Raw genomic sequence first — 288,358 nt, 5'->3', positions numbered from 1 at the left:
TTCAATCCTGCAAGAGCTTACAGAAAGATAAGATTATTATCGGTATTTTAAATATGAGGATCTGAAGGAGGGAGGTATCTTGCTTCAGATCATATATTCATCAACTTTAGACCAAGGTTATTTGACTTCAACCTATATGTACTTTATGTATATGTATATGTACCATATGTACTTTATGTACATACCTATATGTACTTTATGTATTATGTATATGTACCAAGTATATGTACCAAGATTATACTATGTATCGTAACCAAGTCAATTGCAGGCTATCTTGACTATTATTCTGCAACCTCAAATATACAGAAGAGAAATTGTGCTGAACCACATAGCAGATTGTAAATAAGAGGGACTATCTACCTAAGGAGAACCTCCTATTAATTTTTGGATTGTTTTTTCTAACTACACTGGGATGTAGCTTACCAGTCTTTTCACTCTATTTCATGTGCTCTGGGGAAAAACTAATATGAAAAATGAAGAGTTTATTTATATCTGGAAATAATGGCAATAGACGTGATTACATAAGTCAATCAGAAAGCTCATTTATTTAAGCCAAATAACTTCTTTTCTGATTTGTTTTAAACTTCTTCCTGGTTTCTGGTACCTGTTCTGCTAACTGTATGTCACCGGAATAGCACTTAGGTGGCTTGTGGTAAGGAAATTCTTCCATGTAAGTGTTACATTCTAAGTTAATTATCCACTAATGTCTGAATAACCTTCATTTGTGAAATTATATTTAAAAAATATCTCGTGACTCTATTATTTTTCTTCTCCCTGGAATTTTCTTTCAACTAGTATGATAACTTTTTCTTCCAAGTAAAGCCTGATATATTAAAGTTAAATGTCTTTAAAGGCAATTTAACTCACCTTCCATATGTCATTGGGAAACATGTAACCACTAAGGGAAGGGAAAAATGATCAATTTCACTGATCTATCACAGAAATACATTGAAAGTTTTACTTTAACAATTACAAAACTTTGCTAAAAAAAGAATTATGGAACAACAAGAGTCCTTTTCATCTGTAGATCCTTTTCATGAAAAATCTCAAGAGAAAACTCATAAGTGCTGTTTCTATATTCATCTGAAGGGGAGGAAGAGGACAAACAATTGAAGGTGATTTAGCAAGATTTCAAGTAGTAGCAGTGGAATTAAATGTTGAAAGCAGAAGGGCTATAATGTCAGGGCACTTGTAAAGAAATATGAGTCTAACTATGTCTTCATTAAACTTCTGACTTAAGCGTTTTAAAGGTTGAGTGAAATATTTTACTGTTGTGTCTATCAGAAATCATGACTTAAATTATTGAACAATTTGGCTGTAGTCTAAGTAGTCTGTAGATTGTATTTCCACAATTCTACTTATCGTACACATTTTAAATGACAGTGCCACATCTTGTGACTAACCCTAAAAGCCAAACATCAAATTAAACAAGCTTTGTTCCTTGTTAGCAGAGCTTATAAATTGGATTCCAAAGCAAAACACTAGCTATAAGAAATTATGCAAAAAATTTTGCAAAGGCAGTCCTTTTAGAAATTTAGGGATCAATGAGGACCATGAAAAACCATGCCCAGCTCTTTCTTGCTCCTCTTTCCTATATTCCCTCTCTTAGAGTTGTACCTCTACTCATCTACTCACCAAAGATCTGGAAGTCATCTTAGACTCCTTTGTCTTTTAGTATCTATAATTGATAATTTATTCACCTTCAGCAGATTTAATCTCCCTAACAACTCTCAAAAATAATTTTATTAATTTATTTAGAGCTTAAGTGAGATATAATTCACATACATTGTATTCCATCTTTGCAAAATATACAGCTCATGTATACTCACGTATACAAAGTATACATAGTTTTAATATAGTCACAAATTTGTGGTATCATCCTAACAATAAATTTTAAGTCATTTTCGTTACCCTCAAAAGAAATCCTACACCCGTTTAGCTATCACTCCCCATCTCCTCTACCCTCAGTCATTAGCAATGACTAATTTATTGTTTCTCTAGATTTGTATATTTGAACATTTCTTATAAACAAAGTTGAATAATATAAAATGTGGTTTTTTAGTGACTGACTTCTTTCATTTAGAATTATGTCTCCAGGTTCTTTTATAGTATTAGTACTTCATTCCTATTTATGACTGAGTTAATATTCCGTTGTTGAATATACCACATCTTATTTATCCACTTATCAGTTAATGAACATGTGGGTGTTTTCACTTTTGACTGTTATGAGAAATGCTGTTATAAATATCTGTGGGCAATTTTTTGTGTATATATATGTTTTCATTTCTCTTGGATACATACCTAGGAATTTTATATTTGACATTTGGGGAACTGCCAGATTATTTTCCAAAGTGTCTCACCATTTTACTTTTCCACCAGAAACATAAGAGGATTCTAATTTTTCCACATCATCCTTGACATTTTTCATTGTCTTTTTGACTGTAGCCACCCTATTTGTGAAGTGTTATATCATTGTGCTTTCGATTTGCATTTCCCTTGGTGATGAGCATCTTTTTATGTGCTTATTGCCCATTTTCTCTAAAGATATGTCTATTCAGATCTTTGTTCATTTTTAACTGAGCCATTTGTTTTCTATTATTAAATTGGAAGTGTTCTTTAAATATGTTAGATAAAAGTCCCTTATCAGATAGATTATTTTCAAATGTGTCCCCCATTTTGATAGCTTATCATTTTATTCCCTTGATGTTATGTTTTGAAGCATAAAAGTGTTTAATGTAAAAAAAAACCTCTAATTTTGATGAAGCAAATTTCTATTGCTAAGCTTTTCAAGATGCTGTTTTAGTTCATGTTCATGTCACCATCTCTCTTCTTAATATCGTTGCAATAATCTTCTTTCTTTCTTTTCTTTTTTTTGAAAGAGAGTGAAGGGGGAGAGGAGCAGAGCAGAGGGAAAGAGAGAGAGAACCTTAAGATGGAGCCCATCATGAGGCTCAATCTCACAACCCTGAGATCATGACCTAAGCTAAAATCAAGAGTCAGTCACTTAACTGACTGAGCCACCCAGGCACCTCCATTGCAATAATTTTAAAACTAATTTCCTATTTTTTTTTTTTTGTCTCAGCTTCTTCTGGTACATTCTTTATCCTGTTACTGTGTTGATCCTTCCAAAATTCAGGTTGATAATTATCCTTATTTCTAGAGTAGTGTACCTTAAGGAAAAGTACATTTTTCTGGTGCAGAAAATAAAGTCCCCATATGAAATTATTTCTGGAGGCCTCTCCAGCATTTCTTTTTGCTGTGCTGCACCTCCAAGTGTCATTCTATACATCCCTTATCTTTCTAAACTCTGTAGACGTGACCCATCTCACTATGACCTCTGCCCATCCTACCAACATAGTAATGCACATATGCTGATACTTTCTATGTCAGAAGACATAGGCTGGTTCTTTGTGGGCTATCTCTGAATCACAGAAAAATTATACAGCAGCATTTGAGACACATCATTAAATTTTTAATGAATTTCATACAATTAAATAGAAAAGCATGAATTTCCATCTTCTCTTAAAAAACTAGAAAAACTTGTGAAAGAAAGAAAAGAAAGAAAGAAAAAAGAAAGGAAGAAAACAAACTAAGTCAGCATTTATGATTTCTATATGTTCTGTATGTTTAATAGTAATAAAAATAATCATATATATTTATAAGCTAAAGTTTATGAAAATACAGGTGGTGGGGATATGAAGAATTACTACTGGTTTGTAGTGGCTTGATGATATATGATAAAAATGAAAGTCTAGGAAGCATATTCCAGGCAAAGAGCACAATTTAGAAGTGGTCATTGCTAGTGTGAGCAACCATCCTGATTTGCCAAGGACTGGAGAATTTCTAATCACCTAAAAGAAGAGTTTCAAAGAATGAAGGGAAATGTGATAACCAGGCTTGGGTTATATGGGACCCAGCGCAACTTCTGGTTCTTGATATCTTCTGGTGAGTGGCAAAGCCAATACCAGGAAACCATTGCTTCTAGAATATTTAAAACACTATGGTTAAATCATAATTAAAATAAAAGTTTCATATTGACAAATAAATATTTTATTTTGAATTTGAATTTATGGAATTTTAAAATAGAGTTTTTCTTTCTGTACTTCAGCTTTATACACTCACTCACACAGACACACACAAACACACAATTACATATTGGCCCCAATTTTAGTAATATGCAGTCATGTAGAGTTATATTTGATGTGTTAGAAACTTCTAATGTTTTAAAATATGATGAATTGTATTTATTTGCAAAGAAGATATTGATATTTTATGCTGCATATTATGGGTCACCAGACTTATTGGACCAAGAATTAAATGTCCTGTTTTATTCTGACATTGTGTTTACTACAGATTTGCTATTTGAGCAGGCATATTTCATTATTGGGAACTTTATTTTGACTAAATAGCATAGCTTTACAATTTCTTTTAAATGAAACAAAATTTATATTCTTCATAATTTGACATAAATTCTGTAAATTATTGTAATAGCTATTTTTTAAAAGATGTAATCACTTTTCAAGGAATAAATTTTCATGTAGAGATAGAATTTCAAATTGAATAACTGGCTTTTTTTTCCCCCCAAACCTCAGCTTTGGTATGTTTTTTCCCCATAATCTCATTTTTACAAAAATTACAGCTGACATAGTGACACCCACATTAAAAAAATTGTAATGCGTAGCCACACTGCAAACATTAAGTCATCTTCAGCCAACTTCTTTGTGTACTGTTCACTGTGTTTTTACACCCTCATTCATCTAAAGACCAACATAAAATTTTCATCCTTTTTAGTATTCAGTCACAGAATAAGAGTTTCAGATTCCATCCATAACTATTGTGATCACACAGTTGAGACCACCCAGTTATCTCTTTGAGAAAGTACTGTTTATAAAAAGATGTGGAATATTAATGAGGCTGTGTCTCATGACCAGTTATTTGACTTTTCCATTATATACATATATATATATTTATATTTATATTTATATTTATATTTATATAAATATATATAAGCATGGTGGCTTAAATAACTCACAATAACTATACAAATAAACCAGATTTGCCCTTGTGATGAAGTCTCTTATTGGTAGAAAATTAAGTAAAAGGAGAGATGCATTTGCCTCTGCACTGTGGAAATGATAAGTTCGTGTATTTCTTTTTTTTTTAATTTTTTTTTCCATTTTATTTATTTTTTCAGCGTAACAGTATTCATTCTTTTTGCACAACACCCAGTGCTCCATGCAAAAAATGCCCTCCCCATTACCCACCACCTGTTCCCCCAACCTCCCACCCCTGACCCTTCAAAACCCTCAGGTTGCCCCAACCTCCCACCCCTGACCCTTCAAAACCCTCAGGTTGTTTTTCAGAGTTTGTGTATTTCTATTACCAACTGGTGCACAGAGAAATTCACTCTTGCCAGAAACTTTAGATATTTACCCATCTATGTATTTTCTTTTTCTTTTTTTTTTTAAGATTTTTGTTTATTTATTTGACAGACACGGATCACAAATAGGCAGAGAGGCATGTGGGGGGCGTGGGAAGCAGGCTCCCTGTTGAGCAGAGAGCCTGATGTGGGCGCGATCCCAGGACCCTGAGATCATGACCTCATGACTTGTGAGCTGAAGGCAGAGTCTTAACCCACTGAGCCACCCAGGTGCCCCTTTCTATCTATGTATTTTCAGTGAAACTTTTGTGAGATGTATCACAGCAAATTACAAGTTCAGTCACAAGTAATCTGTACCTAGATGTCATTAAAATACTGGATTTTGTTAAGTTTAATTTTCTTTTAACTGTACAAATAGAAATAATTCTAAATTGTCACTAATACATTTTCTTATTTAATCCCCCACATTTGTATATTTACCTGAATGAGAAAAAGGAATGAAATTATGCTAAAATTGTGTAGAAATGTGCACAATGGCCAACTAATCTCACCTACACTGAAGCCGTATAAATGACCTGTACTTTGTTCACTTTTATAGATAATAAAAAGGTGTCCAGATATAACAAAAGGAATGCCCAAGTTAGAGCTAAAACACATATTTCTGACTAGGCACTTTGTATTTGTTTTTATCTTGGCTGAATGTCACAACTTTCAGACATGGCAAGGGCCATCAAGAACAGTGGAGGGTCTGGTATTTTATCCTTTTTGAAAGCTGTTAAATTAACCTGTGACATTTTCATAGATGGTGACAGAAGACATGAGTGTGCTGAGCCTAGGCCAAAGGACTTCATTACTCAAGGAGCAGCAGAGTGCATAAACTTCCTGTTGCAGTGGGTCCCTTTGCACCCTTCCCAAGTCCCGCAGAAATCGTGTGGAAACAGGAGCAGGTAGATGCTACATCCACAGTGGGTGTGTTTCACAGCCAAAGAATGATGAGCTTAGAAACGCAATTCTATTAAAAGAACAACTGCAATTCTGTCCAATCATTATCCCAAAGAAAGACATTATTTTTATCACCCTGGTCAGGAACGAAATCTGCCCTCCTCCCCAGAGGGTGACCTACTTTGTATTTTCCCAGGCTGCTATGTAAATGATCTGGAGAAACTGGTTCCAAACAGAAGCTGATACTGAACTTGCAGAAATGCCCTGGGACACTGTCCTTCAACAGGACCCCAATGCAGCATGGTCTTCAAGGAAGCGGCAGGCTCTGGATGGGCTTAGATCCTAATGTTAGGACCTGGGTAAAATATACCTATCATATAACTGTAGTCTCATGATAGTGGTCAACTTGCTAGCTAAATAGTCACAGAAAGAGTAAATTTTTATTGCTTTTCTTCTGTGACAGATTGTGCCTTTAGAAAATCCATGAGTTTATCCTGTGCCAGGATCCTAACAGCCTGTCTAACCTTGGCAACAAAAGGGAAGTTGGCTTTTCCTGGCACATAAGAGTGAACATGTTCTTTAGTCTTTTTATCACTGCTTATATGCAAGTCTGTGCTGCCTGAAGTAGGATTGGGCAGGTCAGTTTGTCATAGAATGTCATTTGTCAGAATGCATTATCTACAATCAGCTAAATTAGTTTCTTAGGTCTGCTTGTGAGTGATCCTAGGTAGAAAACCAGGATACAGTTATGAGGGTGCCATGACATTAACTCTTCCTTTTAAATATGAAATCAAAACATTTTAATTGCTTCAGGTACATAGCCCGGAAGAGAAGGAAGAGAGGATAGGATAGTGCTCCAAATGATGGTCACATGACACAGCTTCAGTGATCCTCTCTTCTCTGCCCACTATTTCCTGGGAAATAAGAGATTTTTTCTGAAGATTCTAGTTAGGATGGTAAGATTTTTAAATTCATTTGCTACACAATGATAACTTTCTCACGAGGAAAGCTTCTTCTTTGTAAGAGCATATAACAGTGAGATCATTAAATGACACAGGCCTTAACACTTAAATCTGTTTTCCACATTTATTTATTCAAGAATTTATCATGAAAACTAATGCTATACCGGGGGAGAGAGTAATAAACACAATCCACAAGTTCTCTGAACTCATGAAATTTATCTTTTTGGGAAAAGTAGACCTACCCAGAAAGACAAGTATAAATGAAATAAGCAAGATAACTTCTTGGATTGGTAAATATAGTGAAAATACAGAGTATTGTATGGAAAAAAAGAGTTAGGGCCATTTCAATGATGTGATGAAGGAAGTTATTTTTTAGATATTTACACAAAAACTTGAATATAGGTATAAGCATATAATTTGAGAATTATGCATAGTTATTATAAAAAAGGCTTAAGAGGAGAAGATGTTAGTCATTGCAGAGGGCCAGAAAGCAAGTCGTATGGCCTCCATAGGATGAAAGTCAGGGGTTCACAAAATGAGCACTTTCTCTTCATTTTATCTCCAGATTATAGTAAAAATGGCTGATCTTATTGTACAAAAGGCTAAAAATGCATTGTTATTATAACTACTGAGGGAGACAAGGATCCCTGTCTAGGAGTTGGCTTGGTATTGACAGCTAGAACTTGGTGTTGCTGTGAGTTGGCCTGGTACTCATAGCTAGGTTTTGGTGTCTACCTGCTGAACGCAGTTTCATACACTATCAACATAAGACTAGGTGTCTCTGTAACCATTAGTATCAAGACATACTCATAAGACCTTTCCATTGTCATGTGTGAATATAGAGAAGAGAACCAAACATCCCTCATTCCCAGCTACTTTGAGTGACTGCTGCTTCTTTTCAATTAATAGCTTTAGTTTTTCCTCCTTCTAGATAAGATTTATTAAGATATCAAATTGCAGATTTTCCCTGCTTCCCAATACCAGGTAATCTAGAGCAAAGATCCAATTCCATACACTTTTTCCAGCAACATCCAACAAAGCCAAAATCTAGTGAACTCTTTTCAACTCCTCTTACTGAATTGTCCCAAAACTCCTGATGCAATTCACACACTTGCAATTACACTAAAGGCATCATTTAGTCCAAGACAGAGCCCCAAGTTTACCTAAAGAATAAACCTATCACTTTCAAAGACTGACAACCAGAGCCAACTGAACACACAGGTGAACAGGTGAGCCAGGAATGAAGTCAGCCCCAGACCTTAGCATATCCATGTTCCCAACCTGCAGCTGTCAAGTTTTTTGTTTGTTTGTTTGTTTTTTGTTGTTGTTGTTTTTTGTTTGTTTGTTTGTTTTTTCCCTTTGTGGTATGGGATTTGGGGGCCTAGGAAGATGCTCTCATCTGGGGTCTGGAGGTTGGTGTGGGGGGATCCAAGTGTCATTGTAAAGCACGTGCTGCCCATAATAGAGATGAATCCGCCTTATGAATGTTTTCATCTATTGGTCTTCCACTGGGTAAGGAACTTTAAGATCCATTCTGCAGATGAAGAAATGGAGACTCTGGTAGAACAAAGGCCTAAGGTTACACAACTGGTGAGAATTTCATTACATTGCCCCTCTGTAGGACTTCCAGCTAGGGTGAGATTTGAGCTGAATGGAGAGGAGTGGTACTTTCTGACTGGCAGTACTTAAGTGCAAAGAAACTCTAGTGTAAGCCTTTTCTCTGATATATGCAATGAGTAATAAACTCAACTACAAGTTGAGTTTCAACTACAGGTTTGAAAATACATGTTTATTCCCAGTGGTCTTTGGCTGGAGGGCATTTATACTACTGCACCCATTTCTTACATCTAATATAAACACCGAAGTATCACAGAGATTTTATTTTCTGGAATGCCTCCCTAGTAAGACATATTTTACATGATTTTTGCAACTTGAATTTAAAGATATAGGAGAAAGAATCATTTAAAGACCACCAGCTGTTTATTATACTGACTGTTACTATTATGAAGAATTTAACTTATTCCATATAGTGTAAATGCATTATCAAATATCTGAAAAAAAGGTTATTGAGGAAAATTAAAGATAATTTTTCCCTGAGAATAAGCACCATTTCCAAGAACCCCAATTTAGAAATAATTACCAATTAGCATACAAGAACATATGGAAATTGCCTCAAAATTATAGGGAATTGGCAGTTCGTGGTTATTATATAGGGTGCTTGGTAGAATATACTCATGTAAAATGAGTTGAATTAGAAGTTTGAAATTAAAGAATACTTGAAATGTATTATTAATTTGAAAAAGAGACCAAAAATTACTTCAAGATTTAATGTTTGGGAAAAAATTGACTTAAAAAATTTTTCAATATTACTCTTTACTATGGAGAAAGATTGAACACCAGAAAAAGCCTTATTTGGGAAAGAAAAATCTATTCAATGCCATTGTATCCAAAATACACAGATTATAAGAAATGGTGTGACTACTCACATTAGATCTATTTCTCAAGGAAAGAAAGAGTTCCATCCTCAGATGACGCAAAAATAAGGATGTAATATTAAAAGCACAAAGATTATTTTCAGTAATTTCATAAAATAGCCCCAGTTGAGGGTTAAGACAAGGTACCTGGAATTGTCAACATTTTTGTCATATTCAATGGGAATTAGAGTACACAAAATAACTTCCAGCTGGCAGAATGTGATATCTATCTCTGACTTAGATACTGTGAATCAAGAAATTTTATAATTTGGACCAAAATATCGTGACAGAAAATTTTATTTTATGAGTAAGTGTTTGGTTGAAAATATATGTCTGTTTCTTTTTTTAGAAATATCCAATTCTGAAAGTCCTAAGTAATGAATTAGGAAGCAGCTCAGAGTCATTAATTCTCATTCTTGCATGAAGGTCCCAATAAAACAGTTGTCTCCTGTGATATAATTTTTCTTCCCAAAAACTGAATAGAAGAGAAAATGCATGGAAAAAGAAATGTCTGTCTAAAGATGAAGCTCAAACTTGGGAATCTGTCCCAAATGACCCAGGCAGATATATCACACTCTATTTTTTTAATTATTAACCATAATCCATAAGCCCATATAAAATTTGTTACTTTCTTTTTTTATTATTATATTATGTTGGTCACCATACAGTACATCATTAAAATCTGTCAGTCTTTAAACCCAACTAGTTCTCCTAACTATGAGACTTCTCAGATAACTTCTTGTCAATACCTTTCATTCCTTCAAAGTGATTTGTCTGCAGTTCTTGGTCATATGGCCCATTTGTGAAAATAAATAAATAAATGAATAAATAACATATCTGGAAGCATATCTGATTGGGTATATACATAGAGAAGCAGATTCAGTTTAGCAGACTCTTGTGGTAATCAAACAAAAAAAAAGAATACATTAAAGTGTGCATGAAGGTACCTGTGTATGGACCATTGTGTGTGTATATGTATGTCTCAACTATGAGCTGGTAGTGGGCTATTCAGGCAGGACTTCTAGTATAAACTGGAGATTTTAGTGCTTTCTTCAGAAAATGGATCAGCTTTAAAAATTTGGCATTATCGGTTGTTATCATTATTGGTCAACAACATGACTATGGAACTTTAATTCCATATCAGAAATGCAATCAAGATTTTTTTTTAAGTACACATTCAATACAAAATTTTGAAAATTCCCAAGTTTTGAAACTTTTTCTGATAGTAGGAAATTGGTTACTTTAGGTATCTAGCACCAAAAGAGTACAAAAAGTAATAAAGCATGATAATTTTTTATCAATCAATAAATTTTATAAAACATCTATTATGTGCTAGATAGTACTTTATATTAAGGGCACAATGCTATGTAGTGGACAATAATCAAATAAATATGCACAATAACATATATCATAAAAACATGCACTGAAATAAAAATGGTGAGAACAGAAGTGTATATCCAGTAGGGTGTGTATATGTGTTTGGTGAGAGACAGACACAGAAACAGTGAAAGAGAGCTATACTGCAGAAGGGATATAGGAATGCATCAGTCCAATGAGGAGGAATGGAAGAAATAACACCAAACCTATATCACTATATTATTTATGAAGACTAAAACTGCATAGCCGCAGACAACAGTACATATTTTTCCAAGAAAATATACGTACACATATAATGTGAATCAATATATCATTAGTTTCGCTTTCTTTCTCTCTTTCTCTCTCTCTTTCTTTCTTTCACAGAGAGAGACACAGCGAGAGGAGAGAGAACAGAAAGCAGGAACAGTGGAAGAGGGAGAAGAGGGAGAAGCAGGCTTCCCACAGAACAGGAAGCTCACATCGGGCTTGTGGGTCCCGATCCCAGGATGCTGGGATCACAACTGGAGCCAGAGGCAGATGCTTAACAACTGAACCACCCAGGCACCCCATAACATTAGTTTCTTATGTGGCTTTCAAATATCTCCACCTCCTGAGATTCTATATTCTTGTGCAACCCACTCCCCTTGTTCCGGCGAAATCCAGTGCTTGTAAAAAATGCAATATGGCACAAGTGATAAGATGTCACTTCTGTGATTAGATTTAAAAAGGCTGACATTTCCTTCCTGTTGACACTCTTTCCCTATTCTGTCAGCTTGCACACTGTGATAAAGCCAGCTTCTAAATTTAAGGACTCCCTCCCTTCCACCCCAAAGAAACTGAAGGTAGCCTCCAGTCAACAGCTTATGAGGAACTAAGGCCCTTAATCCAATAATCCTTGAGGAACTGAATTCTGCCACCAAAAATGTAAGTAAACTTAGATGCAGATCCCTCCCCAGTCAAGATTTCAGATGAGACTGGAGGCCTTGGGCTGAAAGCTTGATGATGAACTATGAAGCAAAGAAGCCAACTAAGCTGTGCTTGGATTTGTGACCCACAGAAACTCTGAGATAGTAAATGTAGATTGTTTGAAACCACTAAGATTTAGGATAATGTGCTATGTAGTGAGAGTTAACTAATATAAATAATATAATATAACTATCTATATATATGTATATACACGTATACACTCACACATATACCCACACACTCTATCTACTATATACACTAATATAAATCAAACATGCACACATATATATGTGTGTATAGACACAGGTGTGTGTGTGTGTGTGTGTGTGTGTGTGTGTATCTAAAGATATGCTGCAGGATGAGCTAAATGGGACTGCACATATGGAATAAGATATAAGGGGAGGGAATCAAGACCAACACACAACCATGAAGTGAAATGCTTGATTAACTTAATGTGTTTCCACCTTCCACAAATACAAATTCTGAAAGGGTAATTCACTGAGGAGACAGTGGGTACTGTGGATTTATTAGCCTGCTAGGATTGCTGAAACAAAATATCATAGACTTAGTGACTTGAATGATAGAAATTTATTTCCTCACAATTTTAGAGTCTAGAATTTAAGATCAAAGTGCCCTCAAGATTGGTGAGGCCTTTCTTCCTGGCTTGTACACAGCCACCTTTTCACTCGTCCTCCTACGGTCTTGCCTATGGGCTCTTACAGGAGGAGCTTTCTGGTGTCTCTTTCTTTTCTTATACTAGAACCTGCTGGATGAGGGTCCCACCCTTATGACTTCACTTAACCTCAAATTCCTCCTTAAAAGCCCTGTCTCCAAAACTGTCACATCATGAATTAGATGTTCATCATGTGATCTTTAGAGGGACACAGTTCAGTCCATAACAGTAGGTCATTTTGTTTTTCCTTTTTTGAAAATATCCAGTATTACAGAACTTTCATAATCAGTACTCCTCAGGTAACTAAGATCTGTGGGTTCATAAATATATAATGAATGAAATATTCAGAAAGCATGTCAAATGTAGCAAACAGCATTTGCAGCAACTAAAATATATATATATATATATGTATATATATATATATATATATATATATAATTTCATGTTTTTTTCTGGCTCTTGAATTAAGCCAGGCCTTTCATATTTAGCCATTACTCTCACCAACTTTCAAATATTTTAGTGTGTGCTTTTGCATTTTAGACCAAGTCTCTACCTCTATAGTCACTTTATTGATGTTTCTTTTTCTTTTTTTAAAAATTTTTAATTAAAAAAATTTCCTTTCTCTTACTAAAAGTGGAAATGATCTGAAAAACGGTTGCTAGTACTTATTTTCCAATGACACATCAGCTTAAATTCTAAAATGTTAAGACTTTTTTTTTAACGTAATAGGCCTTTTATTCTTTAATTATGAAATAATATTTCTATTTTAGGGGACTTTGAACATTCCAGAAAGGGTAAAATTTTTATTTATAATTCTTTATAAATGCATGTGGAACATGTAGGTCTATGAAGTCAACCTGTGAGTACTAAATTAAACCAATCTGCCCAACAGAGATTGTGAGAAATAGTCTTAGGGGCTCCACCCTGAGGACTATAATGATTAGATGGCATTTTCAAGTTTTCTCACAGAGTCATTGAATTCATTTTCCTACTTCCTTCTTTGTGTGAGAAAGTGGCCATCCTGTTTTCTGTGCTGCAAAATGTCCAGCAACCTCTATGTGTATTTTATGCAGTTGGTAATATCTTCAATGCTTTTAAGATTTTATTTATTTATTTGACAGAGAGAGAGGGAAAGAGAGAACACAACAAAGGCGTGGGAGAGGGAGAAGCAGGTGGCCCTCTGATCAGGGAACCGGATGCGAGTCTCAATCCTAGGACTACCTGAGCCAAAGGCAGACACTTAACCAACTGAGCCACCCAGGCACTCCTTCTTTAATACTTAATAATGTTTTCTCCTATAAGTTATCATAATCGGGCATCTAAGAAAGATTCCCAAGCCTCATATGTCAGTATAAATATGTTCTGAAAAATAAAAGTCAATGGTACTGTTCCCTATGTTAGCAACTATATTCACTTCTACTTCTCTTTATAGACGGAGTAATTCTTAATACAACAGACCTAACATCTTAAGAGACAGCAGCGATTTTAGATCTGAAAAAAAAAAATACTTCTTTTTTAAATAAGAAAACTCTAAAATGGAATTAAGTAGTCTCTCAAAAATAGGGCAATGCATGTATGATGTTATCTTAAGGAAAATAAGATCCTGTGTTGGAGCCCAGGCTGTAATGTGCATCACCAGGATATTCAGTGAGGAGGAATATGGACTGAGTACTTCTAGAATATACAACTGAAGGTCATATGCAGAAAGAAACTGTTAGAGAGACATTATCATAAAAAGGAATGCACTTGATAATCATTGTCTTGTTTAAGCAATAATCTATGAACTGACTATAAGGAAAATATATGAAAATTAACTCAAAATGTATTATAATCTAACACAAGCAGTACTATTTAGAATTTATACTGAAAAATATCACCAATAGGTGGTGCTGCTGTGATTGAATTGGATTAAACTTCATGCAAATCTGATCCTAGATTCTACTATTTTTAGTTTCCTCTATACCTCCATCTCGTCTACTTAGCAACTGTTCAATAGTGAACTGGTTATAAAATGTCACTGAGGATAGAATGTTTTTAAGTATTTGGGAGGCATTTTCTATCACCATCATTTAAAAAGATGAGAAATAGGTCAGAGATCATAGCTATAAAAAATAGACTGCTCAAGGTGGTACTTATCTGAAGAATGAATATACAAGTGCTCGACTCAAATGGAAGTTATGAATTTTGCATAAAGCCCTTCATCAAGGTTGAATTACATAATGTCTCATTTAATGGCATATCTATGTGACATTCCTTGTCAACCATTATTTTCCGTTGTCAGACCAAACATTTGATTTGTAAGATATAAAGCTAATTTCACTGACAGTAAAACAAGCATGTTTACAATTTGCAATTAAACATGAATGATAAAACTAGTGAATGCATAATGTATAAGTATAAAAAAACTATGACTTTGAACATATAATATTTATAATAAAACACCAAAGCTATTCAAGTTATTTTGATTTTATTTTTAAAATATTTAATTATAAACAGATTTGAAAATGAATTAAGAGTTGATATCAGAATAATTGTGATACAATTTGAGACATGCAGTGATTTGTCAGAATAGAGATCGCTTCTCAAAATTAAATGTTAGTAACAAAACTTTAATTTGACATTTATATGACAGTTTAAAAGTACATACATTTAAAACTATGTTAGCCCTTTAAAACATATCTACTAAAACAAATCAAGGTGAATATTCAAAAATAATTGTTTAAATTATTTCTTTTCTTTTCTTCTTGGAATAGATTCATAAACAGAAATTAAAATTTCTTTAACCAGTGAAAATGGGATCTTGAAAGTATAAATCATAAGTTTTCTTGGGGGGCCTGGTTGACTCAGTGGGTTAAAGCCTCTGCCTTCAGCTCAGGTCATGATCCCAGGATCCTGAGATCCGACCCGCATCTGGCTCTCTGCTCAGCAGGAAGCCTGCTTCTCTTCCTTTCTCTCTCTGCCTGCCTCTCTGCTTACTTGTGATCTCTTGTCTGTCAAATAAATAAATAAAAAATCTTTAAAAAAAATCATAAGTTTTCTCGGCAGGATTTTTACTCCTAGATTTTTCAAATTTGCCCATTCTCTCACTTTCTCTTAATCATATTTTAGAAACTCTATTTTACAACATCATAGAGTATTGCATATTTATACTGCTAAAATAAAACTTGTTTAAATGAAAGCATGATTTCTATAACACATCACCTGAATTATGTAAAATATTAGAGTTATTAATTGTTACTAGTGCTCCCTATTTTTATGTTGATGTCTAACCCTCAGTACCTCAGCATGTGATGTGATTTAGAGATAAGTAAGATCTTCACAGACCTAATCAAGTTAAAATGAGGTCATTAGGATAGGCTCCAATTCCATACCACTGGTGTTTTAATAAAAAGGGGTAATTCAGAGACAAGCACACATACAGGGAAATCTGATGTGAAAAAACTAAACAAACTAGCCGTCTAGCAACCGAGGAGAGACATCCGACATAGACTCTTCCCTCACAGATGTCAGAAGGGACCAACCCTACCTACTCCTTGACCTTGGACTTCTACCCTCTAAAACTGTGAGACAATACATGTTTGTTGCTTAAGTCACTCAGTTTGTGGTAAGTTGTTGCATCCCTAGCAAACGAATACATTAAATTATTAAATTATTACCATCTATTTGTGAAAATGTTGAAACTATATCTCGTGATTCACACAAGTTTACATTAGGGAAAATGTTGTTTCAAAAAGTGAAAATTTTGATCCCACTATACATTGCAATATATAATTTCCTTCTCTTGCATGCTTCTACTTTTTCTAGTTTCATTCCACTGAAGAATAAATACATGGAAAATTCCTTATATGCTAAAAATATTAAATAGATGATGTTTTTCTAAGTAAATATTCTTGATCCTTAAACTTACAGATAAATAGTGTTTCTTCTAGGAAATGTCATAAACAATTTGCAATAGGCCACTTATAAATATATAGGGTCAATTGAAATTCATACTGAACATCAGATAACCTTTACTGCTGATATAGGTTTATCATTATTGACAATTTTATTGAAAAGGAAAACAAATACTGAGGGCAACTACTGAGATATGTGAACCTTCTTTTATTCCAGTTTAAAAAAAAAAAACAAAAAACAAGACAGGCATCTATACTTCTGTACTTTTGCTGTTCTTTCAAGATCAATATGTCAACCTAGAGAAAACCCCATTTCTTCCAAGTTTCTCCAGAATGTATAATTCCTGTCAGAACTTTTCATGTATTGGTTTTTATAATAAATCTGAAAGAAAACAAATATATTAATTGCCACCAGGTTATTTATTTATTTATTAGTTGCTCTCCTTTGGACAAGGAAGGCCTCAAGTATGTGATGAGGCAGTGAATGGAGAGAAGTTAAGGGCTTATGAAGGAAAAGACAAAAGTGATCATAAACCAGAATAACACTTCTTCTTCAGTGTTTTCCTACTTTCAATTCTATCTTATCCATAATTTTCTTATATTTTTCTATACAAAAGATGATATCCAAAGCTACTCTATACACTATTTAATTTTATAAGACTCTGCCCTGAACTAGTTTAGAGCAATTTTTTCCTCCTGTTAATGCACTTCAACAATAAAAATAACCGTAATCACCACCACACTGTGGACACACACATATGTGCACAGAAACACATGCCCTATGTCATTGGAGCAGAGGCACTTCGCCTTGCCTTAGAGATGGTTGGTAGACAACCCTCAAGTAATCTAAACACATGTAAGGTATGTGTTTCAAGTAATTATTTATGATGATAGCAGAAGTGGTAAGATATATTAAGTGAGTTGTCATGAAAATATAGGGCACATGCAGACATCATCTTCTTTGTTTAATTTTATAGATCAGTTGAAAGATCCTTATTAAGGAAAATAATAAGGTTGGTAGATAAAAGTAACCTATGGCATCTTCAGGATTAAGCATGAATCAGGACTGAATAAAGTTCTCAGCTGTGGTGATAAACTTCTTAGAGACTTTTAATTCTCACTCCAGAGAGCTGATTAGAAGTCTGGAACTTGGATTCCCTAACGCAAAATCAATGTGAAAAATACTTAGGCATATACTTCAAAGGTTAGGAAAGATTACGAAAAATTATTGTGTGTGTGTGTGTGACAGGTATACTTCTGTTGAAAGACCATGTAGATCATACCTTTCTTTAATTCTTGCTCTGATACTTTTTATTTTTAAAATTATATGGTTGAGATAGTATAAGAACTATTTTATTGCATTCACTTAATGATGGCGTTATCATTTAAAACATGCAAAATATTTGCAAAACCAAAACCATTTGCTATTTATTGTTTAGTACGCAAGGTGTCAGATGGGACATTGAAAATGCTGTTTAAGAACCAAACAAAACAATAAAAACGTAAACAACAAAGCCCCTTCCTCAAAGACAAACTATACACACATACATACACACACACACACACACACACATATGTGTATGTATATGTATATATGAATGGATAGGATGAGACTTGGAGTGAAAAAATCCAAATTAAACATGAAATAGAAATGTCGGAAGCAAGAGTTTTAATGATATTGCCAATGGTGGTTTCAGGGCAAGGTTGTTTCTGAATTAGGATGTCAATATTTCTGGAACTCCCTAACCAGAGCAGAAAGGAACAACCAAGTATCATGCTAATTTACACAATCATGTCAATAACAGCTTAAACAATTTCCAAATTGCTGCTTCATGCAGCTTCACAAGCTTCCCTTAACTTCACTTCCATGCCAAGTCTTCCAGTTTCCTACCACATTACTCCCAGACCCACTAAACTTAACTTCTTTTCCCCAAATGTGGTAGTTTTGCTGCCTCTGTTACTTTAAAAATGTTATTTCTTTTAGGTAATACCTTTCACCTAGCTAAATGAAGAACTGAGTCAAATATCTAGAGTCTTTGTCAAAACAAAACAGCAAAAAAGCAAGAAAGCAAACACAGAAAACAACTATTCCAAATTTTGTGTTCTCATGTCATTTTGAACTTTGACCATGTTGTCAAAGTTGATCTCCAAGTCAGTTTCTTTAGAAACAGTGTCAGAGAGCATTTATTAAGGGAGCACATTTTATTTATTCCTTTATAAAGATTTTATTTATTTATTTGACAGAGATCACAAGTAGGCAGAGTCAGGCAGAGAGGGCGGGGGGAAGCAGGCTTTCCGCCAAGCAGAGAGCCTAATGTGGGGTTTGATCCCAGAACCCTGAGATCATGACCTGAGCGGAAGGCAGAGGCTCAACCCACTGAGCCACCCAGGCATCCCAAGGGAACACATTTTAGAGAAAACTGTAAGAGCATTTGTGAAGCAAGATAGGACAGGGAAGGAAGGTAGGCAAAGAGGTATTTTTAGGGGTACTCTAAACTTTTATGATCCCAGAGGTAGCTCTGGCTTATGAATTGCTCCTTGATCTCTATATTCCCTGAGTCATGGGTTATAACTTTATATCTCATATCAGTAAGTCACTAGCCATGACTGGCAAAATCATCAATCAAAATCAATCAAAAATCCCAGACATCTTTTTTTTTTTTTTTAAGATTTTATTTATTTATTTGACAGAGAGAGATCACAAGTAGATAGAGAGGCAGGCAGAGAGAGAGAGAGGGAAGCAGGCTCCCCGCTGAGCAGAGAGCCCGATGCGGGACTCGATCCCAGGACCCTGAGATCATGACCTGAGCCGAAGGCAGCGGCTTAACCCACTGAGCCACCCAGGCGCCCCTCCCAGACATCTTTTGATTGAGCTGTCCCCATTGGTTAAAGAGCAATTCTCCAGAAAATGTGTAAATGGGAATCTTTTAGCAGCAATTTTCATATGTGGGATGATGATGACAGCAGAGATGAGGATAAACAAAGATAATCAGGGTATATTTTCTGTGTGCATATAATAGTTTTTGTAAGTGTATTGCATATAGAAGACAAGGTAAAGTAAAGAATCAAAGGTGGAAACTGGTCTATGTTAAGCTATAGGGGCAGTGATTTTTCTTTTCTTTTCCTTTCTTTCTTTCTTCCCTCGAAATGTGTTGGGTTACAAGAGACTTCAGAGTATAAAATGAAGATTTCTTATCTAGCCTCTTATCTAGCCATAATAAGTTTTGAAATATTTTCTAGACATGCAGCTATTAAGTGAGGAGTGAGGTAAAAAATTCTTGAATTTAAGGGGCAGGCCAAATGCAGAGCTATGAGTTCGGAAATCTTTGGCATACGGATGCCATATTAAACTATGGAAACAGAATCTATTACCTGGGAAAAAGTTCATTAGCAAATTAGATCAATGCTAATTCCTGAGGCCCCACAGTTTTTGGAGCTCATGTATAGGAAGGGGTGGGGCGGGGGGGGAAGAGACTGACAAGTGCATACCAAAGACCCAGAAAATAATTTTGTTGAGTACAGTGTTGTTGAAGCCAAAACATTTTTCAAAAAAGTTATGAGATGATGCTGAGAGACTGAGTGAACCGGAGACAGAGAAGTATTTGTTGCATTTGTCAAACGGTTGCTGTTGGAAACCTTGTAAAGAACAAATAATCCAATTAAAAATTGGGCAGAAGACATTTTGAACAAATATTTCTCCAAAGAAGACATACAATGGGCCAACAGACACAAGTTTAATGAAACATTAATATCTAATCGTGCAAGTTCACTTTCCTCTTTATAAAAATTCCATCATCTATTTTCATCTACTTATTTTTATTATGAAATTTCCACATTTTCTTTAAAATATACCAAAACAAACCCTACAATGAAATAACAAAATATGAATCTTCTAAGATAGAAGGTGGCTGGTTACAAAATAAGTAAAACTGCCCTACATATATATATAAGAAGATGTTTAAACACAGCCATAGTTATACATATAGAAGTTAAAATAGTAAATTAGGAGAAAGGCTGATGTAACGTGTTATCGCTGAATGTATACATCAGTGCAAAATTTCTGTAGAGATTTTTTTTGAATTACCATTTAAACTATTAAGTGCTCAAATTTTGATTACATATATATAATATATAATAAATATAGTTATATAACTATATAACGATATATCTATAGATACATCTATATATATCTTGCTGACAGCCCAAAGGTGCCTATTGAAATATTGTTTGTGACAATAAAGTCCAAGAGACTCATAAGAAATGACTAAATATATTATACATTCATATTTATAATGGAATACTAGCTTTGCATACCCATGTAGATTGATCTTCAAGATGTATTAGTAAGTAGAATTGCTGCCTACCACTTAATGCCCTGGGGCAAACACCCTTAGTTGCCTATGCTACTGCCTATACTATTACCCATTCTTCCTTACTATAGACCTCCAATATTAATGATGTTTTAAGCAACATGGCTGTTTCAGGTAAAAGATTGTTTTACATATACAGTATGGAACTTAGTGAGAATGGATGCTTGCAGATACACTCCATGGGGGTGGGGAGGTCATAAGTACATAAAATGAAACAAATGCTTCTCTAGTCATTCCAGCCCATGAAGGATGAGAACAGAAAACAAACAGGTGACAGAAACTTCCATTGCCTCTAAAAGCTTATGCAGAACATAGTAAAAGTCAAACATATTCACATCCCATCGGCCACAGTAAGTTGAGAATAAACCCCAAGTCTACCAGAAAGAGAGAGAGAAAGTAGCAAAGAATCAATCAAGATAGCAACTGAGGAGAAGGAATGAATAGTGACAAACAAATGATATATTCTACTAAATATCAATAAGATAATGACTAAAATTAATTAAAACATATAAAATAAATTAAAATCCATGACTTAATAATGCCAATGAAAATTAAACTAATCAGAGTGCCTGGGTGTCTCATTCAGTTAAGCATCAGTCTTCAGCTCAGGTCATGATCCCAGGGTCCTAGAACTGAGTCCTGCATCTCATTAGGCTCCCTGCTCAGTGTGGAGTCTGCTTCTTCCTCTCCCTCTGCCACTCTCCCTGCTCATTCTCTCTCTCAAATAAATAAAATCTTAAAAAAAAAGAAATAATAAAAATTAAAATTAAACTGACTTGTCACCATTAAAGGGTACAAATTCACCAAATTATTATTCTAAATTGATAAATAAGGAAAAATGGGGAAATCAAACATTTGTTTGCCTCTTCTACACTGTCTATGCATCAAGCATAGCCAAATACTTGATGAAAGAAAATTTTATACTTTTATATCTATGAACTTATAAATTAAGGGAAAAATGCTAAAATTAGAATATGGCCTTTTTAAACCCCGAGAGAAATAATGGATGTAAATGATGACCACAGTAGACACTAAGATCACACAAAAAGACAATTGGACATTATGTGCCTTCTGATGTCAGTACCATATATCACTCAGAAGTATTATATCCTTTCTCAAAATAAATCCAGCTGAATCAGATCAAGCTTTTAGATACAATTGCTTACTATTTTGCAGAAAGATAATAAGATCAGGGGAACATGTTAGGTGACATTATGGCAAAAGAATCTGTGAAACCCATAATATACTAAACTATACAGGACAAATAATCTAGTTCCATTAATAGGTAGATTGCAAGGAAAGCCAAAAGAAAGTTAATTATCTGTACATTAAGAGATTTTAGAGATACATCAACAAAATTCAATGTACTGATGTGTCCAATGTACCCATTCATCCTGATTCAAACAAAGCAACATTTTTAAAAAAAGTATTTATAGGAGAATTAAAAAAATTGGATTGCCAACTGCTTATTTGGTGATATCAAACAATTCTTATTATAGTGAAAGTTTAATAATGTCATTTTCATTATATTTTTAAAATTAACGTACAGGTTACAAACATGTGTCTTGCAATATTTGTGGGTTAAATGATACAATGTCTGAGAATTTGCTTTAAACAAATTTGGTGAGGGTAGACATGAAAGAGAGTTGGTTTTGAATTGATGATTGATAAGTAATGAGTATATTTAAGTTCATTTATAAGCTCTCTGTTTATGCATATATTTAATTTTTATTTAATTAATTAAATTATTAATTATTGATTAATTAATATATTTAATTTTTTTACAATAAAAAGTTTCCAAAATAAGTGTTCATGAGACATGTATAAACAGGAAAAGTAGGATGCAGTAAGTGACAACAAATCTATAATGAGATGGGGCACCTGGGTGGCTCAGTGGGTTAAGCCTCTGCCTTCAGCATAGGTCATGATCTCAGGGTCCTGGGATCGAGCCCCACATAGGGTTCTCTGCTCGGCGGGGATCCTGCTTCCCCTCTCTCTCTGCCTATTTGTGATCTCTCTCTCTCTCTCTGTCAAATAAGTAAATAAAAATCTTTAAAAAAAGTCTATAACGAGAGAGAGAAAAGTAAGTAATGAAAAATAGACACATTCAGTTTTATATTTATTATTGTCATTTGAAATAATTAATGTTACAACTATTTATATATTGAAAATAGTACAACTTCAAATGGTAATAAAGTTTTGGAATTTAAACTGAAGAGGTTCAATATGACACTTTATTCTTTTATGCAAAAAAACTGATTAAGAACCACTTCATGCACATTATTTTGTATTTTACTAATTTCGTCCTAAGGAAACCTACCTATTCTTCCTGAAGGGTATAAATTAGATATTCCTGTTATGGGACACTGGAGTCACTCTCAACTCCAAATATAGAACTAAAGAAAAGGATAATGCTACCACTGGTGCAGTATCCTTACTTGGCTTACCCCCAAATATATTTTATACTAAAATTTATTATAACATCCTTGATTCTGGAAAGGACTTAGAATGACACATAAAGTTGCAATAAACATCAGTGTTTTCTAAAAATTGTTTCATGTGTTTTGGTACTGAGATCAAGATCTATTAGGATCTAACAGTCTACCTCCTACACCATTTCCTCACCAAAGTTAATAAGTGAAGGCAATCAGTCTTCCAGTGTCTAGAAGAGATTGAGAAAAGTAACAACATTTAACCTCAGCTATACAAAATAAGCCAGCAGTATTTGGAATGCAAGCCATTCTACTTTGCTGTGAAACAGGAAATCTGAAGTCCAAGTTTTATTGCATCATACACATTCAAGGCCAGTAGTTATTAGCATGTCTGAAGTGGTGAAAATGTAATGCAATTTGCCAGAACAGAAAAGGACCTGCAGAAGCTGTAGAAAAGAATATTAAAAATAAAACCGTGATTCCTTCTTTCATTAGTGAACAGGATTAGTTACTTCAAAAAGGGAAAGTAAAAGGATGACTAAAACTGGATTTCTCATATACCTCTCTATGACACTGTCATGATCAGCCAGGTGCATTCACTGACTTAGGACATTTGTCTCCATTTGGTGACACCTAGTTTTTAGAAGTTCATAAGAGTACATAAGAAATTTTCAATAACAAATAAAACCTGATAGAAATTTTCTAGAAATGATTAGCAAATAAGTAAGTAAGTAAATAAATGAATAAATAATAGTAAGCTAAAATATCAAGTTATTGTACTTTAGCAGATGGGATGAACTCAGTGATATTCTCATTTTGAACAGAAACTATATTTTTGCAAGTTTATGTCTTTCCTTAACTTGAGTGAGGTTCTAGATACTATATTAAAAACAGTTTGAGGGGCACCTGGGTGGCTCAGTGGTTTAAAGCCTCTGCCTCCAGCTCAGGTCATGATCCCAGGGTTCTGGGATCTAGTCCCGCAATGGGCTCTCTGCTCGGCAGGGAGCCTGCTTCCCCCTCGCTCTCTCTCTGCCTGCCTCTCTGCCTACTTGTGATCTCTGTCTGTCAAATAAATAAATAAAATCTTAAAAAAAACCAGTTTGATTAATAAATTATTTTAAGGAGATATACAAACACATACTAACAGTGATAATAACAATTATAGAACTTGTATTCAGAATTTCATATATCATAGAAATGTATTTAGCTAAGACAACCTCAGCCAAACAGGTAGAAATTCTTGAAGTTTCATAAATTTGGTTAAGAGTGTTGCCAAATTCAACTGAATTCACAGTTCTAACTTGCCCAGATATTTTCTTTCCATTTTTTTCATGTTGGAAATTTATTAATATAGTCACAGTACTACCACAAATGGAGAGATTAAATATGTGGTTCTTGTTTAGCTTTGAATTCCATCTCTAGTTTCAGTATTCTGACAACCGATTTATTTGGAAAAAAAACTATAAAATTAGTAGATTATGCCTTATATTTATTGTCCTGATAAATCATCAATGTCTCATATATTTAACTTGTTGAAATGATACTCTTTGCAAGTTATTAACATACCAAATGATACTCCTTGAGAATGACAATGTATTGATTGTATTTATAACATATATGAGAAAACCATGTAGGCCCAATAGAGGAAAGTAAAAAAATCATAAATAAAACCTATCCATTTAAACTAGTCTAGCCCTCAAAAGAAACGCTATTTACCATGACTATCTACCTCTTCCCCCATGAAGACACCAAATTGACAACAATCTGTGGACTTCTGTTAAGAACTCTAGTGAACAAGTGAGAAGCTATGGCACACAGACCATTATTAAACAAAAAAGGGAGTCCTGTGAAAAGTTAGGAATATTATCTGCATTTGGCACATCATTTCTGCCCCTTTCCTTATGTAGCGTAGCAGAGCAACTCAGTCTGAAACTCTCTATACTGGTGATATTCCTTTAGGATGGAAACAAAAGAGTTGACTATGTATCTAGTGCTCCAACTTGTCCCAGGGCTGCTCTGGGGAGTGGTTTCTTTCCAATCTGACACAGAGCACTGACAGAATCCGTGGCGGAGTTTGAAAACTGCTGGAAACAGGTGAGTACTAACACACATTCAAGCTGTGGTTTTGCAGACAGAAATGGGGAGAAGGTTGAGGTGTTGGGGACCAGAAAAGTTTTGAGAGGTCCAAGAAGTCCAACCAGGCAAAGACTTTCCCTGCATGAAGTCAGGACCTAGAGACTTTGTCTTGCAGATAAGGAAATAGAAGATTTCATAGAGTCCGTAATTTGTGCTGGATCACATATTTTTTTCAAATACCCAACTCCCAGCAAAAAAATTATAAGGTATTCATTTTTTTTTTTTTTTTTTTTTTACTTTAAATTTTTTTTTTTTCCCCCTTTTATTAATTTTTTCAGCGTAACAGTATTCATTCTTTTTGCACAACACCCAGTGCTCCATGCAAAACGTGCCCTCCCCATCACCCACCACCTGTTCCCCCAACCTCCCACCCCTGACCCTTCAAAACCCTCAGGTTGTTTTTCAGAGTCCATAGTCTCTTATGGTTCGCCTCCCCTCCCCAATGTCCATAGCCCGCTCCCCCTCTCCCAATCCCACCTCCCCCCAGCAACCCCCAGTTTGTTTTGTGAGATTAAGAGTCATTTATGGTTTGTCTCCCTCCCAATCCCATCTTGTTTCATTTATTCTTCTCCTATCCCCCTCCCCCCCCATGTTGCTTCTCCATGTCCTCATATCAGGGAGATCATATGATAGTTGTCTTTCTCCGATTGACTTATTTCACTAAGCATGATACACTCTAGTTCCATCCACGTCGTCGCAAATGGCAAGATTTCATTTCTTTTGATGGCTGCATAGTATTCCATTGTGTATATATACCACATCTTCTTGATCCATTCATCTGTTGATGGACATCTAGGTTCTTTCCATAGTCTGGCTATTGTAGACATTGCTGCTATAAACATTCGGGTACACGTGCCCCTTCGGATCACTATGTTTGTAAGGTATTCAAAGAAACAGGGAAACATCATCTAATCAAAGAACCAAAATAAAACTCCAGAAACCAACCCTAAAGAAAAACAGATCTATGAGCTTCCTGTAAAAGAACTGAAGATAACTATCATAAAAATGCCCAATGAGCTAAAAGAGAAAACAGATACACAATAAGAGAGATCAATGAAACAATACATGAATAAAATGAGAATATCAGCAAAGAGATAAAAACTGCAAAAACAGAAATCAGACATAAGAAAGAAGAAAATGCTGCTATTTGTGACAACATGGATGAACCATGAAAGCATTATGCTAAGTGAAACAAGTCAGACAGAGAAAGAAAAGTACTGTATGATCTTATTTTATGTGGAATCTAAAAAAACTCAAACTCATAGAAACAGAGTAGATTGGTTGTTGCCAAGGGCTAGAGGATGGGGGTTGCAGAGCTGTTGGCTAAAGGATATAAACTTTTGGTTATAAGATAAATAAAGGAGAGCTAAGGCACTATAGCAACTATACTGGATTATATACTTGAAGTTTGCTAAGAGAGTAGATCTTAAATGTTCACACTATACACACAAAAAAGCATTATATGAAGTGAGGGATATGTTAACAAACCTTATGATAACAATTATACACATACACACACACACACACACATATATACTTTAAACTTAAATTTGTATACTTTAAACTTACATAATGTTATTTGTCAATTGTTTAGTGGGTATAAAATTTCAGATTTGTAAGGGGAAAAATTCTGGAGATATGTTTCACAGCATTGTGAATATACATAGACTTTATTTTTAAAGTAGTTAGGATTGGGGTGCCTGGGTGGTTCAATGGATAAGTGTCTGCCTTTGGCTCAAGTCATGATCCCAGGGTCCCGGGATCAAGCTCTGCATTGGGCTCCTTCCTCAGGAGAAAGCCTGCTTCTCCATCTCCCTCTGCTGCTCCCCCTGCTTGTGCGCTCTCTCTCTCTCTCTGAAATAAATAAATAATATCTTTCCCCCCCAAAAAAGTAGTTAGGATTGGCAACAGTGTTCATTTTTAAATATGTTCATTTTTTAAATCCAACAATTCATTTACATAGTGTGAACTCATTGAAAAATATAACTGTAGTTTATCATAAAACTACCTGCATTCAAATACTCATTCTTTGCCTGAGTCATGAGATTCAGCACACATTACTGATTCTATGAAATCTTCTATTTCCTTATCTACAAATCTGTCATGATTATAGCACCCTCCTCCCAGGTTGGTTGTGTGACCTCCCTTTGTTCCTGTGTGACAAATAGAATTACTGTCAGAAACATTCAGCACTCAACTAATGTTATTGGGCCTAAGGAGATTAGTTATTCTATTGCTCTAGTGTTATAATATCATTATGAGAAGGGGAAAAGATTAGAACTTCCATTTTTAAATGGCTCCTTATTTAAAAAATTATCAAGAAGGAACTTTAAAGAGTTCATTATTTAAAAAAATGAGAAAAGCATAAATCACTGTACAAACATTATAATAGTAACTGTTACAGTGAAAAGACTTTAGAAGCACTAATTTTGAACTTAAAATATCATAGACCTTCCATTGCCACAAGTATCTAAACATTTTGCATTTTTATTAGTGTTGAATAGTAATATATACTTCTCAGAAGAAACAATTAATGTGCTCCATCTCCCACTAAGAAGAGCAAACACTTTGATTACTCAACTTCACGTGTTAGAAAAATAAAGCAGTGGAAATATTTTCTCCTACTGAGTCATACTTTGGCAATTAAGGCATATTTTTTCTTTAAAAGAAAAATGTAGCTTAGCATGGTCAGAGGAGTATTATATTTGTAAAGCAATAGAAATAATCTGTTCTGCAAATATAAGCAAAATTTATTAATTTTTACACATAATACTTGCTTTTGGAATACTGAAAAAATATAAAAACAAAATAAATTATTGAATGGGAAATCAGTTATATAACTAAAACCACTTTTTTTTTTGTTTATGGATTTGCTAACTGATTTGATCAACACAAAAAGCCCACGACTAAATGCTTTTACTTAATGTATCAAAATAATTTTTATAGTATAAAATACATTTTGAGAAAGATATTTTAAGCACTGAAAATAAAATTAAGTTTTTCAGATAAAAATAATTACTATATTTTAAGCATTGTGTTTTCCTTTTGCATGTCATTTGAATAACCAAATTTGAAAAATATTATCAAAAGCTTTCACAGGAACAGAAACCACAAGAGTCAATACTGAGCTAACAGACATCTAAATTGAGGATAGATTTAAAAAAGTGTAACCATGTTAAATTCTTCAACAATGAAAGTAATACTTAAAATTTAAAGGAAAATATAAAATCTAAAAGTAATTCTAGAATGTGAAATCAATTATATAACTAAAACCTCTATTTTTAGTTCAGGGTTGCTAAATCCTTTGATCAAAATGTGCTGGTGATAGTTACAAACATGTAATGTGCTAGTCATCAGAGCTACAATAAATTTCAAAATCACAAGACCACAACTCTGAAGAACATATGATAAGAACTAGAGTTAGCCAATGGAGCAACATCAAATGCACTCCGAATGCGACTATAGGAAGGCATAGTGTAGTTTAGCGCTACCTTCTCCATGGACCATGGATGAGTGCAAAGGTTAAAAATCCACTAGTGGGTACGAAAACACCTTTGACTTAAACATCTTGTGCGCCATAAAGGGTGATATGTCTTAGAACAACTCTATAGACATAGCTTCTAGTGTTCCACAATTGATGGACCCTTTTACCGGAGGCACCACCCTCAGAAAAATGCAAAACAAGGAGCTTCAGGCAGTTTATAGTTCTCCCAGTGCAAGTATAATTTTTAGCATAAGCAACCATGCAGAGTAACATAATTGACACATATCTTTTTCTATTTCCAGGATTTAGAAAGTTAACCAAAGGACAAATGTCCATGCAGAGCAAAGGTTTTGTTAAGCCTATACTCTCACTTATTAGGACCAAGGATGGTTTCTCAGATCTTGACTGAGAGCTCTTCCAATACAAAGGATGCTAAGTAACATTAGAAGCAAAAACACAAACTAAGATGTTCTAATTAGCTGTAAGAATATTCAAAAGAAGATAAAAAGCTGAAAAAAGTTTCAGATATAAATTAATTATGTGTTCATACTATCTATAGGAAATTATAATATTCGTTTTTTTATTCAAAACTAAGAACTACATTTTTACCATTAAACAGAAAATCCACGTGCAAGCTTTATTAAGCAGTTTATTTTTTTTGTACATTTTTCTAAAATATTTAATTATAAAAGAATTACGCTTAGCCCTTAAAAATGCAGAGGTTAGAGACATCAACCCCCCCGAGCAGTGGAAAATACATATATAATATCTGACTCCCCCAAAATTTGACTACTAATAACCTACTGTTGCGTTTCCACTTACCAGTAACATAAACAAATTAATACATATTCTGTATGTTTAAAGTTTTTTATATTGTATTTTTATAATAAAGTATGCTGGAGTAAAGAAAATGCTATTAAGAAAGTCATAAGGAAGAGATAATACACTTAAAATCTTGTATCATATTTATCAAAAACAGTTGCAGTTCCAACTCATGTTGTTCATAGGTCAACTGTATTGACAAAGACCACAGAATTTAAGATCCACACAATTATGGGTAATCGGTTGTTCTAAGTAATCAGTGTATTCTCAATAACTTATTATTGAGCCAACAAGCACAAACAACAGAGTTTCTTCTTAGTATGAAGGATATTTTTGTTAATAATGATAAAAATAATTAAAATCTTATTTCTAGGTTTCAAAATTCACATTATATAACTAGAAGTTAGGGAATAAAAATAAAATATTTTTTATAGTACCATAAATAGTATATTAATAGAGAAATTTTTAAAATGCCATGAGACTAATTCAAAGGAAAGATTACTCATATTTGCATCATTCAAGAAAGATTTCACTGAAGAGCTGGCATTTGAGATTGGCAATGGGAAACATGTTACTAAGTAGTGAGGTCTATTTTCCCCCAAAGAAGAAAGGAGAGTAACTTTAGAAAGATATAAAAACATTTAACATGTTCACAAAAATGTTGTTAGTTATTTGTTGGAAGGTAGAGAGTAAGAACACTAGAACTAAGAGCTGAGGGACACCTGGGTGGCTCAGTGGGTTAAAGTCTCTGCCTTCAGCTCAGGTCATGATCCCAGAGTCCTGGGATGGAGCCCTGCATTGGGCTCTCTGCTTAGTGGGGAGCCTGCTTCCTCCTCTTCTCTCTCTCTCTCTCTTTGCCTGCCTCTCTGCCTACTTGTGATGTCTGTCTGTCAAATTAGTAACTAAAATCTTAAAAAAAAAGAAAAGAAAAGAAAAGAAAAGAAAAGAAAAGAAAAGAAATACGAGTTGAAAATAAACTACACTAAACTAAAAAATCAGGGAGTGGGGCAGTGGTAGTAAGGAAAAATAAACAATTTTAAAGAGATACCAAATACGTGTGAGATGTATTCTCTACAAGAATCCTATGCAGAGGATTTTGCAATCTGTCCTAAAAATAAGGAACCTGAGACCCAAAAACTTTAAGTCACTTTTTCAAAATCAATTATTATCGAATATCAGCACTAAATTTAAACCTAAGCCTGTTTGACTTCAAGATGGAAGCCCTTCCCACTAACCCATTCAAGCAGATTGAGAGAGTATCCTTGTGTGTCATGCCAATTGCTCAGATTTTTTGTGTAAGACTAATGGAGTCACTTAAATTGTTTAAAAATTCTTGAAAGTATGATCATGTGAAAAACAAAAACAAAACAAAACAAAAGTTCCTGGAAGGGAATAATGTAATTCTCAGGATTTACTAAAATGTCCTCACAAAGCTACTTTAAAACATGCTTTTACTAGTTTATAGGTATTTCCCTTGTTGGATTATGGTAATTCTCAAGAAATCTATCTATCTATTCATATTTATGCCCAAAACTCCCCCCACCTCCCCCTGGGGAAGCGATAGTTCATTGATCTTTGGCAGCTCAAGTTAACAAAGTGTGAAATGTATAAAAATATAAACTTTCCACTCTGTGTTTCTTTTTTGATCTAGTTTAACAGATTTTTTTTTTCCTTGTGTGTGGCATGGGCCGCCAGCATTTCACACGTGTTTTAACACTGCGAATTGAAATGAGTGAGATTGCAAAGAAAATCAGGGCAATTTATTTAATCATTCTCTGGGCATACATGGTAATTTAGAGAGTGTGGAGTGTCTCGGGTGCAACACTTAGAGTGTCCTAAATCAATCAGACTAGCTAAATCTTTCTCCATGAGTTGTTTTTAAATCCCCGTCAGGAAACAGTTTCAGGGTGTAGTGTGTTTGAAGCATACTGTGAAAGGTAAAGTTCCTTTGACAGAAATTTCTTCTCTCTTCTCTCTCTAGTGGTTGATCAATTTGCAGTGGCTTATCATTGTTAACATCATGAACAGGAAATAAGATGAGTAATATCCTATTTTAAGACTGCAGGAGTCAGAGAGTATCACTGACATCAGAGAAATGTTATTCCTTTCAAAAGAGCAAACATTGTGTTGCCTTGTACAAGGACCCAAATTTCCCATTCAGATGGATAATGGGTTGGCCCAGACATTTATATTTAAAAATGAGGAAGCCATTGGCCATTTTAATTTACTTTTAGATATTGACCCTATTGTGTTCTAGGGACAAATAGCTCCAAAAAGATCATAAGGATGGATACAGGACATAAACTTGTGCCATAAATGAAAACTTCTTTTTATCTTTCCAAGATTTTATCTGAAATAATTGGTAAGCAAGTGAAATGACTTCAGTTCGACTAAATTGACCTTTTCTATGTGCCATTTGCAGTGTTTGTATATATGGCAAACTGTAGCAGCACTAGAAATTTGAATAAAAAAAAATCTACTTTGGAAAGGACCTGCATTCAGGATAATCAAAAACTTCTGAAATGAGTCATGTTCATTTTCAGGCTATTTGCTGCTGCACCTGTTCAGACACTGTTCCAACTGGCTTGCGGTTTAACCACTCCCTCAACACTCTTGATTAAGAACACAGCTTCATCAAATAGGGAAACTCTCACACCTGTATTTGAGTTTAGATTTTCTCCTTTCAGAAAATGATCTTAAATTTTTGTACAGAAAATTTTGCACTCAGATATTTCTCTACATCTTTCTCAGAGGCAATTCTACCCTAGGTGATGATATATGTTACCCACTCACTTCTCCATACAATGAAAAGGCATACATTGTTTTCACCAGGCATTTAGCCTCCTGTACTTGTCCAAAAACGTGGGAGACTAATCATGAATAGGGGATCTTTATGAACATAAGCTTTACTGTCAGAAAAATCTGGAAATCAAAGTCCAGCTATGTCACTTACTGGCTATGAGGCCTTATGCTGCTTGAGTTTGTTAAACTTTACTTTACTTGTCTGTAAAATGGGTAAAATCATTCATCGTTCACATGGCTTCATGGATTTAAGTGAGATTATGTAAACATTCTAACAGGATTCCTGAGGTAGAGGAATCTTAATAAATTGAGGTACAAAGTGTTCTTTAGTTTTAAACCCAGGGAGATTTAATCCTACCATACCCAGTTCGATATTGATCTATAGAAAGCATCTCTTTCTCTTTCCATGTTGGGATTTTCTTCAACAGCAAAAATGTCTTCTCTCTTTCTCTCTCTCTCCATAGGTCCTGGCAGATTATAACAAGTTTTCTAAAACTTTTTCATGAATGGCAATTTTATATGTATGCTATATAATATGCAATGTTTTGGGAAGTCACATAATCACATAAAGTGAGAAATTAAAATTCTTGTGTTTCTGACTGTAACCATCAAAGCATGAAGAAAATGGTTTAAATAACCACATAGTAATGTAGAAATGAATGAATGAATATTTATTATTATTATAACCAATCAAGTACCTGAGTGTTTTTCACTCCAGGTTGTAAAACTCTATGACTACAACTTATATCCACATGAATAGGATCATTCTATAGACACTTAGCTAACAGGACTTTTCTATTTCTGTTTAAAGATTATTTTTATCTGTGAAATCCAATTTACCACAATATCATCCCATTCTGATCCATTAAACCATCCATATAGTTTCACACACATACATTTCCCATTACAATATATCTTTCCAAAAAAATAAGATATAAATATTTAGAGTATTTGGAGGGAAAATGTAAACTTTCGTAACTATATTTGTATATTAATTTTATAAGTTGAAAGGCCATGTTGTATTTTATACCAAATCTCCAAACATCCTAATTTGACTTGATACCATAACATCACAGGTTGGAATAGATCAGTGCCATTGGATTCATAATATCTATGCAAGTCTACACGTTATATGGTTAGCCCATAAGCAGTGACAGACATAAGGGAATCCCATTTCATACACAATTGCCTTGAAGTAACTCAGTGTTTCTCATGACAACTCTACTTCCAGATTTATTTCCATATTATGGAATATGAGGTCTCAATTCACAATAGAAACTCATCCCTTAAAACAACAACAGCAATAGCAAAAACCAACAGCAACAAGAGTCATTCATTTTTAAGACTTTGTTTTTAGTTCTTCAGGGTCTGTGCTACATTGAAGGTGGGAGATAAGAATTTAGAGCTAGCCAGGAACATCATGTGGTTATTTGGGGGGATACTTAGCATATACATATTTGACTTTTGAAAAAATCATTTTGTGTGTGTCACATAATTTCTCTTGTAAGAAAACTGATAGAACACTTCATTTTCCTGACCATAACAGTGAATTAAAACATACACAGATGCAATGCTTGGCTTTTTAGATATTTCTGTATATTGTTTTTTAAAGATCATTTCAGGTGGAAAACATATTTCATAATAATAGAAAACAGCTTAGCAAATTTTTTATAATTTTCTCATACATACATATTTATGCCAAAAAAATAAGATCTTATTTCTATAAATGTGAATTTATCCCTTTCGACCGGCTTTTCATGGTGGAGTTTTCATTTTACAGTTTATTTAATTTTGAATTTTTGCCATAACGATGGCAAGAATAGGCCCATTCTTGGAGTTGAAGCACCACATTTGTTTCATCTACTTGTATGTGAAGCCAGCTACATCATGATTTTTCTTTCAAAATAACAACTTTCTTTTTAACATGAACTCATCAGAATTCTTTTCTTTTTTCTTAGGATAGCACTTTTAAGATTCATAAAATAAATGTGAGTGCTGTTTTCATTGCAAAAGCAGAAAAAAGGGAGAGAAAGAGAATATACTGCAAGACCCTTGGAAATCATCTGAGTTGAATAATAATTTAAGAATATCACTCATATTTATGTCCTTTACTTAATGCTAAGTTTCTTGAAGGCAGTAGCTAGGGCACATTGTCAAGGACATAGGGCACACCATGAAATGTTGGCTGAGTTAAATGAGAGACTAGGTTCCTGAAAAGTTACTAGATTTTCATAAGATACCACAGTAAAAGGGAGAGACAGGGGAGGAGACATTTTTTATGATTCTCAGTGTTTTGCTTTTCCCACCATGCCACTTCCTCAATGAGATTTTGTTCAACATGGAGTTTTGAAAGAAGAAATAACACTATTTTTGTATACAGTAATGTTATCCGTGCCTTCAAGATTCATGATAGGTTAACAAAAAGGAACTCTGACCTGAAATAATGATAATTTATTCAATTATCACTATATAACAGCAAAACTTAGCAGCCAAGAGCTTTATATTATCTGTTGAAAGGAAAGGTAGCATGGGCACTCAAGAAGACATACATTAATAGTGCGCTCTCCTGAATCTCATTAATCAAAAACCTGACCGTTCAGCAATTTATTTTCTTTGGGTTTTTATCCTAGTGACTTTCCATCTCAGATTAGTGCAGAGTAACTAGATGACAAGGACAGATTTACAACTGTAAATGTTAAGCTAATTATTTACCATTGATTCCCTGTTCAATCTCTTTTCTGTTCATTGGGATGACCTACAATAGGCAGGGCGAACAACAGGGTAGCAAGCTTCCACTATGGCTAATATTTTAATAAGCTAATTTACAAAAGCCACCAAACTGAGAGAACGAGACATTCCTGGAGACTTCTCTCAAGGTGAACAGCTGAGTCAAAGTAAATGCATTGATACCCAGTTTAAACTGGCATTTGAGGGCCATTCCGATATGGACCTACAGGTTTACTGAGGATATTTGTAAATTTCCATGCCAAGTTCAATGTTTTTATTTACAACTTGTCATCATTTTATGATACACACCTCCACTCCAATAACCCCTTCAAACAAATCCACCGAGCTTCCCCAAGGTAGAATTTGTCGAATCATGCATTTCTCTGTCTTTAATTAATTCTTACTTCTTTTGCCTGAAGCTTTCCTCACTATACTAGTATTAACATGTGTAGAAGGTTTTTGTAATTAGGACAAACAGGATTGCAGCTGGAACAAAGTATTCTCAGCTGGACTCTATGCTTCATTATATAGGATGTCATAACTGTTATTTGGTTACCTCACTCCTATAATCTTGATAGAGTAAAGCGCTCCAGTTTTCTCATTTTATTTTTGTCAGAAGATATCATGAACAATAAAAGCTTTCCTTAAAGTCCTGAAACAACAAAATCTATTTCACTAATTAAAACTAACATATTTGCCCCTTAGGATCGTGACATTTTATCACCCACACACCATACCAAACAACTACCATTTCATAATTTAAAAAAAAAAATGTCTAGAGCAGGGACTGGCAAATTATGGCCATAAGCCAAATCCAACTTAGTGCTGGTTTTTATAAATAAAGTTTCACTGAAACATAGCAAAATCCATTCATTTATATATTTTCTCTGGCTACTTTTGCCCTATGATGGCATTGCTGAGTAGTCGTGATGGAGCCATTATGATATCCAAAGTCTAAAATATCTACTATATAGTCCTTTAGAGAAAAGATTTGCTGACCCCTGGTCTGGACTGGTCCACTGCAATTTTACTTTATGTGTAATCCACATACGCGATTGTGTTATAGACGTCACATGCCAAAGCCCTATGAAAACAACTTGCCCTAATTAAAACAAAACAAAACAAAACAAAACATAGCAGTATATTGTTATGAGGAAATTATGATTGAGTGTTTGTAAGAAACTTTATCAGTTGAGACGAAGCAGTGGTGTTCAGGATTTACTACACGTACATAACTGATAGCAAGTACACACAACAGTTGCGCTTCCCCTTCTGACAAGTTCAAAAATCAGTGAACACAGCACCTCTTCTATGTTTCTAAGGTATGGACGGAGCTTAGTGGACTGCCTTACCTAAGTTCTTCTTGTCTTTAACATTGTTAGAGGCAGAAAGATAGGATTCTAAGGAAGAAAGTGACCACTATAACCAGGAGAGACTGTGGACTCCGAGAAACAAACTGAGGGTTTGAGAGGGGAGGTGGATGGGGGATGGGTTGGCCCCATGATGGGTATTAAGGAGAGCTCCTATTTCATGGAGCACTGGATGTTATGTGTAAACAGTGAATCTTGGAACACTACATCAGAAACTAATAACGTACTGTATGTGACTAACATAACACAATTAAAAAAAAAAGAAAAAAATACAGTAGGTTCCTGCTAAGAACAAACAAGCAAACAAAAACAAACAAGACAATCTGAGGGGTTTGGGGGGTGGGGTGAGCCTGGTGGTGGGTATCATGGAGGGCATGTATTGCATGGAGCACTGGGTGTGGTGCATAAACAATGAATTTTGGAACACAGAAAAAAATTAAATAATAATAAAAAAAAACAGTTGGAGTGAAGACTAAAGTCATTGGGTCTCCTTAAAGCATTCATACTTTGGGTAGCTGGGTGATGGACTTTGGAGAGGGTATGTGCTATGGTGAAAAAAATAAATAATTAAAAAACAATAATTAAAAAAAAAAGAGTTCACACTTTAGCCACACCTCCTTTCTGTTAACGTGAACAAGAGTGCTAGGTTTCTGGAATATTTCTATGATCCGATCCTCAGGTTGTAACTAGAAAGGTAACCAAAATTAATTCATGATTTATTGATTTATTTATTTGCACTTTCATTCCTTTAGTTAAAACATTTATTGAACTATTAGGTACCAGTTACTATACTAGCCATTGAGGAGAATATAGAGGTAAATAAGTTTTCTATTCTGAAGTGGCTTTAATTCTCTGGGTTAGCAAGATGTTTGGTAGGGGATGGAAAGGTGGATGAAAACCAGAGGAGCATAAAAGCAACTGAAAAAAGGAACTTGTTCTCACTCCAAGATATATATATATATTTTTTAAAGATTTTTTAAATTTATTTATTTGACAGACAGAGATCACAGGTAGGCAGAGAGGCAGCCAGAGAGAGAGGAAGGGAAGCAGGCTCCCTGCTGAGCAGAGAGCCTGAAGTGGGGCTGGATCCCAGGACCCTGGGATCATGACCTGAGCCGAAGGCGGAGGCTTTAACCCACTGAGCCACCCAGGTGCCCCTCACTCCAAGATATATTAAAGATCTCTGCAGGATTTCAACTTAGGTGCTTTTCACAAAAAAATATTAGTTTGGGGAGAGTTGAAGAAGATATCAGATATTGCATGTGTGTGTGTGTGTGTGTGTGTGTACACACAATATTTATATTCCTGATATGATATTCATAATTATACACAAACATTCATAAACAAATAGAATTACTAGATTATGTATCTTGACATTAATCTTAATAATCAGTAAGCTTTTATTAGTTTCTATGATGTGATTTACTAAACTGTTCCACATTATCACTCAGATACTCAAGAAATTTTTCTCTGCCATCTCAAAATTGTGACTTCTAGGTTTTGGTCAACAGCAATGTAGAGGAGACAGTGGAGGATCAGACAGTAGATTGATAAGATCCACCTTGACTTAGACACCAATTTTGTCCACACTCCATTGGCCAAAACTCAGAAACACAGCCCCACATGGTACAAGTAGATTTGAAAATACAGTCTCTGGCTAGTTAGTCCTTTTCAGCAATGACTTTCCACTATGGGACAGGTCCATTTGATACAGTAATTTCCATACCACAGTGTTTAAAAAGTTGGTTATGTTATGTAGCTAAAGAATAATCCCAACGTCTGGCAGAACCAATTTTGTTTTCCTATAGTTATTAGAAACTCTTTTAGATTGGCTATAACCATTTACCTAATACCATAATTGTTTACAAATATATTTCATATTCCTTAATGGAATGTATACTCGTGAAGATAGTAACTCTATGGTATTTTAGAATTTTCTTTAGGGTTCTACCCTATTTACTGTTGTTTGAAGTTATAGGATGACTATCTTCTTAATTTCAACTGCTATTTCAATGGAAAATGATGGATATTTAAGTTTATTGGGCTCCTTCTATGACATAACTCCTCCACACACTTATATTTATAGGAGCTGGAGACTGGTGCATATTATTACATCAGCTAACTTTTGTAAGCCTAATAACAACAATTCTGGGAAGTCACTTTTGAAGGCCATGACCATGACATTATACTATGGTAAAATGATCAAGAATGTCTTGCAAAATACAGAGATTGCATCATCAAGCGGCCTTGATCTACATGAGATCATAGTTTACTTCCACTGTTTTTGATATTCAGAAGCATTTTGTTTTTCTGGCCATTTAATCTTGACAGGACTTTTATCAATGAATTGATTTTTTTTCATAAAATATTTTCAAGCAAAGTATCCATAGGCAAATCTATTCTAGACCATTATAGCATTGATATCGGGATTTCAAAAAGGGCATATAGTGCTAGAAACATGAGTGTTAGTTCTAACAGGATTTAATTGCTCTGAGAACAAGAATGTATAATAACGTTACATTGGTAAATTAAGAAAGGAAGCAATTATGAGTCATCTATTACTTATTTATAGAGGAAAATAATGAAATGTCAGTGATATGGAAATTGTTTTCTTCCCTGATAGAGCAATGGTAAGTCAATATAAACAGAATCGTTAACATGATGTATTTTACAAAATATAGAACTGTGTAAGACAGAACTACTTTGGCATCAAATTAAACATTAAGGATATTCAACTTTGTCTTTAAAGAGATCAAACTAGAATGAGACCTAAGGCATCACATAAATGAAATTCTATCTGAAACAGAACACCTGAATTTTGGAGATGCAAGTCACCAGTTCTGAGCAAAAACTCAAGATAAAAATTGTCATTTAGTTAAACACAGGTTAGCAATTTGAGTCAATTTTCTTTTTCAGCCAAATATCAACTTTTGGAATTGAGAACTGTGAATTTCACTAAAGTAGATTTTTAGTACATATCTGTCTCCATCTTTTCTAACCAAGACTGTCATAATAATCTCCTAACAGACACTGTTGCCCTCTATAATCCATTATCCAAACACACAGCAGATTGTTTTTCCCCTGGCAGACTCAGACAGAGTTTAGGTTATAAAGTGTTCATGAGAGATCAGTTCCGCTGAAAAGGAGCAGGAGAATGCAGGATTGCACTAGGAAGAGTTTGAGCTGAGATATAGGACCACAAACACCTAACATGATCAGAAGTTTTTTCTCTGGCTCTCTCTCTTTTTATTTAAATTCAATTACCCAGGGCAATATTACACACTGAGAGTCTCCTTTGGTGACTGAAATGTCTGGGCCTTTCTACCCTGGGCTATGGACTGCCCTGGGAAGGGTATAACCTCAAATGAGGCAGTTCTCTGTTCCTGAGGGCAGACCCTGAAGGAGCTGACTAGCGGAGGCTGTTTGCTTACTAATCCCCACAGCTGGGACACTTACCTGAGGCTGATCTGGGCAGTTCATCCTAGGGCTGCCAGAAAACAGCAGGCAAAATAAAGTTTTTGAAATACAAATGTTTTTATATCTTTGTTAGCCCATAACTCTTCAATGGTTTCTACTGCAGTAAGTACAAATGTATTATGAACTACAAGATGGAGTTAATGTCTTTTCAATTTCATTTCATTTCTTTCTTCCCTTTGCTCAGTGATTAATTAATATATAGTCTTAAAAATATTTAGTCTTTGAGTTCTTCAAAGAAAAATCCACTTTTCCCAGCTTAATGACTTGTTGTTCCCTATGCATATAATGATCCTTAACCTGACTTCACATGTGTAATTTCTAGCCTCTAGGTCTTGGATTAATGGTCTATACATAGACAGGACTTCTTGAACTACCCTGTACAGGAGCTGTTCTTTTGACTGTACCTGTTTGTTTTTTGTCTCCACAGCAGGCAACATGTTCTGTCAGAGTGGGTGATTATGTGGCTACTGTTGAATGCTATAAGACAATAAAATTAGAAGTTAATGACAGAATAACTCTAAAGGCCATGGTCTGGTAATAAAATAACACATTACAAAAGCACAGTTTTATTAAAAACTGTAAATATTTAGAACTGAATGATAGAAATATTGTTAAAATCTATGGATCATGGTTAATATAACATGTAAGTTAGCATGAAAGAATATGAATATTAAAGAAAATAAAATAGATACCTAAGAACTCCCTTCAAAAATTTCAAACATACTTGGTTTTAAGAGTTATATTTAACAAACCTTCAAGGAATAGTTAATGTGCTTTTAATCAAGTTGTACAGAAATCTTTTTAAAAATTAACTCGCCTCTGGGCACCTGGGTGGCTCAGTGGATTCTCAAAGGCTTCTGCCTTTGGCTCAGGTCATGATCCCAGGGTCCTGGGATTGAGCCCCGCATCTGCATGGGCTCTCTGCTCAGCAGGGAGCCTGCTTCCCTTCCTTTCTCTCTGCCTGCCTCTCTGCTTACTATGGTCTTTGTCTGTCAAATAAATAAATAAAATCTTTAAAAAAATAAAAATAAAAATTATCTCACCTATCAATTAATTTAGTAAAGCTCTTATAGGCATGTTTCCAAAACCACATCCAGACAAAACAAACAAATAAACACAAATAAGTACAGGCCTGTTTCACTGAAAAATGTAGATGTCAAAATTCAAAGCTAATTATTAAATAACCAACTCTAATAGTGCATTTGATAAATACTTTCTGGTTAAAGATGCTTAATTCCAGGATTCTCGAAATATGCAACAGGAAAAAATACGTATTACTGTATTTGGTAACCTTAACAGATTGAGAAAATCCATATTATTTTATAAGTTGTTTCAGAAAAATACAACAACACAAATAGGTCAGCTACCCCTTTGTGATAAAAATGCTCAGCAGAAGAATAGAGACTTCTTAAATATATAAAAGTTGAGTTTATCTACCAAATTTTATAGCAAATACTATACTTAATAAGGATACTTTTTACATTCCCTTTAGCATTAGGACTAAGAAAACAGTGTCCAATATTACTTGTTTTGCTACATTATAATCAAGGTCCTAGCTAATCTTATTCATAAAGAAACAAAATAGAAATTTAATTTATTTAAACAAGATAGAATAATTTCCCTAGAAAATCCAATAGAATCAATGACCTATTAGATGTAATTAAAGTTTTAGTAAGATTAAAATGAACTGTTTAGTGAGATAAAGTGAAAAGTTCACATGCCCGAGTATCATTTCTCTATAGCAGTAATAATAAAGTGGGAAATACCAATGAGAGTATGGTGAGTTATATAACAGAAACTAAAAATATAAAATATCTAGGAATTATGTTACTCATAATTGGCACTCCATGGAAAAAAAAACACTCTAACAAAGAGCACATATACTAAAAAAAAAGAGAAGGTAAATTATCTAAATCTGGGTTTCTCCACCTCAGCATTATTGACATTTTGGAGCAGATAATTCTTTGTCATAGAGGACAGTCCTTTGCATTGTGAGAGCTTTTTCATCCTTGCCTGGATATCAGTGGCATCTCCCCAGTTATAACAAACAAAATATTAGATGACTAACATGCCCAGATATTACCAAATGTCCCCCAGGGGACAAAATTGCCACCAACTTAAATAACTTAATAATATAAAATATGCTTTATGTACACAAAATAACTTATGATTTCAATGTTCATCACAATAGCAATTTTATTTTTAAGGCTCTTTATAAACTTACTCTTATATACATAGAAATATAAGATAATGAGTAACAAAGTCAACTTTGTAAAATAAAAAGAATAAAGAGGGAGACTTTCCCAGAGAGACAAAAATCAAACTTTCATATCTCAACATCACAATCATGATATTAATATGTAATAAACCATATTTACTTAAAAAGAGAGATATAGACCATTGAAAAAATTAGAAAGCAGGCAGAGTCAGAGTGGAAATTTATACTATTAGGTGGGCAGTAGCACTATATATTAAGGAAATTTCAGGAAGTTTAGTATATTGTTGTAGAAAACTGGATTAGCATACAAAGGAGAGTAATATTAGATTCCTTTCTAAGAGTACACATAAAAATGGATTCTAGTTAGATTAAAAACTTAATACATAATTAGGCATGCACAATACCTTTTGTCCTGGAGTAGGAAATAGATTCTTACATGAAATTTTAAAAACATAAAAACAAAGCAAAAAATGACTAACAGATTATATCAAAATTTTATCATCTGTTCATGGAGCCAGAGCATAGTGAAAATTAAAAGATGTATAACAGAATATGAAAGTACAATTTAGATGTCGAGAAATGACAAGAGATTCACATCTAGAATAGGATGAGAACTCCTGCAGATCAACAAAGGAAAGACAAAAGTAGAAAACATTTGTAATGAAATAAAAACTCAGTTTGCAGAAGAAACTACCAGAACTAATGAATATATGAAAAATATTCATAATTGTTACTAAGCAGAGTAAGGAAAATTAGAGTAACAATAAGATATGGCTTTGCCTATTGGACTGGCAATAATCAAAAAGCTAGAAAATGCCAAGTGTTAGTGGGAATGTGAGTCTCACTATTGGTAAGATTGTAGGGATTGGCAGTCATTCTAGAAAGCTCCATATGGGGACATGTGCAAGGTTATTCATTGCAACAGTGTTCTTAGCCAGGGAAAGGAGTTGGAAACAAATTGACTGTCCATCATCTGGAGTGTGGATAGATAAAATGTGGCAGATGACACCACAGAGTGTTATAAAGTTAGAAGTTATGACTTAGATGTATACACAGGATAATGGATAGATTGCAGACATGTAGTGCTTAGTGAAAAATAGAAAAAAGCCTGAGGAAAAAAAATAATTAGAGATAACACAATAACATTTAATTCTTAAGCAGAAAGTTGCATCCCATAATTTAAATACTTTAAATGTCTTCCTGATAGGAAGCTTTGTTCTGTGACTTTTGTAAATGTCATGTAGTTATGTCCGCTGGCCATAATCCTCCTTCGGAGTCAATCTGCAAGTTAGTTGCCTACTTGTCTGATTTTCAAATTATAGTTTCATGACTAGGATAAACTGGGGCATACATTATTCACCTTCAAATTGTGTACTGTCTTTTCTTCTTTCATATATTTCTACTTCCTTGCTCTGTAGTACCATAAAAAGTGTGATGAACAGAAAATACAATATGGCAGTCACATGCCCCAGAAAGCCTTGCACAACTAAGAATACACCACCTTCCCAAAATACACATACTTTTTCTTACCATTTCCTTACAAAATATTTTTTTAAATGTAAAAAACAAAGGAATCTCTGCCTAGGTTCTTAATCTCATGGGATATGAGAAGAAATAGTACTGACTTACTGGGGAAAAAAAAAAAAAAGGATGAGAAAGAAAAATGGCTATCTTTTTCCCACATCAGCCTAATACAAATGACTCAAGTCAGGGTAGAAATGGGGGTGGAAAAATAAGACATCTTCCTATATTTTCAAGTAATCTGTTTTGCATAATGTTTGAGATACAATGTTAACGTCCATTAAAGCCAGAATATGTTTTCCTATAATCCATCTACATTTGTCATCTACACAGTATCCTTAACATTTCAAATGTTCTCTCCTTCCGACTATCTCTCTCCTTGTGAGTGAAAGAATGTTATATTAGATATATATTTAAATTTGAATTATGTATAATGTATTATAATAAATAGCATAAATATATTATAAAGTATATACAATATTAATTAACAATAAATATGCTTTAATTATATGAAAGTTATTTAGAAGTTTAAATTACACATATATAATAACTCCCAAGTTAGCCAGTTTCTGCATTAGAACTTCAAACATAAAGCCTGTTAAGCCCCTCTTTCTGTTTCATGGCATGTTGTTATTTTCAGTTCCTTACCATACCTGTTCAAAGGTTTTTGGACTCATGATTCCAAAAGCTAACATCACTCTCAGGTTTGTTTTAACCAATAATATAAGTGATGTGAGGATTGTGTATTATTCCACATAATTAGAGAAAAGAAAGTAGCCAGGAATAAAGGTCTTTAAGATTCTAGAGCTCTCTTTTAATTTGTCATTAATCTAAATCTGGGTGAGTAAACAAGGTCAAGATGAATCCATCCAACTTCACTACCAGGTCAGTTTCTGTTTCTTCATCAATACTTACTGACAGTTCTATCGCTAAACAAAATCACTCAGTTAGGGCTAGGTATTGTTCTATGAACTGAAAACAGAAGAAAAAAGAACAAAGTCTCTGTTCTCATGGATCTTTTATTTTAATAAACTAGTCAACAGAATAATAGAGTAATTTCATAAATCTTAAAAGGTTACAAAGAAAAGAGAATCAGAGTGATATGATAGCAAATTGGTGCCAGGCTTGGATGTGTCTGAATAGCTAAGAAGAGACACTTGGGGCCAAATTTTGAGGAAAGACTTTGTAAGAATATAATATTCAAGCAGAAATAAGAGGAAGAAGTAACTTGTCACAAGACCAGGGGACTGAAGACTTGATCTCGTAAATTCCAATGTGCTTTCTATTAGAGAGCATTGTCTCCAAAAAGATAATGTGGGCTATTTCAGTTTTGTTGTTTATTTTTTTTAATTTTATTTATTTATTTGTCAGAGAGAGAGAGAGCGAGAGTGAGCACAGGCAGACAGAGTGGCAGGCAGAGACAGAGAGAGAAGCAGGCTCCCCGCCAAGCACGAAGCCTGATGTGGTACTCGATCCCAGGACGCTGGGATCATGACCTGAGCTTAAGGCAGCCGCTTAACCAACTGAGCCACCCAGGAGTCCCTACTTCTGTTTTTAAAAGAGCCCGCAAATTAAGTATTTAACTTAATGTAGTTTGAACTGATTGATTTTGTTCTTTTGTATTCTCCCTTGAACAAGATAGAGAGAAAGTTGCTGGAACATTGGCATTGGATTACCATATTCATTATTACAGTTATTAAACTTTTAATCAATACTAGAGGATACAAACTTTCTAAGGAAAATAAAGGGAACACTCTAATTTGTACATTTGAAAGACATATCAAATCATATATGTTGGGCATTATGTAGATGAGAAAACATTTCCTTATCCTTCCTGTATGTACATATGTATATAGGTGTGTGTGTATTTATACTGAATTTCTCAGTTTTTTGGGGGGAGGGGGTGGGGAGGTGATCGATATGATGACAAAGCAGTCAGAAATGTCCTGATATGTTGGCCTGTTTGGGGAAATGTGTTTTTAGATACTCGAAGGGCAATACTAGAAATCAAATTCATTTTTTCACTATGATCATGCTAACCCTAGGTGAACTGCACAGAAAAGCACAATGCATCTTACCCTGTGAATTTTTTCCTCAAAGGACAATGAAAAAAAGATTACTTACTCTTTTAGAAATCATCAGTCTCCTACTTCACTTTTCCCCAATTCCTTATTAATGGGCAATCCAGGCACCTGCCAATGTGTGAGCGGTGGCTTTTTAAAGGGGAAATTTCTAAATATTTAGGAAATGGTGTTTGGATGAGTTGACAAGGGTTGCAAAATTCAAAGTGCAAAAATATGCTGGAAAAGCATGTTAGGAATCTAAATGTAGAACATTTAAATGAAGACAGCAGTGTATAATAATTAGGCTCAAAGCAAAATATGTGAAAGCAGAGAACAATCATATGTTAACTTAATCTGATGCTCAGAGAATTATCTCAGGTTTACTTGAAAATTTGCAACTGTTCATAAGTGTTTTAGATTGCTTTCATGCTTAGTTCATCAGTTTGAAAAAAGTTATGCACATATTGTAGAATTCTTGTGCATATGTTACCAGCTCTTCTTTTGCTGTTTATATCACCACTAATTAACATTTTTAATTAAGACAAAAAACACTGTTAGCATAATACATAAAAAATTGGAGCAGGTGCTTAGGGTAATAATTTGTATAAATAGCTATTGCCCTACACTAGCATCTAAATTATGATCATTAACTAGCTTTTTAGTGGATCAAAGTGAAATTCTGCCTTTTATTTAATTTAAGGAGAAAGCAGGAAAAAAAGAACACACTACAAAAATAAATGCAGACACTACAAAATTCTATTATCCTCATTATAATACTAGTTCATGTTGCATTTAAAACTTGGCCTCTTAAAGCCCGTCTGGTCTTCTGCCACTCTATCCCCTCTGATCTTCCTGTTCTCCCCAACTATTCTTGAAGGCATAGCTCTGAAAAGAAATTTTCTTCCTGATTTTCTCTGCTTTCCAAATTTCTTTTCCCATCAGAAGCAGGATGGGTTTTTATAGCACTTGGTACTATATTCCATTAAAATAGGAACTCAATGAATTAAAATTAGTTAATATATATACCCATTTTTTCTTAGTAAAAAAGCAAACTACTAGAAGATGCACATCACCAGCATATTGTTAAATTAAGTTAATTTAACTCGTCGACATGAATTAAATTAAATTAGTTATTGAAAGAGAGCTACTTAACAGTAAAGGCACCATCTGTGATATGCTGATTTATGAGGCTTCAAACTTACCTAAAGCTCAATAGCCTTATTTCTCATTCCTCTTGCAAAGCCTTTTCCCTTACCTATGTTCAGAATCAATGACATCATTGGCTCTGCAGATACTCATAAAGAAACTACAGATCTATGTATAATCTTTTTCCTCTCTCACTTCTGATAGTCAATGGTCAGAACCCTAACTTATTTCCCCAAACTTGTTTCCCAGTATATCATTCTCCAGTATACACAGAATTTTGCATTGCTTCTATGTCAAAGTATTATGTATTATTGCCCTTGGAAGTTTGATCAGATACAATGAATTAAAAAAGTAATCTTGTTCATACTAGGTTCTCCAATGATCTAGAGTCAATAGGATATATAGAGATGTGTAAGAGGAGACTCATTACAGGAATTGACCCATATGGTTATGGAGGCCAAGAAGTCCTACAATCTGCTGTCTGCAAGATGCAAGTGCTGAAAGTTCTTGCTGTGATTCAACCCAAATCTGAAAGTCTGAGAACTATGGGAGCTTATGGTTTCATTCCCAGTCCCTGTGGAAGACCTGACAAGTGGGTGAAGGAAGGCAGAGAGTCAGCTGTTCTAAGTCTCAGAGTTTGAAGGCAGGATCTCCTATGCTTGTTGGTAGGAGAAGATGGACATCCCAACCCAAGGAGATAGAGAATTTCCTATTTTTCTGCCTTTCTTTTCTGTTTGTATCTTCATGCACTAAACGCTAATCTTTTCCAGAAACACCCTCATAGACATACCTCAAAATATTGTCTTACTAGCTACCTGGGCCTTCTTCAGTCTATTCAAGTTGACGCATAAAATTAACCATCACTGTCATTAAAACTTAGGTAGCATTTACTTACATCATATATTATCCTCAGTGTTTTAGAAATATTAACTCATTCAATACCTTGTGAGGTAGTTATTAACATTTTCTCCATATTATACACGAGAAAACTGAGGTATACAAATTTTGCTCAAACTTACTCAGGAATTAAATGGCAGAGTCAGGTTTCGAGTTCAGAAGTTTGGCTCCAAATCCATACACAGAACCACCAAGATGGACAGGTCCTTCTTCTGAGTTCCTGCGTAGGAATTGCATGATACCACTGTAGTATGCATCTTATTGTAAAGTCATACTAAAAATTCAACTACAATGTGTCATTACTCAATACACTTGACTTACACAAGTATGAGGCAGTGCTATATATAAACTTGTGCACAGAGGATATATTTTGTGTTTATCAAAATGAGGTATTTATATGGCACAGTATCTTTTATGATGTCAAATAAGTGATGCAATTCTTCACAATAAATCCAAAGATAGGGTTAGATATAAAACTACTATAAACTTATATGAAAGTATTTGCCTAACCATAAAAAGAGGAAGTAGTAAAATGTCAATCAAACAGTAAGGTGGGTAATTCAACTTATGTACACTCCAAATTGTGATATATACATTAATGATTCATAATGTTCAGCTGTAATAATTTAAGACATTTTCAAGTTAACATTATATAGAACAATTTCGAGGATTTTTTCTATATTCATTCCATAGACCTTTCTAAGTTTACAATCTTCACATCTGCTTGAAATAACTGATACATACACTTCTAGAAGTTGAAAAGATATTTTAACCCTTTAAACACTTTTTGGGCTATAATAATAGTACTTCTTAATGTAAAATCATTACTTTATATGATTTTAGGCTATTAATTCTAAGACTGAAAAGGAACCAACTCTGTAAGTCTTAAAATTTTTTCATAGTATTTACTACTCTTTCAAGTTATAGTGTTTGTTTACTTGTGCATTTCCCTATTGTCTGTCCTATAAATAAAATGTAAGATTCACAAGGCAAGCATTTCCTCTGACTTACTCATTGAATAACCAGAATCTGAAATAGTTTTTGACCCATAGCAGGCATTCAAGGAACATTTGTACAATTCCATGTGCTTCAGTTTCTAAATCCAGGACAAGTGAACTTGACTCATAATCCCCTATAGATTGAATATTTGTGTTCCCCTCAAATTCATATATTGAAATTCGAATCCCGGGGTGATGGTATTAGAAGGTGGGGCTTTGGGGAGATGATTAAGTCATGAGGGTAGAGCCCTGAAAATGGATTTAATGCCTTTATAAAAACCAGAGAGGAAGACAAATCATAAGAGACTCTTAATCTCAGGAAACAAACTGAGGGTTGCTGGGATGGAGGGGGATGGGAGGGATGGGGTGGCTGGGTGATGGATATTGGGGAGGGTATGTGCTGTGATGAGTACTGTGAATTGTGTAAGATTGATGAATCACAGACCTGTACCCCTAAAACACATAATACATTATATATTAATTTTTTTTAAAAAAGGAGACTCCAATGAGCTCATTTACCCCTTCGAACATGCGAACAAGGATACAGGGAAAAAAATGATTATCTCTGAACTAGCAAGCAGGCCTTCATTAGACATCAGATCTGCTGGTGAATTATCAATCTCCAGAACTGAGAGAAATTGATGTTTGTTGTTTAAATTAGCCAGTGTATGTTATTTTTGTTATAGCAGTCCTAATGGACTAAGACAGGGTCTATGGAGGTCCATGAAAATTCATGTAGATGATCAAGACATGTAAGAAGTTCTATATATAAAATTTCATACTCCATTTTCTTTTTATGTGAATATGTGATTTTTTCTCAAAATAGTACATGACAATAGAGATTTAGAAATTCTGCTGTGATATTTATTTCACTACCAAATCTACTTACACTTTTTTGGTTACCAATTTGAAAAAGGAAAAAAAAAACAGAAAAAATAGTTTTGAATTTAATCAAATGTGAAATGAACAAAGATGGTGGTTAAAAAATAAATGAACTCCTTAAGAACGTATCTATGAATAAGCTACTGCATCTTCTGATATGTTTTAGTGAACGCATTTCATGACTAAATGCAATGATTAAGCTTTGGTTGGTTATACAATATATTTCCTATAATTGCATATGTTTTCGATGATAAACTTTATAACCAATGTTTAACTTATGCACACTACATGTTACAATTTGCTTAGTATATGTTTCTCTAAAATGATATACCCGAATTATGACCATTGATTGTCCCATCCAAATACACAAATGGCATTATACCAATAGAAATTCAAATAAAAATTGTTAGTCACAATAACACTCTAATAAACCAACTATTAATTTTTTCCCATACTCTATTACATATTTCACTATTCCTATATGGATTTGTGTCTGTACACATGAGTTTATGGCTTTGTGTGGAAGCTATCATAGTAAACGTATTTTTGTATGTTGCATTGTCTTCATAGATACCATTTAAGTAAACACATCAAATGTATTTAATTGGCATGATATACCTTTCTTTAATTGATATAATATGTATTGGTCAGCAATAAGCTGCTTCCAAATGTTTACTATTGAGGATAAAGTTGTAATGGATATCTTCAGGTATTATTCTTTTCCTCTAATCTGAATGATTTCCTTGGGATAGCTTACTAATAGTCAAAATATATAAATTTTTTAAGACCCTACAAGTATGTGAAATCACTTTCCAAAAAGGTTATACTTTTTTTTGTTTGTTTGTTTTATATTGCCTTCATTGTTAGTATTAATATCAGGCATTGATTGCACTACTTCATGGGGAAAAACAGTAATGAGAAAATACCCGTCTCTGGAGAAGGACATATTTATAAATCAAGGGTAGTTCTTGAAAATGTAGCCTATTAGCAAACACTGAGATCCCAAGAAGAGGGGGCAATGTCCATTACAATCTCAATATATAGGATAAGAGATTGACTTTATAAACATATTGAGATGGTAAACATCAATAAACACAGAAATTAATAAAATTGCAAGATGAAGAAACAAAGCAGGGAGAGAATCACTATTCAGAAATGAATGCATACAGGAAAGCATTACAAAAGAAGGTGACAGAGGGACAGCAGAGGGACATTCAACAGTCTGTCATTTCCTTGGGTATATTTACGATGTTTTACTTTTGGTTGAGGTGCATGTAATTGCCTACTTAAACCATTTTATTTTAAAAGTTGAAGTTTTATTTTTATTTTTATTTTATTAAAAAGTTGAAGATATTTGGGGCACCTGGGTGGCTCAGTGGGTTAATGCCTCTGCCTTCGGCTCTGCTCCGCAGGGAGCCTGCTTCCTCCTCTCTCTCTGCCTGCCTCTCTGCCTAGTTGTGATTTCTCTCTGTCAAATAAATAAAATATTTTTTTAAAAAGTGAAAAAAAATAAAAAGTTGAAGATATTTAATATGCTCTCGGGCAGAGGTCTCAGGCTCCTGGGAGGATGTAGAAATTTTGTACAACACGTCTTGCAGAATCCGAACAGCTGAGCTGGAGCCGGAAGAAGGAAAGAGCAACATCAGGGTCCTCTACAAAATGTGTAATTTTTTTTTAAAGATCCATTTTAATAAATGAATGAGTATCTTATTGTCTTTCTTGCAATTATCTTATAATTAGTCTTAATGTCTTACATGAAATTGAAGACACCATTTTCCTGTTCATGTGAATGGCAAACTATTAATGCAACTTAGATCTTCCCTAAGATATTTTCATCCACCAGATAAAATATTTGTTTCCAGCAAAATCTGCGTGTGTACATGAGAAAAAGGAGAAGGAGATAGAGGAGGGAGATAGAGAGACGAAAGGAATCAATCTTTATAAAAAATGGGCAAAGTCTATAAGATTTCTTGAGGCAGGTATTCACTATTCCCCCAAACTCTATTTACAACTGCTATAAAATAATAATCCCCTTTTCTTGTTCACTTTTATGGGCCTGTCCACAAACCTTAGAAATATTGTGTTTGGATGAAAAGGTAGAAATCTCAAAAAGAGTAAAAATAAAGATTTGAGCTTTTTAACTTTAGCAGAGGAACCTGCCCACATAGGCTGAGCTTTGCATTTAACCTCCCAAACAAGATTCCTTATCAAATATTTGTGACTTTTGAACAAAATTAGATGAAATCTGGTCAGCCATACACATACAAATAAAATAAGAATTTCAAAAAGTGCTCTACAATGTATTTTTTATCATACTTCTAGCTTATTTGTCAATTAAATTAGACAAAATTTTTCAGGTCATTTTGAGACTTGGTCCAGTTTGTGACTTATGGTAACTGAGCTTTTCTAATGTATAGTCTTCCTGTTAAAAAAGAATCTTTGAGGAGAGCATTCATTGAGAATTAAAAACAGGTAATGAATAGAAAGTAACAGATAATACATTGTTTTTGTTTACTTTTTCTTAATCCCCTCACATTCAGTTAACCCACATGAAAGTATGAGCTTTTAAAATTAATGGAAACTTTTCTTTCATAGCTTATTGTTTGAGCAAGAATAAAGAAGGGATTTACTTGAATTTGTCACAGTATAGAGACTTTTTGCAAACTATCATTTCACTCTATTTGATATCTACTCGTGACATTAAAACAATTTGTTGACTTAAATATGTGCTATGAGAATCACTCTGCTACCTGGAAACAAGAAATGCATATGTATATACTTACTCTAGCAGGGGCAGATTCCAAAAAATTGCATCTGTGAATTGCAGCCAAGTTCATGAGCATGATCCCTTAGTTTGGTATCAGATGTAGATATTTTAAAGATCGTGCTAGCTATAAAAACTATGAATTAGCTTACGTGGAAAAAAAAGTATTCAATAGTATTTCTTTTTTTTTTTTTAAGATTTTATTTATTTGACAGAGAGATCACAAGTAGGAAGAGAGGCAGACAGAGAGAGAGGGGGAAGCAGGCTCCCTGCTGAACTGAGAGCCCGATGCGGGGCTTGATCCCAGGACTCTGAGATCATGACCTGAGCTGAAGGCAGAGGCTTAACCCACTGAGCCACCCATGTGCCCCTCAATAGTATTTCAGAAAGAAGTGTTCAACATTCTGATCTTTGAAGTTAGACATAACCAAGGGGTTCCTGGCTCTGCTCTTGTTAGACATTTGATTTTAATCCTGCTGAGCATCTTCAGTTTTATCCTCTCTAGAATGAAGAAAGGAACTTTTTTATAATATTGCAAAGAGTCATAAATACATTGTAAATAGATAATGTGGTATGGAGTCCATGGTAGTTGCTAAATAAATCATGGTGATAAAGTGATTTAGAATATACAGATTATTTCTTGGTTTACCATGTTTAGAGGATTAGATTATACATAATAATATAATATGATATAATATATAAGAGTATATTTATATTATATGTAATTTTGTACAATAACTTGATTGAGAGATCTGTGCTTGATTTCCCTACTATTTATTTGTGAACACATTTAATAAATCATTTGTGTATTGGCTTATTCTTCATATTCTATATAATATCCTCTCTTCTCTGCCTTATACTAAGTCATTGACTAGTATCATTGATAAGGATCCTAGAATACTGTGTGCTTTTTTTATTGTTAATTTTTACACTTAATTGCAAAAAAGGCTTGGTTTTATATAATTCCCCCCAAAAGCTCTGGGAAGGCATAAACTGTATGTGTGTGTATGTGCATATGTGTGTGGGTATGTGTGTGTGATTCCTGCAGATTAGCAGAGTGTCTGATCCAGTGAAGGAACTTAATAAAAGACATTTTCTGAACTGAGACCTGTTATGCTATTCAACCACATTTGTAATGATAGCACCCAAAGTTTTCAATCCTACTACAAATGAAACTGAATCAGAAAATTACTTTTGCTTTATGGATAAAATATTTTATATTAACAGGTTGAGTGCTGCTGAAATATAAATGTTTACCTCTTCTCAAACTGTTGAAAGAGATAAGAATGAATAATAATAGTATGGTACTACCAGAAGGAAAGAAAAAAAAAATGAGCTATAAAATAAATACTCAAAAAAGTTTCTTTGATTTTCAATGACTTTTCCCTTTACACTAAAGCATTAAAATAAGTAAGTTACAGTTTAAGAGGAAGATTAATATGGTATTTAAAAGAGACCTATGACATGTATACCTTAATTTATACAACATTGTATGTGAAGTATATCTACGTGGAGCTGGGAGGAAAAAGAAACCCATAACAAATTGCATATGACCCAAGAAAATATTTCAGTTTGTTATATAAATAAATATTGTAATAAATATAAATAAATATTGTTTTATATATTGTGAAATACTCTTGTGACTTCTTCCTTTGGTATTTGAAAAATAATATTCCTCTGTAAATTCTTGGTATTACAAAGAAATAAAAGAAGACCCCATCCCATACATACCCACCCAACGAGGTGGAAACGTTTCAGAAAATTTGAGAAAATGCCATGCTTGTTTGTTTATATACTTAAAAGCTGTCATCAGATGAATATCAACTAGACAGTTGGTTTTGCTGCATATCATAAATCTGTCATGGCCAACTTTATCATTTGCTGTCTGACACTTTCCAGTACTAATCATCTCTGTGAAGAATAAGAAGTTGGAGTGGAAAACTCTTTGTAAACCCTCTCTGTAGTACATTTGTCAGTTTCATGTTTTTAAGCCCTTGCCGCTACTGTGGCGACGTTTCTAATTCATTCTCATTTGAGAGTCCTCATTTTATCTACTTTTCAGAGTGCAGTGTTATCTGATGTTGTTTCATGCTGAGATGAAACACTGACTGTATCAGTAGGGATAACTGCTGAGAAGAAAGAAGAAAAGAATCGCATATATCTAACAGTCCAGAATTTTCACTGGGGCTGTGCTGAGCTAGAGGATTTACTTATCTCCCAAAAGGATTGTTTCATAATATATAGGTTCTTATAAACTTTTAGACGTGCAAAGGAAGTAAGAACTCAAATGCAAGTTACACATATGGGTGAAGTCTTCAAAGTGATCTCTTTTTGTCACTTTCTTTTTATTTCCCAGAAGAAAACAGTTTTGCATATGCAACAAGATTGTCCTTGGGAACTTTGATCTAAAGGATAGAATTTAAGAGTTTAATCTCTGCAAATAGGCAAAACTTTAACTTTGTTTATGTGATCACTTAGCAAGTGTGCTCACTAAAGTACAGTTGGGAGTAAATATTTCAAAAAACCATGACACAATTAAAATGGTTGAGGAAATTATGTGATCTGCCATTTTAAAAAAGTTAACTACTTTATTTATTTAGCATTTTTTCCCCCTAGGTTAGAGTCATGATCTCATGCCTAGAATATATTCTAGTGCAGTTTTTAAATATAAAAACCTTGAAGAATCTAAACAATCTGCTCATATCTTGAAAATCTTTTTAAAAATCATATGATAAAACCCTTAGCAAATTTTAGCTTTAACCCTAATTTGGATGATAGGCAACTTTTTCAAACATGACATATCACTCCAGTTACATTAGATAATATTTATAAAGCTTTTTATGTCAATCTTGGAACATAATGTAATATAGGTGTTAGTGAAAAATAGAAGTCAGGGGGCGCCTGGGTGGCTCAGTGGGTTAAAGCCTCTGCCTTCGGCTCAGGTCATGATCTCAGGATCCTGGGATCAAGCCCCGCATCGGGTTCTCTGCTTGGCGGGGAGCCTGCTTCCCCCTCTCTCTCTGCCTGCCTCTCTGCCTACTTGTGATCTCTGTCTGTCAAATAAATAAATAAAATCTTTAAAAAAAAAAATAGAAGTCAGGGTAGCAGTAGTGAAGTAGTCGTAATAGTAATATCTTTAATAATTTCCCTTTTGAAAAGCTAATTTAAAAAATACTACTAATATTTGACATCAGTGATTATCAGAGTCACTAATGGATAGATTAGATTCGTAGTTACCAGTCCATAATTCATATTTGTATGCAAATTATGTTATAATTACAGTCCATTGCTTATTAAGACAAAGCTATTTATGTGTTAGGTTAATGTTTAATTGATAAGTTTAAGATTATAGCAAAATGCAAAATAAGTGCAATGTAATGGTATGCTTCATCTTAATTACATTCATATTCGTAAAGATTTTCTCCTCTTTTTCCTCTCCTAAACAAGAAAGAAAATATTTCATAAAATCCTTCATAATAAGAAGCACCATATGGCTCGTTATTTAATCAATTAGAGGAAATTGAGAAGAACAGATTGTTCTTTTGTAATGCAGTAAATCTTCACTTTACCTTCCATTACAGTGAAATTCTGACCTCAGAATTTTAGGTTTGATACCAGGCCTTTGATCCTGGACACAATTTGTTAACCCTAAACAATAGATTTGCTGTACTTATGTTTGATCATTTAGATCATCAAAAAATACTCTTGACTGTCAAAATAATAACTGAATTCTCAATATTAGATATATCCATGAAGAATGTCAAAAAATAAGGATGATATAGTTCGAGGTCACATTTAAAATTAACTTCATCAGGGCACCTGGGTGGCTCAGTGGGTTAAGACTCTGCTTTCAGCTCAGGTCATGATCTCAGGGTCCTGGGATCGAGCCCCCATCGGGCTCTCTGCTCATCAGGGAGCCTGATTCTGCCTCTCTCTCTCTGCCTACTTGTGATCTCTCTCTCTGTGTCAAATAAATAAATAAAATCTTTAAAAAAAAATTAATTTCATCTTGGAAGACTAAAACATCAAGAATAAGAAAAAGTGAAAGATTCTACACTGAAACATTGTAGCACATAGAAAACTAAATTTTCATATAAACATGAATTATAATAAAGCACAATAAATAGGATAGTATAAGGATCTCTTAGTATAAGTGAAGAAATTGTCAACTGATAAAGCATCTAATGAATGGGAAAAGCACAAGTAGAGTTAGTATATGAGACACACTTGTTTTCCTATTCTTAGTTATGCAAATGTAATTACCTACAGACATCATATAGATGCCTTAAGAGAATTAGGTGGACTGGTAGCATTTGATGGCAGCCTCAGTGCCCAGGATAATAAAGAATGTTGGAATGTGGCGAACTGGACATCAAGCTCCCCATCCAAAAGGCACAGACACTACCACTTTTTTACTTTTTGTGTTAATTTCTTAAATAGACTTTTTTTTTTTCTTAAATAGACTTTTTTAAAACAGCAGAGATACACAATGAAATTGAGTAGAAGGTACATAAATTTCACATATATCCTCTGCCAGGACTCAGGCACAGTCTTGCCCACTATCAACATCCTACACCAGGGCAATACATTTGTTAGGACTGATGAACCTCCATTGACACACGATTACCAAGAATTCACAATTCGCTTTAGGGCTCATTCTTTGTGTAAATATACTTGTTCATAATTGTAATGAAATTGAGTAGAAGGTACATAAATTTCACATATATCCTCTGCCAGGACTCAGGCACAGTCTTGCCCACTATCAACATCCTACACCAGGGCAATACATTTGTTAGGACTGATGAACCTCCATTGACACACGATTACCAAGAATTCACAATTCGCTTTAGGGCTCATTCTTTGTGTAAATATACTTGTTCAAAATTGTAATGACATGGATCCATTATTATAGTATCATACAAAATGTTTTCACAGCCTTAAAAATCTTCTGCTCTCCGTCTTCATCCCTTCCTTCTACTTAACCGTGGGAACCACTGACCTTTTTATTGCCTCCATAGTTTTGCCTTTTCGAGAATGCCAGTCATACAGTTGGAATCATACACTATGTAGACTTTCAGATTAGCTTCTTTCACTTAGTAAAACACATTAATGTTTCCTTCATGTCTTATTATGTCTTGATAACTCATTTCTTTGTAGCACGAAATAACATTTCATAATATGGATACCACAGTTATATTTATTCATTCACCTTCTTAAGGGCATCTTGGTGCTTCCTCTTTTTGGAAATTATAAATAAAGCTGCTATAAGCATCTGTGTGCAGGGTTTTTTGTTGTTGTTGTTGTTGTTTGTTTTTTAAAGACTTTATTTATTTTTATTTGACAGACAGAGATCACAAGTAGGCAGAGAGGCAGGCACAGAGAAAGGGAAGCAGGCCCCCTGCCTAGCAGAGAGCCCAGTGTGGGCTCCATTCCCATGACCCCGGCATAATGACCTGAGCCGAAGGCAGAGGCTTTAACCTACTGAGCCACCCAGGCGCCCCATGTGTGCAGGTTTTTGTGTAGAAAAAGTTTTCAACTTCTTTGTGTAAATATCAAGGAGCACATTCGCTTGATTGTATGATAAAGTATGTTTACTTTTCTTCAGAAACTGCTAAACTGTTTTCCAGAGTGGTGTGTATCATTTTGCATTTCCACTGGTAATAAATGAATGAGAATTCCTGTTGCCACATCCTCACTACCATTTGGTTTTGTCAGTGTTTTGGATTTTGGTCACTCTAATTGTTATAGTGACAACTCATTACTGTTTTAATTTACAATTTCCTAATGGCATACTATGTTGAAAATCATTTCACATGGTTATCTGTCATCTATATATCTTCTCTGATGAAGTGTCTATTTAGGCCTTTTGCCCATTTTTAAATTGGGTTATTCATTTTTTTAACTGTTGAGTTTTAAGTGATCATTCAACACCTCAGATAACAGCTCTTTATCAGATACATCTTTTGCATTATTTCCTCCCAATATGTGGCTTGTCTTCTAATTCTCTTGATATTTTCTTTTGCAAAACAGAAACTTTTAATTTTAAAGAAGTTTAGCTTATCAATTTTCCTTTCTTAAATGATACTTTTGGTTTCATATCTAAATAATCCTAGCCATACCTAAGGTCATTTAGATTTTCTCCTATATTTTCTCCTAGGAGATTTATATTTGTGTTCCACATTAGGTCTCTGATCTATTTTTGAGTTAATTATTGTGAAAGGTGTACAGTCTGTGTATAGATCTTTCCTTCCTTCCTTCTTCCCTTCCTTCCTTTTCTTATTACACATGGATGTCCAGTTGTTCCAGCATGATTTGTTTAAAAGACTATCCTTGCTCTATTGCATTTTCTTTGTTCCCTCATCAAAGATGAGCTCTTTATGTGGATCTATTTCTATGCTATATATTCTGTTCTTCTTTTTTTATATATATTTATATATATTTTATATATATTCTGTTCTGTTCTTTTGAACTATTTGTCTTTTTTTTCTCTTTGTTTTTTGTTTTTTGGGTTTCTTTCTTTTTTTTTTTTTGTTTTTCTTTGCAAATGCCACTCTCTTGATTATTGTAGATTTATGGTTAAGTCTTAAAGTTATGCAGTATCAGTCCTCCAATTTTGTCTTTCTCTTTCAATAATTATTGACATATCTGGGTCTTTGCTAAATCTATCCATTTTTAAATATTAGCAAAAATATTTTTTAATATCGTGCATGCCAACACTCTATAGAGCAAATTCAACATCTTTATAACCTCTTTTTACCCCACAGATTGCAAGTGTGTGAAGCCTACCCCAACATATCAATATAGTATTTTGACATGATTTCTAGATAATTTCTGTTTCATATTTATAGCAGGACAGTAAGTGGGAAATTCAGATTACCTTCAAAATTACTATTTAGAAAGTATAAAACAGAACTGATCACTCAATAGTTAGCTGTCCTAGCAGATCTGTCACCAAATGAAAAGAGCCTATTATTTACTCAAAACAGAAGCAGGGACTGTGGTCATCTAGAGTTAAGGTGAATCAGTTACCACGGAAACTATATCCAAGGAGATATCAAGAGGGACTCTTGCTTGCTTAGTATTGGAATCACTGCTGAAACCATACAGGAGTTACCATGGAAAGGTGGTTTGACAGAAGATGTCCTTCTTTATTATTTTAATGTGGCCTTCTTGTGTCATTTTCTAGATGGAAGCAATATCTCCTTGATTTGACTATACCTCTCCCTGCTTTAAGCCCCTGAAAAAAAATTCTGCACTTGCCATCTAGAATGCTTCCCCTGGTCCTATCCTCTCCCACCCCCCGAGATCAACATTAATTCCTTAAGTAAGCCTTTTGTTGATCTCCAAGATTATATTACATTTTTTATCTCATACTCTCAAAATATCTTTGACTTCTACTGAATACGCTTATCATAGTTTTAAAAGAATAGTTAATTTTGTATTTGTGTGTTTAATTCTATGTTATCTACCAAAATATTAGCTCCATAATAGCAAAAGCCATGACTGAATTACCCTCCAGTGTACCTTGTGTCTAACATGGTCTTTACAAATAGGCCTTTTTATGGCCTTTTTATGGGTAGAATGAATAGATAAATATGAATATATTGTTGGCCTTTGTAAATGTATTACTCTGAAAAGATAGTAAGAAACATTATTTCATTTAAACGTAATGGAAATGAAAACTGAGAACATCTGAGAGTGGACTCAAAAAATTATCACTGACTCTAACAAGAGCAAAAGCAGTTCTTCAGTTTCTAATTGTACTAGCATAACTTGAAAATAGTTGCCAAGCACAAATAAACCAACAAGAAATGGAAGCTATCTTGTTCACCCTGTGTGGAGTTAAGGGTTACTTCATTTTTTTTTTTTTTTGGTACAGCTTTTACTATGTTAACATTAATTTAAGAAGGACTTATTGAATGCTTTCTTTATTTCTTGGAATTAGTCATTCCCTTTAAGTGGGCAAGTCCAGAATCGTGACACGATTTTCTTTACAATATTAAAAGCCCTAGATTATTATGTTGAGATTTTATTTTCTTGAAACTTCTAATAATAAAACAAAATTGCAATTTCACAGCTGTGATGGTTCCTTGGTTTCCATAGAAGATGTTTTTATAAAGCAAGGGTTGAGAATCCATCCATATTCAAATGTTCCCCTTGCATGATGGCTCAATTATTATTGTTGGTACTAATCATCTCAGTACTTGGCAAGACTCATTCATACTGCAGGAAAGCAAACTTTCCCAGAAATCAAAACACCAAATGTTCTGAACAAAATAATTGGAGGATAAGGGTCCCCTTAGAATCTGAAATTTTCACTTGACAGAACCTTGACAAATGTGAGTGGGTGTTTAATCAAAAGGATATTTGTCATAGAGCATAGCTCACAATTTTCAACACAGCAAAGGAAATATTTGGTTCCTATGGTGCAAGTGGAGCTTAAATCCAGACAGACCATTCCAAGTCTCTGATCCAGACTGATTTTTAATTCGGAAGTCAATGGCTTGAAGATTCAATTTCTGGGATTTGCACAGATATGAGAGCAGTGGCTTACTTTCCTACCAAAGGCAGTGATGGTAGAACTGTGCATGAACACACACAGGTCTAGGAACTGAGCTGAATGCCTGAATTAAAGACAGACGCAGGATTCTTGTCTGTATATTTATAAAATGGAACTGATATTTTCAGAGTCATAATGTTTGTGTTTACATGCATTCACCCTTTGAAAATCATTACCAAAAAAGGGTGAGGGGTGTGATTTTATACTTCATTTTTTGTTGATTTTGTTAAGTTTCTCAAATTTAATGATTTTAGATCAACTGGCTTATCTTGCAAAATGTCAATTATTAAATGTGAGGTAGACTATACCTTGAGGAATGTTTAAAGTTACTTATATCTTCCAATAAAATCTATCTGGCATCTAGAGTGATTCTTTTGGTGTAACCTGTTTTTTTCCTCATATATGTTTATGCATTAGAGAAAGCAAAGGTATTTAAAAGTATAAAGTATAAAAGTATAAAGTCAAGAAAACCCCATTTTTTTTAAAAAACAGGTATGAATATATATGCATTTATATGTGGAAAACACAAGAGTTTATAATTTATATCCAGATTATATATCCAAATCCTTCCCTCTTTTCTTTCTTTCTCCTTCCTCCCTCCCTTCTTTCCTTCCTCTCTCCTTCCCTCCCCCTCCCTTCCTTTCTTTCTTCCTCCCTCCCTCTCCCACCCTTCCTTCCTTCCTTTCTTCCTTCCTTCCTTCCATCTATCATCTATCTACTCAAATTATTTTGTGAAAAACAAAGCAGTTTATAATTGCTGATCCCTTATTAAGTATTGGGCATAATTTTAAAGCCTTATTTAAAATAATCCTTACAAACATATTTTAATAATACTATTTGACAACTGAACATATATTAAAGCACATAGTAGCCAAGTATTATGCACAGCAAGTTAATGAAAGATCCTGCATTCTAATCTAGAATGTCTGACTTCTGAATCCATTTTCTCTTTAGATTTATTTATCTATTTGACAGAGAGAGAGAGAGAGAGAGGCAAAGAGAAGGACCAGGGGAGGAAGGGCAAAGAAAGAAGGAGAAGCAGGCCCCCAACTGAACAAAGAGCCCAATGTGGGGCTTGATTCCGGAACTCTGGGATTATGACCTGAGTCAAAGGAAGATGCTTCACTGAGTCACCCAGGTACCCTGAAACCATCTTCTTAATTGTTATATATCAGAGGTCAAAAATTTATCTCATATATGCATTTTTCCTTAAATAACATTATCTTTATTTAACTTTGATTCCCATGAGCATGCTATTACTTTTTATTGGTGGATCCATCAAACTGAGGATCCCAAATAGATCCTCTAAGATTTTTATGATTTTTCATTTTCCCGATTTTTCATTTTGCTTTTGTGCAATTGGTCCATTCCAGGTCAGTCGGTTTGTTTATTGTCATACACAGAACCAGGTTAATCGGGATGCCTGGGTGGCTCCGTCTATTAAGCGACTGCTTTTACCTCAGTTCATGATCCCAGGGTTCTTGGATGGAGTCCCGCCTGGAGCCCTGCAGGGAACTCCACATGGAACCCTGGCATCAGACTCTCTGCTCAGCAAAAAGCCTGCTTCTCCTTTTCCCTCTCCCCTGCTTGTGTTCTCTCTCTCTCTGTCAAGTAAATAAATAAAATCTTATAAAAAAAATAGAATCAGGTTAATCACTTTAATCATGTTACCACATAATTCTTGCAATGATAACTTTTTCACCTAATGAATCCACTCCAATTCAACCTCTGTTTGGTTATAATCTAAGGCTGAACTTCTTTCCTAATAGTTGTCCAAAACTTTAAAACTGAGCAACTTCACTTTCTTTCGGGACCATAGATGTCATTTGCCCTAGAGACAGGGATTTATCACATTATACTTCCTGAATTCTGAATATTACTTTCTGTCCACAGCTATATGCATGCCTGAACATGTATATCACTGTGCCAGAAGATGTATTTCTGTCCCTTGATTTGTTTGCATGTTGATATCTATATGATTTTTGCATTATAGCTGGAGAATATGATTCTTACATTATGTTGAAATTTAAGATTTATAAATTTCTGAGTAGCATATTGTGTGAATTTTAATTTATCAGACATTTCTTTTTCAAGCCCACTCTTTAAAAAATGATAAGAAAATATCTCACAATAAGACTAAATATAATTCTGGTATTCTGATACTCTTGTTCTCAAGCAGAACACTATGTGCCAGTTATCAGTACCAGGAGAAGACTTCAACAGCATGGAGAATAGCAACAATCATCACAATGCCAGGCACCAGAACAAATCAGAAGCTAACATGTATCTTGAGTTTCTAAAGAAAATATAGCACAGTCAGGCACTGGATAGAACAATGCCTTTACCTGTGTAGAGAAGAGAGAGTAAGAGCAGCTCCAATAGTGTGCACTGAGAACAACTGAGGCACACAATTAAGCAAGAAGGAACATTAATTGAGTATAGAACAGAGAAAGATATTCCCACACAGGCTGATAAGCCTGGCAAGGGCTATATGGGCTCTTTATTTCTTCCCATAAAGAAGTGTTTCGGGCCTAAGACTCATTCTTATGTAGCCAGGCAGGGGTCAAATGAGCATGGCATGCCTTGCCCAACACATATGTATAGATAGGTAAATTAACCCGAGTGGAAAGATAAGTGATTTGTTTTCATTAAGTATGGACAGGCTACAGATGTTATACTTAGAGGGATTCCTTCATATCTACTGTACCCTGTTAAGGATTCCTGCCATGTTTAACATAGAGTCTTCTTTCAAATAAAAAAAGAAGAGGGGCGCCTGGGTGGCTCAGTGGGTTAAGCCTCTGCCTTTGGCCCAGGTCATGGTCTCAGGGTCCTGGAATCGAGCCCCCCATTGGGCTCTCTGCTCAGCGGGGAGCCTGCTTCCCTCTCTCTCTCTCTCTCTGCCTGCCTCTCTCCCCACTTGTGATCTCTCTCTCTCTGTCAAATAAATAAATAAAATTTAAAAAAAGGAAGAAAAAAAAAAGCACTGGATTTTGGTAGCACGTTGCAGATTTTTTTTTTTTTTGAGTTCATGCCTTTAAGATAATTTATATAATTATAATCTATTATATCAACTAATAATATAGTTATGTGTAAATGACAATCTAACTTCAATTTTATTTTAGCAACAGTCCATGTTTTCTCTCTTTGGTATATCAGCTTTCCTTCTGTAATTGAATATCTGTTTTCTAACTACATTGTGAGATCTTTGAGACTATAAACAAATATCCTCTACTTTGACATACCTCATCAAAACAGCTTGTCAACATTATATTCTATTTCTTTTTTTTTTAGATTTTATTCATTTGTCAGAGTCAGAGCGAGAGAGAGATTGAGAGCTCAAGCAGGGGGAGTAGGAGCCAGAGGGAGAACCCGGCTTCCTACTGAGCAAGAAGCCCAAAGGGGGACTCAATCCCAGAACCCTGGGATCATGACCTGAGCCAAAGACAGACACCCAACTGACAAGCCACCCAGTCATCCTGCATTATATTCTATTTCTCTATAACTGTTATATGGATGTGTCCACCACAACTGGTGTTCTTTGTCATAAAGGAAACATTAAAAAACTTTTGCCTATAAAGTTTATTACATTCTTAGTGAATATTTTAGTCCAATTTATTTAAACATATATATACATATATATAATTATAGTCAACATATGTGTTTATTTTATATGTGCATATATATCTATATCTATATTTAATAACCACACAAAAGGACTATTAATTAGTAAAAGTTTTACTAATTCAAGTCTTTATTTTTTTCCATGATATTGACCTTTTAAAATGAAGGTTTTAATTTGAGAAGTTTTAAAAAGATCAGCCAAATAGTTATAGTCTTTTTCAAGACTATGTTTTAACCCATTTTCACTTATGCATTCTATTTATGTATATCTTAATTAGTCAAGGAATGAGGTGCCAAAAAAAGTGCAGCATTTTAAGATTTTAAGAAAACAAAATAGTATGTCTGACTAGGAAATCTGTTTTTCATCAGAGATTGTCTGCTCACCAGGTAAATTCCTTACTATCTATCTATCATGGACTTCAATTTTCCAACAGAATAGCCTGATTCATCACTGTTATGCCAATGACACCCTGCTCTATCTGTCGTTGCCTAGCGATTCCCCTGGGGAAATTCTAATATTTCAGGCTCATGTGGAAGATATTAAGTTTGATATCACAAAATTTCTTTCACCTAGAAAATACTAGAATGGGGGATATGCATTGACTTTGACTATTCATACAGGAATTTTAGACACTTTAAAAGAATCACAAAAAGTTGAATGTCAAAATTTCATTTAATCCATGATAAATGAGACCCAAAAAGAAAATGTGATATAGCTTTGACCACCAAACCAATTATTTAAGAGATTTAAATCTACATTTTCTAACTTTAAAGCAGTGTATGAACCCTCTATTAAACATTTTATATATGGTTGGCCCTTAAACAAGATGAGTTTGAACTGTGTGGGACTACTTATACACAGATATTTTTCAATAGAGTACAGTATTATAAGTGTGTTTTCTCTTCCTTATGACTTTCTTACTTTCTCAATATTTTTTCTCTGGCTTACTTTATTGTAAGAACACAGCAGATAATAGATATAACATACAAAATATCTGTTAATTGACAGTTTAGGTTATTTATAAGGTTTCTAGTCAACATCAGGCTACTAGTAGTTAGATTTTTGGGGAGTCAAAAGTTATACCTGGATTTTTGACTGTGCAGGTAGATTGACACCCTAACCCGAGGGGTTCAAGGGTCAAATGCAGACCTGGCAAGCCAGGCCACACAAGGCAAATTATAGTCCCAGTGTTATAATGACAAAGAAACCCCATTATGTGTTGCTCATACCCATTTCTCTTGCCCTTCACATTTTACTCACACTACCACTTCAGCTCCTTCCAGATCTCTTCATCCTTTTTAATCTTCCTCCTTCTCCCAGTATTTGTTCTAATTACTAATAAAGCACAAATGCATTAAATTATTGTATCATTTTTTGCCAAACAAAGTTTTACTCAAAGAGGGACCAATTCAGTTTCTACCATTGTCTCTGGGCTTATTTTCACTCCACATTATACACTTTTTAAACTACTCAAAACCTTAAGTCATTAACTATTATTGTCTACTGCTATATACTCTCTGGCTTCTGCTTCTCTGGTTTCAAAAACTGGCCTCTTGAGCTTTTGGACTTTAACATGATGAGCAATCCTGACATCTGATCTTTGGAGATGCCACTTATGATAGAGTAGAGTTCTGGTGAAGAAAGAGATGTGAACAATCAGAGTTATACTATTTACAGTTTCATTTATTTTGGGGGGCAAAGATCTCAATGGTTTCAGAGAGTGTACAAAAATTATCTACAGGAAGTAGATACAGCAGGGAAAATTCAGGAATTCTCCTGCCCTCACAAAATTTATATTCTTAGTTAGGGATGTAGATAAACAAATGAAAATTTGAATGGATATACAATGCAAAGTTAAGTACCAAAAATACTATGAAGAAAAAGCAGGGAAAGGAAATTTAGAATAATGTTGATTGACAAGATGTTTTAGATATTCAGGGAAGTTTTGCTAAAGAATGAGTTTGGGCAAAGACCTGAATAAAAAGACCTTTCAAATGACTATGAATGGTGATTGGAGTGAGAATAGCAATGTAAAGATCCCGGTGAGGGAATAGCTACTTTATTTGTGAAAAAACAAAACAAACAAACAAAAAAAAACAAAAGCCAAAGCGATGGGATATGCAGCATCCTGGTACATATGGACAGGCTACTGATGCTTTACAATAAAGGCAATTCACATTACTATAATGTTCAGCAAGCAAATCATATTAGACACTTCATCAGTGCCAGGGTGAGGGGAGCTAATCCCCCACACAGTTGAAAATTCACTTATAACTTCAAGTATCCCAAAACCTTTTAATTAGCCTACTAATCAGTAGTGCAGAAGCCTACTGATAACATAAATAACAAATTAACACATATTTTATATGTATTATATGCTATATTTTTTATTTTATTTTTTCAGTGTTCCAAGATTCATTGTTTGTACTATATTCTTACAATAAAGTAAGCTAGAGAAAAGAAAATGTTATTAAAATTTCATAAGGAAGAGAAAATACTTTTACAGTACTGTATTGTATTTATTTTTTAAAAAAATCTGCCTGGGGGTGCCTGGGTGGCTCAGTGGGTTAAGCCTCTGCCTTCGGCTCAGGTCATGGTCCCAGGGTCCTGGGATTGAGCCCCGCATCGGGCTCTCTGCTCGGCAGGGAGCCTGCTTCCTCCTCTCTCTCTGCCTGCTTCTCTGCCTGCTTGTGATCTCTGTCAAAATAAGTAAATAAAATCTTTAACAACACCAAAAAAAATTCTGCCTGTAATTGGGCCTGCACAATTCAAAGCCGTGTTGTTCAAGGGTTAATTTTTCTGTAATTCCATTTATATGAAGTCAAAAACAGTCAAAGTTAATCTATGGTGTTAGAATAATTACTGTAGGAAGAAAGAGCAAACTTGATAACCCCTTTTGAAGAATTTATAGTATTTCATTTTTTGGTCATGGTATATTCTCTTTATAAAATTTTGTGTGTTGTACACTCATAATGCCCTCTTCTGTAACAATTGTACTACAATAGACATATTTTAACAATCGCAATGCCAGTGGAAGAACATAAGTAAACACTGGGGAAAGCAAATGAAAATATCAGCATTAGAGAAGCCCATCAGTCTAGAACCTAGAGAGGAAAGACTAGAGCATATTATGGTAGTTTAAGAGAGTGTCATTAGCAGGTAGTTAGTATAGTTCTTTTCGAAAACCAACACTACCCAGGTTCTAACTAAGAAGAGAATTCAATAGAGTTTGAGAGACAGAACAGGGAATTGAAATAAATTTTATAAATAACAGAGTGTTCTAAAATTGTGGTGTTCATATTGTTCTGTGTAGTATACTATAAAGTTATTATTCAATAAAAAACAAAGTACACTTGAAGCAAGTGAATGACTGTTTCATTAGGAGTTTTATGAACACAATTATTCATGAACTAACATGTCACTACACTACTTAAGTTCTCTAGCTTATTTTCTCTGTACCCTTTGATAAGGTCTCATTCTTTATGATGGCTTCTTCCTCTCTTTCCTTCCTGTTTCATCTTTGAGTGACCCATGTATCTTGAACATGCCTTGGATTCTCTTATCATCACAACTTGTCCATACTGCTATGTTTTATTTCATTTTTATAGGTATTTGCTCAAATCATTAACTGGCTAACTCCTGCTTATCATTTACATATCTCTTTCTCAGTTGCATATTCTCTGAACACCAAATACTGACTTTAGTTACTTGTTTGAACCCTTAACATGAGGCGCTAGCATAGCATCCATAACTTTGTATTATTTATTGGCTTCTCACCAATTGCCATTCCTGACTAAACTGTGTCTGGAGGTGGAGAGCTGCTGTGTCTTGCCCATTGCTATATACATGGCATCAAGTACTTGATTCATTTTTTTTTTCCTGAATGTATGAATGACTATAATGAGAGGAAGGAAAGGGGAAAAACAATAGAAAAGGAGGATGACATGTGGAAAGACAAAGAACTGGGCTAGGAATCAGGTCTTTATACTTTTGGTCCAGGGTTTTTTCTTTAAGAGTTACCCACTCAAATGGATCTTAGGGACAAGCAAGAAATAAAAATTACCAAAATGATTCCAAAGGGAGTTTGAGGACTCAGATGAACATGAACATGGCACTCTGTAATGGCAAAGTGTTTACTCAGTTCCAGCTTACTTTTGTCTTCTGAGAATGCAGGACTCTGATAACTCTGATTTTTTTTTAAAGATAATACATAGATCTGCATTTTGAAATAGTGGCTAGTAATTTGATCATCTTTACAATTTATCTGTAAATGCTGTGCTTATCAACAGTGTATGATATCTCCACCTTGGATTTCCAAACTCTGTTCTTTGCTGATCTCCTAGTGTAGTCTATTCTAGCTAGGCATTTCATTTTTAGAATGAGGATTCCCTCTTCAATTTTTCTTAAAGCACTTTTTAAACTTCTGATGTTTTATTTGAAGCATTCTCAAGTGTCACAAGAAAGTCGATAGTGGTCAGTCTCCTCAATATGACAGAAAATGTGTTCTTGATCTGACCTGATATTTAAGAAAAGTGATCTCATAAATTTGAAGGTTTGGGGTTTTCTTTAGTTCTTATTTTTTCCAGTTTTGAAGATGATGATATATGCTGTCATGTCTTCTAATGATTCACTCTATGTTTAGTTATTGTTTAGCTATATCAATTGGAAAAAAATTCTGAGTTGGATCTGAGTTCACAATTTTTAAATTTTTATTTTATTTTTCAGCATTCCAAGATTCATTGTTTATGCACCACACCCAGTGCACCATGCAGTACATGCCCTCCTTAATACCCACCACCAGGCTCACCCATCTCCCACCCCCCCCTTCCAAAATCCTCAGTTTGTTTCTCAGACTCCACAGTCTCCCATGGTTCATCTCCTCTGATTTCCCCCAATTCACTTTTCCTTTTGTTTTCCTAATGTCTTCCATGTTATTCCTTAAGCTCCACAAGTAGGTAAAACTATATGGTATTTGACTTTCTCTCCTTGACTTATTTCACTCAGCATAATCTCTTCTAGTCCTATCCATATTGATACAAAAGTTGAGTATTCATCCTTTCTGATGGAGGCATAATTGTATACATAAACTATATCTTCTTCATCCATTCTTCTGTTGAAGGACAACATGGTTATTTCCACAGTTTGATGGTTGTGGCCATTGGTGCTATGAACATAGGGGTACATATGTCCCTTCTTTTCACTACCTCTGTATCTTTGGGGTAAATACCCAGTAGTGCAATTGCAGGGTCATGGGACAACTCTATTTTTAATTTCTTAAGGAATCTCCACACTGTCTTCCAAAGTGTCTGTACCAACTTACATTCCTACCAACAGTGTAAGAGTGTTCCCCTTTCTCCATATCCTCTACAACACTTGTTTCTTGTCTTGTTAATTTTGGCCATTCTAACTTGTGTAAGGTGGTATCTTAGTGTGTTTTTGATTTGAATTTCCCTGATGGCTAATCATTTTTTGATGTAATTATCTGTTTTTTGGGGCACTGAGTTTGAGGAGTTCTTGGCTATCAGCCCTTTGTCTATAGTGTCATTTGCTAATATCTTCTCCCATTCTATGGGTTGTCTCTTTGTTTTGTTGACTGTTTCCTCTACTGTGCAGGAACTTTTTATCTTGATGAAGTCCCAAAACTTCATTTTTGCTTTTGTTTCTTTGCCTTTGGAGACATGTCTTGAGAGAAGTTGCTGTGGTCGATGTAGAAGAGGTTACTTTCTAGAATTTTGATAGATTCCTGCCTCACATTGAGGTCCTTTATCCATTTCGAGTTTATCTTTGTTCATGGTTTAAGAGAATAGTCAAGTTGCATTCTTTTATACATAGCTGTCCAGTTTTCCCAGCACCATTTATTGAAGAGACTGTCTTTTTTCCACTGGATATTTTTTTCCTGCTTTGTTGGAAATTAGACTGTAGGGTTGTGCGTCCGTATCTGGGCTCTCTACTCTGTTCCACTCATCTATGCGTCTGTTTTTGTGTCAATACCATGCTGTCTTGGTGATCACAGCTTTGTAGTAAAGCTTGAAATCAGGCAACGTGATGCCCCCAGCCTTGTTTTACCTTTTCAACATTTCCTTAGTGATTTGCGGTCTTTTCTGGTTGCAAAAGAATTTTAGGATTGTTTGTTCCAGCACTTTGAAAAATGCCGATGGAATTTTGATCAGTGTGACATCGAAGGTATAGATTGCTCTGGGCACTATAGACATTTTAAGAATGTTTATTCTTCTAATCTATGGGCACGGAATGCCTTTCCATCTTTTTGTGTCTTCTTCAATTTCTGTCACAAGCGTTCTGGAGTTCCTTGAGTACAGATCCTTTACCAATTTGGTTAGATTTATTCCAAGGTATATTATGGTTCTTGGTGATATAGTAAATGGATTCGATTCTTTAATTTCTCCTTTTATATTTTCATTGTTAGTGTACAATAAAACAACTGATTTCTGTGCACTGATTTTGTATCCTGTCACATTACTGAATTGCTGTATAAGTTCTAGTAGTTTGGGGGTGGAATCTTTTGGGTTTTCCATATAAAGTATCTTGCAATCTGTGAAGAGAGAGAGTTTGACTTCTTCTTTGCCAATTTGAATACATTTTATTTCTTTTTGTTGTCTGATTGCTGTTGCTAGGACTTCTAGTACTACGTTGAACAACAGTAGTGAGAGTCCACATCTTTGTCATGTTCATGATCTCAAAGGGAAGGCTGTCAGCTTTTTCCCACTGAGAATGATATTCACTGTGGGTTTTTCATAGATAGATTTTATGAAGTTGAGGACTATTCCCTCTATCCTTACACTTTGAAGAGTTTTAATCAGGAATCGATTCTGTATTTTGCCAAATGCTTTTTCTGCATCAGTTGAGAGGACCATGTGGTTCTTCTCTCTCCTCTTATTGATTTGTTCTATCACATTGATTGATTTGTGAATGTTGAACCATTCTTGCATCCAAAGGATAAATTCCACGTAGTCATGGAGGATAATCTTTTTTTTTTTTTTTTTTTTTTTTATTATTTTTTTTTCCCTTTTTATTTATTTATTTTTTTTTCAGTGTAACAGTATTCATTCTTTTTGCACAACACCCAGTGCTCCATGCAAAACGTGCCCTCCCCATCACCCACCACCTGTTCCCCCAACCTCCCACCCCTGACCCTTCAAAACCCTCAGGTTGTTTTTCAGAGTCCATAGTCTCTTATGGTTCGCCTCCCCTCCCCAATGTCCATAGCCCGCACCCCCTCTCCCAATCCCACCTCCCCCCAGCAACCCCCAGTTTGTTTTGTGAGATTAAGAGTCATTTATGGTTTGTCTCCCTCCCAATCCCATCTTGTTTCATTTATTCTTCTCCTATCCCCCTACCCCCCCCATGTTGCTTCTCCATGTCCTCATATCAGGGAGATCATATGATAGTTGTCTTTCTCCGATTGACTTATTTCACTAAGCATGATACGCTCTAGTTCCATCCACGTCGTCGCAAATGGCAAGATTTCATTTCTTTTGATGGCTGCATAGTATTCCATTGTGTATATATACCACATCTTCTTGATCCATTCATCTGTTGCCAGACTATGGAGGATAATCTTTTTAATGTACTGTTAGATCCTATTAGCTAGGATCTTTTTGAGAATCTTGGCATTCATATTCATCATGGATATTGGTCTGAAATTCTCCTTTTTGGTGGGGTCTCTGTCCAGGGTAATGCTGGCTCAGGGGAAAGGCTTTGGGACCAGGGTAATGCTGGCTTCATAGAAAGAGTCTGGAAGTTTTCCTTTGGTTTTTATTTTTTGAAACAGCTTCAGGAGAATAGTTATTTTCTTCTTTGAATGTTTGGTAGAATTCTCCAGGGAATCTGTCAGGTCCTGGGCTCTGGTTTTTTTGGGAGGTTTTTGATAACTGCTTCAATCTTGTTACTAGATACTGGTCTATTCAGATGGTCAATTTCTTCCTGTTTCAATCTTGGAAGTTTATAGGTTTCCAGGTATGCATCCATTTCTTCTACTTTGCTTAAGTTATTGGCATATAACTGTTGATAATAATTTCCGAAGCTTGTTTCTATTTCCTTGGTGTTAGTTGTGATCTCTCCCTTTTCATTCATAATTTTATTAATTTGGTTCATCTGTCTTTTCTTTTGGATTAGTTTGGCCAGTGGTTTATCAATCTTACTGATTCTTTCAAAGAACCAGCTTCCAGTTTTGTTGATGTGTTCTACTGTTACTCTAGTTTCAAACTCATTGATCTCTGCTCTAATCTTAACTATTTCCTTTCTTGTGTATGGGGTTGGCTTAATTTGTTGTTGATTTTCCAGTTCTTTAAGGTGTAAAGAGAGTTGGTGTAAAATTCGGGGCTTTTCAGTTTATTTGAGTGAGGCTTGGATGGCTGTTTTTTTCCCCTTAGGACTGCCTTTGCCATATCCTATAGGTTTTAGACTGATGGGTCTTCATTCTCATTTGTTTCCATGAATTGTTTAAGTTCTTCTTTGATTTTTCTGGTTGATCTAAACATTTTTGAGCAGGATGGTCTTCAGCTTCCAAGTGCTTGAATTTCTTGCAAATTTTTTTCTTGTGGTTGAGTTCCAGTTTCAAAACATTGTGGTCTGAGAATATGCAGGGAATGATTTCAATCTTCTGGTATCAGTTGATCCCTGATTTGTGACCCTGTATGTGGTCTATTCTGGAGAAAGTTCCATGTAAGCTCAAGAAGAATGACTATTCTGTTGTTTTAGGGTGGAATGTTCTGTATATATCTATGAGGTCATCTGGTCTAATGTGTCATTAAAGCTCTTGTTTCTTTATTGATTTTCTGCTTAGATGATATAACTGAAAGTGGAGTGTAAGATCTCCTCCACTTAATGCATTCATATCAGTACAACTCTTTATTTTGATTAACAGTTGGCTTATGTAGTTGGCTGCTCCCATACTGGGGACATAAATATTTACAATTGTTATATCTTGGTGGATAGACCCTTAAGCTGATGTAGTGTCTTTCTGTATCTTTGACTACAGTCTTTACCTTAAAATCTAATTTATCTGATATAAGAATTGTTACCCCAGCTTTCTTTTGAGGCCCATTGGCATGAAAGATGGTTCTCCATCCCTTTACTTTCAGTTTGGATGTGTCTGTATGTTCCAAATGTGTCTCTTGTAGACAGCATATGGATGGGTGCTGTCATTTTATCCAGTCTGCAACCCAGTGCCATTTTATGGGAGCATTTAGGCTGTTCACATGGAGCATGATTATTGAAATATAAGTCTTAATTGATATCATGTTGCATGGGAAGTCCTTGTTTCTATAGATTGTCTCTGTAAATTTCTGTTCTATGTCACTCTTAGGTTCATTCTTCTTTTACAGAACCCCCCTTAATATTTCTTGTAGTGCTGGCTTGGTGGTCATATACTCTTTTAAACCTTGCCAGTCTTGGAAGCTCTTTATCTCTCCATCCATTTTGAATGTCAGGCTTGCTGGATAAAGTATTCTTGGCTTCATGCACTTCTCATTTAGTGCCCTGAATATGTCTTGCCAGCCCTTTCTGGCTTGCCAGGTTCTGTGGACATGTCTGATGTTATTCTGGTGGTCCTTCCTCTGTATATAAGGAATCTCTTACCCCTAGCTGCCCTTAAGACCTCCTGTTTGAAATTATGATTCATAAATTTCTCAATTAAGTGTCTGGAGGTCTTTCTAGACTCATTGATCTTGGGGGGGGGGGTATCCTTTTTTCCTCTAGAACATGAACATTTGTTCCATTTCCCAGATTAGGGAAATTTTCCTCCAGAATTTGTTCAACTATATCTTCTAGTCTTCTCTCTTACTCCCCCCTCACCCCAAGGATCCCAATAATTCTGACATTGGAACATTTTATGACATCATTTATTTCCCTAATTCTGTTTTCATGGCTTCTAAGCTGTTTGTTCCAGGCCTCCTCCTGATCCTTTTTCTTTATCATGTTGTCCTCTAGATCACTAATTTGATCTTCTACCTCAGTTAATCTAGCTGTTGGAGTATTTAGATTAGACTAATAGTACTCTTTAGTAACTGCCCTATCAGCCTCACTTCTACCCTTAAAGATTCTGTGTTGCAACTAATGGTCTTTTCCATCCTAGCCATTGCCTGGATAAGTGTTACTCTGAGTTCCCTTTCTGGCATACTGTTTATGTTCATATTCAATAGTTCTGTGACAGAGGGCACAGTCTCTGAATTTTTCTTCTGAAGGGTGTTCCTTCTCCTAGTCATTTTGCTGAAAGTTAGTTGAGGGGACGTATAGTTGAATATATCAACCATGATCCAGACAAAGTTCACCTTGGAAAGTTTTAAAGCAATCAGAACTCACCACCAAAAAGGAAAAAGAGAGAGAGAGAGAGAGAATAAATAAATAAAGAAAACCCAGCCAAAATTATCCCCAAAAAAGATTTATAAGGTACATAAACCAAAAATGAACAAAAAGACGGACAAAGGTAAAAACAAAACAAAACAAAAAACCAAGCCAAAATGAACCCCAAGGATAAGATTTATGTAGTACAAAAACAAAAACAAATATACAGAAACACTGAAAGAAGAATAAGATGGAAGGGTTTATAAACCCTCAATGTGGGTGATGAAGGTTATTGTGGTTCTTCCTGAGTGTATCTTGTTATCTTTGTTAAAGGACTCAACTCTCCAGAGATATGGAGAAATTAAAACTAGTTTATATATGGGGGTAGTATTGAATAGGGAAAAAGGATTACCTTAATGCTTATATCTACATGTGTATTAAAAAAATAAAGAAACACAGGTATTTGTATGAAAAAAGCTCAAGTTAAAAATTATGGAATATATCATACTAAACCTCTAGTTATAATGGTGAGTAGGTTAAAAAAATTAAAAGAACAAGAATCATGACAATGAATTAAAGAAAGGAAGAAAGAAAGGAAGAAAGAAAGAAAGAAAGAAAGAAAGGTTTTATCTATGGAATATACAGGTTTAGGGCAATATCAGGAGCTTAATATATTGTTTTCCTCTGGTGTTGGGGTTTTACAGTTTTATGGGGACCCTGTGGTGGTTGTGCACCTGTTCTTTCAGCTTGTCTTCTACAGGAGAGGCCTGCCACATTGTTTTTGAGTCAATCTTGCTTTGGCTGAGTTGCCCTACCCCCTATAAAGGGGCTTGGCTCTGTGGAAACTGGCTTTTCAGGCTTTTGTTCTCTGGAGGTTTTTGTTCTCTGGTGACTTTGGCCACTTTTTTTGGAGGGTTAGTGGAAAGTAAATTGTCTGCACCCAGACTTCTGCCTTAGACAGAAACCTCAATCTGCTACCCTCTGGGTGGTCCAGAAAACACAGCCTGAGCCATGGTTCAAGCAGCAGAAGGCTTCAGGCTCAGAGACCAAGGACTGGAGTCCTTGCTAGGCTCTCTCTGGCATGAGTGGTCACCAATGGTAGGAGCTTAGACCAGTGCCTGTGATGGTCCAATTCTACCAGTTGCCCCTTAAGATCTTTTGCTCTTTTTGAGTGCTTTTAACCAGACTCCAAGTTAATACTGGTCCCCAATCACAGGGCACTTTCATATTGGGGTATTACTTTTCAATGTGTTCCTTCTGGTGGCTCCCCCCCCCTTCTGTTTTCCTCTGATATCAGTCTGAACATTACCCTCTGCCTTACCTCACCACTGATGATCTTCTGCCCCCATAGAGATCCAGAAGTTTATAATTTTACATCTCAGGCTGATTTCTTGGGTGTTCTGAGTGTTCCAGTAGCTATTTAGTTCACTTCAAGGAACTGGTTGAAACACGGTCTCCTACATCTCTGTCATCTTCTGCTACATCCTTAAGGTGTTTCTGCACAATTATTTTGTTTATCTTTCAATATTTTTTTGACTCAGTTTTGAATGAAGACATCTACAAATATAATGACAGAACTTCAGTGCAAACTTAACTTTAAATGTAATCTTTTGATTTTTACTTATTGGTCTATAGGTAGATATCTTACTTGTAAGTTAGAATTACAGTTAAAACTTGTTTATAATAATGGATTGTCTACAAAAAAGTATCAACTTGGTTTATTCTAACTCTGGTTTTATTATTCTAAGCATTTAACAGAATATTAGCAGTTATAATTAAGCTAACAAAAGTTCTATTAAAAATATTAAGTTCATCTGGATGTCTTCTTTGCAGAAATGTCTGTTCATGTCCTCTGCCCATTTCTTGATTGGATTGTTTGTTCTTTGGGTGTTGAGTTTGCTAAGTTCCTTATAGATTTTGGATACTAGCCCTTTATCTGATATGTCGTTTGCAAATATCTTCTCCCATTCTGTCAGCTGTCTTTTGGTTTTGTTAACTGTTTCCTTTGCTGTGCAAAAGCTTTTGATCTTGATGAAATCCCAATAGTTCATTTTCGCCCTTGCTTCCCTTGCCTTTGCCGTTGTTCCTAGGAAGATGTTGCTGCGGCTGAGGTCGAAGAGGTTGCTGCCTGCATTCTCCTCAAGGATTTTGATGGATTCCTTTCTCACATTGAGGTCCTTCATCCATTTGGAGTCTATTTTCGTGTGTGGTGTAAGGAAGTGGTCCAATTTCATTTTTCTGCATGTGGCTGTCCAATTTTCCCAGCACCATTTATTGAAGAGGCTGTCTTTTTTCCATTGGACATTCTTTCCTGCTTTGTCAAAGATGAGTTGACCATAGAGTTGAGGGTCGATTTCTGGGCTCTCTATTCTGTTCCACTGGTCTATGTGTCTGTTTTTGTGCCAGTACCATGCTGTCTTGATGATGACAGCTTTGTAATAGAGCTTGAAGTCCGGAATTGTGATGCCACCAACTTTGACTTTGTTCTTCAATATTCCTTTGGCTATTCGAGGTCTTTTCTGGTTCCATATAAATTTTAGGATTATTTGTTCCATTTCTTTGAAAAAAATGGATGGTATTTTGATAGGGATTGCATTAAATGTGTAGATTGCTTTAGGTAGCATAGACATTTTCACAATATTTATTCTTCCAATCCAGGAGCATGGAACATTTTTCCATTTTTTTGTGTCTTCCTCAATTTCTTTCATGAGTACTTTATAATTTTCTGTGTATAGATTCTTCGTCTCTTTGGTTAGGTTTATTCCTAGGTATCTTATAGTTTTGGGTACAATTGTAAATGGGATTGACTCCTTAATTTCTCTTTCTTCAGTCTTGTTGTTGGTGTACAGAAATGCAACTGATTTCTGTGCATTGATTTTATATCCTGACACTTTACTGAATTCCTGTACAAGTTCTAGCAGTTTTGGAGTGGAGTCTTTTGGGTTTTCCACATATAGTATCATATCATCTGCGAAGAGTGATAGTTTGACTTCTAGATGGCCAACAGACACATGAAAAAGTGCTCCACGTCACTCGGCATCAGGGAAATACAAATCAAAACCACAATGAGATATCACCTCACACCAGTCAGAATGGCTAAAATTAACAAGTCAGGAAATGACAGATGCTGGCGAGGATGTGGAGAAAGGGGAACCCTCCTCCACTGTTGGTGGGAATGCAAGCTGGTGCAACCACTCTGGAAAACAGCATGGAGGTTCCTCAAAATGTTGAAAATAGAACTACCCTATGACCCAGCAATTGCACTACTGGGTATTTACCCTAAAGATACAAACATAGTGATCCGAAGGGGCACGTGTACCCGAATGTTTATAGCAGCAATGTCTACAATAGCCAGACTATGGAAAGAACCTAGATGTCCATCAACAGATGAATGGATCAAGAAGATGTGGTATATATACACAATGGAATACTATGCAGCCATCAAAAGAAATGAAATCTTGCCATTTGCGACGACGTGGATGGAACTAGAGCGTATCATGCTTAGTGAAATAAGTCAATCGGAGAAAGACAACTATCATATGATCTCCCTGATATGAGGACATGGAGAAGCAACATGGGGGGGTAGGGGGATAGGAGAAGAATAAATGAAACAAGATGGGATTGGGAGGGAGACAAACCATAAATGACTCTTAATCTCACAAAACAAACTGGGGGTTGCTGGGGGGAGGTGGGATTGGGAGAGGGGGAGGGGGCTATGGACATTGGGGAGGGGAGGCGAACCATAAGAGACTATGGACTCTGAAAAACAACCTGAGGGTTTTGAAGGGTCAGGGGTGGGAGGTTGGGGGAACAGGTGGTGGGTGATGGGGAGGGCACGTTTTGCATGGAGCACTGGGTGTTGTGCAAAAAGAATGAATACTGTTACGCTGAAAAAAAAATAAATAAATAGAAAACATAAACTAAAAAAAAAAAAAAAAAAAAAAAAAAAAATATTAAGTTCATAACCTTGAAATGTTACATCAGTTTGAAAGCTGAGAATAAAGGTGTATTTCCAGGTGGAGTAACAGACATTAGAAAAGGAACTTTTTCCAAAACAGACCCATAAATATAAAGAACAAATTGATGGTTGCCAGAAGGGAGGGAAAAGAAGTGATGGGTAAAATAGGTGAATGGGAGTGGGACATAGAGTTTTCCAGTTATGGGATGAATGAATTACAGGATGAATGGTACAACACAAGAAATATAGTCAATGGTATTGCAATAGTGTTGTACGGTCACTGATGGTAGCTACCCTGTGGTAAACATAGCATTGCATATAGAGTTGTTGAATCACAATGTCATACACCTGACACTAATATAGCATTGTGTGCCAACTATGCTTCAATATAAAGAAAATGAAAAAAATATAAAAAGTGAATTTCAAGTCAAAGAAAAAGAAACTTTTTCAGACTCAGATAAGAAATAGATTGTATTTTAAGGCATTGTATTATTTGACATTTCCCAGAATTTTTTATAATCCTAATTTATCTTTGTTAATTTATACCGAGATTGGCTTGTAAATTACATAATGTATAACTTTTTTTTTTCACAATTTCTATCTTTATTTTTAGTCCCTGTAGATTTGTTTCTGTGAAGCTTCATAGGCAAAACTGGACATGGTAGGTAGAGTCTTTGGCATGAGGATCTCTCACATATTAGCCTTAGCAATCCTTATTAAACTTATATTTGCAATTCAGTCTCACTGCATTCAATTATCTACAGTAATCTAATAAAAAGACACAGATAAGCTAAAAATTATTGATTTTCATTTCCTTTCCATTAGAGTAGGTAAATGATTAGGTACTGTCTCTTGATAGAAAGTCAATAGCTACTATTTTATAGAATATTTTTTCTTTTCTGAAATAGTTTTGCAATTAATTAACCCATATTTGTATTGATCACTTGCATTTTTAATTTACTGTCCTAAGCTGAAACTTGAAAGACATCTGAGAAACAAGTAGCTTAATGGGGACAAGAGCCAGATATGCAAATAAGTGACTTGAATCTTTTGAAGTGACCTACAGATTGTGCTAGAAAGACTGTTACTATGGTTACATTCAGAGAGATGTTCAAGGTTAAAAAGAAAAACAAAAAATAGGTTAGCTATTTGTCTTTTCTGTTACTATTAACTATGTTAGTTATTTGTGGTTTTGCTATGATTGCGGGAAAAAAAATACTCAAGAAAGGAATATTTGTCTCCTTAGAAGAGGAGTAAGAGAAGAGAATTAATATCTCTGTATGAAGACTTGAGAGTGTATTATTTGTGGGAGGATGTTGCCCTACTTCACAGATACAGCAATGATCCAGCTAACTCAACAACAGACCTTCCAACTACTGCAATCTTAAGATATCTACTTTGTATATCAGAGTTTGCTTTATACCAAAAAAATCAACACAATTTAGCAGTCCAAAAACAATCTAGTTAATTTTTTATTGTTGCATAACAGATTACCAGAAATTTAGCAACTTAAAACAACACAATATTATAATATTATTATTTCCTGTGTCAGGAGTCTAGCATGTTCTGTCTCTCCTCCAGGCTTCATTAGGCTGAATAGAGGTGTTGGCTTGCTGTGTGCCCAGCTTTAAGCTTGACTTAGGAAAGATCCACTTTCAAGATCCCTCAGGTTGTTGCCAGAGTTCATTTTCTTGTGATTGTAGAACTGAGGTCCCCTTGTCTTCGTAGATACTGGCTGCTTACTGCTCTCTTTGTAGAAGTTGCTCTCATGTCTTTGTCATGCAGCTTCTTCAGACTCAGCCATGAAGAAGTTCCCCTAAATTGTAATCCTCTCATGCTTTCAATCTTCTAGAATGCTCTTCTGAAAGTAGTCAGAGAAAACTTTTAAAGGTTCATGTGTTTGGGTCACATGATAATCTCTCTGTCTGAAGGTCAACTGTGCCAAATAATATAACCTAATTATAGAAGGAAAATCCATTAAATTCACAATCTCAGAGATAATGAAGTATGTGTATATCACACAGGTGAGAAATCCCGCCCACTATAACTATAAATCTCATGAACCTGATGTGCTAGGCTCAGTGAAGTGGTTTTTCTGCTGTGGGATATTATTGGCTGGTCTCAGTGGGGTCATTTATAGCTATAATCAGCTGGATATTAGCCTTCGGCTGGGTGTTTTATGATGGTCTTATATGGAAGAGTAATATGGAGAGGCCAAAAGGAACCTCTCTCCACCTTATCTCCCACCCTCCAGCAGGGTAGTCTAGTATTTCTTACTTTGACCTGTGTCCAGATTTCCAAAAGAGGGTGCACAAAGACTCTTGAAGCTCAGGCTATGAATTCATACATGATCCTTTTTACCACACTTTGTCCAAAGTAAGTCACAAGTCCTGCGCAGATTAAAGGGTGGGGGAAATAGACTCCACATCATTAGGAGATGGGAAGAATATGTGATCATTTCTGTCTATCACATTTATTTCTTGATAAGATTATTTAGGACCAGGAAGAAAAAAAAATTGTTAAGGGGGAATATGTCATCACAAATATATAATTGACTAACATTTATATCATTTATTTTAAGAATTTAAACTTATTTAGTGAAGATTTCTGGATTGGAGGAACTGGGAAAAAAATTAAAATTTAGAAGAGTGAGACAAACACAACTACAAAAAAGAGTTTTTATGGCTATCTTAATATAGAGGATAGGTAAGAGGAGGACTGGAAGTAAAAAGAGGTGACATTTTTAGCTGAAACTAAATTTACTTTTTTCCATTTTTACTTTGCTTTGACCAGAATTTGGTACATTAAAAGGTGAAATAAAAATCTTTGACTCTTCTTTCACATTTTATTACCTGGGATCTATTCATACACAATATAAATGAAAGCCACTAAACATCCATCCTCTATAAACACTGTTTTATCTTTTATAATTTTTTTTCTGCTTATCATAGAAGTTTGAAAGAAATTTGCAAAAATTAAGTAGTCTTTTTCATCTGTTCAGGATTTGTTACGTGTCAACTTTCTTCCTGTTTTGCACAATAACATAGGAAGATAATGGATAAATGAATTGAGACATCTATTTATTCTTAGGACTCTTATAGTCTATCTTAGACAATGATATTCAATTTACAGCATGATCTAAAAAGGGAGAAACCAGGGGTTCCTGGGTGGCTCAGTTGACTAAGCATTTGCCTTCTGCTTAGGTCATGATCCCAAGGTCTGGGATCAAGTCCCACTTTGGGCTAAGCAGGGAACCTGCTTCTCCCTCTACCCCTCTGCTTGTGCTCTCTCTCTCTCTCAAATAAATAAATAAAATCTTTTAAAAAATAAAAAGGAGGAAACTGAACATCTACTCTTTGTAATTGATGTTGATCTGTTTACACTATGAAAAAATATACATATAAGTTGGTTGTTTTAAAGAAAACAATGGTAGACTACTCTTCCAGTGACAACAGATTTCTCTGGAAGATAGGTCAGGAGAGTTGGTTTCAATGCTTAGAACTCATCAGGTCTATTAATATTGAAGGTTTGAGAGAAATCAACTTTCCAAATTCCGTGGTTTTGGTGGGTCCAAGATTCAAATTTGTATCCCCTTCAAGGATGCCTATCAAGTAGATCATCTGCCTCCACAGAAATCTCTTAAATTCATTCTACTAACTGTACTGGTATGGTATCTAGGAGAGTAGATGGTGTCTGCTTTGTTCAAATATGCAGATGTTCAGAAAATTTATAAACTCAGAATTTTTATAAATATCCATCATTTGACATACCTCAAGGTGTAAGATATTGAAATTCTAGGTAGTTTTTTTTACCCCTCTGAAAAAAAAATTTAGCATAAAGAAGAATCAAGAGGTCATAGAATTCTGTTACTGAATGGATAAAATTTTCTGAGAATCTTTCTATACTCCTGTTACATAAACCATATAATTTGATATCTCATATCTCCTGAAAATATCCAGCATAATGAATGCCCGTTAGGAGGAGATGAGGTTTGAGAATCTAAAGATATGTATTCTCACTCTGATTTTATTCATTCACCTGAAAATTTGGGAGAATCTAACAAATAGTTTGAATTGTTCTAGAGATTGATGATAGAGCAGTAACCAAATGTCTTTCTTCTCAATGTGTTTATGTTTTATTTGAGAAAGGAGAAAAATAAATAATATATTACATCAAATAGTGATAAAGAAGGATATAATATGAATTTGTCAGAATTCTTTCACATATCAGTACTTACTTGTTCCTTGCACATGGATCCAAAAGCTTTCTACTCTGAGCATATAGGACTGAGGTGTTTTCTGGCAGCCTAAGTACACTGAATCTACAAATGGGAAAGATAAAAAGCTGAAGATATAATGGCCCAAGAGCAATTCTTTTCAATGGAAATGGTGGCTAAATACCCAACCTTCATCTCCTCTCAGGTGGGACACTTTTACTATTTATTATGTGAAGTTTCCTGAGTTCCAATGTTTCCTACAGTATTAGCCTCCTCATTAGTACATCTTGTGCTGACTGTCATCTCTCCTCTGTTTTGCTCCCAAGTGCTCAATCATGTTCTTCTTGAACTTACATCCACATCTTTGTCTCAGGGTCTTCTCTGAAGGAATCTAATATAAGGCAGAGATTAAGGGTAAATAAATGATGGTGATACCTACACAGAGTGGCCACAGAAGACTTCTTTTATGAGGTGGTATTTGTTCAGATACTTGAATTAAGAGGACAGTCATATGAGCAAGGGCAAAAGAAGCATTCAGACAATGGAACACCAGTGCAAAATCCCCAGTGAGCTGAAGAAAGAGCAAAGCTGTGGTTAAATGGGTGAGCAAAGAGAATATAGGTAGGAGAAGACGCCTTTGTTTGTTCAGGCCACTATAACAAAACTATCATGGACTGGGTGGCTTATAAACAACACAAATTTATTTCTTACAGTTCTGGAGTCCAGGAATTCCAAGAGAATGGCACTGGCAGTTAAGGTTCACTTCCTGGTTCACAGATAACCATCTTCACACTGTATCCTTACTTAGCAGAAGAAATAGAGGTCTCTAAAGTCTCTTTAATAAGGGCAGTAATCCCAATCATAAGGCCTTAACACTCATGACTTACTGACTTCCCAAAGGTGCCATTTTCTATTATCATCTCTGTGTGGTTAGGATTTCAAAATATGGATCTTGGTGGGATATGAACATTTAGGCCATGGCAGAACATGTTAAAAGAGCATTAAAAACAAACAAACAAACAAAAACAACTTAGACATTTGAAGAACTTTGGAGTTTCCTGTGAGTGACATAGGAAATAGCTGGACAATTTTAAGCAGAGAAGTTAGATGATTTGATTTATATTACAAAGAAAATTCACTCAGGCTGCTTAGTGGGGATTAGGATGTGAATACAAGTTTGAAACAGAGAGAAGTAAGGGTCAATGTTGATAAGGTTAATGTCTGATAAAGGTAACAGATAATGCTGGCTTGGACCAGTGTGGGTAGTGCTGGGGTGGAGAGTAGGAATCACATTCTCAGGAATCTCAGAATAAGAGTTGATAGGGTATGATGATGGATTTCACCTGAGGTATGAGAGAAAGTCAAAATCCAGGGCTTTTGTGTTGAGCAACTAGAATTGAGGTTTCTTTTATTGAAAAAAGGAAAATTATAAGAACACAGTTTGTCAGGAAGGATCAAAATCTGGTTTTAGAGAATAAGTTGTCAATGCCTATCAGACATCCAAGGCTTTGTCACCAATTCACTGCACAATGACAGACAAGATGTGCAACCAGAGAAAATCTTTACTAGCTTGGGTGACATAGGAGGAATCCAGCCCCCCCACCCCACCCAAAAGACCTCTGTATGGTTTTCCAGGTCTGACCATGGGCAACTACAAAGGTTTTCTGTGGCGAGTGTCATGGGGTAAAACTGCCCTCTCCACATCAGGCCAGATACAGAGATGGTGCACTTTTATCTCTAGGGAGTTGCAGTCAAGGAATCAGACTCCTCTGTCTGGTCATGCACTTCACAGAGGAATGATTTTAGCTCATGACTTCACTCAGGTTTTTATTCAAGACTGCTTTCTTTCCCTCCTCAAGGCACCTTTACCAATACCTCCTTATGGGGCAATGAAAACACTGACTCCTAGTTCTACCCCATAAAAGATCTGTAAAACTGGGGGAGTTTTAGTTAGGAGTTCCCTCCTCAGGAAGACAACCACAGGTCCGTGAGAATCCACTTGACCATCAACAAGTGTGGCGCTGTCCCACTAGGAGAAAAGAAACAGGGTAGTTGATGCTTACTTCTGTTTTAGCCTCTTGTTTATAGTATTGTAGGAAGTGATTAAAGGCTTGACTGTGACTTTCCTTTTTGCTTGATTTCACGCAGCTACTCTGACACCTGCTAGCTCAGCTCTCTCCAGCTCAGCTGAGCACCTGACAAATGTTACTGGAGAAGCTCAAGTATATTTATCCATTCCAACAGCATCTCCAGAATTTCCATGAACAGCATTGATATGCATGCCAGTCCTCCAGGGTGAACAAGGAAGAAGGGTGGTTATGAAGCAAATCTTGAAATTGTATTGATGTAGAAAGGACAGTGTTCTTAACATATATTTATGCTTTATGTTACAAATCAATAAAAATCATAAATTATCCTCAAGATTCCTTTTCATATTTTTATGAACTCTTCACCACTACTTCTCTACTACACCTCAGTTGTACCAATAAATCATACATCAATTTAGCAAATATTCATTAAAAACTTATCTGATGCCAGGAATACAGTGGTTAGTAATAGGCAGACTTTCTGTGAGGGGTTGTACTGGCCTGGTGAGGTGGCCATTAAACAAATAATAACAAAAATCAATATATAACACATAATTTTAAAGGACAGTATGGAGTGTAATGGAAGGGTGTTACAAAAAAGATGAAATTTAGATTTACAGGGAGGTGTGGGAACCACATGTGAGGAAGTGACATAATTTAACCTGAGACCTAGAGAGATAGTGGGAGAGGTCAGCTAAGCAAAAGGATGAGGACTATTTCAGCTTTGGGTGCACAGAACTGGGGCAAGGTGGAGTTCAGAGAGAGATACGGTTAAAAAAAATAATTTGAAAAAGCTTGAAAAGCTGAAATGGTATCTGTGTCCATAATTATTATTGATCATTACAATAATGATACTTAATTGTCAAGAAAATTTGTCTATGGCCAAAAGGTAAGTGGCAGAGAAGCTCAGAATGCAACCTCATGACTATAACAAGTCACTCAACATCCTATTTCAGAATACACTTGTTCACCACAAGGAGCCAGGAAAAAAACAAAACAAACAACAAACAAACAAACAAAAATAGCAAAGATGCCAAGATCTGGAAAAAGCAGGGAATATGGGGTAAGAGGCTGATGCTAATGCCAGAAAGAAGGCCATTCCAGGAATAAACACACCTGTAGTTGCTGGTATGGTTCTGGGTATCAATTCCGGGAGTAAAGGCCTTAACAATAGAAGCCATGTACCTTGGGTCTGTGGTTGTGCCCTATAAAACCATCCTGTGAGATCGGGAGGGGGTCGCTCTCTTTGGAGGCAGCCCTGGCCGGTCAGTCTAACTTCTAATGTTTGGCATAGAATAAGGCTTTGCATAACTTTCACTTTGTCTCAGTCTCGTTCCTTTGATAACGGACCCCAACATTCTGGAGGCTCATCCGCGATTAAAGGACGAGAACTGAATCAGCGTCAGAATTTCTGGGAAAAGCCCCCAGAGGTAAGATCTCGAGATTTTATCCTGCAGGATCTGGTCTGTCTGGTTGCGGAACTCCAGGGTATAGCCCACCAGGGAGAAGCTGGATGCAGCATTGCTCCCCAGGGCTGGAGTGGATGCGGGAAGGCCCCATCCCTCCACTGGGAGATTGCCAGGGGGTTCGAGTCCCCCAGGCATTCAGGGGACATGCCAAGGGATTCAAGTCCCCCTAGGCGGTCAGGGGACCTGTCAGGGGGTTCAAGTCCCCCTAGGCAGTCAGGAGACCAAAAAAAAAAAAAAAAAAAAAAAAAAATCCCCACCAGTGGCAGGTTATGTTTCTGAGTTGGGATTATATCTTGCACACCCTTAGACTTGATATCTGGTTGAGGAAGGGCTGCTGGGTCTTGTCTGCAGTTGTCTTTGTCTTGTCTTTTCTTGTCTGTTGTGTTGTTTGTTGTGTTTGAAGAAATGGGGCAAGCAGAGAGTAAGGGACCTATGGCAGCCCTAAGTCTTGTTCTCCAGCATTTCAAGGATTTTCAATGTAAAACCACCCAGTTGGATGACAAGGTTTACCCAGGAAACCTGTCTAAAACTGGGAATCCTGTCTCTGCCTTCTGGCAGCACTCCCCCTTCTGTTTCTGCACCCACTTGGGTGTGGCTTGCATAACTGGCCTCTAGACTGTCCTCAGTGCTTCTTGCACCATGGCTCCTTCCCTCTTCACTGTCAAGGAGCAAGAAGAGCAGCCCCTGGACCTAACACCCCCCACTCCAGATCCTCCCGCCCGTGTCTCAGGTAAACATTAAAAGTGGAGCGGGTCCAGGTGAAACATAAATCAGTATGTGAACTAAGTTAAGTTTGTTGGTTTAATTAAGATAGACATGTCTTTAAAGTTACAGCAGTAAATGTGAAACTTCAATCAAAGTTCACTGAAGGTCAAATAAGCTCATGCTATTTGTTAAAATCTGTTAACAAAGAAATAACTGAACTGATGGTTAATTGTCTCAAAGTTTTAATGGGTAATTGTTAAAGTAACTTTCAAAGTCTTTGGTAACCTGAAACTTTAAAGTTTTGGTTGGATGACAAATGGAATTAAATTTGTTGGACATCTAGGTCTTAACCAAATGGGATAAAGTGCTAAAGCATTGAGTACTTGATGTAGGTTTATGCTTTTGTCTTCTTACTACAATTCTGTTGTAACTGTTCACAATTGGTTAATACTTAACCATCACTAGAAACTGAAATGTTTCTAAGAATAGAAAATTCTGCTAATTGTAACTAAGACTGATGGAAGTAAGGCAAATAACCCTATATGCAAAAAAGTAGGAAATACTTAAGAAAGGTAAGGAATGGGAATACATTTTGTTAAAGAAAAGGTAATTTTGTCCTAAATGAGATGGTTGTTTGAAAGGAAATGGCTTGAGACAAAACCTGGATACAAAAGAAAGTTGTAAAATGTTTGTGAAGGGAAATTTTCAGAAAAAAAAAAAATATATATATATATATATAGTTAAAGTTTTGACATTACATGAGGTGGGAAGGAGACAGGAAAAAAAGGACAATGGAAAAGAAAAGGCAGGTAGGAGATGGTCAATGGGGGGGGGGGGGAGGGAAGCCTAAACACAGAGAAAGCAGGTGGGAATGCTTAAATTCAGATCAGTGTGCTTACTGCAAGGAAAAAGGACATTGGGCCGGAGAGTGCCCTAAGAAGAAAACGGCAATTCTGGCCACCAAAGACTGAAGGGGCCGTGGTTCAGAGCCCCTCCCTGAACCTCAGGTTAAAATAGAGGTGGAAGGAAAATCAATTGATTTTTTTTGGTGGATATGGGAGCCCAATTTTCATCATTACTAAAGCCTATGGGAAAACTATCTGGAGAGGAAGTCAGGGTACAAGGGGCAAATGGCACAGAAAGACAAAAAATGGACAACAGAAAGGACTTTAAATTTGGCCTCGGGAGTAGTCAAACATTGATTCTTGGTCTTCCCTAATGCCCCATATAACCTGAAGAAATCTCCTCCACAAACTACGGGCTGGCACTCAGTTCTCGGAAGGAGACATGACTGTGACTTTGGGACAACCCACTGTGCAGATGCTTGTGGCAGCAGTAGATGAACATCTCCTTTACAAGCCAGTCTCAAAACCAGAGGAGATGAGGGAGGGAAGCCTTCTCCAAACCCTACAAGTCGAATTTCCCAAAGTCTGGGTAGAAGGGAGGCCTCCTGGCCTGGCCAAGGGATGGCCTCCAGTAGTGGTACAGTTAAAAGCAACAACTATGGCCATTGGAGTCTGGCAGTACTCCCTCCCCTGGGAAGCAAAGGAAGGGATCAGAAAACATATTAACTGCCTCTGAGGATATAGGATCCTAGCTCCTTGCAAGTCTCCATGGAACACACCTTTGCTGCCCATCAAAAAGGCTGAAACTGGGGAGTACCAACCTGTTCAGGACTTGCGGGAAGTTAACAAATGGGTTGAAGATATCCACCCGATGGTGCCCAACCCCTATACCCTACTCTCCCTCCTAGGCCCCAAAAGAACTGTGTATACTGTCTTAGATCTCAAGGATACATTTTTATGCATACCTTTGGCAAGGAAGGCTCAACCTCTCTTTGCTTTTGAGTGGTCTGACCTACAGGAAGTGTTCCAGGGCCAGCTCGCCTGGACAAGACTTCCCCAAGGATTCAAAAATTCACCCACCATCTTCGATGAAACCCTACACAAGGATTTGCATGAGTACAGAATCACCAACCCAGGAGTCACTCTGTTACAGTATGTTAATGACTTGCTAATAGCCACTGAGGACTATGAGTCAGGCTTGCTGGAGGTGGGGGGGTGGGGACGAAAACTCTCTTACAGACTCTGCAGGAAAAAAGGTATCAGGTTTTTAGCAAAGAAAGCACAGCTTTTCAGAGCCATGCCACTTACTTAGGCTTTGATCTCCACGAGGGAGTGTGTTTACTCTCTGAGTCCAGGAAACACGCCCCAACAAGTGAGGGAGTTTCTTGGGACAGTGGGCTACTGCAGACTGTGGATACCACGGTCGTGGAGATTGCCCAACCCCTCTACGAACTGATTAAGGGAGGACTCACTATGGTAGAGTGGGCAGCTGAGGCAGAAGGAGCATTTCAAAAATTACAAACAGCCTTACTGAGTGCCCCAGCACTGGCCATCCCAGATGTTACCAAGCCCTTCCACTTGTATGTAGATGAAAAGGCAGGGATGGCCAAAGGGGTTCTGACTCAGACTCTGGGGCCTTAGCAAAAGCCAGTAGCCTATCTTAGCAAAACAAAACAAAAAACAAAACAAAACAAAACAAAAAACTAGATCCAGCTGCGGCTGGGTTCCCCCCTTGCCTCCACATAATTGCTGCCATGGCCCTCATGGTGAAGGATGCAGTAAATTAACTTTAGGTCAAAATCTCATCCTGACCACTACTCATGCTATCAAAGGCCTCCTCCGGACCCCGCCAGACAGGTGGATGACAAATGCCTGAGTGACAGGGTATGAAGCCCTCCTCCTCAATGAACCGAAAGTGATTTTCAGGCCCCCAGGGGTGCTAAATCCACCACGTTGCTGCCAGAAAAGCTAGCTGACCACCCACATGACTGCAGGAAGTTCCTAACCCAGATCACAGGAATAAGGCCTGACCTCAGAGACACTCCCCTCCCGGATGCGGAGATGACTCTGTTCACAGATGGGAGTAGCTACAAGATCGATGGAAAGAGGTATGTGGGGGCTGCGGTGGTTCCTCCTGAACAGGAGCTGTGGAAGGCGGCCCTGCCACATGGAACCTCGGTGCAAAAAGCAGAGCTGATTGCACTCACCAAGGCACTGTAGATGGCCAAGCGTAAAACCGCCAACATCTATATGGACAGCAGGTATGCCTTTGCTACTCTCCATATATGTGGGGATGTTTATAAAGAAAAGGGCCTATTTACAGCAGAAGGAAAAGAAATTAAAACCAGAAAAGAAATATTGGCTCTCCTCCAAGCTATTTGGGACCCAAAAGAGATGGCCGTTATGCATTGCCCAGGACACCAAAAGGGGACTAATCTGGTTTCAAAAGGAAACCAATTAGCAGATTGAACAGCAAAACAAGCAGCCAGGGAAACGGCTCAAGAACTTGTTACACTCCTGTCTCCAGCCCTACTAGAAAAACCAGATTATTCAGAGGAAGGTTTAAAACATTTACAAAAATGGACTAAATTAGACTATAAAGGGGTTTGGGCTAAGACTAGAGCAGGAGAGTTAATTCTTCCTCCAAGACTAAAAAAAAAAAAAAAAAAAATTAGTAAGCCCAATACATCAGGGCACTCATGTAGGGACATACAAGCTTAAGGAGCTCATGGGTAAACAGTTCCAGGTTTCTAAATTAGGGCGTATGGCTCAGGATATGGTTGATAGATGTACTCAATGTCAGGCGGTAAATGCAGGAGGAACTAGGATGGGAAGAGAAAAAAAAGAGAAAGAGGAAGGGAACGAGGAATTTATTGGGAAGTAGATTTTACAGAGATGGAAACAGGGAAAGTACGGACACAAGTATATGTTAGTTTTTGTGGATATATTTTCAGGCTGGGTAGAGGCTTTTTCCGCCAAACATGAAACGGTAGGAATGATAGCCAAAAAGCTAGTAGAGGAAATAATTCCTAGGTTTGGGTTGCCTCTCTCAATTGGGTTAGACAACGGCCCTGCATTTGTTAATTCAGTCTCATAGGCATTGGCCAAGGCCATGGGCACTAATTGGAAACTACGCTGTGCCTACTGGCCCCAGAGCTCTGGACAAATAGAAACAATGAACCGGACTCTTAAAGAGACCTTGACAAAGTTAATTCTGGAAACTGGCGGTGGGTGGGTGGATCTCCTTCCCTTCGCCCTCCTTAGGGCGCAATGTACACCCTACTTAAACAAGGTAAATAATGTTCAGGAGACCCCCCCTCCACTCTGCTCATGGCTACAAGAGGTTGCCCTAACAGAAATGACTAATCAGTCTGTACTCCAGTCACTGCAGGCGCTACAGTCTGTCTTTAAAAGAACCCATGCAGGGATCCGAGCTGCCTACACTGATACAGAGATGGAAATAAGACCGCATCCTTACCAACCCGGAGACTTCGTTTGGATACATCGCCACTGAATGAAAAACTTGGAGCCTCGCTGAAAGGGACCATTCACTGTCATCCTAACCATCCCCATGGCAGTAAAAGTAGAAGGTATCAGGGCCTGGATTCACGCATGTCATGTCAAACGAGCTGAAAACAAGAACACCCCCCAGAAATGGGGGCCACTGCCGGAGGACTCCACTAACTGTGGACTAAAACTAAGACCCAAAAGGGTTTCATAACTTGGTCACTTTTAACCCTGTTCCTATTCAGCAGCAGCCAGGGGACACCTCATTGGCCTAAAACAGCCCAATAGAAAATCAGAAAAACAGCGGATGGAACAACACTCAAGGTTAATGACACCTCAGGTCAGCCTGTTTTCACCCTCAAGAACTGGCTGAAGAGTCAAAGAATTGACTAATCTCCAAAGAAAAGGGGGGAATGTTAGGGCCAATTTAATGTTAAAACCTGTTTAACTATTAGGGTCTGCTTAGCCAGAGCAACTCCATATTGCCTAGGTAGCCATATTGTTGTTTACATCACGGACTTCATTCCAGGAATAAACGCCCCTGTAGTTCCTGGTATGGTTCCGGGTATCGATTCTGGGAGTAAACGCCTTAACAATAGAAGCCAGGTACCTTGGGTCTGTGGCTGCACCCTATAAAACCAGCCTATGAGATCAGGAGGGGGTCACTCTCTTTGGAGGAGGCCCTGGTCAGTCAGTCTAACTTCTAATGCTTGGCATAGAACAAGGCTTTGCATGACTTTCAATTTGTCTCAGTCTTGTTCCTTTGATAATGGACCCCAACAATGAGCACTAGCTCTGTGTCAGAAAAGGTGATGAAGTTTCCACATTGCCCACCACAGGAGGATTTTGAATTAGTCCCCCAAGATTCCCTGCCCTAACCCTGAGATCATCAAATCTACCCTTGACTATGTTATGTTATGTGGGAAGGGAAATTTTTCAGATGTAATTAAGGGTACTTTAACATTTGACTTTGTGTTAATCACAAGGGAGATTGTCTGGATGAGTCTGAACTAATCACGTGCAACCTTTCAAGTATAGAGATTTCTCTGACTACCTGCAAAGTATGAAATTAAAGAGGTTTGAAATATGGTGGAAATTTGAATTGAGGAGACCTTATGCTAATTACTTTGTCTGTTGGAAGGCCTGAAGGAAGATCTAGGGCAAGGAACTGCAGGTGGCCTCCAGGAAATAGGGCAGTTCCCCATCAGAAATGGGTTCTCAGTCCTACAACTGCAAGGGAGTGAATTCTGATAAAAAATGAGTTGAAAGTAGATTCCTTTTCAGAATCTCAAATGAGCATGTAGTTGGCCCATAAGTTGAATGTTAGACCCGGAGTAGAGAACCCACCTGAGGCTGCCCAGACATAGTGATATAGTGTCAGAAATATGAATATTCTGAGACCACTGTGCTGTGAGGATTCTTGGGTCATTTCAAGAGGCCACATGTAGGTGCTCTAGGTGACAGTCTCAGCTGAGGTCCCAAGTGACAGCCAGAATCATCACCAGGCATGTGAGTGAAGACATCTAATGGTTCCAATGTCTGACACAGAGTGACATGGAGTCATTAAATCTTCGCAGCAGAGAATTAAGATATTGTGCATCAGAATCAAGCCATCCCTGATGTTTTCCCCTTGATGGATTCCAGACTCATGGAAGCCATGAGCAAAATAACATGGTCATTTTTAAGCAGGTTTTGGGGTAATTTGGTGTGTAGCTAAAGGCTAAATTCTGCCAACAAATGGGTATTAAGTAACTTAAAGGACCTCTTCTAGAATGGATAAAGAACTTAATTAAATTTGAATTGTTGGGGGGCACCTGGGTGGCTCAGTGGGTTAAAAGCCTCTGCCTTGGGTTCAGGTCATGATCCCAGGGTCCTGGGATCGAGCCCCACATCGGGCTCTCTGCTCCGCGGGGAGCCTGCTTCCTCCTCTCTCTCTGCCTGCCTCTCTGCCTAGTTGTGATTTCTCTCTGTAAAAAAAAAAAAAAAAAAAATATATATATATATATATATATATATATATAAATGTTTAAAAAAATTTGAATTGTTGGGAATGCACAGATAGGAAAGATTCATAATTATGCCATGGGACTTCTCTGGTGGAAACCCTACATTTATATTCCCTCAGCTCTGCCTCTGTGAGGCTAGAGAGTGAAAGTGAGACACTTTCCTGGAACTATTCCACAAGATGCAAAAGCCTTTCCCCTACTGTGATCTCCTTTGTGGTCTCTCATTACATGTTACTCACAAAGACCTACAAGTCCTAAGGCAGAACCTTGATCATATATGGACCATTTAAGGCCAGGGCATCAGGAAACTGTGTTGTTTTAGCTGCCCTTTCTCTATATTACAGGAAGAGAAAGTACTAGTAAGAGTAGATGTTAAGTGAGCCACAACATATATAACACCTGCCATAATATTTCCATTTATCCATTTCTTCATGGGAACTAAGTGCTAGAGGAAGAGGAAATGTTCTTGTTAATTTCTATCTGTTCAACATCTAGTAGAGTGTCTGACACAAAGGCAGCACTTGATAAATATGTATAAATAAGAAGAGGGATTATTCTTCTCTTGAACAATAGTTTCCTGCCCGGTTTGGTGAAGCTCACTGAAACAACTTTAGTTAGCCATGCTGATGTAAAGAGCATGAGTACAATGACAGTATCTATGGCTGAAATACATATGTCTACATATGTCAGTGTCTGACATACAGAATGGACATATTTCATCCTTCCAACCCCCACTTCAATTATCTTCCATTGGCTCTGCCTTCTGGAGTTAATGCCCTTTTAATTAAACTCTTCTGGATTGACTCTCCTTCCTTACTGCTATGTGTTTTATGCTATTTCCCGCCTGGAACAAAAATATGCTTGGGTCATTAGAAAAGAACTGAATTCTTTTGGGGCATCTCTGAAAATCACCTTCCCACTGCCCACCCACCTGGCTATGAACTCTATTTCCTTTGTCCATGGCATTTTTCAAAGAGGCAGGAAAATGTGAGCAGCAAAGGCACTAAACACAAGAAGGCAAGTAGAAATGGAGATATGAAAATCCAAGCAGAAAATGGGAAAATATGTTTCATGGCTAAAGAGAAATGAAGTTATTAAAATTGAAAGACAAAATAAGAAACAGAATAAAAGCCGAAGTGACTTGAAGAAGGAACCCAGAGTAGGAGATTAAGGATGCAGAAACTCTCGTGGCAAAATTTAGGAACAGTCAAATGGACCAAACTTGGGGGATGGATCATTTAACTAGAGGAGTAGAAGCTGTCTGAATCACTTGAGTCTTAGGTTTGCAGAGATAAAAACAAATGTTTGCATCCTAATATCCTAATATTCTGCTACCCAGCCTCTCTTCCTAGTGGCCTAGGAGAATGACATGGCCCCAGCCACAGGGAGAAAGAAAAAGAATGCAGAGGCCAATGACCAGTCAGTCTTTTAAAATAGGAATGAGAAAAGGATTGGAGAGAATCTTCTAGTAGTTCTCTTAGACATAGCATTCATTATGTCCTTGACTGTTGAGAGAGAATAAAGTGTTTTAAAATATTTAATTCCTCGAGATCTAAATTAAATATGTCACAGATGATTTCAGGAGGAACTCTATGTAATTCCTGTTTTAAAATTTAAAAATTCAATTATACTTGTAAAAAATTAATTCATATGCATACATATGTATACAAAAAGGCTTCATTTTGTAGACAATGCCACTAACCCCAAATGCAATTTTAAATATAAAATTATAAAGTAAATCTTATTCTTTTACTCATAGCTACTGTAGAGGGACTTTAGTGCATTGAAATATGTTCCTTCAAAAATAAATTTCTGAGAAAAATACTTTGAAAAAATTTTATAATCCTGTATATAGGGGCAGCATGCAACAATTAATATAAAATTTTATTTAACCATAATGTTATAGCAAATGTGGTTCTTTAATATTATATATTAATAAAAGAAAATATGTATTGTTTCTTTAAAAACATATGTATTTATATTTCCAACATTGTTCAACACAATGGAAAACAATTGTTCTAAGCAATCTTGTTTTGTGCTTGACTAAAGAACATTTGCAATTAAGTGCCTCCCTACTGAGGCTTAGAATACTCCTTAGCATAGTGTCAGAAGTTGTATATCTTTTCTATTACTGTTGTATTTTGTTATTATTCATCAGTCAGTGGAATTTATGTAGGGACTAGTCACCCAAATCTATGCTCCTACTGAAACATAAGTCACTGATCACACTCCATTGTGTGGAAGTAAAATTATCAGAAGTAAATTTGAGTCAAAAGTAAATTTGAGCAAACTTGCTGTAACTTATCTACTAGAGTCCTGAAAATTCTAGAGAATAAATGCATAAAATTGGACAAAGGTATGTTTCAATTAGGAAATAGGAAATTATCAGTAAAGTTTGAGTTCAGAAATAAAAACAAAGCTAAAATGGCATGTATTGAAACAAATAGACCCAGAGTTGAGCATTTGGCTTTATAAATTGGCAATAGGCTGATAATGTTTGGAATTGTGGATTATCATAATCTGAGTTATCCTTTTAGAAATAACTTGGAAATTCATGTGTATGGTAAATTGAAGAACACTAGAATAGAGAAGTTAATTGGAGAATATGGCAAAGTTTACTCAGAGTCATGAAAAGTTGAACTTCTTTGGGGGAGGGAAGGCAAAAGGAGAGAGAATCTCTAATTAGACTCTGATCTCAGCACAGAACTCACCAGGACTTAATCACAAGACCCTGAGATCAACACCCTTAAGATCACAACTTGAGCCAAAATCAAGAGTCAGATTCTTAACTGAATGAGCCACCCAGGCACCCCAGAGAGCTGAACTTCTGATAGCACTAGGAACAGAATGTTTCATCTCAGAGTAGGAAGACAAAAATGGAATTGGGGAGTTGGAGTGTAGGTGTATGGATAAGGGTATGGCTTTTTCATTCAGAAACAGAATAAATAAAACCATTTCTCCATCTTCTTCAACTATTAAAATTTTCCTGTACCATGAAAACCAAATAAAATAGTGATTATTCTCTTACCTAGTAAACAACTCTATGGCATCTCCTAACTTTGTATGATTGACATATTAGTAAAGCTTATCAAAATATTTTACTGTTGATTACTATGAATGAATGCTGACTGATTAAATGAGATAATGAAGTGATGTATCAAAGGAGCACAATTTGTTTCCTCATATGTATCAGTAAATTGTTTAATATTATTTACATAGCCTTAATATTTTATTTAGCTTTATTAAGTATTAATTAATATTTAAATTAATACCATTTAATTTATAGTTGCTCCAACTTATAGAGATTTAAAGAGATTCTGGATCATTGCTGGATATGATACAAGTCAACAAAAGGTCTCAGAAACCCTGAAAAACTTCTGTCATCTGTAGTAAGATCAGTCATTTTTTAACAATGTTCATAGAGACTTTGCTATAACTAGGCTAGCTCTTACTATTACTTGGGAATACAATGAAATGGAAACTAAACCTCATAGAATGGGACCAGTTAAAGTCTACATTCTGCTCATTAAAATGGGAGTAGCCATATTATCTCTAGTCTCTCTGACCAAAGGTAGAGAATTCAGCCCACTGGAAAGCCAAGGAACAAACCTCATGTAAGATGAATTTATTCTCAGTGATCATACTCAAATTAAATGTAGCTGTGTAACCGTCCCACCTTTAAGTGTTTTGAAAGTCACATTACTTTAAGAGTTAAAGTTATATCCAATAATAAAGACCAGTTCAGTATAAATATAACTTCTGTAAAAATAAAATGTTCATGAATATCAATAGGTAGTGGGTAATAAACCCCTAAATCTATCTATAGAAACATGAAGGTAAACATTAAAAAAAAAAAAAAAAAGCTTCCAGTAGATTATAACATACTCCATAAATACCTTTCACTTTATGGATGTGTGCTCATTCTATTATTAGATGGGTTAATTAGACTCTAGAATACATTATTTAAAGACAAACAAACAAAAAAAACAAAGCAACAACAACAACAAAAAACTTGTGGCATATTGCATAGTTTGTGCCCTGTAATGAGAAAAGCATTAAATGGTAGTGTCAAGTTGGCTCCAGGTACAGACCAGAGCCTTCTGGAGTATTGTCTACAATACAAAGTTTAATAGACTAAGCATACTTCTCTCAAAACAGTTAGCAAGCTTGGGGCGCCTGGGTGGCTCAGTGGGTTAAGCCTCTGCCTTCGGCTCAGGTCATGATCTCAGGGTCCTGGGATCGAGTCCCGCATCGGGCTCTCTGCTCAGCGGACAGCCTGCTTCCCTTCCTCTCTCTCTGCCTCCCTCTCTTGTGATTTCTCTCTGTCAAATAAAACAACAACAACAACAACAACAACAAAAACAGTTAGCAAACCAAATGTATGACCTGAAATTCATTGTGAGAAATCTCACGCTAGCTTTAAATCATAGAACCATAAATCCCAGGACATGGCTGTTAGCCCAGGAATGACTTCAAGATTGGAAAAATATTTTACCTGGGATTTTGTAACTAGACTTAAAGAAAAATCTGGTGATTCACTTCTGGTGGTGATGCTATGAAATTTTTGTTTCCCGAGTACTGGTTTCCACATTTCTTCCATGCAGAGGAAGTTAAAATGAAGCAGAGGAATAAAAGCTAGCACAGAAAACTTCTCAAAAATAACTGATGTTAGAAAAATGTCAGCCCACATTCAGGTCCTTCCTTTAGTTTGCCATGTTATCCAGTCATAGGACTGTTGTTTCTCTACTCATCTCTGATAAACCAAGATTCTTCCAATAAACTTCCTGTTTGGCCACAGCTTGCACAGGTTAGATTCCTTCATTTTCAAGCCATAGATCCATAGATTCTCCTTCATTTAATTAATTACAAAACTATTTTTATATTCAACAATATTTAATATGTACCAATTACATAGAGGACCCTATGACATACTGTGGATACAGACTTGAAAAAAAAATACTCTTAATACCTTCATAGAATGTACATCCCAGAGAAGAATAAGATGCTAAATAATGAGCTAATTATTATATCATGATGTTGATGGGTGCTGTGAAAGAAAAAAAAACAGTGGTTTCTGAGAATGCATGTGAACCACTTTTGGAGAACCTTGAGCTAGTGATTTTTAAACAGAGTTTGACTTTATTCAATGGAACAGTGAAACTCTTTAGGCCAATTTGGTTTATTATATTTTAGAATACTGACTGTGAATAGGTTAAGAGGAAGTCTCTACTCTTCAATATCACTTACTTTGAAATTTGGGAAAAGTCAGTCTAGCTTCATTAGATACATTTCTCAGTCTGGAAAGTAAGGAAAATCCAATCTTCCATCTGCTGATAAAATCTGATTACAGTTTCCAGTGTGCTATTAAAGTCAATAGAGATATTTAGAGTAAAATAATTAATAATTTTTATGACATTATGAGTCATTTTAGAGAAAGGATGGGTGTTTTCTTCATAATATCTCCAAAGTGATGCACATGGTTTGCATTTAACTTGTTTGAGGAGAGGCCGTGTTCAAGATTTTGTAGGAATGAATGAAAGCCTGATATTAAATAAGAATATGCTGGGTTTATTATCCTAGTTTAAAGTTTTCTTCTAACCTACTTTTAACTTTTTTTTAAACTTTTTAACTTTTTTTTTTTTAACTTTTAACCTACTGATCTATCCAGGTGTCCCAATTTTAGTACCATTTTAAAAATTTTATTTTCGTGAGTTGTTTTTCATGGTTGATCTCACGATTACAATTATTAGTTTATTAAATTCACTTTATATTAATGCTAACTTGATTCCAGTATAATATATAAATTTTGCTCCAATATAACTCTAATGCTCCATCATTATACTATTATTAGCATATATATTGCAGGGGCGCCTGGGTGGCTCAGTGGGTTAAAGCCTCTGCCTCTGGCTCAGGTAATGGTATCAGGGTCCTGGGATCAAGCCCCGCATCTGGCTCTCTGCTCAGCGGGGAGCCTGCTTCTCCCTCTGCTTGACTCTCTGCCTACTTGTGAGTTCTCATTCTCTGTCAAATAAATAAATAAAATCTTTAAAAAAATAAATAAAAATAATGTTTTCTTCTAAGACATACAAGCAAGAACTTTATGTATTGTTCAATAATTTCTTCTTACATATTCTATTGTTTACAAAGATGAAGTAAAATAATTTAGCAATGATAGCTCAAAGTCATTATTATTTGCATTGCAGGATCTCAGACCACCACCAACTAGTACTGTATAATACCTTTCTCATTATAGTGAAGTCTTGTTAATTTTATCTCTTTATCCATACTTTCTCTCCCTCATCCCTTTTTTCCCTTGATTTTCTTCTTTCCTCCCTCATACTCTTTTTTCCTTTCATTTTTCGTCCTTCTTTAAACAAATAATATTGAGTGCCTACTGTTTCTAAGAACAAAGTTCTAATTATTTTACAAACTGAGCCCAAAGAGTTAGGGATTTTGGTCCATTAGAGGAGATAGATATTAATAAATTAATTGCAAACATAGACATTTAATTGTTTATGCGTTTAAAATTCAGGACCATGGTGATATGGACTGAATGTATCTCTCAACACAAAATTCATATGTTGAAGCTCTAACCTCCAGTGTAATGGTATTTGGAGGGGGAGACTTTGGGAGGTAATTAAAATTAGATGAAGTGATGTGTGTGGGGCCCCTATGATAGCATTAGTATTCTTACACTAAAAAGGGGAAAGAGAGAACAGAGCTCATTCTATTTTCCCAATGTGAGGACACAGTGAAAAGTCTGACATAAGAATCCAGGAAGAAGTCTCTCAATTAGGAACCAAATTGGTCAGTCCTTGTACTTGAACTTTCTAGAATTCAAAACTATAATAAAGAAATGTCTGTTTTTAAGCAACCTAGTCTATGGTGTGATGTTGTAGCACCCCAAGCTGACTAATTCGTATGATATTAAAAAGAAAATTTATTTCTTTATAATTAGACTATTATCTGATTTGCAAGGTTCTTTATGTATGGTAGCAGAAATTATAGTGCTGCCAATCCAAAATTGCTGGTCAGTCCTGGCTCTTTCAATTCATAATTGTCTTTTTTAAATTTTTTTAACCTTTTCTTTTCTCTCTTCTCTCTTTTTCCAGAGAAAATTCCGTATCATCCTGCCTCATTTGGAAATAGGTCTATTTCATGGGAAACAATCCATGTGGAAGCCTGGAAAATGTGCAAACTTTGTCTTCTTCATTCTCATGTTGAAATATCTATAGTCCTATCATCTTCCCTGGTCCATAGGATACCTTTGCACTGCTCTTAAAATTTTAGGCACCCTCTGTACCTTTCTTAGAAGAGGGACCCTAAAGTATTTCTTTACATTCAACTGCCTGGAACAGCATATATTTAAGAGGTCAAAGTAGAAAGAGAATAGCAAGCCATTTCACTTCCTCAGTTCTTACATCTGCTCTGAGCCATTTCTCTTTTACTCAGATCATCCCATTCAAAGAATTCCATGATATTGCCTTACCCCAAAGGTGAAAATAAAAATGTGATTGTGTTTCTTCTGTTTTTTGATTTTTAAACTTAAAGGTTATTCTTTCATCATTATTGTACTCCTAATTGCTCATTCTACAATTTTTGGCCCTGAAAAGAGCCAATGTATATGCCTTCATCAGTAATCCACACAAATGATTTCACAGTCCCACCATCCCCAATCCACTCTAAAATATATTTAGAGTAGAATACTGATCTTATATCAATTGTCATTCTTTCTAATATTATTGCTTCTCTTGTTTGAGGGTTTTTTTAAAATCCAGGTATTTAATGCTTATTATTAAAAAGCCAAACTTTGAAATGGAAGTCCTTTTGTTGTTCAAAATGTACAGCACTCGCAATTCAAATCGTGCAACATTCAACATTTGTTTTTTACTGTGAGTGTTAAGCCACTAATATAAAACTAAAAGAAATAATTTGGATAGAGAAAGATAAAAAACCATATAATTTCACTTAAATCTGGAATCTAAAAAAAAAAGAAACTAACCAACAAAAGAGCAGGAAACACACTCATCAGGACAGAACAAACTGGGTTGAACAAACTTGGTTGTCAGGGAAGAGGAAGATGGAGGGATGGCAAAACGGGTGAAAGGGAGTGGAAGTACTGGCTTCCAGTTATGGAATGGATCAATCATGGTGATGAACGGTATAGCACAGAGAATACAGTCAGTGGTATTGTAATAGAATTATACGGTGACAGATGAAGTTTATTTTTTTTTAAAGATTTATTTATTTGACAGAGAGAGATCACGAGTAAGCAGAGAGGCAGGCAGAGAGAGAGGAGGAAGCAGGCTCCCCGCTCAGCAGAGAGCCCGATGTGGGGCTTGATCCCAGGACCCTGAGATCATGACCTGAGCTGAAGGCAGAGGCTTAACCCACTGAGCCACCCAGGTGCCCCCAGATGAAGTTTATTCTTTGAGCATAGTGTAATGTATAAAACTCTCCAATCACTCTGTTGTACACCTGAAATCAATGTAACATTGTGTGTCATCAGCTAGCTATACTTTAAAAAACAAACAAAAACAAACAAAACTAAAACTAAAAAAATGACTTTCTTTTTTAAGTTATTCACCCTTTTAACACTAAGAACATAGCATATAGAAAGGTTTCTGCTGATGGAAAGATGAGGTTGAGATGAAATGGTAAGGGGACAAGGTACAAAGTTAATTCAGGAAATGCCTGCCACAATTTTTTCTGATAATGCTGTGAAAAGGTAACTATAATGGACTGGGCAATTGCATCCCTTCAGGACAGTAAATGAGTTGTCTCTTACCTGACTCTCTGAAAGAGTAGTATTTATGGCTAAACCTGAAATGAGGAGTAGAAATTAACTATAATAACCAGAGAGGTAAAGTTTTGGGAAGGCAAAATATTAGACAATACCAGATCAGATATGGTAAGAATGAAAGATTTTTATTTTCAAGGAACCAGAAAAAAGTATGGTAAGAAACCAGAAAATGAGAAGTTAGCATCTACAGATGAGACCCCTGAGTTTGGAGTCAGATAAAATGCTAAATGATTTAGATTTAATCCTAAAGACAATAGATTTAATCCTAAAGACAGTGGGAATCCAGGGAATATTTTCTGACAGATACAAATTATATGGTTTGTATTATAAAATCATGTGACCATAACTATGAAACTGTACCCCCAGAATCATGATAGGATGGGTTATTTTCTTTATGTGTATGTGCCATTAAGGTGACATGCTTTAATTTCATGATCTTATCTACCTTCAGACCAATGACTTTAGAATGCTGGTGAGATAGAGCAAGTCCCTATGTCAGCTGATCACTTTAAAATTAACAATATTGGGGACACATCTTTTGAGACAATATTTTATTATGCAGGTGTGATGGAAAAATGGAGCCATCCTTTGAATATTTTGTATGTGGGTACTCCTTCCTGAGGTTCCCAATCTTTACATAATGCATACTTTGGCTACTTCCACTTGTGGTTTTATCTCCCATATGCTGCATTTGCTAAAAGAGAACATTTTCATTTAATTGTACATATGTATGTATGTATGTATGTGTGTGCTTGTGTACAGGTACGTCTTTTTTTAGAAAGGTTTACAGAAGCTTAGAAGGGAAAAAACTTGGAATGGTATCTTAGACAGCCATAAAAGATAAAATGCTGTTATGTCATCTTTTCTGACTGGCCTTACAGGGGAAAAAAAAAAGATTCAAGCCTGGATAATCTAAAAGAGGTAGAAAACTGATACAGTGTCTTATGAAATAGAATATATACTTTCTGCAGCATAGAAATGTAGGCATTTTTTATTTTTTCATGAGATGAATTTCAGAGAAATTCTACTGTCTAGCTGAATTAATTTTTATGATCATAAAACAGACTAACATATTTAAAGGGATTACTGCCCATTGGCATTAATAAATTATAAACTAAAATTAAGTGTCCATTGGGGAGACATTTAGAACTTGGATGCTAAACTTTAACTTATGGTATGGAAAAAGTCAAATGATACATTAATTAAATTAATATCTGGCCCTACACTAGCAAGAAGGAGTAGAGAAGAAATTAAAGATATTAATATAAATGTTAGAGTTGAAACTCAGCATGAAAAGATGTGATTCTGCCAAATTAAAAAGAATTACCTGATTAAGGTAGAGACAATAGCATAACAAAATACATAATCAAGGTTTAACTTCAGGGGCTAAAATTCTTTAATTTTAATTTTGTTTTATTTCTTTCATATAATATAAACTTTAAACAATTCAACAATAAAACTAATATTTGAAAAAAATAATTTAGGAGGATGAGATGAAGTGTTTATTTTATTTTATTTTAAGTTTTTGAAGATTTACTTATTATCTTAGAAAGACAAAAAGTATGTGTGAATGCAGGGGAAGGGCAGAAGGAGGAAATCTTCAAGCTGACTCCCTGCTGAGCAAGGAGCCAGACAGGACACAGGGGTTTTGATCTCAAGACACGTGGGATGATGACCTGAGCCAAAACCAAGGATCAGACACTCATCTGATTGAGTCGCCCTAGTGTCCAGAAGTGTTTATTTTAAAGCTTTGGTAAATTATATGTACATTTAAGTAAAAGTTAGTTTTATTAATCATACAAACTTATCTGAATTTTTTCCACTTCGTGAAAAGACTAGTCTAACATATACATAGTGTGTCCTCTGATTGTCTGCCCTGATCTTGGCTATACTCCAGATAACACTAAACTATATTTATATTTATTTTTTAAGTGCAAAGCAAGGATATGAAATTAACTTTTTATAGTAAAGTGAAATTAACATGTAATGCAACGGGATGATTTCCCAAAGAAAAACTCAGACAATCTTTCATTGTGCTCAGAGATGGCTTTTTAAAAATAAGAATCTCTTTCCCAAACAATTCTTCCACTCCACATTAATGTGCCAAAGGTTTAAGAAGTCTACTGGCACCATTTAAAAACTTGATTAATTCTCAAAATGGATATTATTATAAGCTAAGGTATACATTTTATAATGAAATAATCAAAACCATAGTTCAGCACAGTTTTCTTCATTCCAAAATATTGTTAATTCTTTAAACTAGTTAAAAGGACATGATAAAACTCAAAACAGCAAAAGAAGAAAATAAAGAGTTCTGAATATTTGGATGTGGGCATTAGGACTCATTCTTCTTTACATTAAATGATTGCAAAATATCTTTCTGAGTATCCTTTTTTTTTTTAAAGATTTTATTTATTTGACAGACAGAAATCACAAGTAGGCAGAGAGGCAGGCACAGAGAGAGGGGGAAGCAGGCTCCCTGCCGAGCAGAAAGCCCGATGCAGGGACCGAAGGCAGAGGCTTTAACCCACTGAACCACCCAGGCGCCCCTCTTTCTGAGTATTTTTATAGTCTATTTTCAATATATCTGTATTACTTTTAATATTAAAAAACTTATTTTATTCAATTTAATTAAGCAATTCTTATTTTTATTATTTTAATAATGTGTATAAATTAATTTAAGCTGGCTGAAAAGCACAGTATAGTGGGATTTGCTTTCAAATAGACTTCCTCAATAAACATTTTTAATGACATTGAATTTTTTTAGAATAACAAATAAAACATAAGACTAATTAAAGGCATTAATCTGATCTAATATGATCTAAATATGATAGTATTTATATCTGTGTCAACTTAACCTTCCATATTATGGAATAATTCCCAAATGATAGATTATATTTGGAAATTTGTAACTAAACTGTTTTTCCTTTGTGTGTGTATAAACATGTATTTTAAGTGTTATTATTATTTTATAGAATTTTGTATGTTTTATATTGGCTATATTTATGGAGACCTTTGAGTTTTGAAAATAAAAATGTTTGTAAAATTATGTCAGGTATTTACTGTGTTCTTATAACCACACAGGAAATTTAAACACCTTTGAAATTATTCAAAACTTTGACTTTTAAGGAACTCACAAATATAAAATAACTGATTTCTCTTCAACTCCACATCTAGTATACATTTACAAATGCAGTAAAGAACTGGTTGTTTATTGTCATATAGATTCAATTTTAGTACATTTTAGGAAAAGATAAATAGGATATTTTAAGAATGTTTCTATATTGCAATATTCTTCAACATAAAATATATTAAAGGAAAGTAGAATCATTGTGATAAATATAGGTATTTTGTCCAAATATTGCAATGTGAAAAATATGTAAAATAGTTATACTTAAATTGACAATATTAGCATTTAATAGAAAGGAACATTATAAAGTACATCATATTTTCTTTTAATTTATACTTTCTGTATATAGAATAATATCAGTGATATGTGAGTATGTTATTTTTTGTTACAAAACAAATTTTCACAAAATTTAGTGGCTTAAAACAAGAAATAATTGAATCTTATATATAAAGTATGTAATATATAAATTATATCTTATATATAATAATAAATATCTCAGTTTTTGTTTGTTTGTATGTTTGTTTTTTAGATTATTTATTTATTTATTTGACAGACAGAGATCATAAGTAGGCAGAGAGGCAGGCAGAGAGAGAGAGAAGGAAGCAGGCTGAGCAGAGAGCCCATTGCGGGGTTCGATCCCAGGACTCTGGGATCATGACCCAAGCCGAAGGCAGAGGCTTTAACCAACTGAGCCACCCAGGTGCCCCAAATATCTCATAGTTTTGAGAGTTAGTAACCCAGCATGGTTTATCTGGATCCTCTGGTTCTGTATCTCTCACAAGTTTACTGCCAAATCTTTGACAAATGCTATAGAAGTCTTCAGGTTCCCATTGGAGAAAATTCCCTTCCAAGCTCATTCATATGGTTGTTGGCATGATTCATTCACTTCCTCCTGGACTTTTGAATTATAAGACAAAGTTGTTGGCTGGTTTGTATGTTGAAGCAGCCCTAAATTTTCTCCATAAGTCTTTCCATAACATGATAACTGGCTTCATCAAATCGATCAAGTGACAGAAAGTAAGAGAAGGACAATGAGATGACATCTTGGGGTGCCTGGGTGGCTCAGTCAGTTAAGCATCTGCCTTCAACTCAGGTCATAATCCCAGGGTCCTGAGATTGAGCCCCACATTAGGCTCCCTGATCAGCAGAGGGCCTGCTTCTCCTCTCCCTCTGCTCCTTCCCCCCAATCATGCTGTCTCTCTCTCTCTCTCTCTCTCTGTGTCAAAAAAATAAATAAAAGCTTAAAAAAAAAAGATGACATCTCACTGGTGGGAGACAGATAAAATGGCAAAGTAGTAGGAGAACTCTAGGCTTGGCTTATTCCTTGAATACAGTTTGATAAATATCAAATCATTCTGAACACCCAAGAAATCAATCTGAGGCCTGATGAAACAAACTGCACAAGTAGAGGGAGAGAAGAGACCACATCATGGAAAGTAAGAGGTTTGGAGACATGATTTGGGTGAGTAAAAAGGATCATGCAGTAAAAACGTGCTGCAGAAGGGAGGGAGTCCTGATCATGAAGAGAGGGGAGTAGGGGAGACAAAAAGGGGTGCACAGGGGATTGCACAAGAAAAACACTTCCCCAAAGCCATTGACTTCATGAGGTTTTACAACTTCCAGAGCTCAAAGACTAGAGTTTTAGAGGTTTGTGCTGTTGCCAGTGTGGAGCTGGAGAGCTCTGCAGTATTCGTATGGAGAATGAGGGCAGATAGCCCAGAGCACATGGTTCTATCTGAGGGTCTGCTGGATACATGGGGAAAGATGGTTCAGCATTCTTGGAGCACATCTGCATTAGGGTGCATTGTTTCTCTGGGGATGCAGTAGTCATTGGGTAGGGTGCCTGTTTAGCTCGGTCAATAGAGCATATGACTCTTGATCACAGGGTGATGAGTTCAGCCTCCACATTGAACATCGGGCCTACTTAAAAAAAAAAAAAAAGAGAGAGAGAGAGAGAACGATTTTCTGCATGCCATTATACTCTCCTGCCCCTTAATGTATGGGCACAGGCACCTGCTGAAAGGGGTTAAGCTAAACATGGGTTTTTTGCTATGCTCTTCTTCAAACTCCAAGCTCTTGTGTTGGTGCAACTGCCTTTCTGGGACAAACCTGCACCAGGCCCAACATAGTGAGACACCCTTCCCCCAAGAGGACCAATGTAGGTCAATGCCATCCCAGAGAAATGAATACGTAATACAGAAGATAAAATTATGGAAAATAATGAAGCTCAAAATAAGAGGGAAAGAAAAGTATTGGATCACAAATATAGACTTAGAGAACTCAGAGACTCTGTAAAGCATAATAACATTTGCATCATAGGAGTATCAGAAAAAGAAGAAAGGGAAAAAAAATGCAGATTTATTTGAGGAAATTGTAGCTGAAAACTTCCTCAATTTGTAGAAAGAAACAGATATCCATATCAAGGAGACACAGAGAACTTCCATCAATCCAACAAAAGCAGGCCAATACCAAGACAGATCATACTAAAATTTGCAAGCTATAGACATAAGAAAAAACATTCCTAAGAGCAGCAAGAAAAAATAAATCCCTAATTTACAAGGGAAGGCAAGTAAGGTTAGCAGCAGACCTCTCTACAGAAATTGACAGGCCACAAAAAGTGACATGATATATTTAATGTGCTGAATAGGAAAAATATGCAGTCAAGAATACTCTATCCAACAAGGCTGTAATTCAGAATAGAAAGAGAAATAGAGTTTCCCACACAAACAAAACTAAAGGAGTTTATGACCACAAAGCCATCCCTGCAAGAAATATTAAAGAGTACTGAGTGGGAAAGTAAGAACCAAAGCAACAAAGACTAGAAAGGAATGGAGAAAATCTCCAGAAACAACAACTTAACAAGTGATACAGTGACAATAAATTCATACCCACAAATAATCACTCTGAATATATATAGTCTAAATACTCCTATCAAAAGACATAAGGTCAGAATGGGTAAAAAAAAAAAAAAAGCACCCATCTGTATGCTGTCCACAAGATACTCATTTTAGATCTAAAAACACCTGCAGATTGAAAACGAGGAGATAGAGAACAATCTATCATCCTAAGAGACTTCAAAAGAAAGCCAGAGTAACCAAACTTAAGACAAACTAGACTGTAAGCCAAAGGCTATAACAAGAGGTGAAGAAGGGCCCTATATAGTAATAAAGGAGTCTATCCAATAAGAAGTTCTAAAGTGACTGCCTGTAACTTGGAAATATCCAAATACATAAAACAATTAATAACAAATGTAAAGGAACTCATTGATAACAATGTAATAATCATAGCAGAATTTAATATCCCACTCACCGCAATGGACAGATCATTTAAGTAGAAAATCAACAAGCAAACAGTGGCTTTGAATGAAACACTGCCCCAGATGAACTTAACAGATATAATAAGAGCAATTCATCCTAAAGTGACAGAATACATATTCTTTTTTAGTGCACATGGGACATTTCCCAGAATAGATCATATATGGGTCACAATCAGGCCTCAACGAGTGCAAAAAGACTGAGATCATAACATGCATATTTTCTGACCAGAATACTATGAAAATTGTAGTCAACCAGAAGAAAAAAATGAAAAGACCATAAATACATGGAAGTTAAAGAACATCCTACTGAAGAATGATAGGCTTAACCAGAAATTAAAGAAGAAATAAAATCAAAACACATGGAAACAAATTAAAATAAAAACACAACTATCTAAAACCTTTAGTTGCAACAAAAGCAGTCATAAGTGGAAAGTAATACAGGCCTACCTTAAGAAGCAAGAAAAACTTCAAATTCACAACCTAATCTTACATCTAAAGGAGCTAGAAAAAGAGCAACACATGAAGTCTAAAGCCAGCAGAAGAAGGGAAATAATAAAGACTAGAGCAGAAATAAACGATATAGGACAGAAACACACACACACACACACACACAAACAAACACAGTAGAACAGATCAATAAAATTAGGAGTCGGTTCTTTGAAAGAATTAATAAAATGGACAGACTTATCAAAAGAAAGAGAAAGTACCCAAATAAGTAAAATCATGAATTAGAGAGGAAAGATCACAACCAACACCACAAAAATACAATTATAAGAGAATATTATGAAAAATTTTATGCCAAAGAATTAGGCAATATGGAAGAAATGGACAAATTCCTAGAAACATATAAACTAGTAAAACTAAAACTGGAAGAAAGAGAAAATTTGAACAGACCCATAACCAGCAAGGAAATTTAATCAATAATTGAAAATATTCCAACAAACAAAAGTCCAGGGCCAGATGGCATCCCAGGTGAATTCTACCAAACATTTATAGAAGAGTTAATACCTATTCTTCTCAAACTGTTCAAAAAAATAGAACAAGAAAGAAAACTGCCAAACTCATTCTATGAGGCCAGCACTACCTTGAATCCAAAACCAGAAAAAGACCCCAACGACAACAACAACAACAACAAAATCTCAGGCCAATAGGCCAATATCCCCAATGAAAATGGATATAAACTTCTCAACAAAATACTAGCCAATCAAATCCAATAATGCCTTAAAATAATCAATCACCATGATCAAGTAAGAGTTATTCCTGGGCTCCAAGGGTGCTTCAATATTTGCAAATCAATCAACATGATACACTACATGAATAAAAGAAAATATAAGAACTATATGATCCTCTCAATAGATGCAGGAAAAAGCATTTGTGATGAATAGAATCAATTCTTGATAAAAACACTCAGCAACGTAGGGATAGAGGGAACATACTTAACCTCATAAAGACCATATATGAAAGGCCCATCATAAAGGCCATAAATGAAAGAAAAACTGAAAATTTTTCTTCTATGGTCAGAAAAAAAACCAGTGATATCTACTCTCACTGTTATTTTACATAGTACTGGAAGTTTTAGCCTCAGCAATCAGACAACAAAAAAGAACTAAAAAACATCCAAATTGACAAAGAAGTCAAACTCTCACTATCCGCAGACAACATGATACTCTATGTAGAAAACCTGAATGATACCACCAAAAAATTGCTAGAACTAATTCAAGAATTCAGTAAAGTCACAGGACACAAAATCAACATACAGAAATCTGTTGCATTTCTGTACACTAATAATGAAGCAACAGAAAGAGAAACCAAGGAATTGATCCCATTTAAAATTGAACCCCAAACCATAAAATACCTAGGAATAAATTTTAAAAATAAATAAATAAAAGAGGTGAAAGATCTGTTCTCTGAAAGCTATAGAACACTTATGAAAGAAATTGAAGATAACACAAAGAAATGGAAAAAGCATTCTATGCTCATGAATTAGAAGAACAAATATCCTTAAAATGTTTATACTACCCCATCCAGTCTATTCATTCAATGCAATCCCTATCAAAATACTACGAATATTTTTCACAGAGCCAGGACAAATAATCCTAAAATTTGTATGGAATGACAAAAGGCCCCCAAAAGCCAAAGCAATCTTGAAAAAGAAAAATAAAGCTGACGTATCAGCCAGAATTCAAGTTATATTTTAGAACTATATTCATCAAGACAGTATAGTATTGGCTCAAAAACAGACACTTAGATCAGTGGAACAGAATAGAAAACACAGAAATGAACTCACAACTATATGGTCAACTAATCATGGACAATGTAGGAAAGAATACCCAGTGGAAAAAAGGCAGTCTCTTCAACAAATTGTGTTGGGGAAAACTGGACAGCAATGTGAAAAAGAATGAAACTGGACCACTTTCTTATACCATACTTAAAATAAATGCAAAATGTTTGAAAGACCCGAATGAGACAGGAAACCATTAACATCCTAGAGAAGAATACAGGCAACAACCTCTTTGACGTTGGCCAAATCAAACTAAAAAATGAACTATTGGGACTTCATCAAGATAGAAAGTTTCTACACAGCAAAAGAAACAATCAACAAAACTAAAAGGCAGCCTATTGAATGGGAGATGATATTTGCAAATGACATATCTAATAAAAGGTTATTATCCACAATCTATAAAGAATTTATTAAACTCAAGGCCCCAAAACCAAATAATCCAGTTAAGAAATTGGCAGAAGACATAAATAAACATTTTTCCAAAGATGACATTCAGATGGTTAACAGATACATGAAAAGATTCTCAACATTACCCATTAAGGAAATACAAATCAAAACCACAATTAGATATCACTTTACACCTGTCTGACTAGCTAAAGTAAATGACATAGATTGCAACAAGTGTTGACGAGGATGCAGAGAAAGGAAAACCATCTTATACTTTTGGTGGGAATGCATACTGGTACAGTCACTCTGGAAAGCAGTATAGAGTTTCCTCAGAAAGCTAAAAATAGTACTACCTTACAATCAGTAATTATACTAGAAGGTATTTACCCAAGACATATAAGAATACTAATTCAAAATATGTATACATCCTGATGTTTATAGCAGCACTATTTACAGTTGCCAAATTATGGAAACAGCCCAAGTGTTCATCAACTGATGAATAGATAAAGAAGATGTGGCATATTTAAACAATGGAATTATTCAGCCATAAAAAATGAAATTTTGCTATTTGCAACAACATGGATGGAGCTAGAGAATATTATGCTAAACAAAATAAGACAGAGAAAGACAAATACCATATGATTTCATTCATATGTGGAATTTAAACAATGACAACAAAAGAGCAAAAGGAAAAAGAAACAGAGAAAACAAGAAACACACTCTTAACTATAGAGAACAAACTAAGGGTTGATGGAGGGATAAGGGTGGGGGATGGGCTAGATGGGTGAGGAGTATGAAGGAGGGCACTTAATGTGATGAGCACTGAGTGTTTTATGTCAGTGATGAATCACTAAGTTCTACTCCTGAAACCAAAATTACACTATATTTTAACTAAGTAGAATTTAAATAAAAACTTGAAATAAAAAAAAAGATGATATCACACCTTAGTCATAGTTTCATTGTAAAAAGCAAATTATTGGGTTTGGCTGACAATCAAAGAGAAGAAATTTTACAAAGTTCCTGATACCAAGAAGCAGGAATCTTTGAGAGCTACCCTCAAAATATGCCATCCACATATGTGTAAATAATAATCTTGCTCCAAAAATGTTCAAATTTCTGTGAGAAATCTTGATCTCCATGAGACATCTGGGAAACTCTCACAGTAGCAAATACCAGCTTCATTCTTTGGCCAAACAACTGTCACATACCATCCTTCAGCAAAGAATATGTTGATTTGTCTATTAAATGAAACTCAGGATTGCAACCTGAAAAAATAAAAGAATGCTACAATGGTAGTTTTTTCTAAACTGATCTTATTCAATATTATGGAGTGCTATAGATCAAGTTCTGTCCTGTTAATTAAACACAAATTACATTTCTCAGCTGCATTTTACTTTGCTTCCTTTTATCTGGCTTGTACACATAGTGCAGCTGAAAAGGAGAAAATAAAATATATCACTGTTAATTATCCACATTCAAAGAAAACACAATAATGAAAATCCATATTTCTCATATAAAGAAGCTATCTTAAAAATCCAATGCATTTAATAGTACCTTGAACACTAATGCATACAGGCAAGCCAGGTAAAAAATAAGAATGACAATTTAAAGAAGATCCTTTTATACTTGCCCAACTACTGTTCGATGAATTCCTAGAAAATGCAGAAAGATATGGAACATTATTCTTCCTATGCTGAGTGATTCATTAATGTTCAACTACCTTGGATGATAATGGAACTATCCAAGCACATTATTGGAAAAAAGTAGCCCTGGAGAGTTGAACAAATGTAATTCAGAGGATAATGTGTCCCAGGAGGGAGTGTATGACCTACTCACTATATTAACTTTGTATTGTCTTTGCTTCTATGATTGGTTAAGAAAACCTATAAAAATGGTTATTAATATTTTAGAAAAGTGTTGGAAAAGCTATTGCTCTGCATTTATAAAATAAATGAAGCAAACTACTAAAGAATACATTCAAGGATCATTCTACACTGGGATATTTACACACTATACATTCTTTAGATTTGGAGTATAATCACACTTGAATAAAAATATTATTTAAAAGAAGATAACTACTATTTAAGGACATTTTTCTACTTTAGTTGTGATAGTAAATCAAATAAAGAAGTAAATTATTATTGAGTGTTTTCTATATTCCAAGTATATTTGGGTGGCACAAAGAAAACTTTCTACAAAGAGGTTAGAATTGCATCAACACAGATTTGTACATTATTTTAACATATATAAATCAATTTCACCTAAGAAAAGGATGGTTATCTTCTTCATACTCATTTTAAGTAATAAATCTAAGACTATGCAATTCATAACATGACATAACTGAAAAAAAATTGAGTTCATCATTTTATTCCTTTAAGCAAATTTTTACTAAAGCATACTCTCTATCTCATTTGAGTATAAGATAATGTTTCTCTACATGTCACCTATGGATTACTTTATTGGAATCCCCTGGATAATGTGTTAAACATGCATGTTCTGATCACAAAATTTATCATTCTGTATCAAATCCTCCAAGAGACTCCCAGAAAAATATCCATTTTAATCAAGTCTCTATGTGATTATTATACACAGTAAAACATGGGAACTACTTTCCCTAGTTGTGCTGATCCATACACTTTAGCTGGAGAGGAACTTTCATTTGTGAAACTAATAGTGAAGGCTTGAAGGAGATGGAAGATAAATAATAGAAAACATGAAAATAGCGAATTGTGCTTAAATGCACTGGATTTTGTTTATTAATGACAATTATTGAAAATTTACTCTGTGTCACACCATGTACCAAGCATGTTACATGTGGTATCTAACTTAAATCTTTAACACATTCCTCCTATGAAAGAGGAAATTTGAATTTCCACTTCACAAATGAAGAATCTGAGACCAGGAAAATGTATTGAGCTAAGATCACAGTTATTATAGGAGAGAATAAAAACAAGTCAGTCTAATTAAATTCTCAACTTCTGTGCTACCTTGGAGAGAATGTGGTCTGCAGTGGTTAAAGAAAGCTTCTTTGGTCCTCCTCTCTCTCTCTCTGCCTGCCTCTCTGCCTACTTGTGATCTCTCTCTGTCAAATAAATAAAATCTTTAAAAAAAAAAAAAAAAAAGAAAGCTTCTTTGGGAAATGCAACTCATTTCAGAATTGGTATACAGAGAATAGGGACTTATAATGATCTCTGAGTAATGACTAGAGTTTAAATAAGCATGATAAAAAAGAGAGAGCATTCCTGTTTGGACCCAATGATTTAAGTAATTCTTAAAGTTGGATAGAACTAAAATGTATGTGACACCAAATAGTGAAGTATAAAGTAGTAGGCAGAGTTCCCTCCTTGAAGAGAGTGATTATTTCTTGTATAGTTCAAAAGTGAAAATTCACGCCTCTAACAATGTGAGGAAGGGAACATTTTATTAATCTGGCAGGATTGGAGTAGATTCTTCCTTCTGCACATAATTATTGTCATATCTGAAACATTTGAAGCAGCTATTGTTATATTTGAAGACTTTGTCCACTCTTTTGTGAAACTCTCTTCACTTTGGGATTGAGAGATCTTGTTCATTCTGATTTTCTTTCATTGAACTATAGTTTATCAATCTATTTGTTTCATTTCTTCTTCTGGGTGGTTATTCAAATGTAGGTTTTTTTCAGCATATGGACTCTAATGGTTTTAATGAAAATTTCTGTCAGGGGTTTCTTAAACTAGTGTACACAATATTGAATCCTTATGAGGCTTAACAGTAACACTTTGATGCCAATTCGATCTTGATCATTATTTCTTTTTTTGTTTTTGGCTGGCGGTGTCTCAGTTGTATTTAAATTTTAGCAAAGCTCTATATGGATCTTCCTAACTCCTCAATAAAAAGTCAATTCCTCTTCTAATAGATTGATTTAAGAATGAGTATGTGAAGCAATCCTAACAATTAAACATGAGGAAGCTCTCTCGAGGAGAAGAGTGGTTCTTAAGAAAATTTTCTTCCCGATAAAAGAGACGCACCCAGAAAAATCACCATTGTTCTTTTGCTGGGTCTTTTGTTGGGTCTGGATGCTATTCTGGGAACCAATGCATCCATTTTGTATCCAAGAAGAAGACTAGTCCAAGTGCAAATTGACACGCCAAGGATGGCAAGGAAGAAAGACAAAAGGGATTAATGTCCATAGTGATATTTTGAGTGACTATATCACCAAACTTGGAACTTAATGTTAAGTACAATTTTTTTTTTTAAAGATTTTATTTATTTATTTGACAGAGAGAGATCACAAGTAGGCAGAGAGGCAGGCAGAGAGAGTGAGAGGGAAACAGGCTCCCTGCCGAGCAGAGAGCCCGATGCGGGACTCGATCCCAGGACCCTGAGATCATGACCTGAGCCGAAGGCAGCGGCTTAAACCACTGAGCCACCCAGGCGCCCCAAGTACAATTTTTTTAATTTAAATTATTTTAATTTGGTCTTTTCTCTTGTAGTCAAAGGCATCCTCACCAATTCTAGTGGAAAAAGAGATTGATACAGCCTTGAAATTGTGAGATTTAATGCATGTTTCTGAAAATACAGTTTATAGGCTTCATGAAATATTAAAAATATGAATAATAATCAATTCTTAAAATGTATTAATTGGCACACTGAAAACTTGCAAATATTCAGCTTCACCCTTATACCTCACTAATACAATCATTTCTTTGTGATCAAAGTCTTAATTTCTAAATGAAATCTGATTATTTCACTGCTTAAATCTCCATCCCAATATCCTAAGGCATTTGCCTTTAGGAGAGAAAATATGTCATATTGCCTACAATTTTAATGTCTTCTATTTCCTTATAACAAGTTTATTAAATTACTCTAATCCTTCAAAAAATCAATAGAAAATGAATGCAAAGCTTCTTGAATGATGAACTTGTCATGAATAAGGAAATAAGAAAATAGAGTAGAAAGGTGACCTGTCTGTATCACATCAGCTTTTCAGCTTCTGCGGATGGAGCAGTATTCCATTGAGAAGTGTCCAGGAATACCAAATGATGGTCACAATAGGAGGCCCCCGTCAAAACTGGGAGGGTGAAGAGAAGCAGAAGATACTGAATAGCAACTGAGAAGAAGAAAGGTCGGGGCGCCTGGGTGGCTCAGTGGATTAAGACGCTGCCTTCGGCTCAGGTCATGATATCAGGGTCCTGGGATCGGGCCCCGCATCAGGCTCTCTGCTCCGCGGGGAGCCTGCTTCCTCCTCTTCTGCCTACCTCTCTGCCTACTTGTGATCTCTCTCTCTGTCAAATAAATAAATAAAATCTTTAAAAAAAAAAAGAAAAAAGAAAGGTCAAGAAGCAGCATATTTCAACTTCGGCATAAAGAAAGGCAGTGCTGGAATGGCAGGGAAAAGGACAAGAAAAGCAAACACAGGGGTGCCTGGGTGGCTCAGTGGATTAAGCCTCTGCCTTCTGCTCAGGTCATGATCTCAGGGTCCTGGGATCAAGCCCCACCTTGGGCTCTGCTCAGCGGGGAGCCTGCTTTCTCCTCTGTCTCTGCCTGCCTCTCTGTCTACTTGTGATCTCTGTCTGTCAAGTAAATAAATCTTAAAAAAAAAAAAAGCAAACATATTATCTCTTGAAATTCATATGATGAGCTGATTTAAATCTCATTTCCTCATAAACATTCCTCAGAACAGTAACTGAGTGAATAAAGAGAAAAAGGGAAAAACTATCTTTGATCTGCCTAAGGCTCCCCGTCTCCACTTTTTTCAAGATTTGGTGCTTTCATTGTATTACAGTGGGAAGGAGAAAATCCTTTCATTAAGGGACAGCATCTTCAATGTGTTACCGTGGAGAGGAAAAACAAAGAAAAGGGAAAAGTGTGGTAATTTATGGGCAATTCCTGTGGTCCTCTTTCTGCTGGTTGACACCATCTGAATGATGCTGTCCAGATGCTAATGCTCTGACTGTGGAAGTTGTTAGAACACTGGTGATTTACGGGATGCTTGTTTTCTCTCCACTTCTCCACTGGAGATTGTGTAGATTCTCCTTGTCTGTAAAAGATATCTCCAGATTCTTACAACTGGAGCCCTTGGCCCTGCAGACATTCCTCTTAGATAGAAAGGGAGGTGCCTGGGGAGCAGCCCCTATCTTGTGAGAGAAGTCCCACTCCTCTAATGCTTTCTGCCCATCATTTTGTTCAGAAAGTATGACACTGGGCACCTTTGTGTTCTTAAGTTCATAGTATAAATTTTATTCAGAGAAACAGAAAAAAAAATCCCTCAAGAATTTTTAAAAACTGTTTTATTTAGCAAAAACAAAACAAAACAAAAGAAACAGTATTAATATTTTCCAGTTAGAGTTCATGTACTGTCATCTGTGAAAATAAAATTTCATGGGTTTATTAAATTCTTTCTCTATTTTTATTGTTGCTTTTCTGGTAGAGAATGTAATATAAAGAGAGGTAAAACATAAAAGTATACTTTTAAGTATTTTGAAGTTTATTCCATAGAAAAAATACCTGAAACACTGGCTATGAACAAAACTATTCATACCAAAAGTTGTTTCTTTGGACAAGACTTAAGACTAGGAGCTTAAGCTGTACACTGCATTCAAAAATGAATGAAAATTGGCCCACAATTCTACTGAGGAAGGGAATAAGGAGTTTTGTGTTATTGAATTCATCCAAAATGAAGAGGGTTAGGAAAATACAGGTAACCTTATAATAAAATCCTATCCATTGGGTAAGATGGGTAATTCTTGCATTTGTCCTTTTTGTAAAATGTGTGTGTGTGTGTGTGTGTGTGTGTGTACACACAAATTCTCCTCTATCTCCACGGTTCCTATGTATCTCAATCCTTTTTATGCCTGGCTTTAAGTCTCAACACCTTTTCAGTTTCTCTTAAAAAATCCATTAAATGAAACACTACCAAGTAATGCCTGTTTTCTGTAGTTTTTCTATCTGGGAAACAGAGATGGGGTGTTTCTACTACAAATCTTACAATCAACAAATAAAAGGAATTTACCCAGTTTTATTTTCCATAGTCAAACATTTCTTGATTCCTCTTATCTTCTCTTTTCCTCTTTTAATTTTTATCCAGAATTTTCCATTAGCACTTCATATTTTTGAATTCTTCATGTACATTTTTTCATGCAAAATGATTCTGCTTTCTCCTGGCTCTTGCATACATGAATAATTAACAAATAATCTTTCAATTAATACTGCTCCCTACCTTGGAAGGCCATCTATGTGTTTGTATGGGAGGTCTTTTATAAATTCTTCCTCTGCAGTCATGACCTTATGTTTGAGTCATAAGGAGTGAAGAGACACAAGTTTGTTGGGGGAGATACAATATTGGCTAAAACCTAAATGTCACTTTGAATAATAAACATAGTATATCAGTGGCATAAATATTATGGTTCCTACATAATATATAACACAGAACATTGATCAAAACCTTTTCTCATAGTCCATCTTCAGGAGATGCTAAGGAGTTAGTTCACTCATGGTTCCCACTGGTAGGATTAACAAGAAGTTTATTTTAGCATCAGATCTCTCCACAGGGAGCCTGAGAAAAAGAAGATAAAATAACACCATTCATGTTGTAGACAAAGGACCTGTCCTTGAAACATGGGAGAATAATTCTGTGAACTCCACTGACAATCCAGGAGCACATGGGAAGGGGGCAGCAGATCTTTCGAACAAGGGGTTACCTATTACAAACACTATCCTGATCGAATCCCTGGGGGGGGGGAATTTTTTGAAAAGTCATGGGCTATTCAATCATATATAGATAGCATATATATGCTTTGAGAATTGGGGAACTAGAAAGAACTCCCAGAGATCCATCACTCTTCATGTCCTACCTATAGTTTCTGCCTCTCTGTTACATAAGCTTTCAAACTTTGTGTACATTCTTAGAAAAAGCTAGTTTTATGATTTAAATATTTTCCATGCTTTCTAAGTAATCTTGTTATGATGCATATGCAACTCAAACAATATGTTTAATGGTGTATTTATCTATTTTCTATAAAATAAAGTATCTTTTTAGAAAAAAATCTTTTTGCAATCTACAAAGATTTCATTGTCTTTTAGTCTCAATGTTTTTTTTTAATGTTTTCTGGCATGTATTCTTTATTTTTATGGATTTAATATAATTAGATTTTTGAAAGCAAAATAATCCCATAAATGACAAGAATGCAAACCCTAAAAGCTATTTTGTAACACAGCAAAACTAGACTATAAAGATAAAAATATTAAGAATTTCTGAAACAAATTATGGAGCTGAAATTCTATTTGATCAGATATAAATAGAGTTTAATATAAAAACATGATTCTTTCTCCTCAGGCTATATTAACAGTTCTGAATTAAAAATACGAATAAATTTTATTAAGGGGATATCTTGCATGTTAGTCATAGTTCTACCTGTTCTTACTTTTCGTTTACTCTAATTACTTTGAACCTATAAATAATGAAAATTGCCAGTGAATGAAACTTGCCATTGTATACATGAATTGTATAGCGATGCAGGCTGAATGAAACATCCAGCTCTTTTATCTAATGTTATTCTAAATTTAGACAAATTACTTAAACTGCTGAAGCCACTGTCTCTTATGCATATAATGGGGATATATCAACTTGCATGTTTGAGAAAAGGATTAAGTGAGAATTTATTTAGTAGAGTACTTGGCATTCAATAGTTGCTCAATGCATATTAATTCCCACTCTTACTCTACAAGGAGATGGAACATTCCATTTTCAGGATAGACCCATATTAGATGCTGAAACTAATTATATTAATAGCTAACCATTGAATAAGTGCTTACCATGTACTAATGCTTAACATTTCACATGTATTATTCCATTTATATATCAGAATAATACTGTAATGTAAGAAATATTATTATTCCCACTTAACAGATAATGAGTCTGGGGCTTAGAGAAGTACCTTGCTAATGAGAACACTGCTGCTATGATAAATTGAGATTCAAGTCAACGAGTCTGACGTCAGAGCTCCTACTTATATACTTACGTTATTGGATTTAACTCTGTAGTAAGTATGCCTATGTGTGTGTAAATGTCTTTATTTCCTTTTATTTGAGGAAGATTTTGAGCGAATTTTCTTTAACAAGAAACTATAAATTATATGATTATCAGTGAGCATTTACAGACTGTCTGCTCCCCATGTTTCTCAAAATCATATTTATCTACTATTTAAGAATACTTTTCAGAATTAAGAATATTAAGAATGCTAAGTAAACATTAATCTTCATAATTAGTGTTTTGGACCCAAATTTCCTGGTTTAGATGTTGGATTTTAATAACATAGATATAGTTAGATATAAAGATATATAATTTTAGAAAAAATTTAACTTTTTATTTTGGAATAATTTTAGATTTAACAAAAAGTTCGGGAGAGTAGATACAGTTCCACATACCCTTCAACAAGTTTCCCCTAATGTCAACATTTTACATGATCATCATGCTTTTTTCAAAACTAAGAAAACAACATTAGTTCATTAACATTAATTAAGCTATAAACTCTGTTCAAATTTGACCAGTTTTTCCATCAATGTCCTTTTCCTGTTCCTGGATTCAAATCAGGATACCACAGTGCATTTCATTTTTACATCTCCTTGTTCTCCTCCAATCTGTAACAGTTTAACAGTCTTTCCACATGTTTTTGTGACCATGAGAATTTTGAAGAACACTATTTACTTTGAAGAATGCCCCTCAATTTCTCATAATTCAATTGACATTATAGGTTCAAAGGGCAAAAAATCGGAAGTAAAGTGCTTATTTACCACATTGCAACAGGGGTGTATGATATTAACATGACTTATCACTGGTGATGTGAACCTGAGTACTCTGTTATAGTAGTGTCTTTTGGTTTTTCACTTTAAAGTTCCTATGTTTTCCCTTTGTATGTATATTCTTTGGCAGCAAGTACATAGGTAGAACTCATACTCAAGAAGGAAATTTAATTCCACCTCCCAGAAGGCAGGAAATACCTATTATTTAGAAATAGTCTGGGGGCGCTGGGTACCTCAGTGGATTAAGCCTCTGCCTTCTGCTCAGGTCATGATCACAGGCTCTTGGGATCTAGCCCTGAATCCGGCTCTCTGCTCAGCAGGGAGCCTGCTTCCTCCTCTCTTTCTCTCTGCCTGCCTCTCTGCCTACTTGTGATCTCTGTCTGTCAAATAAATAAATAAAATATTTTTTAAAAAAAGAGAAAAAGAAAAAAAAAAGAAATAGTTTGTAAAGAAAATTTGTTCTGGGATGCCTAGGTGGCTCAGTCAGTTAAGCTGATGCTCTTGGCTCAGGTTATGATCTCAGGGTCCTGGAATCGAGTCCCACATTGGGCACCTTGCTCGGTGGGGAGCCTCCTTCTCTCTCTGACTCTGCCTGCTGTTCTGACTGTTTGTATGATTTTTCTCTCTTTCTCTCTCTGACAAATAAATAAATAAAATCTTTGAAAAATATAAAAAAAGAAAATTCTCCCTTCTCCTTATTCATTCATTAATTCATTCTGGCATTTATTTAAATCAATATGGGCTCATGTATATTTGTTTTATGCTTCAAATTAGAATCTAATGTTGCATTATTTATTTTGCAACTTTAATTTTCCAGCTTTGAGCACCAGGAGCTTTTCAAATAGATAACTTTTTTTTAAAAAAAAAGGTCTTTTCTCCAATTTATAGGTATCTACACATATCTACAAAATTTTTCCCTGATAACTAGCCTATACAGATTATCTAACTTCTCTTACCAATTCTGTTTTTTATTCCATAATTAACAACTTATAAACCATTTTATTTACTAATTATCTTGATGTACAAACTTCACTTTGTTAAATACCACCTTGCTCAGTGATACACTGAACAACAAATCTTGAGAGAATTATCCCTGTTGGATAATGATAATGTTGGATGCTGTGGAAACTGAGGGGAAAAATATGTATTATCTGCCTTCAAAGAACATACAGTCCATTTAAAAAAAGAAAAATAAGCTCTATTGTACCAGTTATATAAGACCTCAGTAATCGAAGAGCTAAGATTATGGGATTGAGGAAAAGGGCAGCAAGGCAAGGCTTTATAAGGATTAAAATGTGATTTACCCAATAAATACAATGTGTTAAGGTTAAGAATAAAGTGTGAGCAGAAGATTAAGAGGTCATGTCAAGAGCCTGATAGTTTTAAGATCAAATGTCCAGAATACTATGATATAACTTCATAGGATCTGAGTCTAATAATGGGGTTCAAGAGGAGCTCTGGAAGTGACTTTTTTATAAGACCTGGATGATTAACAAGAAAAAACACTTTAGGACTTGTATGTAGTCTTGGAAAGAACTCTCAGAGTAGGAAATCAGAAAGATGATTTTACATAATGTAGTATTTTCTTACATTCTCTTAACTATAAAATATCTGTGGGTAGGAGTTTCTATGCAATATTAGCTAATACAAAATTGATTTACAGTAATAATTTTCTTGGCATTTTTATATGTATGCATGTACAGGTTTATGCGTGCACGTGTATATGTATTTGTGGATCTGCCTTTATGCTTTCCTTGTCTGATTTCTTTCTACCTGGCCATACACATATTGTCTTATTATTCATTCATTTATTCTTCCAAAAAAAAAAATCTCCAAGTACTTTGTAATAAACAAGATACTAAAATCATCCCCAAAGACTCTCTATCTTAAATAACCTCACTCCTTTGAGTATAGCTGGAAACTGTGAATGTGATGAAGTATAACTCCTACAGTTATGTTACATTCTATGGCAATAGGGATTTTGTGGATGGAGTTAACAATACAAATCAGTTGACTTTGAGTTAATTAAAAAGAAGATTATTCACGTAGGGTTGAATTGATCACACAGGCCCTTTACATCAGCATCTAAAGGTCAGATAAAAGGAAATTCAGAGATTTAAAGTACAAGAAACATTTGATGCATTATTGCTGATTTAAAGATGGAGGGAACAAATGGATAAGGATGTAGTCCCCTTTAGGTGCTGTGAATGATCCTAACAGTTAGTAAGACATAGGAACCTTAGTACTGTAACCATAAGAAACTGCATTCTTCCAAAAAATAAACTTTCAATTTAATTTTTCCCTAGACTTTCCAAATGACAACTCAACCTGGTCAACACCTTGATTCTAGCCATATGATACCCTGGGCAGAGAACCCATCTAATCCATGCTGAACTTCTGACCTGCTGACTGTGATCTAATGAATGAATGTAGTTTCAAGCTATCATGTTTATGGAAATGCAGCAATAGAAAACCAATACACACTTATGTGAGAGAAAGAAGAGATAAAAGTTCTGTGTGGCACTGTGAGCACAAGGAACATGTGGCTTGTTTCCTGGATCTCAGGAATTATGCACAGTATGAGAAAGTAAACAACTGTGGCATGAAGTTTTCTGACCAATTAACTTGACAAAAGAGAGACATGTAATGTCAAAACTGCAAGAAATGAAGGATTACACAAATAAGAACTACGAATATGTCTGTCTCTACTCAGAACCAATCTGTGTAGACAGCCCCATAGAGAAGTCAGTGCCCTCATCACCTCTGCCCATCTGGACTTTGGCACTAGGATTTTGAAATTGTGGCACAACACAGCTACAGATGATAACAGGAAGGACTGAGATCAAGCATTCTTGCAGAAAAACAAAAGGGAAGCAGGGGTAGTGGGTTAACTTACATACTTGAATATTGGTATCATGGTTTATCCCTCTGCTACACATAAATATAGCATTTGGGAAACTAAAATTCAGAATAGACCAAGGACTGTGAATTTGCTGCATATAAGAATGGCATCACTTTTACTTGTGTGCAGAACTTGAAGGATAAAACAAAGAGGACGTTGATTCCACAGTGGAAAGGATAGAGTACATTCATTGCTATGTAGCTGTGACAGTGCACCTGTTAGCAGGTAGGAATGCAAAGGTACGAAACGAGATAACAATCTTGTTTCCTCCAAAAGCATCTTGTTATGAACTGAGATACAAGTATATAGTTATGAATTCACTCTACTGGGAGAGTAGCATAGAAAGACTTGCCTGTTTGCCCTAGGAAATCTTAAAGAATGAAGGATTCTCACCCCTTCATTTTAAACAGATTGTATTTCCTATGAAAATTAATTAAGCAATTTAATATTTCCTCGTTTCTGATATTGTGCCACAAATAGATACATCTACTTACCTTTATTGTGATGTTATCCCTTAGCTACAATATGATTTCCAAATCTCTTTTGCTATAATACTCCATTGGAAGTTCAAGCATGCTATCCTTTAGCATTAATGCTATACCTAAATGTCACTGTCTTCTCAGTCTTGTCGAATCTAGGCCTTCTAAATGAAATACTCAAAGACTTGCAGTCTTTAAAGAAGAAGTGGCTTCTTCTTTAAAGGTTAGCTATGGACTTATCCTCTTGACCTAATAATAGCTCAAAAGACTTTAGTAGTTAGGTAAAACAAATCAGTATTGAAGGAAATCAATATGTGAAAATTAATAAAGGAAAACCCTACTAAAATGGAATGGAGAGGTCAGTAGGAGAAGCTTTCATACCCTACCACTTATTAGTTGGAAATTCAAGAGGAAGAGAAAGACCATACTTTCTCTCGGGCTTACTACTTTACTATCCCACCAGTAGGAAGGAAGTTTCCTTTGTCTCCTGGCAACAGCCCAAACAAGGAGATACTGTCAAAGGCAATCATTGAGAAGGCACTATACATTGAATTCCTAGTTTACTCTAAGGACCTTATTGTTTATTACAGTCCCTCTGAACTTCCCACTTTCCTCTATAAAAGGGCAACCTCCCTTTTTTTTCTGTAGACTTCTTGTATTGTGATTCTCTGCTATTCTGGAATAAATCCATTCTTTGCCAGTAAAACACCTGGGAGTTTTTATTTTTATGGTTAACAAATATTAAAAAAGAAAAAAAAATCCAGAAAATTATTGCTATTTCGCCTACCTTAAAAAAAATCAATTGTTCCTCAAAAGCTCCATTCCCAACTTTTTTCCAAAATAATTTGTCAAAGGATGTCAAAAATGTGAAAATTACCCATGATTTATTCTCTCTTCTTCTTTTTTTTATTTTCCACATCAGTGAATTTATTTATTTCTTATTTTTTATAAAAATATAATGTATTTTTATCCCCAGGGGTACAGGTCTGTGAATCACCAGGTTTACACAGTTCACGGCACTCACCATAGCACATACCCTCCCCAATGTCCATAACCCCCCTCCCCCTCTCCCAACCCCACCTCCTCCCAGCAACCCCTAGTTTGTTTTCTGTGATTAAGAGTCAATTATGGTTTGTCTCCCTCCCAATCCCATCTTGTTTCATTTATTCTTCTCCTATCCCCCTAACCCCCCATGTTGCATCTCCATGTCCTCATATCAGGGAGATCATATGATAGTTGTCTTTCTCCAATTGACTTATTTCACTAAGCATGATACCCTCTAGTTCCATCCACATCATCACAAATGGCAAGATTTCATTTCTTTTGATGGCTGCATAGTATTCCGTTGTGTATATATACCACATCTTCGTTATCCATTCATCTGTTGATGGACATCTAGGTTCTTTCCATAGTTTGGCTATTGTAGACATTGCTGCTATAAACATTCGGGTGCATGTGCCCCTTCGGATCACTACGTTTGTATCTTTAGGGTAAATACCTAGTAGTGCAATTACTGGGTCATAGGGTAGTTCTATTTTCAACATTTTGAGGAACCTCCATGCTGTTTACCAGAGTGGTTGCACCAGCTTGCATTCCCACCAGCAGTGTAGGAGGGTTCCCCTTTCTCCGCATCCTCGCCAGCATCTGTCATTTCCTGACTTGTTAATTTTAGCCATTCTGACTGGTGTGAGGTGATATCTCATTGTGGTTTTGATTTGTATTTCCCTGATGCCGTGTGATGTGGAGCACTTTTTCATGTGTCTATTGGCCATCTGGATGTCTTCTTTGCAGAAATGTCTGTTCATGTCCTCTGCCCATTTCTTGATTGGATTGTTTGTTCTTTGGGTGTTGAGTTTCCTAAGTTCCTTATAGATTTTGGACACTAGCCCTTTATCTGATATGTCGTTTGCAAATATCTTCTCCCATTCTGTCAGTTGTCTTTTGGTTTTGTTAACTGTTTCCTTTGCTGTGCAAAAGCTTTTGATCTTGATGAAATCCCAATAGTTCATTTTTTCCCTTGCTTCCCTTGCCTTTGGTGATGTTCTAGGAAGATGTTGCTGTGGCTGAGGTCGAAGAGGTTGCTGCCTGTGTTCTCCTCAAGGATTTTGATGGATTCCTTTCTCACATTGAGGTCCTTCATCCATTTTGAGTCTATTTTCGTGTGTGGTGTAAGGAAGTGGTTCAATTTCATTTTTCTGCATGTGGCTGTCCAATTTTCCCAGCACCATTTATTGAAGAGGCTGTCTTTTCCATTGGAGATTCTTTCCTGCTTTGTCAAAGATTAGTTGACCATAGAGTTGAGGGTCTATTTCTGGGCTCTCTATTCTGTTCCATTGATCTATGTGTCTGTTTTTGTGCCAGTACCATGCTGTGTTGATGATGACAGCTTTGTAATAGAGCTTGAAGTCCAGAATTGTGATGCCACCAACTTTGGCTTTCTTTTTCAATATTCCTTTGGCTATTCGAGGTCTTTTCTGGTTCCATATAAATTTTAGGATTATTTGTTCCATTTCTTTGAGAAAAAATGGATGGTATTTTGATAGGGATTGCATTAAATGTGTAGATTGCTTTAGGTAGCATAGACATTTTCACAATATTTATTCTTCCAATCTAGGAGCATGGAACATTTTTCCATTTCTTTGTTTCTTCCTCAATTTCTTTCATGAGTACTTTATAGTTTTCTGCGTATAGAGTCTTAGTCTCTTTGGTTAGGTTTATTCCTAGGTATCTTATAGTTTTGGGTGCAATTGTAAATGGGATTGACTCCTTAATTTCTCTTTCTTCTGTCTTGTTATTGGTGTACAGAAATGCAACTGATTTCTGTGCATTGATTTTATATCCTGACACTTTATTGAATTCCTGTACAAGTTCTAGCAGTTTAGGAGTGGAGTCTTTTGGGTTTTCCACATATCATATCATCTGCGAAGAGTGATAGTTTGACTTCTTCTTTGCCGATTTGGATGCCTTTCATTTCTTTTTGTTGTCTGATTGCTGAAGCTAGGACTTCTAATACTATGTTGAATAACAATGGTGATAATGGACATCCCTGCCATGTTCCTGATCTTAATGGAAAAGCTTTCAGTTTTTCTCCATTGAGAATGATATTTGTGTTGAGTTTTTCATAGATGGCTTTGATAATATTGAGGTATGTGCCTCTATCCCTACACTTTGAAGAGTTTTGATCAAGAAGGGATGCTGTACTTTGTCAAATACTTTTCCAACATCTATTGAGAGTATCATATGGTTCTTGTTCTTTCTTTTATTAATGTGTTGTATGACATTGATTGATTTGCGGATGTTGAACCAACCTTGCAGCCCTGGAATAAATCCCATTTGGTCATGGTGAATAATCTTTTTAATGTACTGTTGAATCCTATTGGCTAGTATTTTGGTGAGAATTTTTGCATCTGTGTTCATCAAAGATATTGGTCCTTAGTTCTCTTTTTTGGTGGGATCCTTGTCTGGTTTTGGGATCAAGGTGATGCTGGCCTCATAAAATGAGTTTGGACATTTTCCTTCCATTTCTATTTTTTTGGAACAGTTTCAGGAGAATAGGAATTAGTTCTTTAAATGTTTGCTAGAATTCCCCTGGGAAGCCGTTTGGTCCTGGGCTTTTGTTTGTTTGGAGATTTTTGATGACTGTTTCAATCTCCTTACTGGTTATGGGCCTGTTCAGGTTTTCTATTTCTTCCTGGTTCAGTTGTGGTAGTTTATATGTCTCTAGGAATGCATCCATTTCTTCCAGATTGTCCAATTTGTTGGCGTAGAGTTGCTCATAGTATGTTTTTATAATTGTCTGTATTTCTTTGGTGTTAGTTGTGATCTCTCCTCTTTCATTCATGATTTTAGTGATTTGGGTCCTTTCTCTTTTCTTTTTGGTAAGTCTGGCCAGGGGTTTATCAATCTTATTGATTCTTTCAAAGAACCAGCTCCTAATTTCATTGATTTTTTTTCTATTCTTTTTTTTTTTTTTTTTTTTTTTTTTGGTTTCTATTTCATTGATTTCTGCTCTGATCTTTATGATTTCTCTTCTCCTGCTGGGTTTTAGGGTTTCTTTCTTGTTCTTTCTCCAGATCCTTTAGGTGTAGGGTTAGGTTGTGTACTTGAGACCTTTCTTGTTTCTTGAGAAAGGCTTGTACTGCTATATATTTTCCTCTCAGGAATGCCTTTGCTGTGTCCCACAGATTTTTAACCATTTTGTTTTCATTATCTATTTGTTTCCATGAATTTTTTCAATTCTTCTTTAATTTCCTGGTTGACTCATTCATTCTTTAGAAGGATGCTGTTTAGTCTCCATGTATTTGGGTTCTTTCCAGCTAAACTCTTGTGATTGAGTTCTAGCTTCAGAGCATTGTGGTCTGAAAATATGCAGGGAGTGATCCTAATCTTTTGATACCAGTTGAGACCTGATTTGTGACCCAGGATGTGATCTATTCTGGAGAATGTTCCATGTGCACTTGAGAAGAATGTGTATTCTGTTGCTTTGGGATGAAATGTTCTGAATATATCTGTGATGCCCATCTGGTCCAGTGTGTCATTTAAGGCCTTTATTTCCTTGTTGATCTTTTGCTTGGATTATCAGTCCATTTCTGTGAGGGGAGTATTAAAGTCCCCTACTATTATTGTATTATTGTTGATGTGTTTCTTTGATTTTGTTATTAATTGGTTGATATAGTTGGCTGCTCCCACATTAGGGGCATAGATGTTTAAAATTGTTAGATCTGATTGTTGGACAGACCCTTTGAGTATGATATAGTGTCCTTCCTCATCTCTTATTATAGCCTTTGGCTTAAAATCTAATTGATCTGATATAAGGATTGCCACCCCAGCTTTCTTCTGATGCCCATCCAGGATGGTAAATTGTTTTCCACCCCCTCACTTTAAATCTGGAGGTGTCTTCGCGTCTAAAATGAGTTTCTTGTAGGCAACATACTGATGGGTTTTGTTTTTTTATCCATTCTAATACCCTGTGTCTTTTGATTGGGGCATTTAGCCCATTAACATTCAGGGTAACTATTGAGATATATGAATTTAGTGTCATTCTATTGCCTGTAAGGTGACTGTTACTGTATATTGTCTCTGTACCTTTCTGATCTACTACTTTTAGGCTCTCTCTTTGCCTAGAGGACCCCTTTCAATATATCCTGTAGAGCTGGTTTGGTGTTTGCAAATTCTTTTAGTTTTTGTTTGTCCTGGAAGCTTTTTATCTCTCCTTCTATTTTCAATGATAGCCTAGCTGGATATAGTATTCTTGGCTGCATGTTTTTCTCGTTTAGTGCTCTGAATATATCATGCCAGCTCTTTCTGGCCTGCCGGGTCTCTGTGGATAAGTCTGTTGCCAATCTAATATTTTTACCATTGTATGTTACAGACTTCTTTTCCTGGGCTGCTTTCAGGATTTTCTCTTTGTCACTAAGACTTTTAAATTTTACCATTAGGTGACGGGGTGTCTACCTATTCTTGCTGATGTTGAGGGGGGGTTCTCTGCACCTCCTGGATTTTGATGCTTGTTCCCTTTGCCTTGTTAGGGAAATTCTCTCCAATATTTCTCTCCAATAGACCTTCTGCTCCCCTCTCTCTTTCTTCTTCTTCTGGAAATCCAATTATTCTAATGTTTCATCTTATGGTGTCACTTATCTCTCGAATTCTCCCCTCGTGGTAGTAGATGCTTGTCCCTCTTTTGCTCAGCTTCTTTATTCTCTGTCATTTGGTCCTCTATATCACTAATTCTTTCTTCTGCCTCATTTATCCTAGCAGTGAGAGCCTCCATTTTTGATTGCACCTCATTAATAGCTTTTTTGATTTCAACTTGGTTAATTTTTAGTTCTTTAATTTCTCCAGAAAGGGCTTTTATATATCCAGAGAGAGTTTCTTTAATATCTTCCATGCCTTTTTCGAACCCGGCTAGAACCTTCAGAATCATCCTTCTGAGCTCTAGATCTGACATATTACCAATGTCTGTGTTGATTAGGTCCCTAGCCTTCAGTACTGCCTCTTATTCTTTTGTTTGTTGTGATTTTTTCTGCCTTGTCATTTTGTCCAGATAAGAGGATATGAAGGATCAAATAAAATACTAAAATGGTGGCAAGGATCCCAGAAAAATGTGCTTTAACCAAATCAGAAGAGACCCCAAATTGTGGGGGAGAGAAAGGGAATAAAAAGAGGTTCAGAAAAAAAAAGAAAAAAAAGAAAAAACTAAAACAAATCAAGAAAAAATATATATTTTATATAAACTAGTCAAAAAACGTTAAAAAAGAAAAGGGTAAAATTTTAAAAAATTTAGCAGAAGAGAGAAGAAAGAAAAAAATTGAAAAAAAATTGAATTAACTGCAGGACTAAAGAATCATGGGGAGAAAGCCATGAGTTCTGTGCTTTGCTTTCACCTCCTCTGGAATTCCACTGCTGTCCTAGGTATTGAAGCTGCTTTCCTTGATAGAAGAACTTCGTCCTGGCTGGATATTTTGTTGATCTTCTGGGGGAGGGGCCTGTTGTAGTGACTCTCAAGTGTCTTTGCCCGAGGCGGGATTGCACCGCCCTTACCGGGGGCCGGACTAAGTAGTCGGCTCGGGTTCGCTTTGGGGAGCTTCTGTTCCCTGAATGCTTTCCATAGAGTTCTGGAGGATGGGAATGAAAATGGCGGCCTCCCAGTCTCTGGCCTGGAGGAGCCAAGAGCCCGGGGCCCCACTCCTCAGTGCGCCCCCAGAGAACAGCACCCGATCACTCCCGTATCCCTGGCCTCCAGCCATGCTCCGAGCTCACCCAGCCTGCGACCAGTTCAAGGTAACCCCGAGCTGAGAGTTCAGTCCTCGGCTCTGTCTCTGTAGCCAGCTTCACCGTTCCAATACCTGCGAACTCTGTGACACTCCAACACCCCCGATCCTTCTGTGACCCTGCGGGACCTGGGGCCACGCTGACCCTGCGTGGGCTTCACCCCTGTTTAGCCTCTGGATCAATTTCCCTCAGTGGAATAGACTTTTAAAAGTCCTGATTTTGTGCTCCATTGCTCCGCCGCTTGCCAGGAGCCGGCCCCTCCCCCCACGGTCTATCTTCCTGTCGTTTTGGATTCACTTCTCCGCCAGTCCTACCTTTCCGAAAGTGGTTGATTTTCTGTTTCTAGAATTGCTGTTCTTCTTCTCTTCAATCTCCTGTTGGATTTGTAGGTGTTTGCAATGTTTAGATAAGCTATCGAGCTGATCTCCTGCTATCTGATGTAGTCTCAGCCTGCTACTTCGCCGTCTTGACTCCTCTTATTCTCTCTTCTAAACTAAGTAATTCAAAGCTTTATACTCTTTAAGTTCATACATATAATTTTCCATGTTAATTAAATGGATGAGTTTAAAGTGATAATAACTTGACACTTGTCACGAAGCCCATTAGCATCCATCCTTACAGTGTATTATTTTCTTAGTCTCCTTTGAACTAAGATTGTATAACCACCAACAAAATATTTCTATGTATCACCCAAACTAAATCACATACATAATAGCATAGTTTCTGATATTTCATTCAACTCTCATTCTTGCTTTTGAGTTTGGAAACCTGGGAGGTCTTGGATCCTTTCTCATTTGATAAACTTCCCAATCTTTAGGAAGACTACATTATTTGGAGACTTGATTGAGATGACCATATGGAGGGTAAACTAAGGCTAGTAGAAATCAACTTGACCACATTTTCATCTGCTATAACCTACTTGATAGGAAGCAAAATGTCATACACAGAGCCCCAACATTTGAAGATTTATCTAAACAGCAACTAAAAGCATCATTCCTACATTTACAAATTGCCTTAATGTCTGGAAATGTTCAGTAAGTAACATTCATTCATGCAAAATCAAACTTGTAATTCAAACCAAACTTGTAACTCAAGTGCATTTTTGGAAAACAGCAAAGCAGCTTTTAATTTACTTGCATATTCTTACATAATTCTTTTTATTGTTTTCTGTGACTATGATAAATTTGCAATAGTCTCTAATCATGATACTCAACATAAGATCAGAGTGTCAGCACTACTGGTATCAACTGGATTTGATTAAAATGCAGAATTTCAAGTATCAGTCAAAATCTGTTGAATAAGAATCTTCCTTTAAAAAGAAAAAAAAATATTTATTTATTTTTTTGTTTGTTTAGAGAGCATGTGTGAGTGAGGGAAGGGTTGGAGGGAGAGGGAAACAGAAAACCTCAATCAGATTCCATGCTAAGCCCAGAGCCCATTGCAGGGCTCAATCTCAGGATCCTAAGATCATGACCTGAGCTGAAATCAAAAGTCCAGCACTTAGCCAACTGAGCCACCCAGGTTCCCCAAGAGTTTTCATTTTTAACAAGATGTCCACATGATTTGTGAGCATGTTGAAATTGAAAACAACAACAATGACAACAACAAACCACTTTTTTGTAAGATACTCTTGGTATATCAATGTAAATCATAGATTCCAGGTCTTAAAATCAACTTTCAATTTGTCAGATGGTGTGGTTTTGGTTATCAATGTTTATTCCTTAGATAAATATCACTAGGTAATTATCATATGGAAGCATTTTTTTTGAGGTCCTGTGAATTTAGCAGTGATACAGAAAAAGTCATTTGCTCTTATGAACTTATATTCTATAGTAGAGGAGAGTTACTAAACACACAAAATCAGATATTTAGAATGTTAAAGAGTGACAAAAATATGCAGTAAAATAATTCATAGAAAAGGGAGGAGGGAGATGGTATGGCCAATATGAGATACCTATGTCGTAGGAAATTCTTACTATAAGGATAACATTTTAATACATTCCTGTAGAAATTGAAGCAGCAAGCTAAGTGCATATTTAGAAAAGAAGAAATAAACAAATTATGTGATGAGATGTTTCTATGTTAATTCTGTAGTGCATTGTTAGTTCCACTGCCAAGGTTATAAAAAATATAACTATTAGGGGAAATTGCTATTCTTTGAGTGACTATTAGTTGCAGCTAATGTGTTAACTCATTTTATATATTATCTTATTTAGTTCCCATGATAACTGTATGGGATAAACATTATTATTAGCTTGAGGAAATGGGAGTCTCAGAAAATTTGAATAACCTGCAAATTTCAAACATTTTGAAATAGATGAGTTTAAGATTTAAGTGCCAAATCAGTTTGCCTCAAAAGACCATACTATTTTATCTACTGTCCTAGTAAGTTGAAAAGTAGCACTATCAAACTGAGTCAAGAAAAGTTACTATTGACTTCAATTATTTCCAAAGCATATGGAGGAATGTGAATAAACAGCCTAAGTGTAATACTGACTATATCATTACTTAGAACAAATTTTTATTAAGTAATCTCTGTGCCCAACAAGGGGCTCAAACTCAAGACTCCAAGATCAAGAATCTCATGCTCTACCCACTGAGCCAGCCAGGTGCCCTGACCATATTATCATTTTTAATAAGCAATTTTAGCTTTGGGGTGAAAGAAGGATCAGCAGTGGGATTATCTTTTTTAATAAAACCTTCTTTTGCTCCACCAACCCCAGTATTTCATAACCAAAAAGCCCCATCAACAATTCTGTTACATGATAATATCTAACGATCATTGGGGTAAACTTTTAAAGGACCTGACCATTATTATCCAAAAGCAATTGGACTTTAGGGGAAATTAATTTATGCAAGATTAGTTGGAATTCTAACTCACATTCTTTTCTTTTAAGGACAATACAGCTGCCAATAAATAAGCTAAAAATTACCTTTGTAAACTCTTTATCAATTCTGACCCAGATAGTGTGCAATTTCCTTTGCAGCATGTTTCCAGATAGTCCATGCTGATTGGACAGTATCAATCTTACAAATTGCATTCACCACCTATTATTTGAAAGGTTATGTGATATAACCAACGGATAAGTAGAACGAGTCTGCACATTGGAAATAGAATATTCCAAACTCTATTTGGTAAAGTTTAAATGTATGAGGTATATATTTGTTCTATTCAATTTCCTCAAGTGTTTACCTATCTTAATTTTAAAATTCTGTATGACTCAACTTAGATTTTGTGGGCCCTTCTGTCACTTGGATTGTATTTGAACTTTTAACTCAAAGTTCCTGAAGAAATCTGCTTTAATGTAAATTTACCTTGTGACTGACAGCTTGACAAAAAAATATCAGAATTGTGAAAATTTGAGGATATTGTCACAAGACTATCTTTGAAACTAGACAAACAATAGTGATATTATAAAGAAGGTCACTTACTGTGATTTTTGGAATTAAAACTTATCCAAGAGTATACAGTTCCACCATGTATAGTGAAAGCAATTTATTGCTGCTTTTCAGTATTGGAAAAGAAAAAGTTCATGCTGTCATTGATTGACCTTTAAAAAGAAAAATGTAGCTGGCTTATGGGTAATAAGAAAGCAATATTTTTTTTGTTACCTTTACTAGTAGACTTTCTTCATTTAGGTCTGTTGCATAGTTTTTCCACACATTTATTATAATCTGATGGATAAACAAATTACTACCAAGTCATTACCATAATGGATATGCAAATTCCTTTTTGTAGTATTTTTAAACTGTAAATCTTGAAAAAAATTAAATATTAGAAAAAACTTGTTTTTCTTTTAATGTAAGTCATTATAATTTCTTCATTTGATAAATGCCATGGCACAGAAAAAAGTAATAATTTTTATTATTTGTTCTTATAAGAAAATAAAACCTCATTTTAAAAGGGTAATAACACTTTTAAACCTTATCTTTAAGGTTTAAGGATAATAATAAGGATAATATCTTTAAGATAAGGATAATAACCCTTTGTTGAATATCTTTGTGGTTGTAATTGTCAATTTCTCCACCTTGGAAGAAAACATGATTATGTAGCATAAAAACAGTGACTGATATAAAAGTTTACATGATAAATGATCACAGTCATGGTCACTTTTTTCAATTGAATAAGGAATGATTGTCTTGGAACTATGACATTTTCTTATTCAAAATTATGTTCATATATCTTACCTCTTTTATCTTCATTTTCAGATATTCACAGCTTTTTGTTGTACCTTATATTTTATGGAATACTAAATATGAAAAAAAGAAAAAAAGACTTGGTCCTGTCATGCTATCTCACATTATTATTGAAATCAAGATTTAGTTTTATTTATATCTGGTTATATAAGATTAACATAATTATTATGTCCATATTCTTTAAATTACCTATTTTCACAAAAAGGATGTCAAATATACTAATTTCTTGAATACCAATTTTACTTGCGAAATTTAGTTTTTCTCCTGGATCTTCTGTTTCAATTTGATTTTCTAAATTTAGGGTGTGTGAGTGTTAATAAGCTCTTACCATTAAGAAGATGGCATTTTAGGGGCACCTGGGTGGCTCGGTCCATTAAACATCTGCCTATGGCTCAGGTCATGATCTCAGGATTGTGAGATCAAGCCCCATGTGGGCTCCCTGCTTAGCAGGTGTTGGGGGTCTACGTCTCCCTCTGCTCTGCCCCTACCCCATCCCCACTTGAGCTCTCTCTCTCTCTCTCTCAAATAAATAACTAAGAAAAATCTTAAAAGAAAAGAAAAGAAAAAATATGATGACATTTTAAAATATAAGTGTAGTTGGTTACGTGGCTGGCTCAGTTGGTTAAGCCTTGGACTCTTGATTTCAACTCAAGTCATGATCTCAGAGTTGTAAGACTGAGTCAGGTTGTGGGCTCTGTGTTGGGCATAGAGGCTGCTTAAGATTCTTTCTTTCCCTTTCCCTCTCCCTCTCCTTCCCCCATCTATAAAAAGTAAATAAATAAAAATAAAAATAAATAAGCCTAGTAAAAATGCAAACCTAGATTCTGACACATTTACATTAGCTATTATTAGATAGATGTTTTGACTTTTTAAATTCATTACAATTCATTTCATTTTTAAAATTAGATTTAGTGGTGTTATCTTCCAAACTTTAATCTATGCAAACTGGTGCAAAATCTAATTGTAGACCCTTTATCAAAAGTTCTTCTTGCTTTAATTTTAACTGAGTTAAACTTGAGTTAATTCTCTTGAAATCATTGCATTTTCTTTCTTTCAAGACAGAAGGTAAGCATCTTCTTACAAGGCATCAGGGATTTTATATTTTATAGTAGATAAGATTTATATTTTAATTTTTTTAAGTTTTTCAAAATTCTTGTTATTGCCAGCAATAGATCTAGCTTCTACTATAGCCAGCATTCAATGAACTGATATTCCAAAACCCAAAGACCTCAAAAGATCATTTCAGTCAAGGTAGACTTCTATGCTAGGAAATAATTCCTGCTCAGTTTATTCATACTTCATTATAGAGATGAAGGCCTAATTGTACAGAGCATCTCAAAACCAAATTAAAAAAAGAAAACACCTAACGGTTCATCTTTTGTTTGCCTATGTGATTATGCATGATGTTTTCTGCTTGTTACCTCAGGCAAGAAGTCATTTAGGCATCCTTTTCTCCATATTTTTTCTTCCATTTCCCTTCTATCTTGTTAAAAGAAGAGTGGTAGTAATGAGCTCATATGGGCATATTCAATTTGTTGTCCAATCTTTCTATAGGCTATCTATGGGACATAAATAATAGGAGTCTATTTGGGTGCTAAGGAATCTGGAATTTGAAAATTTAGGCAGATTTTCAAAGATATATGTTGTCTACATATTCTACTGGAACTAAATTGAAGCACATCTTTATCAGAGAATGGGAAATCATAATATTTTTAGTAACATAAAAATTCCAATAATTCTCTGACTTATCACAATAAAAAACATATTTCTCATTTTATACATCATGCAGTAGGCATAGGATGAACATGCACTTAGGGTGCCATTCCAAGTTTTTCCCATCTTGTGTCACCACCTTCCAAAATATGTTGGTCTCCTCCCCATTCAGTCAACAGATGGAGAAAGAGAGCCATAATTCTGGAAAGAACGTGCTTGTAAGACAACTATGGAAATGATGCCTATTAGATTCACTCATACATTCTATTGATCATTGACAAAAATGTATTCACATGGCCACACCTAGAAAGTTAGAGATGTGATATATTTTGGTCACACACTCAGTTGAGTAGTAAGGACTGTTCCTGTTGGATACTGGCAATTTCTGTTATAGTTTTATGCATGTATTTTCTATTTTTCATATATATTTATATATTTGAATATGGTCTTCTATCTGATCTTTCAGTTTCAACTAGATCTCATGTGACTTGCCAAAAAAACACGTTTAAAGACTTTAATTTACTTTGCTTTCCACTAAGCCATCAGTATTATTTGGAAATTTTACATATTAGTAACTTAATTTTAACTATAAAATTTAATACTTTAATACTTCTGGGGTGCTGGGTGGCTTAGTCATTATATATCTGCCTTCAGTTTAGGTCATGATCCCATCGTCCTGCTCAGTGGGAAGACTGCTTCTCCCTCTGCCTGCTGATCCCCTGCTGTGTTCCCTCTCTCACCATCTCTCTCTCTCTCATAAATAAATAAAATCTTAAAAACAAATAAAATAAAATTTAACATTTTAATCTAGAAAACTCTTTAGGATATGCTGAGGTTTTTCTCCTTCCATTATTCCCTTTATTTCCTATGAGATGAGTTATAAAAGAAAAAGAAGGGGCACTTAGGTGGCTCAGTCAGTTAAGCATCTGCCTTCAGCTCAGGTCATGATCCCAAGATGCTGGAATGGAGCCATCTGTCCAGCTCCCTACTCAATGGGGAGTCTGCTTCTCCCTCTCCCTCTGTCCCTCCACCACCCTCACCCCCTACTGTGTTCCCTCTTTCTCAAATAAATAAATAAAATCTTTTAAAAAAAAAAGAAGCAGCAGAATAAGGTCTGTTTCAACTTAAAAAATTCTTAATGAAAAATGGTACAAATGGGGTACAGTATTCTACATGGGTTTTATAGTTTCTTAGAAGACATAAAGAACTATTTTTGCCTTAAACACTAATTTTAATTAATAATCTTATTAGCCATATTTGGACACAAATTCTGGTCTTTAGTGATGGGCCTGCATCAGTTGTAAAAATAAAAAAATAAAACAAAACTTTATGACTATGTAATTATTCAATAACCATAATAATCCCTTGCAATTTTTAAGGTTCTGTGCATTCACAAGTGTTTAATATCATCTTTTATGTCCTCATAAAATTAATGGTGTAACAAGGCAAAGAAACTTGTTGTAGAAAAATAACTTGATTACTTGTTTCAACATACTGAGTATTGTTTACCAGATAAAATAGGTTACTCAGAACTTGAGTAACAGAAGATACTCAACAAATATTTAATGAAGTAAATTAAGCTTTGCATCTCTCATTTTTGATGTGTCAAGCATTCTTGAAATAGTCATTGCAATGTACCCCCAAAAAATCTCTTTTTAAAATAATACTATAGCAGTGTAAATTGCTCTGTTATTTTTGTTAAATGTACAAGATTATTAATAGCAAAATAACTTTCTTTTGCTTTAATACTTAATATCTAATATTAAATCATTAGTGATTTAGTCAAGGTCCCATAATTTGCCATCAAAGTGTGGCTAAAACATGACCATGTGCTTCTTCATCCAATAGACTTTCCAAAACTATTCAAAGTCATCTGACATTCTCTTTCATGAAACACTCCCTTATTGATCCTCATATGGCTCTGAAAACAGAAATTAAAATGGACAGAATTAGAAAAGGTGGTCTGTAAAATGGAACTCTCAAGTGTATTGTGTATTGAACTTATAGGAAAAATAAAAGCATTATCTTATTCTGTTATTCTATTAAAAAAAACTCATCAAAATTACCTCATTTATTTTCAGAAGACCTCTCTTATTCTTGTTTGTTCACTTAGAAACAGCTGCAATTTACAGAGTGGGGACAAAACAAGTCAGAATTGAAGTATGAGAGAGTTTTACATCATGGAAAGGTTGTCCCTAGAGATTAAATAACCAGATTATTTTGACTCAATTTCTTCTGAAGAAGCCATATCTAGATGAAACAGAACAATAAAAATAATGAGCATTAAGTGATTTTTTTTAACCTGGTCAGTCAATCCATTCTATAAAGCCTTTCATTCATAAAATCTTAATTTTTTGGTGTTGGTGTTATTTGCAGGAGCACCCCCACATAAAGTATTTGGGAGTACCCATCACAAAGTCTTGTGAGAATCATCTCTGAAATTATACACACACACACACACATACATATATGTGTGTGTGTATATATATATATATTTTTTTTTTCTGACAGACTTTCTACTTTGTAGATAGACATTTATAGGTCCTGAAGCTTAAACAGGGTCTAGATATATTTACTTTATTGTGGCACATGAACTGCATTAACTTTTATGGCTGGGGTTCACATTTTTAGTGATGACTATGTTGCAAAGGATTGCTGAATGCATGTCAACCTTTATCTTAAGCTGTCTTCCAAACTTTGTAGAAAGTGTTGAAAAATTCTAATTGAATATCATTTTAGTTCTGTTATCTCCGAAACAGACCATGATACTAGGATTCACATACATGTGGTTTTTTTTTTTATATTTATTTATTTATTTGAGAGAGAGAGAGAGCATTTAAGGAAGGTGGAGGGGCAAAAGGAGAGGGAGAGAGAAATCTCAAGCAGACTCCCCGCTGAGTGTGGAGCCCCATGTGGGGCTTGGCCCATGACCCTAAGATAATGCATTACCTGGGCTGAAATCAAGAGTTGGATGCTTCACTGAGCCATCCCAGGTGCCCCTCATGTAAATTCTTAATGAAAGGATTCCAAGAAGTCAAATCATTTCAATTAAGTCCAAGCATCAGCCCTATTGTGGTTTAGCAGGGAGTTTTGAGCCCTTGTTATACTTCTTAATTTGTTCCATTTGGGAGAGAAATATGTGTTAATGGTATTCTCCAGACACATCCTTCTGCTTTTTAGATCTCTTTCTGGGGAGTTGGCTCTGGTAGCATAAGGATAATCATTAAAAGAAAAACATGGGCATTTGGGGACCTAAAGATGAAAGCTCAGAGGCAGTAAATGTATCCAACAATGACCTATCCCCTGTAAAAACAAATGGTGGGGATTTAAAAAAAAAGTTTTTAGTGTTTAGAAGGAAGAGTTAATGCAACAGTGTGCTTATTGATTGTTGCTTGAAAACAGGAACTAAATTTTAATTGTTTTTACCCCCCAGTGCCTGGCACAGTGCATGATATATAGTAAAATGCTTCAGTAAGCAAATGTGAAGTAATTGAAAACATGCACACACACACAGACACAAAAGTCATGTGAAACCCATAGTTAATGAAATTTTTCAATTTGCTTAATTTATATACTTACAAACTTTGATCAAAATATTATATTTGATCTGGGCAGTATAGATATTTTAACAATTTTTAACAATGTTAAATTTTAACAATGTTTATTCTTCTAATCCATGAACATGGAATGCCATCCCAATCAAAATTCCACTGGCATTTTTGAAGTGCTACAATAATCCTAAAATTTGTTTGGAACCAGAAAAACCCTAAATTGCTAAGGAAATGTTGAAAAAAGAAAAACAAAGCTGGGGGCATCACGTTGCCTGATTTCAAGCTTTACTACAAAGCTGTGATCACCAAGACAGCATGGTACTGTCACAAAAACAGACACATAGACCAGTGGAACAGAGTAGAGAGTCCAGCTATGGACCTGAAACTTTATGGTCAAATAATCTTTGATAAAGCAGGAAAAAAAAATATACACTGGAAAAAAGACAGTCTCTTCAATACATGGTGCTGGGAATGCTGGGAATATTGGACAGCTATGTATAGAAGAATGAAACTTGACCACTCTCTTATACCATACACACAGATAAACTCAGAATGGATAAAAGACCTCAATGTGAAGCAGAAATCTATCAGAATCCTAGAAGATAATATAGGCAGTGACCTCTTCAACATTGGCCACAGCAACTTCTTCTTTTTTTTTTTTTTTAGATTTTTATTTATTTATTTGACAGACAGAGATCATAGGTAGTCACAGAGGCAGGCAGAGAGAGAGGAGGAAGCAGGATCCCTGCTGAGCAGAGAGCCCGATGTGGGGCTCGATCCCAGGACCCTGGGATCATAACCTGAGCCAAAGGCCGAGGCTTTAACCCACTGAGCCACCCAGGTGCCCCAGCCACAGCAACTTCTTTCAAGACATGTCTCCAAAGGCAAAGGAAACAAAACCAAAAATGAACTTTTGGGACTTCATCATTTTCTTCTGCACAGCAAAGGAAACATTCAATAAAACAAAGAGGCAACCCATGGACTAGGAGAAGATATTTGCAATTGACACTACAGACAAAGGGCTGATAGCCAAGATCTATAAAGAACTCCTCAAACTCAACACTCAAAAACCAGATAATCATATTAAAAAATGAGCAGAAGACATACAAATGGCTAACAGACACATGAAAAAAATGTTCATCATCATTAATCGTCAGGGAAATTCAAATAAAAAATACATTGAGATATCACCTTACACCAGTTAGAATGGCCAAAATTAACAAGACAAGAAACAACAAATGTTGGGGAAGATGTGGAAAAAGGGAAACACTCTTACACTATTGGTGGGAATGCAAATTGGTGCAGCCACTTTGGAAAACAGTGTGGAGATTCCTTAAAAAATTAAAAATAGAGCTATCCTAGGACTCTGCAATTGCACTACTGGGTATTTACCTCAAAGATACAGATGCATTGAAGAAAGGGCCATCTGTACCCCAATGTTCATAGCAGCAATGGCCACAGTCACCAAACTGTGGAAAAAGCCAAGATGCCCTTCAACAAACAAATGGATAAAGAAGATATGGTTCATATATGCAATAAATATTACAACTCCATCAGGGAGGATGAATACTCAACTTTAGTATCAACATGGGTAGGTCTGGAGGAGATTATGTTGCGTGAAATAAGTCAAGCCGAGAAAGTAAAATATCATATGGTTTCACTTACCTGTGGTGCATAAGGAATAACATGGAGGACATTAGGAGAAGAACAGGAAAAGTGAATTGGGGAAAATTGGAAGGGGAGATGAACCATGAGAGACTGTGGACTCTGAAAAACAAACTGAGGGTTTTGGAAGGGAGGGGGTGAGGGGATGGATGAGCCTGCTTGTGGGTAATAAGGAGGGCACATATTGCATGGAGGACTGGGTGTGATGCATAAACAGTGAATCTTGGAATGCTGAAAAATAAAATAAAATTAAAAACTATTATATTTGTACCAAACCTTCTACCAAAAATATCTCACAAAGGATTTTCACATTTAGTCAAATAAAAGAAAACACAATGAGTTTTCATTTCCTACTACATGTCCATGTATCTTTTGCACTTGATCTTCTTGTTGATTTCAAAGATTTGCTTAGTAGTGCTAAAGGCAGAGGAGTTAGAAATTTATTAAAATAATATTCTATATTTTAAGTTGTTAATTCAATACCCAAAATGGAAATAAAAGAAAGACAGAAGGATCTGTGTGAGTATTCTACATTGATTTTAAATGCATCTAAACACTAGGTTTTTGTAATTATCTTTACTGTCTTATACTTAAGTGGATTTTCCTGGAAAAGAAAACTAACTTTTTTTTAAAATTTATATGCACCAAATGCTTTAAATTCAGACTCTCTTTTCCTTCTTTATTTTTTCAGTATCAATTCTCTTCATCTTTCTTCTCTTCTTCTCATTCAAAAGAATATATATATATACACACACATACACACACATATCTATATATAATTGAGTTATAAGTAGGCAAATATTTCTCCTTTTTACAGCAATTACATGAGGAAAAATATACATACTAATGCTGTGAGCTTAAATGTTGATTTTTTTTCTGGTTTTGTTTGCGATTTAGCCTCTAGAATATAATTTAAAATTCATGAAGTGATTAGAAATGTTCTGACTTATATTTGCCTTCATTGCATGACTAATGATGGATAATGGAGACATTTGCCTTTTGACAAGATATCTTTAAAGCTGTGTAATATATAGTTTAATCCTATTGCATGATATCTATTAATTGTTTTATTTCCTTAACATGACATAGAAATGGGAAGAGAATTTCTGCTAAAAAATTACCTATAGAATCACATTTGCAGAGCATTGGATGTTATATAAGACTGAAGAGTCATAGACCTGTACCTCTGAAACCAATAATACATCATATGTCAATTAACTGAATTAAAATAATTTTTAAAAATGACATTAATAAGAGCTCATAATGTCAAAATGAAAACCTTCAGTATTTCTCTGGGCATTTTTAGGAGTTATAAACTTAAAATAATTATACTAATAAGAAACTTGAGAAAAAACAAATTTCTGGGTTGGAGAATTCTTGTCATTGATAAAATTCCTTTTGCATTTGAAATAGAATCTTATATAAATTATTTCTTAGTGCCAGTGATTACCTTTATGTACTACTTATATTATATAATAATTTTATACAATGAAATGGGCTCCATTATAGTATTTGGAGTTACTGATCCCTGTAATTTTTCAAGATGAAGCTAGAATCTCACCTGTCAGAAATCCTAGACATTTCAATAGATAGAAATAATAAACTAAATTATAAATATTTAATATGAAAATACAATCAGTTCATGTTACTTCCTGCCTTAAAGGAAGTTCTTCCTCTTTGCTTTCCAAATAGAATATAAAACAGCTTAAATTATCTTGGAACTCTATCTACAATTAGAATTACTGATTTCTTTAGCTTTTTTTTTTAATTTTTTTAAATTTTTTTATTAACATAAAATGTGTTATTAGCCCCAGGGGTATGGGTATGTGAATCACCTTTCTCTTCTCCTGCTGGGTTTAGTCTTTGTCATTCTTTCTCTAGCTCCTTTAGCTGTAGGATTAGGTTGTGTATTTGAGACCTTTCTTGTTTTTTGAGAAAGGCTTGTATTGCTGTATATTTTACTCTCAGGACTGCCTTTGCTGTGTCACCACAGATTTTGAAAAGTTGTGTTTTCATTATCATTTGTTTCCATGAATTTTTTTCAATTCTTCTTTGATTTCCTGGTTGACCCATTCATTCTTTAGAAGGATGCTCTTTAGTCTCCATGTATTTGGATTTTTTCCCACTTTCCTCTTGCAGTTGAGTTCTAGCTTCAGAGCTTTATGGTCTGAAAATATGCAAGGAATGATACCAATCTTTTGATATCAGTTGAGACCTGATTTAGGACCCAGGTTGTGATCTATTCCAGAGAACGTTCCATGTGCACTAGAAAAGAATGTGTATTCTGTTGCTTTGGGATGGAATGTTCTGAATATATCTGTGGTGTCCATCTGGTCCAGTGTGTCATTTAAGGCCTTTATTTCCTTGTTGATCTTTTGCTTGGATGATCTGTCCATTTCAGTGAGGGGAGTGTTAAAGTCCCCTACTATTATTGTATTATTGTTGATGTGTTTCTTTGATTTTGTTATTAATTGGTTTATATAATTTTTATATAAAAAACCATGACTTTCATGTTAGGGGCATATATATTTAAATTGTTAGATCTTCTTGTTGGACAGACATTTTGAGTATGATATAGTGTCCTTCCTCATCTCTTACTATAGAGTTTGGCTTAAAATCTAATTGTCTGATATAAGGAATGCCACCCCAGCTTTCTTTTGATATCCATTAGCATGGTAAATTGTTTTCCACCCCCTCACTTTAAATATGGAGGTGTCTTTGGGTCTAAAATGAGATTCCTGTAGATAGCATATGGTTTTGCTTTTTATCTATTCTGATACCCTGTGTCTTTTGATTGAGGCATTTAGTCCATTTGCATTCAGGATAACTATTGAGAGATATGAATTTAGTGCCATTGTATTTCCTGTAAGGTGACCATTACTGTATATTGTCTCTTTCTTTTCTGGTCTACTACTTTCAGGCTCTCTCTTTGCTTAGAGGACCCCTTTCAATATTTCCTGTACAGCTGGTTTGGTGTTTACAAATTCTTTTAGTCTTTGTTTGTCCTGGAAGCTTTTTATCTCTCCTTCTATTTTCAATGATAACCTAGCTGGATATAGTATTCTTGGCTGCATGTTTGTCTTGTTTAGTGCTCTGAATATATCAGGCCAGTTCTTTCTGGCCTGCCAGGTCTCTGTGGATAAGCATGGTGCCAACTTAATATTTTTACCATCATGTGTTACAGACTTCTTGTCCCGGGCTGCTTTCAGTATTTTCTCTTTGTCACTATGCCTTGCAAATTTTATTATTAGATGCTGGGGTGTGGACCTATTCCTATTGATTTTGAGGGGGTTTCTCTGCACCTCTTAGATTTTGATGCTTATTCCCTTTGCCATATTAGGGAAACTCTACAATAATTCTCTCCAATATACCTTCTGCTCCCCTCTCTCTTTCTTCTTCTTCTGGAATCCCAATTATTCTAATGTTGTTTCATCTTATGGTATCACTTATCTCTCAAAGTCTCCCATTGTGGTCCAGTAGTTGTTTGTCTCTCTTTTGCTCAGCTTCTTTATTTTCTGTCATTTGGTCTTCTATATCACTGATTCTCTCTTCTGCCTCATTTATCTTAGTCGGAAGAGCCTCCATTTTTGATTGCCCCTCATTAATAGCTTTTTAAATTTCAAGTTGGTTAGATTTTAGTTCTTTTATTTCTCCAGACAGCATTTCTCTAATATCTTCCATGCCTTTTTCAAGCCCAACTAGCACCTTGAGCATCATCATTCTGAACTCTAGATCTGACATATTACTAATGTCTGTATTGATTAGGTCCCTAGCCCTTGGTACTGTCCCTTGTTCTTTTTTTTTCTGTGGTGAGTTTTCTGCCTTGTCATTTTTTCCAGATAAGAATATATGAAGGAGTGAATAAAATACTAAAAGGGTGGCAAAGACCCCAGGAAAATGAGACCCCAAATTTGGGGGGAAGAAAGGGGGTTAAAAATAAGTTCAGAAAAAAAAAATTAAAAAGGAAAAATATAAAAATAAAAAATACAAAAATATAAAAAAGAAAATATATATTAGACTGGTGACTAGAACAGAGTCACCCACTTAATTTGGGGAGTATTTTGGTCTCTTAGAAGAAACTACCCCCCAAAATTTTAAAGAATGAATACACACACACACACACGCACACACACACACAATAAGGGTAAACACGATGAAGTGATGGAATATGACTCTAAAGATGAAATTTTTCTTTTAATTTCTAACAAATGAGTTGATAAGATAAGTTGGTTGAGAGAATAAAGAAAAAGAAAGTGGAGAGAATTTGCTCAGGCTGGAGACTAGAACAATGCCCCGTGCTAAACTTAGGGTATATTTTGATCTATTAGATGAAGTTGTATCCCAAATTTTTTTAGAAGAAAAAACCCTATGCGTATACAAAAAATAAAGTTAGATACAATGAAGGATAAAATATGACTGTAATTATGAAGGTTCAAAAAAGATTTTTTTTAATGAAAGGCATTATTAAGATAAACTAGTTAAAAAACATTAAAAGAGGAAAGAGTGGAAGTTAAAAAAATTTTGGCATAAGAAAAAAATAAAATAAAAAAAAATAATTAACTTTGCAAGACTAAAGAATTATGGGGAGAAAGCCATGAATTCCATGCTTTGCTTTCTCCTCCTCTGGAATTCCGCTGTTCTCCTTGGTAACTGAACTTGATCTTGGCTGGATTTCTTGCTGATGTTCTGGGGAGGGGCCTATTGTAGTGATTCTCAATTGTCTGCCTGAGGCACAGTTGCACCACCCTTTCCAGGGGCTGTGCATTACTTAGCCCTTGGCTAAGGTGGCCCCACTCGGGTTCACTTTCAGGAGGTTTTGTTCCCTGAATGCTTTCTGTAGAGCTCTGGAGGATGGGAACCAAAATGGTGGCTTCCCAATCTCCAGCCCAGAGGAGCCAAGAGAACGGGGCCCCAGTCCTCAGTGCACGCTCGGAGAAAAGTGCTCAATCACTCCGGTCTCCCTAACTACTGGCTGCGCTCTGAGCTCACCCAGCCTGTGACCAAGTATGTCTGCCCTGCCTGGAGTCTCCAAACCTAGCAGTTCCCTGTACTCTTCAAGGGTGTCTCCCCAGATCTTGTGGGGTCTCTGGTCACAGAGCAGTGGTCTGACTGTGCCACAGATCACAGTTTAAGTTAAGTCCAAATTGAGAGCTCACTCCTCAGCTCCATCTCTGTAGGCTTCCCTGCTCTAATACCTGTGAGCTCTGTGACACTCAGACACCCCAGATCCTTCTTCACCCTGCAGGACATGAGCCCATGCTGTCCCAGCGTGAGCTTAACCCTGGCTAGCTTCTAGAGTGATGTCCCTCAGTGGAGCAGACTTTAAAAAGTCCTGATTTTGTGCTCCATTTCTCTACCACTTGCTGGGAGCTTGCCCTTCTCCCTGTGGTCTATCTTCCTGTCCTTTGAATTCACTTCTTCTCAGGCCCTACTGTTCAGAAAATGGTTGATTTTCTGTTTCTAGCATTGCTGCTCTTCTTCTCTTTGATCTCCTGTTGGAATTGTAGGTGTTTGGAATGGTTGGATAAACTATCTAGCTGATCTCCTGCTACATGATGTCATCTCAGTCTGCTACTTCTCTGCCACTCTGCTACTTCTCTACTTCTTGACTCCTCCTGATTTCTTTAGCTTTTTGAGGCAAAGAATCTGTACTCAGAAAACTACAAAGTACTAATGAAAGAAATTGAGGAAGATAGAAAGAAATGGAAAAATGTTCCATGCCCATGGATTGGAAGACTAAATATTGTGAAAATGTCTATGCTACCTAACACAATATACACGTTTAATGAAATCCCTATCAGAATCCCATCCATTTTTTTCAAAGAAATGGAACAAATAATCCTAAAATTTATATGGAACCAGAGGGAAAAAAAAAAAAAAACAAACCTCAAATAGCCAGAGGAATATTGAAAAAGAAAGTCAAAGTTGGTGGCATCACAATTCCAGACTTCAAGCTTTATTACAAAGCTGTCATCATCAAGACAGTATGGTACTGGCACAAAAACAGACACATAGATCAATGGAACAGAATAGAAAGGCCAGAAATCGACCCTCAACTCTACAGTCAGCTAATCTTCAATAAAGCAGGAAAGAATGTCCAATGTAAAAAAGACAGCCTCTTCAACAAATGGTGTTGGGAAAATTGGACAGCCACATGCAGAAAAATGAAACTGGACCATTTCCTTACACCACACATGACAATAGATTCAAAATGGATGAAGGACCTCAATGTGAGAACGGGATCCATCAAAATCCTTGAGAAGAACACAGGCAGCAACCTCCACAACCTCAGTCACAGTGACTTCTTTCTAGGAACATCACCAAAGGCAAGGATGAACTATTGGGACTTCACCAAGATCAAAAGCTTTTGCACAGTGAAGGAAACAGTCACCAAAACCAAAAGACAACTGACAGAATGGGAGAAGATATTTGCAAACGACATATCAATAAAGGGCTAGTATCCAAAATCTATAAAGAACTTGGCAAACTCAACACCCAAAGAACAAACAATGCAATCAAGAAATGGGCAGAGGACATGAACAGACATTTCTGCAAAGAAGACATCCAGATGGCCAACAGATACATGAAAAAAATGCTCCACATCACTTGGCATCAGGGAAATACAAATCAAAATCACAATGAGATACCACCTCACACCAGTCAGAATGACTAAAATTAACAAGTCAGGAAATGACAGATGCTGGCGAGGATGCAGAGAAAGGGGAACCCTCCTACACTGCTGATGGGAATGCAAGCTGGTGCAACGACTCTGAAAAAAAGCATGGAGGTTCCTCAAAAAGTTGAAAATAGAGCTACCCTATGACCCAGCAATCACACTACTGGGTATTTAACCTAAAGATACAAATGTAGTGATCTGAAGGGGCACATGCACCCAAATGTTTATAGCAGCAATGTCCACAATAGCCAAACTATGAAAAGAACCTAGATGTCCATCAACTGATTTCTTTAGCTTTTTATCACTCATTACGTCAAATTCCTGGCTTCAACTCTTTCAAATTTTAACTCACCAAATATGTCATAATCCTTCCTCTAGCCCTTGTAAAAATTGTTCAATTATCGTTAACTATCCTTTTCTTCTCTTCACCTTATTTCCATCTACAAATTCCCTGCGTTTCATGTCCCTTCAGATAATTGTCCTACAGGAAATTTTGTTTGTTTGTTTGTTTGGGGGTGTTTTTTTTTTCCATTTTATTTTATTTTCTTTCTTTTCAGTGTTCCAGCATTCAGAGGGTCAATGTCGCTTTTGCCTCGTCCCATAGCATCAAGCACTAGGACCAATGGTAACACATCAACCACTAAAATTTCTCATTACCTGATCTGCATTGCCCCAGTAGACTATAAAAATCAGGAGCTAAACAATTGTACCTCATTCATTTTTGTATCCTCAACAACAGGCAGAGTGTTAGGCACTCAACATTTCACAAATTAGAATACACACAGATACTCTCATACAGTTCTTGAGGATTAAGTGGTATCTATATATCCCAGTACCTGGAAAAAGAGTAAGTTCAATTAATATTTACTTACTTAATGGAAAGTTAAAATGTGAAGTAGGAGGTAACAATTGTACTTTCACTGGACCAATAGACACTCATTTGTTGATTTATATTTAAATGTTGGAAAGTTGACCTGCAAAATATAATTTGCTAAATAACTGGAGAAGAGAAAACTACAAATTCTTTATGTCATTCTTCCTTCAAACATTTATTTTCTTTACTAAAAGGGTAGAGAAGCACTTATGTCAAACTTTGTTTTACTGCAATTATAAGATAATGTATTTTATGCAGCTCTACGTGAATTTGAAGATCTTTACGTTGGACAGGAAATGAACTCTAAGAATGAAGGATGGCATATGTAATTAAAAAAAAAAACTGACTTGCCAATTTTTTTTTTTTCAAAACAAAGCAAACATTTTCACTAAATATATGTAGCTATAAAATATGGATTTAATTCAGGTCCATACTTTCCCATTCCCCTCAAAAAAAATAATAAACAAGACAAGGACTAGGGTGAACTCATTTATTCAGAAAGTTATCCTATGTACTTTACAATAGTATGTTTTATTGGCAAGCATAAGGAATGTCTTTTAGGAGCATTCAATTGAAAGATGAAAGGCTGGAACTTTTCCCAACAGATTCCATCTATTAGCCTTGCAGAGTTGTGTGCCACACTTCTGGGTTAAAATTTCACCAGGGTCCAGAGCTCTAGAAGTCTTGGGGAAGGTCCAGGGATACATGTTGAAAACTAACAGATATTCTGTTACCTGTTAGTTTTCTGGTGCCAAAGTGCATCATATTTTTTGTCATGGCTGAGTTGAAATCAGAGATTAGCCAGAGAGATATGATGCTGGTACCCAAAATACCTGCTACAGTAATTTTCTATAGGACACACATGACTCTGTGTGCTTGGCATATATCATAGAATAAATAATGCAAACAAAAATCTTGGCCCTTGAGAAACTTCTATTCTGATAAGATTAGATTCAAGTTGAGCTAGGTGGAGACTTGGGTAATTGCATCCCTTTATCTATTTGATTGAGATTTCAAATAGAGAATAATTTGCAATATTTCACAATGAAACTTTCACTAAAAAATATTTACCTCTGTTATGACAGTGTTTTCTTTCTGGGAAAAACAGGAAATTATACTAATAGTTAGTGATAAGAAATAGTAATGCTAAGATAGTATGATTAAATTTATAAATATCTTCTTTATCAGAACATAACATGTGTATGCTGATATATATATTTATTGAAAACAGTAAAAAAAAAATTCCATATATAAGATTGATAGCTTCTTTTCTGAACTGAAAGTTAGTCTATTTTTAAATTTTTTATTTTATTTTTATTTTTATTTATTTATTTATTTGACAGCGAGAGAGAGACCACAAGTAGGCCGAGAGGCAGGCAGAGAGAGAGAGGGAAGCAGGCTCCCTGCCGAGCAGAGAGCCTGATGTGGGACTCGATCCCAGGACCCTGAGATCATGACCTGAGCTGAAGGCAGCAGCTTAACCCACTGAGCCACCCAGGCACCCTAGTCTATTTTTTAAAATAATTTCCTTTGAAGGCACATTTTATTTTTACTATTTCATAAGAAATTCTACAATTGGTAGCATAAACAAAATAATATTACCTTTGCCATCTTAATTTTCTCCCATTTTCCATAGATTTTAAATTCTATTTAAAAAAGACCATATTACAGTATTCTTCATGATTAAGAAAAAAAAAGTGATAGTTTGCATGCCCAAGACAATTATTATAAAATCTACCATGAAAATAGAAAGAACATTTTTATAATTAATTAAAATAAATGTAATGTGTATATTTAAATCCTGATGTAATTGCTTCAATAATCTATAGTTTACCTTGTATCTAGTGTTCTTCCAAGATACCCCAAGAGATTTTTGAGCAGCTTGATAATTTGCTCATGCCAGTGTCTAGATAGTTTCATAATATTAAAAAACATTTTGGTTTAGATCCTGTCCACCTGGAGCCATTCAAAGTAATTACAAAATTATGATCAAAAGAGAAGTATTATTTGAAAAGAGTGTGTGAGACCTTAAAATATTGGTAACATTCAGTGCTACCTTGGGAAAAGCAATTCTACCTTGGGTTGTGCAGAAAGAGATCATTATTTATAATATTTGGAATGATTACACTGTTTCTTGTGGCAGACAGCATTTTAAGTGAAGGCCACTGTTAGGGTCCGTGATCAAAGGAACGAGACTGACACAAAGTGAAAATCAAGCAAAGCTTTATTTCGCACCATGCATTAGAAACCAAACAGACCAGTAGGTGCCCGGGCCCCATGCATTAGAAACCAAACTGACCGACAGGTGCCCGGGCCCCATGCATTAGAAACCAAACTGACTGGCAGGTGCCTGAGCCTTGCTGGGGGCCACCGCCTCCCTGGCCTGGGGTCCTTCCTGGAGGCTCCCTGCCCCACCCTCACTGTACCACAGGCTGCTCCTGGCGAGGCTGCTTCCTGGACAAGGCCACCAACGAGGCTCCCAGCACTGCCAAGCATTGAAAATCAAATCAACCAGTCAGGGCCGTCTCTTACAAAGAGGCGACGATGACCAGGACACCGACCCCGATTACTTCCCTTACCCAACGACTCCCGCTACCCAACGACTCCCACTTCCTGATGATGACACTCCGGCAGCATTGCTCCCTGGTGAGGCCGCTGCCCGGCTGGCAAGGCCGCTGCCCGGTGACGCTCATGACGCTCGGGCAGTGCTGCTCCCAGCGAGGCCACTCCCGATGACGAGGTTGCACCACTGGCTCCTGAGGGGCTGGTCCCGGTGGCGGTACTGCTCGAGGTGGCGAGGCCGCTCGCCGTGGCGCTGCTGCTGCTGGTGCTGCTGCTGCTGCTTGTGCTGCTGTGAGGGGCAGCAGCATTGCTGCTGCTGGTGCTGCTGCTGCTGGGGGCAGGAGGTTGCTTGTGGCGGTGCTGCTGCTGCTGCTGGTGCTGCTGTGGGGGGTGTCGGTGCTGCTGCTGCTGGTGCTGCTACTCGAGGTGGCGAGGCTGATGAGGCTGTTCCCAATGGCTCCCCTACCAGCTACTCTGACTCTTTCTGTTATCTCTCTCTGCAGCCTCACAGACCAGCTTTTATAGAGGTGGTTGAGCTCCGCCCACACACAGGTGGCCAATGGGATTGCAATACACAGAGAAAACTGCACAGTCATGCTAGGTCTGCCACACACAGGAAAAAAACTGCTAGGTAACACAGAGGTGGCCAATTGAATTTCAATTTACCCTAGTAGATATATGTGCTTCCCACTGATTGGATGTCTTCACCTGGCCTGACCCGCCCTTGTATCTAGGCTTTGCAAGTAAGTTCCTCTGGGAGGGGTGGGGTCAATCTAAGTTCACTACATAAACACAGAATGACTCCCTCTGGCCAACCAGGCCCTTACAGCCACAACAATAATTTCCATATCACATGTTATTCAAGGTGGTGGCTGTGTTTTACTATGGTGGATAGAGAATAATCCTCCACCCTTTGAATCAGAATCATCTATCACTCCCTTGCAGCCAATTGGATGTGGTAGAAGAGACATTGCATGACTTCGGAAGCTAGGTCACAAAGGGGAATGGACCTTCTGCCTCCCCTGACTGGACACAGATTTGGAGCCCTGAGCCACAGTAGAAGAGACCCTACTATTCTGAGTCTGCCATGGTATGGGGGAAACCCGAAATTAGTCCATGAGGAGCAACTGCGTGGAGAGGCTTTCAGACTATGTGAAGATAAAGACAATGGGAGAGAGAGAAAGAGAAGTGTATGAGGGAGGCAGATTGAGAAAGAGAAAAAGGAAGAATTTACAGATGCTCCAGCCCCCTACTGTTTCAGCTCTGGCCACTACCTGAAGGCAATTACAGGACAGATTTAGCTAGAAACACCCATGGAGGCCTTTCTGAATTCCTAACCCACAGAAACTGTGAGTGTGAGGGCCTGTATGAGGGTCTTGTTAGCCAGAGGAACATACTTGCAAACCCTGGATATAGGGGTGGGCCAGGCCGGATGGAAACATCCAATCAGTGGGGTTCACATATATTTACTGTGGTGTGTTGAAATCTCATTGGCCACCTGTGTGTGGGGTGTGCTCAACCACCTCTCTAAAGGTTAGTCTGTGAAACTGGGGCAGGGGCAGTAGTAGGAGGAAGAGTAGGAGCTGTTGGGATAGCCATTGGGGTAGTTGTTGAGTGATAGTCATTGGGAGTGGTGCCGCCATGTGCGGCATCATTGGGGTTGGCAATCAGCCTCATCTGGGGAGCAGTGTTGTCAGGGTCGTAGTCATTAGCGTAGTCGTCGGGGAGTGGCCTCGTCCTGGGAGCAGCCTCACCAGTATCAGCGTCATGGGGAAAAGAGTCTGCGTCATTGTCGCCTCTTCGTCATCGGGAGTGGCCTCGTCTGGGTTGTCGTCATTGCCTCTTCGTAAGAGATGGCCCCTACCAGTCGGTTTGATTTTCGTGCTTGGTGTGAAAGTCAATTATCCTTGCTTTAGGGAGATAATCAAAATACTTCTTAAACAAAATACTTCTTAAAGAGAATCATCAAAATACTTCCTAAACATAGCTTTTGTATCTTTAAAAATTATCATTTCCATCAAGCCTTTACCGCTGTTGTAGAGAACACCAAATGCTTATGCTTAATATATGTTTGTTGGTATTTAATTTGCTAACTTTCTTTTATTTGAGGAATCTATATGTTTTTTTTTTTTTTTTTTTTTTTGAGGAATCTATATGTTTATACCTAAACTTTCCTCACATACTTTAATTCAGAAAAACAGCTTATGCAAAACTATGTGTGTGAAATAATTAAAAGATTCACTGTTCACATATCTTGAAAATAAGCCAGGGAATTTCTGAGATATGACTCAACTGACCTGGCACCTTTTCTCTCTTTTTTTTTTTAAAGATTTTATTTATTTATTTGACAGAGAGAAATCACAACAAGGCAGAGAGGCAGGCAGAGAGAGAGAGAGAGGGAAGCAGGCTCCCCGCTGAGCAGAGAGCCCGATGTGGGACTCGATCCCAGGACCCTGAGATCATGACCTGAGCCGAAGGCAGCGGCTTAACCCACTGAGCCACCCAGGTGCCCCTTCTCTTTTTTTAATCAAAATTATTCCCAAAACCTAATTGCTTGCAGTTCAGTCTGTCATTTTTCAGTTTCAAGAAATCTACAAGCTAGGGGTGCCTGGGTGGCTCAGTGGGTTAAAGCCTCTGTCTTCAGCTCCGGTCATGATCTTGGGGTTCTGGGATTAAGCACCACATGGGGCTTTTTGCTCAGCAGGGAGCCTGCTTCCTCCTCTCTCTCTCTTTCTTCCTACCTCTCTGCCTACTTGTGATCTCTGTCTGTCAAATAACTAAATAAAATCTAAAAAAAAAAAAAAAGAAATCTACAAGCTGTACATTAGCTTTATTATTTATTCTTTACTGTGTACAAACCACTTCAAAACTCAAAAATTTAAAACAACAACCTAAGTCAGAACTGGAAGATCCCTCTTTCACTACATTCTATTGGCCACTGTAAGTCACAAAGCCAATCCATATTTGGTGGGTGGAAAAGTAGACAAAGAGACTTCATCTCTGCAACTGATCTCAAAAGCAGTTGGAAAATAACTGTGTCATTTTGCAAACATTCTGCCATATGAACCTAGTGGCCAGTCAAGACACATGTTACCAAAATAGAAAAAGAATATAATTGTTTTCTCTGGCAGTTACCTCTCTGTCTCCAGACTCTGTGTATTTTTATTATTCTCACTGTATTTACTTTTTATACTCACTCTGATTAGTGGTGATAACAGAAACAAGAACACCAACATTAATAATATCAGTTAATAGCTATTGAAACTATCTGCTAGATACTGTACTATTTACTGACATAACTAATTTATTCCCCTCAGCAGTGATAGGAAGTAAATATGATTTTAGTATGAAGTTGCAATTGAATAACTGCACATAGTTTTTATTTTATATTGTTATGAATGACAGCTGTATATTTCAAAGTAGAAATGAGCAACTGTGCATTGGCATATAAGGACCTACACAGTCTTACAACTGAAAAGTTTTCAATGGCATCCATCTTCTATTCTGCCATTCTCTCATTCTACTACAGGAACTCTGGTCTCCTTGTTCTTCTCAAAGAGTACAGGCATAGTCTTGTGTACTGGGCATTCCATCCACCCAGAGCATTGTTGCCAGCTGGATGTATAGCTTCTTCCCTCACTTCCTTCAACACCTTAATGTATAGTGCCTTCTTAATGAGATCCCGCTTGACCATGCTATTTACTGTTGTAATCTCTCCCTCCTCTATTCCTCCAGCCTTGTCTTCTTCTGTCTTCTCCTGATGACTTGTCACCTTCTAGCATATTATAAAATGTACTGCCAGAACTGAGATTGGCAAACTACAACCTCAGTTGTGATTGGGTCCAGATTGGGTCTGTTTTTGTAAACAAAATTTTATTGGAACACAGCCATACTCATAGAATGGTGTATTATATAGGGTGACTTTTCTTTTCTTTTTTTTTAAAGATTTTTTTTATTTATTTGACAGACAGAGATCACAGTAGGCAGAGATGCAGGCAGAGAGAGAGAGGGAGAAGCAGGCTCCCTGCTGAGCAGAGAGCCCGATATGGGGCTCAATCCCAGGACCCTGAGATCATGACCTGAGCCGAAGGCAGAGGCTTTAACCCACTGAGCCACCCAGGCGCCCTAGGGTGACTTTTCTAATATAATGGCAGAGTTAAGTTTTCAACAGAAATGTAGGAGCCCTAAGCTTAAAATATTTATTTTTATGCCTCTTAAAAGAAAAAAAAAAAGTTATGATCTACGTCAGAATGTGAACTCTAATAGGCAGAGAGGCATTCTTTGTTCTATATATTCTAATGTCTAGAAAGGCAAGATAATTTTCAAAGACATGAATTCTCCAGGATACCTCTCTTTTTTATATACCTACACACTAATTATATTATTAATACCTTCAGATAAAATCAACATAATATAGGAGGGACAATTTCGAGGTGGACAACGTAATACAGTTTGAAAAATATTTTCACATTGGCATATGGGTGTCTCATTCAGTTAAACCTCAGATTCTTGATTTCAGCTTTGGTCATGATCTCAGGGCCATGGGATCAGGCCCCACACTGGGCTCCCTGCTTAGCTCTCAGTGGAAGATTCTGCTTGTCTCCCTTTCCTTCTTTGCTTCTGCCACTCCCTTGCTCATGCCTACTCTTGTTCTTTCCCTCTTTCTCTTTAAAATAAACAAATAAATCCTTAAAAATATGTATATTTCTTGTCCAACATAAATTCATTATATGATGACATAAATACTTTTGCCTCTTCCTTTCATACTAAAGTTTGCCATTGAAAGATTTTTCTGATATATAGATGTATATGTATATACATCTATATATAAAATCTTGATATTATTTCTTCCTCAAAATTGATTGCTCTCTCTCCTTTAAAATTCCAACTAAAAACTCATCTCTATTTTTGAATCCTTTCTAATTACTTTAGTCTAAAACATGTAACATCAGTTTTCATTCCTGTATCTCCTAATAATTCTATTATTAGTATGGACACTTTGTTATATGCTAAACAAGTTTTCTAGATATAGATATAGTGCTTTGTCAATTTACATATAAAAAACTAGTTTCTTGAATAGGAGTTTTGCACTTCTCTCCAGTGACTGACACTGAACTTGGAATTTACTAGTCATTCTGCTAACATTTGATTTTGTTGTGGTCACAAGTTATCTCTGATAAAAAATAATTTTGAACCTGCTAAGTATCTGTCTTTAAGTATAAGGTATTATATGTATTATTTCCTGAAATGCTAAGAGCAGTCAAATGTATATTTTTTTGAAAAATTATTAGAAGTTCCTCAAGAAGGGAAGTTCTCAAATGCCCAGCCCTCCCTTTCTTTATCCAAGGTGTAAATGTCACATCCCAGCCTTTGTCCTTCTACTTTATTTCAGACAGTATTAGAAAGTATTGACATGTGAGAGGTGGATACAAGTTTTCATTTGAAAACCATCCAACCACAGAGAAATATTATTTCACATAATTAGAAGAGTGAATTAAAGTCAGGGCTTATCATATGAGATCAAGATTTGTTTTCAGCTCCACTGTGAAATGTATTATATTCATGCATTTGTTCAATAAGCATTTTAAACTTCCATTTCCACACACTTTATTATGAGACTATGGATAATGAAGGCAACTAATGTTTGTTTCTACCCATAAAGGAGACCATAGACTTGGAGGCATGGGCAGACAGAGTGCTACCTATGAATTCACACTGAATTCTACATTCAGATGCATATTTGCAAGATTTACATGGACTTGGTCCAATCTATGTAGGCAAACATTTTACAATTAAGCTTGCTGGGGCTTTTTCTGTTTGTTCTTTATAAATGTACATAGGAATTAACTTTATACATCTTTTTCTTCCCCAAGTGTAGTTTCATCAATTCCTTAAAAAATGATTTTTTTTGGGAAATTTCTATAAAAAATTCCTTAAATATCTCTCATGTTGAAGTCAATTCCTGACACTGCACAAATAAATTTAATGAATGTTAATATTTTCTTCATCTTTTGAAAATTACTATTTCAAGAAAATGTTTAAAGAGCTTACATTCTCCTGATAATATCTGACATTGTCATTTTTCCTAATATCTTGTTTTCTGACTACTTTTGCTTCATGTGATCTCTTCATATTCTCAATACAATAGTTAAATGTAGCTACTATTTGGCAGCCATATAGTTTTCTGTTTTGAGTTATCTAACCATTCATATATACTTTATTTTCTCAATTGCATTTTAGACATCGTCATAGCAAGTAACAGGTCCTATTTATTTACTACCAACCATTAAGAAACAATACTTTACATATTGGGACTTCATCAAGATCTAAAGTATTGTTTTTTAATGGGTGGTAGCAAATAAACAGAACCTGTTCCTTGTCACGATGAGGTCTAAAATATAAGTGAAATAAGTCAAGCAGAGAGAGTCAATTATCATATGGTTTCGCTTACTTGTGGAGCATAAGGAATAACACAGAGGTAATTGGGAAATGGAGAGAAATGAGTTGGGGGAAATTAGAGGGTGAGACAAACCATGAGAGATTGTGAAGTCTGAGAAACAAACTGGGGGTTTTAGAGGGGAGAGGGGTGGGGGATTGGGTGAGCCTAGTTGTGGGTATTAAGGAGGGCACGTATTGCATGGAGCACTGGGTGCAGTGTATAAGCAATGAATTTTGGATCACTGAAAAAATTAAATTAAATTAAATTAAAAAATACTTTATTAAGTGTTCATAAATATTTTAGGTGATTGGTATTTTCAAAACTATAGATTGAAAAAAGATATTCAATTGTTATTCATATTTTATCTCCACGTAACAAATACTTGTGGCAAATTCCTTATTGCATAGAATTTAGTAACTTCTTCAGAATTATGTACATTTAGAGCAAAATTTCCATTCTTATTCTTATTTCCATTCTTAATCTTATGGAGATTTCTTTCTGGTCTTCCACTGACATTTTCAATATAGTCTGTGTTTAAATCTCTTTTTCCATTTTATTTTATTTTATTTCTTTTCAGTGTTCCAAAATTTATTATTTATGCACCACACCCAGTGCTCCATGCAATATGTGCCCTCCATTAATACCCCCTAACCAGGCTCACCCAACCTGCCACCTCCCTTCCCTCCAAAACCCTCAGTTTGTTTCTCAGAGTCCACAGTCTCTTATAGTTTGTCTCACCCACCAATTTCCCCCAACTCACTTCTCCTCTCCATCTCCCAATGTCCTCCGTATTATACCTTATGTTCCACAAGTAAGTGAAACCATATGATACTTGACTCTCTCTGCTTGACTTATTTCACTTAGTATAATCTCTTCTGATCCTCCACATTGATATAAAAGTTGGGTATTCATCCTTTCTGGTGGAGTGGCAATACTCCATTGTACATATGGACCATGTCTTCTTTATCCATTCATCTGTTGATGGGTATCTTGGTTCTTTCCATAGTTTGGCAGCTGTGGCAATTACTGCTATGAACATTGGGGTACAGATGGCCTTCTTTCACTACATCAGTATCTTTGGTGTAAATACCCAGTAGTCCAATTGCAGGTTCCTAGGGAAGGTCTATTTTTAATTTCTTGAGGAATCTCCACACTGTTCTCCAAAGTGGCTGCACCATCTTGCATTCCCACCAACAGTGTAAGAGGGTTCCTCTTTCGCCACATCCTCTCCAACAGTTGTTGTTTACTGTCTCATTAATTTTGGCCATTCTAACTCATGTAAGGTGGTATCTCAGTATGGTTGTGATTTGAATCTCCCTGATAGCTGATGATGATGAGCATTTTTTCATATATCTGTTAGCCAGTTACATGTCTTCTTTGGAGACATGTAACTTGTCTGTTCATGTCTTCTGTCCATTTTTTGATGTGATTATCTGTTTTGTGTGTGTTGAGTTTGAGGAGTTCTTTATAGATCTTAGATATCACCCCTTCTGTTTGAGATCAGGGAAATGACAAGGATGCCCACTCTTGCCATTGTTGTTCATCATAGTACTAGAAGTCCTAGCAACAGCAATCAGACAACAAAAATAAATAAAAGATACTCAAATTGGCAATGAAAAAGTCAAACTCTCTCTTCGAAGATGACATGATACTTTATATGGAAAACCCAAAAGACTCCATCCCCAAACTACTAGAACTCATACAGCAATTTAGCAATGTGTCAGAATACAAAATCAATGCACTGAAATCAATTGATTTCCTATATACTAACAATGAAAATATATAAAGGGAAATTAGGGAATTGATTCCATTTACTATAGCACTAAGAAGCATAAGATACCTGGGAATAAACCTAACCAAAGACGTAAAAGATCTGTACTCGAGGAACTACAGAAGACTCATGAAAGAAATTGAAGAAAACACAAAGATATGGAAGACCATTCCATGCTCATGAATTGGAAGAATAAATACTGTTAAAAAGTGTATATTGCCTAGAGTAATCTATACTTTCAATGTCACTCCAATCAAAATTCCACCAGCATTTTCAAAGAGCTGAAACAAACAATCCTAAAATTGGTATGGAAACAGAAGAGACCCAAAATCGCTAAGGAAATGTTGAAAAAGAAAAACAAAGCTGGGAGCATCACATTGCCTGATCTCAAGCTTTACTACAAAGCTATAATCACCAAGACAGCATGGTACTGGCACAAAAACAGCCACATAGACCAATGGAATAGAGTAGAGAGCCCAGATATAGACCCAGAACTCTATGGTCAAATAATCCTTGACAAAGCAGGAAAAAATATATACATTGGAAAAGTCTCTTCAATAAATGGTGCTGGAAAAATTGGGTAGCTATGTGTAGAAGAATGAAACTTGACCATTCTCTTACACCATACACAAAGATAAACTTGAAATGGATAAAAGACCTCAGTATGAGGCAGTAATCTATCAAAGTCCTGGAGAGCATAGGCAGTAACCTCTTCGACATTGGCCACAGTAACTTATTTCAATAATTTTATTTCAAGGAAACAAAAGGGAAAATGAACTTTTGGGACTCCATCAAGATCAAACCTTCTGCACAGCAAAGGAAACAGTCAACAAAACAAAGAGGCAACCCACAGAATGGGGCAAGATATTTGCAAATGCACTTAAATCTTGATCGAACCCATGTATGCCCTGCCTAAAACACACCTCCTTCAGGTGTCTGCTTCCTTTGCTCTCCATTTCTTTCCAGATTCTGTTCATCATTAGCTTATCAAAGAGATTTTCAATGGATTACTCTATCAAACAAAGCAAATTAGGTCTTCTTTATCCATTTGCCACATCCCATCACGTTATTTTTTCCAATACCTTTAATGTTCCCTGAAGATGCCTGTCTGTTTATCTATCTATCTGTCTATCTATCATCTATCATTTATTCACCACCTCCACCCCAAGAATAATGCTCTCTGATAGGATAAATATGTTTGTCTGTTTTCACCCCTGTTGTTTCCTCAGTGGATCCAATAGCACCTAACACATACTATGCATTCAATTAATATCTTTTTTCCACACCACTGATTACACCTTTTAAATTTGTTTTCTCTTTTTTTTATTATTTTTTAAAATATTTTATTTATTTTATATAGAGAGAGATCACAAGTAGGCAGAGAGGCAGGCAGAGAGAGAGGGAAGAAGCAGGTTCCCTGCTGAGCAGAGAGCCCAATGTGGGGTTCGATCCCAGGACCCTGAGATCATGACCTGAGCCGAAGGCAGAGGCTTAACCCACTGAGCCACCCAGGCACCCCTTTTTTTCCGTTTTTTAAAATATTTTATTTATTTATTTGACAGAGAGATTCACAGTGAGAGAGGGGACACAAGCAGGGGGAGTGGGAAAGGGAGAAGCAGGTTGTGGCCAAGCAGGGAGCCTGATTCGGGGCTGATCTCAGGACCCTGCATCATGACCTGAGCAGAAGACAGACGCTTAACTGACTGAGCCACCTAGGTGCCCCCCAATTCCACCTTTTTAAAGTAATATTGAAAATAGCTTAATGGATGAATGATGACAAGTAACATTCTAGTCATATTCTAGTCATATTAACATTAACATATTAATACTAAATGTTAATATGTTTGCTATTTTTTCATCATCAGTGCACAAATATGTAAATAAAATGTTATTTTAATTTTGCTATTAATTTTAAATAACTCTTATATTTTAATTCTTATTTGAAAGTAATGCTGAAAGTATAGATATCCTAATTTTTTGCCCTATCCATTCATAGGTGACTTGTAACCAATTAATTAATACATTTATTAAAATACTCAGATTTGATTTTCAAAAATTTCCTGTGAGATACCAGGAATATATGTTCTCATTTTGTACAAAGGACTATTTTTTTCTTATTTATTTATTTATTTAATTTAATTTATTTTCAGTGTAACAGTATTCATTGTTTTTGCACCACACCCAGTGCTCCATGCAATATATGCCCTCCCTATTACCCACCATCTGGTTCCCCAACCTCCCACCCCCACCCCTTCAAAACCCTCAGGTTATTTTTCAGAGTCCATAGTCTCTCATGGTTCATCTCCCCTTCCAATTTCCCACAACTCCCTTCTCCTCTCCATCTCCCCGTGTCCTCCATGATATTCGTTATGCTCCACAAATAAGTGAAACCATATGATAACTGACTCTCTCTGCTTGACTTATTTCACTCAGCATAATCTCTTCCAGTCCCGTCCATGTTGCTACAAAAGTTGGGTATTCATCTTTTCTGATGGAGGCATAATACTCCATCATGTATATGGACCACATCTTCCTTATCCATTCATCTGTTGAAGCGCATCTTGGTTCTTTCCACAGTTTGGCGACCGTGACCATTGCTGCTATAAACATTGGGGTACAGATGGTTCTTCTTTTCACTACATCTGTATCTTTGGGGTAAATACCCAGCAGTGCAATTGCAGGGTCATAGGGAAGTTCTATTTTTAATTTCTTGAGGAATCTCCACACTGTTCTCCAACGTGGCTACACCAACTTGCATTCCCACCAACAGTGTAAGAGGGTTCCCCTTTCTCCACATCCTCTCCAACACATGTTGTTTCCTGTCTTGCTAATTTTGGCCATTCTAACTGGTGTAGGGTGATATCTCAATGTAGTTTTAATTTGAATCTCCCTGATGGCTAGTGATGATGAACATTTTTTCATGTGTCTGATAGCCATTTGTATGTCTTCATTGGAGAAGTGTCTGTTCATATCTTCTGCCCATTTTTTTTTAAGATTTATTTATTTGACAGATAGAGATCACAAGTAGGCAGAGAGGCAGGCAGAGAGAAAGAGAGGAGGAAGCAGGCTCCCAGCTAAGCAGAGAGCCCAATGCGGGGCTCGATCCCAGGACCCCAGGATCATGACCTGAGCTGAAGGCAGAGGCTTTAACCCACTGAGCCACCCAGGCACCCCTCTTCTGCCCATTTTTTGATATGATTATCTGTTTTGTGTGTGTTGAGTTTGAGGGGTTCTTTATAGATCCTAGATATCAACCTTTTGTCGGTACTGTCATTTGCAAATATCTTCTCCTATTCCGTGGGTTGCCTTTTTGTTTTTTTGACTGTTTCCTTTTCTATGCAGAAGCTTTTGATCTTGATGAAGTCCCAAAAGTTCATTTTCACTTTTGTTTCCTTGGCCTTTGGAGACATATCTTGAAAGAAGTTGCTGTGGCTGATATTGAAGAGGTTACTGCCTATGTTCTCCTCTAGGATTCTGGTGGATTCCTGTCTCATGTTGAGGTCTTTTATCCATTTCAAGTTTATCTTTGTGTACGGTGTAAGAGAATGGTCGAGTTTTACTCTTCTACATATAGCTGTCCAGTTTTCCCAACACCATTTATTGAAGAGACTGTCTTTTTTCCATTGTATATTTTTTCCTGTTTTGTCAAAGATTATTTGACCATAGGGTTGAGGGTCCATATCTGGGCTCTCTACTCTGTTCCACTGGTCTATGTGTCTGTTTTTATGCCAGTACCACACTGTCTTGGTGATCACAGCTTTGTAGTAAAGCTTGAAATCAGGTAACGTGATGCCGCCAGTATTGTTTTTGTTTTTCTACATTTCCTTAGCAATTCGGGGTCTCTTCTGATTCCATACAAATTTTAGGATTATTTGCTCCAGCTCTTTGAAAAATACTGGTGGAATTTTGATTGGAATGGCATTAAAAGTATAGATTGCTCTAGGCAGTATAGACATTTTAACAATGTTTATTCTTCTGATCCAAGAGCATGGAATGGTCTTCCATCTTTTTGTGTCTTCTTCAATTTCTTTCATGAGTGTTCTGTAGTTCCTCAAGTACAGATCCTTTACCTCTTTGGTTAGGTTTATTCCCAGGTATCTTACAGTTCTTGGTGCTATAGTAAATGGAATTGCAAAGGACTATTAAGACAAAATGTTGTCCTTATCGTTTTGCCCTAAACTATCTAATTAGTGGCAGAATTTAATTAATGGCAGAAAATAATGATTTTGTTGAAGATGTTCATCATTAAATTAATTCCTTGAGTTTCAGTTTTTTTTTTTTTTGTTTGTTTGTTTGTTTTAAGATTACTGCAGGGATTCTTATTTTGGATGAAGAAAGAATAAGTTCAGCTAAGTACATAGTTATCACCAGTTCTTCCTATGATACTTCTCCTTCTCATTTTTAAAAAAAATTATAATGGGTTAAGTCTCATTCAACAGAGTAGAATGGGACAGAAATATTTAATAATGAACTGGTATTTTCATATATATATGTATATATATGTATACACACACACACATATGTGTGCGTGTGTGTATGTGTTTGTTTGTTTTTGAAAGCAGAACCTCCCAGAGAAACTCTCCACCTAACTCCCAGGAAGTTAGTAGCATTCTAGATATTATATAAACTATTGATTGAATTATGGCCATGAGTTAATTGTATCAGAGTGTGTCCTTGACTCCAATAGATTGCAACCAATCTATTAGCTGAGCATGTTCCTTTAAAAAAGGTAGGGCAACATGGCTCTGGCCACTGCCAAATACCCAATCTTCCAGTAACAGAGAACAACACTGAGTCCCTGATATAGCATCATCCCCTGGGTTATCAGGCAGGTATCTGGTAGCAGACTGATTGCAGTGGACCACTTCCATCATGGAAGGGGTAGGGTTTTGTTCTTACTGAAACAGATGCTTACTACAGATACACATTTGCCTTCTTTGCATGCAATGCTTCTGAAAAAAACTACCATCTCTGGACTAAATGGATGTTTTATCCATTGTGCTAGTGTTCTATAGCTTTGTCTGTGATCAAAGAATTTACTTCATAGCAAAAGGAGTGCAGCAATGGGCTCATGATCATGGAATTCACTGGTCATCCCATGTTTTCCACTATCTTAAAGCAGAAGTTTGATAGAACACTGGAATCGCCTTTTGAAGACTTAGTTTCAGAACCAGTTAGGGGGGGTCTACCAATCAGTGCCTGGGACAGGGCTCTCCAGAAGATTATATAGGTCCTGGATCTGTATCCAATATATGTTGTTTCTCCCATAGTCAGGGTTCATAGGTCCAGGAAACAAAGAGTGGAAGGGAGAGTGGAACCCCCTACTATTATTCCTAGTACCTCGCTAGTGAATTATTTGTTTCCTTGTCCCATGATTTTATGCTATGTTAGCTTAGAGGTGTTAGCTCCAAAGAGAAGAACACTTCTGTTGGGAGTCACAATAAAGCTTCTATTGGACTAGAAGGTAAGAGTGCCACCAGGACATTTTGGGTGTCCTCATTTCTCTGAATCAATAGGCAAAAAAAGAAGTTGCAGTGCTGGCTAGGGTGACTGATCCTGGCTAACAATGGGAAATTAGAATACGATTCCACAGTGAAGGAAGAATGTGTCTGGAATCCATTATGGCATCTCTTAGTATTATTATGCATTGTGATTAAAGCCAATGGAAAATTACAAGTCAATTCAAGCACAATTGCTAATGGCCCAGACCCTTCAAAATGAATGGTTGGGTCACCACTTTCAAGTAAAGAACACATGTTCAAGTGCTTGTTGAAGGCAAAGAAAAAAAAAATGTGGAATAGAAAAAGAAAACTACAAATAGCAGCTACATCAATGTGATCAGTTACATAAAGACTGGAATTGTCTTTTCTTATTTTTCTATGAATTTGTTCACATGTGTGTATGTGCATGTCTGATTTTAGTAGATGTGCTGACGAAGTGAGCACTGTGCATGTCTGTATAGAAATATTTTTATTTTCTCTCTTTTTTTCCTTATCAGGCAATATAAGATGTATTGGCTATATATCATAGTATTTAAGTATTTTAAATTTTATATTACAGTATTTAAGTTAAGAATAAACATCACTGGAGGTGCCTGGGTGGCTCAGTTGGTTAAGCAACTGCCTTCAGCTTAGGTCATGATCCTGGAGTCCTGGATTGAGTCCTACATTGGGCTCCCTGCTTGGTGGGGAGTCTTTTTCTCCCCTTTCATGCTCTCTCCCTCACATTCTCTCTCTCTCTTTCTCTCAAATAAATAAATAAAAAATCTTAAAAAGAAAAAAAGAATAAACATCACTCACTACTCCAGGATTTTATCCCCTCTTCTGGGGAAGGGGATATCAATTTTTAATTGTACTCAGGATAATTGTATCATGTTATATAGAATTATGATCTTGTTATCTTGTTCATTTGGAGATAAATATGGTTTAAGAAAATGCATATGGATGCCGAGATGACAAAGGATGGACCTCTGATAGTTAGTTTTATGTGTCAACTATATTGGGCCATGGAGTGTCCAGATATTTGATCAAACATCATTCTATATCTATAAGTTTCTGGATAAGATCAACATTTGAATTAATATTCTGAGTAAATCAGATTACCCTCCCTAATGTGGATAGTTATTATCCAATCAGTTGAAGCACTAAATAGAATAAAATGCTGAATCTTCCTCTAATAAGAAGAAACTTCTCTTGATTCACTGTACTACAACATTGGTCTTTTTTGGCCTTTGGTTCCAAATGAAATGTTGACTTTTCTTGGGTCTCCAGCCTCCTGACTCTTGGACTGGAAATTATACAATCAAGTCTTCTTGTTTTCAGGTTTTTGGACTCAGACTACAACTACCCATCAGCTCTCCTGGGTTTCTACCTTGCTAACTATAAATCTTGGGACCTACCAGCCTCCATAATCTGACGAACTAATTGTCTATAATAAAATAATTCTATAATATATCTATATTGATAAAGATATAGATATAGATATAAAGATATATATGGATATACACATATACACATATATATTATAAATAAAATAAATTATATATATATATGTATATACAAATTCTGTTTCTCTAGAGCACACTGACAAATACAACAGATATTGGAGATAAGGTTAAGAATGTTAGAGGAAAAGTAGGGCTGAAGGTAGGACTATTCTGAAATATCTGCCTAATTTACCAAGTGAAATGTTAAGCCAGGGAAAGGCAAGTTTATCCAGAGCACATAAGTTGCTCTGAACCTGCTGAGTTGCTGCCAATGCAGGTGTGAGTACCTGGGGTGAGAGAAATCTTAACTGAAGCACATGTTGCTCTGGAACATCCTCAAGATCCCTTGACTGTCATAATGGACAGTTAGGTTGGAAAATTAAATAGAACCTGTAAAACATAATTAAGCAAATGTGAGATATCATCATCACCAGACGGTAAAATTGGGAACATACATTTTGTCAATTTTCTTGCCAGTAAGATTCTTCCAGCATGAAGAAAGTGAATGATATTTGGAAAATAGAAGTGTAAGGAAAAACCTTACTACTCCAGAAAAGATGAGCAAGGATGTGAACTCTGCAAATTCCAGACTTAACAATTTGTCAATGGTTTCCATCATCCTCAATTAATCACACACTTCATTGCTGAAAATAGCTGAGATAAACAGCACTGGTTTTCTATGGTGCATGAAACTTTCTGATACTTTGGAACACTGGAATTTTTAAGTGACCTTTGTTCTAGCCTCTCTATATGTTTTATAAGCATATAATTCCCTGTATTAAATCCTTTCCTGCCAGAACCTCATATAATTGATCCACTGTTTTTTGTTGTTGTTGTTTTTGTTTGTTTGTTTTTTTTCTAAATCTTGGCAAGTATTTCTAATTCATAAGCACAGAAAATGAAGCAGACATGAAAAATGAAAAAAAGTGGTACAATGTGGACCCTAAAGATAAAGAGAACATTAATACTTTTCTGCAAATTTTTTCCCCCACAACGCCCAACTTCATTTCTTTTCTTCTGTGTGTGTGTGTGTGTGTGTGTGTGTAAACAAAAGATATATATATATACACACACACATATATATACACATATATGGAGGCAGAGATACAGAGTTTTAAATGTGTGTGTGTGTGTGTGTGTGTGTGTGTGTGTGTAGTTTTAATTTTTTTTTTTAACTTATTACTGCATTTGCTCAAGCTGACATAAAAAGGTACCACAGACTGGGTGGGTGACTTAGAAAAATTACTTTCTCATAGTTCCAGAGATCAGAAATCTAACATCAAGGTATTGTCAGGGTTGGTTTCCTTTGAGGCCTTTCTCCTTGGCTTGTAGAGGGCTCTTTTTTTCCTATGTCTTCACATGGGCTTTCTTCTATAGGTCTGTGTCCTTATCTCCTCTTTTCAAAAGGATACTAGTCATATAAAGTCTACCTGAATGAACTTATTTTAACTTAAGTACCCCTAAAGACCACCTTATCTCCAAATACAGTCACATTCTGAGATCCTGTGTGTTAGAACTTTAACAAATAAATTTTTGGGAGGATGATATAATTCATCCATAATAATCACTTAAACATTATTAACCCTGAAATCTCAGGAAATTACTCTTAAGATATAGAATATTAACTGTAATTATAATATTTTAAAATCTTTATTAGATTTTAGGATGTGTGTACAGGTTTCGTATTTCCTCACTCTCTAAAACACCCTTAGGAGACCAATATGTTTTTACCTTCATTTGATTACGTAGTACTCAACTTAGGGTCTGAGTTGATGGGTAACTCACCCAGTGTCATTTTGAAGAGGAGAATTACCCAGAGGAGGTCCAGGCTGGCAGGCCCCAGTAGATGAAAAGTTACTAAAAATAGCAAGAGATAACCAGAAGCCCCATTGGCAGCAAGTGATAACCAGCCATTTCTGCCTCCATAAACAGGCTTTCTGCTGCAAGCCCCCTGCTCTGACCTAACCACTGTTTCCCCCTAAAGCAGCCCCCACCCTAGTTTAAACCCACCTACCAGGAATCAGCATAGCTCTTGGAACCTGACCTCTGCCACTCCCCTATAAAAACACTGTAGCCCCAAAACCGGGGTCCCAGAATCTTGAGTGCCAGCTCACCTGGGACTGCTGCCTTGAACTTGAGTTCTCCTGCTTCTCGAGTGTTGCTTTGTTTCTCATGGGTCTGATTATTTTCCACAACAATTTAACCATACTGATGTCTATTAAGAGTGAGACATTTGGGACAATTATAATGGGGCAGGAAGATATAGAACCTGTCCTATCAGAGATGAGATAAAATAAGAATCACTCACTAACACTAAATGTTTAGCTAACTCCACCTTTGAAATCTGAAAATGTTTTATTGTTATATTTGGAATTGTGATGCTGTGGACAATTATGCTTTCTTGCTTTTGGATCTTCTTCATTCTGCCTATATGATGAGCTCATTTCAGAATTTTCCAGTCCTCAATTTGTGTTCTTTATCTGTTGACATTTATAATGAAAAATGAAAATAACAGGCAAAAGTTCTGAAATCCATCTCTTATAGTTCTAATTTTGGAACACACTCTATTGTAATGGAGTCCAAAGTCATTCTGCTTGTCTTATGACAGGCCAGTAAGTTGAGAGGCAAGATGCTGGGGTAAGGAAGCAGCTTTATTCAGAAAGCCAGAAAACCAAGGAGTTGGTAGACTATTGTCCCAAAGAATCATCTCCCCATGGCATGAAATTCAAGCTTTTTTTGTTAGCAAAAGAGAGAAGGAGGAGGAGATTGTAATCAAAGTCGACTGACATCTGTAGATAGATCAGGAAGATTAGGTAACATCTTTGTCCTTGGTCAGTTGATCTTTGGATACAGGAATCTGGACATGTGGTTCCTGCAAATCTTGAACATAGCATGGTCATTCCTGTACGTACTTTCTTATCCCCTCAGGTGAAGTAGTTTTTAGAAAGGGCAGTTTTCCCAAATCTTAGCTGTAAGCAAAATTCCTTTGATGATTAACTTGACTTTGTGCAGGGCCAAGCAGAAGTATCTAAGGTTAAACGACAGCAGTAAGGGAAATAGAAGCAGTATGGAGTCAGACATTCTAAGTTTCTCCCTGTTACATTATAAGAAATATCCTGGTATTTTATTTTATTTTATTATTTTATTTTAAATTTTATTATTTTCAAAGATTTATTGATTTGAGAAAAGGGGGAGGGGCAGGGAGAGGAAGAGAGAATCCCAAGCAGATTCCCTACTGAGCATGGAGCTCCACCCAGGTGGGGAGGGCAGCTGGATCCCACAACCCTGAGATCATGACCGGAAGCAAAATTAAGAGTTGGATGCTTAACAGACTGAGACACCCAGGTGCCCCAGAAATACCCAGGTATTTTAAATAAGAGGATTTAAAAATATTTTATACAAGGTTCTGCTCTGAAAATAATTTGCCATATTGAAAATAAATAGGGTGCAAAGCAGTAAGTTATGTAGAGTGAAAGAAACAAACATGAATGAGCCTTACAAGAGAAGTAGGTTTTTGATAAGAACTGGGAAAAATTTATGAAAAATGAATAGTATACTATTAACCATTTTCCTCAAGTCATTTTTACATAATCCTCCAAGCATAAAAAGCCATGGTAATTTCTTCATCTCGTGTCTGAAAAAAATGCTAAGGACATGGATGGTGATGATAGGAATGGTCTTTGCTTTCTATACTACTTCTATGTGCCATCACCTGCTTTGCCAGCTCAGAGTTAAGAAGAATGTCAGCCTATAGTAGTCCATACAAAGGGGCAACCTAATGAAACAGAAGAGAAATAAAAATCCCATTGCAAGATAATTATGGAATCATGCACAAACCTTTAAAGGTTAATGAGCTCTCTAGAGAAGATGAATGACAGTTCTGGAATCAGTTGTCTGCCTATAATCCATTTTCAACATAATCCTAGTTGTGAAGATTTGACATATTACAGGTAATTTGGGGTGAATGTTAACTGTGAAAATGGTAATTTAAGTAAGCTCAACTGATATTAAAAGACACATCATTTGACCAAGGCATGAAACAAAAGAATTTAAACTTAGTAGCTAGAAAAACCAAAGCATACCCTCTATGATAAAAAACAAAGTGAATGTCTAAAAATGATCTTTGAGTTCATTTATCCAGGTATTAGGTTAAATGAGACCTATCTTTTGATTCCTCTTTTATGTGAATTTTCAAGTATACAACTAAGCAATTTTTTTTCTTTCTAGTTAAATAATATCATGATAGAAAAGGTAATACAAAGAGAAAAATGTTTATCAAAATATATGTGAAACACCTAGGATCCTTTTACAGTAGAGGAATATAGATTGATTTTTTTTTTTTGAGACAGTATTTACCTACTTCATATTTACTAAAGATTACACACTCTAAAAGATGACAAAGTCTATAGCATGGACTGTTACAAGGGAAGCCATTTCATTAATTGAGATATAAGTTAAAGCAAGAATAGTTCATAAAATTAAATTGGTGAAACAAGAAAAATTACATTCTTATTTCATATAAAAAGACAGATCTCTCTAATTTTTAAATTAACAAATGTGTTGCAAATCAGAGAAACAACATCACATATAAATTATTTTTTAATAATTACGTTTGTGCTCACCTCAACTTACATATAAAGAATCTAACTACTAGTATGAGTAATAAAATACTAGGAGTAAATACTGAAACTAGTCTATTTTATTGTTCCAATAATTGTATTAATCACTTTATGTGCATATTTTATTTTAATATCTTAACAACCTTACAATGTTTGTATTATTGTTATTTCTATTAGAAAATAAGGTTTAAGTTACTGAGATTTTATGGACATATGATTTATCCAAAATCACACAATCCATAAATAGAGAAATTAGAATTTTAGCTTAAGTGATTTTCTGTATTGCAGTCTTGAGGAGAATTTCTTTTGCTTTGGGGATTCTCAGTCTTTGCTCTTAAGACCTTTAATTGATTGGATAGGCTCACCCATAATATAGAGGATAATCTGTTTTCCTTAAAGTCTACTAATTTAAATGTTAATCACATCTGAAATAGAACTTTATAACAATATCTAGATTGATGTTCGACCAAAAAGTGGGTACCATAGCTAGAAGAATTGACACATAAAATTAACCATCACAAATGTCTAATCTGTAAGCATGACTAAACTCTGACATTTTGAGGAACCTAAAATAAGTAAGCCAACAGTGATTCAGTTGATGTTATGTGAGGGGTTTTAGAATAAATATGTGAGAAAGAAAGAGAGTGACAGTGACTACTCCATTTCTGCCAGTCAGATCTCTTTCTTGACTGGAAAACCCTTACAAGTTTTTAATTTTTTCTTAAGGTAGGTAAAGGTGTGTCTTTTTCTTTTTGTTTTGTTTTGTTTCTATTTTGTTTTTTGATTAGTTTATTTTGTTACTTGCCAACAAACAAGCCTAAATGTTACAGATTTTATTAAGTTTGACAAAAAGTAAGCAGACAAATTACTAGAACCTACAAAGCACCATTCTAAACCCATGTTTTTCTTTAGAAAAGATTTCAAAGGGGGCAGCAATAAGAACACTTTTTTCTTAAGATTCTAAGCTTAATTCCAAAACTAAAATATGAATTAAAAGTTGTTCTTATATACTGTAATACAAAAACTCACAGTTTAAACGATTTTGTTAATTAATATTCACATGCTGGATGTGACTTTAAGATGTCAAACTTTGTCTAGAGGAGATGTCAAAGTGTGAAAGAACTTTCATTTTGTAATTATAATGATTTCAACATTTATAAATTAATTCCATACCTCTTCTTATATAAAAAAGCTAAAATTAATTTGTACTTAAACTGTTTTAAACTATTAAAATACATAAAAATCTGCATTTAACTTAAATGCTATATAATTTTTACGTTTTATGCTGCATTGTACAAAACAATGATCACTTATTGATTTTGTTCAGCAAACTAATGCCTGTTTTAAATGTTCTGTGTTCTTTCAAACACTTTCCAGTCCTTTAAAAATGTTAACATTATGAAAGTAAGAGATTGTAATTGGTTATAGGCCAGGAAAAAAGTTCATAGAGATGTAGATTATAAGAAAAAGGACTGAGTTCAGTGACAGAAATATAATGGTGCTTCTGAAAAAATTAGTAGAAGTTAGTGAAGACACTCCTCTTACCTCAGTTTTCTTATAGGTAAGATATGAATTAAGCCATTAAATACATAACAGTTCCTAAACTACATTTACATTATTGCCATGCAATATCCTATACATATATGCATATGTATATATGCATAGATAAACTCATGCAGGATGAAAAGACTCAATATCATAGTGAGTGTAAAAATCAAAACCAGCAAAAATCTTTACAATAAATGTGTTTATTATTATTAAATAATTAAAAAGTCACTTTGTTCATATTATTTGTATATAACAAAGAAGGGACTCTAAGTTTACATGCAAGTGTGTGGTATTGTCTCTTCTCATGACTGGAAAGAGCAGATATTGTATACTTTGCTAAAACTGTTTGACAGTAGAAAGTCTGAAAAGTTATTATCATGAAAGACACTGAGTTTGCAAATGTTCTTCTCAGAACTATGAGCAGTTCTAAGCACAGGGAAGGAAATGCATACTGGAAACATGATCAGAATCCCTGAACTCCCAGAGACAAATCTATCTGTATTTTCATGTGCTTCCATAATGGGTTATCACGTTTCCATTTGGGTGCTGGACTTTCCTGCTGCTGTCAGGCATTTAGTATCTTTCCAGTTATAGGTTTAAAAAATCAGCATTTCTACTTCAACTTCTGCAAATCCTTCTGAAAGGGGGAAATTAAATAAAGCACTTACTGTGAATACAAAGGCAAGTAGATTTTCCAAACATTTTATGTTAAAATAGAATAGGATAGCAGACAATAGAATGATGGTTCTTAAAGATTTCTTTTTCTTCATATGCACTCCTCTTTTTTGCATATGCCAGATTTTGTTTTACTTTCTTTCCTTTTTTTTTTTGGTCTAGCTTAAAATATTTAGAATAGAAGATAGCAATTCTCCTTCAGAATTGAGTGTGAGATGTGAAAGTTAAATTGAAGTCTCCATAAAAATGGAAGCAAAGTTATCAAAAAGAGACGATCAGAGGAGCCAAAAGGAAACAGTATTTTTTTTTCCTGTTAGAAAATAATAAAGCAAGAACTGACTTGTATAGCAGCTTAAAATAAATCTCAATCCAAATAATTTTGCAATACCCATTAGCCATTTCTCCCAGACATAAGCACAGCAGTTTTACTAATAATGTTAATAGGTTGGAATTCGTGAATGAGAACAAATGGAAATTAGCAGAGGGCTATCTTAGATATATTTGGAATACATTTCCCTGAAGATTATAAGATGTATAACTGTTAAGTATATATTTGTAGTGAAGCAAACTGTTCATTCTCAGTCTATTCTGAATATTCTTCATTGTTTCTAGGTAACATCTTTCCCCCCCACACACTCATTTTTCTTCCTAAAGAGAGCTTAAGGTTAATATATCTCATGAACTATTGCTGATTTTGTGTATTTCAGCTCATCTCCAAAAGAAATGTGAGATGATTATCTAAACAGTAGTTAAGTTTTACAAAGACAAATTTTTGTATAATCCACATATATTTAAAGAACTTTTCATAGAATGAGAGATTGTCGTCCCCAGTATACACAACAAACATGGTGTGTGTCCATCTCTCAGTCACACTGTGGGAAAGTCTGTATGAACTATCATGCTTTCACTTTTGTTTTTTTTTGCCTTACATAGTCCAGTGTTCATGCATTTGTTTTCTTATTCAACTGTGATAATTTTGCTTTATTTAGTTAATGGCTATTTTTTCATTATAACTTAAATGACTGTCTTTATTGTAGCTACATCATTACTAATATAAATTAAACAACTGGTTAAGGATCACATTTTTCCAAGTGGGCCAAATATTTTATTCTTGAGCCTTCTCTTTCTCTCTCACACACATATATGTGACCTCTTAGCAAATAATTTCAATTCTATGTTTTTGATATACGCAGAATGTATCATTTCTTAACATCTTCACTGCTACCACCAGAGAGCAAGATAGTAACAAACAACACAGTATTTCTTGCAAAAGCCTTCTGACTGATTCCCAGACCATTTGTTTCTGATACAGTAGCCAGTGTGATCCTTTAAAAGTATTTCAGACCATATTATTCCTCTGCTTCAAGGCCACAATGATTCTTTTCTGATTGTTCCAAACAAAATGGTATTACCAACCTTCTCACCCTCCAAACACCTTTTAGATGCTTTAATCTTATGAAAAGCTCCCATAACCTTGTGACATGTTACATTTCTGTGTTTACCATTTATCTTCCTAGATATAACATAGTGAGAATATGAGGTCAGAGACTTTATTTTTTCAATACTATGTCCCAAGGGCCTAGAATTTTCTGGTCCATTAAAAGTTCTGAATAAATAGCTGAATAAGTAAATGAAATTAAGAATATACCAAGATTCATGACTGAAACTAAAATATAAGTGCCCTGATAATTGTACACGATTAAAAAGGCAATCTCCTTTAATATAGATCAGTTGTATTATTCTTATGTGATAATCATATCAACAGCTACATTTTTCTTCTGCCTTTATGTTACAAGGCACTGATGGTAAATTTTTATATACCTTGTCCTACTTAAACTTCCAATAATGCTATGAGTTAGTTAAAACAACTTCACCATTTTTACAAATGAAAAATCAAAAGTTATCAAGATTACATTATGTTCTTGGGTTAAAAAAGTTCTTTGCACTTTTTTACCCTGTGACAGAGCTGAACCACATCAAATTTATTCCAAAACCTGTTTTATACTATGGCTGTCCCAATCTGCAACTTAGATATTTTAAATAAAGTGGTGGTGTATAGACGTGTCTGACATTACCTGCATTGAGTAATATTTGGCAAATTCATGAACTATTTTCCCAAATCTCTGAGTTTTGTCTCATCAGATTCTTTACCATCACTCTCAAGAATATAGGTTCTCACCATTCTGTTCATATTTTTTACATTCTTTTTATTGTCTGGGTGTGCTCTTGACATTTCTAGCTATGATTCAGACTCTACCCTGGCATTATTCAAATCATCTTGAGTAATAGTCCTCTTCCTTCACCCAGGGTCTCAGAAATGTCCTACTTGTTGTTTTTCTTTGTGGGCAGCAATTCTTTCTTATCCTTCTATTCCATCTCTGCCTCACATAAAACATGACTATAATACCTGGAAAAATGTTTTAAGAAATTTTCTCCATTTATATAATTCTTTGCTTTTTGGCTTTTCATCTGAAACTGACCCATAGAATACATTGTAACAATTTATTCACTTAGAATTTAGTTTACAAGTATAACACACCATTTCAGACTTAATTTAGGATAATAAAGAACAGTAGCACACACTTATTTAACCGGTGGGTCCTAGTCAAGACATTTTGGATGCCTGGAAGGTCCATAGATTAGATGCAGGGATTCTGAGAGCAACTGCAAATTGTCTGTCAAACTGGTATGTGTGTGTATAATTGTGTACTATTTCCAGGGAAGGTATCCATAACATTCATTCTATTGTCAAAGGGAATATTGTCACAAAAACAAATTAAGAATTTTCTATCATTGCACTATATTTTTGGTAAGTTCTTGGAAAGGATGTAACCACAAGTGGGCCCGTGAACTGACTCGGGGAATGTGGATGGTCCTCACTCCCTTCCCCGTCCTTGGAATGCAACTTCTGCCTGCTGTTCCCACAATCAGAGCCATTTTCAAAGATGTAGCCTTGAGAAAGCAATGTGTTGTTGAGCTCTTCTGAATGGTATATGTGACTGAACCCAGTTAAGGCTTCCATATAAACTTCTAGGATTCCAGTGGGCAAGGACAGAGATCTATTCATTGTGTGGCTGCCAAAGACAACCTTTGCCTATAAGTCCTTTGTTTATTAAAACTTATACCTACCAATCTGGAGTGGCCTGTTTCTGTCTTTTGTTTCTCTTTGCCCTTTGTATATGGGATCTGGTTTATGAGCCAACAAGTAGTCAACCAGCTAAGTTGGCCATTGAGCATTATGTGGGTAGGGGGTACTGTTAAATGCTTGTGGACCACCATGTAAGTATGGGTACTATACTAAAAATGCTGGCTGGTTTGCTTCACCTGTTTGAGGAACTGTGCAGAGTGTACTGTGACAGGGAAGGGAAACAAGTGGCTGCCATAGTGTGTTGGTCTCCACTGTGTACAGTTTGGCTAGACACCAGCACTCAATCAGTGGCTAAAGCTTGGGTTAGAAAGTTAGAAGAGCTGAGAATAGAGGAAGACGTGTGTTTCTTTGCTGACTTTAGGGCTGGCAGAGAAGGTAGACAGCAGGATGATCAGTTGGAGAACTTAGAGTGCTGTTTTGCAAAGATAAGGGGGTGTGCAAGCTGCCACAGATTCAGGTCTGAATGATTGTGACAAGCCTGACTGGGATGCTAAGAGGGTGAAATCCCAGGGAAAGTGAGGAGAGTGAAGAGGAGATGTCTTGGTGATTGACAGTATAGCAGATGAAGCACATCTGCCTTTTGGACCCTGCTACAAAGGGAAGTAAAAACACAACAAAACAACCCCAGCCAGTAGGGCATTTCCCAGTTAGGGCAACATTCATGATGAGAGAATATACTATCACTGGGTTTACTGATACAGCTGCCAAGCTTTGGCAGAAGGTCAGGGACGGGTCCATGTGTGGTTATGTGGCTATAGGATATAGAGTACGATGGCATTTCTCTGACAGGCAAGAAGCAGAGAAAGTTAGCAACGGCCCCATCCATCCTGCTCTCAGAGTGTCTCCATGGCACTGGGGAAGTGCATTACTCAGTCACATATAGATTGGATTATTCTAGCTTGTAGTAAGGTGTGGCCCAATATGAGATCTCCTTGGGTACCTAGGACCTGGGACAGCTACAGAGGAGGTACAACATATTCTTAGGCAGTTGGGAAAGTGACAGGCAATCTGTGATCCTGTTTTTGAAGTTCTTAATCAGGACACATTCACTGCAGGACTGAATGCTAAGATACTCCAGTCTACCCCCCAAGAACCTGGTTTGGAATGCTGAGCCCAGTCATGGAAGAAGGCATTTATGATATCAGCCAATCCATTGCTGATCTGGGGGAAATTGACCACTCCCAAGAGTAGGTATGGGATGTGGTAAAGACCCAAGATAGAGAGGGAGCTTGGAAGCCAAAAGACTCTCCCAAACATCTGTAAAGTTTCCAGCAAATGTAACACAGAGGCATATGTGGTTGACCTAAGTGCTGCCCTGACTCTACCTGAAAAGACAGACAAGCAACAATGGTTCTGTGTTGGTTAGCCTATAGAAAAGCCTTAGAATGTGAACAACAGTTTAGACCGCTTACACTTACTATTCCCTATCTGCTGGAGCAGAGCCCTCAGGAATATATAGTCAGGGTGAGTGCCTCTCACACCCAGGTAAAGGAAGCAAGGCAAGATTGCCCTCAGGTGAGTGTTGCTGGAGGTGATCAGAGGCCTAATGTTGAGTTCACTATTGATTGGTCTCCCCGAAATAATCAAAGTTGATGTCTTTGCTAGTAATTGGAGCTGAATGTACTCTAATACATGGTACCCTTCAGAAGTTTTCAGGCCCCTCAGTGCCACTGATGATTACAGTGAGCAATCACTAAGGTTGGAAGGTCCCCCTTAAAATTGAAATTGGGTGTCCCCCCCCCACACACAGGAAAAGTTTATATATTTAATACTGGAAAATACACTGGGCATTGATGTATTACAAAGGCCAAATCTGCAAACCTCTATTGGTGAATTTCCCCTCTAGGTTAGAATAATCAATCCAGTGTTGAGGGGAAATGCCAATTGGAAACCAGTAATCTTCTGCCTCCATGAAGACTGGTAACTGTCAAACAGTATAAATTGCATACAGAGTTAGGATAAACTATCCAAGAACTACACCAAGTGGGTATTGTATGCCCTGCTCATAATGCTTTAGACAGCTCAGTATGGCCACTAAAAAAAAAGTCAGATGACTCAATGCTGATTGACAGACTACTGAGAATTGAACAAGGTAGTGCCCCACCCCCCCATGAATCAGGCCATGCTCAACATTGCCACCATCGTAGGGGCTTGGTCATGCTCCTAGGAGTGTACCATACTATACTGGACTTAACATCTATTTGCCTTCATGTGGGAAAGGCAGCAATGGACTTTTCAAGTGCTTTCCAAAGGCTACTTCCACAGCCCCACAGTGTGTTATGGGATGATAACCTGAGATTCTCTCTCTTTTCCTTCCCCACATCAGTAACTGGGTCTATTACATTGCTAATATAATGTTACCATGTGAAGACTCGCCTCTGCTGCAGGACATTCTGCTAACTGTGCTGGTACATCTGTGAGGGAGAGGATGGGTGGTGAACCTACAGAAAATTCAAGGTCCAGACACTGCTACAAAGTTTTGTAGAGTTGTTTGGTTGGGTAAGAAATACATTGTTCCAGAAACTATAATTGAGAAGGTGCAAGCCCATCCAATCTTCAAGAACACAAAAAGGGTACAAGACTTTATAGGGATTTAGGATTTGGGAGGATTTTTATTCCCTGCCTGGCACAGTGCCTGCATCCTTTATAGCACCTGGTAAAGAAAGGATACATGTAGGACTGGGCAAGCTACCTTTGAGAAGGCAAAATATGAGTAAAACAGATTAGAGTTCTGGCATCTCCCAAGCAGAGTTACCAGTTGAGTTAGCTGTGTCTATTACTCTGGAAGGTATGGGTTGGACACTGTGTCAGAGATAATAGACGAGAATACCCAGAGGATTTGGTCTCAGCTCTGGAAGGGGACAGAAACCTGAGATACCTCCATAGAACAATAGTTCTTAGCAGTGTGCACCATGCTCCCCCAGAAAGACTCTTTCATGAAGTAACAGCATCATCATGGTAAGAACTTCCTTACCTGCCTATCAAGGTATGAGCTGAGAATATGTTCTATTGACCCACTTTGATATGGCTCAAAACCCCCACATCAACTAAGTGATGTATCTTGTTGTCGTAGTGGACGACCCTGATTTCCAACACACTTGTTTCTAGATATGCAGGTGGCACTAGAGTTTGTGGAATATATAGATCCTCCAAATGTCCCTACCCCTGTTCTTGTGGTGGTTTCTGTGGCCACAGAAAGGGAGTGGGGGAATTCCTGCTGATGTCTGGTACACAGGTGGATCTAGCTCGGGCAATGTGCCTGTATGGGCTGGAGCCACTATTCAGCCTGACACTGACACCATCTGGATGGAAACAGAAACGAATTACAGCAGCCAGTGGGCTGAACTGAAAGTAGTTTAGCTAGTGACCACTCAAGAGCCCTAGCCATTAACCCTTTGCAAGGACGGTTAGGCTGTTCCAAAGAGATTAACCCCCCTCCCCCCAGAAATGGTGGCTCTGTCAGTTGAGTGTCTGCCTTTGACTCAGGTCTTGATCCCAGAGTCCTTGGATGGAGCCTGACATCAAGCTCCCTGCTCAGTGAGGACTCATCTTCTCCCTCTCCTACTCCACCTGCTCATGGTCTCTCTCTCTCTCTCAATAAAATCTTAAAAAAAAAAAAAAATTAAACCCATGGCTTAGACAATAAGAAGCTAAGAGTTGTATGATCATGAATTAGGCCTTGTGGGATTAGGACATGTGGAAAGATATTTAGGTTTTCCTGCAAGAGCGTAAGGCAGTCCTCTCTCTCCACCACGTACCAGCTCACAAGACACTACAACCCTTGGAAATTAAGAAGCTAACGTCCTACCTTGGGTGCAAGCCCTAGCAACTCACCTTTCAATAGATACAGGAGACTAGGTGCATAGGAAGAACAACCACCACAGTGCCTGGGTAGAATGACATATTATCAAGGATGCCAGATTGCCCTTGAAATACAGTGACTTAGTTAATGGCAGTAACAGAATGTCCTGTATGTTTTAAACAATGTCTAAAGCAACTGCCAAAGAAGTACCACAGGTACCAACCAGTGAGAAATTGACAAATTGATTATACTGGCTCCTTTCTTGCAAGTGAAGTTGTAACTATGTGTTGGTTTGTGTAGACATACAAGATTTCTCTGCCACTGCACACACCAGGCTAACACAGTTAGGGGACTAAGAAGCTAAGTGTTATGGACAGACACCATCATTGAATAGACAGCTTTTGTGGTCATATTTCAAAGGTAACGATACAAGCTAGACCAGTTGAAACACACTGTCTGGAATGGAACATGCACCATTGAAAGAGGCACATCCAACCCATCCCAGCACATCCCGGCCCCTGTCCATCTCCTCGCACCTGACAGTGCTACCTCCCCAGGCTTTCCCTGGTATGCACTGCCTGGTCAAATTCTTAAAGCTGCAGCCACATTAACTTCCCCAGTATCAGGCCACAAGTGCAATTCTTACAGAAGTGGAAGACCTACCTATCCAACTTCCTATTAATATTGGTCTTTTCAACATTAGATTTCTGCAGTATCCAGTTGCTACCGTATTCAGTAATGGGATGGGCACCCAATGGAAATAGCTTTGTACAATGGGTCCACTGTATGCCCAGCAAAGGAATCAATCCAACTGTTCTGTATGTGAGCAGATGTCTCTCTCAAGCTTTTCAGGATTACCGTAGTCATTATCCAGGAGGGAATTGGAAGGTCCTAAAGCAGTGCATGAAGGAAGCACAAGCGAAGGCTAGGACTCTTAATACATCTAATATTACCAATACTGGTCCAGAAATATGACTTGTATCATACACTGTCAATAACACTGGGCATGGGTATTTCTGTCTTTTTCTGTTAGCCAAACTATATAGGCAGCCCGTCAAACTCCTGACCAGAAGTGTCCTAGAAGTGCCATCACTAGAACAATGGGTAATGACACTCAGATTTGGGATGGGTTCATGTGGCTCATACGGGGTAATGGACATTTGAACAGCTGGGCATACTTTTATTGGGAATGAAAAAATCATTCTAAACATAACCAACCCAGTTGTCCCAGGAATATAGGATCGATATCTAGGAATGTGTAGTCAGTTACCCTAAGATAGTGACTGGTTTGCCCCTGTCTGGTTGTATCAACCAGCTATTTACTGTATAGCCTGGGTTGGACCCAGAGGTTGTGTGGCACATGTCTTTGGCCATGGTTCCACATGGGTGGTTGGGTTGTCTTACTCTGAGTTTTCTCTGGGAAGAGGAGAGAATCTGTCCCATGATAAGAAAAATTGCCAAGGGCTATCTCCTCAAGGCCAGATGGACACATTCTAGTTTCCACCCGTATGGTCATTTGGTTGCCATTTTTGCTCCCTCCACAGGCCTGGAGGACATTTTCACACCTATAGAAACCCTGACTAAATTCACCCAACAAGGTTTAAATGATAGCTAATAAAACCCGTCCTTACTGAACATTGGACTGTCTCTAATGAGAAAAACTGCTCTCCAAAATGGATATTGGTCTTGGACATTATTATTGCCTTGCCAGTAGGCTTCTGCACCATTATCCAAACAGAATGTTGTGTGTTCATACCTGATAAATCTGCTTAATGTGTAATTTTTATTCAATCACATGAGGACACAAGTTAATGCCCTGAGTGATTCAATACCCAGCCTAGGGGACTTAATAAATCAGTGGTTCAAATAATGAGGCTCTTGGTGAGGGAAAAAAAATTCACTTATTTCAGGAATCATTATGTTAACCTGTGTTTTCTCTTACACAGAGCTACAATGTTGTGCTATCTGCCTCTGTGTAGCCAGATATGTGCCAAATGAGCTACCTCCATGTTAGTGAAACCCCTTGCTGGACACTTGGGCACACTGCAGAAGAGGGGTCCTGTAAGATTGTAAAAGCCATTCAGGATGGGTAGGGTGTTGGAGAAGGTCATCCAGAGGATATGACCAGTGGTTGACTCATGAGCTGGATCCCAGCAATAAGAGGCACCTCAGCCCTTATCCTTGGAATGTAAGGTCTGCCTGATATTCCACAATGGAAACTGTTTCCAAGGACTCCAACATGAAAGCATGTGCTGTTAAGACCCTCTGGATGGTGTACATGATTGAACCCAGCCAGTTAAGGCCAAAATTCTAGCTGATGGGTGTGGAGATCTATTTGTCTTGTCACTGAAAGTTCCCTTGCTCCTTAAATCTGCCACCTACCAATCAGAATAGTTCTGCCTCTTCAGTATCCCATCCTTTTCTGTGTATGGGAGCCAGCTTGCAAACCGACAACCTCATATACATATTATCAAATAAATTGCATTATTGCTAATTATTTTAAGGCCATCTAGAAATTATGCACCATTTTTTTTTTTCATTTTATCCCAGCCTATATAGAGTTGCTATTATTTTTCCTAACTGGCTTCATCTCCATAAAGATTTGCTGCCCATTCATCAGGTAAAGTTGAGCCTTTTGTATCATATTTTGTTTTCTTGAGGCACCATTGTTTTCTGTGGAGGAAATAATACGTCAAACACAACAAGTGTGCTTCTTTGTCTCGGAGGGGTGACGAGAAATGTGAGATGTGAATTCTGCTCTGCCCACATCCTTCATCAGCCAGCAGCAAGGGGGGAGGAAGGTTTATAAAAATCTATTGCTCTAGTGGAAAGGGAATAGGTAGCAGGCATCATTACTTAAAAACAAAACAAAACAACAGCAAAAACACAGTAAGAGCAATTTTTGTTACTGTTTGCAGCTATGTTTTTCTGCCAAAATAAACATGGCTCTGTTGCATCTCACCATTTCTCTTTCTATTTCTCTTAGAGAAAGAAAAATTCACACTTTACTGATGAGTTAAATCATTTCTGAGGCAAAGGTGGGAGGGTGCTCTCAATTCTTCTTACAGACATTAGTCAGCATTTTATTTCACTATTAGGAAAATTGATGGACAAGGTTAAAATTTTTTCTTGACTAGCCATGCTATCTTCAATTTGTCAGTTTCCAAATTATGAATCAGCAATTCCACTGGTCAAAGTGTATCATGTTTGTAACATGTTCCTCAACACATAACTATGTATCTAATTTCAAGAACCCCTAAAATTTGGCAGATTTTAGTGTGTGTGTGTTTGTGTGTGTGTGTGTGTGACCTGTTTTAAACTATAGATAAGAGTTTAACTCTATGACCCATAATTCAGAACAAAGCATCATCACTACAAGGCAATTTACCACTTAAAATGTATTATATTATTAATTTCATTTATTAAGTGTTGATTTTGTATTTGGCAAAGTAAAGAGCAGAACATAGATTCTACGTTTGATTAGTACTTTCAGGGCAACACATAAGTGAGGGGCGAAAAATCAGCTGCAAGAGAGGGAAAATTCAAATGAGAATTATGTTTAATGACAATTGTTTTAGCACTATATAAGTTTCCTACTGCTACTGCAAAAAAATTATCCCAAGCTGAGTGGCTTAAAACAATACAAATTTAGTATCGTACAGTTCCATACATCAGAATTATGAAATAGGTCTCACTAGGCTAAAATCAAAGTGTCTGCAGTGCCGAGTTCCTTTTTGGAAATTCTAGGGGAGAATCTGTTTTATTGCTTTTTCCACCTTCTAGAGGCTGCCAGAATTCAATAGCTCATCATTTCAATTCATCCTCAAAGGCATCAATGGAGCAGTGAATGGATGAGTCTTTTTCATATCTGAAAAATTGCAGAATATGCCACCCCAGAATATGACTCTTTGGCATAAGGATTATTTTGAGCTGATTATTTTTGAGAAATTTCAGACACAGAGAAACTCAGAAAGCAAAGTAGAAGTTACCCTTTTGTAAGGGAAATTTACAATTATAATGAAAATCTCCAGTTGTAAGAGTGTCTCCCTCTTTATCAGGGAGAGAAAGATGACTCCAAATTACAAGAGAATCTTGTCAATGGAGAAGGTCTAAACTGAAATACGTAATAGAACAAACTTCACCTTTGTTGACCTTGTTCATAACTGGCTTTTTTCCCCAACATCCCCTTTTATCTTTAGCTGAAGATGGTGTTTAAGGTGGTGGATTTGACCATTTTGGGGAGATGCTCACTTTTTCTAGGTTATCTCCCCTGTATAAAGGATAAATTTCCTTTTTTTTTTCCTCTTGTTAATTTGTCTTTTACTACAGGGGGTCTCAGAGAAAAATGCAGAAGAGTAGAGGGAAAATTATTTTTCCTCTCTTACACATCACATCACTCTAACACTGAGTCTTGGGCCTCACCACCTCATTTCAGGTCCTTCATGATCACTTTGGGCCACTGAATAATCTAGAATAATCTCTCCATTTTAAGGTCTGTTAATTTGCCTTAATTACACCTGCAACCTTAATTCCTATCTGCATGCAACATAACATAGTCACAGGGTCAGGAGATTTGTACACACACATCTTTGGGGGCCATTATTCTTCCTACTATGAGAATATAATATGTTCTTTATACTGTGCCAATTATTCTAAGGAGTTGAGGGAGGGGAGAGCAAGTCAGAAATGGCTATATATTTATAATACCGTATATTCATTAACATAAAACACATTTGTTAAGAATTATTATGAAAATACTATGTACCAAATAAGAATGACCTCCAATAGCTCAGAGAAGCTTGGGAGATAGAACTTAAAAGAGAATCTTATGCAGGCTCCAAGCCCAGCACATAGCCTTAACTCAGGGCTAGATCTCACAACCCTGAGATCATGACCTGAGCTGAAATCAAGAGTGGGTTGTTCAACTAACTGAGCTACCCAGGCACACCTGGACATTCTTTTATTTTATATATATATATATAGTTTTAAAAGATTTTTATTTATTTGACAGAGGTAGAGATCACAAGTAGGCAGAGAGGCAGGCAGAGAGAGGAGGAAGCAGGCTCCCTCCTGAGCAGAGAGCCCGATGAAGGGCTCAATCCCAGGACCCTGGGATCATGACCTGAGCCAAAGGCAGAGGCTTTAACCCACTGAGCCACCCAGGTGCCCCACACCTGGACATTCTTAAAATAGCTCCCTGTGGGTAATTTCACAACCCTAAGACAATGGCTAACCCAATAGCCCCATGTAAATGATTAACCCAAAATTAGAGAGTAAATCCCTCCTTGTACAGTTAGCTAATTAAAAAAAACCCCACTTATAAAACCCTTTGTTATAGGCAAAGAGAGTACTTCTTTCTCATCTAGGAGTAGAGATCACTACCTTGTAAAGTAGCTTCTTTCATACTTCTATACTTAATAAATCATTGTCCCTTTCTCTAAAGGGCTTGCTCTTAAATTCTCACTCATGCTAAACTAGTAACATTCTTGGCAAGGGGTCTGAAGCCCTCTCTCTGGGATCCTCAGCCCCTCCAGCATCAACACCCTTGAATGAGAGAGGAGTTAGCTTCAACCCTATATTCATCTCATTCTTGTTAGGCTTTGATTATGGATTTAGCCCATTAACAATATAGGAGAATGAAAGAATAATTTTGATCTAGAAAACATCTGGGCTTGGGGAAAGTCTGAAGAATTGTTATTTTACTTACTTCTTGACAGTTCTTCATAAGTTCCAAGGGTACATGGAAGGCCAAATGGTTTTCGCATGATGTGGATGAGCCTAACTTCATTTTGAAGGAAATATGTACTGAAAGTCTAGAATAATTATTGTATACCAAGTACTGGATAAACAAAAGTGAACAAGATATGTCTATGAAATGCAGCATCCTGTGAGAAGCACACTCAGAGTATCAAAGAGTATGAGGAAGGGACATTTACGTTGCTTCAGAGTCAAACATCTTGTAGAAGGTGTTTAAAGAAAAGTTCAGTTGAGTACATTTGAAGATCTAAGTGGCTGTATCAAGCCATTCATGAATTAGGACAGCATCCCATCCAGCAAGCAGAAGGGACCTCAGAAGAATTGTACAGGATGGGCAGTTTTTATAGGAAGGAGGGCGGGGCAAGAAAGTTATTGACAAAAGAAAAGAAAGGATATTTCCAGGCTAGTTCACCTGCCCTTGAGTAGAAGGGCAAGGGATCTTACTGAGTGGATTATCTCATCTTTGGGGAGGGCAATGACCCATATGACAGATGACCATTTGTGACCAAAATATGGAATAATGGGTCAATGGCATGCAGAACAAATAGCATGAGAGAAAATCCCACAAAAGTGTAGAAACGTCAGTGTATTTTGAAGTTACAAAAATTTCTAAGAAGTCTGCATTTTCCTGTGGCATCTTTATAAATTGTATATAAATAATACGCAAAAAATTTGCTTTTTGAATAGACTAATCAGTTTTAATACTTGAAGTACATTCTGCATTTATTCACATAGTGATGATTTCTCAGAGTAGATGGTTAACCTCTCAGTTCTCTTCCAGGTATCATTTATTCCAGCGAGTAAAATAACATTGGAACTATACCAAAGAAAACCTCCATCCCACTTCCATGCTAGTAAAGGGAAACAGTACACAAGAATATAGTTATGACAAAATAATCTCAGGTAGAAAGACTAGCACTGAAAAAAATAAAACTAGACATCATGTGACTGATAAAAGGAGGGGATGACATTTGAGTAAAATTCACAGTAATAAGAAGGACCTAATAGTAAAAATATCAAAGAAAAGTTATTAATTTCTATAAGCAAAGACATAAAAACCTAAAGCTATATAACAACAATAAAAGTTAAATGTTATGCACAGAGCAAATATAGATTATATCATTCAAACCAAGATATCTTACAAGTGAAAATTTATATTAAGGTATTTATTCAGGAACTGAATAATCTTATTTTATTTTATCGGTGGTCATCAGTTATTCAAAATTTATTTTTGAAAATAAAATTAATTCAAAACAACTTAAAATCACATATCTGTGTTAATTATATACATTGTTGCTAAGATATCTCAATTAAATAAGAAAGTATCGTTTATATTAAAAGTGAAACAGCAGAATGTTTTTTCTGGTTCCATATTCATGCACTTCAGTTCCTTTGTCTAATATGCATTGCAACTGGTCTTTTTTTGCAAACTATTTTTAATTTAGATATTATTCTTTTTCCCTCTTCCGCCTCCTCCTTCTCCTTCTTCTTCCAAAATCACCCACAATCTTCCTTAAATTTGATTTTTTAATAAAGTTGAAGTTTTGACGTTTGTGTTGCCACTTCTTTGAATACTGTAACATTTTTAATTGAGAAAATTTCTTTCTGTCTCACTCTTTTGGTAACCGATAAGAACAAAACAAACTTTTAAAAATAGTGACAAGTTTCAATTCCAGTTTTTGTCTTTAGTTTGTTTTGTTCCCATGAAATATGAATGTATTTTTCTCAGTCAATTTATAAGTACTGTCCTACTGCCTTCATTTGGAGTACTAATATTTATAACTAATATTTACAAGACAAAATTTGCTACATTAAGTTGACTTCATCTAGGGCTTATTTGAACCTTTGTATGCCTCTTTTCTCAAACATATGTGCTTCAAAAGCATAGGATTTCTCCATTTATTTCCATGCCAGTATAAAATAGAAATTATCGATAAAAAGTAGTACTTCATAAAAATTTTTTCCCACATATAGGGATATTCCAAAGAACATTTGTATACTTTTAAAATGAAATCTGTACATGTAGTTTTTATTGTTTAATTTGTTTGGTCTTTTCACAGCTTTTGTAGGAATGCATTTTAATGACATCTTCTTTGCAAAATTTATCAATAACCAAAAGTTGATAATATTTCCAAAATCTAAGTTTTGTGCCACTTCACTTATTGGATAATATTACTAGTGAATTCCATTTGATTTTAAACAAAATGAATTCAAAATTTAGAGTATTCATTGGCAAAAAAAAAAAATGTTTTGCTATATGTGCCCAAGATAATTTAAAAAAATAGTTATTCCAAGGCTTGAAATATTTAAAATGTGATCATTGACGGGCAGCCAAAAATCAAAACATACTTAATCAACATCAGCTTCAGCTTCATTACTTTCATTTTTAGTTTAGATGGTGTGTGTGTGTGTGTGTGTGTGTGTGTGTGTGTGTGGTGTGTATACAAACTTGCATGTGTGTGATGAAAGTGCGCTGGAAATGAAGAAATAAGTTCATACAAGAAAACACAGTAGAATGTATTTAGAGTTTCATGATTCTTTGCATTATCTCCAGACAATTTTACAAGTTTTTAGATTCAATAATATATGTATTTTTTTAATACTAAAAAGATGAAACCTAAGAGCAATTTTAAAAATACAGTCAGTTTTAGGGAAAGGATAAGATGGATTCTGTGTAGCTAGAGTCAGAATATCAAATACCAATGAGACATTTTGTTTCAGTTTATCTACAGGTAGATATATACTAAAACAAACATACATGCACACATCTATGCATGTATGTGTGTACTTTTACATGGATTAATAGACATACTATGTATTTTAAAACTTTGTCTTTTGAGACAAATAGGGAAAAATAGTAACTTTATAGTGGAGAATCCTTAGTGGACACCACCTTGACCAGGAGATCAAGACTGACATCAATATCATAAGTTGTGTTGTGTTGACATCATATACACATGATATTTTGGATGAGGATGTTATTTCATTCAGTGCTGTATCATTCCCCCAAAAAACATAACTCTAGTCTAACCACAAGAAAATATTATACCAACACAAATCAAGTGACATGCTACAAAACACTTGGCCAGGACTATCACAAGGGTCAAGGTCATGAAAAACAAGGAAAAATGAGATTTTGCCACTGACAGGAGGAGACTAAGGAGACATAATGACTAAGTACATTATGGTACCCATGTTGGATCCTTTAATAGTAAAAGGACATTACCAGAAAAATATAATAAAATCTGAACCAAGTACAGGTATATCTCAATATCTTGTGTTTCACATTATTGCACTTTGCAGATACTGTGTTTGGATTTTTTGTTGTTGTTGTTTTTGTTTGTTTTACAAATTAAAGATTTGTAGCGAGACTGCATCAAGCTAGTCTATGGTTCCATTTTTCCTGAAATTTGCTCCCTTCATATCTCCGTGTCTCATTTCAGCAATTCTTGCAATATTACAAACTTATTATTATTGCATTTGTTCCGATGATCTGTGAACAGTGGTTATGACTAGGTAAAAACTCAGATGATGATTAGCACTTTTTATTAATACAGTATTTTTAGATTAAGGTATGTATATTGTTTTCTTAAAAAATACAATGCTTTTGCACATTCAATAGACTACATTTTAGTGCAAATATAACTTTTATATGCATTGGAAGACCAAAAAGTTCATTTGATCACTTTATTGCAATATTTACTTTATTGTGGTGATCTGGAATGGAACTTGCAATATCTCCAGCTATACCTGTATTGTAAATTCTAATGAAATATGTATGCAGTCTGATAAATGTTAATTTATTAGTTTTAATTATGTAGCATAATTGCAGAGATGTTTGTATTAGAGGTGTTGGGTAAAACTTTTATAGGAACTTATTAAACTATCTTGACAATTATATAGTAAATCTAAAATGACTTCAAGATAGTTTTTAGAAATTGACAACTTACAGGACAGTTTAATGGGGAAAAAAACATAAACACTTTATTCCCAGTTTTGTCTCAAACAAGTGTTTCTTCTTTGGTTCTCAGCTTTCTAACTTATAAAAAACAAAGATAAGACCAGGTAATTCACTTCTGGTGCTTTCTTCAGTTTCTATAACATTCTGTAATGCTACATGGAAGATTTAAGTTATGTTGAGCCATAAGTTGGATTTTTGTTAGTGGATTGTTATAAGCAGACATAGAAATAAATACAGCAGGCATCCTGTAAAATTCACCACAATGATTTCCCCCTCCACACCCTGGTGTAATATCCTCTCCTGGAATGTGGGCAGCATTTGGTAATCCATTACTGATTAGTAGCACATGAAAGTGATAAAGTGTTGGTAGGATGTTATTTCTTTGATTACCTTATAAACATTGCAATCTTCACCTTGGGCTCTCCTTCTTTCTCATTGGTTTTGAAATAATCCAGATGTCATTCTGTATGGAAGCCATGTGGACAGTTCCAGGTGATGAGAAAGTGGGAGACTATCTAGAATATTGATTCTCGTTTCAATAATAGTTTATTTCTTGTGTCTGTTCTGTCTCGTGATATATTTATTTATTTATTTATTTATTTTTTTAAGATTTTATTTATTTATTTGACAGAGAGAGATCACAAGTAGGCAGGGAGGCAGACAGAGAGAGTGAGAGGGAAGCAGGCTCCCTGCTGAGCAGAGAGCCCGATGCAGGACTCGATCCCAGGACCCTGAGATCATGACCTGAGCCGAAGGTAGCAGCTTAAACCACTGAGCCACCCAGGCGCCCCTCGTGATATATTTATCATAGTGGTCATCAGCTTCATTTTGACAAACACTCTTTTTTTTTTTTTTTTTGTAAACTTTGGAACTGAACAACTTCTTTTGAGGGTGCCTCCAATCATGTTTAAATAAGAAGTCTTATTTTATATAATTTCATTTTCTCTGCTTCAATCCTAGACCAACTTCATCCTTCCTCTTCTTCCTACCTGGAAACCTTTTTCGGCAAAACTTCTAGAAGTTAATCCTTGGCTAAATGAAACACTGGTTTAATCTAATGTGGTATTTCTTACTCTATCTAAAATGATATGCATCTATTTAATTTTACTGTATTAGTATAAAAACCTACCTATAGAGTAATTCTAATGATATGGAACATAATACCATTAATACTGAAAAAGAAAAAATGTGTAAGAATGTTCTATTTTGTATGATGATGAAACACCAAGATGACTTATATTTCACTATGAAATAAATATATCTAATTCTTACCAAAACTACATTCTATATGCTCTCAGGAAGAGTTAACTTTTTTAGGTCAAGTTTGGAACATTAATTTGCTATATTTCTTCTACTTCAAATATTAAGGTTGATAATTGAAGATACTAATCTTAAAAACTTACAAGAAAATTGCTAGTTGGTATAAAATACCATGTCATTTTGGAATTATCTATTTAATTAAAATTTTCATTCATCTTCTTGAAAATAGAGATAACTGACAGGCAAATTTTAACCTTCAAGAAATTACTAGTTATAATGAAATTATTAAACTTAAATTACAAAAATTTAATTTTGGTTTGCATACTTCTTAGGTATTTTATCTTCACAGATAGTTACGATTTAATTGTGTGAAAGAAAATCCATATAAATATACATTTAAGACAAGATTGCCTCAAAATTAATCTATTTTTTGACTAGTAAAGTCATAACTGCTCTTTGAATTTATTTTGGGATATTAGTCTAAATATGTCTTAATTTTAAAAATCCTTTTATACTTCCTTGACAAATATAAAGCCTGATTTGTCCTTGTACCTAAACAATAAATTGACACTATTTCAATGGTATTCAATTCTAGGTAATTAAATATCCGATAAAATATTATTTGTTACTTAAAAATATTTAGACTTCTATTTCATAAATCAACTTTTGCTTCTCCAAAATAAACCTTCACATTTAATAGTTCTTATAAGCAATAATAAAACATTTAACAACTTCACAAAGTCATAGGGTTATGATTTATTGGCAACTTTGTTATTTTAATCATTTCATAGGGTGGATTGAATGAGCTGCTAAGAGTTAAAATAAGAGGTCTAAACTGCAAATTCAAAATCCATTTGGACATTTAAACTAAGATCTGCATTTTCACTCAAATATATGAACTGCCCTTTAACTTGAAGAAAAAAAAATTGCAAGAAATAAGCATATATCTGTAACTGCTAATTCGGCCTCCTCCTGCTGTCCCTGTAATTCTAACAGTGGAGAATATTAAACAAAATCCCAAAGTAATGGAAAGAACAATTGTGTTAGAAGGGCTGAGGTTATTACCCTTCCTCTTGGCAGTGCCACTGTGATATGATAAGGGACTGCAGAGATCAGCAGGAATACAGAAAACTTAGTGATGATTCTAATTTTTATGCAGATTTTCCTTGCAAACCTAGAGTATCCTGCATCACATTCTGTTCAAAATCAGGAATTGCCCTATTGTGGTTTGCTACTAGCAAGCGTGAAAGAGACATTTTAAGGACCTGTACTCAAGTCTGAGTTAAACAGTATCTGGAAAACCAGAGTGGCCATAAAGATTGACAATGTGTTGGTGCTGGCAGTCAGTGGATTAGCCAAAGAATCAATGTGTTTCCTTGTTTAAATCATAGTTCTACTAATTTTTTTTTCTTTTTGCTGTGATCGCAAGTAAGTTATTTAACCTCTCTGTGCCTTAGTTTGTCAGCTGTAAAATAGTGATAATAATAAAAATAGTAGTACCTATTTCATCAAGTTCATGTGAGTCATAGAAGAATTAATAGAAAAGCAAAGCACCTAAGGCAGTAGCTGGAACATAATAGATACAAAGCTTTTATTTGTATGTCTAAAGACATTATTTTGTATGTCTTTTGCCTTGAACCATCTTTCAAGATATATAAAGATGATTTTATAATACAGATAATTTCAATTTTGTATCTGCAACTGTAAGAAATTATTCTAATTTGCAATGATATTAAATGCAAACTAAGTGAAAAGTACTAGTGAGAAACTCTACAGAGTCATTCAGCTTTAGGTTTTTTTCATTATGATATTTTCTGAGTTCCTTATTGGACCAACGTTACATAGAAAGTAAGTATATACCTGCAATTTAAAATTATTAATTAATTCCCTCCACATGAACTCACATTTTTAAATAGTATGTCATGTTTTCATGTAAGGACTGGTTGAAAGAACTGGGGGATTTTTGTGAGGTGCTGCCAGTTTAAGATTCTGCTTCATAGTAAAGACTTTGGGGTATATTTCTTAGATTATGGACCTTTAACACCTGACGAACTAAGGACATACTCTTTCAAATGATGGAAACTCTATTAGAATTTACTATGATCTTATGAATTTTATTGGCTGAGTAGTTTGATTTTCAGCATACAAATTGCTTCTATTTTGGTATTGAAGATATTTTAATTCTCTAACATATTCAGGAGTATGCACATCCATTGTCACAGAACTATGAGAAAGTACTTTAACAAGTGGTAAAGTCCTACAAATTACTATGACACTATTAGTAACCAATAAAATTCCTAGTATTGTTCTGATATATTTTTCTTGTTATTATAAAAAACTGTTAATTTATATAAACAACATGGTACTGAGAAAATAGGAAACATGCAAGTAATAATAGCTAGTTTTATTTATTCATGAATATTATCATCATTCTATACTGGGGGTAGAATAGGTTCCAAATTTTATGCTAAATCTGGAGAATTATAATGAGGATCTAAAATTGTGCCAACAACCAAAGTAGAGAGATTGATTAGCAGTATTTGCTGAAAGAGTATTAAGAATACTAGTGACATGTATACCATGTATTAATCATTCCCAGTGAATTCATTCTCAAACTATATTTTTCTAATTTTCAGTTCCTCTTGTGGTTCTTTCTTTATTGGTCAAGCTTCTTGCAGCTGCAAGAAATAGAACCAAACTCAGAATGGTCTAAGGAAAAAATAAATGTTTTTAATTGTCTAATGTAACTTGCATCCGTAGTGTTACATTTATGTTCAGGAACAGGTAGATATGGGAGCTTTCTCAAATCCATCTAATCTCTCATTTGCCTCTATATGGCCTCATTTCACTATACAATCTGTCTTTGTAGTTTCAAACATGATCACCAACATCTTCAGGCTTTTATATTGTCAGTTTATAAACCACAGCAGGAAAAACCATCTTTTTAGTTACAGAATAAAGTACATGGAGCTCAACTCAACTCATTTACTCAACTCATAATGGAGCTCAGTAGTGGAGGAGGGTTAATTGGATCCAACAGGATTCAGGAGGTTTTCACTTAATAAAGGATAAACCCACAAATGGTCATGTTAATAAGAGATACCAACTAAACTGTTATTTTGATCATCATCACTCTGTTTTCTATTGCTGCATAAACAATTTCCATAGACTTAGTTACTATAAGCAGTACCCTTATATTATCTTGCAATATCTGTACATCAGATGTCCAGAATAACTTAGCTGGGTACTGTCCTCAGATTCTCACCAACTGGAAAAAAGATGCCAGCCTGAGAAGTCATCTAATTTTTACAGTCTTCTGCCAACCTCAACAACTGTTGACAGATTTCAATTCTTCATGAGTGTAGGATGGAATCCTTTAGCTCTCAGAGACTTTTCATTATTACCTGCCACATGTCATACTATTTTGCTTTACCAAGGCCAAAAGAATGCTGTTTCTGCTGCTTCCATGCTTCTGAACTCTACCTCTAGACCTACTTTTCGAGGACTGATTGGATTATGTAAGGATCCACCAGTGTAATTTACCTTTTGGTTAACTTCAAGTCAGGTGATTATATCTACAATAGCATATCTGCAAGGATTCTTCATTTTTTCCATATAACATAACAATCACGAAGCATGATACTTGGTGACCACGTTAGAATTCTGCTCGTCACATCTAATAATTGCTTTCAATAGTATAAAACATTAATGCACAGCTGTAAGGTAGAGATAGACTCATATTTTTTTAAAATATGAAGAAATAGGGGTACCTGGGTGGCTCAGTTGGTTAAGCAACTGCCTTTGGCTTGAGTCATGATCGCATGATCCCGTGATTACAGGGGGTCCTGGGCTTCTGGAGTTCTGCTTCTCCCTCTCCCTCAGCTTCTCCCCCTGCTTGTGCTCTTTCTCAAATAAATAAATTAAATATTTAAAAATAAATACATAAATACACAAATACATAAATAAAATAAGTAATGAAGAAAGAATATTCTCAAGGTTTTATCTTTCTAATAAACCTATTGGCATCTCCTACCATGCTTACTTTAACACAAGAAATACATTTTGGTTGTTAGTTTCTCATTGTCTACGGTTGTCTATTCTCTATTTTTTTTCTTCCCTATTTCTAGTAACCCATAATCTTAATTTAGTCATGATCTATGGAAAACTCCCAACATGAGATATTATTTCTCCCCATTATGTAAATCTTCCAAAGCAATCTTCTTAAGTTTCACAATTTAACTTATATAAAATTATAATATAACACAACCAAAGAATCCCTTTGTACAAAGTTTAAAAAAAATTTAGGGATCATGTGAGCTTTTTCTATGGCCATGGAAATTTTAAATTTTTTCACAAAACCAACTATAAAGCAAGACAAAAATGACAAAAACCATTATTTTAGGATACTGAAAATTGGCAATATATTTATACAAAAAGTGTCTGTGTTCGAATGAATACTGAATATCTAGTAAGAACTGGAATCTGTGGGAATCCATCCTGCTGATATTTTTACCCTCAATTCCTACCCCAGATCTTGACAAATGTGAAGATTCTGCCAGGACAAGACAGGAAAAAAAACAGATGCTTTTTGGCCACAATCAAAGTAGTTTCACTTGATCTGGAGATGTGGGCAATATCTACACCCAGCAGCATTATTGATGGGAGTAACAATTTCATATATGAGTGTGTGAGAAAAGCCAACTGTTGTACTAGCCCAGAGTTACATTCATATTTGAGAACGCTTATTTATGATTCAGGGTATAGGAATAAGCATCAGAGATGAAAGGGTCCAGTCCAGACAGACACCTCCAGCTGATCCTATGGATTCCCATATGTGGACAAAGACAAAAAGCATAGCTCAGAGAAAACAGAAGGTGAGACAGACTTGAAAACAAGAGAACTTTCAAATTTTACCACAGCTTGAAACAGATCTATCAGCACATTGGCTAGAGGTAGTAGAACACATCAATCCAATCACTGATTGACCTCTAAGCTGCATAAGGACAATGGTTCTGGTAAACCACTTTTAAAAGTAAAAAGAATAATAATAAAAAAAACACTGAGCAAAGACAGATACAGTGGTCACTTACCACAGAAGAAAGAAGAACAAAATTTTGCAGGTGTTATTAAGACAAATAATGAAAAAAGAAACAAACAAAAGCAGAGCAACAACCTTCAGGAGGGTAAATCAAAATCCAGAATTGTCAAAATATTGAATTTTCAACAAAACATTATGAGATATTTAAATTAGGATAAAATATAAATCATAATTTGAGAAACAAGATAATACTGCTTAGATATAGGACTGTTCAGATTAGATACTGTTTTAGATATAGGACTTCGCAGGCAAAGATTTCAAAGCAACTATTATAAAATGTTTAAAAACTAAAAACAATGTTTAAGAACTGAAAGTATTAGAATAATGATTCAACAAAAAGAGATTACCAATAAAGATATAGAACTGATTTTAAAAAAAGGAAATTCTTTAGTTGAACATTACAATAACTAACTAAAAACTAAATAAATAAAATAGGAAGTTTAACAGAAAATTTGAGATAGCAGAAAATATTATTAGTGGACATACAAAAGACCAGTAGAAATTATCCAACAAAAAGAACAGAAAGTAAAGAATCAAGAAAAATTAGCAGAACTATAGGAGCTCTGGGAGCTATAGGATATCAACCTTATTGACAAGTATGGAAAGGGACTCCCAGAGTAAAGAGAAGATAAAGAAAAGAAAAGAAAAGAAAAAAGAAAAGAAAAGATTAAATAAATAACAAGAATTTGATAAAACACATTAGTGTTTAGGGGCACCTGGGTGGCTCAGTGGGTTAAAGCCTCTGCCTTCAGCTCAGGTCATGATCCCAGGGTCCTGGGATCGAGCCCCGCATGCGGCTCTCTGCCCAGCAGGGAGCCTGCTTCCATTCCTCTCTCTCTGCCTGCCTCTCTGCTTACTGTGGTCTTTGTCTGTCAAATAAATAAATAAAATCTTTAAAAAAATAAACACATTAGTGTTTTAATAGAATTTTGTTCAATAGAATTGTGGATAAATCCACATCTAAAGAAATCATAGTTAAACTTGAAAGACAAAGACAAATTTTGAATAAAGGAAAGGAAAAATGACTCACTATGGAGAAGAATGATTAAGGGCTGACTTCATCTAAAACCATGGAAACCAGAAGACAGTGAAGTGACATACTCAAAGCAAGAAAACAAATGAAAACTGTCAACTCAGAAATGTATATCGAGCAAAATATCTTTCAAAAACAAAAATGAAATTCAAATACCCACAGATAAACACATACTGAAAGAAATTACTCCTAACAGATCTGTCTTATATGAAATTATACAGGAAATTCTTCAGACTAAAAGGAAATTTATGAGACAATACTCAAGTCACAGGAAAACATAATGCATAACATAGACACTAAATAAGTCATAATACAAATGAATCTGAGTATATTTTTCTCATACCTTCCCTAATGCCTTTAAAAGGTAATATTATAACAAAATAATTATGACATTTGATTACTGCACTTTTATCACATAGAAATGTAATACATATGGGGTTTTGTTTATTTATTTATTTATTTGACAGAGAGAGAGAGAGAGAGAGATCACAAGTAGGCAGAGAGGCAGGCAGAGAGAGGGAAGCAGTCTCCCTGCTGATCAGAGAGCCTAATGCAGGGCTCAATCCCAGGACCCTGAGATCATGACCTGAGCAGAAGGCAGAGACTTCACACACTGACCCACCCAGGCGCCCCTGCGTTATCTATGCTAATAATAGTATAATGATGGAGCATCATAGTTATATTGGAGCAGAGTTTATATATTATACTGGAATTAAGTTAGCATTAATATAAAGTGAATTTAATAAATTAATAATTGTAATGGTGAGATCAACTGTGAAAAACAACTCATGAAAATATAAAATTTTTAAAAAGGAACTAAAATTGGGATACCTGTATAGCTCAATAGGTTAAGCATCTGCCTTCAGCTCACGTCATGATCTCAGGATCCTGGGATCGAGGCCCATGTTGGCTCTGTGCTCAGTGGGAGCCTGTTTCTCTCTCTCCACCCTGTCATGGTCTCTGTCACTATCTCTGTCTCTCCTTCAAATAAATATATTCTTTAAAAAACAATAATAATTTAAAAATATAACTAAAATTGACACCAAATATTTAGTGCAGAAGCAAACAGACAAGGGGGCCTAGAAATGCAAAATAATAGAAGACATACAGAGAGCAAAGCCTGAAAGTGAAAATCTGAATCCAACTATAGCATTAGTTGTATTAAAGATGAATCTCTAAATAAACCAATAAAATAGGTACATATTGATAGGCAAGATAAAAAGTAAGATCCAACCATACACTGTCCACAAGGAACAAAACTTAAATTCAAAGAAATGCATAGATTGAAAGTAAAAAATGGAAAAAGATAAGCCATGCAAAAGGAAAATATTAAAAAAAAACTGAAGTAAATAGCATACAAGTATTAGAAGGAAAAACTTTAAGATAATAAATTTTCTTAGGGAAGAAGTATATTTTGTAATGATAAAAGAAAATTAGCAAGTCAGGAAGATGTGACAATTATAAATGTCTATTCACTTAATTCCAGAGCCACAAATACATGAAGTCACAATAACAAAAATTTCAATATTCCACTACCAATAACTGAAAGAACAACTAGATCAAAGCTCAGCAGAAAACAAAACAAAAAATAAAACTTCAGGAGGATGTAGGAGACCTTAACAACACTACCAAACAACACTGTTAAACTGACTTATATAGAGCATTCCTTCTAATGATTATAGACTACATATTCTTTTCAAGTGGATGTGGAACAATCTCCAGGTTTAGATTTAATGTTTTAATCAAGTAACTTAAGCCATATCTTTAAATTAAGCTTACTAAATTTAAAAATAAATTAGTCTTACAAAATATATTCAACTGCAACAAAAATATTGAAAATTAATAACAAATAAGAAATGATGAGGATGTCCACTTTCTCCACATTTATTCAACATAGTAGTGAAAGAAAGCCACAGCAATCAGACAACAAAAAGTGATAAAACATAGCCAAATTAGTAAGATAGAAATAAAATGGTCAGTATTTGCAGATGAAATAATACTATATTGAGAAAAACCCTAGAAACTCCACCAAAAAACCATTAAGTTAAAAATAAGTTCAGTAAACTTGTAGGATACAAAATTAATATATAGAAACCTGTTATGTTCCTATGTACTAACAGCAAAGTAGCAGAAACAGAAATTATAAAAAAACCATTAACAATTTCATGAAAAAGAACAAAATATTGAGAATTAATATTGTTAAAATGTCCATACTACCAAAGGGAATGTAAAAATTCAATGCAATACCTATCAAAATACCAATACTATTGGTCACAGAACTAGATCAAAAAATTCTAAATTTTTACAAAGCCACAAAAGACCCTAAATAGCAAAAGCAATATTTAGAAGGAAGAACAAAACTGGAGGTATCATAATCCCAGATTTCAAGCTATACTATAAAGCTATAGTAATACAAACAGTATGGTTCTAGTACACAAACAAATATATAATCAATGAAACAGAATACAAGCCCAGAAATAAATCCACCCTTATATGGTTAGTTAATCTATGACAAAGGAGGCAAGAATATACAATGCAGAAAAGACAGTCTCTACAAAAAATGGTGTTGGGAAAACTGAACAGCTTCATGTAAAAGAATGAAACTGGAACTTTCTTATACCATAGACAAAAATAAATTCAAAATATATTTAAGATCTAAACATAAAATCTAAACCATAAAACTCATAAGAGACAATATATACAGTAATCTCTTAGGCATTAGCCTTAGTGATATTTTTCTGAACATGTCTATTCAAGCAAGGAGAACAAAAGCAAAAATAAACTATTGAGACTACATCGCTGTAAAGAGTTTTTGCACAATGAAGAACACCATCAACAAAATGAAAGACAACCTTACCTGAACTGAAGAATATATTTGCAACTCACATATGTGATAAGGGATTAATATCCAAAATACATAAGGAACTTATAACTCAACAGTCAAAACCTATACAATGTAATTAAAAAATGAGCAGAAGATATGAACAGACATTTTTCAAAGGAAGACATAGAAATGGCCAACAGGAGAAGAATAAATGAAACAAGATGGGATTGGGAGGGAGACAAACCATAAATGACTCTTAATCTCACAAAACAAACTGGGGGTTGCTGGGAGGTGGGATTGGGAGAGGGGGACGGGGTTATGGACATTGGGGAGGGTATGTGCTATCATGAGTGCTGTGAAGTGTGTAAACCTGGCGATTCACAGACCTGTACCCCTGGGGATAAAAATACATTATATGTTTATTAAAAAAAAAAAATTGGAAGGGGAGGCGAACCATAAGAGACTATGGACTCTGAAAAACAACCTGAGGGTTTTGAAGGGTCAGGGGTGGAAGGTTGGGGGAACAGGTGGTGGGTAATAGGGAGGGCACGTTTTGCATGGAGCACTGGGTGTTGTGCAAAAACAATGAATACTGTTACGCTGAAAAAAAAAATAAAATGGAAAAAAAAAAGTTTTCATCAGAGAAATGTAAATTAAAACCATGATGAGAAATCGCCAGTCAGAATGGCTAGAATAAAAAGGCAAGAAATAACAAGTATTGGTGAGGATGTGGAGAAAAGGAAACACTTGTGCACTGTTAGTGGGAATGCAAATTGTTGCAGCCACTATGGAAAACAGTATGAAGTTTCCTCAAAAAATTAAAAATAGAAATACTGTGTGGTCCAGTAATTCTACTGCTGGGTATTTAGCCAGAAAAATAAAAGCAAAAACAAAACGGATACTAATTCAAGATTCATCCATGCTGTATCATAAGTCAGTACTTCACTCCTTTCAACAGCAGGTTGCCAGGGTTTAGGGTGGGGGGAAGGGAAAATGGGGCATGATTGGTAAAGGATATGTAGGATCTTTTGTTGTGATGGTTGCATGACTTTATGAATATATTAAAATAAAATACATTGTACACTTAAAAAAAAACCGATACTAATTCAAAAAGATATATACACCCCTATCCGATGTTTATTGCAGCAGCATTTATAATAGCCAAGGTAAGGAAACAAACTGTTTCCACTGATAGAAGAATGGATAAGGAAGGGTTGTGTGTGTGTGTGTGTGTGTGTGTGTGTTCATATACACACATACATATACATATATACACATACATATATAATATCCCATTATATATGTATACATATGCATGCATGACTATACATCATACACACGCACACAATGGAATATTTTCAGCCATGGAAAAGAATGAAATCTTGCATTCATGACAATATGGATGGAACTAGAGGTTATTATGCTAAAGCAATTAAGTCAAACAGAGAAAAATAAATACCATATGCTTCCACTTGTGTGTGGAATCAAAAAAACTAAACAAACAGAAAAACAGAGACAGACTTTTAAATACAGAGAACAAACTCTTGGTTGTCAGAAGGAAGAGAAGGGGAAGGATGGGCAATACAGGTGAAGAGGATTAAGAAGTACGAATTTCTAGTTATAAAATAAGTTATGGAAATGAAAAGTACAATATAGGGAATATGTTCATTATTTACATGAGAGGAGCTCTTTGTGTATATTAGAGTTTATACTTTGTGTTGTACAGTTCCAGCTGGTTTTGACAAATGCCTAATATGAAATATCCACCATTACACTGTCAAACAGAATAGTTTTGCTGCTTTGAGGATCACCTGTGCTCCCCCTATTCATATTTCCTTTCCCTCAAATTCCAGGCAGTCATAGATTTCATTCTAACTCACCATTTTGTCTTTCTCAGAGTTTTCTGTCATGAAATTGGAATTATACAAGAATAGTCTCTTGGTTAAAAGTTCCTCTGTATCTGATCATAGCTTGATAGCTCAGTTCCTTTTAGCACTGAATAATATTCAGTCATAAGGATGTATCACAGTTTATTTATCCATTTGAATATTAAAGGGACTCTTGGTTACCTCAAATGTTTGGTGATTATTAATAAAGCTCCCCTAAATATTTAAGTACAGGTTTTCATGTGGGCATACATTTTCAGCTCATTTGGGTAAATACCTAGGAGCACGATCATGAGATCAAATGGTAAGACTGTTTTATTTTGTAAGAAATTACCAATTTCTTTCATAGTGCTGTACCAATTTGCATTTCTATCATTCCATTTAGTGAAGTTCCTGTTGTTCCACATCATCATCTGTATTTTGTATTTTCAATGTTTTGGAATTTTAACCATTCTAATAGGTATAATTAAATTATGATAATTAAATTAAATACTTGTATATGGAACAAACACAAGAAGTTTGATTCTGCAAAGAATTCTCTTTCCAAAAGAGACTATACTGTGGCCTGGCAGTATACAAATGATGTTTTATTTAACAGAATATCTATGAAGAAAATAAATTACACAGATGTAAAAAAAAATATTGTTTTAAATTGTTATTTTCTAATAACACATAACATATTCATGTGCTTTGTGTATCTTCTTTGATGAGGTGTCTGTTCAGATCTTTGCCCCCCCACTTTTTTCGCTCATTTTTAATTGGTTAATTTCTTTTCTTATTGTTGACTTTGAAGAATTCTTGGTGTATTTTGTATACAAGTATTTTATCAGATAAGGGTTTTCAGGGATCCCTGGGTGGCTTAATCTGTTAAGTATCTGGTGGGCTCAGGTCTTGATCCTGGATTTTTAGGATCAAACTCCACAATAAGCCTGGCAATGAGCCCCACATGGAGCCTCAAATCAGGCTCTCTGCTCAGCATGGAGTGTGCTTCTCCCTCTGCCCCTTCCCTAATCTGTGATCTCTCTCCCTCACTCTCTCTTTCAAATAAACAAATAAAATCACTTAAAAAGGGTTTTTCAAATATTTTCTTGCAATCTGCGGACTACCTTTTTCTTATCTAATCAGTGTCTTTCAGAGAGCAGAAATTTTTAATTTTAATTATACCCAACTTATTCTTGTATGGATTTCACTTTTGCTCTTGTATTTAAAATGGCATTACCAAAATCATCTACCAAAATCTAAATCATGTAGATTTTCTCCTATTGTTTTCTTTTCTGAGTTTTTATTGTATTTTTTTCTCAGTGTTCCAAAATTCATTGTTTATGCACCACACCCAGTGCTCCATGCAATATGTGCCCTCCTTAATACCCATCACCAGGCTCAGCCTATCCCCCAAAACCCACCCCCCTCCAAAACCCTGTTTGTTTCTGAGTCCACAGTCTCTGATGGTTTGTCTCACCCTCAGATTTCTACCAACTCACTTCTCTTCTCCATCTCCCAGTGTCCTCTGTGTTATTCCTATTATTTTCTGTAAGTTTCATAGTTTTGAATTTTATATTTAAGTCTATGGTTAATTCCAATTTTTTTTTTCTTAAAAGGATATAAGTCAGTTTTAGTTTCTTTGGGTTTTGGGGTTTTTTTTTGGTGTGTGTGTGTGTGTGTGTGTGTGTGTGTGTGTGTGTTGCTTTTGTTTTTATCATCTGAATATTCAGCTGTTCCAGCACCATTTGTTGAAAAGACTACTTATCTATTGATTTTGCTACTTTGTCAGAGATCACATGGCTCTATTTGTCATTGTCTTTGCTCTGACCTACTGATCTATTTTTCATTCTTACACTATTACACTACTATCACATTGTTTTGATTATTGTAGCTTTTTGGCAAATTTTGAAGTTGGGTATTTTCAGTCCTCCAACTTTATTTTTTTAGTATTGTGTTGACTATTCTGGGTCTTTTGCCTTTTCATATAAACTCAGAACTTTTATCAACATCTGTTAATAACTTGCTGGGATTTGACTGAGATTGCATTGAATGTATAGCAGGTTGAGAAAAGTTGACATCTTTATAATATTGTGTCTTCTTGTTCATGAATATGGAATATATTTCCATTAATTTACATCTTTGATTTATTTTATAATAGTTTATAGTTTCCCTTATAAAAATCTTGATATATTTCATTAGATTTATACCTAAGTATTTCAGTTTTGTTTTGTTTTTTTAAGATTTTATTTATTTATTTGACAGACAGATCACAAGTAGGCAGAGAGGCAGACAGAGAGAGAGGGGGAAGCAGGTGCCCCACTGAGCAGAGAACCCGATGTGGGGGCCGATTCTAGGACCCTGGGATCATGACCCGAGCAGAAAGCAAAGGCTTTAATCCACTGAGCCACCCAGGTGCCCCAGTATTTCAGTTCTTGATTCTACTGTAAATAGTGTTACTTTTTTTTTATTTTGATCTCTAATTGCTTTCTGCATATGAAAGAAGTAGTTGACTTTTTATATTAGTCTTATATCCCACAGCATTGCTATAAATGCTTATTTGCTTAAGTCACTTTTGGTTGATTTTTTGGAATTTTCTAAACAAGCCATGTGTTAGTAAGGATTTGGATAGGAAATTTTCTTTAATCCTAAGATTTGGTCTCAGTCTGTTATTAGATCTGTACCTCTGAGCTCTAACCTTCACAATTGTTTCTCGGGATTTTTTTCTTGTTAGGTGAGACAGGTAGGCAAGATGGGGGCTAGAGGTGAGTACTTCCCTTACCCAAGTCAGTTAGATAAAATAGTTTCCATTGAGGCAGACATTTGTTAAGGAGAACAGAATTCTCTGGGCTTATTTCAGAATGGCTGTTTTCCTTTATCTATGCCTGAAACTTTAGAAGATTTTCCTCAGATATTCACCCTGAGAATCTGGTGGGTTTTCTGAAGGTCAAACTCATAAAAATTGTTACTTTTTCATTAAGCACTACCTAGTATTTAACATAATCATCATATAATTCATCTCAACCATATGAAAAATGTGTGTAGTACATCTCATCAGAAATACATGAAATTTTAAATTAAGCTTTTATCAATTTTTAGAAATGAGAAGAATGAAACTAAAGTCACAGACGTATTTAATATATTTGTTCAAACTCATGAATAAATAAATGAGTGACTAGTATAAACAAAATCAACCAATAATTTTTCAGAAAGAATCCATAAATTATTATGCTAGGTAATTCAAGAGAATTGAGTGGCCAGTATCATACAAATAGGCTGGACATCCTTACTCTTTTATGCAAGCTTATTATTTCTAATTTCATTTTTTAGACACATTCTTATGTTGTATGATGTGCATATACTTTTTTTTATGGAATGTATTTCAGAATAGCAAGTCCTAAATATTCAGTTCCTTTTTTTTTTTTTTTTTTTTTTTTTTTTTAAAGATTTTATTTACTTGTTTTTTTTTTTTTTTTTTTTTTTTTTTTTTTTTTTTTTTCCCCTTTTTATTTATTTATTTCTTTTTCAGCGTAACAGTATTCATTCTTTTTGCACAACACCCAGTGCTCCATGCAAAACGTGCCCTCCCCATCACCCACCACCTGTTCCCCCAACCTCCCACCCCTGACCCTTCAAAACCCTCAGGTTGTTTTTCAGAGTCCATAGTCTCTTATGGTTCGCCTCCCCTCCCCAATGTCCATAGCCCGCACCCCCTCTCCCAATCCCACCTCCTCCCAGCAATCCCCAGTTTGTTTTGTGAGATTAAGAGTCATTTATGGTTTATTCAGTTCCTTTTGATCATGCTTATTCTAAGTTGATCTGATGGGAATGATAAGTGACTATTCAAAAGGGAAGTGGCACAGTCTTACAACTGACCATCACAAAACATTTTATAAGCATGATTCTCAACATTAATTTATATTAAAGTGGTCCAAAAAATAAACTTTTATTTATCAAAAAATTGATGATGTTATAAATCTTTTCTTTGTATTTAATCATAGCCACCTCAATGAAAATCATAAATATTATATTTCTTTCTCACTTATGTTAAGCTAGGAATTCTATCTTCTTTATTCTGGAGATGTGAAATTCTTTCCATGAAATACAAATGTTTATGGAGCGAGAAACATTAGAAAATCATTGACTGACACAAGGAGTAATGGAGGATGTTGCAAAACAGACAGAGGGAGAGAGGGACAGAGAATTTGAATCAGAATGTTTAGAAATGAAAGAATTTTACATGAAGGGAGCTGATTTCACAGAACCTCCCAGTAGGAAAACATGGAATATGGAATAAATGTGTAATTGCAATCATACTTTGGATTTTCACTGAAAGCTTTACTCACCAGTGGAGAAGCATTTTTTTTCTATAAACACTATGATATTTAGTTGTGAAATCTAAAAAAAAATATATTATTTTTTTAAAGATTTTATTTATTTATTTGACAGAGAGAGAGATCACAAGTAGGCAGAGAAGCAGGCAGAGAGAGAGGGGAGGAAGCAGGCTCCCTGCCGAGCAAAGAGTCCAATGCGGGGCTTGATCCCAAGACCCTGGGATCACGACCTGAGCTGAAGGCAGAGGCTTTAACCCACTGAGCCACCCAGGCACCCCTAAAAAATATATTATTAACAGAGTAACATACTGTAGTCCACACATGTATTGAAAGAGGCACATTTTTTAAAGATTTCATTTATTTATTTGAGAAGAGAGCACAAGCAGGAGGAAGGGTGGAGGAAGAAAGAGAAGCAGACTCCTCACTGAGCAGGGAGTCCAATGTGGGGCCCAGCCCAGGACCCTGAGATCATGACCTGAGCTGAAGGCATACTCTAAATCAGCTGAGCCATCCAGGCTCCCCTGAAAGAGGCTTTTAATGAAATGATAAAGCGATGGATTAACAAAGGCTAAGCAAGATGCCCAGGATCCTAAATTGCACTGTTCTAGAGATGTGAGGTTTTTGATTTCTTTAAAAAAGTTAGGGTGTCAGGGTGCCTGGGTGGCTCAGTCTTTAAGTGTCTGTCTTTAGCTCAGGTCATGATCCAGGGGTCCTGGGATCAAGCCCTGCATCGAGCTCCCTGCTTGATGGAGAGCCTGTTTCTCCCTCTCCCTCTGTTCCCCCTGATTTTGTTCTCTCACTCTGTCAAATAAATAAATAAAATCTTAAAAAAAAAAAAAAGTTAGGATGTCAATGATTATCTTTTTTCCCAATAATTTTCTTTCAAAATAAAATAGTCCTTTTTTTCCCCCTAATTATTTTGCAAAGACGAAGTCTGTGGCAAATAAGCAGTATTCCCTACTTTACATTTTATGGGCAGTCTCTTTATTCTCCCCATGTTGTATACCTTTGGGCACATGAGAGTTTATGTCTCCTCAGAGGCCTGATACCAATGAATGTTATTAATGGAGTGAGATTTCAAGTGTATTCAGGTCTATTAGAAAAATTTGGATAGTCAAAAGTATACATATTTATATTTTTTCAGATACTATTGTATCAATCTCCAAAACCTCTGTAAACACTGTGACTATTTTATTTTTTTATTCACTGTGTTTGGGAAAAAAAAAATTGTGAGGCTATTTTTTTAAACAAAAAAGTCATTGTGATAACCCTAACTTTTGAGGGTATTTACAAGCAGTATTAAACAAGAAGGGATGCAAGATTAAGATAGTTACTAAGTAACTACCTACAAGCCTATCTTGAATGCAGACTTTCTTTCATTTTTCTGGAGATATTACTTGACTTTTTAAATTTAATTCCTCACACCATATACATATAACTCAGTGACTTGGGCCATCATCTACCTAACTTGTTCTTGATTAGATTTTTCATTTAAAATATACAAAAATATCTAGAATTAGAGAAATAACTTAACTTCCAAATTAAACGATCTTAAACTGTGGGCACCCTTTCCATATTGTCCAGTATTCGGATATTTTAGTGATGTACTCACTGATATTTAAAATGACACGACTGGGGCACCTCGGTGCTTAGGTTAAGCATCTGACTTTGGCTGAAGTCATGATCTCAGGGTCCTGGATAGAGCCCCCTATTGGAACCCCACACTGAGCCTTTATCAGGCTCCATGCTGAGCAGGAAGTCTGCTTCTCCCTCTTGGTCTCCCTCTGCCCCTTCCCGTGCTCGTGTTCTCTGTCTCTCCCAAATGAATAAATACAGTCTTTAAAAAAAAATAAAATAAAAATAAAATGACACTATTGATTTTGGAAACACATTAGTTCAGTTTTTCCACTGTGGTGTTTCTTTGGTGCACTTTCAGTTTCCCAAATGGACTTTTACTATTTCCAGCCTCCCCTTGTAATCTTTAAGCTATGGGTGTCCAGAATTCCTGCCTATTTGTGTTTAATCAGTTTATGATTATTCCCTTTTCACGTCACTAATGCTGACACAATATGAGACCCTTTGCTGCATCCGGAAGAGAGAGGGGTGTGCTCGCCTGGTGCTACTTCTGTGAAATGGAAGAGGCTTTAACCCATATTCTCTCACCTCCCTTCTTTCTGATCTTCCTTTTTCCTCATTACCAACTTCTCTCTCTCACAGAGTTTTTTTCTTCACTTTCAAAATAACTTTTTTAATGCCTTGAGAGGTTTGTGTTTCTATGGAACCTTTCTTGAAGGAGCAGTTCAAAATGCTTACCTGTCATCATTTTGGTTAATTCTCACAGTTCACTGTTATGTTTCCAAGGAGCAAGTTCTACATTGATAATACCATTTTAGATTGACTCTAAGGAATAAAGAGACTGAGCATACTTTTAAGGATATATCACAAGAGAGACACAGAATCAGGAATAAACTATCACTTTGAATTCATTCTTCAACTGCTATTTACAGAGTGCCTCCTTTGTCAGAGCTCAAGTATGACAGAGTTGATTCCTTTTCTTTACCCAAATAAAATACGTTATATTTCTCTAAGTATGCAAAGAGACATTGAGTATTACTAGCACTGACATATTATTATTCAAGAGCAGGAAAAATTGTGTTTCTTTCAACTTTTTTTTAATTTCTAATCAGCAATAAAATATATGTAGAACTCACCAGTTTTTCATTTGTCCACACTTTGCCAAAATTTTCTTGGGGAACTCTGACAAGGGTGAGATTTAAAAAAAAAAAAAAAAGTATATCAAGAAAGTTACCTGTTTGTTGTTGAATACCTATCACTATTTGGTGAACTTAAACTGTTCTTTAAAAGACTTAAATACTCGAAGAGAACAAATTATACTTTTAAGTTGCATGATTTTTAGGGTTCAAAAGTATTGTCCTAATAATCTTAGCAGTCCTTGGAAGTATATTTATTTATTCCCATTTCATATAGGAGGAAACTGGAATCAGAAAGTTTAAATCATTTTAAAGGGTTAAGAGTATCTTAATCTTTAAATGAAAGAGTTAAAATTAAAATCCAGGTTTTCTGGCCCTGGGTCAGTAACTTTCATCTCTTAATACACATAAAAATTATTAGGGGTTTATAAAATGCCAGGAACTATTCTAAGTGTTTTATATGCTTTGTCCTTTTTTTTTTTTTAAAGATTTTATTTATTTATTTGACACAGAGAGAGAGAGATCACAAGTAGGCAGAGAGGCAGGCAGGGGTTCGGGGGAAGCAGGCTCCCTGCCAAGCAGAGAGCCCGACATGGGGCTCAATCCCAGGACCCTGAGATCATGACCTGAGCCGAAGGGAGAGGCTTTAACCCACTAAGCCACACAGGCACCCCTGCTTTGTCTTCTTTAATCATTCCAAACACTGAATGGAGTAACTTACTAGTATTCTAGCTTCATAGGTGGAGACTCATAGACACGAATTCCATGGCTAGTTGAGAATGAAGATGAGTATCAAACCCATATTCCTGATTGCATAGTCAACACCCATGGCTGTAAGACCTACTTTTGTCACTTTTGACATTAACTGAACCAAACATTTAGAATATAATTTATTCATGTAATTATGAGTGGTGTGGGACAGTTGCTTTTTACTCCTCGAAAGTATACCTATACAGCATGCCTGGGATGAAGTCATGGATGTGTCTTTTGTGCTTGGCTCATATGGAGAGCAGTAGCAACAACTTCACCTGAAATCCTATGAGGAATTCAATCCCTAAGGCTCTTCATGGCATACCTGCTACATAACGATCTTTATTTTACTAAGATCTCCAGTGATTCTCCACCTATTAAACTTTAGATAGTACTGCCTTAGTTGATTGGCAATCACCAAAACCACTTTGAAAACTGAATATAAAAGAGTATTTCAGAGTTAACTTAATTTGGTAATTTTTAGTGGATCTTATTTATAAATGTAAAATATTTTTCCTTTTAATGTCTTTGCAATTTGTACGGGTCTATGGTTTTATGATAACAGAATTTAAGAAAATACCTGTTATATTTACCCCCACTGGGTCTACTTTTGCTTTAGCCCTCTAGATTTCTCCTTCTTAAGTTTCATGAAGACCTATTATATTGATGACAAAGTACTGTATATATTAGCACAATACTTCTGCAAGATAGACTGCATACTAAAAAAAAAGTGAGGAAAAGGTTTGTTTGGAAAACTTGAAGCATAAATCAATGCTTGTCTCCTTTGGGAACATTTAAAATAATATGCAAGAAAATCATTGACGGTAATAATGTACCAGGTCAGGCTTTTCTTTTATTTGAACACTGGAGTACAATAATGCACTATTCTGTATAATGTCATAAATGTTTTAAAATCTCATACTATCCTTCCTCTGAATCTGTATTTCAAGTTAAAATAATCAGAGAAAAATTCGTCTATACATGATTTGCATCTGTTTAGAAAATTTTAAAAGAAGAAGAAGCATCACATATACATTTATATCCTCATAAAGCTTGGGCACTTAAAGAAAGAAACATATTTTTTTAAAAAGGAGAAAAGAACTGTCAAGGCTATCAGCCCAGTTGATCACAATGTATCTTTTCAATCCATAATATTACTAAGGCTACCTCTCTAAGTGTCAAGTGATTTACCTCTATTCATTGTATCTTTAATTTATTTGCTTTGTATCATTTTGAAGAATTATAGAATGTGAGGAAATATATTACCAGTTAAAGTAAGACTGGTTTTCTGTCTACGTTTTTACCCTCAGGCAGCAAGTTGACAAATGGACATGAATTTAACCTCTGAGTGTTCCATAAGCTGGTATTGTCCTGACATTGCAAAGTGTTTACCACAAAAATCCTCTACATCCATCACCCAGGGCCAGCCTTTGCCTGATTCTAATTCCACTGACATTGAAATCTGAAGCTCTCTGTGAGTCATTTATTACACTTATTAAAATGTTCCATTGTGGATTAGAATAGCAATTCACTATTATTTCAGAGTGCTGCCCACAGGGCATTCTATGCAGCAATCTTAATACTTTATTGAAATAGTACTTTGGTTTTAATAAACGATTCTTTGTAAAGGTACCTTGCTTTCAATTATGAAAGGTGATATTGGCTTTTTAAAATCTGGCATCTGTGCCCAAGATTATGTAAATCCCTTAGTTTAATATTGCATTTTTCTGCTCTAAATATTCTACCCTCAGTGTTTAACATGGATATGTCAATTGGATTAATTAAACTATTGTGTAAGAAATATCTTTCTAAATTTGCTTTTTGAAATGATCAACATATAATGAAGACTTTGAGGTAACAAATGTATTTCATATGAATAAAGAGAAAATACAGGTTTTTTTCTTATAAGAAATGAGGTATTTGCACAACAGAGAGATAATCTCAGTATAAAATCTGTTATTTTTTTTTTCTCTCTCTCTCAGAAACCTTTGGATATATAGTATCCCAATCTACTCTTATGCCTTTCTCCTTCTTTCTTTCAGTTTTCTTATGAATGATATTATCTCTTTGACATCGGACTAGGAAAAGCATAAAAATTATTTGGTACAAGTTCTAATTCTCCTCTCCTATTTGAAGATTCAGTCATTGTAATTCCAAAGAAACAGAGAGTATTTTATTTTTGAAAGAAAACAAGATTGACTTGTGATTTAAAAATTTTAAATGATGTATAAAATTATAGATGGTATAAATTGGTGTTCCATGTCCTTTGATAGCTGAAACATACTAGAGCAGTGTGTATTTCCTCCTGAGATATATTTCTGCTTTGGCCAATAAAAAGATTGAACTACAGGTTAAGTTACTTAACCAAGGTTATACAGGAAATGAAAAAAGAGACAGAATATAGCTTTTAACTAAGAAATCTTAATGTCTTTTTCTGATGCTAGGTTGTGCTTATTTTTCAGTTTTGACATGTCCCTTTAAATACCTGCTTTTTTTCTTTTATTTCTTTTTTTCTGGCCAGCAAAATTGAGTTGGAGACTATATACATATATATATATATATATATTTTTTTTTCCCCCTCTAAATTCAAACCTGACCCATTAACTTTATAGCAGTTTATCGTATGGGACCATAGGAGATTTAAATTTCAAAATGACCTTAATTCCTTAGTTATGAAATCTGATGATTTTTCAAAATCTTTATGGAAAATTTACAGGGGACAATGATCCCCATGATAGCAATATGCATGAAAAATGGCATGTGATTAGCTCTCTTACACCAGACAACAAAGAAAATACTACGAAGGAAAACTCTAAATAATAATTAAAAAAATAATAATAATAATAATAATTGACAACAGAATGAATGTGGAGAGACAAATCTGAGGGAGGTAGTGGAAACAAGAAAAGTCCTATCTGAATAAAAGGGATTCAGACTCCTAAGACCACTAAAGCATAACTTTAGTGCCCCTTTTTATCCTATCTTTTGTCTTCAAAGTGGAAAATCACTGGATTTTTTGTCTCAGAAGACTGTTCTATCTAGAAACTATGATTCCAAGCAAGTCCCATTAATGGGAAAGAAAGAGAAGACAGAGAAGACTCTATATAGGGTCTTCATTTCTTCTCCAGAATAATCACCTGGGAATGGATTCAGAAATTGTCATAAGGACTCTATGGATTCACTCTGGTTTCACAACTGTATATTTAGAATTTCTAGAGAAAAATTAAAAGAAAAAAATCCAAAGAAGAGTATAGACAGCCTCTAATGTAGCTTCTGTGCTCTTTGGCAGCATGGATTATACTTTTCCATTTGAGTGTTTTGTTTTGTTTTTTTTTTTCATTTTTTTTAATTTTTAAATTTTTAAAAATTATTATTATTATTATTTTTTTAAGTTTATTTTGAAATTTGAGTTCTGAGTGATGGGAGAGATTCCAAAGCCTTGCCCAATTCTGACACACGTGTAGTCATGAAGATGTGAAAATTTAAAGCCATGGGATAGACAATATCTTATATTGAAAGACCTGATTGTGACTATTGGAAGTAATGCCACTTTATTAAAGAGGAAGTTGAACAGACAACTAATCATAGTTCAAAATAGCAGTTATAAAAATAGATAAGATGGTATCCCCCCCCTTTTTTTTTGAGAGAAAGAGCGAGTGAACAGGGGAATGGCAAAGGGAGAGGGAGAGCAGGTTTTAAACCCAGCATGGACTCCGATGTGGGGATCGATCTCGCAACCTGAGATCTCGATATGACCCAAAAATCAAGAGTTGAAAGCTTAACTGATTGAGCCATGCAGGTGGCCCTTCATTCCCTTTTCCAAACAGGCTACTACGCCTATCTGGAAATTATTTTTATGAAAAAAATACTTTTTCCTATAATAATTATCTTCACAGGATGAACAAATTCCCTACTTCACACCTCAAAAGAAGGTAGCTACAATATACATTTCAATTTCAATTTATTCTATGTTAAACCTGTCAAATTGAAGTAGTATTTTCTTTTCTGTTACACAACGTCAAGGATCTCTGAGAGTATTTGAATAGTGATGACTCTGTTACAGATAATTGAATACCTGGGGGGAGGGATGGGAAATAAAGATTTAAATAAGAAAATCTGATAAGGGTGGATGGAGGGAGATACCACCAAATTGAAGTTTGATTCAGATATCTATCATGTAACTTCCTATTACAGAAATAATAATTAAAGCCCAGTAACACTTTGTTTTTTAAAAAAACTTACCAGCCAAAATAAAACTGTTAGAGATATCTGACAGCCATAGTTCTTACTATGAATCCAGTCACATAGGGCTAACATTTTTGATCTCTGCTGCCAATTTAATATCCATAAAAGTCTGGAGTTTGCTTTTGTGTTAAGTAACAATCTGGAGTTGAAGAAAATAATTTAATTGCAAATATCAATTTGGACGACTTTTCTGAGGATACTTTGCATATTCCTGTTTTATAGTAAGTACATGTGTAAAGAAATTCACTTACCAGGCACTTACCTAATTAAATTTTTAACATAAAATAAATAGGATGGATTCCAATTCATCCAATCATGTAAAGTATATGAAAAAAGGCCAAATATACCACTTGGTGTTATGTTACAATAAAAAGTTGGGCTTTTGGAAATAAGTTCTAGGACTTTTTTCTATACACCACATGTTAAATATGATGAAAGATTTATTCAGTATCTTTGAGATTCACCAAAAGGCTGTGAAGATTATGGATGATAGAACATGGAAAATTACTAGACCTATGCCTGATATTTCTTTGGTAAGCTTCCATGAAATAAATTCCAAGTAAATTATATTACTAAAGATTAAACTGGAAATTGTGTGATTTTAAATTTTAAACTATGATAAAAAGCCCACAGCATACAGATATAACAATATTGAGAGGAAAATTTGTAGCCTAGATTTTTATAATAATAAAAAGTGAATTAGCTAAAATAAGGCAAATAAAGTCCTAATGTGGCCCCATACTTGGTAACCTCTCAGAATTTAGAGTATGAAGAAGTAAAGATTAAAATTAGCTTATTTGGGGGGCACCTGCTTGGCTCAGTGGGTTAAAGCCTCTGCCTCCTGCTCAGGTCCTGATCCCAGGGTCCTGTGTCAGGCTTTTTGCTCCATGGGGAGCCTCCTTCCCCCCCTCCTCTCTCTCTGCCTTCCTCTCTGCCTGCTTGTGATCTCTGTCTGTCAAATAAATAAATAAATAAATCTTTAAAAATTTAAATAAATAAAAAATAAAATTAGCTTATTTTTATATTATTAGGGTCGAAATAATTTTGTTCACTTGATATATAGCTGAGAGAGCTGAACTGAATTTTCCTTCTGTTAATGCTTTTCTATGTTTCCACATATTCTTATAGTTTTTTTTTTTAATAGCTATGCACTGAAGTCCTCTATTCACCTGTCCAAATATGTGTTTCATTTTCTTTTTTTGTTGTTGTTTTTTCTTTTTTCCTCAGTTCCTTGAACTGAGAGTAGGGGTGCTGTAATTATTTACTGAGCACCAACCATGTGGTTGGTACAACAAAAGTTCTTTTTAACAAGAAGAAAACAGTCTTTTCTGGGGATAGGGAGTCAGTTTTATAAATGGATATATATCTACTACTCTTACTGGAATCCAGTTTAATCTGGCTGAAGTCCACTGGGGTGATGAATAAATGGGGGCTCTGTCAAAATGACACCTAAGATACACCCTGCAATGCCCATCTCCATCTTACAGGTTTTAATTATAACATATGATGCTAAATTTTATAGATCATAAATATTTTAGGATTTCTGATTTTGGGTTACATACTTTTTAATTAAAAAAAATATTTTTATGGCACCTGGTGGCTTAGTTGGTTAAGTGTCCAACTCTTGATTTTGGGTCGGGTCATGATCTCAACATTATGAGATCATAACCCAAATCAAGCTCTGTGCTGGGTGGAGCCTGCTTAAGTTTCTCTCTCTCCCTCTCCCTCTGCCCCTGTCCCCCTGCTCACACACACTCTCTCTCTCTCTTAATGTAACATATAAGCAGGTTTTCTTTATAACCGACTTGTCCTTTTCTTTTTGGGAGGGATTAGCCCAGTTACACCCATTGTTGTCACAGATATATCTGGTTGGCATTCTGGCATTCTTTCATACTTTATACTGCCATCTTTTGTCATAATTTTTTGTTTTTTCACTTTCTTTTAAAAATTTATTATATGTTTTGTGTTTTTTCTCTAATTATATTTCTTTTTTTTTTAAGATTTTATTTACTTATTTGACAGAGATCATAGGTAGGCAGAGAGGAAACCAGAGAGAGAGGAAGGGAAGCAGGCTCCCTGCTGAGCAGAGAGCCTGATGCGGGGCTCAATCCCAGGACCCTGAGATCATGACCTGAGCTGAAGGCAGAGGCTTTAACCCACTGAGCCACCCAGGTACCCCTCTAATTATATTTCTTCTGGTGTTTTTTAAAGACTTCCTTCCTTCTTCCCTTCCTTCTTTCTTTTCTTACTATTCCTTCTTTTTTTGATGTGGGGTGTTGTGGAGAGTGTACTTTTGTAGGCATTTCTCTGTAACTCAATTTTACTCTGGATTAAAGAAAATCTGGTTATTTGATGATTTTCTCTTTACAAAGTAATTTGAAATTTTGCTTAGTTGCTAAAATTTTCTTACCTTTCATTAACATTAGCTTTACTAGAAAATATTTCATTGTTGACATTTTTGTATCAATAATTCTTGGATTTTTAAGTATTACTTGTTATTTCATAGACAACACTTTAATTATGTATTAAAAAATTAGAAGAAACTGTATAGGAAGGTAATAGATCTTCTTTACTTCTCTTCCAAATCAAGCCTTTCTTTTATTAGATCTGTGTTTGAACTCCGATCTATTCAGCTTTGCTCATTTCTTCTTCATTGAGTAGTTTCTAGTTTACCATTCATTTTTTCATAACATTATAATTTCTTTTTAGTTATTTCTTGAATTCTGTTGCTCGTATTTTATCTCTTTAATACATTTTTTGGTCTCTGCATTGTACTCTTATTGTAAAATGGGAATTGATTGAGGTTTTATTTATTTTTTCAACTTATATTGGTGCTTTGTCAAACACTCCATCTGCTCAAGGGCACCATTTTTTTATTGTTTATCAGCCAACATTTTTGTGTCTCCTTTCTTTCCTTCCCTTTTCTTATTATCTCTTCCTTTTGTTTTCTTTTTCTTGTTATTTATTTACAGGTTCTTTCTGGGTTTTAGGCCAATTATTGTACTTTTTCAAATGAGGTAGGTTTTGGATGGACCCAGTTCATGTTGGGGAAAGGCCAGCATCTTGTTATAAGGTACTTCAAATTCTTTTTATAATACATAGTTGTCTCAATAATTGATTTGTTAGTCTTCATGTCCCACTCAACCTAAGTGACACAGCATAGGAGCTCAGATATTTTCGACTCAGCAAATGAGTGCTGAAGACACTCAAAATATTTAATTGAAAGAATGGAAATATGGAAGTTTTCCATTCTTATTGCAGTGACATTTGGCCCTAGTCCAAAGTCAGATGACTAATCTGTAAATAAGGGATTTTGGCCACAGCTGTTAGCACTCAGAGTAAAACCCTCTTTGTTTTGACATGAATAGAATCTTATAACTTCTCCCTGATTCTTTTCCTTTTATTCTATCAAAGCAAGCAAGTGGCTAACTTGCCTACAGCTGGTCTTATTTTCATGTGTAGAGAAACAGAGCTACCCAAGATAAGAGGGTAGATAGACAACCCAGGTCCACAGATATTATTATTATTATTATTATTATTATTATTATTATTATTATGCATGTGTTCATTTTAATAATTGTAAATATAAAACTAAGGACAGAAAATCCACAGCAACAAATTAATAGACTTGACTAGGAACTCCTAAAATATTAAAAGGAAAATATAAATCAGATAGTATGTGCAATATATATAATATATTTGGATGAAAATGATTAATCACAGCAGCAGAAAAGAGATAAAGTATGTATCAAAACATTTTACAAAAAAAGTAATAAAAAGTGTCCAATTCAGATATATTGGTTCTGCCCCGGTGTTCAGTTGCACTGACATTTAAATTATTTACCTTCAAATGGGAGTTAGAGGTATTTTTTATCCAATGATACTATGTATACATTGCTATGTATACAATGATACTTTGTATACATTATTGATTAGAATACAAACAGGTAGTCAATTTACCAGTCTATATGAATCTTTAAATATATGTGTACTATTTTACTGTATCATTCAACTTTTAGAATACTAGTCAGAGGAAATGTTTGGCCTCTTCCAGATAGAGTAGACAAGGATGTTGTCTCTGAAATTCTAATCATGACTTTCTTGTTCAAAAAGCCCATTGCTTTTAGTTACTTTCAAAAACTGGGAAATCCTCAGCAAATATTCTAGGTTTTTCATAATGTGTTATCAGTATCAGATACTGTAATTCCACATGCATTATGTATTCTTGATGTAACAGCTCACTTAGGAGTAAAATAAGCTGAGCTCTTATCTTTCCTACCATGCTACCCTCCATTCCATGTTTATTCTGTTTTTCTCTCTGCCTAAAATCTTCTTTTCTATACTTATCTTTATTTTTCCCTTTCTGAAATATATATATATATATATATTTTTTTTTTGGTTTATGAAAGCAAGAATATTCCCATAGTTTTCCCCATCTCAATTATTGGTTACTTCATTCTTCTAATATCTCAGATTAAACAAACAAACAAACAAAAACAAAACCTTGGAGGTATTCTTGATTCCTCTCTTAAAAAGGTTATCAATTAAAAAAAAAAAAAAAAAAGGTTATCAATTCTATCCAAAAACTCTGCCATCCTCTTTCCAGAATGAATTCTGGATCTGACCACAGTTCACAGCCACCTCTTCTGACAAATGCTGGTCAAGCTACTACTGACTCTTACCTAGGTTATTAAAATAGCCTTTTAATAAATCTTCTTTTGAATCTCTTCATTTGGTGGGAGAAGAACAACGAGGCTAAGACTTAACCAGATACCACTATTCTTTTGCAGCCTTCAATTACATTACAATCTCACTCTACAAAAAAGCAAACCAAAAAGACAATACTTAAATAATGTCCAAAGTGTCCCAATATGAGCTGATCCTATTTGCCTCTCACACCTTCCCTCCCAGTCCTCTTCCTCACTCAGGTATCTCCAGAAACACTGGCTTTCTTGTTCATTCTTGCTCACACAGATGTATTCTTGCTTTGGGGAGTTTGCACATGCTATTTTGATTTTTTTTAAACTAATTTTAGTGTTAGGTTTACCTGTTTCTCATGCTTATGTGATTACAATAATTTTTCTTAGTATTAAGGACTAAATTTTGTTTACCAAATTACTTCTTATGGAAGCCAAGATCACAATACATAATTTCTAACTTTACCATGAAATATTGGTTAAATTGAATTGAACTTGGAATCAAAGGGGCTAAATCTGTAACTCAAGGTCACACTGAGTTAATAGTAGAGAAAGAAATGTGTCCTGATCTGTTGATTGGAAGTCAAGTAACTGGCCCGTTTTTAACCCCTTATAGGAATTCATATTAAGCACTGAGTCTGATTTTACTTAGTACTCATTAACTATTCTTATCTTCATAACAGAGAAATCTCATTAAAAGTGAAACTGACACTCATGAGATTTTTATATGGGCAAGCAGAAAAACAGAGATCTCATTTAAATAGAAATTTACTTTATTTCCTCCTTCCTTGTCATCCCAGGATATGTCTTTCTCTGTAATAACCCTCTATGTATGTAGAAAAACATCTTTACATTATCAAATGTGTTTTTTTCTGAAGAAAATTAGAAGATGTAAGGTGAACAACCTATATGGAATTTAAAAATACCCCCCCATGTTATTCACTCTTTGCTTATTTCACTCTATTACTTATTCTCCTATTTTATTTTATTTTTTTAAGATTTTATTTATTTGTCAGAGAGAGAGCAGAAGCACGGAGACCTGCAGGCAGAACAGGCAGAGCAGGCAGAGGGAGAAATAGGGTCCCTGCTCAGCAAGGAGACCAATGAGGGATTCCATCCCAGGACCCTGGGATCATGTCCTGAGCCTAAGGCAGGTGCTTAACAACTGAGCCACCTAGGCATCCCTACTTATTCTCCTATTGTAGATCCTATTTTTTTTTTCTTCTTAGTTTCTTAGAATATTGATGGTTAAGTCATCAGGAGGACTAGTTATTATAAAAGTCATTTCAGATTTTCTTTTAGACTTAAGGAGGTTTACAAAGGGATGTTAAGTAATGGATGAAATACAGAAAATTTGTTTTAAAAATATTTTATATTGATTGACCATTATGCAGCTGTTTTTCTTCAACTTAAAACGTTGGATGAAAATGAATGCTAACTAACCCTTTTAAACAAATAGTCAAAAAGACAATTTTAATTTTATTTTTAAATCGATCAAGTGAAGATAAACTATTTTTTCCTTGAGAATTTTTGATCAGGTTTGGACTACCCATCATGGACATTTCTAGAGTAATGATAGAATATGTTTAAAAAATTAAATAATGTTATTTTGTTACAGAACAGAATGTTGGTGGATGAACACTTTTGTTGTTTCATGTTTTTCTTTCCACCGGATAGTTATCTTTGCTAAGAGATACAGAAAACTTGACTTAATCTTTTGACCTTGCATTCATATCACTTTACCCATTGCTCCATTATTATTTAATTGACTTGTTTTGAATGTGAGATGCTACTCTACCTTTTACAAGTGATGTTACTTAACTATGTAACTTCTCTCTTTTAACAACATAGTAACAATGTATAATTGGAAAAGTTTCCAAAACTCCAAGCAAGATTAATTCAACTGTTTTACATCAGTCTAATGAAGCTGACAAACTATTTCAGAGAGATAAGAGGAATACACAAAAAGGATAACTATAAAACATGTCTTAAGTGCAGAGACAGATAAATAAAGAGCATCGTGAGTAATGGAAGATAATGGTGGTAATCAGAAAAACAGAGATCATAGGAAAACTGACCCATGATTACATTCCTTTATTTCATCTCTATCTAAATTCTTTACTTAAAAAATGATTGCACAATCATTTACAAGTGCTTGACCATAGATAGCATTCCTAAGATAATAAGACTTCATAGAAGTAATATTCAGAATGTAAAGAAAACATTTCATTATACAAATGACATATACAAGCTTTTTAAAGAACTTTATGGTGAAGCATTTAAAATAATAATAATATGTCTGGACCTGAGGATGATGATGGTGATGGTGAGATGATGATGAAATCCTTTCATTTCTGTTGTATAGCATAGCACAGTCATGAGAGTGATAGTACATTTCAATTGGTATATTTGATTTATTAGAAGCTGTGTACTGGTGTCACCTCCACTCAAGAGAGGGAACTATATCACATTGGGGGTTACCCTAGAATGTGTCAGTCACAGTTAAAGGTATTGTTAGAGCTTAAGGATGATTGCTTGGAGCATGGCTCAAAGCAAGCATCATGGACTTCTTTGAAACTTAAGACATTCTTTAACTCCTTCTGTTTTTTTGTTTTAAGAGTTTCTATTCTATATTTAGCATCAAGCTCCTAAATTGGACTATATGAAAAAGTCATTAAAATTGTATTCACCTTCCTTAAAAGAAAATTGACTTTGAATAAATAAAAGGGTTGTCCTAAAATTATGAAAAGCAAATAGATTTTGGGGGTTAGGTCATTATACATTTTAAGGAAGTACAATTTGACATTTCATATGTCTCACATTTATGATAATATATTCCAAGAGAATATTGAGGGAACTACATTGATAATGAATAATAAAGTTGTTCATTATATCACTGTTATAAGAGTTAAACGTTGAGAAAATTCTAATTGAAAATTTGCAAATTATGTAACTATTTTATTGAATGCACTGGACTAAAACAGGTACATTAAGAAAAAGTTTTTCTCAGAGAAACACAGGAGAAAGGAGGGAAAAATAAAACAGGACAAATCAGAAAAGGAAACAAACCCTAAAAGACTCTTAACCCTAAGAAACAAATTGAGAGTTGCTGGAGGAGAGGGAGATCGGGGGATTGATAATGGTTACAGCCCTAAGGAGGGCACATGATGTAATGAGCATTGAGTGTTATATACTACTATGAATCAGTGAACTCTACCCCTGAATCAAATAATACACTATATATTAATTAATTGAATTTAAATAAAATAAAAATTTAAAAAAAATAATTTTTCTACAATCAATATATTCAAACATCATCTCCCTTTCTTGTTACTTAATGGTATTGAGCAAATGGCATGATTTTATTTTTATTTTAAAAAGCATTTATAAAAAATATTTATATATTACATTTTGGTTAAATCACAGCTATAAACTTAATTTCAATTTTAAGGTTCTGCCATTCCTCAAAGTCTATCTGATCATGGATCCAAGATCAGTGGGAGGAAAGAGGGCCCATGACCTTATGGTTTGTGAGTTCTGTCATTACTCCTTTTCTTATCCCTTCTGCTTCTTTCCCTTTTAAGGTTGAAGAGTTAGGGTCAGAGGAGCAAGAATGAGAAGAAAAAAGTCAAATATGTGTTTTGTTTGGTTTTGATTTTTAGTTTGTAATGGCTATTTACATTTCTTTTCTGCTAATCAAATGCAATCTGTCCAAATGCAGGTATACAAATATTGGCTATTTGGTGGGGTTCATTACTGGATTCTTCAAAAAAGTTTTAGAAGATCTTTGCAGTGTGCCATTCCCTGTTGTGAAACACAACTTCTTATGTGTTCTTTCCTGCCCCTTAGTAACAAAATACTCCCATGTTCTTCCAACTATATTCTCCAATTATCAGCCAAGTCTGTCACTTGATAGACTTGGGGTGAAGAAAGGAACTTTGATTTTCCTTCCACTCACTGCGGTGTTCTATTTTCACTGTATCTTTAGGAATCAGGAATAGGGATGAAGGAAAAAGGGCCAAATAACACCCTTCTTAGACCTTGGCAATCAGGGAACCTCTCCTATGACTTATATATCACATAGCATGTGCAAGTTATAAAAATAAAATACAATAAATATACTATAGAATATGAATGTCTGGTTTATTCAAAATCTTGGCTCAATGCTGACACAGCAAGACCTACAATTTCAAAGCATTTGCCCTCCAAACTCTGTTGAGACCTCAAGGAAACACTTCTCCATCTGTCTTACTATACATTTTGAAAGAAAAATTGACTACTTCTTAGTGCCTTGACAGTTTGTGTACTGTTTTCAGTGTCAAAATCATACAATAGTTTGATTTTCAGTTAATCTTTATGTGATGAAAATGGTGCAGTAAGAAAAAAAACTAATTAATTAGCTTGCATATTCTTTATTTCAGACAGCATGGGTACAATAGGTTCTTGCTTAGTGAAATATTTTCCCTCATCTGAGGAGGGCCAAATTTTCCTTTTCTTCCTTCTCCATGTGATTTAATTTGTGATTTCAGAATCACTGAGATACTTCCAACAGTTACTTATTGTGATTTAAAAACACCTTTAATATTAAAAAAAGTATATTACTCTTAAATTTGTTCATATTACATATGTGTGTGTGGGGGGGTATGTAGTATTTATGTATCCAAACACAATGTGCAATATTAATGAGATCCCAGTTTATTAAATTGCCAACATGTTGCTAGTTCACAAAATTTATTTTTTAATTATATGAAGTATTTGAATATATTTTTAAAGACTTAAAATGTATCTGTTTTAAATGTTTCTATATTCATTATTGATAATTTGTGTTTTGTCTTTTAATGTTGATAAAGAATTGTGAATTTAGAAGCAAAGTAACTTTTTGAAGCATAGAAATATGATACAATTACATTTAGCTTGATTTACATTTCCATATACATATTCACATTTTTATGCTTTCAATAAACTTGCATTTTATTTCTAACTTATTTTAATTTATCATTTGAGCATAAATTATGTGAAAATTTTATTATAATAACATAATCATTGTTTTTCTGAGAAAGAGTAAGGAAAATAACCCATGTGGGGTAAACATAAAATTTTAAACATAAAAATGTATGTATTGTATGTATATTTTATCTTTCTACTAACTTAAACATAACTTGCAATACATAAAATATTTAGAAATGTACAATAATAATTAAAACAAGTTTTCTTTCATAAAATCCACAGCCTTATCCATATTTTAAAATTTTATCATTATGAAGTTATATTTATTAAGTAGGAAAACAGAGTGAATATTATTTAACAATTTGTTATCATGATTTATAACTTGATAGTATTTATATGTACGTTATTTGAAACTTTATCTATGCCCTTGTCCTTGGCTTGGAGATATGAGGGACACTTACAGGAACATATCTTTTTATTTAACTAGCAGAGCTTGTTATTTTATTTTCTCTTTCTCTCTCTCTCTTTTTCCCTGAATCTCTGGGTAATAATGATTAACTATCAGTGCCCTTAGTGGCACACAGGCAAATGCTGAAACATTTTTCAAAAATGTGTTTGAATTCTTCAATGAATCCTACCTTTCTTTCCCACTGCCAATTCCTTCTTCAAGATCTGGTTTATTGTTTTCCAAACAGCCCTCCTGCCTCAGCTACAAGCTCCATCTCTGTACGTGCATTTGTCTCTTGCTCCTAGAATCTCTTGGGCAGGTAGACAATGCTCCTGGGATTGGTATTGAGAAAATGGCTCCAAGTGACCTAAATTCTGCAATAGTAACTCCTGATTCCCACAACATTCATACATCCTTGACACAGCTCAAATGGAAAGAGCATAGTCAGCTATACCCAGGTAAGTTGAATGTTCAACTTGCTATTTCTCCCTAATTCTTAGGTTAGCACAAGGGCAACTCATTGAATTTGACACCCTTACAGTCTTTAAAGAAGCATATTGAATAGGAGCTACCCACTTTCAAACAAAAATGGTAGAAAAAAAGTGTAGAATGTTACCTCTGAACAACTCTCCCCCTATTTATGTCTCTCTGTAAACAGTGAGGGTGAGCACTGAATTAGTGACTGATGATGGTGGAGTCCCTTCCTACTTGGCAATTCTTAGAGAAAGGCATCTGTCCCTGATACTGGCATCTATATAGTCTCATTTCAGAGGAAGAACTTTCATGTATTTTTTTTTTAAAGATTTTATTTATTTATTTGACAGACAGAGATCACAAGTAGGTGGAGAGGCAGGCAGAGAGAGGAAGGGAAGCAGGCTCCCTGCTGAGCAGAGAGCCTGATGCGGGGCTGGATCCCAGGACCCTGGGATCATGACCTGAGCCGAAGGCAGCGGCTCAATCCACTGAGCCACCCAGGCGCCCCTCATGTATGTTTTTAATTATTAGTCCTTATTAGTGTAAAACCTCCATTCTATCTCCTGTTGTAATGGTGAGTTAAAGTGTGAGATTACATAAAATACAAACTGTCTCAAAGGAAAATTGGCCCCCCCAAAATATATATATATATTTGTTAAATATATATATTTAAATTATTTTATGTTAAATTTATATATTTGTTAAATATATATATAACATATATATACATATAACAAATATATATATATTTGTTAAATATATATATTTAAATTATGTTATGTTAAATTTATATATTTGTTAAATATATATATAACATATATATACATATAACAAATATATATATTTGTTAAATATATATATTTAAATTATGTTATGTTAAATTTATATATTTGTTAAATACACACACACACACACACACACATATATATATATAGTTTTGTTTTTCGTTTTTTGTTTTGTTGTGTTTGTTGTTGTTGTTTTTTGTTTTTTTTTTTTCCAAGCTTGGGGGTCACTTATGAAAAAGAAAGTGTAACTTCAAGGGAAGAGTAAAAATCTTAAAAAAAAAGAATATTAGAAATGGTGAAAACAAAACCCTAAATAACAATCTACAGCTCAAAAAAATATGGTAGAACTTAAAAGAATCACCAAAGCATGACTTGGGCTCTGAAACGATCTTCCACTTTAAGAAAAAATCATTTTATTTTCCACCCAGAAAGCAATTTCCTATTTTTAAAACTGCATGTCTAGCTTTGACATTAAACTAATATGTATTGATTCCTATCTCTCTGGTTGTACTAGAGAATATTGATTCATATGTTAAAAAAATTATCGACACCCTTATCACAGTGTTTCTGAAATTAATATTTTAACATTTTCAAGAAAGCGCTAATCTATTCAATCAGCAGATTAATATTCTGACCTTAAAATTCACATTTGCGGAAGAAGGGTAGAAAGAGAAGACCTCAACAATATCATAGAATTTTGTCTACTCCTTAACTTTTCCTATTTCTGGGCAACCATTTGTCTTTCGTTCATATTACTGAGAATCTTCAGCGCTATGTGGAATAATTGATAGATATTTGACTTCATACTCAGAAAAGTAAAATATTTTTCTGTGTGATATAAGTAAAAGCATTCTTTGCATGATGTGCCAGGTTCTAGCTATCTACTATTAACTTATGTATTCCTCCAATTATATATATAACATACTTGGAAAACAGATTTAGAGACACTGGGAGATTTTATGTAAGTAACAGCTAGCAAGTGCTAGAGGTTAATTTTGAATCCAGGGAATTAGCTTCAGGTCTTCTTTTTACTTATAACAAAACAGTGTGTGTTATACTGAACAAATGTTGTGGTATTAAATAAATACTTTTGTCCTGCTGATGGTGGTGATGATTTGTAGTGGTTTTTTTTTTTTTTTTTTAATTAAAATAACTGTTTTAGGGCGCCTGGGTGGCTCAGTGGGTTAAGCCGCTGCCTTCGGCTCAGGTCATGATCTCAGGGTCCTGGGATCGAGTCCCACATCGGGCTCTCTGCTCAGCAGCGAGCCTGCTTCCCTCTCTCTCTCTCTGCCTGCCTCTCTGTCTACTTGTGATCTCTCTCTGTCAAATAAATAAATAAAATCTTTAAAAAAAATAACTGTTTTAAAGAATTTATTTGGCTAGGATTTAGTAAAATTATGAAGGAAGAGGAAGAGGAAAAGGAAGAAACTTAGAAGAAGAAAAAGGAGAAGGAATAAGAAAATGAAGGAGGAAGATGAGGAAGAAGGGGAAGAGTAGGGTCAGGAGAAATGAAGTGGAGGAGGAGAGTACATTAAGTCCCATTAACTAGAGCTAAACTGATGCTTGTTTATAGCTCACATCTTATATCAAGATTCAAACTTATTTCTCATGCCCTATTTGATGAATAAACTGATAATCTCGTACAATACACAAACATACAGAGATCAGTTTAATGAATGAGTCTCAGAATTAGAGACCCTTACAATCTTATGAAACCATTGTATTTTTCCCCATGATTGCTGATTGCATTAACATTGTATTTATCCTTTTCGGCCTTTCACATGATGATGGAAGAGAGTTCATAAAACATTAAACATCTAGCTCTGATTAAGTCAGTTCTGGCAATGGACATCTGGCAGTAACAGTTTTCAGATGTTTTGAGTTAATTACAGTTTTGCTGATGAGGACAAACTCATGTCAATCCTGATGGATTAGCTAGCATTGAGCAGAAGAGAATCCTGTTCTCTACACAAATTTAACCACAAACAGTCACATCACATGCAGTATAGTGGTTTTGGTGTGCACAGAGATTATAATATGAATAGTTCAGTAAAATGTATAAACTGACAAAAAAAGAAGAATGAGAAATAAATTTGTGGGGTCATTTTAAGAGTTAAAATACTATGCCTCAAAAAAAAATTTTTTATATACAAAGAAATGTGGAATCCTCCCTTTGGCAGCACATTTACTAAAACTGAGATTGGTATATCTAATCCAGTGAAGATTAGAATGGCCCCTGGGCAAGGACAACACACAAACTTGTGAAGCTATAGATAGATAGATAGATGAAATTAGAGAGGGAGACAAACCATAGGAGACTCTTAAGTATTGGAAACAAACTGAGGGGTACTGGAGGGGGATGGGGTAATTGGGTGATGGGTATTAAGGAGGGCACTTGTAATGAGCACAGGGTGTTATATACAACTGGTGAATCACTAAACTCTATTTCTGAAACTAATGATACACTATATGTTGATTTAATTTAAATTTTTAAAAATGTAGGTAAATATAAGTACATGTGCTACTATTTGCATTATCACTTTTCCTTTGCATCTCCACCACAAAGGATCTGGAACCAAACGATCTTCCAAAGTCTTTTTCTCAAAGAAACATGTGATTGTCAGCCCATGATTTGTCCTTGGTTGAATGAACTAGATCATTGCATAGACCATTCTTGAGTTGAATTTCCTTCTGTAATACCACCTCTTCATCTGGCACAGAATCCTTTCAACTTTCCTTGTCGTCATACATTGTGCATCTGTCAAAAACTTCCTCTTCTTCCAGGCTATGAGATTCTTAAGATGATTAGAGACTATGTCTATAACCTTAATGTGAAGGATTCAATACTGCACAGAATGGGTACTTATTAAATATGTGTTTAATATATTTGAATATCATTTGCTTTTAATATATCCTAAAAGGCAAATGTTAAAACACAGTTTGCAAATATCCTTTACTAAAGCAATATCCAAAAGCTATTAATTTAATTTAATTATATTGAATTTAATTTATGCATTCATTCAACATATATTTATTAAGAACTTACTGTCAGATACTGTGCTTGGCTTGAGACACGTTGGGAAATAAGATATCCACAGCTGATGGCCTCAGGGAGCTGATTTTTTGTTAGAAAGTCATACAAGAGGGCGCCTGGGTGGCTCAGTGGGTTAAGCCGCTGCCTTCGGCTCAGGTCATGATCTCGGGGTCCTGGGATCGAGTCCCGCATCGAGCTCTCTGCTCAGCAGGGAGCCTGCTTCCCTCTCTCTCTCTGCCTGCCTCTCTATCTACTTGTGATCTCTCTCTGTCAAATAAATAAATAAAATCTTTAAGGGAAAAAAAAAGAAAGTCATACAAGAAGTTAAATGACAGGGGCACCTGGGTGGCTCAGCGGGTTAAAGCCTCTGCCTTCAGCTCAGGCCATGATCCCAGGGTCCTGGGATCGAGCCCCGCATCAGGCTCTCTGCTTGGCTGGGAGCCTGCTTCCTCTGCTCTCTCTCTCTCTCTGCCTGCCTCTCTGCCTACTTGTGGTCTCTATCTGTCAAATAAATAAATCTTTAAAAAAAAAAAAAAGAAGAAGTTAAATGACAGATAGCAAACACCAAGTGTGATTTTTGTAATGATAGGAAAATATATTGAGCTACCAATAATAATTAGAGGGATGAGCATGAAACACTTTTGGTGTTTGGTTTCTGCCCGAGAAGGCCCTTCCACTCACTTTTGAATACATCTGTCTTTGGAGGCAATCCTTCAATTTTGGAAAAACTTCATCAGAAAAAGTTGTTTTCATACAATATAACCCAGCTTGTAGTTACAGTAGACACCATCAGAGATAGGAATTTGATCCAGACTGAGACAACCAGAATTTTCTACAAGTATTGGAACTAGGAAGAATTCAGGATTATATAAATAATGCTTCTGAAATGAGTTTGGCAATGCTAGGGACCTGATATATGAAGATAAAAATAAAACTAAATGTATTGTCAGGCATAATTAAGAATCAAGAGACAAATAGTTTCTAAAAAATTTTAGAGGCTTTATACATAGGATTGCCTGGCTAGTGATTCTTACATAAATAATATCTCAACAGGAAATTGAAATTGTAAATGAACTAGAACACTTAAGTTGGCACAGTTTTGTTTTGTTTTTAAGAATTTATTTATTTATTTATTTACTTAGTTATTTATTTGAGAGAGAGAGAGCATGAACAGGGAGAGGAGCAGAGGAGGAAAGAGAGGGAAGGGACAGAATCTTAAGTAGACTCCATGCTGAGCACAGAGCCTGACATAGGGCTCCATCCATTGACCCTGAGATCATGACCTGAACTGAAACCAAGAGTTGGATGTTTAACTCATTGAGCCACCCAGGTGCCTCTACTTGACACAGTTTTTAAAATATTTCTGATAAAAAATTGACTTGAAGATTTTGAGTTGAAATTTCCATACAGCAATCTAATTCTGGGTTATTCAGTGCCTTGGAGAAGACCAAGCTCATAGTACTTAATAATAGTTATTGAATTGAATTGAATCAAATTCCCAATATTGCTGGCAAATTATTGACAAGATTACTTAAAATTCAAAAAATATGTAAGATACATTAAAACTTTTTGAGATGGAAAATATAAAATGCCCAATTTCATATGTAATTAGCATTTTTAATGTTAGGAATTTTTTTTTATTTTTTTTAATTTATTTTTATTTGTTTATTTACAGCATAACAGTGTTCATTGTTTTGGCATCACACCCAGTGCTCTATGCAGTACGTGCCCTCCCTATTACCCACCACCTGGTTCCTCAACCTCCCACCCCCCCCCCACCCCCCTGCCGCCCCTTCATAACCCTCTGGTTGTTTTTCAGAGTCCATAGTCTCTCATGGTTCATCTCCCCTTCCAGTTTCCCTCAACTCCCTCTCCTCTCCATCTCCCCATGTCCTCCATGTTATTTGTTATGCTCCACAAATAAGTGAGACCATATGATACTTGACTCTCTCTGCTTGACTTATTTCGCTCAGCATAATTTCTTCCAGTCCCGTCCATGTTGCTACAAAAGTTGGGTACTCGTCCTTTCTGACGGAGGCATAATACTCCATTGTGTATATGGACCACATCTTCCTTATCCATTCATCCGTTGAAGGGCATCTTGGTTCTTTCCACAGTTTGGCGACCGTAGCCATTGCTACAATAAACATTGGGGTACAAATGGCCCTTCTTTTCACTACATCTGTATCATTGGGGTAAATACCCAGCAGTGCAATTACAGGGTCATAGGGGAAGCTCTATTTTTAATTTCTTCAGGAATCTCCACACTGTTCTCCAAAGTGTCTGCACTAACTTGCATTCCCACCAACAGTGTAAGAGGGTTCCCCTTTCTCCACATCCTCTCCAACACATGTTGTTTCCTGTCTTGCTAATTTTGGCCATTCTAACTGGTGTCAGGTGGTATCTCAATGTGGTTTTAATTTGAATCTCCCTGATGGCTAGTGATGATGAACATTTTTTCATGTGTCTGATAGCCATTTGTATGTCTTCATTGGAGAAGTGTCTGTTCATGTCTTCTGCCCATTTTTTGATATGATTATCTGTTTTGTGTGTGTTGAGTTTGAGGGGTTCTTTATAGATCCTGGATATCAACCTTTTGTCGGTACTGTCATTTGCAAATATCTTCTCCCATTCCGTGGGTTGACTCTTTGTTTTGTTGACTGTTTCCTTTGCTGTGCAGAAGCTTTTGATCTTGATGAAGTCCCAAAAGTTCATTTTTGCTTTTGTTTCCTTGGCCTTTGGAGGCATATCTTGAAAGAAGTTGCTGTGGCTGATATCGAAGAGGTTACTGCCTATGTTCTCCTCTAGGATTCTGATAGATTCCTGTCTCACATTGAGGTCTTTTATCCATTTCGAGTTTATCTTTGTGTACGGTGTAAGAGAATGCTCGAGTTTCATTCTTCTACATATCGCTGTCCAGTTTTCCCAGCACCATTTATTGAAGAGACTGTCTTTTTTCCATTGAATATTTTTTCCTGTTTTGTCGAAGATTATTTCACCATAGAGTTGAGGGTCCATATCTGGGCTCTCCACTCTGTTCCACTGGTCTATTGGTCTGTTTTTATGCCAGTACCACGCTGTCTTGGTGATCACAGCTTTGTAGTAAAGCTTGAAATCGGGTAACGTGATGCCGCCAGTTTTGTTTTTGTTTTTCAACATTTCCTTAGCAATTCGGGGTCTCTTCTGGCTCCATACAAATTTTAGGATTATTTGCTCCAGCTCTTTGAAAAATATCGGTGGAATTTTGATTGGAATGGCATTAAAAGTATAGATTGCTCTAGGCAGTATAGACATTTTAACAATATTTATTCTTCCAATCCAAGAGCATGGAACAGTCTTCCATCTTTTTGTGTCTTCTTCAATTTCTTTCATGAGTGTTCTGTACTTCCTCGGGTACAGGTCCTTTACTTCTTTGGTTAGGTTTATGCCCAGGTATCTTATGGTTCTTGGTGCTATAGTAAATGGAATCGATTCTCTAATTTCCCTTTCTGTATTTTCATTGTTGGTGTATAAGAAAGCCACTGATTTCTGTACATTGACTTTGTATCCTGCCACGTTACTGAATTGCTGTATGAGTTCTAGTAGTTTGGGGTGGAGTCTTTGGGGTTTTCCATATAAAGAATCATGTCATCTGCGAAGAGAGAGAGTTTGACTTCTTTCTTGCCAATTTGGATACCTTTTATTTCTCTTTGTTGTCTGATTGCCGTTGCTAGAACTTCTAATACTATGTTGAACAAGAGTGGTGAGAGTGGGCATCCTTGTCGTGTTCCTGATCTCAACGGGAAGGCTGCAAGCTTTTTCCCATTGAAGATGATATTTGCTGTGGGTCTTTCATAGATAGATTTTATGAAGTTCAGGAATGTTCCCTCTATCCCTATACTTTGAAGCGTTTTCATCAGGAACGCATGCTGGATTTTGTCAAATGCTTTTTCTGCATCCATTGAGAGGACCATGTGGTTCTTCTCTCTTCTCTTATTGATGTGTTCTATCACACTGATTGATTTGCGAATGTTGAACCAACCTTGCAACCCAGGGATGAATCCCACCTGGTCATGGTGGATAATCTTTTTAATGTGCTGCTGGATCCTGTTTGCTAGGATCTTGTTGAGAATCTTTGCATCCATATTCATCAGTGATATTGGTCTGAAATTCTCCTTTTTGGTAGGGTCTTTGCCTGGTTTGGGGATCAGGGTAATGCTGGCTTCATAAAAAGAGTCTGGAAGTTTTCCTTCTGCTTCAATTTTTTGGAACAGCTTCAGGAGAATTGGTGTTATTTCTTCTTTGGAAGTTTGGTAGAATTCCCCAGGGAATCCGTCAGGTCCTGGGCTCTTGTTTTTTGGGAGGTTTTTGATCACTGCTTCAATCTCATTACTAGATATCGGTCTATTCAGGTTGTCAATTTCTTCCTGGTTCAATTTTGGGAGTTTGTAGCTTTCCAGGAATGCATCCATTTCATCTAGGTTGCTTAGCTTATTGGCATATAACTGTTGGTAATAATTTCTGATGATTGTTTCTATTTCCTTGGTGTTAGTTGTGATCTCTCCCTTTTCATTCATAATTTTATTAATTTGGGCTTTCTCTCTTTTCTTTTGGATTAGTGTGGCCAATGGTTTATCGATCTTATTGATTCTTTCAAAAAACCAGCTTCTAGTTTCATTGATACGTTCTACTGTATCTCTTGTTTCTACCTCATTGATCTCTGCTCTAATCTTGATTATTTCCCTTCTTGCATGTGGAGTTGGTTTGATTTGTTGTTGATTCTCCAATTCTTTAAGGTGTAGAGACAGCTGGTGTATTCTGGATTTTTCAATGTTTTTGAGGGAGGCTTGGATGGCTATGTATTTCCCCCTTAGAACCGCCTTTGCTGTATCCCATAGATTTTGGACCGAGGTGTCTTCATTCTCATTGGTTTCCATGAATTGTTTAAGTTCATCTTTGATCTCCTGGTTGATCCAAGCATTCTTAAGCAAGGTGGTCTTTAGCTTCCAGGTGTTTGAGTTCCTTCTGAACTTTTCCTTGTGATTGAGCTCCAGTTTCAAAGCATTGTGATCGGAGAATATGCAGGGAATAATGTCAGTCTTTTGGTATCGGTTGAGTCCTGCTTTGTGACCCAGTATGTGGTCTATTCTGGAGAAGGTTCCATGTGCACTTGAGAAGAATGAGTATTCTGTTGTTTTAGGGTGGAATGTTCTGTATATGTCTATGAGGTCCATCTGGTCCAATGTTTCATTCAATGCTCTTATTTCTTTATTAATTTTCTGCTTCTATGATCTGTCTATTTCTGAGAGAGGCGTATTAAGATCTCCTACTATTATTGTATTCATATCAATATGGCTCTTTATCTTGATTAATAGTTTTCTTATGTAATTGGGTGCTCCCATATTGGGGGCATAGATATTCACAATTGTTAGATCGTCTTGGTGGATAGTACCTTTAAGAATTATGTAGTGTCTTTCTGTATCTCTGACTACAGTCTTTAGTTTAAAATCTAATTTATCTGATATGAGAATTGCTACTCCGGCCTTCTTTTGAGGCCCATTGGCATGAAAGATGCTTCTCCATCCCTTCACTTTCAGTCTGGGTGTATCCTTAGGTTCAAAATGGGTCTCTTGTAGACAACATATGGATGGGTCCTGTCGTTTTATCCAATCTGCAACCCTGTGTCGTTTTATGGGCGCATTTAGGCCATTCACATTGAGAGTGATTATTGAGAGATAGGTTTTTATTGACATTGTGTTGCCTTTGAAGTCTTTCTGTCTATAGATTGTTTCTATATTTCTGTTCAATGATATTCTTAGGATTTTTTCTCTCTTATAGGGCCCCCCTTAATATTTCCTGCAGTGTCGGCTTGGTGGTTGCATAGTCTTTTAAGCCTTGCCGGTCTTGGAAACTCTTTATCTCTCCACCCATTTTAAATGTCAGTCTTGCTGGATAGAGTATTCTTGGTTGCATGTTCTTCTCATTTAGTACTCTGAATATATTTTGCCAGCCCTTCCTGGCTTTCCAGGTCTCTGTGGAAAGGTCTGACGTTATTCTAATGGGCTTTCCTCTGTATGTAAGAAGCTTCTTTGTCCTAGCTGCTTTTAAGAGGGTCTCTCTTGAAACATAATTCCCCATTTTGACTATAAGGTGCCGTGAGGACTTTCGAGAATCTAAAATCTTGGGAGGAAATCTTTCTGCCTCTAGTACATGAACATTGTTTCCATTCGTGAGATTGGGAAAATTTTCATAGACAACTTCTTCCACTATATCTTCTAGACTTCTTTCTTTTTCTTCCCCTTCAGGGATTCCAATAATTCTGACGTTGGAACGTTTTATGGCATCGTTTATTTCCCTGATTCTGTTTTCGTGGCTTCTGAGCTGTTTGTTCCAGGCTTCCTCCTGATCCTTTCTCTCTATCTGTTTGTCCTCCAGATCACTAATTCTATCTTCTGTCTCAGTTACCCTAGCTTTTAGAGAGTTTAGATTAGATTAGAACTCATTGAGAGCATTTTGAACGTCATCCCTGGTGGCTTTCAGTTCTGCCCTAACATTGTGAACATCATCCCTGGTGGCTTTCAGTTCTGCCCTAATCAATTCTGTTTGGTCATCCATGGCTTTCTCCAACCTAGCTATTGCCTGGATAATTGTTAGTCTGAATTCCTTTTCTGACATATTGTCTATGTCGATAGCCATTAGCTCTGTTGCAGAAGGCCCATCCTCTGTATTTTTCTTCTGTTGGGTATTCCTCCTCCTAGTCATTTTGGTAAGAGATGACTAAACAGATGCAGCTGGACTTATCGATTGTGGTGCAGTCAATGTGCACCCTGGAACGCTTCTGTGCAATCAGGATTCCCCACCCAAATGAGAGAAAAAAGAAAAGAAAAAGAAATAGAGAAGAGGAAAGCAAAAAAAAAAGGGGAAAGAAAAAAGGAAAAAAAAAAGAGAGAGAGAGAGATAGGAAAAAAAGAGAAGATACAAGAGAAGGCTCAGCCCAAATGGGCCACAAGGTAAGATTTGTGGAGTATACAAACAAAAACAGACAGACAAAAAGAGTGATAAAAGTATATGACAAGAGAAAAAAATATGTATATATAAGCAAAAAAAAGGGGAAAACCTCCTCAGAAAGAACCCCAAGTATAAGATTTATATATTTTCAGGACAGACACAAATTCACAGAAACACTGACAGAAGGAAAAATTGGGAGAATGGTTATAGATTCTCAGTGTGGGTGAGGAAGGTTATTTTGATTCTTCCTGAAGGTATCTTGATGTTTTTGTTAAGGGACTCAACTTTCCTAAGTTACAGGGGGATTAGAAACTGGTTTGCCTATAGGGGTAGCATTGATTGGGGAAAGGGGATTACCTTGAAGTTTAACTCTATATGTATAGTAGAAAATAAGAATTAAAAAAAGAATAAACTAGACTAAACTAAGTTAAAATTAAAAAAGAATTAAAAAAGAAAAACAAAAGAAAAACACGGGTGTATGTATCAAAGTTCAGGTTAGAAGGTTATTAAAGAATTTGATGTACTGGACATCTCAGTGTGATGGTCAATAGGTTAAAAAATTATGTGTATGTATAAAAAAAAAAAGAACCAGAATATTGGCAAAGAGTTAAAAATAAAAGTTGTATTTATGAAGTAGTGGTGGTTGTTCTCTTGTAGTCTTTTTTTTTTTTTTTTTCTTCCTTCCTGGTTGGTTTTCTGGGGGAGGGGCCTGCCACGTGGGTTTTCAGACAATGATGTTCCCTGAGTTAGGTCCTCCTGCTCCCCTCAAGGGGGTGAGCTCTTTTTTTTTCAGGAAACTGTTTTTTTTTTTTTTTTTTCAGCCTTTTGTTCTCTGGGGGTTTTTATGTTCTTTCATCTGCTTTCTCTCGCCTTGACAGCTTTTGATGGTTTTTGGAGGTTTAGAGGAGAGCAAACAGCACCCCAACCTCCCTCTCAGAGAGAAGCCTCAGACTGTTTTGCAAAAGCTGCTGGCAGAGTTGGTTCTGGGTCACTGTCCCTGGGGATGCAGGAGCTCCTCATTGTACCCTAAACCAGGGCAGCGGTGGCTGTCTAGGCAGCTCCAGACCGCCAGAGAGGTTCCGAGCAGAGATCGCACACTGAGATTTTCCCGCTGTCCCGGGCTGGGAATGTCTGGTTTTTCCGGCTGCCAGAGCTCCAGGCTAGCGCTTATGAGCACCTATCCCAAGGGAGGGTGTGGGACGCGATTGCCGTCTGGCCAGGCTCCCAGCCCCTCACGGGAGCCAGACCCCACTCGTTCTCAGGCGCGCTGGCATTCAGGCGCACTGGTGGCTCAGGGACGGAGACCTGATTTCTCTGCCGCACTCTCTCTGGCTCCGCGCCAGGGGAGGCTGTCCTGGGTCCGGGGACTTAGGTCCCTGACCCTAACTGCCCAGGTTCCCACTATTACCCCCCGCGATCCTTTGCTGTTTGTTTTTTGAGTGCTTTCAACCAGACTCCAAGTTAATGCTGGTCCCAGACGCAGAGCACTCTCGTGTTGGGGTGTTACTTTCCGATCGGTCACTTCTGGTGGCTCCCTCTCCCTTTTGTTTATCTTCCGATATCAGTCGGATGTTCCCAGTCTGCTTTACCTGCCACTGGCGTCTTCTGCTCCTGTAGAGATCCAGACGTGTATAATTCTGATCTCAGGCTGATTTCATGGGTGGTCGGAGTTCTTTGGTAGGTAATCAGCTCACTTTAGGATACAGGTTGAAATGGTGCCTCCTCCTACGTCCCCGCCATCTTGACTTCGATAATTTTTAATTTTTAAAGTGATTACCTGCCTTTCGGGGCGGGCCTGCGGAGCTGCCTCGGGGTGCGGCTGGGGCTGCTGGAGGTCAAGCTGACGCTGCTGCACGTCCTGCGCCAGTTCTGGTTCGAGGCCTGCGCGGAGACGCAGGTGAGCCCACCACTGCGGCATGAGCTAATGTTAGGAATTTTTCAAAAGTGACCCAAAATAGTGAAAAAAATTCCTCATTATGTTAGTGGTGGGGTAAATCAGTGCATTTATGGCAAGTAATTTGGCAAAAGCCTTAGCATTTTATAACATTCACATCAAAAATTTTATTTCTAGGTATTTATTTTATGGGCATAATTATGAATATATTTAAGATCAATCTACAGCATTGTTCAGTGCAATATGGTTTGAATAGAAAATTTTCTAAACAACCTAATAGTCTAAGAATAGGTAATTGATTGAATAAATTTTCATAGACCGTTACCATATAATACTATGCAATCATTAAACATTATGTGGTGGAATAATATTTAATGGCTTGGAAAGTGGTCAGGAGGTAATGTTAACCCAAAGAACAGATTACAAAATAGTGTGTAAAGAATAATGTCACTTAAGGTCCACATATATATGGGATTATATATGAATGAAATGCCTGGGGTGATTTTTCTTTCTTCATTCTCTTTTACTGCTTTTAAATTTTTTTCTTCAATGTCTACACTTTACCAGTTACGATGGCTCTAATATGGTAGCAGGCAGTTGCCTAATCACAATGACTTAATACAATAAAGATTTAGTTCTCACATAATTCGCACTGTTCATCCAAGAGACTCTCTGGGACAGTGTTCCTCCAGAAAGCTAGGGTGCTTTCTGGCTTCATAATCTCAGCACATGTTCTTCTCTATGAACAAAAGGTAACAGAAGAGACCCTGGTGAGACAGGTTCCTCCCTGTCTCACCGGACACATATCACACATTCATGATCCACGGACAAAAATTCATCACATGGTCCCACCAGCTAAAAGAGGTTTGAAAATTTCTGTCATCCTGTAGACCCAGTAGTGAAGGAAAACACTTTTGGTGTTTGGTTTCTGCCCAAGAAGGCCCTTCCACTCACTTTTGAATACATTTGTCTTTGGAGGCAATCCTTCAATTTTGGAAAAACTTCATCAGAAAAAGTTGTTTTCATACAATATAACCTATAACCTCTAGTAATTGAGAAGAAACAGGCATTATTTACTATATATGTGTATTTTTTAAAATTCATAAATTATATTTGAATCATAAAGAAAAGTGAAGGGGCACCTGGGTGGCTGAGTGGGTTAAGCCTCTGCCCTTGACTCCGGTCATGATCTCAGGGTTCTGCGATTGAGCCCTGCAGCAGGCTTTCAGCTCAGCAGGGAGCCTGCTTCCCCCTCTATTTCTGCCTGCCTCTCTACCTACTTGTGATCTCTCTCTCTGTCAAATAAATAAATAAAATCTTAAAAAAAAAGAAAGAAGGAAAAAAGTGAAGCATAAATTTACCTCTGTAAATGGTAAAATATTAACATGTTAAAAATATTAACAGTTTTTAAGTAGTGAAAAAGTATATTTTTGAATTCTGAATTGTAATGTTTAAGTATTCACAGGCATAGTGAAATATGAAAAGATCTATTTAGGGGTGCCTGGGTGGCTGAGTGGGTTAAGTCTCTGCCCTGGACTCAGGTCATGATCTCAGGGTTCTGCGATTGAGCCCCGCAGCACGCTTTCAGCTCAGCAGGGGGCCTGCTTCCTCCTCTCTTTCTGCCTGCCTCTCTGCCTACTTGTGATCTCTATCTGTCAAATAAAATCTTAAAAAAAAAAAAAAAAAGATCTATTTAGCATCTTACAGGTGGGGAAAAGACCTAAAAGTGACAAGAGATTAAATAGTTTAAAACAAGTGGTTTTGAATTAATTTTAACCTCTAGGTACAAATTATGTCTCAGGTTAAAGTAAAGACCAGAAAAAAATAAATACATGAATCAATGAATTAATGAATTAGCAGATTAGAGAATAAGTGTCAGTATGATCTTGGAGTGAATGTCAGTTATTAAAATGAGATGTTAAGAAATAGAAATTAAAATATGCTCCTTTTTTCAGTTACACAAAATATGCTCCTTTTACTCAAAAGGGATGGTAAGGGTAAACCCTGAAAAATATGATAAACATGCTAGATGATAATCCTAGTCATAATCCTAAAGCAATAGTATTGAGCATTTATAAAATAACATAAAAATTACTAGTAGTAATGTAATTTTATATAGAATAAGAAAGTAAAAACGGATATTTAATTTTTCATATCAACTCCTATTCAGCTCCATCTTATTTATAGCTATGTCTGTATATAAGTAATAACAATTAGGGGCACCTGGGTGGCTCAGTTGATTAAGTATGAGCTTTCAGCTCAGGGTCATGAGATCAAGCCCTATATTTGGCTTCATGCTGGGTGTGGAGCTACTTGGGATTCTCTACCTCTCCCTCTGTCCCTCCATCACTGCCCATCCTCCCCCCACTTGCATGCTTTCTCTCTCTCTCTCAAAACAATAGATAAATAAATAAAGTATAGCAATGATATATAACCACTTAGCATATTAATGATAATTGAAAAAATAGTATTGAGAGATATGTTATATGAGCTGAACATTTGAGTGAATATTTTGATAGTATTAAATCTTTCATTCCTAGTCATTATTAAAAAACTAGTTGAGCTAATATATATTCAATTATTGGAAATTAATTTAAATACAAATTTAATTAAATTAATTTATTTCTGACTATTTTTTGTGTCTCTCCCTTCATTTTGAAAGTTAGACAAATATGTAAAATATTTTGGTAGGTAATTAATGATGTTTTTGACAAACTATTGAGATAAAATTGTGAATAAAGTTCAAAAGAAAAAAATCAAATTTATTTTATTTTTAAGAAGTTTTGTTTAGGTCATTGGACCTCAATGTTAGAACTCTTTCAAATATATATCAAAACTTTGCAGAGATATCTATTCAATGTGCAATTTCTAGTCAAATAAAGTAATTGGTTATTTCTAATGCTGCACAGCAGGGTCAGCAAATTTTTAAATAAACTTATATTAGAACACAGCTACCTAATTCATTTACATATACTTTATGCTTTGTGCTACAAAGGCAGAGTTGAGTGGTTGAGATACATAACTGACTCTGTAGAAATTGTTTGCCAATCCCTGCCATAGAGGTACCTTTATATTTATCATTTATTTAATAATTTTTTTTGTTCTCTAATATATGATCACATAAATCAGTATTTCTATAAACGTAAACCCACATGAAAAAATTTTAAGTTCAGTCCTCTGGAATTTGAAAATAATGGCAAATGGTTATTATTCCTTGAAACACAAGAGCAGTTTTACTTTCCTTTTTAACTTTTTTGTACAACTTTAATGCAAACTTCGTCCTTGCTAAAGTTTCTTAAATGTAATGTTAGTTGTAAAAAAAAACTGATACAGTCTATCAGAATTGTATTCTGTTCTCATTGTGTGATTGAAGAATTAAAGATTTCAAAAACACAGATTTTATTTTTTTTAAGAGTTTATTTATTTGACAGACAGAGACACAACTAGGCAGAGAGACAGGCAGAGAAAGAGAGAGGGGAAGCAGGATCTCCAGTGAGCAGAGAGCCCGACACGGGGCTCAATCCCAAGACCTGGGCTCATGACCTGAGCCAAAAGCAGAGGATTTAACCCACTGAGCCACGCAGACACCCCTCAAAAACACAGGTTTTGAAAGCCAAGTATATTTTAGTTGACTATACAGTTCCTCATTTCTTCCAATTTACATAATATACTTGAAAATGTTATCAATATGCCAATATTTCTGCTTGATAATGTGACTTCATAGAAATAGACAACATTCATGACAGTCATTGTACTGTCTCATCCTTGGTTCAACTGTCTTTACAAGATCACATTAAAATGCTTCGTTTTCCCTTGTTGAAGTAGGCTAATAAAAACTGCAGTGGAAATAGATCAATGTGCATAAAAATTATCAGAAATTTTAGATATAAATATTTGCATGCAAATATACTGGTTATAAATATTAAGTAGGCAGTGTTGTTCTGTATGTATTTGTGTTCTGTATGTATTTGCATGACTGTGTTTACATGTGAATATATGGGTGTGTTCTAACCAAAATCCACAAGTTATCCACATCAGTGATGGATTTTGAAAGATAAAACTTACTCTGAATTCCAATAAGGAAAAAATCCTTTAAAATATTCTTTAAATTGCTTAAACTCTTTGATCAAAACCTTCTTTTGGCTCCCTATCACTTGTACTAAACATCATGGCCCTTTGGTGGCAAAATTATTACTTTGACCTCTCTCTCTTTTTAATCACCCAGCTATGTCTTCTGGTTCCCCCAACTTCTTTCATGAATTCACCTAAAGGTCTTCACACTGGCTAAGACTCTTATGCCTAGAGTGTTCTTCCAAAGAAATCTACATGACCTGCTTCCTGAGTTGTTCACATCTCTGCTTTCAAATAAACAAGCAAAAAGTACTGTCTTGATATTTATTTTGCTGAAGATCTGCCTTTGAGTGATTCCTTAAGTTTATGCTTATCTGCATGTATCTTTATTTTGACTTCACCTTTCAATATTATTTTCTCTATCTATAAAATTGTAGTTTTTCTTTTTTAAGATTTTATTTATTTATTTGACAGAGATTACAAGTAGGCAGAGAGACAAGCAGAGAGAGAGAGGAGGAAGCATGCTCCCCATAGAGCAGTGAGCCCGATGTGGGGCTCAATCCCAGGACCCCAGGACCATGACCCGAGCTGAAGGCAGAGGCTTTAAACCACTGAGCCACCCAGGAGCCCCTATAAAATTGTAGTTTAACAGATATTTTCTTTTCATATTTAAAACATTTGGTTCTATTGTTTCCTTACTTTCATTATCTCTATTGGTAAGTCAGCTGTTAATTTTATTGATTATTCTTGAAAATGATATGCCTTTAGATTCTCCCTCTGTTCCTGCTTTTTAGCATAATAATGTGCTTAAGTGGGGTTGCTCTCTTTGGTACTCATACTTGCTTCTTGAATTTAAAACTTCGAGTGTTTCAACAGTTGTGGGCAATACTCTGGAAAATTTGAAGCTGTGATCAGTTAAGAACGGGGAAATGAGTGCAATAGCTTTCTGACAGAAGTCTAGATGGGGTGGAAAACATACTATATTATTGTTCGAAGCAAAGGTCAGAAACTGTTAAATGAGTCAAATATAGCTTATAGACTATTTTGTAAACCATATTTTGTTAGATCACAGTCATACTGATTTGTTTAGATATTATCTAAATATCTAAACCATATTTTGTTAGATCACAGTCATACTGATTTGTTTAGATATTATCTAAATCTGTTTTCACACTGAAATGAGAAAATTGAGAGTTAACACAAAACCATATGGTTTATAGAACCTGAATATTTACTTTCAAGTGCTCTGCAGGAAGCTTGCTTACTTCTGGTTTAGAAAAATAGTATGGTCTTAGCAGTCAGGGCATCTTAATTTAAAAAAAAAAAAAAGGAACAAAAAATCTGGTTCTAACATATGCTAAAACTGTTTACCTTGTACTTAACTTTTCTGAACCTTGCTTTGCCTTCTTATACAGTAATAATAATATTTACTTAATAGAATTATTATGAGAAATACATAAAATGCATTAGCAAATGCATGTGAAGATTCAGACATCATAGTGTGGTACATAATGGGCCCTCAGAAAATGTGATTTAAGCAACCCAATTTTTCCTTTGTATTTTGTTTCATGATAGCCAAGTTCAGGGCACATATACATCAAGTCTGGAATACTGTAAAACTGACTGAATATTTAGCTACCATTTGCATTTTCTTTCTTCTTCTATCTATCCTTTACATGACTATATTGATAACAATATATGTTTTTCTTCATGTTGTAATGTAATAAGAGCAGCTATTCTCTTTTGATACAGAACTCCTTATTTTCCTTTGCTTTATTCAAAAGAATGATTTTCCTTATTTTTGAATGAAAGTGACTTTCTCCAGGGCAGAATGAGTCCATGCTGAAAAGCCAAATGTATTATGTGAAGATTAAATACTTCTAGTAATCCAAGAAGGGGAGATATGTTGTTATTGTTTCATTGTTGTTATTGCCTTTACTGACTCAGTACATTAAAATGCCCTGACCTCAATGGATCATTAAGATGCTTTTGACTGACCAGAAAAGCCTTTTGTGATACATGCATTTGATGGACATCATAGATATTCAGGGGCTAATGACAAAAGGAATGGAGAGCCCAAACATTAAACAATCTGAGCCTGGGATGTCATCCAGTTACATTGGCAAAAGTAACCAGTGCTTGAAACTTACTGGCTCAGGATCCACTCAGATGACCACTTGTCCTCAAACACGTGGGAAATTAACCTTGCCTGGATTCTGATAAAGCAACAGCTAAATATCTATTCTCCTCATGAGTGGAAAATTCATCCTTTCTGTCAAAAACGTTTTTCCCAGCCATCTGCTCAGTAGAAGTAACGTCCGTGAAGTATGTCATGGATCTTTACAGTGTTAACTTGAGGTACTTCAGGAAAGCTACTCCCAACACAATTTTCTGAGGAAAACCTAAGAGCCCGTGTGTACTGGGGAGCAGCTTCTTGATTTAGATATATCTGAAGTGTCAGGAACTAGGACTTTATGGAGGGGCATTACTATTGCATTTGTTTCATGCTACCTTATGTGATGTTGTATGTTTTTTTGGGGGTTAACATGTCCAAAGCATTTTACCAGACAGTGATTCTCAATTGCACTGTGCATCAGAATTAAGTGAGAAGCTTATAAAAACCCAAATTCTTTGACCCAGACCACAGAGTTTCTGATTCAGAAGGACAGGTATGGATCCTGATATTTGTATCGTCTGCCAATTTCCCAGATGATGCTGATGTTGGTGGGAACATAATGAACACTGATGCAACATATGAAACATGATTAAGTTTTTTAATGGAAATATTATGTGGGATAATACTCAATTGCATTTTTCACTCTGGATACCACATTTTTGCTGCAATTTCCTCAACCAGTGTATGTACTTCAAATATCAATCTCATGTCTTTTGTAGATATTTTTAGAATTTAAAATGGATCCATCAGGTAATACTAAATCCCCATGATCAAGTGAGAATATGCAATTTACTTGTTTAACCAAAGAATTTATATATTATTTATATATATGTGGGTATTTGAATATATGTATATATGTATTATATATAGTGTGTGTATATGTGTGTTTATGAAAAATATCAAATTTAAAGTTAGTACACTTTATCTAAGTTGTAAGCTTTAGAGAGATGTGACTTAAGGACATGCCTTTAAACCCTCATCAGTCCTCATCATCATATTCTGGCTCTGGATAATCCACTGACTTTATGCTCTTTTAAGAGCCACACAATTTTGTATGGAATAGCTACTTCAAAGAATATATGGTCTCTTTATCCTTCTTGCCTCATTCCTTCTTTATTTTTTATCAGACATCTATTTTTAAAGATTTTATTCAATTATTTTAGAGAAAGAGAAATAGGGAGAACACAGAGAGAGAGTGAGAGAGAGAGAAACAGGCTTCCCACTGAGCAGAGAGCCTGACATGGGGCTTGATCCCAGGACCCGGAGATCATGACCTGAGCTGAAGGCAGGTACTTAACTGACTGAGCCATCCAGGTGCCATCTTTTTTTCTTTTTTCTTTTTTTTTTTTTAATTTGATTGCAGAGAAGGGTGCCTGGGTAGCTCAGTCAGTTAAGCATCTGACACTAGATCTCTGCTTGGGGTCTTGATCTCAGTTTTGAGTTCAAGCCCCGCTTTGGCCTCCACACTGGGCATGAAGCCTACTGAAAAAAAAAAAAAATGCAGAGTAATCTCCCTCTTTCTGTAATTGCTGCTCTTCTTTCATTTTCCAAAGATGTTTTGTTCTAATAGTTCTCTATATTTCTTTTTCATTAAGTTATTGACTGTGCTAAAATTTTCAATTTGTGTCCTTCATTTTTCAAAGTGCCAGCAGCAAAGTGTTGATGCATCTATTTATTTATCTTTTTGCAGTCTTAATTAAAATATCAGGTGTTGATATTTATAATTCTGGACCAGGGGAAGCGATTATATCTCTGAATTTTTCGTGGGAATAATTTTTCCAGATTTAGTGCTATTTGAAAAAAATCTAGTCACAAATAATTGCCTCTGTTACTCTTTGCTCTAAGATGAGCAACCATCTCCCATACTATAGTCTCCTGTGATTACTTATGTTAATTAAGACAACACATAGCACATACTAGACACTATTCTCATCTGTTGATTAATTCTTCAAGTCATAAATAATTTCAATAATATTACTAGTTTTAGCAAAAGACTTATATAGAGATAAAACAAAACAAAAACCTAACTAGCAAAGAGCATCCTTAAGATCTCACTTTGGCATGTGGCTTACATAAAAGAAATTTAAAAATAACTGTGCATGAAACATAAGCTCTTTGAAAAGAATCTTATTGAGTTTGCTCCAGCCTCTTTCAATTTTATGGTTAATGAAACATTATATTTTAATAGTCTTATTCAAAAAAAATTTTTTCTGATGAATATCATACATGAAATAAGCAATTACATTTTCCTTTGTTGCTTTGTAATGTTAAGCCACTTTTTGGATAGTTCATGGACAAATAAACGAGATGTATCTTCCTTTTTAAGAAAAACATCTTGTAAAAGAAAAATGTTAGTGGTGCCCGGGTTGCTCAGTCAGTTAAGCATCTGCCTTCAGCTCTGGTCATGATACTGGAGTTCCTGGATGGAGCCCACTTTGGGCTGCCTGCTCGGCAGGGATTCTGCTTCTCCTCCTTCCCTCACCCTACTTGTGCTCCTTGTCTCTTGTTCTGTCTCTCTCACATAAATAAATTAAATCTTAAAAAAAAAAAAGGCTCATCTGACAAATATCTAAAGCTAATAATAGCTTCAATAGCCATTGGGTTGGATTAGTTACTGTGTTGGTTGGGGATGTAAAGACTTCTAAAACATTGTATCAAATAAAGTGCAGTGTCTTCTCCACCATGTGGCATCAGAATTGGACTTTTCTGGGAATAAAAATGCAAAACAACTACACATAATGTGTTTAAAATTAATAGCAAGCTATGCTGTCCATGGACATGAAATCTCTGGACATACAATTTCTTAATGATTAAAATTTCTAAAGTCTATAGAGTTATAATTATAAACAAGCTCTACTTCATGGTTTTTATGTCATTAAAATAATTATTGTTTAACCACTGCCCTCTTTCTAAAGTAGAAAATAAATGGTTTCAAGCAAAACTCATCATTCAATTTGTAGTTAATTGATATAATTAAGATTATATTTTGTCCTTTTATCTTCTAAACTGGTGATAATGTGAAAAATGTGTAGCTACTTTGCAATTTCTTTTTTAAAATATTTGTTATGTTAGTTAATAGACTAGAGAGAAAGCATTTCCCCTAGTTTTCAAACTTCACAGATTTTTTTTTCAGTTTTTCATATATTCTAGGGAAGCTTTCATATACATTTTAATTTTTTCAATTGTAGTCTTCTTCAGAGATTTATGGTAGATTTAGATCTATTATTTCTCTCAATAAATAATGTTTGTTGAAGACATATACCTGCTGCTTGTTTTCTGCAACTCTTAACATATTATTTTTGTAATTTTATGATTATTCTATATTCATGTGGCTCAACTTTTGAGGTTAATTTTAGGAATTAAACTAAAGCAGCGATTCTATAATGAATTGATTTTGCTCCCTAGGGTAAATTTAGCAATGTCTACAGACACTCCTGGTTGTTACAACTTGGGGAGGTTGAGGCATTAATGATATCTAGGTATAGAGGACAGGAATGACATCTTATAATGAATGGGACAGTTTCCCATAATAAAGAAGTAGCTATTTCAAAATGTCCATAGTGTTGAGGTTGATAAGTCTGATCAAAAGTATCTCACTCCATGCATCCTCTGCTCATAACAAAACTTGAAATTATATTTGAAGCTATTCTTTCTGTATATTATTATACAAGCATCAACTTATGGTGACCTCCTGAGTCATTCCTATATATTTTGGCCTCTTAATTTTCCTGAATGTTATATATACACAATTCCTTTATACCTTGGCTGAGATGGTGAGTTGAGGAATGAAAAAAAAAATCTTACCTTTTTCTTTTCTTTCTCTCTCTCTCTCTCTCTCTCTTTTTTTTTTTTTGGAATGGGTTTTTGCTTTTTGTAGATAGGTAATGCATAATTATACAGTCTACTACCACTGTTTTTATTTATATTTCATCTTGTTTTTTTTTTTTCCTGTGTGATTATACTATGTTTAAGTGAGGATTATATTATGCTTAAGTGAGATTTTTAAATTTATAGAATAGATGCTTTACTTAAAACTATAAGAAATGTCAAGTTGCTACTCATGTCTTTTCTTAAAATCCAATATATAAACTAGAATGCAATTTCTTGCAGGAAATTAAGGTTAGTTATAATTCAGATACCAAAAAAAAAGATTCAGTTTCTTATCATTTTTTGAGTGAGCGGAAAAAACAACAGCAGAGATAAGCTGAAAATTCAAAATAACACAAATAAAAAATTAACAGGGCAAAAAATGTGCCCTGTTTTTATCTCTTTCATTAAAAAGAGAAAGAACAGCCTACCATTCTATTCTGAAATAAATTTGGGGGAGAAAATCACATCCATGATTTGAAGTCAGGTCTTGGGGCTTAGGCAGCGTATTATAGGACCATGTAGCTACATGATTTTTTTCAAAATGAGGCTAACATTATTGGAACAAAACTGGTATTAGTTGTTATAGTACCCTGAATTTTCTCTTTACGTGGTTCCATGATTAAAGGGATATAACATGACCTTACTTCTATGACAATGAACAGTATTTGGCTTGGGAAAAAATTAAGTTTTGCTTTTTTTTTAAGATTTTATTTATTTATTTGAGAGAGTCAGAACACAGAAGGAGAGTGAAAGGGAGAAGCAGGAAAATTAAAGTTCTGAAGAACAGAGTCTGCAGCTCAGGAGTTTTCTGTCTTGATAGTAAAACTGAAAAAAAAATTATACATATACCTTTGAATACTTTGTGTGTATCTGCCTATCTTACCTGCTTAAACGACCTCAAAAAGCACCTACCCATGAAACTTCAGGAGCTGTCTCACAAGGACTGCTTTTAACCCAAATGAGGCCAGGCTTCCTTACTTGAGATTTTGATATTGAGACATAGAAGAACCAAGTAATATGGTGTTAATATTTATTAATAAGGCAAGAATCTTACCATGTATATAGAGAGTTGAGAAGGCCAGGCCCAAAGAAATAAGGCTACAGAAGGCAAAAGGAGGCACATAGAAATAAGACAGGAAAAAGAATCCAGGGCTCCTGTGGCTCTCTGAAGCCAAATAAATATACCTGCTTTATTTCCCATGAAATCCACTAAATCTTTATAAAAATGTTACTTCCAGAGTGTAAGTCAGATGATGCTATTATATGTTACTTTCTAACAAAAGGATTCTAATATAGTTTATAATATTGATAATCTTTAATGAATACTAATTATACCACACACACTTTTAATATCTTTGCATGATATTTTCATTTATTGTTTCCCAAACCTATGTGAAAGGAAAGTTTTTCCAATTTTATAGATGAGTTAACTACTTGTAGTAAACTCACCATTAAGGAAAGCAAAGATATACCTCTGAAGACTGATGTTTTACATGGAGTTAATTTTTTTGGCATAGGCCAGAGAGAGATTAATGTTCATAATTGGAACATTCAAACGTTATTCAAGAGGTTTTCATAAAGTGTAAAAAGTCATGAGAGTTTTATCAGCAATTTTATAATATGTTGTAAATCGCCACTTTATAGTATGATGTATTTAAATTTGTCTGGGTCTAATTAAAGTGAAATCATATACACACAGACTTATTTCTTCAGCTCCTCCTCTATACCTACACATCCATCTCCACCACTTAAATCAGTGCTCATTATTTATATAATGTATGAATAAATATTTATTACACATTATATTGTGTAGCTGCACCTCAGAAAACTCTATGTCAAGGGAGGGTGATGGTCTGGCAAGGCAAAATAAATGACCTGGAGACAGCGATTGAAACATAGGTTTTTTAGGGGAACTAACACACAGGAGTCCAGGAGCGGCTTCCTGACAAAGTATCTGTTGCTGGGATCTAGTGCAGCAAGGTTTCATAAGATAACAATTAGTCCAGCAGCTGTCTGTGGTCCTTTCCCTTGTTCAGCTGACGTTCAGAGGAGAGCAAGGCATTCCATCTAGACATTCTCTGGTACCAAAGAGACACTGACCTTGAACACTGAGCAACATGTTTCTCTCCTGTTCTATGGGAACAAAGAGGGAGGACGTGATCTCCATTCTTATGATAGTGATTAACAGGAACATTCCGGTGTGCTTGTACAAACTGGCCATCTAGCACCTACCATACACATATATACTTACATATATAGTGGGGGACTTAGAAGGGATTTCAAATATAAAGTGAAGGTACTTCCTCTTAAAGAAGCAGAATCTTTTTTTCTCTCCTGATTTTTTTTTTTTTTTTACAAACACCCTTTCAAAATGAAAGCACAAGGGATAATTTTAAAGTATCTTCTGCTTCTCAAAAAAATGCAAAATTGTGCTTCATTAATGTCTCAGTTTACATTTGAAAGAGGAAAGAAAATTGTTTATGAAAATGGATTCAAATGGATGCTATTGCATATCCTCAATACAAGTTTTTAAAATAAATATTAACACTCTAATAACCTAGTAGCTGAGCGTACACAAAAGATTCAGAATTCAGGCAGGCCACCAAATTCTCATCACATGTGTACTAAGCATCCACTCTGAGACAGGACTGTGCCTGGCTAGAAGGTGTGCAGAAGAAAGGCAGAAACCTGGTCTTCATAAGACATATAGTCTGTTTTCCGGTCAAGAAATAGTTGAAGGAATAGATATTAGAAACCAAGTTGCAAAGACTGGCTACAATGTGTCAATAGATGCAAGTGTGGGAGTGGAATCTAGGAATCCAATTTTAGGACCAGCCCCCTGACTCACAATGCATGGCAGTGGAAGCTTTTTGGATCACTGGCAATTATTGCAGGCTGAGCTGAATGGGAATAGCTGACCCAAATGATGGGTCGGTTATAAGACACACTGGCTTGTATTAAACTGTCTAACTCAGGAATGATTATTTTGAGTCATAGATCTTTTTTCTTTTACTTGTTATTGATAGTTATTTTAATGTGTGAAAGGTTATTGTTCTTTCGTTGAACTTTAGCTAGCCCCACTTCTTGTTCAAACACCATTCCAGATATTGCTCTAAAGTAATTTTTGTAGATGTAATTAAAATTTCAGTCAGTAGACTTTGAGAAAATCGGATGACTCTTCCCCCGATTATGTGTGGGCTTCATCCAATCAGTGAAAGACCTTAAAAACAAAGTTTTCCCAAAGAAGAAAGAATTTTCCTCAAGATTGCAATGTAGGAACTCTGCCTGAGTTTCCAGACTTCTGCTCTGGAGAATTCACATGATGCTAGTAGCATTAACGATTACCTGCATTTCCAGTCTGTCAGTAGATATATATATACACATACACACACATACATACATATATAGAAAGAGAGAGAGGGAAAGAGAGTTCCGTTTTTCATATAGTTTCTATTTCTCCTGTGAGTTCTGTTTCTCTGGAGAACCCTGACTAACACAATAGAATACTCTGTTGTATATGCACATTGCAGCAGTGCCCAGTGTCCTTTTTCTGTTTCCTTCTGCCCTCCAGCAAGGTGACATGTCATGATGCTGCATTTCTTTGTGCCTTTGGCAATGGACCTTTCACTATTCTCTTCCTCCCCCAGGTCTTGATTAAGCTGATTCTCTTGCACGCGATTTTATGCCTATAAAACTGCATCCCCAGTTGCTTTTAAAATAGTTGTTTGATAACTTGAAGAAGCATTTTTTAAGAGTTGAGTGAACTAGTGTTGTATAGGTTTCTATTTCCATCCCCCATGGCTACCCTCTAGCAACTGTTGCTATCTCTTTTATACCAAAAACTTTTGCAAGTCACAAGAGCTCAACTAAAGTTCCTCCAGCTCAACAATTTAAAAAAAAAGATTAAACCATTTGATCTAAAAAAAAAAAAAAAAAAGAGCATTTAAGCTTACTAAAAAAGTTGAGAAGCACACCGGTACTACCGTTTGCTATTCTTAAAACTCCTTGGGTTGTCATTATGTCAGTGACATAAGATTGGCAGGACTGAGAGAGAAAGTTGAGAATAGTCTTTAATCTGTACTATCTGTATATCTATTTTACAATGGAAATCCTGTTTCAGCATGTCCCTTTCTCAATAATCTTTTCCTACCGCTAAGATTTCAAAATAAATAGAAAAATGCCGAAAGCATTCACAAGTTGACACATATTGATAACCACGCAGCATATCTCTTGATGCTTGAGCAATATGCTAAACAATTTGCATAATAAGGGAATAAAAACTGGTTCTATGATATGGTTTATTTTCTCAAATCAAGATGGTTACTTCTGGATTAAAATTTGTAATTCTAAAAAAGTATAATTTTACATGAGTAGCCTTACTTTATTCTTTGTTGACGGGAAAGAGAAAGAGAAAATGTGCTGCTGGGTTGACAGTTGTCAGCGATTATGAAGCTTTTGTTCTAAGAAATAACTTTATGTTTACCAAGAAAAGAACAAGATGTATAACTAAAAGTTACTCCAAATTTTACCATTAATATTATTTCAAGAACTATAAAATAAAGTTTATACTATTTTATCATAGACGTATTTCACAATTAGATAATCCTGACCAAAATTCCTTTTCTTTTCTCACTGTGCTGCAATGTATCCAACAGATACATTGACCTTCTCACCATTCAGTGATTATTACACTCTTATTTTTTTTCTTTTCCTAGAATGTCTTTAGTTCTCTCTTTAACTCTATATCTATATCTATATCTATCTATCTATATATACACACACACATTACATATATATATGTATTCAGTTAAAATTAGTTTTCTAATGCGCAGGCATATTTCACACATCTACATAAAATATATTCTGTCATCTTTGGTGTTGGAATAGACTATACATCTATTATAAGATCTCCAATTTTAGATGAGGCTTCTGTTTAAAGCATTACCTTCCTTTGAACTATGAGTTCCTTGAAGGAAGGGGACAGCTCTTCATTTATGTATGAAATAATATATGTCCATCTTACTCACACCACACTAATACGTTGAGTTTTTTTAGTGGAAAACATATAGTTAAATATTAGTGATAAAAGTAGTAAACAAGAGAAACTACACCTCTTATCATTTTATAGCTTATATTTTTGTGTATTTTCTTTCCCTTTTCTTTCTTTTTCTTCTAATGATAGTTTAACTGATATTTCTTGTACAAACATGTATATTTAGTTCCCTCACAAAAATTCCAAAGTACTTCTTGTTATCTTGAGATATATTTTAAAGAGGGAATCAGGTGTGCCTGGGTGGCTCAGTGGGTTAAAGCCTCTGCCTTCAGCTCAAGTCATGATCCCAGGGTCCTGGGATCGATCCCTGCATCAGGCTCTCTGTTGAGCAGAGAGCCCGCTTCCCCCTCTCTCTCTCTCTGCCTGCCTCTCTGCCTACTTGTTATCTCTGTCAGTCAAATAAATAAATAAAATCTTTAAAAAAATAAAAAATTAAAGAGGGAATCAGCTCAGAGTTTCATACAGTCTACAGAATAAGTGATTAATCTGAGTTTACTACAGTATCACCTATGAAGCTTTAAAAAAATAAATTTTTTCCAGACTGCATTCTTGGAAAGTTTAATTCACTTGAAATTCCATTCAAAGAAATCTCCAAGTGTCAAAAGAAACTAACCCTGTGGTAAGTAGTAATAAAAAATAATAACATTTTTTAAATGAAGACAAAAACTGCAGTGAGATGCCATAGTGGGTCAGCTGGAAGCATTAAGCAATTCATTTACTTATACATGTGTTAAATGCTATTCTGCACCAAGTACTGGTCCAAGTTTTTGGGATATATCAGTAACAAAATCATCCCTGCTTTGAAGGAAGTTCTACCCTACCATTGGGAAATAGATAAATAATTAAAAATAACAAAGATGATTTGTGTAATGGTTAGAAGGTGAAAAGAATGGGTATAAAATAATCTTATCTTGATGAGCATGGAAAAATGTATAAAATTGTTGAATCAGGTCTTTCAAAAAGAAATAATAAAGAAGTTGGGAAAAAAGAATTGTTGAATCATTATATTGTACACTTGAAACAATTATAAGACTGCATATTAATTACACTTGAATAAAAAATAAGACTACAAATCAGAGGTGCTATTCTGGGAAGGGGATTTCCATGTAAATAGGATGCAACAGGTTGACATTACTGCTAATAATAGTGGAGTGAGGGCTTTTGTAGGTGAGGGTGTTCTTTAAGTGGACAGCTGGTATAAGTGAATTACAAACACAGCAATATTTAAAGATTTTATTTATTTATTTGATTTATTTATTTATTTGAGAGAGAGATCACAAGTAGACAAAGAGACAGGAATAGAGAGAGGAGGAAGCAGGCTCCCCGCTGAGCAGAAAGCCCAATGTGGGGCTCGATCCCAGGACCCTGAGACCATGACCATGACCAAAGGCAGAGGCCACCCAGGTGCCCCTAAACACAGCAATATTTAATGTAAAGCTGTAAATCAAGGATATGTCCAGTATAAAAGCCAGAATAGTGGTGTAGCTGGAGTGGTATGATTAGAGTGAATGTGGAAAGAGGTATGAAATGAGGTTGGAGTTACAGGGTGGGGAACAGATTACATTTGGCTTGTGGTCCATGGTAGCAAGTTCGCTTTCACTCAGTGAAATGGGGAGCCCTTGTAGTTTTTTAATCACTATTTTGCCATAACCCACTTTAAGAGTTTAAAGGATGACTTGGTTTTTGTGTTGAGAATTGAATGCATGTGGTAGGAATAGAAGCAGAATTTAAGAAGCTATGACAAAAGACATGTAAGTGTTGTTTATGGCTTAAATCAGCATGGTAGCCATGGAGAAATTAAATTATTTTAAACACAGAGTCAGAATGATTTCCTAATCTTTTAAACATGAGGCATGAGAGAAAAGAAAGCCAAAAATGATTTCAAGGACTCTGGCCTTGTAAATTGAATGAATAGAACTCCTAATACCTGGAACCTATAAATGTCACCTTATGTGGGGAAAAGTTTTGCAGATGCCATTAAATTAAAGATCTTGACATGGGGAAATTATCCTGGATTTTCTGGATGGACCCTAAATGCAATTACATGTATTTTTAGAAGAAGGAGGCTGTGGTTCGGGGGGTGGGGGCAGATTTTATACACAAACACATGAAAAAGGATGTGAAGGTGGAGCAGAGATAAATTTAAAGATACTGACCTTGAAGATTGTGGTGCTATAGCTATAAACCAAGGAAGTGTGGCAGTCACTAGAAGATGTAAGATACAAGAATGAGATCCTCTCCTGGAGCCTCAAGAAACATATTCTATCCTAAAGCCTCTGCCAATGCCTACTAATTTATTATAGCAAATATAGAAAAAAATAATGCATATACTAACAGATCATATCCCAAATGGGCATTAAAAATTGCAAATCTCATAGGAGTATATAAAGGCCCACATTATTCAAATTTGACATCATCAACATTTGATGTCATCAACATATATTATTAGTTTGACAATATGACTGATGAAAAGCTCCAACTAACTTTGTTCTTATATATATTTTATTTAATTTATTTATTTTTAAACTTATTATATGAAGGAGAGAGAGACAAAGAGGAAGCACGGAGGAGGAGAGGGATAGAGAAACTCCAAGCAGACTCCATGCTGAGTGTAGAGCATGTCTTGGGGCTTTATCTCAAGACTTTGAAATCACAACTTGAGTAGAAATCAAGAGCCTGCCACCCAAATGACTGTGCCATCCAGGCGCCCCTAATAATGTATTTTAATTACTGCTTAGGTTGAACATTATTGATCATTTGTATTTTCTCTTATTAAAGATTTTATTTTTTATTTATTTGACAGAGAGAGATCACAAGTAGACAGAGAGTGTATTTTCTCTTATGACGAGCTTTTCAAATATTTTCTCATTTGTATTTTATTATTATTTACAAGATTCAGGGTCTTCTGCTGGCTATATAATGCAAATATTTTCTCCAAAATAAGGTTGTATACCAGACTGAGATTTTGCTTGGTAAATTTCTTTGTCTTTTCCTTCCTAGCTTTTGCATTTATTCTTTTATTATAGATGGCCTGATTCCAAAATATAAACATAGCTTTCTATATTTACTTTTTAAAATTTCTGGTTCATTTATTTATTTATTTTAAGGTCAGTTTTGTTTAAATCTTAGAAAGTTATTTTTTGAAAACTATATGAGCTACTGACATAATTTTTTTTTTTACATCAGAAGAGTGTGTGAGTGTGTGTGTGTGCATTTGTGTGTGTGTGTGTGTGTGTGTGTGTGTGTGTGTGTGGTGGGGGTTGTTAAAGATGATTACTGGATAGTCTCTTTTCTGTACTGATTTAAAATACTACCTTTATTGTGTGATATTTAGACTTTCATTTTTTACTTCATTGGTCTGTATACATAACCTATGACCAAAATTATAGTATTTAATTTTATATAGATGTATGATACACTGTTATATGTGGTAGGACAAGTATCCCTCCTGATTTTTTTAAAAAATTGTATTTGTGTATAATTTGGCGTTGTTATTTTGATACTTTTCCATACAAATTTTACTCTTGAATATGTACTTGCTCATAAAAATATTAGAATTTTGTAAGAAGCTCAAGAGGTATAGAGAAGGTCATTTTGGGAATATGACTGATAAAACAATTTATGTATTAGCTGGGTAAGGAAAAAAACCTATTATTTGTTTATTATAACCTAAATTAGAAGATTTAATATACATTTTAAATATAAATTCTAATAAAATTCTAAAAATAATTCTAATATATTCTAAATAAAATTTAAATTTTGGTCAATTCTGCAAAAAGAAGGAAATGCATTTTATCAGAAAGTGTTTACATTTTATAAAAAATAAGCATAGCACTAATTTTTATCATGATTTTATAAGTTTCACTGACTTTATTATAAATTTTAATCACCAATCTCATTTTACATGCAACTACAAAAAGACAAAAATCTGCCTATAAAACAATCTTTAGTCATATTGACACAATCTTATCATCTCATATTTCATTTTCTAAAAGAACTATCTTCAACTTAATTAGGTGCAGAGTTATCATATGTAACTCATGCATATACCTTTAAAAAAAGCAATACAGGGGCGCATGGGTGGATCAGTGGGTTAAACCTCTGCCTTTGGCTCAGGTCACAATCTCAGGACCCTAGGATCTAGCCCTGCATCAGGTTCCCTGCTCAGCAGGGATCCTCATTCCCCTTCTCTCTGGCTGCCTCTGGGTCTACTTTTGATCTCTCTCTATCTCTGCCAAATAAACAAATAAAATCTTTAAAATAAATAAATAGCAAACTAAGTTGGTTAAGGTCTTCCTAAAACTTTCACTTTCAAATATGGATTTCTGAATTTTTTAGCTCATGGCTTTCATGTCCATATTTTTAAAGATTTTTTTTTTTAATTTATTTGTTTGACAGAAAGAGTCACAGTGAGGGAGGGAACACAAGCAGGGGGAGGCAGAGAGGGAGAAGCAGGCTTCCCTGCAGCAGGAAACCCTATTCGGGGCCTAATCCCAGGACCCTGGGATCATGACCTGAGCAGAAGGCAGTTGCTTAACAACTGAGCCACCCAGGCGCCCCTCATGTCCATATTTTTAAACACAAAGTCATGATGAATTCCATCGAGACCACCATGATACAGCACTTTTTTTTTTTTTTTTTTTTTTTTAGAGAGAGCATATGTTCAGGGGAGGTGCAGAGGGAGAGAGAATCTTAATTAAACAGGCTCCATGCTCACTTGGAACCCCACAATTGGGGCTGATCTCACAACCCTGAGATCATGATCTGAGCCAAAATCAGGTTGGAGGCTTAAATTACTGGTCATCCAGGTGCCCCCATGATACAACATTTCTGGAAAGAATCCATAAATGTGCTGAAACCACTGGCTCTGTGTCTGTCCATAAGCTAGTTTTAACTTCAATAGGAGTCTCACCTTATTTTGACTACAATCTTTACATACTGCCAAATATATCTGATTCATCATTTCCCCACAACCAATGATTTCTATGCATTAAATGACAGCTTCACTATTATATATATGTTTGGTTTTTTTTCCCAAAACTATTAGAGGGGCACCTAAGTGACTCAGTCATTAAGCAGTTAAGCTTGTCTGCCTTTGGCTCTGGCCATGACCTCAAGGTCCTGGGATGGAGCCCCACATTGGGCTCCCTGCTCAGTGGGAAGCCTGCTTCTCCATCCCCACTTCCCCTATTTGTGTTCCCCCTCTTACTATCTCTCTCTGTCAACTAAACAAAATCTTTAAAAAAATTAGAATTTAATTTGAATATTTGGATGCAGATGGTTTTGACATTAATATATCCACAGATACAACCTGACTGCTACCAGGCCAAATTAATCATATATTGTCATAAATTATAAGATGTATCCCAAATTCAAATATATTAAAATATAAAAAAATGTACATCCTAGAACTAGTGAAATGTAGGATTTATTTTTTGTGGCTGGAATGTATCCTCAACTCTAAGATATCACACTGACAACGGACATTCCTCATAAACATTTCATAGAAAACATTACAGAAATTGAAATTATTTATAACCATTCAAGGTGGTATCAGAGAGATTCAGGGATAGAAACAGTGAGATGAAGAAAAAAAAGGAACTCATAGTAGAAAAATTAAGTCATAAAAGGAGGCAGAAAAATTTAGTGTTTTCTTGCTGCAGAAATTTGAATCAGTGACATATACAGAGAACTTAAGAATTCCCCAAACAGGGGAAAAAACCAAATTCATGAATTGGGAATTGACTATCAGCGAGTTTTTTGGTTCTGCCTCTTTTCTTTGTGAAAATGAGCGACTTCTTTTATACTGCAGACCTCCTTCCTCAACACAGGGTGAGGGAAGAGGCCACTGATAATTTTGGGCCCTTTTCATTCATTTGTAAGATATTTGCTGATTCTTCTTTACACTTAAAACAAACTTTAAAAGTTTCTCTGTGGCATGATGCTAAGGGATTTGAACAACAATCATTTTCCTAACTTTGTCTGTTTATCCTGGTTCTACAATATATTAACCTTACTTTAGGAATAGCGAACACTGTGGTTCAATATCTTAAGAAACTTTGCATCTTATATTTCTCTCTTGGAGATTTAAAGAGTATGTTAAATACACAGAGAAATCCCACAGTGAAAAGGAAAACTGTTTAAGATTATTCAGTTCTCAAACAAAAAGACATTTCTGCAAGGGAAGGCTGATTTCTTTGCACAACAATGAAGAAATTTCCCTTAATTCTGGTCTGGTTCTTGCTTCTCTAGCAAAAAGAGAGTATTCTTTTCTAATTTATGTTGTACTCAGAAAAAAAAAAAAAAGAATAACTGAGATAGAATTCTCTAAGTGAAGGAGGGAAGTCAATTGTCTGGTTTGCTCATACAAGTACCACTATCTTGTCTCTAATAGTTACAAACAAGTAATATCTATCTAAGAGGATATTACATAACACTAGCTGGAAACTCATGACTTTGTAAAGAAAAAATAACTTTGCTGAGAATAACTCAACTTACACAATTAAATAGAAGAACATAGAACAGTGTGATTTACTGCACGTGTTCCAGGTCTCTCTGGCTCATGACGAAGAATCGACTCTTCTCTTTTAAAACACCATTTATATAGGCACAGCTTTTGACTGATTTAATTGTTAGTAGTTATATGCTCTTCTTACTCTTAGAAGTACCCAAACAGTGCTTCCTGTGAAGGTGCCAGGGGAGCCTCAGCCAACACATTTCTCACCAATGGTACTAAGCAAGATGTCCTGAATGTTCCCACAGTATGACTAAAGTTTAGATAGGATCCTTCCTGAATGTAGGCCCTCACATCTTTTTAATTAGAACATTTGCTTTGGAAATGGAATTATAAATTCTTTCCCCAACCTCTTTGAGAAATCTTTTTAAGACCTCTTTCCATTTTTACAACCCAGGAATGTCTCTACCAAGGCTCTAAGATCCATCCCTTAGAAATGTAAACCATGTGGCGCCTGGGTTGCTCAATGGGTTAAGCTTCTGCCTCCAGCTCGGGTCATGGTCTCAGGGTCCTGGGATCGAGCCCCTCATCGGGCTCTCTGCTCTGAGAGTAGCCTACTTCCCTGTCTCTCTCTGCCTGCCTCTCTGCCTGCTTGTGCTCTCTCTCTCTGTCAAATAAATAAATAAAATCTTTAAAAAAAATAGTAAACCACAAGGGAGATAATACAACTATCTTTTAGTCTTTTGGGGCAAGTAGGAGCCTAACTTTGTGTTCACATTGCTCCAACTTGTGAAACAACCTCCCATCACAATAATACAAGAAAATTTACTTCAGCTACACTGATTCAGACTGAGTTCTGATCTCATTGCAATAACCTACTTAACTGTGTCCAGTACAATTTTTGTTGTAACAGGACTATCTTCAGCTTCTCCAAAATACTTACAGTATTTTTATGCCAGAACTTCCATTAAAGTATCAATAACTGCCTCCCAACTACTTCCTAAGTCAGTCAACCTGGCCTTGAAGATGGTCTGCTTGGGCACAGTCGGCCTCAACACAGGATTTTTCCAGTTTCTGGCACTCATTGATTTAGCTGTAGGAGTTGGAATAGAGTGCTAGGGGAACTTAACAAGTAATAGATACCATGCGGTCTGTACTATTCCTTTTCTACTTATCCTTGAAACTTCTCATCTCCATCTGAAAATAAAGATGTAAGTGGGACAAGAAGGTGTATTGACAGGATGAGTAGAATATCTCAATCTCAACTTTGTAAGCAAAAGTATTCTAATCATTTACTTCTGTGAGGTGAAGTAAATAGCCCATAAAGTGAGTTTTGGTTGCAGTTTAGAAATATTTATTATAGTTCTTTTGTCTAAAATTATGCCTTAGAAAAGCAGATGTTTTACACTTTAAAGTCAAATATGAAGATCAGAAAACATTCATTTTTGTTAAAACCATAAGCTGACTGGACTAAAATTGGGGTTTGACCTACAACTGCCTTTCCTTAAGCTAACTTCTTACAGCCTAAAGTTCAATTCAAATCTGGAACAAACACAAGGTTTCTTACAAACACAGCCTCTTACATTACCAATACATAAAACTCTGTTCTGTATAGCTTAATTTACAATCTTTATTCACAATATGATTTTTATTTTTATGACCGTACTTACTATATCGGTGATGCTTATGAATTATAAATGGGCTTTTAAAAGTGTTTTGCCTGTTACCAAAGTTGCAAATAATAACAAAAGTTGGTTTGAAAATAAAAGTGACACCAGTACTATCATCTACTGTGACATCGGCCTATTAATAAAACCACTTTTTAAAATGCCAAAATATATTTGAACTTGCTTTTGATTCCAGATGTTCTGACCTTTACTTTAGAGTTATTTTTCCCTATATTTTGTGAGCATTTATTCTAAAAGCTGAAGACTCTTTTGTACAATACTGTATACACTTGTAAATAAGTCTATTTCAAATAAATCTAATTTATCACAACTGAATACTTTAAATTATTTAACATTTGTTTTAACTGGAAACTTGGAGTATACATATACTATATACAATGCATCTAACACGCATACAACACTTACAAGCAACCTTTATGTATATGCATTTTTCCTGTATAACAGGTATATTTCGCATTTCTAATACATGAAAATATATCCATTAAAATAGAATTCAGTTCTCTAATTCACATTTTTATTATTCAACATCAATCCTAATCTATGATGTAAAGTTTTCTTTCTTACAGATGAGCTTCATTCAAAATGGACTTAACGGCTCTAGATCTTAATAGGATCCACATTCTATTGCTTTTACGGGTATGACAGTGATGGGTACTAAAGAAGTTATTGAAGAAGCAATATTACAATTTGAGTTTAAAATGAAAAACACATTTTAGTGTAATGTTACACAAAATAACTGGATAGTCAAGTACAAGGATATTTATCCAGCCTTAATTATTTTTCTCTTACTCTAATTTTGCTTTTTGGAATGGCTGAAATCAACTCTCCAAGCACCAGAAAAACAAAATACTCTCATATAATTCTGGGAAGAAGAAGAAGAAGAAAAAAAAAAAAAAGAACAGAAAAGAGAGTTCCAGTCAATGCTTAAACCCCATTAACTATTTCATTTATAATTATTTTACTTTTGTCCCAGCCATACCTTTGTACATCAGCGTGTTCTAAGCCTTGAGCTCTTATAGATCGTAAAAGCAATTTTTGCTATGACCTATCCCAAACCATAGTTTCAATAAAGCCAATAAACTTTTTAGCCAATAACCTTCAGGGTTGGTATAGATAAGAGTGAAATAAGGGGATTAACTCTTTGCTCTTTCCAACTGGAGAAAGTCTTAGGTTAAGCAGTAAATATAATTTTTGCTCAGTTCTCTTTTTGATTATGTATTTGCACCACATATATGACACAGTCCAGTATTTAATCTAAGTACTAAGGAGAATGGGAAAGCCATGAGTAGAATTATCTTTGCCTCATGGATTTCTCCTATAGAATCGTGAATCCTTTTGGAAATCACTTCTACTCACCTAACACTATTAAATTCAACTCCACATCCCTATTAAGCATGGTATAGGCAGCATCCTCCCAACATTCTTTACCTCTCCATTTTATAGTTAAAAAAACTAAAGTCAAGGAAGGAAATCTCAGAATTTTTGACTCTTAAAAAAAATAAAGAAAAAACAAAAACAAAAACAGGATTTGCAACTTTGCCTACAAGAGCTCTCCGTGTGTCAGTATACACTCACTGAGGGGATATTACACATGAGGAGATGGACTTCTTAACTCAGGGACATTGGAATTTATTGATTTGTCTTAGTTAAACAATAATTATAGTACCAGAATTTCTAATCTCAAAATTCTGTAAAGACCAACATTCTCACTTTTATATATTTATTTTAGAAGTTAAGTGTAATACTACCATAATGTGATATTTTAATGGTAATTATGATGAAACTAATGTATAACCTATGCCGACCCCAGAATATTAACCAATTAATGGCCTTCCCAAATGCATAGAATGAGACCAATATAAACTTAAGAATGCTGATGTGTTCTGTGTACAGAATTAGATTACATAAAATAATATAATTATTAACACTTTCAGGCTCCTCAAAGCCCAGAATTATAACCTAGGATCACAGATACTTAGGGAAGAAGAATAAAAAGCTTCTAAATAGCACTGTCTGTCTTAGAGTCCCTGCGTTTAATTTATTTGATTATTTATTTATTTAAGATTTTATTTATTTATTTGTCAGAGATAGCAAAAGTTGGGAGAACAGCAGGCAGAGGGAGAGGGTGAAGCAGGCTCCCTGCTGAGCAGGGGACCTGATGTGGTGCTTGATCCCAGGATCCTGAGATAATGACCGGAGCTGAAGACAGAGGATTAGCCCACTGAGCCACCTAGGCACCCCAAGTCCATGTGTTTTAGACCTTAAGCAAGTTCTTAGGACTCACTCAAGGATGGTTATTCTCTTCTTCACAAAATTATAACAATTTTATTAGTTTTTTTCAATTAAAAGCAAATTATACATGGAAAAAGAATAAAGTTTGAAAAATTGTTAGATTGGCATTAACAAACATAAATAACTAACATAAAATATGAGTAAACAACCATGGAGCAAACTTTTCAAAGAACACAAGTACTCCAATAATCTGAGAGCATTTAATCTAATTTCGAGTAAATTTATATACTTTAATATCTTAATATAAAGATCTATACCATCACATTTTAAATAAATTAAAGCCATAATGTTGGATTTATACAGTGGAATTAACTTTAATAGGTCCCTATGTTTAAGATGCTTAGCAATATGAAATATATTTTCATCCAAGCTCTGACTTTTAAGGATCTCTTAAATTAAAATTGTTGATCCCTTAAGAAAGCTAAATTCATTAAAAAGAAGCTTATGAAGAAGAACAAATGGATTGATTTTGGTCAATTAGACATTTTCGAGTAAGGAAATTATTATTCTTTAATATTCAAATTTATAAAATAGCCCTGGGGGGAAAAATGAGTCAATTTCTACACTTAGGACAGAATTTAATGACTATTAAATGACTATTAAATGACTATTAAATTCTAAACTATTAAAGTAGATATGAAGTTTAAAATAAACCACATTTTATCTAAATTAAAAGGACCAGAAAATAATAAGATTGAGGGGGACTATTTTTACTAGTGGAATTAATCTATATTTTTTGCAGTTAAGTTTGTACTTTTGTATTAATTTCACCAATTCTTTTACTGAATTTCATCATATTCTTTTTTTTTAAGGACTTATTTATTTTAGAGAGAGAGAACTCACATATGTGGGAGGAGAGGGGCAGAGGGAGAAGGAGAGTTCTCAAGTAGACTCTGAGCATGGAGATCCAGTCAGAGCTCAATCCCACACCCTAAGATCATGATCTTCACTGACACTAAGAATCTGTAGCTTAATTGACTGTGCCACACAGACACCCCCATATTCTTTCATTCTGCAAACCTTTTGACTACCTACTATGTGCCAGGAAGTCTTCTCAAATTTAGGAGTACAATGCTGAAAGTGTCAATCTGTCTCTACTCTCCAAACCTGCATTCAATAAAGCAAGTGAGGAGGTGAGAGAGTGACCAGGGAGTATTTCAGATCTGGTTGGAAGAAAAAGCCTTTGGGGCCTGGAATATTTAGGTTGAGGTCAACAAGAAAAGGAAAAGCTAGGCTTGTGCAGATTTAGAGGTAAAGAATTAAATTTTCCTTCCAAACTGGATGCTTTCCCTTCTGCATTGGCTAGAATTTTGCAGGCATTGTTGAATAATAGCTGTGAGAAAAGATATCCCTGGCTCATCTCTGCTATTTGGGGAAAGGCATTCAATCTTTCACTTTTATGTATGAAGTTAGCTATGAGTTTTTTCTAGGTATCTAAAATCAGCATCTGTCCATTTTTTTTCTTTCTCTCTTTTTTTTTAATTTTACTTTGCATTCCTAAGATAAACTCAACTTGGTCAAGATATACTATCTTTTAAGATTACATATATATATGCATAGATATATATATAGTTGGACTCAATTTGCTAAATATTTATTTACAGTATTTGTGTCTCTGTGAAGAATATTGGACTGTAGTGTTCTTTTAATGGCTTGTCTACTTTTGGTATAAGGCTAATGCTGGATTCATAGAATATTTGGAAACGATCTTTTCATACCGAATTTCTTTGAAGAGTTCACACATAGTTGATACATTTCCTATTTAAATACTTGGTAGAATATTCACCATTGAAACTATCTGGGTGTGAAATTTCTTGAATTCCATTAGCAGCTAATATCTTTTATTTTTATTTTTATTTTGTAAAGATTTTATTTATTTATTTGACAGAGAGAGAGACAGAGAGATCACAAGTAAGCAGAGAGGTATGCAGGAAGAGGGGGTAAGCAGGCTCCCTGCCAAGCAGAGAACCCAATGCAGGGCTCAATCCCAGGACCCTGAGACCATGACCTGAGTCCAAGGCAGAGACTTAACCCACTGAGCCACCAGGTGCCCTTTTTTTTTTAAAGATTTTATTTAAGCAGCTAATATCTTTTAAGGCATTATTTCATGTCAAATTTTTTTTTAATTTATCTGAATACAATTGTGCATAGTATTTCCTTATTTCCTTCTCATTCTATGTAGTGAGTGTCTGTAAAGATGGCCCTTTTAAAAAATGTCTGATATTATTTTATTTCTTCTCTCTTAATCACTGCTTAAAAATTTTTCTTTCACTGATTCTTTTTTTAAAGTTTTCTATTTCATTCAAATGCTGTGAGAATGAAGTGCTGTGAGAGTTTATTCTAGCAGTCATTGAATTATTCCATGGAATATTTGGAATTATTCAAATCTATTTTGTTTAAGTAAGAAATATACCTATCACGCATGAATTATAATGATTAGCAGTGGTTTTTTGTAACTCTGGTTCCTAGGTCAGTCTTGGGGTGCTGTTACTACTTTATCCTTGGAGTGTATTGGAAATAGTGAGTTTGATGATTTTTTTTTTTTTTACTTTTTTCAGGAGACCCTCTGTGGTCTCTACCCTTGGGATTAGTCTTGAAGCAAAAATACACCATTTGGGCCAGGGGGTAAGAGGTTATGGAGTAGACTCTCTCTTGGACTCTCTCTGGTTGAGTAGTTGGGTGCACACATCCTGCCTGGAGAAAGAGAAAACACATCTGACATGGTCCTTCAGATTGGGAGTCACTGAAACTCATGTCTGCTCTCTCCAAACCACTTGCTGTGAGGTGACTTTTGTCTGTGATGTACATCTTTACTTTCAGATTACAACTGATAAACTACCAAAAAGGGTAACTCACTAGCTGTTATGAACTGAATTCTGTCCCCATATTAAATTCAGATGTTGAAATTCCAAACCCTACCCCCTGAGAATGTGACTGTGTTTAGAGGTAAAGCCTTTAAAGAAGCAATTCAGGTTACAGGAGGTCGTATGCATGGGCCCTGATCTAATCTAATGTTCTTACAAGAAGAGGAAGTTTGACACACAAGAGATTCCAGGGATGTGTGTACACAGAAAGACCATGTGAAAACTCAGCAAGTATGCAGGCAACTCCCCAGTCAAACTGAAAGGCCTACAGATACCTGGATCTTGGACTTTTAGCCTTCAGAATGGCAAGAAAAAAAATTGTTGTTTAAGCCACACCCAGCCCGTGGTACCTTGTTAGGGAAGCCCTAGCAAATGAACGTATCTTCCCATGCACTCTTTGTGAATTTGCTGTTGGGACTTCAGAGGGATATAACAAATGTGGCTGTGCTCAAGCCCAGACATAGAAGCAAGCCTACATACTGAAATAAAGTAGAATATTATTAGATGTGGTGATTCTAAAGAAATCGGAATAACTAGACAAAATGGCTGAGCCGTTCTTACAGAAGCCTAAGATAAACGCTGTGGAAGTTGTATGAGCCATCTTATCTATGGAGATTTTTAAGCAGAGAATAAAACCTTATGAGATCCTCTTGGACAATTCTAGTGCCACAGCTGACTGCTAACCACTCTTTATCTGTAGTGGAAATAGTGGATATTTTAAGACAAATCTCAGATAGAGCTAGAATACTGTGGGTGATAGTGGGACTGTGGCGTGGGAACATGGGAACATTTTTCACTGGAAACAAATACCTGTTAAACCACGTAACTTTAGAAAAGGAATCTGGTTGTGTGTTCAAGATATTGGAATCCTGGAATAACAGAGGTGGGCCCTATAAACTATATTCTGAGGAGAAATGATGTATTATAGGTGGAATAAAGTAGATTTTGTTGGATGGACAAAATGAAGGTACTAAAATTATGTCAAGTTTATATCATAGCAATGTACTGGAGTACTATATAGCAGTATTATGTAGTGAAATACAGAATCACAAGCAAAAATAAGAGTAGAAAAGCCAAAAAAAAAAAAACCCTCAAAAAACCTACCCTTAATAATACTGTTAACTTTAATATCTCATTATTAAATAAATTAAATACTGCTGATATTAATATCTAATTAATATCTAATCAGAGGGCTGAATCAAACCCTCTCAAGACTCATGCATATGAAAGAGAATCAAAAGCATATTTAAATGTGATAAATGATATATTGTTTATGGTTTTTAATTTTACACACTGGAAAGTATGGTTAACTTCAGATTTGGGAAGCAAAAAAAATTGTGCAAAAATATTACATAAAAACATTTCAAAAAATTTGTGTTGGTATTATTTATATGCTCAAACTGTCTACTTAACTCCATATCATCAGTTACTGCAAATGTTAGGTACCAGTGTGTACGTTTTGATTGCATAATTTACCACATAAAGTTGTAAGGCTATCAGATTAGGAACAATTATAAAAAGTTATAAAAAGTCATTGTTCAGGGCACAGTGGAATGGAATTGTGATGTGAGGGCTCATTCTAGCAGACCTAGAGTTTGCCTGAGCTATTTTGCTGAAGTGAAGATGTTCCTGCATGGCGTTGACCACTTGTCATGTACAAATGCATTGATTGACAGTGCATTGGATCTGAAACAAATCTGGGAGTATTTTGTGCCAACTTGTCAGTATCATAACAGCAAGATTGATGCTTTGCACCTGGTTTTCATGAGACCCTCACAGGTTTCTGGTTTTTGTGGCTGATCATATAGCAATAAGGTGCCTATATGACCAGCAGGGTGTAAGAAACCAGCCAAGACTTCACGCTAGGCTCCCTGGATCTGCAGTGTTCTGGTTCATATGCCAGTGGTTCCTGATCTAAGAGAAAACATAAATCTGGTACAATGCTGCAAAGGAAGGACAAATTAAGTCTGTGCTCAGTATCTCCAGATTATTCACTATAGGGAAGCCATTGACAACAAAGCATATTTTTACTTTATTGCTTTTGTTATATTATACCACTTTTCCTGAAATAAATTGTAGTTTCATAAAATATAACAGTTTAGGTCGTTTTTCTTCTTTAACAAACCAAACCTATTTAGATCCTGCCAAATTAGTTAGTGTAGTTGACTCATTAGATTAGCTTTCTTATTTTTTTCTTAATTTAGTGGTAATTAGTGTTTAAAGTATATGCATTTAACTTATCCCAGTCTGATCTGTAAGTGATATCCTGTCACTTTATGTATAAGAACGTTAGAAAAGTATGTTTTTGTTATCAGTCTCAAGTTTGTCTAATTTTTCTCCTAAATTTGCAATATTTATGTTATAAATCCCATAATATACTTTTATTATACTTGCTTGATATACTTTCAGTTATTAGCTTAAAATATTTAAAATATATAAAATCAATCCAGGGGCACCTGCATGGCTCAGTTTGTTAAGCGTCTGACTCTTGATGTGAGCTTAGGTCATGGTCTCAGGGTTGTGAGATCGAGGCCAGTATCTGACTCCACTCTGGGCATGGGACCTGCTTAGGATTCTCTCTCACCCTCTCCCTCTGCCCCTTTCCCTCCAATTTTTTTTTTTTTAAATGAAGAAAATAAGCGCAATGTTTACACACATTCTTAACTTTTCCAATGTTCATTATCTCTTTGTAAAATATAGATTTTCATCTGTTATCATTTTCCTTCTGTGTGAAGAAATTCCTTTAACTTGTAGTGTAAGTTGTTTATAAATAATTTCTTCAGATTTTCCAGATATATTTCTTTTGTATTAATTTAAAAAGAAAATATTAATTCTAGACTCAAAAGTTTAAGTTGGTAGCATTTTGTTTTGTTTTGTTTTCCTTTGTCTTTTAATACTCTAAAGATATGTGCTCTGTCCTCTGGTTTGCATTTTATCTGATGAAAATCTACTGTCCTTCTAATCTTTATTTATCTGTATATAATGTCTTTTTAATGGCTGTTTTAAAATTTCTTTTTATTACTAGTTCTAAGCCATTTCATTTTAATTTGTTTTCATGTAGTTTTCTTTCTTTTTTTTTTAATCTTAAATTTTTGAGATTCTTGGATCTATAGGTGTATATATTTTAAGAAACCTGGATAAAATTTTGGCCACTGATTTTTATTATTTTTTTCTATCACACTTCATTCCTCTCCTTTGGGAATTCAAATTACACATATGTCAGGTCACTTGAACTCATCTTACTTCTCTGATGCCCAGATGCCCTAATACTATTATTACAGTTTCTTTTTTTTTTTCTTGTGTTTTATTTAGAATAGTCTATTGGTATGTCACTTAGTTCACTAATTTTCTCTTCTGCGTTTTACTATCTGCTATTAATACCATCTAGTCCTTTTTTTTTTAATGTCAGACTTAGTAGTATTTATCTCAGTTTTAGAAGCTCAGTTTGGGTCTCCTATATTACCTATATCTCTCCTTTTTATGTTCAATCTTCCCTCTGGCTTTTGCACATGGAAAATGCAGTTTAGATGATTATTTTTATATTCTTTTCTACTAAAACTAGTATCTGTGTTAATTCTGTTTCATTCCTTTTTTTTTAAGATTTTATTTATTTATTTATTTGACAGACAGAGAGATCACAAGTAGGCAGAGAGGCAGGCAGAGAGAGGCAGAAGCAGGCTCCCTGCTGAGCAGAGAGCCCAATGTGGGGCTCGATCCCAGGACTCTGAGCTCATGGCCTGAGCCAAAGGCAGAGACTTCTGAGCCACCCAGGCGCCCCAATTCTGTGTCATTCTTGATTGATTGTTTTTCTCTTTACTTGGGTTTTATCTCCTGCTTCTGGACATGTATAGTAATTGCTAACTGGATAGCAGAAATTAGGAAACTTACATTGCTGAGCAGTTTATATTTTGTATTCTTATAAGTATTGTCAAGTTTGTTCTGGAATGCAATTAATTTACTTGGAAGCAGTTCAATCCTTTCAAGACTACATTTCATACTTTGTTAGTTGGAACCAGAGAAGCTTTAGTTTAGATCTGATTGTTACCCCACTGGCAAGACAAGACCCTCCTGATTATCCAGTACCTAATTTATTCTGAGTTTTCCATGATTTATGTTAAGACTACAAATTGCTCCCTGCACTGTGTGATCTGTTGAGTTTTCTTCTTTCTGTTCCTTTTGATGATTCTTTTCATGGACTTTGTGTAGTCTTGCTACACACATACTGATCAGTACTCAGAATATATAGTAAGAGAAAATCTAAATAATCTTGGAGTATGATGATGATTTTTGAGATACAATACCAAAGAAGTGATCCATGAAAGAAACAACTAATAAGGTGGACTTCATTAAAATGTCATCATTAAAATGTCTTCTCTGTGAAAGACAGTGTCAATGGAATGAGAAGATAAGCCACAGACTAAGAGAAAATATTTCAAAAGACACTTTGATAAAAGATAGTTATCCAGAATATACAATAAATTCTTAACACACAACAACTAGAAAATAAGCAAACTAACTAAAAAAATAGGCCAAAGACCTTAAACACCATACCAAATAAGATACATGAATGGCAAAATAAGCATATGAAAATAGCTCCACACTGTATGTGATCAGGGAAATACAAATTAAAATGAGATACTACTACACAGTCTTAGAGTGGCCCAAATCCAAACACAAAAGCCTCATGAAGTTGTAGAAAACAGGAATTTGATGGGAATGTAAAGTAGTACAGTCACTTTGAAAAATAGCTTCATGATTTCTTACAAAACCAAATATATTCTTATCATACAGTTCAGCAAATGAGCCCCTTGGGGTTTATCCAAATGAATTGAAAATGTATGCCTATACAAAACTCTGCACTTGGATGTTTATAAAAGCATTATTCAGAATTCCCCAAACTTAGAAGCAACCAAAATGCCTTTCAGTTGGTGAATGGATAAATAAAATATAATACATCCAGACAATGAAATATTATTCAGTGGTACAAAGAAGTGAAAAATTAAGCCTTGAAAAAACATGGAGGAAACTTAAAATCATATTACTAAGTGAAAGAATACCATATGAAAAGGCTATAAATAACATGATTCTAACTAGACATTCTGTAAAAGACATAACTATGGAGACAACAAAAAGATCAGTTTTGGGATGCTTGGGCGGTTCAGTAGGTTAAGGAGATGGCTCTCAGTCTTGGCTCAGGTCATTATCTCTGGGTCCTGAGACTGAGTCCTATGTTGGGCTCCATGCTCTTCAGGGGATCTGCTTGAGAATTCTCTCTTTCCCTCTCCTTGTGTTTCTCTCCCCTACTTGTCTACATTCTCTCTCCCTCTCTAAAATGAAATGTAAGTTTTTTGTTTTTTTTTAAGATTTTATTTATTTATTTGACAAATAGAGACAGTGAGAGAGGGAACACAAGCAGGGGGAGGGGCAGAGGGAAAGTGAGAAGCAGGCTTCCCACCAATCAGGGAGACTGATTCAGGCAGAGAGATATATGTGAGCAAAAGCCTGAGGTGGGCTTGATCCCAGGACCAGAGCCTGATGCAGAGCTTGATCCCAGGACTCTGGAATCATGATCTGAGCTGAAGGCAGACACTTAACATAGACACCCAGGCACCCTTAAATAAATGAATGAGTGAATGAATGAATGAATAAATTTCTTAAAAAGAAAGCTCAGTGGTTGCTGGAGTAGAGGCCATGAATAAACACAATACAGAAAAATTTTAGAACAGAAAAATTACTTTGTCATGATAATGATAGATATATGTCATCATACATTTGTCCAAGCCCATTGAAAATACAACACCAAGAGTGAACTCAATGTAAAGCATGGACTTTGGAGGATTACAATGTGTCATTGTAGGTTCGTCTTTGGTAAAAATGTACTCTTTTTTTGAGTGTTGCTGTAATGTGGGAGGCTATTCATGTGTGAGGACAAAAGATATATGAAAAATCCCTGTACCTTCCTCTCAATTTTATTGTAAACTTAAATCTGCTCTAAAAAAAATTAAAGTCCAGTTTAAAAAAAAAAAAAAGGAAAAAAAAAAGGCAACCAATATCTAGGAAATTCAAAGTAATATACCAGTCAATATGTATGCTGCTACCAATGTTTTATTCCCTCATTCTACCTTTGAACTAAGTAGTATAAAGTACATATTACTGGCTTCCTCATTAACGTTAAACAAAACTTTGATTCAGATCATCTCCCAGAAGTACCATGGAATACAAAAAATGACCTATCACCCAATATTCATTATCCACATTATGGTAGGCATAAAAATGGGCCTCTAAAGATGTCTGCATACAAACCCCTAGAACCTATGAATATATTACCTTATATGGCAAAGGGGAATTAAGTTTGTAGATTGAAATTGATAATCATTTAACCTAAAAATAGAGAGGTTATCCTGGACTATGCCCAATAAGGTCAGAGTGATGTGATAGGAGAGGACTCAGTCAGGGTTGCTGGCATTGAAGAATGAAAAGGGGATCATGAGCCAAGGAATGTGATGATTTTTAGAAGCAGGAAAGGACAATGAAATAAGTTCTCTTGATGCAGGAAGAGAGGCACACTGGGAGAGAGTGAGGACGCTCTGAGCCTGTATCCCATACGTTGTCTCCTGAATGTCTTCCATATGACTATTCCTGAGTTACATCATTTTGTAATATGCTATTACTATGAGTTCTGTGAGTTGCTCTAACCTGATTTACATCAGTTGGTCAGAAGAACAGGTGGGAATCTGGATTTACAACGGATGTGTTAATTGAGGGCAGTCTTGTGAAACTGAGCTCTTAACCTGTGGGATCTGATGCTATTTCCAGGTAGATAGTGTCAGAATTGAGGTACCTGCTTGACAGCTCTGGAGAAAGACACAAGTCAGACCAGGAAAAAATAAAAGAGCAAATAATTTGAAGACTAACCGCTATTGAAGATCAGACAGAGATAAATTTGAGACAAAGCTGTTGGAAGAAATAATAGATGGCATTACATAAATATAGGTTCATATATAGATATTTGATATAGACACATTTCAATAGTCTTTTCTAAAAGATTCGTCCTTCTTTAAATTTTTGTTGAATGTTACCTGAGTTAGAGACTTGATATCCAGAAAAATGAAGACAAAAAGATTTCTGAAGATCTGTTGTGGATAGTTCTAATGTTCCTTGAAAGTACAATGAATTCTGTATAGTTTAAAAGTAATTGAACTATTTTTTTTTCCATTTAAAGTAGTAGTAAAGATTTGAAAAAACATTTAAAAAGATTTTAAAAAATTCAACAGACCATTTCCCCAACTCCAGCCAGGACCTGTATGAAAGAGGAATATTCTGCTTTGAATTTTTGTGACCTCATGATGTAATTTCTATGATTTAGACATGTATGGTGATGTGATTCCAAGACATTGAAGCAAAATTCAGTAAACCACTGTAAATCTTCACTACAATAATTGGGGGAAAAAAAAGCTACTGTGATGACAGAGGTTACCTATAGCCAAAGAAAAATTATTATTATTATTATTATTGTTATTACTAGTTTTAATTTTAGTTTTCTTATATCGTCTTTTGCTGGTGTTGTGAAACACTGGAGAAAGTACTTATTTTGTATCACTTTATTTGACAAAACATTATAAATATTTTACAAAAACTAAAATATATACACATATATTTTAAAGATTTTATTTATTTATTTGACAGAGAAAGAGAGAGATCACAAGTAGGCTGAGCAGCAGGCAGAGATAGAGGGGGAAGAAGGCTCCCTGCTGAGCCGAGAGCTCAATGCGGGGTTGATCCCAGGACCCTGAGATCATGACCTGAGTTGAAGGCAGAGGCTTAACCCACTTAGCAACTAGGTGCCCCTAAAAAATATATATATAAATTTATAGATAGATAGATACAGATATTTTAATTTCATGTTTTATCTCAGAGCAATTATATTTCCATTAGGACTAATTTTTCTTACCAACATATTTTGTTTGCTACCAGCATTTTCAAGAGTCAAATGGTTATCATCTCTCTTTTGACTTCCCCAATAGTTCATCATTTTAGGCTGGGCATCATTTATTTATAAACTAGAAAATCATATCCTGAGGCACTATACCATAAGAATCTTTAAAGTTTAAATGGCAGAAATGGTAAGAATAAAAGAGGATACAAAAATAAAATCACTACATGAGAATTTCCATTATATGAATATGTTAAACTGTCACGTTTTTAAATCTCTTTGATGTTTGCTACCATTTATCAACCACATTATTTTTTTACTTTTTTTAAAATTTCTTTTCAGCCTAACAGTATTCGTTGTTTTTGCACCACACCCAGTGTTCCATGCAATACGTGCCCTCCCTATTACCCATCACCTGGTTCCCCAACCTTCCACCCCTCTTCAAAACCCTCAGGTTGTTTTTCAGAGTCCATAGTCTCTCATGGTTCATCTCCCCTTCCAATTTCCCTCAACTACCTTCTCCTCTCCATCTCCCCATGTCCTCCATGTTCTTTGTTATGCTCCACAAATAAGTGAAACCATATGATATTTGACTCTCTCTGCATGACTTATTTCACTCAGCATAATCATTTCCAGTCCCGTCCATGTTGCTACAAAAGTTGGGTATTCATCCTTTCTGATGGATGCATAATACTCCATCATGTATATGGACCACATTGTCCTTATCCATTCCTCCATTGAAGGGCATCTTGGTTCTTTCCACAGTTTGGCGACCGTGGCCATTGCTACTATAAACATTGGGGTACAGATGGCTCTTCTTTTCACTACATCTGTATCTTTGGGGTAAATACCCAGCAGTGCAATTGCAGCATCATAGGGAAGCCCTATTTTTAATTTCTTGAGGAATCTCCACACTGTTCTCCAAAGTGTCTGCACTAACTTGCATTCCCACCAACAGTGTAAGAGGGTTCCCCTTTCTCCACATCCTCTCCAACACACGTTGTTTCCTGTCTTGCTAATTTTGGCCATTCTAACTGGTGTAAGTTGATAACTCAATGTGGTTTTAATTTGAAACTCCCTGATGGCTACTGATGATGGGCATTTTTTCATGTGTCTGAGAGCCATTTGTATGTCTTCATTGGAGAAGTGTCTGTTCATATCTTCTGCCCATTTTTTGATATGATTATCTGCTTTGTGTATGTTGAGTTTGAGGAATTCTTTATAGATCCTAGATACCAACATTTTGTCAGTACTGTCATTTGCAAATATCTTCTCCCATTCTGTGGGTTGCCTTTTTGTTTTGTTGACTGTTTCCTTTCCTATGCAGAAGCTTTTGATCTTGATGAAGTCCCAAAAGTTCATTTTCATTTTTGTTTCCTTGGCCTTTGGAGACATATCTTGAAAGAAGTTGCTGTGGCTGATATCGAAGAGGTTACTGCCTATGTTCTCCTCTAGGATTCTGATGGATTCCTTCTCACGTTGAGGTCTTTTATCCATTTCGAGTTTATCTTTGTGTACGGTGTAAGAGAATGGTCTAGTTTCATTCTTCTACATATAGCTGTCCAGTTTTCCCAGCACCATTTATTGAAGAGACTGTCTTTTTTCCATTGTATATTTTTTCCTGTTTTGTCGAAGATTATTTGATCATAGAGTTGAGGGTCCATATCTGGGCTCTCTACTCTGTTCCACTGGTCTATGTGTCTGTTTTTACGCCAATACCACACTGTCTTGGTGATCACAGCTTTGTAGTAAAACTTGAAATCAGGTAACATGATGCCGCCAGTTTTGTTTTTGTTTTTCAACATTTCCTTAGCAATTCGGGGTCTCTTCTGATTCCATACAAGTTTTAGGATTATTTGCTCCAGCTCTTTGAAAAATACCAGTGGAATTTTGATCAGAATGGCATTAAAAGTGTAGATTGCTCTGGGTGATATAGACATTTTAACAATGTTTATTCTTCCAATCCAAGAGCATGGAATGGTCTTCCATCTTTTTGTGTCTTCTTCAATTTCTTTCATGAGTTCCACCACATTATTAATATAAAATTTTTATTCAGAGTGACTGACTCTACTAAAAGACTGCTTTTAAAGGTGTGTCTTGCATGAAATTAAAGAAAAATTTATACTTTTTATAATCAAACATAAATCCTCTAACGAGAAAATAAAGAATCTTCTCTGTAATACCTTGTGTGTGTGTGTGTGTGTGTACATAGCACTAACCTACTCAATGTAGAAAGCATTCCTTCTTATATCCATAGCAAATTCCTTTGAATGAAATATTAAATGCTAAACTTTATCTAAACTAATCTGAAGGCAAACTATTAGGGAATCAGTGAAATAACAAAGATGAACTTGGTCAGATAGGATTTAACTATGACAATAGCTATTCACTCTATGAACTGAGCTTTACTGCAAACTCTTTTTCTTCATCTGTAAACATTTCCTCCATTAAACAAATATGTATTGACTGTTTTTGATGTCTGGGATATAAATGAAAGGATTAAAGATTTTCTCTTATGGGTTTTGTATTCCAGTTGTAGGAAGACTTAGGTAAGTAGGTATGTTGGCAGGTAGTAGATGATTAGATAGATGATGATAGACAAATAGATAGATAGATAAAGAAAGAAAGAAAAACAGATGATAGATGATAGATATAGATAGATGATAGAAAGAAAGAAAGAAAAAAGAAAGAAAGAAAGAAAGAAAGAAAGAAAGAGATAAATGATAGATACAGTTTCCCATATGGTAAGTAAAATGTGAAAAGAAGAAAGAGAATGATGGTCAAAGGAGTCAGGTAAAGTTGCTTCAAAGAGGAATTGACTAACAATGGAAAACTATGTACCAAGTAGGTACATAAAATTCTGGGAAGTGAGACTTCAGAATGGAGAGAGAAGGAAGTAAGAGTTTTGAAAGAAGAATGTACTTACTATGGTGGAAGAGTAACAAAATGGAGAGGAAAAAAAAAAAGGCAAGTGGGGCTCAGGGCTTACAGTCAATTTTAAGTGTGATCAGAGAATTATTAAAAGAGGCATCCTAAGTTGAGGGTTTGTTGAGAATATTAAATTGAATGACATATACACACAAGTATTTGGAAATACTCATCTTCAATAAGTGTTAAACTGTCTTCTATTTTTCAAGAACCAATCTATAAGATTTTACATGGACAGTTTACTATAATAAAAAAAAATCATAAGCATTGAAGGGAAACAAATCTAGGTTTAATTCTTTGCTCTGATATCTACAGAATATATGATTTTTGTGCCTAAAGGAATTAAAAGCCACTTTAAGCAGTTTTCATCTCTCTTCAAAAACACTTTTATAATCTCATTTGCATCTATGAGTATTACATCTCCCCATTTACCTTGTAAGAGTCAAGTATAAAATATAACAGAATGTTGAATATATAAATTAATATTGAATACTACTGAAATATCAATATGTCATGAAAAAATTATAAAAATATAATCATACTATGAATTTTCTAAACATTTAGATTTCAAAACAAGGGACATATTGACAAACCTTAATATCTACACTGAACTGAAAAAAAAACTGACTTTCCATTCTCCATTTGTTCAGAAGAAACTTTTAGCTAAAAAATCAAAATCAGTTCACCATTAAAAATATTTCTAATCTTATGAATTGCATAAAGACATTTAATTAGCTCAAATTGCATGTATTCCACCTATCCAACTAATTTCATACTAGACTTGACATACTGCCCACAATATTAACAAGTTTTTCAAAAAGATATTTATGTGATGTGAATGTTGTTGACATTATATTACCAATTTGTAGTACCACAAAACTAATTAAAATAAATTAATACATGTAGGAAAAAAATCAGATTTTTTCCATGCCTATGTGGAAATTCTTTAAGCTTCTATAACCAAGTTTACCTCCATCATAGCTATGATTTTTTTTTTTTATTTGACAGACAGAGATTACAAGTAGGCAGAGAGGCAGGCAGAGAGAGAAAGGAAGGGAAGCAGGCTCCCTGCAGAGCAGAGAGCCGATGAGGGGCTCGATCCCAGGACCCTGGGATCATGACCTGAGCTGAAGGCAGAGGCTTTAACCCACTGAGCCACCTAGGCACCCCCATAGCTATGATTTTTAATATTATCTTATAGATAAATATTTTAAAAATCTGGTATAGTACCTACAACTTTCTTATTAAAACTATGTCAAAGATTGTAAACAGTCAGTGACAGATAGACATAATTATCCTCCTTTCTTTTCCATCCAAATGTGTCGATTGTAGTTATGCAGTACTTTTTCTATTATTTGGGAAGGAGGTGGGGTAGATAAATTTTGTTTTATGATTTAGGTCATTGACTAAGATGGAAAGCACTGAACTTTACTGAAGATCCTACATTTGAGTTGTTTGGAGTAAATGCAAAGATTTGGGATTTGTCCACTTTAAGATGAGGTACATAATTCCATGAAAGAGAATAAAGAATTCAATACTCAAGAGATGACTATAGTTAATAGCAGTGACATGCTCTCTGATCTTATTTTCTATTCTTGAGTCCACAGGACAACTATTTTCCACAACGTTTCTTGCAATTGATTGAGTTGTGGCCACACTACTGATCCTATAGCAAAGAAATGTACTCAGAATTACATGTCACTTCCAGTCCTGTCCTTCAAAATCATTCATGAAATCCTCCATGCTTTCTCTCCCGTCTCTGCAGCAGGAAATGAAAATTCACAGATGATGGAGCCACAGAATGGAAGGGGCCTGGAGCACTGAATGACAGCTTGTTGGGTATTAGACATAAGAGTCATCTAACCTGCATTTGATTTACAGGTATAGACATTAACTTTAATATTTTAAGTCAGTAATATTTTGGGGCATACTTATGACAATTTTCTCAGTAGCTTAAAGGAACTCAGAATTCTAACTTTCAGGAATATAAGTACGGTGCATTTATTTTTCATTTCTATCTCCAGAGTGTTTTCCATGATTTCTGACATATAGTGGTCCTCAATCAATTTGTGATTGACAGATTGACTGACTAGTGGGATGAATAGATGAATATCTAGAAAGGTTACATTTGATTAAATAAATGTCACCTCAGCATATCATGGGTTCATTTCTGCTTTAGGTAACCTAATTTATCCTTTATAAGCAAACATGTGACAATAAAATCAAACATATATAAGGTCCTTGGTTAGTTAGAGTCCTATTGTAACAATCTTCTATAACAAATTACCATACATTTGGTGGCTTAAAAATAATACAGATTTATTGTTTTATAGTGCCATAGAACAGAAGTCTGACATGAGTGTCAGCTGGGTTAAAATCAATGTGTCAACTGGACTGAGTTTCTTAGGACTCTTGAGAATGTGTTTCCTTGAACATTTCCAGATTTTAGAGGCTGCTTTGTCTCATGGCCTTTTTCCTTTATTTTCAAAGCTAGGGATAGCAAGTTGAATCCTTTTTATACCTTAATACTCTGACTTCCTCTTCTTCCTCTCTCTCTTCCAATTTTTAAGAATCCTTGGACTGTATTGGGCCTACCTACATAGTCTAGAATAACCTCCCTATTTCAAGGTCAGTTGCTTAGCAAATTTAATTTGGTCTGCAACCTTAATTCCCTTTTGCCACTTAAGATAACATATTCATAGGTTCTAGGGATTAGGATATGGACATCTTTAGGAGGCCGTTATGCCTAGTGTAGTTCTTTTATATAAAAATAATAGTTTACTGTATTTAATGCAATTCTTAAAATTCCACAATCAAGAATCTGCATAGGAAACCACAGATTTTCACAGAACACATCAGTCTAATTTTGTTGATTTCCATTTTTGCATAAACCCTAAAAGGAAGGTACCAAAAAAGTTAAGGAGGAAAAAAACTGAAACTCTGCTTCATATTCATTTCAAGCATATTTGAAGTCACCCTGTATTATGCAGGATCAGCATAGTTAATGAATTTTCCATCTGTTCTTGTTTGTTATCTTACTAATTTACTATATGTGCTTGCCTTTAAAACAGCTGAAATAGTAGTCTCTTGTTGGAGGCTGCAAAGTACCATTGTAGAGCAGGGGACGATTCTGAGATATTTTCAGTTTCTATTGTAATAGTCTAGATGTGTCTGGAGTAGCATCAGTTTTCACATTCATCCTTGCTCACTTAGAAATGCATTTAGCTTGGGGCAAGTGGGACATATTCTCTTTCACATTGCTGACACTACAGAAGAGCCAAATGATGAAGGATCCAAAGTTTTTGTTCAATTCCCCAAATCCCATGTTTATACCATGGCTTTCTTCACTGGAGGAAGGTTGGTCTCATACAGTAAAACTACCCCAGATTTCATAGTCACTAGCACTTCCTGATATAAGGCATTTGTGTTTGCACAATGGCATCTATCACATTTTCTGTTTCTCTTTTTTGTTGTTGTTTAGTATTTTCCTCAATCCTTCTTGTAAATAAAACAAGATAAAAACAACTAGTATTTGAATATATGCCCAATGGTAAGTGAAAACTTTCAAAGATGGGGAAAATGTTTGAGTATCCCTGGGAAATCTTGTTTCCTCTCCTCTGAGCAATGCTAATTTGTTTAAGTACCAGCTACCTAACTTGTAATATTTGGAATTGTGTTCTTATTATGACCAAGGTTTTCTGACCCTCAGTTTAAATGTTATTACTAGGACCACTAAATTTAAGACATGTCAGTAATTTCAATTGAAGAGTGAATTTTTAACTTAAAAATTTTTATCTTAAGGCATTCAGTTTTCCTGATTGGCACCCAGGATCTAAAGGGAGTAATAGGAGGAAGCCAATTGGAGATGGAATGAGAGTTCAATCTTAACTGGACACACAGTTTCCAGGGAGCTATGGGACAGAAATTCTTCAAAGGACAAACAACTTTCTAATGAGTAAACACCAAAATAATAGGAATGAGAAAGTGCCATCTGACTTCTAACTGAAGTCTCCTACTTCAAATAAAGCAAATTCCAAGATCAAGTTGAGAGCAAAACCACATTTGCGCTCACTTGTCAGATTCCCCACTGGAAACAGAAGGTCAAGACTATTGCTAGCAGAAAAGTGAGGGAGTGTAGAAGAATCATGCCAAAGGCCAAGTAAGCAAAGAATTAGAAAATGAGTCTCTTACCCATAATCAGAAAATCAGGGATGAAGGAAATCCAATTTTGAATTCCTGAGAGAGACTGAGTTCTGCTGGCAAAATTTTGAACTCCACCATGTTTTGCAATACCAAGCTGGATTTCCTTTGTTTTCTTATAGACACATTTATGTATCCATTTGGTTTCTCCCTTTAAACCTGTGCAGAAAACTAAATAGGATCTTAACTCCATAACTTGCAAAGTAAATTTACCTCAGAATATAGCACTTGGGCTCACAAAGACTTAGTTGGTTAGTCATTTGAGGGCTATTTGCATTTCTTTGGCAATCTGACACCGTAATATTCAGACTTTTTTAGTCTAATTTTAGAAATATACTTATTAAAAGGATTCCTCTGAGAGATAATGTCAGAAAAAAAAAGTATTGTTTTTTTCTCTCAAAATATTCTTGCATTATTATGTAGAGAAATGCTGAATTTGGCCATTACACACAAAAAATTGAACTTCCTACTGACAAAGTGTTCATAATAGGCCAGAACCCCAGAAGGGAAAAGATATAAACAGAAAATTTACTTTCAAATCTCTAAAATATGAGTAATTCTTACTATCTTTCACACTGACCACTAGTCTCAAAAACATCTTACTTCACAGTCCCTCTGAGAATTTATTTGAATCTGTTCTCATAGGATATACTTCTAAACTGAGCGGGAAATATCAATCTTTATTTTTATTATTATTATTTTTGTCACAGATTATGGAGAATGTAGATAACAGTAACATTCTTTAAGGCTCTACAATGTAAGTTACATACTAGTAGTTATAATTAGTCCTCAAAATAACTCTATAACATTGTGTGTTGCTATACCTATTTGATTATTTTATTTATTTTAAATTCCATTATGTTTTATATACAGTGTTATATTAGTTTCAGGTACACGATATAGTAATTCAATGGTTCTGTACATCACCCAGTGCTCATCATGACAAGTGCTCTCCTATTTTAAGGATGAAGAAACATAGTTAGAAATTAAATGACTTGTTCAAGAGTATGAGTCAGGATGGAAATCCAGATCTCCTTGATTTTAAATTTGTGCTCCTTCATATACACTGCACTATCTCTGCATAAAGAACAAGTCCTTCACCCATATTTCACCTCCCTGTTCATTGTTCTGCCCGGTAGTGCTCCCTCAGAAATGGCAGGGGTGTCCAAGGAAGGTAGCATTTTGGCCACCCAATTGACCTCAAATTCACATCTCAATGTTCCAGAATCTCTGTTAGATTAATATTAGTCTTTTCTCAATCCTAAATTAAGTGTAGACACATAATTTTTTTTTGTTTTTCTTAGCTTAATATCCCTTTTAAATTTCTACCATACAATGTGTATCATAACCGTTGCACATGTGTATACATGCATATATGTGTGTACTTACAGATGTACATATATTTGATATGATCTATAAATATGTGAATGCTGTATATAGACATAGAATGCTTAGATATTTAAATGTATTTAATACATAAAGTTCAGAAGAGCAATAAAATTAAAATCTATGGTGGTGCCTGAGGGGTTCAGTTAGTTAAATCTCCCACTCTTGATTTCGACTCAGATCCATGATCTCAAAGTTGTGAGATTAAGCCCTCGCATTGGGCTCTGCACTCAGCTGGGAGTCTGCTTGGGATTCTCTCTTTCCCTCCCCCTCTATTCCTCTCCTATGGAATCTCTCTCTATATAATATAAATAAATAAATATATTTTAAAATATGTGCACCAATCTTCCCATACAACAAACAGAATATTATCATTATCTTTGAAGAACCTTCTGAAATCATTCCAATGCATAACTCCACCCCAGGTAAACACAATCCTAAATTAAATGTTAATACTTGTTTTCTTTCCTTTACAGTTTTATCATACACTAAGTTTACCCCAAGGCATAAGACAATTTAATTTTACAGAAATTGAGTTATATACCATGAATTTCTCAGAACTCTTTTTCCTCTCAAAAGCTTACTAGTGAGATTCATTATGTGTATGTATGTGTGTGTGTGTTTGTGATTTATAAGAAATGTGCATTTGGTCTTTGTTCTGTTCCTGACACAGACCTCCTAAAATCATTAGCATTTCTCTAAGTGATGAGAATGAAGGTGTCTTTTGTTATGTTAATGAGGCAACTTTTGGAAATCCCTAAAGAATGTGGGGGCTGGTTGTCAAGTGAAATGACCTTGATTAAAATGTTGGAATTTTCAATCCTCAGTCTCTGGGCAGGGTAGAGGGCCTGAAGCTTGAATCAATCACCAAAGGACAATTATTTGATTAATTATAAATATGTAATAGAGCTCCTATTAAAAACCTAAAAGGAGGAGGTTCAGAGAGCTTCCAGGTTGATGAACCAAAACATATCCACATGAGTGTCCCAAGCCTCTCAAGGACAGAAGCTCTTGTGTTTTCTCATCTATCTTTTCATCTGACTCTTTCATTTGTGTCCCTTAATATTTTTGTAATAAACTAGTTACCTAGCAAGTAAACTAATTTCCTGAGTTCATGAGCCACTCTAGCAAAATAAGTGAACAGTTGAAGTTGGAACATATCCAGTTGGTCAGAAGCACAAGTAACAACCTAGGTTTGTCATTAGCATCTGAACTGAGGCAAGTCTTACGGGACTAAGCACTTCATGTGGGTTCTGCTGCTATCTCCAGGTAGATAGAGTCAGAACTCAGCTGAATGGTAGGATGCTTAGCTGATGTCTGAGAACTGCTTGGTGGTGTGGGGAGAAACACATACTAGTTCCTATTTATTCAGTTTTACTGCTTTATCTCTTGTTCAAATTTTGATTACTTTATCCATTCTCCCATCTGTGGTTTATTATAGACTTATTATTCAGACATTCTTAGTCATTCTCCTGGAGCACATATGCAAGACCTCTTGACCCTACAGTATACATTCAAAAGTGAAACCACTACCTGTTAGATGATGCACATACTCAATTTTACTAGATAGCATTGAGTTTGTTTGCCAAAATTGATATGCTAACTTACCTTGCATCCAGCAGGGTATAAAGTTTCACTACTTCATCTACTTGTCGGAACTTGATACAGACATATTTTTCAACCTAGAAATTTATAAAATGGCATTTCAGTATATTTTAAATTTGCATTTCCATGATGACTAATGAGTTAATGATACTTAAATCTACTTGTTGACCAGCTGACTTCTATGAAATTCCAGCTCTGTCTTTTCCCCATTTTGATTTTGGGTTATTTGTATTTCTCAATGATTTCTATGGAGATCAGTATTCTTTTTATTATATGTATTGCAAATATCTTTGAATATCTCTTGGTGAATGGAAGTTCTTAATTTTAGTGAACACTAATATATTAAATCTTTAGGTTGTTCATTATTTTATTTATTTATTTATTTATTTTTCAAAGATTTTATTTGTTTGAGAGAGAGGTTGAGAGGGCACAAGTGGTGGGGAGGGGCAGAAGGAGAGGGGGACACAGACTTCGCCCTGAACAGGGAGATTGATGTGGACTTGATTCCAGGATCCTTGGATCATGAACCGAGCCCAAGGCAAATGCTTAGCCAACTGAGCCCCTAGGAGCCCCTGGTACTTCTTTTTAAATTATCTATCCAAAGGTAACAAAAATATTAACTTATCACTTCTTAGAACACCATAATTTGCCTTCAAAATTAATTCATTTATTTAGTGTAATTTATATTTTTGTTTATATTTATATATATATTATATTTTTGTTTATATATATATTGTTTATATATTTATATTTTGTGAAGTAAGGGGTCTAATTTAATTTTTGTTTGTATATAGATAATAAATTATCAGTAATTATCTGCACTCTCCCACACATACACAATACGATCTGTAGCATAATGTTGGTTGCCATAAATGAAGTCTTTTCTGGATAATTTTAGGCAATGTTCAGAAACATTGACCATGCTGTGTTAGTAACTTTTGCCTTAATTATTAAAATACCTTTATGAATTTGGTGTTTTTATTTTTTATAGAAAGTCTTTTATTCCTCTCCTAATAATGCTTTGGCTATTTTTGAATTTTCACTTTTTTAAGTACATTTTAGCATCAACTTATAAAGTTCCATTATTTTAATAAGTTGAGACTTTTTTTTAATGATTTTATTTATTTATTTGACAAACAGAGATTACAAGTAGGCAGAGAGGCAGGCAGAGAGAGAGAGGAGGAAGCAGGCTCCCTGCTGAGCAGAGAGCCCGAAGCGGACTCGATCCCAGGACCCTGAGATCATGACCTGAGCCGAAGGCAGAGGCTTTAATCCACTGAGCCACCTAGGTGCCCAAAAAAGTTGAGACTTTTTAATTGAAATTTCATTCAAGCTATTGTTAAATTTGCAGTAAATTAATGCATTTCTATCTTTGAACATTATATATCTTCACTTATACTTAAGACTTTTAATAAAAGTCTTTCAAAATCTTATAATTTCTGTACAAGAATATTAAAACATTTTACCAGTTTCATTTTCAGGCACCATATATTTGTATTTGTAGTTGAATTTAGTTTTTTTATTTAAATGGTGCTATCTAACTTTGATGGTAATATATTTTTAAAGCTTTTATTTACATATTTGACACAGAGAGAGAGAGACAGTGAGAGAAGGAACCCAAGCAGAGGGAGTGGGAGAGGGAGAAGCATGCCTCCTGCTGAACAGGGAGTCCAATGCAGGGCTGGATCCCAGGACCCTGGGATCATGACCTAAGTTGAAGGCAGATGCTTAAGGACTGAGCCACTCAGACACCCCTGTTGCTAATATTTTCTACATAGGTAACCATGCCATGACCAAATGTTTTGCTTCTTTCTAATCTACACAGTTTCTATTTATTTTTCTTGTTCTTGTATCTGGTTAGATCATCCAGAATATTAACAAAGTAAGAAACTGTGGCTTAAAGAAAAAGTTGAGGGATGCCTGGGTGGTTCAGTCAGGTAAGCATCTGCCTTCAGTTCAGGTCATGGTCTCAGGATCCTGGGATCAAACCCAGTGCTGGGTTCCCTGCTCAGTGGGAAGTCGGCTTCTTCCTCTCTCTCTGCCCACCACTCGTGCTTTCTCTTGCTCTTTCTCTCTCTCTCTCTCAAATAAATGGATAAGATCTTAAAAAAAAAAAAAAAAAAAGACTGAACAGGAAATAGTAAAATATATAGATGAATATAATTTCAACACAATTTAAATCTTGAAATTAAAACGTTAAATGTTAATGAAATTTAGAAATTATTTTCAAGAATGTTGAAAGTGTGGAAATGCATTCATAGGCATTTTTTAAATTTTCATTTTTTATTTAAATTCTAATTAGTTAACATATATGGTGAAATTGGTTTCAGGTATACAATTTAGTGATTCATCAGTTATACATAAGTATTTATCTCATCAAGTGCCCTCCTTAATACGTATCATCCATTTAGCCCACCCCCACCCACCTCCCTCCAAGAACTCTGTTTGTTCTCTACGGTTAAGTGTCTCTTATGGTTTGCTTCCCTCTCTCTCTCTTTTCCCCCCTTCTCCTATGTTTATCTATTTTGTTTCTTAAAGTCCACATATGAGTGAAGTCATATAGTATTTGTCTTTCTCTAACTAAGTTATTTCACTTAACATAATACACTCTAGCTCTATTTCACGTCA

This window comes from Meles meles, chromosome 2, assembly GCF_922984935.1.
Source record: "Meles meles chromosome 2, mMelMel3.1 paternal haplotype, whole genome shotgun sequence".
In the NCBI taxonomy this organism is placed as follows: domain Eukaryota; kingdom Metazoa; phylum Chordata; class Mammalia; order Carnivora; family Mustelidae; genus Meles; species Meles meles.
This window is presented reverse-complemented; position numbering follows the sequence as displayed.